The 288,358-nt window shown below is 38.8% G+C and overlaps 4 protein-coding genes and 1 non-coding gene across 14 annotated transcripts; 2 read left to right on the top strand and 3 right to left on the bottom strand.

Annotated features, from left to right (window-relative positions):
- Window positions 1-8,915: 8,915 nt before the first annotated feature.
- Window positions 8,916-61,758, bottom strand: TRMT11 (tRNA methyltransferase 11 homolog). Of its 2 annotated transcripts, none has more exons than XM_003827616.4 (13): window positions 61,547-61,758; window positions 54,337-54,402; window positions 52,113-52,186; window positions 50,016-50,097; window positions 49,835-49,927; window positions 49,466-49,600; window positions 48,539-48,695; window positions 39,670-39,750; window positions 36,725-36,889; window positions 35,299-35,380; window positions 35,050-35,181; window positions 26,871-26,991; window positions 8,916-9,487 (listed from the first exon to the last, which is right to left on the bottom strand). In XM_003827616.4, the coding sequence occupies exons 1-13, from the start codon at window positions 61,616-61,618 to the stop codon at window positions 9,356-9,358; spliced, it is 1,392 nt and encodes a 463-aa protein (XP_003827664.3). In that variant the 5' UTR covers window positions 61,619-61,758; the 3' UTR covers window positions 8,916-9,355. The 2 variants fall into 2 exon arrangements, with proteins under 2 accessions (XP_003827664.3, XP_008951207.3); XM_008952959.5 differs by lacking the exon at window positions 61,547-61,758 and adding an exon at window positions 61,396-61,528.
- Window positions 61,759-67,921: 6,163 nt separating this feature from the next.
- HINT3 (histidine triad nucleotide binding protein 3) lies at window positions 67,922-91,595 on the bottom strand. The gene is made up of 5 exons (XM_003827615.4): window positions 90,816-91,595; window positions 81,153-81,270; window positions 75,879-75,948; window positions 73,226-73,352; window positions 67,922-70,535 (listed from the first exon to the last, which is right to left on the bottom strand). Exons 1-5 carry the CDS (start codon window positions 91,014-91,016, stop codon window positions 70,503-70,505), a joined length of 549 nt encoding a protein of 182 aa, XP_003827663.1. The 5' UTR covers window positions 91,017-91,595; the 3' UTR covers window positions 67,922-70,502.
- A 6,521-nt stretch (window positions 91,596-98,116) lies between these two features.
- LOC112440062 (small integral membrane protein 26-like) lies at window positions 98,117-98,404 on the top strand. Its single transcript, XM_024929012.2, has one exon. The coding sequence runs from the start codon at window positions 98,117-98,119 to the stop codon at window positions 98,402-98,404; it is 288 nt and encodes a 95-aa protein (XP_024784780.1).
- An 18,489-nt stretch (window positions 98,405-116,893) lies between these two features.
- Window positions 116,894-263,851, bottom strand: NCOA7 (nuclear receptor coactivator 7). Of its 9 annotated transcripts, XM_055114104.3 has the most exons (17): window positions 262,880-263,019; window positions 257,136-257,253; window positions 238,503-238,616; window positions 192,829-193,049; window positions 173,107-173,186; window positions 169,703-169,810; window positions 166,851-166,964; window positions 165,505-165,630; window positions 162,718-162,902; window positions 158,050-159,092; window positions 157,221-157,389; window positions 132,524-132,671; window positions 126,931-127,056; window positions 125,164-125,316; window positions 120,246-120,341; window positions 119,757-119,830; window positions 116,894-119,364 (listed from the first exon to the last, which is right to left on the bottom strand). In XM_055114104.3, exons 3-17 carry the CDS (start codon window positions 238,550-238,552, stop codon window positions 119,229-119,231), a joined length of 2,829 nt encoding a protein of 942 aa, XP_054970079.1. In that variant the 5' UTR covers window positions 238,553-238,616; window positions 257,136-257,253; window positions 262,880-263,019; the 3' UTR covers window positions 116,894-119,228. The 9 variants fall into 9 exon arrangements, with proteins under 9 accessions (XP_054970079.1, XP_034818701.1, XP_034818699.1 ...); XM_034962810.4 differs by lacking the exons at window positions 257,136-257,253; window positions 262,880-263,019 and adding an exon at window positions 263,580-263,851; XM_034962808.3 differs by lacking the exon at window positions 257,136-257,253 and having other exon boundaries at window positions 262,753-263,435.
- A 9,790-nt stretch (window positions 263,852-273,641) lies between these two features.
- TRNAE-CUC (transfer RNA glutamic acid (anticodon CUC)) lies at window positions 273,642-273,713 on the top strand. The gene has a single exon. It is a non-coding gene; the product is annotated as a tRNA-Glu (tRNA).
- The last annotated feature ends 14,645 nt before the right edge of the window (window positions 273,714-288,358 follow it).

Raw genomic sequence — 288,358 nt, 5'->3', positions numbered from 1 at the left:
TGAGGAATCTCCTAAATGCCACCTAAATGTATTTTTAAAGCCCCTATATGTAACCTTTATGAAACAAGGGTGCTGAGCCAGGGGCTTTGTTTCAGGCAGCAGAATGGATGATAAAGTTTTCCCCCAAAGGATTAGCTGCCACTTTTTCATGTAAATCCAAGATGTCATTGAGGGTAGGTCTGTTGCATTAATGATTATTACATATAATGATTTTATATGACAAGCAAGGCTAGTTGGGCCCTTTCCACTTTAGTAGTCATGAGGTCTGTTTGATCTACTCCAAAAAGGGAACAGCAGGCTAGCTGGCTTAAGTGTTCAGTTTTGACAGAAGCCCAGTAGTGAAACAGGAGAGTTGCTCGACTCCTTCGTGGAACTTGTGACAGGGGTGTGCTCAAACCCCTTACGGGAAGGGGAGCATGCAGACAGGCAGATGCAGGAGCTGGGCGAGCGCTTTTGGGCTCCAGCCCCATGGTAGCATCTAGGACTGTGTTACGATTAATGGTCTTTTAGCAGTTGCCGTCTGTGGACAGCTAAGTGTTAAACCAGCTCAGTGGAGAGTCAGGGTGATAGCCTTTTACACCCTGCCCTCTTGATACCCGGGTCCTTGTCCAGCATGCAGGAAGAATCAGGTCACACACAAACTTGAAGGATGGTGAATACGGGGCTTTAACTGAGTGGCAGAGGTGGCTCTCAGCGGGATGGATGGGGAGCTGTAAAGGGGATGGAGTGGGAAGATGATCTTCCCCTGGAGTTCAGCCATCCTGCAACCAATCTCCTCTCCAACCATCTCCAGCCAAACTCCTCTTGATGTTCAGATGCTCCTTCTCTTCTCTCCTTCTCTGCCACTCTTCTGCTTGTGGAGCCTGGGGTTTAGGGTTTATATGGGTACAGGATAAGGGGGCATGGCAGGCCAAAAGGCAACATTTGGGCACAAAAACAGGAATGCCTGTTCCCAATTAGGGCCGTGGGTTTTCAGGCTTGAGGGTGGGGCCTTTGTCAGGGCGCTGCCCTCTTCTACCCAGTATTTCCCTGCCTCCTGTCCCTATCAGTAGTAGCTAATACTTAGTTGTTTTTCAGAAGCCGTGTATCTGGCCAGCCATGTCAAGGAGTCCAGGCATCCAAAACTCCAAGGGCACCTCTGGATGAAGGGTATCTCCTTTTACCAGAGTCTCCAATCAGCAAAGTAATCAGTTACAGGATATTCTATAGCTCAAAGGTATCATTAGGTTTCTGTAGCCTTAAAGATACTAGTACCTATCTAAATGGGGCTCTTTCTGGTTGGGCTCTAGCACTTATAGGGCAGAAAAGTTCAAGCATATAACATGTCATTTTCTGCTATATATTCAGATGCAAAAAGAACAGTGCATTAAATTGGTTCAACAGGTCATACCCACAAGTTGACCTGTGGTCATGTTAACTTTCCTTTCCTATTATGAACCTTGCCCAAACCCTATCAGTTGAAACCGAGTGGACCCTTCCCCCACAGGACTGTGTAAGATGGTGAACTGGGCACCTGTATTCAACACAGCCATACAAGTTTGTGCCCCTTTCTCCTATAAAGTCCCCCAGCATATTCAGATGGGTACATGTGGTGGCTGGTCCTCCTTTGAGATAAGGAGTCCTGGGCCCCATCCCTAATCATCTTTCTCCTTAAAGCCGCTGAGGTCAGGTTAAAGGTGGAGGGAGAAACAAGGGAACATGGGGTTGGAGTGGGAGGCTCCATGCCAGTATGCAAGGCTTTACATCTACTTTTAGTATTTAGTATAGCAGCTGCTTGGAGCTCAAATAAATGAAATTCCAATGATTTTGGTCCCCAAAACAAAGCAAAATCTGACACTGTTTTGGCATTGGGGACCCTTTGACTCAGCAACCATGGACACATGGTCTTCAGACTGAAGCCACTGGGTTTGTGTCCTTTGCCTGACTCTAGCTTGACTTACATTGACATTTTTCTCTTTTTAGGAGTTCATCTTAATTGACAGCATCTTCACCAGTACCAAGAAATATCTCTTAAGTTCTGGTCCGGTTTTAACATAAAAGGTAGAGCACTTTTCCAAGGTTGGGGGGCCAACTGCAAGAATTTATCTAGAATTCTCTGGGTCAGTTTCTCATTCTTCAGTAGGTCGCCTTCATCAGAACGGTAAACTCAATTCAGGGCAGTAAAAGACCAAATACTAGTTAATGCCTCTTCTATCCCTTCCCACAGGAGTTTGTCTCAGGGATATATCCCTGAGATGCCAATGCTCTCTGAAAGCAACCAAGACCCACTGGAAAAAAAAAAAATCCTTTATTATTTTCTCTGAATGGATATTAAGTCTGGCATGACAGACTGCCAGGAGGAGCTGAGCCATAAAATAGCCCACTTGTTGCCCATGTTCCTTAACAACCATGATGTGCCCTGCCACCATATGTCCCAAGCAAAACAGCCAAAGTTCTAATGATTCACCTATTGTCTAAGAAGGTACACCCTTCAGCCCACTCAGGATATATCTTAGTACTAATTGTTATAGTGGGGTGGACTTGAAGCTAACTGGCAAACTGGTGAGGAAACACCTCTCCAAACGCCCAGAAAAGGGTTAGCAAAAAACAAGGAACCATTTGGGTAACTATCACTGGACCTACTTTCTGATACTTGGCCTGCAACCACTGCCCCATTTGCTCCTCATTAACAGGCAATGAAGTTGAGGACCATGTATCATCAGGTTGATCATGAAATTTGGTCAACATGCTTGCTAACAATTACTAAGGACTTCCTATGAATCCTGTTAATGAGCCCCAAAGCCCTCCTCCTCTTCCAGAAAGCTATGTGTCTGTCAGCATCCCATCCTCATGATCAAAAACCATCAAGAACCATGAAGGGTCTGAGATTTTGCTCTATTGCAAGCGCCTGACATATTCATTGAAACTGGTAAAAGACATACTCCTAGGTCACATACAAAGAACTTTATTACTTATGGTACAGTAAGCAGGGCATGACAATCTGCAATTTTTTTTTTTTTTTTTGAGATGGAGTCTCGCTCTGTCACCCAGGCTGGAGTGCAGTGGTGTAATCTCAGCTCACTGCAATCTCCACCTCCCAGGTTCAAGCAATTCTCATGTCTCAGCCTCCAGAGTAGCTGGGATTATAGGCGTGCACCATACCATGCCTGGGTAATTTTTGTATTTTTAGTAGAGATGGGGTTTCACCATGTTGGCCAGGCTGATCTCAAACTCCTGACCTCAGGTGATCCACCTGCCTCGGCCTCCCAAAGTGCTGGGATTACAGGCATGAGCCACTGTGCCTGGCCTGATAATCAGCATTTTAACAATCAGTTCTTCCTTATACCCAAGTCCCAGAAGAGTGACCAGATTAGGCCCAGATGGGTGCCTGCACTTACAGTAGGTTGTATTACAAAGAAGAAATATTAAGCTTAGGGAACCCAATCTTTTATAATGGTCAGTAAGCATGCCTTTACTCTGAAAGGAAGACATTATCTTCCAAGGTTGTACACAGACTTAAACCTCTGCTCCAGAAGTTAAAAGCAAGGGGGAGACAGGGGAGAGAAAGACTCTATATCTTCCAAGATTGTTCACTATACAAATATCCTCAAAAACACAGTATAGGACACAAGAAGTCTGTGCCTTTCTTAGAAAGACATATAGAAATGCAAGAGATCTATGGAGAATTGCTTCTCAATTGGTATGTAGAAAAATGGAGGCATCATGCTACCTGACTTCAAACTATACTACAAGGCTACAGTAACCAAAACAGCATGGTACTGGTACCAAAACAGAGATATAGATCAATGGAACAGAACAGAGCCCTCAGAAATAATGCCGCATATCTACAACTATCTGATCTTTGACAAACCTGAGAAAAACAAGAAATGGGGAAAGGATCCCCTAGTTAATAAATGGTGCTGGGAAAACTGGCTAGCCATATGGAGAAAGCTGAAACTGGATCCCTTCCTTACACTTTATACAAAAATTAATTCAAGATGGATTAAAGACTTAAACATTAGACCTAAAACCATAAAAACCCTAGAAGAAAACCTAGGCATTACCATTCAGGACATAGGCATGGGCAAGGACTTCATGTCTAAAACACCAAAAGCAATGGCAACAAAAGACAAAATTGACAAATGGGCTCCAATTAAACTAAAGAGCTTCTGCACAGCAAAAGAAACTACCATCAGAGTGAACAGGCAACCTACAGAATGGGAGAAAATTTTCGCAACCTACTCATCTGACAAAGGGCTAATATCCAGAATCTACAATGAACTCCAACAAATTTACAAGAAAAAAACAAACGACCCCATCAAAAAGTGGGCAAAGGATATGAACAGACACTTCTCAAAAGAAGACATTTATGCAGCCGAAAGACACATGAAAAAATGCTCATCATCACTGGCCATCAGAGAAATGCAAATCAAAACCACAATGAGATACCATCTCACACCAGTTAGAATGGCAATCATTAAAAAGTCAGGAAACAACAGGTGCTGGAGAGGATGTGGAGAAATAGGAACACTTTTACACTGTTGGTGGGACTGTAAACTAGTTCAACCATTGTAGAAGTCAGTGTGGCAATTCCTCAGGGATCTAGAACTAGAAATACCATTTGACCCAGCCATCCCATTACTGGGTATATACCCAAAGGACTATAAATCATGCTGCTATAAAGACACATGCACACGTATGTTTATTGCGGCACTATTCACAATAGCAAAGACTTGGAACCAACCCAAATGTCCAACAATGATAGACTGGACTAAGAAAATGTGGCACATATACACCATGGAATACTATGCAGCCATAAAAAATGATGAGTTCATGTCCTTTGTAGGGACATGGATGAAATTGGAAATCATCATTCTCAGTAAACTATCGCAAGAACAAAAAACAAAACACCGCATGTTCTCACTCATAGGTGGGAATTGAACAATGAGAACACATGGACACAGGAAGGGGAACATCACACTCTGGGGACTGTTGTGGGGTTGGGGGAGGGGGGAGGGATAGCATTAGGAGATATACCTAATGCTAAATGATGAGTTAATGGGTGCAGCACACCAGCATGGCACATGTATACATATGTAACTAACCTGCACATTATGCACATGTACCCTAAAACTTAAAGTATAATAATAATAAAATAAAATTAAAAAAGAAAAAAGAAAAATGGAAAAATGCAAAGGCAATTTTGCTCTTTGTGCAGAAGTCACTCCAACTTGTGGTGAGATACTCCAAGATTTATACACAAATTTTAAGGGACTCTTAAAGATTTTTAAAACTCATCAATAACAACTCAGCCCATATTGACCCACTTCACCAACTTACAACACATTACTTTGGCAGTCCATCAAAGCACAACTCCAATATCATAAGTACCATTTACATTTTCAATTTTAATTTTCTCCTCAGCCTTTTTCCTTTTCTTTTAATTTGACTAACTTCACACATAAGCCCAGCTAATCTTCACTGCTGCATGTTAGCCAAAATAGAGTTCTTCCGATAAATCCTCAGGAGAGAGCCAGGGAAGCTTGATTAAAGGAGAGATTTTTAAAGTCATAGAGGTCAAAACAGGTTCCTTTTTAGGCAATTCAGTTTGGCATGACTGCAACATGATTATCTTAGTAAGAACTTTCAAATTTTAAAACAAAAATACACTAAGCACATCTTAATATCACAAGAAATAGGGCTAGCAGTTACATAAGGGAAGCTGACTTATCTTAACATTCATCTATTAAGCCCTATTTTGTTCCATGACCCAGGCTTAAAAGACTGCCATTACAATTAAACCTCCATCCCCCAAAGAGCCCTGTCTACAAGGGCTTATAAAGGAAGGGATAAGAGCCAAATTCCAGGTTGGCCTCAGTTATGTCTAAATGTCAACTTGCTTATCCCACACAGTGAAACATATGAACATCGTAAGGCAGATCTCTTTTAAGGGAAAGGGGTCAGGTTCCCTAGTTTTTCACCCCAAAGGATAGACAGGAATGTGCTGGTCTCTATGATTCTACGACCAGATAGAATCACAGTATGTTTACCATTCCATTATAATTCTTTACACTCTAGACACTATGTTCTCAAACCACTCTGTTTTAGAGAAGATCTCAATGTTTTAGTAAAGTACAAACACCATCAGTCTGCTGTTATTGTCTCCATGTGTATGTTCTGGATTAAGGTACTTTTTTTTGTTTGGATTACAAACCACATTACTTGATAAATATCTGAGAAAAATGGGAGTGGGAAAGTCGGAAATCAAAGTAGATTTCACTTATTCTATGAATACAGTCCTTCTAAGAACAAAGATTCTTGCAAGTGTTTAGTTTTCTAAATAACTTTATAATGGAACAGAACCATAACCCAGCAAAAAGAGCCAAGGTTCTTATTTTGGAATAATTTATTCTCTTTTGGTCAAGCAGGTCAACAATAAGGTCATCAATTGCCTTGGCAACACTCACCTCCATTTCCACCACTGCAATGCATTAATGAGTTTATTTATGCCTTGCTTTATCTACAAAGAATTTTTTTCCTGTTAGAACTATTAACATGAGCCTAGTTCCACTGTGCTTTTTCAAGGGAGATTTATTACAATGGGATGGAAAATAAGATCATTTCCCAAAAAAGTCACCTTCAGTTTTCAACAGAGAAACATTATGTTTTATTCCATATCTCTTTGGATAAGCAATATTTGATAATATTTCCAGCATAAGATGTCAGCAGTTCTTCTAACACCAAACGACTAAGAACTTTTATTCAAGAGCCAGAGTTGCTTATATTGGCATCTATATAACACAACCTCAACGTCTAATTTCCTGGTGTTGAAAAAAAGTCAAATCCCTGCTTCTTTAATTTACGAGTATAAAACATATTACCTTAAAAGCTATTTCCATGTCTCAAACTTTTAAAGCACAATTTTAACCCAATAAAATAAACACACCCACTACAATGCCTCCCGTGATGTTAACACATACTCTACTTTCCCCTACAAAACTTGAAATAAGGTTGTTGTTGTTTTTTGTTTTGTTTTTACTTATAATTGCCATCCTTCTTAAATATGTAGGGAATCTCAATATTTGAGTGAGTTTTCTCAACAAGGAAATAGTGGCAATACTGACTTACCTCCCAGAGCTTAAACAGTTTGAAAATGTTTTATTGCTCAATCCTTGTATTTAAAGAGTTAGTCATAAGGAAGTCAGTGGCAAACTGGCCCAAAGCTGGGTCACCCTGGGCAGGAAGTGGCTGAGAAAATTGTAGCAGATTTTAAACTTTTCAAAATCTGCTGGCCACTTTGGCTAAACACAAAGACCACCTACTCCACTATTCCCTCCCAGCTATTAGAGCAAAAAGTACTCACCAGAATAGACGGGAAGGAGGCACCTCTGATGAACACCACCAAGGTAACCATCTGGAGTTTATGGATATTTAATATATGCCAGAAACAAAATTATACATTTTGTCATATTATAAACATTAAAATAGGCCAGTCCACAGACCACCTAGAATTCCTTCACAGATTATACTGTAAATCCAAACTACAGGACTTTCTGAAATGCAGGCAATTTGCTAGGTGATATTGTTGCTGTAAGCACATGAGGAATACAGTGGTAACATAGAAAACCAGAGCAATCCTGGAAAGGATCTGCTGTAACTTACGCCGAAAGTAATAAGATCCTAACGCCAAAAAATAAAACTCTCTCGTTAAAATAAGAGGGCTTAAGACCTATGCTCTAAAACCAAAATAGTTTGGAAGTAATCAGGTTTCTTTTTTATTTATGATTTCCAACTAAACAAATTATACTCTGAGCCTAGTGACATTTCAGGAATGGGAAACTGAACTTCCTGATTAATACGAAAATAAGCCTCATAATAGGAATCATAGTTTAGAAGACCTCAATTAGTAGTAATAACAAATAATTTCAAATATTTTTTAAGTGTTGGATAATTTTTAAGGATAATGTGACTAAAATTAATATTCCAACTTTCCAGAACTATTTGGACTAATCTTTGTGAACACCCAAAAAAGGGGCTAAGCTAAAATCTCATATTCCAAATTGAGTCAGTGACAAAGTTTCAAACTCACCTCCCATATAACCTCGAAACATTTTAAATAAGATGGTTTATAACAGAAAAACTGAAAATAAATCATCCTTGAATACTTTTAGATTTCCCCCCAGTGTACCACAAATCACATCCAGAAACCCAAACAAAATAATCAGTGAAATGTTTGAGATCTGCTGCTGAAATCCTGAACTACAAGACAAGAAAAAGAGACCAAAGCAGATAGCCTGATGTCTCTTTGCTTGGGCAGCACTAGACTTTTAGAGGTCCTAAGCTGTGCACATTAATACTCTGAGTCCATAAAAGTCAGCAGTAACACTAAAATAATAATAATAATAATAAATACAGGCTCTGGTTAGAGAGAGAGGATCCGTTTACTGCCACCCTGCTGAGGTACATTTGACCACCAAAGGCAAGAAAGCTATTAGCATCCTGAATTAATGGGTATAGTGGTTTTCAAGCAAGATATTTTCATGATGGACACAATGTGGACTCAGCAAAGTTTCTCCTTCAAGAAAAATATAGCTTCTATTTCAAAGGGCACTGATTAGGCTTAATACCATTAAGGAACCATCAAGCATTTGTGTTGCTGTTACTGCTTTTAACTATCAGTTACTTTCTAAACCAAAAATTGTGGGTAGTCAACTTGAGCAACAGTCAACGGTTAGGAATGCAGGAGCAAATCCAAGGTACAAAAGAGCTTCAAATGTAGACAGGCCTTAAGGAGTTTGGAATCTTTCTAGGTTGTCAGGTCTTAGCCTTTCTTATCATCACTATTAGCATTGTTATTCCTTCCTTGTCTGGAATTTCTAAATAAAAATTTATTTCCCTCATCACATCCCCCCTGAAGACAACTAGATATGACACAATTTTAGAAATTCTCAATATGGTTTATTAGTGGCAATGTAAATCGATGACAATCAAAAACCAAATAAACATATCTACCAAATAAATAAATTCTTAACTACTATTAATTGCATATAATATATCCAGCAGATGTTTTAAAAGTCAACAATATTAATTCCCTTTGTAGATTAATTGTAAAAAAATAACTGTTTTGAGTCTATCTCCATCAGTACTTGAAAGTACAAATATACATTAAATAAGATTATAAAGACTGTAATACATACAACAAAAAAGTCTATAAAACAAAGATAACTTTAAAAGCATTGCTCAATTTACTTTGTAGCTTTTCTATATAAAATATTTTAAAACCGTACCTATTTTCTGGATCATACATGAAAGTTCACATCCAGATGTCTTTTTAAATCAAATTCTTATTCTTTCTTCATTGTCAAAATCTTAATTTTCATTCCTGGGTGGATTTTTCTTCCTTGGCAATTCTTTTTGTTACCCCACTAAAATATTTCTCACGGAAGGAATTATGACCTTGGTATGGCAGAAAATGATCACTTAGCAGATGTGAATACTGGTCCCGATTCTGTTTGGTTGGAAAATACAAAATGTAAAAATTATTTCTTTAGTTAGCTTATACCAAAGCAGTTGTTTACCTTAAGCAAAATCTTAAGCAAAATCTCACTCTCTAGTGCATATTTATCTTCCTTCACTACTTGAATTGAAATATACCATCACTTTACATCCTTATCATGCTTGGATATCCAAAGTGTTTTCATTTACCTCATTAAAGCCTCACAAAAGACCTCTGTACAGAGGACAAATTTCTTTTTTTCTTTCTTTTTTTTTTTGCCTCAGGGCAAAGAGAGTGGTTCCAAGTAACAGAGTCAAGGCTATAACTTTCTTCTGATTCCCAGTTCAGCACACACTGAAGTCATCTGTGCCTATGGATAAAAAGTACTAAACAAGGAAGCTTCTACTCAAGAAAAAGGTGTGAACCAACAAAATAATGCATTTGTGTGAGGTCATACAGACACACAAAATTGTCTGGGGGTATTTCTACATTCAGTTAATGAAATAAACAATTCGTGGAAACTTTAAGTGAACATAGTAGATGAAGATACAGGCTAAACAAGAGATTTCCATACTTGTAGACTTCACAGACAAGTAAGGACTACTGCTCAGACTGACGTCTAATGGTAATATCAACCTGGGTTAATGTCAAACATATTTTGGCTTAGAAAATTGAGGTTCCTGGCAGGAAACACTGAAACACTGGCTTCTCATCCAAGTGTGAAAAATATCTAATTAGACATAAAATTTCATTTCCCATGTGCTTCTATAAATTCATATTCAATTACACCTGGATTAATGTGATTTTTGAGGACAGGTATGGAGACTTAAATGGAAAACATGAAGCCTAATTTTTTATCCAGATTTCAGTATCAAAATGGTAGCTAAAAATATAAAAATATATCTGGAATATAACAATCCTCAAAATATTTTTTCATTTTTGCAAAAATATTTTTGCCTGTATAAAATGAGTACCTTCATTTTTCCATCATACCTAGCATTAATTAAAAAAATCCAGGTTTAGCCAAAATAATGTTGGCACATTTGTTTATTCAGAAACTGTTTTTGCCACATATATTTTTAAAATCACACCAAAAACCCAGATTATTAAAAATTAAACATGCCCAGATTTCCTGATTCATCAAAGAGAAATAGGTAGCTACTGAAATTTTATGGCACCCAAGTATATTACAGTTCCAAATTCCTGCAAACACATGAAAACATGTTAAAGGTTACTATTAATAACTTCAGTCTACATACAATCCCCAAAAAGATAAATTTTAGAGAGTCAATGTGTAGGTATACAACTAAAGATACCAAATGAAAGGTAACATTTGCTGGTTATTTTGTATGGACCAAAAACAATACTAAATGCTTTATATGTACTACCTAACAAAACTTGTCAGCTCTAAGAAATAAGTAAACGATTAGTACCACTTTACAGATGAGGAATTACTTAAGAGTACAGGTCCAAGATAATCCACCTGGTAAGTGGCAGAGCTAGGCTTTGAACACAGATCTGTTTGACTTTAAAGACTGCACCCTTAATTACAACGTAATGAGGTTTTCTCCAAAAGAGCTATCTTTTTCCCCAACTCAAGAAGCAGGAGGAGCTCTGAGAATATAGGTGATGGACTAAGGCCATGACAGCTGAGCAGCCCACCAAGAAAGAAGTAGAACTGGATGAGAGGTCTTACTAATGAAGGCCTATTAACTAAGGATATATTTCAATGGCACAGACTTTTCATATCAAGAGGAGGTATAAGAGCCACAGGGAAGCTGAAGGATAACAAAACCCTGAAAGAACAGGTGACTCCACAGGTAGACTCAAGTCTGGTCCACATATCAGGACTGTGCCAGGATAACGGCAACACAGAACAATGTTCCACCATTTAACGTCAACTACTTCAACTTTAATCAAAAGTCTGACTGAAGTCCATCAACTACTCCTCCAGGTATTCAAAATTCTGTCCTTATGTCAGTAAGATCACTAGAAAACTTGATCACTTCCTAAGCTGTGTTAGCTTAATCCTGGCAGAATGTTTTTCTTCGGTTTTTATTTTAAAGCTATGTCCAGATGCTGTCATCTTTTCAGCTACTATGTTGATCCTCACAATTATTGGCATTGTTCCCCATCCAGTCATCAAAATCAGAAACCTGCGTCAAATCCCTCTTCTCAGATTTGGTCAGTCCTAAAATCTTAACTCGTATATCCTAAACATCTCAAATCCACTTCTCTCCACTCATAACTCCAACATTTAATCTAGGCCTCCCTCATCCCCGCCTCTTTTCCGTAAATGGCCAGCTGCCCTGCCTCCAGTGGTTCCTTCCCTAGTGTATTCTCCATACTGAGACCAAACCTAATTTATTAAAATGCAAATTTAATATGCCAACCGCTTGGCTAAAATCTAAATAAGTTCAAATTGTCCATAATTCTCAGGCTTTCCCTTGATATCTGGGGCTTACATTCAATTACCTATCACTTTGCAGAATGACATCTCACTTTCCTCTGTACAAGGGGAATCAGAATGCAGTCAGGTATTCTAGCTCTGCCCTCATGTCCACTATTCTCCTCATGGCCCCTCTAGGCCATGCAAGATCACCTCCCCCTCAAACTGCCTGTGGATTACTTCATGGAATATTCTAGAACTGCAGTAGTAAGGAGGCTAAGGTAGGACAGAAACGTGATTCCAGCAAGCTGACCCAGGCTCAATTACTAGCGTGCCTAGCTGACCTAAGCTGTGGTTATGCAGCTCACAAGAGGGAGGCAGAAGACAAAGCCCAAAGCACAATGGAAGATGGGCTTCCTCTATGGACCAAAGGAAGGGATTAATAAAATAGTTTATCTTTGACCAGAGGGATAGAAATAGGGCAACTATTGGTAATAAAATCAGAGAATATAAAGATTAGAGTCAGAGACTGGGAATGAACAGCAAAAGCCTGAAAAATCCAAAAGTAATGATTAAAATGTATGCTAACGATTATTGAGAAAACATTCACTACTTAAGACATTCTTTTCTGTAATAGTTTAGACCTCTCAGAATAAAGGCAAAATAAGCCCTTAACCGACCATGTGTTCTATTCAGTGCTATGGGGACATGGTGGCAAAGACATACATGCTACTGGAGAAGGTGGGAAAGATCATTAACCTTAGAAATGCAACTCCTGGGGAGAAAATCCTATTTTCTTATTTCCCAGGTAGTAGAGCAGAATCAGTGTGAAGTGTATGTTTGGGTTCTGTGCTAAAATGTCCCCTTTCTAGAAGACCAAATGACTCCTGATTGCAAAACACAACATCTATCATTTATAACAGAAACTCTGGAAAACCCAAAAGCTCCAAATCCCTTACACAGCCAGAGATCTGGCAGGCGCCAGTCTATTATCTAGCAGCACAAGTCCTGCTTCGAGTAAGACATTCCAAGGACTTTGGCTACTATTTTCACTTAAGTGGAAAGACCATAGTTCATAAAATGTTTCTCACGAAACACTCAGTATGTCTATGGTCCAACACATATCACATATAATCATACATATAAATACCACATATCTATGAACAATACACATTTAAAATATACCCAGACCATACGAAATATACTATACTCTATGCAGCATTCAGAACTTTTATTACCTTAATGCTAAAAAAAAAATGGCAAACTCATTTTTTGTTTTCTCTTTTCTCTCTACCTCTCTTTCATCCTATCTTTGGTTTAGTTTGCCAGGGCTTACATCTGAGACGATGATATTCAACTCTACATATTTTTCATCACCTTTTCATGACTCTTCTCTATTCACATTCCCTGTGCATCTCAACCAGGAATATCTGCAAGTTTTTTTTTTTTCAGCACAGTATCTCAAAGGCCAAAGTGCTTACTTAAAAGGAGAAGAGTATCCTCAGCAAACACAATCTTTGATCTCCCCATTAACTCAAGCTCATCCCAGTGTTTGACTTTTGGTTTCGCTAACATTTCTAAATCTGTCTACCACTATTCATTGTGATATCACCTACGTATCATAAAACCCGAGTTCTGCCAATGTTTAGTAAGCAAAACCTATTTGATGGAAAAATAAAAACACACAAGAATTAGGAAATGGCAAGAGAGAAGACTATGGTGATAAAAAGACTACAATTTCCAAATTTCTTAACCATTGATAGTAATTAAGACGATATGAATAAAATATTAAGACTATTGACTATACTATTATCATTTTTTATAATCAGAAGAGTTTCTGTAGGTAAATTTGTGCTAGCCATAAATGGCTACATAAGGAAGATATACAGCATTCAGCCCTATCATTTATCCTTTTAAGACAATCAGCAATTGTAAACATTATAAGAAATACACAAGTTATGATTCAAGAAAGGAAGATATATTTCCTACCAACTATGTGTTATTACATAATTATTTAATTTTCTGTATCTTTTTGCAGAAAAGTATCATCTAAATTTTACAGATAGGGACATAATGGGGCTAAAGAGTTTAAATAATCCACCACAAATCACACAGCTGGTAAGTAGCATTGCCAGAATTGTAGCCTAAATCAGACTTCAAAACTCATGTTTTTCCCATTATGATTCTCTTTTTTTTTAGTAGAAATTACATCAAAACAATGGCTAAAGAGTTAATTTCCCACATGGTGGATTAGTGGGTCATTCAAAATAGAGTTTGACATTTAGAGGACATTCCTCACTGAACAGCAACATTATGGTAGCACATATTTCAGATCTAAAGTTTTAGGCAGGACTCCTTTAACCACTGTCCCACCCAGCCAATTTCCTGTCCTATCAGTACTGCTAATTCTAAACATAAACCACTCGAGGAATTTTAACACACTTGCCAAAGAAACCAAAGGAAGGCTTACAAATTGGTAGTTAACTTTCATGTGTACACTACCCTCTGCTGGCTGGAGCATAGCAATCCTTCTTTAGAGTACTTCCTGATGTGAACTGAAATAGCTTACAGCACAGCAGACCATGCATCTGCCAGGAGCACCGTTTTGATAGCTGTTTGTGAGTCCCGGATTGCTGTAAACATCGAGAGTCCCACAGTCCCAACATGACCAGGCTGGCCTTTTCCTCAGGGAATGTTAGCATTTATTCACACCATTTCATTTTTAAATAATGATGGAGAAATAGACAACTACATATTCACCTCAGCGATTCTAACGTGTAACACTGTCTCAGTGTCCGACCTAAAATTCCAAACTACTCTCTAGAACAAGAAAGAAAGGTATATAAACGTGACCTTATTCAAGTCAATCTATGTTTACAACTATATATCAAAAATACAGCATTAAAAAGAACCAAAAAAGATGCTAAAACGATTTCAGCCACTTATAATAAATTTTAATCTAATGGGGAATTCATTCTCAAGAAAATAAATCAAGCTGTATGTTCTGTAGTCACATTTGAAACTGCTGCTTTAAACGCAACTCATGACCCTCTGGATTATACTGTGAGAATACATATATAAAAAAACGTTTCTCAAACTGACCATCATAAACTGCTCAGACTTCCAACATACGAAAGATTCTTCATTGAGAATTCCACTTAGATAAAACTATCCTCCTAATTACTGCCTTCTCCCAGAATTTGCTATTCTCTTTTATCACCTCCTTCTTAAATAAAGGGAAGGTGTTATAATTTTCCACAATACGTCAATTCAGCTGCTTTACTGGTTTGCTTCTCATGAGAAATGAGGCCTAGGGATCATAGGATTAAAATGTTTTGTCCCACTGATTTTTGAAGAGTAGTATCAGGGTAATGATAAAATTCAATGTATTTTCAAACAGAAAACTTTTGGCTACCATAACTATCTGTTCCTACTCTTCCTTTAAATGGATGATTTAAATACCACTGATGTGATTGTTTTTATTCTAGAATGGCCTAGAGTAATCACTTAAAAGTCAGTATTCTTTCCATAAATATTTATTGCATCGTGAGCAAAAGAGTCAAGTTCCGTGAATTCACAGAGCTTGTACAGTGGTGGGAGAGACAGACATTAAACAATGTACATCCAGACATATACTTACAAACTGTGATTAAACACTGGCAAGAAAAGAATATGGGAAGAATAGAAGGAAACACCTATCCAGAAGCGGTGAAGGGAAAGGACAAGAAAGGCTTCTCTCAGGAAGTGACATTTATCTGAGACCTAAAGGATGAATTAAATTTACTCATATGAAAAGAGGGGAAGAAAACATTCTAGGAAAAGGAAACACAGTGCGTGTGAGAAGACTCTGAGACTAAAAGGAGGTAAATCCATTCTGGGACCTGAAAGACTACGGCCAGGGTGGATAACAACTGGTAAGCAAAAGGGAAGGTGGCACAAGATGAGACTGGACAGGCCAGAAGTAGATCAGGCTGACATAAAGGTTATGTAAAGGATTCTGAATTTTATTCTAAATTCCGCAGAAAGCCATTGATGAGATTTAAGCAGAGGAGTTTCCTTATCTATTTATATTCTGAAAGATACTCTGGCCACCATGTAGGGCATGGAATGGAGGGAGAAACTGCAGAAGCAGAGAAATCAGTAGAAGATTATTACAGCAGCCTAAGAAAGCAGTACTGCCCCATGGTCCTGGGAGTAGGGATGGGGAATAAAAACATATACAAGAAAACAATCATCCGCTCAGTTGTCCCAAGCCAGATTTCTGAAACATCACCCTTAGCTCATCTCCCTCACCCCAATTATCCAATTAGTCACTGAGTCCTGCCATATCTACCTCCCCCCAAAATTCTCAATTCCAACAAGTCCCCTACAATCTCTATTCTAGCTTCCTTGGTTTATAGTCTCACCATCTTTGCCTGACTATTCCAGGAGCCCCCTCAGTGGTATCACAGCTAACTTTCCACAGCTCAAATTCACTAACACAGTGAAGCTAGGAGGACCTTCACAGAACACAGAGCTTCTGCCACTCTCCAAACATCCCTATGGGCTTGCCCTTTTACCAACAGGATAAACTTGAAACTGTTCAGTAGGTAAGGTCCCTCAACACTGGGCTTCCCTCTCTTTAGTCTTCCAGGTCATCTCCAGCTGTTCCTCCCCCACTGCTCAGTATTTCCAGCTACACTGAAGTCCAGGGTTCCCCACATATACCACAATGCCTCTCATGCTTCTGTATCTTGCTTAAATTTTTGGCTTTCCAACCAAATTCCCCATCTCTTTTGCCTCAAGCACCATCTCCTTAGGTAGGTGCTTTCCTATGTTCACACAACACCTCTCACAGATCACTACAGAACACAAGATGCTATGTTGGAATATGGTTTGAGTGGCCATTTCTCCTGATGTGCAAGTTTTCTAAGGATAAGAAGCCTTAGTCTGTTCAGCCCCAACACCTGACACGAATGGTCCCATAAACACATGTTGTGTGATGAAAACTATGGCCTTCCTCTCAAGGAACAGGTAATTAAGTAAGAGAAATAAAGTATACAAAAATAGGAAAAGTATATGAATGTAAAAAATGTTAAGCAAATGGCTTTTTTTCCTATTTCTCATCGTACCTTTTCTAAAAGTTCACCTGTCCTCAATTCTTACATTTAGTATCTGCTTATTTACTCAGCAAAAACAAAAACAAAAAAACTTGCATCCTTCTTTACAGAGCAAACAGCAGTTATCAGATACGAATTTCCTCAACCTCCTTGCCCCAACCACCATGCCCATCCTCTACTACAAACTGGCTCCTACTCGCTTCACTGTAAAGTCTCATCTCCTGCACCGCTCCCTATCAATATAATGATCAAGTCAAAATTCTCTCCTGGTGTCCCTTCATTGCCAAGAGTTAATTTAATAGAATTCCTGAAACTTCAGTGAAAATATCTAACGATGGTCATCAATTTATAAAATCACTATTCTTTAAAAATAAGATATTTCCACTTTCTAGAGGATGAAGTTGCAGAGCTCTATAGTCATTCAGCAGAAAACCAAATGGCTTCTATTTTAATTGTAGGTCAGGTTTAAGCTGTCCTTTTACTCACTGACAGTTCCTGATAATGAGATAATGATTTCTTCTACCTCCCTAGTATTAACCTTAAGTCATTTATAGTCTCAAAGTGACAGTAGTTTATACAAAACAGCAGCTTCATTGCAAACGCTTGAATACAAATGGCTTATGAAATTTATTCTATGATAAGTGAAAACCAGTGATGCTGTCACCATAGTGAAAGCCACCAAACTAGAAGTGTTCATCCAATTTTGTGGGGAAAAACTTTTTAGATTCATGGAACCGATTAAAGCTATGATATACATTCTTAAGTAAGGTGTGAGGAAGAAGGCAAAGAGATGGAAGAGAAAAACAATGGGTCGGTTTATTTTCTTTTAATCAACAGAGAGTGAAATGAAATGTAAATGACAGTGCTGAATATAATGGGGCTCAGTTCAGCTTCAGGGTAATTACCCATGTCCAGCTTTTGTTTAAAAATCCTGCTCTCCTTATCAAAGCTTCCCACTGTTCTACATCTGGTACTGGACAGTAGCTATAGAAACCACTTGTGCTAAAGTTATACAACTATAAACAGCACTAGGCCATTTCCAAACCAAGGACAAGCAGGTCAAAAGTCTGGCATCCAATACTATTAAGAGAAACCTCTAGCATTATTCTTAATGAGAACAAGGTACCATTGGAAATCTTCATCCTTGAATTAGGTATTTACATATAATCTATACTTTTTAAAAATTTCACTACATGATAGTAAGTTACCTAAAATCTATGAAAGTATTTTAATACGTATTAAAATCTTCATATCTAGAGTGCTCAAAATGAGTGACAATGATTAAACTTTGACATCTGGCACTCAACATGTAATTTCTTAATAATTATAAAAAAAACATTGGGGATATTAGTCCTTATCATGACAACACAGAAGTATTAACACTTTCTATATGCTATCTACTAGAATCTGTACTTTATAAAAGTCAAAACTTTATCTCAAATGATAAAAGAATACAAAGTCAACACACTAAACATTTAATGACTTGTTAGTTACTGTATCTAATATTTCATTAAAACTAAAAATCTTGTTTAACACTTTCTTGAGTAGCAATAAATGAGTAGCAGACCAAAACATGTGCAGGCATGCACATATATATGCTCTCACTTTAATGTAGAGACTATTCCTCTCCTAGGTGAGTTTTTTAAATTTCCATAATCCATTAAAATGAAAATAAAAATGAGTATGCATTTATACAAAGATCAAAACCAGGCAAACCTATATTGCTTAGGGATGAATTCAATAGTGGTAATATTACAAAAGAAAAGCAAGATAATGATTACCGTAACAGTCAGAATAGTGGTTACGTTGCAGGGGGAGGTATTTATGATCAACAATGGCCACAAAAGGGGGGATCTTCTGGAGTGCTGCATTACTCTATAACCTTGACCTTGGTGGCAGGTACATGGATGTTCACTTTATAATTACTAAAGTGTACATTTATGTCTTATGTAAAAAATACGCATTAAAAATCTCAGAGTTAGATTCTTAGAAGATCATAAAGTGGAAAGAGGACATAAGTTTACATGTGAATTTGAATAACACCAGAAAGATAACTCTAAGTTAAATAAACATATGACAAATAAGAAAAATACAAAAGTATACAATGAGGAAAATCTGTCACTCATGCAAGAATTATAAAAGAAGCTCTAAAGGATTATGTTGATTCCACATAGAAACTTCCCATTTCTCTAAATTATTCATACCTTGGAATCCCTGAGTTATATTTATATTTTCAACTGACCTATGCCTAAGATTCTTATAACACTAGTACTTTAAAAACTGTTTTACTGGCATAGCTTAAAAACATGCTAGAACCATAAAGACATGTGTTCTCTCAGGCTTCAGAGAACTGCTTATTTCTGCAAATAAAATAGTTCTTTCTAAACAGAACCATAAGATGCAGGATCCAGATATCTTAAATGCCTGCTTTCCTGGAGCTAGTGGGGAAGAGTTTTGCTTTTTCATGGTTTATCAAAAACAATAGTTTAAAACTATTATGATAGCATTAACTTAAAAAATCCCGTTTGACAAAATCATTTTATTTGCCTAAGTATAAAAGAAAAATGATCCTCCACGATGTAAACTCAAGAAAAAGTACCACAAACAGCAAAAGAAAATTCATTTGGAACTAAGTAGACCAAATGAACCTGAAAACTGAATTCAGGCAGCATGATATGCAGCATCACCAGGCTACTGTCTGCTTCTCCGACTCTTTTTTAAGTACCTCAAGTCAAGTCATAATTTATAAATAATGCAAATTGGTTTCTTTCTGACTTGCTATGCAAAATAATTTTTAAAAAGACTCTCTCTCTCAGATACACACATGAACTTTGATGGTGATAAATACTGGATTGTATGAAGACCTAGAATGAGTTTATGTCCAATACGTCTTTAGTGTCACCATGCCTTGTTTTTCTCACCAATAAATGAGGTTATTACCTATATCTATCTTACCCTTTGTTTTAAATGCTTCATATCTAATCTCTAATCTTTTATACCTCTAATCAAAAGGGAACCCACAGTTTTGGGAAGAGACAGGCAAAAATCACAATATATTTCAGAAAGAAAAGTCAATCAGAAGAGACTCACTTTAATTCAAATAGCTGTGAAAGAAAAACACAACCAACAACATTAATCCTGAGAAAGGATAATGTCTAAGGGAAATAGGCATCAGCATTATGCCAGCAAAACACCAGAGTTTATGATCAGCAACACTACTATCATTCTAATATGTAAACTATCATAAAGACTAATTTCTTCCACTTCAAGCCATCTATAAGTCATTTTCTGAAGTGACCTCAGTGTCTATTATCTCCTTTGTTTAAAAAAATACTGTTATAAAGTTAATGGTTCTTTTGTACTTCATAGCTTCAAAATCTTTCAGTCCTTTAGTTAAAACCCTCAGTTTTGGCCACACTCCATTATGATTAATGCATTCATCAGCTTCATGTTACTGGACTCTTTCATTCAATCCAAAATAAAAAATTACATAAACTGTCATCAACTGCCACTGTGACCTTCCAGTATTCCTCTTTTAAATAATCTAAACTATATGATGTAGCTATAAAAAAAAAGACAACTGATTTATACATTAAACTTTAGTCTAAATTAATAGCCATATAATATCTTGAATTAAACATACCCATACTTCAAAACTTCTCAAACCACTAGGAATATAAGGTAGCATGTCAGGTAAATAAACCACAAAATAAATAGGGCACATGATGGCCCACTTAATGTAATAGTAATTTAAAATAATTTTTTATTTTTAATCATGTATCTATTATAGAGTAGACTATAAAAGTTGCATGAATTTTTTGAAAAGATTTCAAGGAAATCTTGAAAAGGCTACCCTGGGTGCTCTTTTCATCTGTTCAAGTAGATTCTATGGAGAAGGTTGAGGGAGAATTGCTTCAGGTGACCGTCATTGAAAACGTAACTATTATACCTCAGTCTGTTGTGGACAACTCTGGAGATCAGCCTTTTATCCTATACATTTCATATAAGAAAAATGTTTTATAGAAGTAACCACTGTGACTACAACCACATATAGCAGCATCAACTACATGTTGTGTTAAGTGGGACAGCAAGATCTAGTAAAACAAACCGCCGGGCGCGGTGGCTCATGCCTGTAATCCCAGCACTTTGGGAGGCCGAGGCTGGCGGATCACGAGGTCAGGAAATCGAGACCATCCTGGCTAACATGGTGAAACCCCGTCTCTACTAAAAATACAAAAACGAAATTAGCCGGACGGGGTGGCAGGCGCCTGTAGTCCCAGCTACTTGGGAGGCTGAGGCAGGAGAATGGCGTGAACCCGGGAGGCGGAGCTTGCAGTGCGCTGAGATCCCGCCACTGCACTCCATCCCGGGCAACAGAGCGAGACTCCGTCTCAAAAAAAAAAAAAACCCAAAAAACCACATTCTACCATGGCCCCAAAAGTAACACTAGCTATACAGCAGGACAAGGAAAGACTATCTTTAAAAAAAACTAGTAATATGTCACTCAAGAATATTTACCTCTTAGAGCCTGGCGCGATGGCTCACGCCTGTAATCCCAGCACTTTGGGAGGCTGAGGCGGGCGGATCACGAGGTTAGGAGATCGAGACCATCCTGGCCAACATGGTGAAACCCCGTTTCTACTAAAAATACAAAAATTAGCTGGGCATGGTGGCGCGCGCCTGTAGTCCCAGCTACTCGGGAGGCTGAGGCAAGGAGAATCACTTGAACCCAGAAGGCGGAGGTTGCAGTGAGCCAAGATCACGCCACTGCACTCCAGCCTGGCAACAGAGTAAGACTCTATCTCAAAAAAATAAATAAAAACAAAACATAAAAAGAATATTTACCTTTTAATCTTGGCACATTCTAAAGGTAGAAATATGCTTCGGTAGAGAGGCAGCAAGATGTAGAAAAAAACGACACAGAATTTCAAGTACAAAGAGGAGTTTTGGTCTCAACTCTTCTACTTACTATTTAAGCAAAATAGGATAGTCCCAGGCTACTCTTCCTCATTTCTAAAATGGGGAAATTAATAAAGTCAAATGGATAGGGAAGTTTTATAAACAATAATGCATTATAAAAGTGTTACTCATCATTCACTTGGCTTTCAGAATATATCAACAAGGAATAATGAAAAACCCTGGCCCTTCTTATCAGGCAATTTCAAAATTTTAATACAGTTGTCAAGAATTTTCTTCTTTACTACATATGTGCCATAAGCAAGTCTGAAAACTATGACCAATAATCCAAAACTTCAACATTTTATAAAATGTCAATATTGCTTAGACAATTTTTGTTGTAACTTACATTTACACTTTTAAAAGAGGGATAGGGAGAATACTTTATAACAGCATACCAAGTGGGCCAAAAGTTATACTGAAGTTAAACCTAACAAGTGACAAATCAAAAATGAAGAGACACAGTATACAAAAGTGTAAAAATCTAAAACTAACAGTCTTCCATTGCCAAAATCAACAATGCTGAACAAGCCCAAGAATAATTTGTTAGAGGTGTGTGAGGACTGTTTGACAATTTTATGTCACCACTTGCATTATAAAGGATTGAGATCTTGCTGCAATTATATACATTCCTCTCCACACAAACAAAAAGGTAGAAATGAAGTAATTAATTAAAAATCAAACATGATTAACATGACAAAGTATTTTCGGTTACAGTAAACATCATACTAGTAAAAATTCACTAGTTAAATTTGATCTTATATAGGGAAGACCATTTCAAAAAATTACTTGAGGCTTTTCCTTGTTGTTGTTGTTTTAAATCAATTGGAAAAGAACAAAGTAAAATGATAAAAAGTAAACCTGACAAAAATGAGCACTGCCTTTACAGGTTTAAAAATACCAAAGGTGAGTACCCTCATTTATCATTTTAATATAGGACAAAAATTCTCAAAAGCCCAGTTTTCCTTGAGTCTCAAATAAATTTGCTCAGGGAAATATTATAAATCTGGGAAAAAATACCAGACTTTCTTAAACAAATAAAACTCAGTGGAAAGCAAGTATAAAAATTAGTCCACAATGGATCTTAATTTTTAAATTTTTCCATTAAAATAGAATGGCTGATTTATTATATGGCTCCATGAATTATTAAAGAGTCTCCACAGCTCTGTCCTCCTAATTCTTTGGAATACTATTTATGTAGGCCACATAATAAAGAATGCTAATGCCATTTACTTTACTTTCTAATATCACGACTTAAAACTGCAAAATCTACAGGTAATGTTTGTTTTTTACATGTATTACTCGTGTGCCTGGCACATAAATGTTAGTTACTATTATATTACTAACTCAAATGATTCTATTAAATGCTATGATTTCTAAGAGCTGTAATGTTACCATCTGAATTATCAAAATGCCTTACTTCCTTTAAAATACCAAAAGACAAACATATACATGAGAAGTAGTGACTAGGAGAGGAGACAAAAAAGCATCCTCTAACATACAACAGACTCCTCTTATTCAATGTGATGGGCATTGGTGATGGTTAGTGTAATGGAATGAATTCTGTTCTACCCTAAAATTCATATGTTAAGGCCCTAACCCTCAATATGACTGTATTTGAAGACAGGGCCTTTAAGGAGGTAATTATGCATAAATGAAATCTTAAAGGCAGGGCCTTAATCCAATAGGACTGTCATTCTTTTAAGAAGAGGAAGACAGTCGGGTAAGGCTGGAGGATGGCTTGAGCCCAGGAGTTTGAGGTTACAGTGAGGTGTAATAGTGCCACTGTATTCTAGCCTGGGTGATAGAGTGAGACACTGTCTAAATTCAAAACAAAAAGAAGAGAAAGAGACACCAGAAGTGCAGATGCACAAAGGAAAGGCCTTGTGAAGACAGCAAGACAGTGGACACCTGCAAGAAGCCAAGTCTGCTGACACCTTACTCTTGAATTTCCAGCCTCCAGAACTGTAAGAAAATAAATTTCTGTTAAGTCGCCCAGTCTGTGGTATTTGGTTACGCCAGCCCAAGCACACCAATACAATTAGTTAACTGGATAAGGTAAATAAAAGCAGGAAGAAATTAAAATGCTTTGTAAACATATTAAACTTATTTTAACTTAAAAAACAATATTCATTTGTATATATTCATACAGAATCAAGACCTATAAAGAATTCTAGTTTTGGCTTCTATAAAATGATGCAAGAGCTTACAAAGCAATCTGGGTGCAAAAACCTAGATTGCAATTACTTTTTTCAAAGCCATTTCCAATTCAAGTCTTTTTTTTAAGCAACCCACTTTGTTCTTTCTAAAGCATTAACTTAGTTTTTATTGAAATTACAACTGTATTCGTACACAAATATTTCACTGGTCTAACTAGTATTTAAGTAGATTACATAATTACTGTAACAAATATAACTGGCATAAACAGCTCTGAGAACACCACAACAGACTCTTGTTAAACAGATAATTCAGCTGATAGAAGCACAAGTACTGTATATAAATATAGTAGAGATCAAGCGACTCACCAGCTGAAAGTATTCAACATACAACATATTATTGCATCAGGCAGTGTGGTTTTTATTTTTTTTGTTGTTGTTTGTTTTGAGACAGAGTCTCACTCTGTCACCAGGCTGGAGTGCAGTGATGCAATCTCGGCTCACTGCAACCTCCACCTCCCTGGTTCAAGTGATTCTCCTGCCTCAGCCCCCCAAGTCACTGGGACTACAGGTGTGTGCCACCATGCCCAGGTAATTTTTGTATTTTTAGTAGAGATGGGGTTTCACTACGTTGGCCAGGCACGTCTCGAACTCCTGGCCTCGTGATCTGCCCACCTCGGCCTCCCAAAGTGCTGGGATTACAGGCGTGAGCCACCGCGCCTGGCCCAGGCAGTGTGTTTTAGAGAAGGAATGGCCAGTATTGGTTAATCAACGGGGTTTGAAATGGACGTTAAGAGGGCTTCTACTGTACACCCAAATAAATGTTAGTCATTTAAAATTTTCATTCTAGAAGGCTGTAATGATGCCAAACAATTTGGAAACTATTTATAGAATTTCTGAATCTGCAATGTTTTAAATGTTTAATGGTTTAATGGCAAATCATCATCCTTGAAATAGAATTTGATTTCCAAAAACAACTTTAAATAATTAGTCTGGTATAAAATAAGAGCAGCAAAGTCCAGTAAAATCATTTTAAGAAAAGCAAGGTGTTACTATAAAACAAAATAACTGATTAATAAAAGAATACTTCTTTAAAGGCAAATCTTAAAGGTAAGTTTCAAGAACATGCTGAAAAATTATGACAGAAATCGAATGAGTACAAAGATTCCACTCCATTTGAATATAAACTTCTAGTATTTTTGTTTTAAAAATGACTGCCATACATTTTCATTTTAATTACACCATATACCTATACATCCATATGTTTATATGTATGTACACATATACCTATATATACATATAGTAGATACCAATCAACTACTTATATAGATGTATAGGTTAGCTTTCTGAAATGCCCTGATATTGGAGCCTGATTACAGAAGATAGTTTATGTCACACTGAAAATTCTGAACATTTTTCAGTAATAAAAAAAGATTTTGCATAAGGTAGTGACATAATGAATGCAGTGTTTTTAGGAAGATTCATTCAACATATAAACTAGCGGTATGAAGGAGATCATTTAGGAGACTGTGAACATAAACCAGGTGTATGGTAATAAGGGTCTAAATTAGAGACAGCAAATGAAAATAAAAAGGACGAAAACAATGATGTAAAATAATATATGCAAAAGGCACTGTACAAATATTAGTTTTCATTACTATGAAATAATCTGTAAGATGGGAACTATATAAAAACAAATCAAATGCAGGCTAGAGATGGGTATGAAAAATCTTCAGTCTGGACGCGGTGGCTCACGCCTGTAATCCCAACACTTTGGGAGGCCAAGACAGGCAGATCAAGAGGTCAGGAGTTCAAGACCAGCCTGGCCAACATGGTAAAACCCCGTCTCTATTAAAAATACAAAAAAAAAAATCAGCCAGGCATAGTGGCAGGCACCTGTAATCCCAGCTACTCAGGAGGCTGAGGCAGGAGAATCACTTGAAACCAGAAGGTGGAGGTTGCAGTGAGCCGAGATTGCCTGGGTGAAAGAGGGAAACTCTGTCTCAAAAAAAAAAAAAAAATCACTAAGGAAAAATCTTCAGACATTACCACCTTTCTTCTGCTTACCCTAAAGGTCCAAAGCAAGAATGGGGGTCATCCAAGTTTCCAGTGAATTTAAGAGAGCTTTGGTTGTCAATCGACAGAAGTACAGCCCAAAGAGCTTTTGTAGATTTAATTAAGCTCCATTATGAGGCACTATTCATGTCAACTCTCGTCTGGGCATGAAATAACAAACATTTCATTCTTTCTTAAGCTTAAATGAATTTTGTATGTAAGAGAGTATGAATTTTATAAGAATGTAATGAATGTAAGAGAGTAAGAATTTTGTATGTAAGAGAGAGACAAAGAGAGAATGTGTTGGACCCTAACAAACTGGGGACATTTACTTTCTCTCTTTATTCATAAAGCAACATATTCTCTTCATTACAGTCTGCAATCAAGTAGGTTCTGCTTTTGGAGAAAAATGGTAACTAGGACATTGCTAATTAGATAACAGTTGTTTAATAATGCTGTTTTATAACTGAGTTAGCAACAAGGATATCAAATAAAGCCTGAGAAGTGAGGGTCAACATCTATTTGAACTCTACTCAATGTCTATGTCTATATCCAACTCCTACCCTTCAATCCCAACTGGATGCCACAAATCTCTTCAACTTCTGCCTCTTCCTAAATTGATCTGTAATTTTTAAAATATCAAGGAATAACATTTCCAAACTCTATCACAGGAAAACTATTTAGAAACAACTACTTTTGATTCTTTCAGAATTTATCCCAAAAAAACTGAAGCAATTTACCTCAAATTTCTTCACCTTTTCCATTGTGATCAAGCGCCTTGATGTGTGACTGGAAAGCTTCTGCTCGCAGTTGCTAACGAGTTCCAGGCAAGGGTGCCAAGGCACCATCTCTTCAGTGTATCTGAAGAAAGAACAGCTGACTGTTAGGAACACTCACATGTGTGGGCCACAAAGAATCATGGGGATCGTCCAGTGTAGTGTGGGATGTTCTTCTACTACATGCTCTTTTTCCCCACATATGCTAACTGTCCACATGATCCATAAACTATCTATAAGCAAAGTAGCTTAATTTTATCATATCCCAAAAATGCAGTTAAATTTTTTACCTGTAGAATAAGAGAGAGAGAAATATTGTAAGTATGTTTTGTTGAAGAATGCCAAACATTTAAACCACAAAAGTACAAGATGATTCCACCCTACAGAATTCCACAAGAGTAGACAAAAATACACTCAACAATATCCCTTGACATTCATGAAGGACTGATTCATCTGTAGATTTTTATAAATTCCCGAAGTGTATAATCCACTACAGCATATACTTTCCCCTCTAAAATGAAGTGCCCGTAAAATTTTAATAACGTCTTGTTAAAATTTAAACATCTAATTTAAAAACGTCTCTATTACGTCTGTAAATACAGAACTAAAGTTATTTGTAAAATTATTCAAATAAACTACAACTAAAATAAACACTACAGATTACATCAGTCTTCTGGTCATATGAACCAGGAAACAAAATGAAAATATGCCAATGAGTGGTGGAGAGTGCTGCTGTACAGCACATGTCCTACATGGATGAAGATGATGACAATGTCTAGAAAGTAGGAGTCAATAGCAGGAGTTCAGAATCTGGCATCTGACAGGTTGTTAGCATCAATCTTGGCCAAAGGAATAGGTAACGGAGGTGGGAGAAACAGCTATGGAACAGAATGTGAAAGAACAGCAAGGGAGGTGACTCACTAGGCATGGGTACTTTTAAGAACACTGTGTTGGCCAGTATTTATTTTTCCTTTGCAATTTTTTACACCTTTTTGGATGGTGTCTGCAGACATTTATTATACAGGTAATCTTAAAGGTCTGCTCCAAAATAGCAAAGGTGCTGATTAGTTTTTCATGTAAAGGACCACAATCTCAGCTACCTGTTTTAATGCATCAACACTGTTTTCACCACCACTCTTTCATGAACTTTTCTAGGTCCCACTGACCTTCAACGAGCTCTCCCTATTACCTCAACCATATGCTCAAACCCATCATCACCCACTTCCCAAGCATCATTCACAATGCACTTCACTTTATTATCAGTGGAAAGAATTATCTTGAAGTCATTCTCTGACTTCTTCCTAGAGCTTTCCAATAAGTAATGAGCACTTCAGATTTCACCTCATCTAGTAATTCTTTAATGTTCACTACATAGCCAGAAATGTTGTCCTTCTTATAACAATGACATCAAATTTTGAATCTTCATGCAATGCATTTATGACATGAAAGAATTCATTCTTTTTTTACTTTTTCAGAGACAGGATCTTGCTCTGTTGCCGAGGCTGGAGTACAGTAGAAAGAATATATTGTACACCATGGTTGAGACTAAAATAAAAAGTGCTAACAGAGAGAAGATATAGCCTTAACCTTAAGCTTGCAAACCGTAGGATCTATAGATGCTGGAAACAGTTTGTGTCAAACTAAGTAATATACTAATTTTTAAAGGAAAAAAAATCTTTTACTTCCTGGTGGACTGACTTAAAGTATTTTTTTATTAAGGTGTCACTTAAATATGCACAAGCATAAATTAGATATAAACTCTTCATGTTTAGATCCCTAATATAACTATAAAACCCAAAAAGCAAATTTATCAATCAAATCCAAAGTACCAACACAATTTTAATTAACATCTATGACATGAATGACGCTAAACTGCTAAACTAAGTTGCTGCATTTGGTTTTAACAGCAGAAAAACATATTTGCATGTTTCATATTATCTTTTTTGACTCGATCTTAATTCATTTTTAACAATTAATCTATTATATTAATGAGCCAATCAATTTAACAATACACTCCCAAAGCACCATACTAAAAAGATTAAAAAATAGCAGTTAAAAAATTCTTCAGCTGGGCGTGGTGGCTCACGCCTGTAATCCTAGTGCTTTGGGAGGCCAAGGCAGGTGGATCACCTGAGGTCAGGAGTTCGAGACCAGCCTGGCCAACATGGTGAAACCCCGTCTCTGCTAAAAATACAAAATTAGCCAGGCATGGTGGCACATGCCTGTAATCCCAGCTACTTGGGAGGCTGAGGCAGGAGAATCGCTCGAACCTGGGAGGTGGAGGTTGTAGTAAGCCGAGATCACGCCACTGCATTCTAGCCTGGGCAACAAGAGCGAAACTGTCTCGAAAAAAAATAAAATAAAGTAAAATAAAATTATTCACTGTATATTTACCAATATATTTCATTCCAATGGAATGTTCGCAAGTGGTTAAGTAGAAGGCATAAATCTATATTTTGCCTGGACCATTATGACAGTACTAAATCCTATCTTAATTCCCTGTTTTTATTAATATCCCCCTACAATCCAAGTTGTCTATTTAAAAACTAAATCATCCTTAATAGGCAAATCCACAGAGATTGACAAGTGGTTGACAGAGGTAGGGGGGTGGTAACTGCTAATGTCTGTGGGGTACTTCTCGGGGGTGAGGAAAATGTTCTGGAATTACCTAGTGGTGATGGTCACACAACTTTGTGGATAAACTAAAAACCATGAAGTTGTATACGTTAAGGGGGTGAATTTCATGGTATACAAATTCTATGTCAATTAAAAAAAAATAATTGTGTACATAGGCCCCTAGATTTTCCACGAATCAATTTTGACTGTCACTCATTTTCCTGTGAATCTTCATGCTTCAACTACTTCCCAAATGTCACTAGAATTTCAGCTCCCATTTGAGAAACAGATTTTGCATTGATTGAACATTTACTAAAAACAGCTTAAAAATCACTTTTTCCTCTTTCCTAAGTAAGAGATGAAAAACATGTTCTCTTCACTCATTATAGGCATCGCAAAGTTCATCTTACTACAATCAAAATTTATTTCCAAGTCCTACTTTGGGGCACATTATTAGCTTCTTTCTCACCTTTTTAAAAATTTTTAATTAATGAATTATAATTGTATATATTTGGGGGGTACAATGTGCTATTTTAATATAAGTATGTCATCATGTTATCACTAACACTAGCAGCTGGATTTCTATAAAGGTCATCATTTATAAAGAAACACTGTTTCTAATCACTTCAAGAGTTATCTGTGTACAATGAAATTAGATAAAGCTAAATGGATATATGGAGCCTGGGCAAACAGCTACACTCACTCAGTAGCACACTGACTCCTATGACATCAAACACCTGGATTGTATGTGTACACACTGGATTGATGCCCTGTACACATGATTGCAACACATAATCTGGGTCATTTGTAAGTAGTCAAAATTGTAAATAATAAACTCACAAATACCAACAGTCTACAGTAATTTTATGTGTTAAGTCTCTATAAGCAGCAAAAACAAGCTATTATGAGAGCACAGAGGACGGACTGATTAATTCTGCTGAGAAGTATCTGAGAAAGTGTCACAGAAGTGGTGACAATTAAGCCAGGCCTAGAAAAATGACTAGATTTTTACCAGTTGAGGAAAGAAGAAAGGGCATCTCAAACAATGGGGACAGAATAAACAAAAGTGAAAATACATAAAATGCACAGAGTATCTTGATGCTGGCAAAAAGTCTGATATACCGGAGTGGGGAGAGTGTAGACTAGAAGGAAAAAGAACAGCAGAAGTTTCTGAGTAGCAGTTTCTTTACTGCAATTTAAATTGTCAAACAGGGAGAAAATCCTTTTCAATCATTAGCTCTCACAATTTTCCATATACAACTAAGCTTTTAGGCAGTATTTTGCTTTTATGTCTTATACTTTTCAATCAATCCTGGGTTAAAATAATACCTGAACTTGGTTATGTGTAACTTGAATCATATAACAGGGTTTGGCTGAGAGTAAATTAATTCAGTAATAGAACTAATAGCCTACATTCACCACACCAAAAATACAAAAGACTTAAAATTAAACTACACTAAGGTACAATTGTAAATTGAATTCCTTTTTATTCCTGGTCCAATATAAAGCTACATTTTCAATATAACATAGTTAAACTATTCTAAACTGTTTAATTCAAAAGAATATTATTTCAAACTTTTACAGATGACTTTAGACTCAAATTCATCTTGATACTGTGTTATTTTCAAATCAGTAAAGAATTTTCAAAAGAGTAAAGACCTTGAATATGAAAACAGTTCATGTTTCTAGCATAAACTCAAGACAAATTTAGTTCACTATTAATAATTAATAAGATCGCTTTAGGCTTGAAGAGAGAAGACACAATTGAGGTCTAATAATGAACATCAGGGGATCTGAAAATAACCCTCTCCAGGGGCCAAAAACTCAGGGAAATAAATGCCACCATTGTCTTCCCACATGTGTTAGACACATAACTAGAAGAAATCTATCCATTGATAAAACATCTAAGACAAAAAAAAAAAAAAAAAAATCCCTAAAACATGTCTCCCTTTTCCCTTTCTAAAACATCACTTTGGTTATACGTATTTGGAAATCTTCCCTCATCTAAAATTACTAAAATAGAGAAGTCATTGAAGAAATATCCAGTGGCCACTTTTTAAAGTCTTTAGAAATACATTCAGTTTAAAGAACCTCCAATATTACTTTTTATAAAGGAATAAAAGAACTCCAAAATAAATTCTCAACCACATATGATTTTGATTATAATTAAATAGTAAACTGCAAAACAGTGAACAGTCAGATATGCTAAAAAGGAAGGACTTACATAAAAAACTACTGAGGATATTTCAAAAGGACAGAAGAGCCAGCTCAAACAAACTCCCACTGGTCAAATCTGGGACAATTTGAGCAACAAAATACTGCTACTAATAAATTACAACCCAATGAATAATATAGGAATCCATGACTCCATACCACTATAAATAAATCAATGAAGTAAATGGGGCAGAAAGAAAAGCTCTTTCTTACAGAATACCAACTTACAAATGCAAAAGAAATGATGGAAAAAAGAATCACTTGGCAACCACCTCAGAAGTGGCTGTCAACAATGGAGTCATCAATCTGAGTAGTGGTTTGATGAAAAACAAGATATTAGTGTAATCTTATTTCCCCATAAAATACAAATCAAAGAAGAAAATGATGATTCAGAGAGGAGAAATCTGACAGAGAAGAGCCCGACCACACAATCAAAGTTAACATTACCAGGAGGAGTGGCTTTGTGTGCCCTATGATGTGCTGCAAAGATCATGTTTGTGGTATTCCTACCAAGAAAGCATGACCTCATTCTGGTCATAGAAGAAACATCAGATGGCCCCGGTTGAGAGTCAACACTCAGAATATAAGCCATGTCCTCTACAAAACTTCCAAGGACACAAGAGATATGGAAAGACAGAAAATATTCCAGACCACAGAAGACCAAAAAAGGATAGGATAGATGATTACAGCACAGTTTCCTACATGGATTGCAATTGGTAAAATTTGAATGGTGTCTCTGATCTGCATGGAATAGTGTTATAAACGCTAACTTCCAGACTTGCAGGGTGGATCATGGTTAGATAGGAATGTTCTTGTTTCTGAAAAATACAATGACATATATAGAGGTAAGAGGGCACCATACCAACAACTTCTCAAATGGTTTCAAAAAGATTAGTGATAGGCTGGGCGCAGTGGCTCACACCTGTAATCCCAGCACTGAGGCAGGTGGATCAAGAGGTCAGGAGATCAAGACCATCCTGGCTAACATGGTAAAACCCTGTCTCTACTAAAAAAATACAAAAAATTAGCTGGGCGCGGTGGCAGACACCTGTAGTCCCAGCTACTTGGGAGGCTGAGGCAGGAGAATGGCGTGAACCCGGAAGGCGGAGCTTGCAGTGAGCCAAGATCATGCCACTGCACTCCAGCCTGGGTGACAGAGTGAGACTCCGTCTCAAAAAAAAAGATTAGTGATAATAGATATGTGCAGGAGTGGGGAGAGGTAGATATATGCTAATATTGGAAAAATCTGGATAAGGGTAGAGATGGGAGTTTTCTGTATTGTATTTGAAACTTCTGTAAGTTTGAAATTACTTCACAGTATTTTTTTTTTTATTTTAGCCCTACAACTTGAATTAAACAAAAAGCAAGTAGCTTGTTGCTGGAATTCAGTTTGTCTAAGGCAGCAACCCTTTTTATAAAGACATGAACAAATATACTCTTATCTGAAAATATTAATAAAACCTCACCTATCATTTCATGTACTAAGTATACGGGATCTGGCAGGATGTCGAATTAAGTGAATACAGCACTGGGAATAAGGAAACAAATTAGCTAGCTGGCTTTTAACTTCAGATAGGTCATTTCGCTCCTTGGAATTAAGTTTCCTCATTTCTAAAAGAGGTTAAATGAGATGATCATTAGCAACAAAAAAAAACTCAGTGTTAAGGGATCTGGGTACAAATGTATTCTCTCTTATCAGCTGATAACGAAATGCATAACTAAAGTTAGGCCATGGTAATTTTAAATACAGCATTTGTAAAACAAACAACAAGAAATAGCTGAGGGTCCCAAAGCCTGAGGGACTACCAATCTTTGTAGAAAAAGACAGTTACCACTGTATAATTATGTATAGTAAATATAGGAATTGGCCAGACACGGTGGCTCACGCCTATAATCCCAACACTTTGGGAGGCTGAGGTGGGTGGATCATGAGGTCAGGAGTTCAAGACCAGCCTGACCAACACAGTGAAACCTCGTCTCTATTAAAAATACAAAACTTAGCGGGCCGTGGTGGTGTGCACCTGTAATCCGAGCTACTCGGAAGGCTGAGGTGGGAGTATCGCTTGAACCCAGGAGGTGGAGGTTTCAGTGAGCTGAGATGGTGCCACTGTACTCCAATCTGGGTGACAAAGTGAAACCCTGTCTCAAAAAATAAGTAAAATAAAATAAAATACAAATACAAATATAGGAATTAAAATAATTGTATTAAAAATATATCTATGGCAGATTGAAGAAATAACCTACTGAGCTTGGCAATACCTTTCAAATTTAAACATTCCATCTTGTTCAAACGTCTTGTCTTTTACTGTTAATATATATAGCTTTATATTTAATAGTTACTGAATAACAAAACTCAAAGCAATAATGCTGAACATAATCAGGGCTTTAAATATATGCACAGCTCTTATTTTGGTCTTAGCTTTTGATTTATTGTACTTAAGATAATCATAATAGCCAATATATATTAAAGCTAGCATTAGAAGGTAGCAGAAGCGTGAATCCTTTAGCTAAGCTGTTGAAAATTACATCTATAGACTGGCAAAAGAGCTATAAAACAGCTGTGATCCATAGGTACTAAGCTAAGTGTAGGGTACAATAAGGGCTGGCAAAACTTTTTCTATAAAGGGCCAGAGAGTAAATATTTTAGATTTTGTGGGTCACATACTGTATGTTTCTGTCACATATTATTTTGTGTGGATATTTTTTAACAACACTTCAAAAATCTAAAAACTAGTCCTAGCTCAAGAACCTTATAAACACAGGCTGAGGACCATATCTGGCCCATAGGCCGTGGTTTGCCAACCCCTGATATAAAATAACAAGGTCAAAACAATTCAGTTGATGAAAAGAAGGAGGCTGAGTACAGTGGCTCACTCTTATAATCACAACACTTCGGGAGGCTGAGGCAGGTAGACTGCTTGAGCCTAGAAGTTTAAAACCAACCTGGGCAACATAGTGAGACTCCACCTCTACAAAAAATAAAAATAAAAAATAGCTGAGCATGGTGACGCATGCCTGTAGTCCCAGCTACTCAGGAGGTTGAGGTGGGAGGATCACTTGAGCCTGGGAGGTCAAGGCTGCAGTGAGTCATGATTGCACCACTGCACTCCAGCCTGGGTGACAGAGCAAGACCTTGTCTCAAAAAACTAAATAAATAAAAAGACTATTTTATACACATTTGAAGGCAAACAAAGGCTATTACAAATTAAATATAAAGATGCACCAAATGCAAGAAGAGATAAAGAGAAAATTATACTAGATACGCAAACATTGTAAGAAAAATGAAATTAAAAATAAAATTAAGATTACATACTCTGGCGTATACACCGGTAACCAATAGACTAGTCTTCCACCTAAAACGAGGGTCTCAGCTGCGAAGTTTAACAGGTCAAGAAACATATCACTCAGATGATAACTCAAGGAAACAGGAACATGGCTTTCTGGACTACACAAAGGAAAGAAAATTTCAAAATCAGTGAAAAATTTTAAGAGTGCTAAGTTAACGGGGAAGCCACATGCTTCTTCTCAAGGTAGTAACACATCATATTTAAATTTCACTTACCATTTTTCCCATTTTTCTATCCCCTTTGGTATCTCCTTCTGTGAACCTGTTCTTCTTGTAGATTCTCTGATACCATATGGAGCTAGACAGAAAACAAAGGTAACACAGATAGTCAAAAGTCACCAAATCATGGATCAAGGGCAAACAGCCATGCTGCCTTCAAATGTGACACCCTGAGAAGAACACAACATCACCAATGCACAAATCCAACTGAAAATGTACAACATAAAGACTTGGGGGAGGAGCAACTGTCTTCTTAAAATATGTCAATGTCATAAAAGTCATTGAGAAAAGCTGTGGAAGTGTTACAAATTAAAGGAGGCCTAAAAGATTTCATTACGAAATGCAATACCTGACTCTAGAGTAGATCCTATCCTAGAGGGAGAATATATGCCATAAAAGCTATTACTGAGTCAGTTGACAAAACTGAATGGTAAACTGTAGATGAAAGTATTTTATCAATTTACTGAACTTGATAACTGTATTTTTGCTAAGAGACTATCTTTATTCTTAGTAAATACACACTGAAGTATAGGAGTAAAAGGCCACAATGTATACCACTTACTCTCAAGTTGATCGGGAAAAAAAAATGTATTTTATATAAGTAAACACAGAGTGGGAGAGCAAATAATAAAGCAAACCGTTAATTTAAAAAAAACTAAATTTTCATAAAGTATATTCACACTGAAACCATAATGCCTTGATAATTTTTCTTTTGTTACATTACATTTGACAAAATCTAAGTTAGCAAAGAACTAAAGAGAGCTGAGATAGAAGGGCTGAACTCTGCCACTTTTTACAGATTTACTGTCAAATACTATAGAAAAGGCAGATCTATTCTTAGATAGGCTGCCTAAAAAACTCACGACCTCATGAGGCATGGGAAAATAAATTTTCATGCACATTCCTGAAGCTCAGTAGGTTCACAGGCCCAGTGGTTCCACAGAACCCCAAATTTCTTGTAATGCTAGAAAGGAAATGCCAGTGAAAACAGGCACTACAAAAACACAAATGCTTACACATAGAGAAATGTGTGATATCTGAAACTCTGTTCAAAATTTGACACCATAATTGCAAATGACATTTGAGCTTCAGTTGGTATATATAGTCAATACAAAAACAAATACTAAATATATGCCTCAAAAAAATAAGCTGAAGGGAAAAACGGGTGACAAGTTAATATAAAAGGATAAAACAGTGGATGGCAAGTCAATATATTTGTTTAAAAAAACAAAACAGTAAGCCCTTAACAAGGTAGTTAAGTACCTTCATAACTTTCTCCTTACAAGATGAGGAAGCTGGGGGTAGATGGGAGAAATACTGACAAGTTGGCATTTTGTGCATGTGTTGGTAAATTTTGTACTTTAAATGCAAATGATTTTACAAAACGAATCCTACTCCTACTTTTGTATAAAAATAAACTTACGATCAGTAATGATTGCATCAAAATATGTGCCCTTCCTCCAGGAAGGTTTAGATGCATCTGAAACCAGGACATCAAGGTAATACTTCTCTAAACCATATTGACGAAGATTGGCCCTAATGTTTTCATCTGGTCCTCTCCACTTCTGGTTTTTCCTAGTAGCCTTTCCTGAAGGGAAACAAAAAGGAAGAGAGAAAGTATTAAACAGAGTATTCTTATTTTCAGTCATTTAGAAAAAGTAATGTTTTAACTCACTGAAACCTACATTTATTCAAAATTTGCTTTCATTTAAAATCTTAATTTTATGTATACAAGTAAATAGTTATTTTAATTTCAACATAACAGTAAAATGTACTGATGTCTAACTTATCTTGTTCTGTCAACTTCCAAGTAAAACTGCCTTAAAACACTCATTCGATATTTTCAAGTATGAAGATTTTTGTAGTAAGATAGAGTTGAAGAGAATATGGTTCCTTTCTTCCAGCAGTAAACAGTCCTGTGTAGAGATAGTATGAATCAGATAAATGAAACAGAAATGAAGAGAGAGAACTTGGGAAACGCCGCAGTTGTGACCATGAAGAAGGGAGGCAAAATGGAGACATTGCTAATGAAAGTTAAAGTGGGAGTGGAAGGAAGGCTAAAGAAGCTCGTAAGTTCCTTGTTTAGGAGACATGATAGTTTAGGATGATGACACCAGTGATTAATATCAGAGAAACCAGGAAGAAAAACAAGCTTAAGAAAAAAGATGAGATTCATTTAAGATATATCAATCTTGATGTACCTTGAGGTACCTGCAGAACATTCAGAAAAAGATACGCAGTGGGGACATTCAGCAGGTAGTTGAAGGCCAGAATATACAGACTTTGGAGTTATCAGCATATAATCTTATACTGACTCCATAGGGCTGAATAACATTCTTTTTGTTCACTTAGGAGGCAGTTACATGTTTGCTCTATAATTATTCTTATAAAATCAAAAGAAGAACGACATGACTCTGAAAAACATGCAGTGTGACGGCGAAGTGCTCAAAGATAGGTAGACGCCTGGAAAAAAACAATATATAAACATAAATCAAAGAAAATTGCAGGGCATCAAGTAGACTGAGAAGAAACAAAAAAGTAAAAGTACCACCTGCCAAGACCACTGTCAAGGAAACCAAGAGCGGCTGTATGAAGGTCAACACTGTCAAATGCTATAAATCTGTGGCCTTTGTTAGCGTTTTCAACAGAATGATAGGCACAGAAGCTGGAAAATAATGGCCAGAAGAGAGTGAAAGATGAAGAAGAGGAGACAACAAGTTATACTAGTTTTTCAAGAAGCATTTTGGCAAATGGAAAAGGAAAACAAAGTGGTAGTTAGAGAACCTCTACAGATTTGCCAAAAAAAAAGTTTTGTACTTTTAAAACAGGAGAAACTTGAGAATATTTTAGGATAAAGTAAGAGTTCAGAACCACAGCAAACAGAGGGTATACCTAACAGTATCTTGGATAAGCTCTAAGGGAACTACCTCAATCAGAATTCTACCCCAGTAGACGGAAGGTTACAACATAAGTTTCCAAACATAACTTTAATAAATAAAAATTCAAGTAAATTATATAAGACAATTTCCTTAAAAGAAATATACTGCTTCTACTAAAAGCAAATTGGAATAATTCTTAGTACTTTTAAAAACAGATTTCAGATAAAGAATATCTTTTTCTTGCTAGCCCATTTATGTACACCTAATAAATTATAACTCATTTTCCTAATAAATGTTACTAAATTCTTTACAGTCAAGGTAGGGAAAAAGACAGGTCACCAGTACAAGATATCAAATTACTTCCACAAAAGAAAATAAAGTATAATAAATGCTCACCAATACAATAACTTATACTGGGTGAGGAAAAGGAAAAGAGTATTATAAGGGCTGATCCCAGTTATTATAATGAATACCAACATAAACACAAATAATCTCAAAATCATCAATAAAATGACATTTTCAATACCATTAAGCTATAAGGAAATACTTTTTCAGTTTGATTCAATTCCATCCAATCACACATCATTATTGAAGCTTCTAGAGTTTAAAATATTTTCCATAATTACCTGAAAAGTAAAGCAGATGACTGTTTCAAGTACTCTCAGTTCAAGGCAGAATCTTTAAAGTTACTTTAAAGAGGTTTTGGTCAGTTATAAAATTAGAAACATAAATAGCACCTCAAAGACCAGTTATTAATCCAGTATATAGTCAATGTATGATTAGTGAATAATTTTGGTGATAATCTTTAAATGAGTGGTGATAATCTTAACCAAATATGTTTCATTATCATGTATATTTATTAATTAGTTATAATTAATAAATTATAGCTCTGAACTGGTCACTGGGTTATCACTTTCCTGCACTTCCTTAAAGCCCTCTGAGAGCAGGACTTTTTCTCATTCACCTTCATGTTCCCCCAGGAAATCACTCTGTACACAATGGATCATAAAAGTAGATACCCAATGAAGTCTTATAAAAACAAGTAAAATTATATCACAATTTTGTATTTGAAGATTAAAATAATGCCATATAAAACTACAGTTGACCCTTGAGCAACATGGGGGTTGGGGTGCCAACTCCTCACACAGTCAAAAATATGCATGTAACTTTTGACTCCCCCAGAACTTAACTACTAACAGCCTACTGTTATACTTACTTTATTCAGTAAAAATAGATTTACTATTCATGAAGTGGAAGTGGATCATCATAAAGGTCTTCATCCTCATCACCTTCATGTTGAGCAGGCTGAGGAGGAAGAGGAAGTGGAGGGATTGGCCTTGTTGTTTCAGGAGGGCAGAGATGGAAATAAATCTGAGTATAAGTGGACCTGTGCAATTCAAACTTGTGTTCTTCCAGGGTCAACTGTATTTTTAAAGGTACATTTGGTACCACAGCAACGACTATAACACTGTCTATAATCTCTACTCACCCAAGCCATGAACTGTGTTGTAGTCTATGTCTGTCCCATACACATATGCACCAAAATGAGCACATGCTATCAGCAGGCCACCTGAAAAATCACACAATTTTGACCTGTTAACCAGTAAGTCCCAAACTCCTGTTTGTTCCTATTTAACTTCATCCAGTCTTAGAAACTAGCTGCAGGCAGAGTATCCTGGAATGACATTGGTCGTAACATATTTAGTAAGCCTCAGGACTGAAAACACAACCCACTAAGCTATAATCACTAAACTGGTAACAAAGTAGAGAAATTAATATATACCCTTGCATCATTATTTTAAACAGCACTATTTTATCTTTTTTTTGGTCAAAATAATGTATATTTAGACATTTTCATCATATTTTTAGAGCTCTACACAAAAACATTTTGCTCCTTTCTTAAAAATGAGCATATAAGGCTGTTTATACAAAGAGCTGGCAATAAACAGAATAAATTCTGACAACTAGGCTCAATTCCCACTGAAGTCAGAGTTTCAAACAAATAAAGAGGGCATAATTACTATGTGAGACATTAGTTCTTACAGAAATTAAAAGGTTAGGACATATTTTAACTTTTGTAAGAATTAACTATTTTAATATAGTTACTCCTGTAACCAATCAAGTAATTATCTCTTGTTTTAAACTGTAAATACAAATTTCTGAGTAACGATTATCAAACATGCACAAAATAATTAACAAACTGTTTTTATTAGTGCTGTGACCAAAGAACAACTGTCCCAATACGATCTGACCAGACAAAGTAATGTGACAGATGTGACCAGCTCATGCATGAAGAGAAATCTTAATAAAGGTTAAAATAATAATGAAACTCTTTAAAATGAAAGGTAATACTATTTTTAAATTAAGAAAAAAATGTACACAATTAACTGAACTTTTAATAATTGTACTTTTAATTAAATTCACTTTTTTTAATCATTCAAATTAAAATGCTTTTAGTGCTTGGGCAAGTCTTAATTAGCTATACTATAGGAAGGCCTGCTAGTCAAGCTGAAATCATAAATATATTCTTCAACTACAAAATATGAACAGACTTGGACAAGGGGAAAAAATACTAGGGCTCTTTCCCTTATATCCTTTTGAGATGTAATCTCTGTAACTAAGATGGGTAGTGCCTCTGGAGGGTCAAGATCCATAAATTAATGATGTTCCTTCCATAGCCATTTAAAACATAGTCTGGTAGCATGGAATTAAAAATACTTTGTTCATGAAAATATTATAACTGACTAGTTCTTTTTAGAACCCATGAAGAAGAGAAATGAAAGACTAAAAGTACAGCAGAAACCAAAACCTATGTCCTCTCATACTTAACTACAAAAAGCATTTATGTGGGAGGGGTTAAAAAGTCCTCATAATTCTGACTCTGGAAATGGAACATTCCATATTTAGAAAAGGCAGCATAAGTGATGACTTGGAATACTCACAAAGTCACTTCACCCAAATTATAAGGAATTACTACAATTCTGCCAATTAAGGCAGATACTCACCTAGAAGAACTAGTTGTCAAGGGGAACAGAAAAGCTTTCCTGTGCTTCCTTAAACAGAACCTTATCCATTTGGTTAGATTGAGTTTTGAGAAGACCCAATTTACAAGTACACTGCTGAAAGGAGATGAATAATCTGTTAGACTGCACCTGATACTTTACTTCGTGCCTTTTAAGCTTTTATTTTTTTTTAAATAAAATCATAATAAATTAGCTTATCTGAACTGGTCACTGGGTAATCATTGGTAGTCATCTAGTTGTTCTTTTGATTAAATTGAAGCACTTTTTACATTTAGCTATACCTCAGTTGGAGTTTTTGGGGGATCTTTTTGGTGGAAGAAGGGGTGCTAAAAAAAAGGACAGTGAAGTGTCAAGGAGGCAAGTAACTTGACTCACCCATTTCTTTTTATGTTACCAAAAGTAAAAATACTGCATATGTGATCTATGCTAGCAACTTGGTGTTTCAATTTCTCATTACTTAAATAGTAAGCACTTTAAGGTTAGGGTAGTATCTTACAGGCAAAATAATACAATAAGAATTGAATTTATTCCATGATGTAAAAACTAATTCATGATTTTCATCTTTAAAGAACTAACTGGAAAGCTTTGCAAACGTGGAGAAATGAGAGACTAGGCTTTGGTTTTGCTGAGAAAAAAAAAAAAGGAAGAAAAATGGCAATATTATTGCATCTATTTTATCTTTTTAAAAAAGGAATTCTACTTAAATAAATTAAACTAGCAGGCCGAGCAAAAGAATATTGCTAGACAATGGGACTCCTACTAGACGAACCACGAGATTCCAGGAAAAGGGGACTACAAAGGGTAGTGGGAAAAAAATGCCAAAGAGAATATTATATAAACCTACAGAGATCCATTATCTCACTCTCCTAACCTTCTCTTTTTCTCCCCATTTTCTCTTCCCAGAACCAGGATAGTCAGTTCCTTAACACCTGGTTTCTGCGTCCACTATTTTACAATGATAAAACTTCAAAAGGAGCTACACTCCTTTCCTTCCACCTATGGGTCATCTGAAGGTAGACATGGCCAAGGAGTATACATTAGTCTTCTGGGTGAATTCTCATTACTGGAGGAGCTGACTCACTTGACAGAGGGGATGAGAGGGAATCAGATCTACGGCTGCAGAGTTCTGTGCTACCTAAAGCAACTGGCATCCACTTGCACATATTAATTATAAACAAAGAATTTGACATTTATAATTTTATATTTCAATTCCCTTGCCTGCTGCTATAACCTGCCAACAGTTGCAAATTACTAATATCTTGGAAATTAGCCAAAAAGAGTACTAGAAAATGAGTTTATGGTCAAATTCTTTATCATCACCATTTAATATTAGCTACATCTAACATCTTTCACCAAAAAGGCATCTAAAATCTCATCAAAATAATAATTAAAAAGTAATAATGATAACCATTACAGTTCACTAAATGTCTACCACGTGTCAGGCAACTTCCTAGAAATATTATATACACACATTGCCTCACTTAATCCTCACAATATATTAGTATTACCATTTTACAAATGATAGACGTGAAACCCAGACAAGTTAAGAATCTTGCCCAAAGTCACATACTAATTGGTAAAAAGATTTAAACTTTGCTCTATTTATTCTTTTCTTTATATCATACTACCTCCTTTGGGATTAGCACCAATTGAAGTAAATACATATTCACTCACCAATTAGATAAACAAAAGAAAAATATGCTACTAAACAAATTACATTAAATTAAGTAAAGCTACACACTCTGTTAATAAGAGTGTTATATATGCCATTCACAAGTCCTGTACTGTATCACAGACAGGGCTCTGCCATTAATAGGTATTCAATAAATTCATGATGATCATTCCTTTAGCCAAACTCACATGAGAATAGTAGCACTTCCTAACAACTAAGAGATGACACAATGCTATGTCTCTTCCCCTTTGGGAAAGTGGAGACACACACTTTAAAAAAATAATTTTTACTAAAATGAAAACCAATGTATTTGTTAAAATTGAAAGAAAAGTGTGTTTCTGCCGCTCATAATGTCATTCTAAACAACAGTAGCAAACAGTCTAAAGGAAAAAAGGAAAAGTATTTAGGCATGAAAAGATTATTTTTCTCCTTTCAGTCTACCAGAAGCTTTCTACCCTACTCTATATCCCTGAGAAAAATCACTAACCATGAGTAGTAAGTGGGCAATACATTTAGGAAACTACATACATTTCAATTTTGTACCTTTAAAATAAAAAGGGGATTAGACACATGAATTTTTTTAAAAAAACTATTTAAAAGGCAACCAAAAGAAAAATATCAACAAATGTTTTGTGAAAACTATGGCCATGGAGAAGGACACAGAGCTACATATTTCTCCAGTCCTTCTGAAGGTACTACCCATCGATGAGGCAAAAGGCCCAAGAGAGGACAAACTGTGCTTAAGACCTGTGTCTATTCACAATTATTGGTTATTATGTTTCAAAACAAAAGCACCAAAAATTGACTGATGTCCTAAAGCTATACTTAAACTACAAACACAAATTACGAAAATATATTTCAGCAGCACCTTTGCAAAGATCCTCCTCTCATTTTCTATTAATTGTCCTATATGAACAGTCAGACGTTCCAAATATACTACCCACTGTGAGGAGCTGCCCTAAAGCAAACAGAAGCAGGTCTCCTTGCCCCTCAACACACTATGAATGGTCCATATATTGACAGCTGTGAAGATAATTTCAAAATCTAGCCTCATCTACTCAACAAAAAAATATTACCCATACTGGCAACCATATTTTTTAACTCTGTGGTCTAGTCTATGTGTATGTATATATATTAATCATTTTCTACATGTATATATCTAAAAGAATTATTCTCAATTGACAAAAAAAGTTTTTAAAGTCCAAGAACAAGATTAAGAATAAAAGCTTTAGCATTTGGAAAAAGATAAATTAAATCCATTCTTCACATCATACCGGAGAATAATCTCCAAATGAACCAGAGATCTAAAAAGAAAAAATGTAAAACTACAAAAGCACTAGAAGAAAACACAAATGAATTCCTCTATAACTTGAGTGTGGGGAAAACTTTTGCATGGCAAAAATCAATTAGTAGCAAAGTCAAAAGATAAATGACAAGCTAAGGGAAAATACTGCAGCATACATCACAGAAAAATAGGGGGAGTGTGAGGAGGTTGTATCCCAAGCTTACAAAGGACCTTGAAAAATCAGGGAAAGAGACCAAAAATGCTATCAAAAAATGGGCAAAAGACAAAAAAAGACAAATCAAAGAAAGTCATAATGGCCCTTAAAATATAAAAAATTGTGATACTTCATTCGTAACCATAGACATACAAATTAACACTACATTGAGATATCATTTTTCACCCAATAGAACAAGCAAAACTTCAAAAGCCTGAAATATACTCTGCTGGTGAGATTGTGGAAAAACAGGGACTCTCCTACAACTGTTGGTAGGAATCCAAAATAGTATAATGGAGACAAATTTGGCAGTATCTAATGAAACTGCATATGCATACACTCTTCAACCCAGAAATCCTACTTGTAAGAATTTACCCTAGGACAGCGGGGTCCAATCTTTTGGCTTTCCTGGGCCACATTCGAAGAAGAATTGTCTTGGGCTGTACATAAAATACACTAACACTAATGATAGCTGGTGAGCTAAAAAAAAATTGCAAAATTTCTCATAACGTTTTAAGAAACTTTACAAGTTTGTATCAGGCCACATTCAAAGCCATCTGGGCCACATGTGGTCCATGGGCTGCGGGTTGGATAAGCTTGCCCTAGAGCTACATCTCCAACATTACAAAGGTATATATTCATAAGGTTAGTCATTTCAAGCATTATTTGTAACTGTAAAATACTGAAAACTACCGATGTCCAACTATAGGAGATTGTTTGAATAAATTACGGTACATACACTCATGAAGTAAAACTAAAACAGAATAAAGATAAGCTCCATGAACTGACAGGAAGTGATTTCCAGGAAATACCATTAAGTGAAAAAAGCAAAGTTAAAACCAACACACACAGTATGATACCTTTTGTGTAAGAAAGTAGTGAAAATAAGAAAATGTATATATTCCATTACGAATAAGAAAATGTATTATCATTACAAAAAGAAACAGGAAGAATCAACTAGAAAACAATGAAGTTAGTCACCTAGGATAGGTGGGAGAACAGGCTGGAAGCGTTATAAAGGTAAAGTGACATCTCTCTGAGTACCACTTCTTGTGTAGTTCTGACTTTTGGAAGCAAGTTCATCTTATACATATTTGAAAATAAAAGTAAATCAATAAGGAGTGGGGGATAGGAGATAAAAACCTAAAACAGAGGGCAAACTGGAACAAATGAACCCAAATGAATTTTAAATGAAAAGGGAAAAAGCAGGCACAGTATTTGACTTTACTGCCCCTTAGGGTGAAGAACTGAAAACACATCCTGAACTCTTATTCACAGGATTTTTTTAAGTGGCATAAGCAAAACAACTGTGAAACCATTTCAGATATAGGAATGAGGAAAAGAGTAAATGTGTTGATGTAGCTAGGAATCAGGGTTCTCACTGTGGAAGAAGGTATACATAAACATAGAATAGGGTAGTCAAAAGGAAATCTGTAAGGTTTGACTGCAATTTATAGTATATGTGCAAATTCACAGTGTCTAAAATATGTATATGCATGTGTATGTGCATACACACAGTATATAAGAATAAATACATGTATATTTGCACATGCACTTACATGCATATTGTGTATATATGCATATATATTTTCTAGTTTGTCCACTGAAAGGATCTATAATCCAGATTTCATTTCCCTGCTAAAAGAAACAAAAATTCCTTGGAGAAATGACTGATACCAGAGCTTGAACAAATAGAAGAGAAAGTAAGGAAGTACTCCAAAGAAAAAAGGATAGGAACATGTCACAAAGACAGATTCAATGTGAAAGAGCTCTCACTGGGCAAATCACAATTTGAGGAACAAAAGTAATTAAGAAAATTAAGAAATATAATGAATTATAGACCATCGGGGTTAAAAAGGAGAACCCATTAGTTCATATTAATAACAAACAGAAAAACAAATACATGGAAGAGAGGAAAGGGCTTTTGCTTACAGTAGAATAATGAATGTCGACTTGTAACTGTGGAGGGAGCACTGCAGTTGGAAAATCATCCCTTTGAAACCATCAAAGTAAAAACTGGTTCAGGAAAGAATTATCAATGGCTACTAAACCTGACGACCTGAGTGGTGAGAGGAGACTGGATAAGGAATAGAATACTATACGGTCTTAATGTATCTCTCCACAGATTGCTTAATAGCAAGAAAAAAAATAAAATAAAATAAAATAAAACCACCAGTAATTGTACTGTTTATGATTATGAACGGAAAAAAATCAAACACAACCTAGACCAGATGATCAGAAATTACCAATACCAATGCAGGGCAGAATGCCATCATGTACACACCCCTGAGAAGGCCACAAAAGTCACTGATGTAGTGGTCCAGCTGGGAATGTATAACCTAATCCTAATCTTGAGGAGACATCAAACAACCCAAAATGAGGAAAAAATAAGATAAAAAATAAAGGGAAGAGAAATAGCATCTTGAAAAGTCAAATTTCATAAAAGAAAAAAAGACTCTGGCTGTGTTCCAAATCAAATACATCAAAGAAATATTAACAACAAAATATAATACCTGATCCTAGCCAGGAAAGGGAAAAGGATGCTGTCAAAAATATTAATATTACTGGGTCAACTGGCAAGACTGAAATATGAATATCAAAGTACTGTATTAATACATCTATTAACATTGAAAACAGTACTGTGGTTATGTAGAAGAATATATCCTCATTCTTGAGAAATAATTACTTGAAGGGTAAAGGGATGTGATGGATACAACTTTCAAATGATGCAGGAAAGAAAAGATTATGTAAATAGAAACAGATAGAACAAATGATAAAGCAAATGAGGCCAAATGTTAACAACAGCTTAAACTAAGTTAAGGATACATGCATGTTCTTTGTCCTACTTTTATTCTTGTAGCTTTTCTGAAAGTTTGATATTATTTCCAATAAAAAGTTTAAAATTTGGGGTGAGTTACTTAGGATAATGAGAGTGGGGAAGAAAAGAATATAGAGTATGCTGAGGGTAGGTGATATGGAGAAACTGGCAGAGAAGAAAGACTCACCAGTGAATTAACTCAACAATAAACAGAGAAAGTTATTCCATCAATCAGAAATTTATTGACCTTGATACTACTACTTCCTAAGCATATGTGGTCATATTCCTTAAGTTAGTACATGGTGTAATAGCTGGCTGGCAGATCCCAATGCAGAGAGAGGCAGCTCAAAGTTAAGGGCATGAGCTCTGGAGTTGGACTGCTTGAGTTTGAATCCTATGAAACCAATATACTGTATAACCTTGGCCAAGTCACTGCACCTTTCTCTCTGCCATAATTTCCTCAAGCAAATTTTTAAAGTATCTCCATGTTGGTTGTTGTAAGAATTAAACTAGATAGTAGCATCAGAATGCATAGCATAGTACCTGATACATTTACTATTCAATAAACGTTAGCTCTGCATCATCACTGCCCAAGGGGAAAGATGGCTACAGGGACAGGCTCCAACCACAAAATGAGCCATAATGAGTTTGGTCAAACAAATTTAAATACAAGTATTTGCTGGGTATGGGCAAGATCCAGAAAAATTGAGTGGAAGTAGGAAAAAGTCTGCACAGAGTCAGATGGAGTTTTAGGACTTCCATAAAAAATTATCCCAATCATATGCACAAAAAAACAAGGTCACTGCCACAGCGACCAGGCTATCTAGCCCATTGATACTTTGACACTTTTCTTATTTCACACTTACTTATAAACCTCCACAAACCAACTCAAAGATAGGATATATTAACTATTTTTCTCTATCCACATATACAGTTATGAATTTAAACTGTATGAATACATTTAAACTGGACGAATACATTTTTTTGATCTTGTCATTCAAGTCTTTCTTTCACCAAGAGTTTTCCTATTTAAATAAACTATACAGCTTTACAACATTTCTACAATGTATGGTATTGCAAGTTTTTCTGCTACAAAAAAATTAGATGAATGCTCCCCCCTAGTGGTTTATCTGGAATAAAACCCATACAATTCTATCAGCATCATCTTTGAAGTGGCAAAAGTGTTAAATACTAGCTATTACACAAGTATGTGGTTGTCTCTTGGCCACTATCCAAACACAATTAAAAGATTATCCATTTACTCTTTTAGCAAAAATATTACCATGACCTTCATTAATATAAATAAGCAACATCTCTACACTAACTTAAAAGTTAAATAAAAATACCTGTTCCAACAAATGGATCAAAGACAATATCATTTTCTTTCACTTTTCCATGGTTAGCCATAATGAATGACAAACCAGCATCCATACTTGTATTTCCAATAAAGTGTCTCTTTTTGACACTGTATGACTCAATAAGCTCTCTCTGTCCATCTGCAATCTAAATCAGAGATATTTCTTATGTTAGTATAGCCATACAGAACAGACTTAAGATAATCACTCACAATAAGACCATTGTATTTTGCTGATAAGAACTTCTTTCCACTTATTACTGCTCTAAACTTATTTATTTAAAATAATGTAATTGAGGTAGTTACAAACAAAGCCTTTTATTGCTTAATGTCACTCCATTTACTTTTTCTTTTCAAAACAAGTATGAACTGCATTTGAATGCAATTACTCCAGAGGTAGGTGTTAAGGTATGCCCATTTCTTTGTTCTCCTACATAACAATAATCTCTAACATAAGTCACAACTTCCACTCACAGCTTCCAATCACCCACTTAAAGCCTCAGAGAAGTCGGCAGAACTGCTTTACAGTAATTCCATTTCTTTTGGAATGGAAGGCCCAGATTGGAAATCTCCACAAATGAGATTCCTCAACTACCACAGCACTCTGTGTTTTCTCTGCTTTATAAAAAAAAAAAGAAACAAACAAAAAAAAAACAGTCCAGATGTTCTGGTAAGTCTTGTTTCAACATTTCCAGGTATACCAACTCCTCCCTATATCTAACAAGCCTCTTGCACTTCATTTAAGAATCTCTGGGAAAACACAAAACAAAACATAATCACATACTCTTCACCAATTTTAATCCATTCAGTAGTTCTGACTCTTCAGCTGCTTTAAAGTTCTACATAGGAGTCAACAAAAGGCCTAATATGTAGCTTTCAAAAAAACAAACTGACATAGGTAGAAAGAACACTTGCTCACCCATCTACCAAAATAAATATTATGTGGATTCTCAGGGATGCAGTTTGGGTCTAAACCATAATCCTCCAAAACAGAAAATACATGTTGCGGTTTCTTTAAATTCACTTTCCCTTCAAATGGCAGAAATTCAAGTGCCTAAAAGAAATAAAAGAAATGCTAATGTCTTATAATAATTTACAATGAAAAATGGCACTTATCTAATAACATTACCTTGTAAGCCTGGATTCAACATTAAATAAAACATGAAAAGCACTTAGCACAAAATGTGGTACAAAATAAACACTTCACAGACATTAGGTATTCCTATATATCAACAATGGCCAGACTGCATTCATCATGTAGGTTTTTTGTTCTGCTAAATTTACTTACATCTATTCGCTTGATTTTCTCTTCTTGTGTCAATGTCTTATTAAAAGTGTGAATCTTTATTTTATATGTAGAGTCCGAATGTAGAAATGGAACCTAAAATAAAAGGAAATCAGTTTTTTGAGTATTTTAATTCTACAGAATCTGCATGCATGCCTATATAAAACCACATTTTACTACGCACCATCTTCTCCACAGGGTAATTTTTAAGAGAACTGTACAGCTCCTCAGGAGATTGTCCATGACCCCATAGTTCAAATATAGACCTAGGAAATAAATGATTGGTACTAACCTCAGTAAATAACTTAGTTCACACAGGAATACATACAGTCATTTTACTAGTTCTTTATGCACACTCCACTGATTATTGCCTATGTTTTGCAAAGTATAAATGAATCAGTTATTTTAGATAAATGGGTAAAAAGCTGCAGAAAAGCCAATTATTCCCAATGTCTTCTCCATAATACAAAAAGACTAATGACCAAATAAAAATGTTATTAACAATTAGCTGGCCAGGCACAGTGGTTAACGCCTGTAATCCCAGCATTTTGGGAGGCTGAGGTGGGTGGATCACTGGAGCCCAGGAGTTCAAGACCAGCCTGGGCAACATAGTAAAACCTTGTCTCTACAAAAAAGGCAAAAAATCGGCCAGGCATGGTGGCACACACCCATAGCCCCAGCTACTTGGGAGGCTGAGGTGGGAGGATCACCTGAGCCCAGGAATTTGAGACTAAAATGAGCCAAGATCATGTCACCGCACTCCAGCATGGACAACAGAGTGAAACTCTGTCATGCATGTGCGTGCACACGTATGGACACACACACACAATTTTAGTAACTAACTTACCCATAATGTTGAGATCTAATAAGGCATATTCCTAGGTACTTGTTATATTTTTCACCTTTTTGTCGCATGCTCAAAATATTTCATGTTAATAATAAATTAACTTTCAATCCCTTCTAACACAGAAAAATTTGAATTTAAGTTGGTTTTGAATCTATGCTTTTATAAAAGTCTATCTTCATTCTGATACAGTTAAATTGTAATTTTTTTCCTTTGCAAATGATTTCTTCCTTTTCTATTGAATTTACAGAGAAAAGCCTTCTACAATAATATTAATCTCACTTAGCTATCACTTAAGGTATACCTCAGCTACACAAAATATATAGATAATAAAAAGCAATTAAAAATTATATTACACAACTGTTAATTGTACCATTAATCAAATATATGAATTAGAGGAGTTATGAAAGAAGCATACAAGTCCTTAGTACTCCAGTGGCTATTTTAAACCTAACAAGCAATTATTCAAAAAGAGTTTTTTAAAAGTTATGTTTCTGTTTTCTAGTCATTTTTATTTCATAATAAGGCCTGTTAACGACCTTCACTGTAAAAGATTAAAGGCTGCAGGTAGTTCTCAATAGGATGAAGTTAACGAAATATTGGGTTGTGTCCAATTCCGTAATACAACAATTACATATGATGATATAAAACATCGCTAACCATGTTAATAAAACTAGATATATGTAAATTCTTATTTGCATTGCATTAGCAAATATAATTTCTACAGAAAGTTTTCAGCAATCTGCCAAAATGTTCAGGAAGAAAAAGCAGCTTAAAGATAACACAAGCTGTTTGATATTTAAGATGCTAGTTAAAAATACAGTTTAATTTTCAAATCTGATGACAGAAAATTTTCCAACAGTACAAAGAAAAAAGAAATGAAAGAAAAGAAAAAAAAAAGTGGATGCCAATGATAAAGTCTAGAAACACTGAGGATAAACAATGAACAGCATCATTACATTAATTCACATCAAGATTTGATACTCATAATTATTTTCTCTACCAACTGAAACAGTAAAACATATCTCACGGCAGTCCTCACTTTTTTGTTACCTTACACTTCACTAATCTGCTCATCCAATTAAAAACCATCTATGAAAAAAGTATTTTTGGATTTTCAGCACTTTGGTTATAATTATATGTGGCATCTATCCTGCGTAAGAACATAGTGTTTATATCTCATACTATACTCCCATATAATATGGAAGTTTTAAAAAATTATTCTAAAACAAATGTGTCTACATTTCCCCAGAGATTCTTTCATCCTTGGTTTCGGCAGGTAACCCTCCTCTGGTCCCCCACCGCCACCCAGTGGCAGTTGTATGTAACTGCAAGCTAAACTGAGCCTTCACCCTATGCCAATATAGCAAAAAACAGGACTGAATGGTTATGAGAAGTACCAGTATATTCATGCAGGAGAACATAAGTTTCTCTTACTTGGCACACACTGTCCGTTTCATTAAATTTCTTGCAATATCTTCAGAGGGAATGCTAAGAATCCAAAATGGTGACTAAAAGAAATAACAATATGCAACTTAATTCTAAGTGGCTACATGGCCTCATATGCTTTTATTCAAGAAGTCAATAAGGAGAAGTGCCTATTTGCTACTTTCATGTAAGAATATCTGATCTGACTGTAACCAAAATAAAAATAGTTCCAATAGTAAAAAAGTAAATTAGAATAATATAGTAAAAACATTTTTATAATGACTCTATAAACGAATATATCCTCAAATGAAACATTAATTTTGTATCTGTCCTTTTATGTAGCTTTACGAAAGGAATTAATGCATATTATATCCCAAAGTATAATCTTGAAATTCATCATGGCTAATCATCCCTTATAATACAGCTATTTTATTTTTAATTTCTAAGTAATGTATTTCTTAGTTGCTACATGAGACCTTTTTCTAGGTAGGTGTGGCCATCTGAGGGTGAAGGAGGGGCCCTTTGAAACAACTATGATAGAAAATCATGACGTACTTTATTAAATTCTCATTAGCTTTTACTATTTTATATTTTATCTAGGGGAAAAAAGCTCCAAGTGCATCAGGGGTGTTTTCCCAACCGTCTATCCCAACACCCAAGATTACAGGCACTGGTAAGCTGCACCCAGATAACCTCTTGCCAGAACACAGCAAAATCCAAAAGGATCCTGACCTCATTTCATCACCCTTAGCCAATTATATCCGCACTCTCCTTCCTTTCCTCCTCCCCTCAATAAGTGAAAGTCATTCAGGAATAAAAGTCCAACACTACAGGACTTTCAACTTTAGCTCTTTCATCTTTTGCAAGAAATCCTTCCTGTCACACCTAGCTTTTTTCTTTTTTCTTCAACTTTTAAGTTCAGGGATACCTGTGCAGGATGTGCAGGTTTGTTGCATAGGTAAACATGTGCCATGGTGGTTTGCTGCACAGATCAACCCATCGCCTAGGTATTAAGCCCAGCATCCATTAGCTATTCTTCCTGATGCTCTCCTTCCCCAGACTCCACCACCCCCAACAGGCTCCAGTGTGTGTTGTTTCCCTGGACATGTCCATATGTTCTTATCATTCAGCTCCCACTTATAAGTGAGAACACGTGGTGTTTGGTTTTCTGTTCCTGCATTAGTTTGCTGAGGATAATGGCTTCCAAATCTATCCATGTCCCTGCAAAGGACATGATCTCATTCCTTTTTATGGCTGCACAGTATGCATGATCTCGTTCCTTTTTATGGCTTCCATGGTGTATATGTACATTTTCATTATCCAGTCTATCATTGATGGCATTTAGGTTGATTCTATGCTTTGCTATTGTGAATAGTGCTGCAATTAACATATGCATGCATGTATCTTTATAATAGAATGACTTATATTACTTTGGGTATATACCCCGTTTTTTTTCTTCCAATATTTACCCTACCCAACAGAAAAATTCAAAATAATCCAAACAAGAAAAAATATTTTCATCTTAGTATTACTTTTATTGAGAAAATTTTTAAAGCAACCTGAATAAAATGAAATGGTTAATTATGGTAGAGCTAGTCAATGAAAAATATTATGTAGCTATGTTACAGATAAAGGCCAAGTAACAACTTAGGCCTATATTGACACTATCAGGTGAGAAACACAGACTACAGAAGTAGAATTACAATAGGGAAAAAAAAGTACACGAAAAAAAAAAAGACTGGAAGGCAGCATCCCCAAATTATAAGTCATGTCAAGAAGGAACTGCAAATTATTTTTTCTATTTTCCAAACTGCTGTCAAACACTGATATAGTTTTATGCAAAATACAAAGCTGATAAATTCAATCTTATACAATGTACAATTTCAAATTTTAAAATGATTCTCAACACGAGCCCAACATTCTGCTAAATTCTAAATTCGAATTCTAAACACAGCTCACCAATGGAGCACAGCCCTTTTTTAGGTGAAAGGACAGATACAAATTATGACACAACTGTTGACTAAAAATTTAAAACAAATAAAATACTAGAAATAAATCTAAATTACTTAACAAAACCACAAATTTTCCCAAAATATCCACTTTATTCCACTGCCTCTCGAAACAGATACAAGTAACCATACAAATATAAATTTAAGATATGCACTTCTTCTCTTCAAACCCAAGGCTCTATTTCTAAGTATACTCCATATGGTCTAATGAAAATTTAACTTACCTTTCCATAAGTTTCTTGACTGCTGGCAAACTGACCTCCAAAAAGCAAAAGCAAAGACTTTATTTCCTGTATTGAAAATATTATAAAGAAAATACATTTTAACAAAAAGGAACTAAAAATGTACTAAGGGAGACAGGTATTACATGACTAAAAAATAAGAGTAGGCTGAAGATCTAACTGAGGCATTTAAGCTTCAACATCAGACAATTACAATTTAGGGTTCAGAAATAATCTAATAATAAAAACCACAGGTAAGTAATTTCTGAGAAATTTTCGACAACAGAAGAGTTTGCAAACACTTGATCAAAAAATTCCCTGATTTTGGAAAGGAAAAAAAAAGGTTACACAAAGTGCAGATTAGTAAGACTGACAATTGACGAATAAAGTTAAAATGAAAATCAGACAGATGATTTGAAGATGTTTGGAAAAGAAAAAAATAATCAGCCAGGGCATACCACTATGTATTCATTAAGCACAAATAACTATCTCATCTTCTTTCTGTGTAAAGTTACAGAACTAGAAACAGAACTAACATAATAGATACTTTAAAAGCATCATTCATGCAAAGTTGAAATCTGTCCAGATAGTTTTTATATTCTTTGAAGCAATCACTTTGTACTGATAAACCCAAATAATTATACAAATTTTATAATTTGTATGACTAACAAGTTATCTCCTTAAATCACATAAAACAGGTAGAATCACACTCTTCCATATAGGTCTCATGGAGGATGGAACCTAATGAGAGGTAAGTGTCCCACTGCTGGCTACCTACTATCCCCTTTCCTCCCAACCAGAAGGAAGAGCCTTTAACACCAAGCCCACAGCCATCAAAAGGGAAACTATACCCAGACCAGGAAGTCCCCCACTCCAAGACCAAAAAGAATGAGAAGTTCAAGCTACTAGTGTCATTTCTATTTTTTGTCTATGCAACAAATCATTTTTTAAAATTCAGTGTTAGAAGGGGCTGAATTCAGTCCAATCAGATGGCTCGACCAAGAACTATCACAGACTACTGATAAATCAGTGAAGGCAGCCCAAAGGTTATTTTGCAGCAAGGAAAACACAAATCTGAATAGGAGACATCATGAGACTTAGAAATTAAATAGACCATAATCTGATTTTCATCTCTTCCAAATACTAGCGATGTGGCTTTATACAAGAATCTTAAATCCTCCAACTTTTAGTTCCCTCAAATGTGAAACAGGAATCATAGCTACCTCATCAGGTTAGGTGAACTATAAAGAGAGAAGCATATAACCTAGGCGGTTATTAAGGGAATCAAAATGATGAGGACCCTGATAACTGTCCTAGAAGTCCAGTGGCTCAAGAAGTCAACCAAGACTGATAGAGTTATAGCACTTAAAAGAAAAAAAATAAAGTTATAGATTAAATTACTTGATCTTGCATGATTGTTGTTTGTTCTATATTAAAGCATATTGTAAAGTCAGTTTTACATTTAAAACATCCAACTATAACCAAGTTAAAACACCAAAGTTTGCTGCTCCTGGAATATACTGTTAAAAAGCTGCAACAAGCTAAAACACAAAGATCCTAAGAGTTAGGTGGGGAAAAAAAGTGAAAGATTAAAGTTTTATGGCATAGCATTATCTCTGCTACCCAAAACTTAAGCAGCCACCCAAAACTGAGAATAAATATGATAACCCAAGTTTCAAATTGAAAAGCAAAACATGTTTAAACTACTTCATCAATCTACTTGGAAAAAGCAAAACACAAAATGTTCATTAATCTTATGGCAAATTCTACTTTCCAGTTGAGACTCTTTCTATATTAGGAATAAAAAATAATTTATATTGAACATTGGATATAAAAATGTAGCATGATCTGGGGCATGTGTGATGCGTTAATTCCATGAGCTTTTCTATTATTTCAGCTACTTGCTTTTTCATCCATTTAAAAGGTTGCTTCAGGACAAGCAATAAAACCCAGGAGTTTGAACTTTAGTAAACACTATTTAGTACAATAAGTACTACATTAAGTAGCTGCCAACTATACTTAGCCCTGATTAACTCTTATCAGAGGTAAAACTTGACCATACTTATATTCCTGATCTCTCATTTTAATTCATAAAGGCAGCCATTCATTATAGCTTCCTTGCTTATCAGTTCTAATGCAATAGATGGGCCCAAAAGGATAGACTGTCCTTTGGATTGCCTTTCCCAGAAGAGATTCTATATCACTGATTTTAATATTTTAAGCAGCCAGGTATGGCGGCTCCACCTGCAATCCCAGCACTTTGGGAGGCCGAGGCGAAGAGATAACTTGAGACCGGGAGTCTGAGACCAACTCTGGCAACACAGTGAGAGCTCCCACGACCCCCTCCCGCCCCCTCACACCAACACTCAGCCTCTGATCAACACCCGGCTCTACAAAAATAAAAATAAAAAAATTAGCCAGACATAGTGGTGCACCTGTAGTCCCAGCTACTCAGGAAGCTAAGGTGGGAGGATGGCTTAACTTGGGTCTTTGAGGCTGCAGTGAGCCATGGTCACGCCACTGCACTGTAGCCTGGAAAACAGAGAGAGAACTGTCTCCAAAAAATTTTTTTTTTTTTTTTTTTTTTTTTTTTGAGATGGAGTCTCACACTGTCACCCGGGCTGGAGTGCAATGGTGTGATCTCGGCTCACTGCAACCTCCACCTCCCAGGTTCACGCGATTCTCCTGCCTCAGCCTCTTGGGTAGCTGGGATTACAGGCGCAAACCACCACATCTGGCTAATTTTTTGTATTTTTAGTAGAGATGGGGTTTCACTATGTTGGCCAGACTGGTCTCGAACTCCTGACCTTGTGATCCGCCTGCCTCAGCCTCCCAAAGTACTGGAATTACAGGAGTGAGCCACTGCGCCCGGACCCCCAAAAAAATTTTTAAGCAACTAATATGTGCAAGTCCCTGATCTATGTAAAAATACACACACATTTATCTTAGGGAAATTATGGTCTAGTAGAACTAACAAAACCACCTCACAACTGAAATGTAAAGTGTAAAAAACAGTACATGTTCTTAAACAGGTAAAAGCAAAAACGTATTAGAGTACAAGAGAGTAAAAGATTACTTCAGTTTGAGAAGTAAAGTTTCATGGAAACTGCCTTAATCCCTGAAAAAAATCTAACCCAATGACAGAGGAATTCAACTTCCAGGGATGGCAAAAGATGTAATTCAGATTAAGCTTCTTGCTGAAAAGAACTAGAAAAGCTGGCCATCTAATTGAAGGCATAGAAAGATAACAAAAATTACCAAACCAACATCCAGGAGAGGACAAAAATTCCAAGGTGGAGCCACCTTTTCCCTGAGACATTTACAAATCCAAAAACAGCTGCAAGAGTGAACAGCCCTTCTGAGTGCCCGATAGAAAGGGAAAAAAAGAGAAAGGGCCACCCGGGGGGAGAAAAGGATACTTGATGAACCACCTAATTTACACTAGGATGTCAAAAAGCTACACTCTGTGAGTACATGGGAATCAGAACACAAACAGGGCTTAACACCTGAAAATGAGTTAAACCCATCCTAGATTCCTCATGCTCCTATGCGTTCCTATCTTCTTCAAGAGGATGTACATCATCCCAGCTCTCAAATTATTTTTTCGAATAAATTTTCAAATACAACATCTGGCATATATTTAAAAAAATAGCCCACTATATGAAACAGAACAAAAAGAAACAATAGAAACAGACCCACAGGATCGCTTTTATCATATACTTTAACATAACTACGCTTTCTACATTGAAGGGGATTCAAGAAAAAAATAAGAATTTTGGCAGAGGAGGAAAAACTACAGAAAGGAAACTGTGGATCTGAAAAATAATCATGTAAAACATATAAAGCTAAAATAAATAAACATGTGATTAACTGTAAATGAATACTTCCTACGTAAAAATCAATAAAGAATGGGAAAGACCCAAACCAGACTAAAGGGAGCACAGAGAGCAAAGGTGAAAGCAGGAATTCAGGGAATAATGAGTCAGTTTTGGCAGCACTAAGGACTAGGTGGGAAGTGAAAGCACAAAGGAAAGAACCATGCAGTGGGGGACCTTGAATGCCCGACTAAAGATTTTCATCTTAAGAAAAATGAGGGTGTAAAACAGAACAGAGTTTTTGGAAGAATAAACTGTCACAAGTGTAATACACTAAGAAGAATTTACGACGGAAAAAAACAAGTAAACATCACCAAGTACTAAGGTTGTTATTCTGGAGACCACAGCCTAACCACTCCATTGTCACTGCATTGCCTTACTTTACACAGTCACACTCCTGAGCCTCTCTAGTTCTGGTCCAGTATTCTCTAAGTGGTATCTTTTCTCTCGTACTTCAGAATTATCCTTCTAAAACACAAATGATCTTGTCACTTCCTGGCTTAAAATGAAAAACAGTCAGTGGCTACCCATTATATCTAAAAATCTAAACTCCTGGCCAGGCGCAGTGGCTCATGCCTGTAATCCCAGCATGAGGCAGTCGGATCACAAGGTCAAGAGATCGAGACTATCCTGGCCAACATGGTGAAACCCCGTCTCTACTGAAAATACAAAAATTAGCTGGGCATGATGGTGCAAGCCTGTAGTCCCAGCTACTCGGGAGGCTGAGGCAGGTGAATCACTTGAATCGGGAGGCGGAGGTTGCAGTGAGCCGAGACCGCACCACTGCACTCCAGCCTGGCAACAGAGCGAGACTCCGTCTCAAAAAAAAAAAAAAATCCAAACTCCTTAGAATGGTGTCAAAACATTTGCAAATCTAGATCTTACCACCTCTCTGGCCTCAATGCCCACTACTTCAACCTCCCTCCCCAAGCCTTCCAAATTATCATAACCAATCACACCTCTGTGCCTTTAAGCCTGTTTCTGTTTCTCACAGAAGGGGGCTTTCCAATCCTATTCACCAACAGAACATGTCCTTTGTCAATTAAGACTTAATTAAAAATTTATTTCCTCCAGAAACTCAAAACATTAATACTGCATCAATGCCACAATCTTCCTTCATGACTCCTAAGGCCAATGAGTTAAACACAACTAAAGAAAATCACAGAATCTTAGCATGATTACAGATATACGACTTTTACCTTCAGCTGGTTTTCAGCATTGCTCTAATACCTATGCTCTTCTCCACTCAATCGTTTTACTTTTCCTTGTCAACTCTCCCCTTTGGTCTCAATGACTATTTCAAGTTTTACTATTTGTCTCAATTTCCCCATTCAACTGCTGGCCCATCATCTCTCAAGAAATAACTTCCACTCATTCATTACCTACAAAATAGGCCCTCAGGCAACTACTCCACACCCACCCTAACTTTCCATGTCCAATCTCCCCTCCTACTGAAGAGAACCCCTCCCACCATGCCCTTGTATGCCTTCTCTTCCCATCAGCCTACAAATACACTCAAGCTCAATCTCATTCTCTCCATGGGGAGAATCCTCCTTTCACCCTAGGTCCTCCTCAAACTGTTAACCAATTTCTTACTTTCCCTTATGCTCTAGCTAAGGACACTCAGTCTATCCTATCTCCCCTTCCTCACTTTCCAGTGATTACTAAACCAAGCCACCTGGCTTCTCCTACTAAAACTCAACATATTCGCTTTAGCAAAAATCACCAATTAATTATCTTCTAATTGAGACTATCAATGACACTTTTTCATTCTTTTCTCACTAAAAAGCAACTGCATTCGACATTATCCATTTGTCCCTGCTTCCTAAAATTTTACCCTTCTGATTTCTGCGGTCTCACATCCGTCTGGCACTTGCCCATCTTCTTCATGGCCTCCTCCGACTTTCCCTTAATATCAATGCTTCCAAGCATCTATACTTGGCCCACTACTCTTTTGACCTTATCCTTTTGAGTAATTTCTTCCCCGCTCCTAGTTTTCATATGAAGAAGACTCCCAAATATTTATCACTAGTCCAGATCACTCTGCCATACTCTATGCATATTCATATATCCACCGCCTCTTGGTCATCTCAGGTTGATGTTACACAACCACATCAAATTCAGTGTAAACAAAATTTAAATCTTACATCTGCCTATGTTCTCTATTTTAAATGGAGACACTCCTACCTATATACACCCCAGGAGTCATACCTGACTGGTGCCTCTTTCCCACATATTCAATCAATCCAGCCTTAATGACTGTATGGCCTAAATATTTTCCCAGTCTATCCCATCCTCTTACTCCTTGCCTAGGTCAGACCTTCTTAATCTATTAACAAGACTATTCCGACAGACTCCTAGTCTCTGGCTCAACTCTTATTCTTTTCAAATCCATCCTCCATAGTGTTGTCAAACTGATTTAATTTTGTGGTCACTTTTTTACTTAAGGCTTTTCAATAAATCCCCCTTCCAAGCTCCAGGGTATTCAAGGCTTTCATTTTCTGGCCTCGATCTACTTCCCTTGCTCTCTTCTTACCACTCTCTGCCACATAACTAGTGATCCAGTAATAATGAACACCTTGTAATTCTAATTTACTGATTTATCTCCTTGGCCCTCTAACTCCTATTCATCCTTTATTTCAAGTGTCATCTCCTCTGGAAGCCCTCTTAAAGGCCAACATCCCCAACCCCTCAGGTAGATTAGATTTCCCTTCCACGTGCTCTCATATTTCCATGTGCATCTATCACTGCACTTACCGACGCTCTTCTGTCATTCTACGCCTATGTGTCTGCTCAGCCCTTATTCTAAACAGTAAGCTCCTAGACGGCAGAGATTGTTTACATCATCGTTACATGCCCAGCGTACCGATCTTCGACTACATGCATTCTGAAAACGTTTATTGAATAAATAAAACACTCTTCTCAACTTCTCCATCATCTAATCCCCACCACCATCCCCTCCACTGAGCTTGATCCGCAGATTCCAATACTTCAAACACCAGCCTGAGCATTTGTTAGCTGTCTCTATTCTCCGCTAGACGAAGAGCTCCGGGAGTGAGATGACCGGTCATATTCACCTGCCTAACTCCGGTACTTGGTACACGGGCAAAAGAATGAATGAAAAGTTTAAGCAGGCCGAGGGGTTCGGTCTCGGACTTCTCTCACACACACCCTCCGCCAAGCTCACCCCGCCCGAGGACTGGGGACGCGTGACCCGCGCTGACCAGCGAAGACCCCCGAATCCCAGCTTCCTCGGGCTATGCAGATCACCTCCACCCACTCCACTCCACTCCAGCGTCCTCTTCCGTCGGAAGTTCCGGAGGGCGCTACGGACTCACCGGCAGGCGGAACTCCAGATGCTCCTGCGCCATTAGGAGCAGATACCTGTTAAGGGTACACGACAGCGCCATTGCAGCTGCCCACCGTGCGCCTGCGCGGCCCGCGCTAGGTCCCTCTTTCTCCCTCCCAAAGCCGAGTCTCCACAGAGACAGAGCCTGAAGGGCCGGAAGCGGAAGCTCTGCGAGGCAGGCGCTATCCCGACGTTTCTCGCGCTCCGAGTCCGAAACTCTGGCCGCTGTGGGAGGGGCTTCCTCACCTGCGAATGCCTGGTGGTTAGGGGTCTCCCAGCGCTGGTAGCTGGTGAGCGGGGACGCGTGGTTTTCAGGAGCAGCCTGTGATAATAAGACAGTATATTTCCCAGTTATCGTTCCACTTGGAGTGTGCTTCCAGCTTTCTCTACAGCCCTTCAAAACCTGTTCTTCAAAATTGGACTGAAATTTCACCATGTCCTTGGAAATTTCACCATTTCCTTGTAGGTTTGTCTAACCAGCACAGCTTTGGGAACTGATTTAGTTGGACCAGTCATTTAACAGTATATTTTTCGTATTTATGTAACAACTTTTTGAGAGCACATGCCTTATAACCCAATTATAATAAACTCTTGAGGTCTGATATAATCTTTTATGGTTCACTCTATTCTTAACAAAAACCAAAAGAATATCTTCCTCAAAGTAGGCAATAATTATTAGGTTGTGTTATTTGTTAGACTCAGGACTAAATCCACAGCCAGCCATAAATTAAAGCTTCAAGAAAGTTCACACTGGCACAGATTTCATAGCAGAGAGTTTATGAAATACATTTTAATTGCATATTCTATGTATGTATGTCACTTTTTTTTTTTTTAAGACAATCTTGCTCTGTCACCCAGGTGCGTGCAGTGGCGCAATCATAGCTCACTGTAACCTTGAACTCCTGGGCTCAGGGGATACTCCTACCCTAGTCTCCCAAAGTGCTAGAATTACGGGCTCAAGCCCTCCCTCCGGGCTATTTCTGCTTTTGAGAGTACCGAGCCCTTTGCCCTATTAAAAATTATTTCTTTTGCATTTCTCTGTGGTATTGTACAAGGTGCAAAAGAGTATGTATCTGGCATATCCCCAGCGGCATGTGCCAGAAACGTAGTTGATGCGTAGTGGTAGTGATTAAGAACATAGGCTGTGGTGTCAATATTAGATTCAAACCTCACTTCCACCATTTACCATGTATATGCTCTTAACCTCTCCGAGCTTGAGTTTTCTTTTAAAAATGGAAAAACACACTGCCTCCTGCAAAGGATTGTTACAAGGATTAAGTGGAATAATGTTCATAAAGTGTTGAATATAACATCTGGCATATTGAATGGGGCCAATAAGTGGCACTTGACATTTTTCTTAAGAAAATCACATGAGAATTTTTGTTAGCAAGAGATCTGTTTTTGTTAGGAATATGTCTCAAGTTCACTTGTGCTAAGTGACTCGCAGAAGCATAGCTGTCTCTTGACCCCAAAACTTCAGAAAAGGGGGTAAAAGTACTTTGAGACAAGAAAAGTTGTTTACTATTTGAGAAGAGAGGCCAAGGTTGGGACAGAAAACCAATGAGATGTTGGGGGAATGATGTGCAGTACTTGATATGCCCCATCCCCAGAACTTGTCAAATCTTCAGCAAAATTAATATGGAATTTTGATGGGGCAACTTTATAGAGAATATCAAAGAATTGCTGATTTTCATGCCTGGATTAATATGATGCTATATAGAGACAAATGAGACTACAAGGCCTGGAGAACCCAAATGGAATCAGGTGTCACTGATTTTTCACCCAGCTCCTTTGTGCTACAGTTCAGGACTAAATCTATACTAAATCTCCACCTCAGAAACCAGCAGGAGAGTATTTACATCATGAATCTAAATTGTTGGATACCTGGTCTGGAGAAGTAGAGATTAACCTTGCACAGGCCACTAGAGTTAGTGTGGAACTACTGTGACATCAATGAAACTGCCTTTGAGGGACTCACAGCCAGACCTGTTCAAAGTTTTTGAGCTTACAATAGTGGTTAAGAAGCAGCAGGAGAATAAGGACTTTGGAATTTGGTGATCAAACTGCATCCAGAGACTTGCTTTTTTTTTTTTTTTTTTTGTACTGTAAGGAGCAAGGAGGTTCATAGTCTGACTTCTGGGAACTGATCCAAAGTTCCATCCATGTTCCATCTTCTAGGGCAGACCTCTTAGAACCTGTCTCCTTCTGTGAGACAGCTATTGTGCAAACGTTAAAGCCTCTGGTATAGGCCGCCTGTTACTAAAAAATCAGAGGACATTCCTGAGAAGTAAGGATCAGAAATTGGAAAGGGGAATTTTGAGTTTTGGTTTTAATATGCCACTTAAGTATTGAGGCTAGTAGGACACACTCAGAGAAATGAATAGAAAGTTAATAGGTCCCAGCAGCAGAGGTCACATGTAATATCAAAACTGCCCATGCATCTATCTCAGGCTGAACATCTAACACTTGAAAAGGGTCTAGGTATCACAGAGAACCATAGGGATTTGTACACCAATAAGAGGGAGAAAAGTTATCTTCATATGTATTAAGACTATGATTTTTGCAATTAGTAAAAAGAGGCTTCTGAATAGTTTTGAGAATAAAATTTTATTGGAATAAGTTATATAAGAATTGCACAAACTTTACTGTAGCAGAGCATTACTGAGGTTTGAATTTCTTGATGTCCCAGAGGGGTCTCCCCTCTTGTCAATCTTAATGAAAATAATTTAGGAAAAGAGAGAAATAATACTGCCTACTCTAAGGAAACAAGCCTGTATGAGTTGGAATTCTGAGGCACCAATTCAGACTTAAGCAGCTGGAGTTGATTTAAGTATGACTCAGCTACTTGAGGTCAAATTTCCAACAAGATCCCCAGAAGCAGAGAAATGTAGATCCCATCCTCTTTTCTAAAGACTCCCCAAAACAAACTTGAAGCCCTAGTTACAAACTATGCCCTCTAATTTGCTACCTGGAAAGCAGGTTCTATGCATAGAAAAATATGTGCAGGGAAACAGGCTGGAGACCCAATAAGTCTTTGAATGGGATGCCATTTATTACTTCCCTTGGCAGAACTTGTGAACCAGAGGTAACAAAGGTTACAGTACATTTGCCTCATTTGAGCCACGTCTTTTGTCCTCCCTTCCTTCCTTAAATCAGAAGCAATCATGATTTCTAAACAAAGAAAAGCTTCTGGCAAGTCATTTAAAGTAGGTATGCCTGTCATCTTCTACACGCTTGTTAAATCACACAGATTCTTGTTTAACCACAACTCCCAGTAATCCTCATCTCTTGCTCCTATTTGCTTCCCATGAGTAGGAAAATTATTATATATCGTATAGTCAGTCTCAGGTCCCATAAAAGAGATTTTCTTGAGAGTCTACCATAACAAGGCCCAAAGGGGAATTGTACTTAATCCTATAGGGCACAGGTTCTCAAACTTGGCTGCACATTGTAATTACCTGAGGAGTTTTTTAAAAATACCAAGGCCTGGAATCTATCCCCTGTGATTCAAATTTTATTTGGCTGGTGTATGGCCTTGACGTAAAGATTTTTAAAAGTTCCCCAGTTGTTGATTTTATGTGCAGCCAAATTTAAGCACTACTTATGGCAGGAGTTGTCAAAGTGTGGTCCTAGTACAGGCAGTATCAATATCACCTGGAAGCCATTTAGAAATACAGAATCCTCCCCGACTCCCAGACCTGCTGAATCAGAAATTCTGGGAGTAGGTCTAGGAGTGTGTTTTAAAGAAGCCCACCAAGTGGTTCTGAAGCACATGAAAGTTAAAGAGTAACTGCCTGAGGAAAAGGAGGATGGATGGACGGGCTGTGAATCCCAGGAGGCTCAGGTACCACAGATAAATAGCATGTTTTATTGTCTTCTAACTGCCTTTGAGGAGTGAATTTATGTGATAAATTTGCAAAGTGTTTCAAATATTTTTCTCAGAGGAAGATGTAACGAGAAGAGAATCTTCTTCTTTTACTAGCTAGATTGATAATCTTTTTGTTGTTGTTGTTGTTGTTGTTGTTTGAGATGGAGTCTCGTCCCATCGCCAGGCTGGAGTGCAGTGGCGCAATCTCGGCTCACGACAACTTCCGCCTTCTGGGTTCAAGCGATTTTCCTGCCTCAGTCTCCTGAGTAGCTGGGACTACAGGCGGCCACCACCATGCCTGGCTAATTTTTTGTATTTTTAGTAGAGACGGGGTTTCACCATGTTGGCCAGGATGGTCTCGATCTCTTGACCTCCTGATCCACCCACCTCAGCATCCCAAAGTGCTGGGATTACAAGCGTGAGCCACCGCACCCAGCCAATAACTAATCTTGAGAGAATCTCTTTAGCTGAGAAAATATCTAGAATAATCCTACTTAAGTTAGGTGATTTCCTATGGGTTAGGTATGTTGGCTAGAACTAGGGTTTCAGAGAAAGTTAAAACATGTCTAATAAGAAAGTAAGAGAAATGTGTTCCAAAAGCAAGGAGTGAAGTAGAGGAAGACAGCAAGGAAGACGGCAGGAGCTATACAGCCCTGTAAAAGTTTGGCTATTAAATTCTTGAACTATCTAGTGCGGGTGAATTCTTTGGAAACTCAGACATTTCACAACTGAGTTATATATTGATCATGGATACTGACCTGAAGGACATAATGCCAGGAAGGTCCAGCTGACATCTAGGTTATACCCTTGATTTTTGGATTGAAAGTTGACTGAAATCAGGGTCTTCAGTCAGATTTTGGTCTATTATGGTAACATTTTAAGGAACTCAAGAGATTACAACAGATTTACTTACCAGGAATATGAGTCAGTCACTAGGCTAAGGCAATGAAGATACAAAGACAAATTTAAAAATAGATCCCCCAGCCACAAAACAGCTCAAAATCCAGTGGCAAGAAATATCCTACTACATCTTGGCTAGATTGTATAAGGTTTATTCTAGGAAGATAAACAAAATACCATGAAATGAAGCTGAAGAAACAATATTGCCGAGGTTGGGGATGAGAAGTTTCAGTGAAGACTTCATGGATTAGGAAACATTTGAACCTGGACTTTAATGGAAACAGATTTTCAAAGGTGTGCCCAGTTTAGTCGTAGTAGTAAAAATGGCTAGCACTTTGGTATAAGAGCAGGAAACAAAGCTGAAAAGGCTGGTAAATTATCTTCAGGGTAAATGGCGAGATTTTCATAAGAAAATTGCATGATCAATTTAGTAATTTAGTCAGTAATTTAGGAAGAACTCTGATGAGGCTATGTTAGAAAGGGAGCATCTGGGGGCATGAAATCCAGTCAAGAGTTTCTAGCAACATTCAAGGAAAGAGAGAACGAGTATCTGCAAAGGCAGAGACACTGGGCACTGAAAAGAATGAACTGATTTCTGTTTCAGGTCCCTTCAAGGGGACAACCTGGTGCCAAAACTTCTTGTGTGTATCTGAGGGCAGTGTTTAGGATCTGTGGGTCTGACAGAACTCAAGCATACATGTTCTGTTTGTTCAATGTGTAAATGTGTTGAGAGGAGACAATAGGGTGGGAAAGGACAAAAGCAGGGGGATAGTGAGGAAGCTACTCCTGCAATCTAGATAAAAGATGATGATAACTTGGCCAAGGTGATAGCACTGATGGGAAGTGGTCAAATTCTGAACATATTTGGAAGGTACTGCCAACAAGGTTAATAGGTTAGATATGAAGTGTGAGAGACAGGACTCAAGCAGGACTCCAAGATTTTCACCCTGAGCAATGGAAAGATTGGAGTTGCCATTAATGAAGATGGGGAAAACTAAAAGGAACAGGCTGGGAAGGAGGAACACTTTAAGCTTGAGATGTCTATTTCATATGAATAGAAAATATTATACTTAAAAGATATTTGGCTTAAGGATTGGTTTAATTAATGCATGATTGTTCATTGTGAATCTGTCTCTACTTTTGTGATTTTAAATAACTAATCATGTAATGAGGATCTCATTCTCCTCAATCAGAATTGGACTTAGACATTTTCATTAAGTTGATTTCAGCTGAGTCAGACCTGTTGTTTGTATTTATATTGCAAGGATAAGAGCTGATTCATAAATAGGTGAATCAACAAGTATTAGTTTCATTTTAGTGACTTGGAGTACTTGTACCTAGTACATACTAAAAAATTAATCAAAGTTGTGGGCACCAGCTTTTGTAAATGACTTTTTCATATCAAAATCTAGAAGTATGTAAGTTATAAGTGTTACAATAATAAAGGCTGTGCTCTTAACCTTGGATTCTTTATATGAAAGAGGTGTGTTTACATCACTACAGTATACCTTTCATACACTGATCAGCCAATTTATAAAACATCTTTCATTTGAATTTCTGTTTTTAATACTACTTAAAAAGTCCAGACAGGCAAAATTTGACAGTATTTTTCCATTTTTATTTCATTTTCTTCTAGTAGTTTGAAATAGCTCACTATACAATTCCACAAATAGTATCACAACATGCATAAACAATGCTCTTGATACCACTTCAAACATTTTTAAGACAGGTTATGAATTAGCCTTGTTTTGAACTAGTGTTGTAGATGGCTAGGGAGTTACCAAATATTTAGACTACTGAAAAGGCTAAATGGATATTAATTGTAGTAATTTGATTATTAATCTTTATAAGTAAATAAGAACCTCTACTAAAAAAATGTGTTTCCAAGGGTTTTTAACAAATAGGTTGTCTACGGCCATACCATCCTGAATGCGCCCGATCTTGTCTGATCTCGGAAACAAATAGGTTTACATGAGAGCATATAAACCTATAAAAGTTGAATCAATTGGCTAACCACATTTTTGAAGAGGTCCATAAGGCATCTGAGAATTCCTTAAATACTTTACCTATTATTGTTTTTTTTTCTTTGAGACAAAGTCTCACTCTGTCACCCAGGCTGGAGTGCAGTGGCGCGATCTCGGCTCACTGTGACCTCCGCCTCCCGAGTTCAAGCGATTCTCCTGCCTCAGCCTCCCAAGTAGCTGGAACTACAGGCATGTGCCACCATACCCGGCTAATTTTTGTATTTTTTTAGAAGAGACGGGGTTTCACCATATTGGCCAGGCTGGTCTCGAACTCCTGACCTTGTGATCCACCCTCCTCAGCCTCCCAAAGTGCTAGGATTACAGGCGTAAGCCACCACGCCCAGCCTACTTTACCTATTATTGTTAAATAATGTTGTCAATTATATCACTGCAAGTTCCCATAGTAAAACAATCAAAGATTGCAGTTGTTGAAAATTCCTTCCCTGAAGCTAGTCATATTCTAACTGATTTATGGAAACTTGTAACTGTTAATCTATGTAAGTGTTCAGTGAACTATATCACAAAACAGTGATAAAAAAAACTCTATAAATCTACTTTTGAGAGCCCATAACCCCTACTTCCACATCCTTTCTCCACCTTCAGTAAATAAGATGAAATCTGAACTTCATATCCATTGTAAAGTAAATAATAGTGGAAGCAGAACTCAAGGAAAATACTTGTAAGTTTCTCAGCCTAACCAGTCACTGTCTACCTGCCTAACATTCAGTCTTGAATACTCAGTTCTACTACCACCCACTCTCAGAAGTGTTTATCCCTTCACAGCCTCTTCTGGCTGTGAAGGCATCAGGGAACTTAACGCACTAAATTCTAATCACTGATTTTGTTTGACCCCTGTACTAGCAATTGCAGTCTGAATGTCCATTTTTAGTTCTTTATTTCCTGATCCTGGCAATATCTGGCACACATTAAATGTTCAACAAATGTTTGCTGAATGAATAAATTAATGAACAAATAAAACAGTATTGATTCCACATGTTGTAACTTTGTAATAAGTAATTTGTTACTTAAAACTATCTTTAATAGCATGCCCCCTCTAAAAAAGAAAGAAAACTAGTATCTCAGCCTAATTTCAACAGTTCGTTAATCCTCATGTTCATTTATTCATATTCATTTACATGGTACTAATATACACTGGCACAATGTAGGATTAACTTGCAGCACCTGCTCTTCATTCATATTCACTATTGTGCCTATAGATTAGCACCAAAAAACCAATTTCTAACAAAATATGCCTATGAAATGATATATCAATAGTATTAACATTGCATTATCAATTTTTCTCATCTAAGCCTATCTCTGCCTTCAAATCAGGCCCTTTTCATGATAAAAGCAAAGTTTAACCTCTGATTTCTCTTTGATACAAAAACATGCCATAAAGCAACATTTTCTGCTAGTTTTATTAAGAGAACCACTTTATGTTTCTTCCCCCTTTATGTTATTAGAGGCAAAATTCCATTACAGTGAATTCTGATAGCCAATTTGATAGTTATTGTAAATTCACTGATAGAAATTATATATATTATATAGCTTTCAGGATAGATTTATTAAAAAGATGCAATGCTTCAAAAAGTGAAAACTGGCATCTGAAATTTGAGGAAAAAGTGGCACATATATAATTCCTTCCCTCAGCAAGATCAGAGATCATTGTGTAGTATGGTATTCTTTATTTTGAAAATTTATGTGTAAAACTATAGAACTGTCAAGAAATAGCTAAGTTCTTTTTCTCCTTCACAGCAATAAAGGTTCCAACAAAGTACTTTCTATAGCAGTTTATTCTTCATAAATAAATCACTATTATAATTGACTACTTACTGAGAAATGAAAATATTTTAACTTAAAAAAATACAGAGCCCTTGTTGATTAACAGAATTTGTCTTAAATAGGATTTTATCTATAGTTTCATATATATAAAATCCTTATACAAGTAACCATTGAAACAAGTCAGTAACAAAATATTCACATAACTGTATCACAGATCTTAGGAAACAGACATTCAGAAAAGATTTAAGGCCACTAAGTAACAGCCTCTCATAAAACCCAACAAATCTTAAAATTGCCATTAGACTTAAAAGGGACCTAAACACCACTTCATGCTGAACCAAGATTAGAAAAATCTTCCACTCTTGACATTTTCATGTTCTTAGTTTTTCAATCAAGTGATCAGCCTGTAATAAAAAAACATACTTTTTAATTCTAGATATCATAGTCTCTATCAAATAATTCTACTGGTATCCCTATTATAATATGCCACATTAGAAGAGTTGAGTACTATATATTCTGTTCCTAAAAATATCTTACAAAAATCTCTCAGTATAATATCTATATATAATTATTCTACATTGTATGTAAATAGGCAGTTTGTTGCCTACATTGCAAATTCATTAACAAGTTTCAAGAAGAAAAGGAAAATAAATATAACACTAAAGTTTTAAAAAGTAAAGTAAGACCTGAAATGCATATTACTAAGTGAAAGAAGCCAATCTGAAAAGGCTACATACTGTAGGATTCCAACCATATGACATTCTGCAAAAAGCAAAACTATGGAGACAATAAAAAGATCAGCAGTTGCCAGGAGTTAGAGGGGAAGGAGGGATGAATAGGCAGCATACAGAGGATTTTTAGAGCAGTGAAATTGTTAGGTATGATGCTATAATGGTGGATACATGTCCTTATACATTTATCAAAACCCACAGAATATAAAACCAAGAGTCAACTCAAAAGTAAACTATGGACTGTGGTGATAACAATTTATCAATGGGGTTCATCGATTGTAACAAATATACCACTGTGGTGTAGGATGTCATAGTGAGGAAACTGTACATGTGGAGGGGTAGGGGGTACGTGGGAACTCTGTAGTTTCTACTCAATTTTGCTGTGAACTTAAATCAGCTCTAAAAAATAAAGTCTGTTTTTTAAAAAAGGTAAACTAAAGTCTGTGAGTTACATCATTTCAGTGTTTTTCTCAATCACACTATATAATCTGGATCATTATATAAGATTATGAAATTAACTTCAATATCTTTATCTTGATTTTTTTCAAAGTCTCATAAGATACGCTAACAAAGTCAGATTTAAGAAGAGTTCAGATTCTCAGGATAAACCAACAACATATCTTATAATTTTATATATTGATGTTTTCCAAGTAAAAAAGTATTTCCTATAAGAAAATACAGTCAAAACATTACAAAAATGTATTTTCATTCATCTTTTATTATAAAGGTATAGCTCTTATAGAAAATTAGAAATACAAATATTAAAAAAAAGCATTTTTCTATTACACAAACTTTGCAAAAAAAAAAAAAAACCCAAATCAGCTGTCCGGCAGAATATCCCACTTTTTAAAATTTCAAATACATACACACACACATATATATATGTATCTTATATATTATTTAATTTTTTATTATTTTTTGAGACAAGATCTCACTCTGTCACCCAGGCTGGAGTGCAGTGGCATGATCACTCACTACAGACTCAACATCCTGGGCTCAAGCGATCCTCCTATCTCAGCCTCCCAAGTAGCTAAGACTACAGGCATGCACCACCATACCCAGCTAATTTTTGTATTTTTATATTATTTAAATAAAATCATCTGGGCAACAAGTTGAAGACAGGGATAATATGTTTGAAATATGAAGTTTCTAGAAATCAGACACTTTAAAAATTTTTCTGTACTATGACTAGAATAATACCATTCATTAACTAATGATAAATAAATACTATTGGATGATTATTGAGATATGGCAACTATAGATCACTTTATCATCATGGACACATAAAATAACACCCTGGTAAATTAGTGGTCAATTGGCCTTAGAGGGACCCCAGAGTCACTTAATATCTAAGGGTTGACTTTCAGACCACAGGTGTATAAACAGCTGAATTCTACTCCACTTTTGCTTTGGCAAGGCAGAATGCTATAATTTTTTAGACTCAAAACTTCAGGCCGGGCACAGTGGCTCACACCTGTAATCCCAGCACTTTGGGACACCAAGGCGGGTGGATCATGAGGTCAGGAGATAGAGACCAGCCTGGCCAACATGGTGAAACCCCATCTCTAATAAAAATACAAAAATTAGCTGGGCGTGGTGGCACGCACCTGTAGTCCCAGCTACTTGGGAGGCTGAGGCAAGAGAATAGCTTGAACCCGGGAGGCGGAGGTTGCAGTGAGCCAAGATTGCACTATTGCACTCCAGCCTGGTGACAGAGTGAGACTGTCTCAAAAAAAGAAAAAAAAAAAAAAAAAAAAACCCTTCGGCCACAGATCTGATAGGTGATGCTACTACTACAACTCTTTTCTAAGGAGTTTGAACTATCAAAAAACACAAAAACTCAATTTCTACAATGATGTTGATGATACAATAGAGGTAGCAGGTAACATTTCCTGACACTATTTGCAAGGTACCGTTTTAAGTGCTTTTCACATAAGTTACCTCATCAACTCTCTTATCAACCCTAGGTATAGGCACTGTTACCTATATGCAGGTAATAGATAAAGACCTTGAGCCTTAAAAAATGTAAGTAACTTTCACATGGACCCTCAAGCAAGCACTGCAACCAGAATTTGAATCCAGATCTGACTCCAAAGTCAGAACTCTGAATACCATGGTTCTTCTATATCGTATCCGCTACTTGCAATGGGGAAGACTTAGCCATAGCTTCTCTTCCTACAGACTGATGATCTTGAAAATCCCCCAAATTAAAAATATTATTTTGGATATGTGCAAGCAGTATGTTAAAACAGGTAATCAAGTCTATAAGAGCTGTTAAGTGCCTACTGTTGAGAAGAAAAAACTACAATGAAAAGGATATTTTAAATATTTTTGTATGCTGCTGACATAACAAGAATACTCACTGTGATAAACCAATAGGAATTGACTCTATAAACCAACTTGGATAAGAAGCCAAGCTGATCCACTGGTGCCAGAACATGAAGGTGCAAGTGGGAAATGGAACAGAATGGTGGCATATGAAAACCCATCCTAAAATAGAAAGTAAAGAGATGATTGACAAACCAGTTCTAAAATAAAGTCATTTTTCAGGTGAAAACACATAAATTTTAATGAGATCCAAAATAAGTACCTAAGGTAAATAGACTGTCACAAATCTCATTAATGTTTCTCTTTATGCACTTCAGAGGATTCACACACTTCCTCTTCTTTTGATGTTGAAGTTCGTAGTAACATAAGCTCATCATCAAAGAAGGCCTTAACAGCATATTATGCCTCAGTATAATCTTTATGAATTCTGAGTTGGCATAATGTCTTATCACTTCAGTCTTTATCATCTTAAGCTTTCATTCTCTTAAAATATGCTCTTGCAATGAATTTTTTAAAACATCACTGGACACTCAAGTAGTCGAGTTCCTTTATTCAATACATAGCCAGTAGATGGCACACTTTTTCCTTTAATAAAGTACTCAGACATTTCCCACCAAACCAACAATATTTCAGTAGTGAGATTAATTATGTCATCATAAAAAACTGTCGTCATCACCCAGGTTTCTTGTTTAATACTTGAAATAAGTTAGATGATAATGATTATGTGCTTCCTAAAAGATACACAAGAATTCCTTTAAATGGTTACAAAGTTTTTAAAATATGATTTAAACTCTTAAAAATAAGCTTACAAAAAGTTTTGCAAGTCCACCTATGCTCAGCAGAGCAAGACACACCTGTAACAATAATCAAAGCCTAGAAATATTTGCCTGTTCAAGGTATCAGTGAGTGGAAGTGTGGAAAGGAGGCATAGAAGTGCTATACTGCAGCAGTGATCCTCTGGGACTAGCAATGTGGAGTCAGATATGCAGTACATACTTTAAAATTTCCACCACCACCTAGAAGAGGAGACTAGGTTTTCCTTCTGCCAAACAGTCATATAATGTAGAATCAAATAATCTAGAAGCTTGAAGCAACTCAAAGGTTCACTCAATCTTTTCATCTTAAAGATGGAGAAGCCATGATCCAGAAAGTTTAAAATATTCCCAAGGTCACAAAGTTAGACAGTCGTGGAGCTGGAGTTGAGACTCAGGGCTCTCAATTCTTTGTCCAGTGTTCATTCTTCTAATAAGCATCCTATGACGGTGAAGGAAATGTGTGGCTTCTGGCCAAAGGATCTCAAACACCATTTGTTCCTTGTCATTATCACACTTGGTAATGCTTAACAGTTTTTGGAGGATTTTTCACACAGAGAATCTCATTTGCACCTACCAGCAGGCAGAGCAGGTATTATCTTGGAGAGGCTAAATGGCATGTCTAAACTAACACAGACAGTATAAGTAGAGTACACCACAAGTAGCATGAATGGCATTAGAATTCAAGTCTATTCTGAATTCTAGGTCAAAAGTGTTAGAAGTAATCTCCATTATACCTGCTTGGGTCACAGAAGCAAAATTGGAAATCTTTTAAAAAGAAAAGCATTACTTAGACAAATTAAAACATTTGAAAAGGCCCGGCGCAGTGGCTCACGCCTGTAATCCCAGCATTTTGAGAGGCCGAGGCGGGCGGATCACTTGATGTCAGCAGTTCGAGACCAGCCTGGCCAACATAGCAAAACCCTGTCTCTACTATAAAAAATACAAAAGCTAGCCAGGCATGGTGGCATGCACATATAATCCCAGCTACGTGGAAGGCTGAGGCAGGAGAATCACTTGAACTCAGGAGGCAGAGGTTGCAGTGAGCCAAGATGGCACCATTGCACTCCAGCCTGGGGGACAGTGCAAGACTCCGTCTCAAAAAAAAAAAAAAAAAAAAAAACAACAACAAAAAAACAGTTGAAAAATTGAACATCATGTGCTTACGCCAGAGTTCAGCAGACAACAAATTCAAGTTAATTTCACATTAGAATTATAATCATGTGTTTTTAAATCATATAAAATTTTTCTAAGAAAATTCAACTTGCATACAATTTTACAGGAATGCCCATATTGAACAAAGAAAAGTAGATTTGCTGGGTGTGGTGACTCACACCTGTAATCCCAGAACTTGTGTGAGGCTGAGGCAGGAGAATCACTTGAGCCCAGGAGTTTGAGACAAGCCTGGGCAACATAGGGAGACCCTGTCTCTACCTAAAAAATTTAAAAATTAGCCGGGTGTGGCAGTACTTGCCTGTGGTCCCAGCTACTTTGGAGACTAGGGTAGAAGGATACTCAGTCTGGGAGGTTGAGGCTGCAATGAGCCATGATCACACCACTGCACTCTAGCCTGGGCAACACAGTGAGATCCTATCTCAAAAAAATTTTTTTTAAAAGTAGACTTGTAACTATTTTACCTACCCACTGCCCATATAGACTTGTCTGTCCAAACTTCAAGTGGAAATTATTGGAAGATATTGAGACACAAGAGGAAGTTTTATTACATTTATACTACCAATGAACTATATTCTCACTTTCAGGAAAACTACATTTAAACCACAAACTGCCACCTCTGTTTCCATTTTCCATGGAGAAATGACATTTTGAAAAAAGTCCATAATGTATAATATTGGTTTCCATCTGGAAGTATACACACCTCACATTCGTGAAGTCAGTGAAATTATTTCTTTCAAGAATGGTTTTTCCAACAGTTACCATGTTCTCAACTGTAAAACAGAAAAGACACAACATTACACTAGGGGAGACATTAAGGTCACAAACTGCCATTGATCTTCACTCTTGTCCTATCAAATGGGTAAACATTTAAAGACACATTCAGGCCAGGCACAGTGGCTCACCCCTGTAATCCCAACACTTTGGGAGGAGGATCACTTGAGCCTAGGAGTTTGAGATCAGCCTGGGCAAAAAGGCAAGACCTTGTCTCTAAAAAACACTTTTTAAAAAGTAGCTGGGTGGCCAGGCGCAGTAGCTCATGCCTGTAATCCCAGCACTTTGGGAGGCCGAGGCAGGCGGATCACGAGGTCAGGAGATCGAGACCATCCTGGCCAACATGGTGAAACCCTGTCTCAACTAAAATACAAAAAAAATTAGCCAGGAGTGGTGGTGCACACCTGCAGTCCCAGCTACTCGGGAGGCTGAGGCAAGAGAATCACTTGAACCTGGGAGGCAGAGATTGCAGTGAGCCGAGATTGAGCCACTGCACTCCAGCCTGGTGACAGAGCAAGAGTCTGTCTCAAAAAAAAAAAAAAAAGGTAGCCAGGCATGGTGGTGCACACCTATAGTCCTAGCTACTCGACAGGTGGAGGCAGAAGGATTTCTTGAGCCCAGGAGATCGAGGCTGCAGTGCGCTATGATTGTGCCACTGCACTCAGGTCTAGGTAACAGAGTGAGACCCTCTCTCAAAAATAAATAAATAAAATAAAAAATAAAGACATTCAGTAGCTTTAAGTCACTGAGAAGTTTGCTTATCAACAACTGAAATAAAGTTTCAAATTGAGCCTCAGTGCAACATCACTATCACAAAATCTCACAGATAAGTAGACTTTACGACAGCTGGCTATTTAGGACATCTGATCATATGAGGACTAATTCTCATCAAGAAGACCAAGTAATTAAACAGAAATTGTTTGATTTAATAAGACAAGAAAACTTTGAATTTGTCTTTGAGCCCAAATTAAGGATATGGTATCCCTTCCAGTCAGCCTATCCTTGACTAGCCAAAAGTTTGTATAATGACTCTGGCTTCCAAATTCCATCTCCTTTATCATCTTTCTTCTCTTGGTGTTTTATGGCCTTCAGGTGGGAATAAACCTGTCCACCAAAAAAATTTTGGTCACCTGGGGTCTTCAAAGCACAATGCCAAATGTTACGCCTCCATAGTTTCTAACTGGTGTAAAATGGTTGAAAGAGGAAGAAGTAAAAACATCTACAGAGGATAGCTGATATATTGAGACTTACAAAATCATTGTTAATGTTTACTTCTTTAAGTCAGGTTTGAGCTGGGAGACTGCCAGCCTTCCAAGACTAGGTCAGTACCATAGAGTCCAAAAAAAAGCTCCAAATTACTTCAAGCCAGACTATATCTTTTTTTGGAATTTTTTCTTTTTCTAATTTAATTATACTGTCTTTAGAGAACATATTTATAAGATTTCAATCATTTGATATGTATTGAGCTGTATTTTATTGCTCGGAATATGGTCAACTTTGGTGAACATATGCTTTTTAAAAAACACGTATGCTGTATTTAAGTGGAGTTCTATAAATGTCAATTATAGTCATATTCCTTGATAGTGTTCTTGAACTCTTCCATATGCTTATTATTTCCTCAACTTTATCAATTATATAAAAATTATTAATTTGCAACAACTTTTAGTATGGAAATATTCAAATATAACACAAAAGCAAAGAGGAAAATGTAATGGAATCCCAAATACCTACCAGCTGCTTCAAAATTAGCAACATTTGATTTGCAACGTTATAAAAACTAGTTATAACAGCCTCTATTCTCCACTTCTGCTGAATATAAATTGAAAAATTCCTAAAAAGCTAAAGTGTGAAACCTAAGAAATAACTACAAGAATGAAAATAAAAACTTTTAATAAGAAAGATGAAATGTTTCAATCAGGTAAATCTAAATTGGATCTAATTGTTATAAGCTCAAATGTACAGTACAGGGTACTGTAGTTATAAATCATATATGTTCTCAAATGTACTGATAGAACTTCAAATGACTAAGGAACTTTGCTGTATTCAGAATCGACAGTTTAAAAATTGTTAGTTAATTCACTAGCCTAAATATTAATGAACTACACATCAAGGTTTTCCATTAAAGTGGTTTCTTACCTTTTAAAAATCTAGCCCAATTGATCTATCATGTAGGCTACCTTAAAATATTGATCAAACTAATCCCAGAACCTCATGACAAAGCCTTTCCAGATTTCAGAAGTCCTAGCCAGGGCAATCAGGCAAGAGAAAGAAATAAAAGGCATCCAAATAGGAAAAGGAGTCAAACTCTCTCTCTTCACCAAAAATCTGAGTCTATACCTAGAAAACCCTGAAGACTCCACCAATAGGATCTTGGAACTGATAAACGACTTTAGTAAAGTTTCAGGATACAAATTCAATGTACAAAAATCAGTAGCATTTCCAAACACAACACTCAAACTGAGAGTCTAAATCAAGAACACAATCCCATTTACAATAGCCACACACACACAAAAATACGTGGGAATACAGCTAGTCAAGGAGGTGAAAGATCTCTACAAGAAGAACTATAAAATGCTGCTGAAAGAAATCGTAGATGATACAAACAAATGAAAAAACATTCTATGCTCATGGACTGGAAGAATCAATATTGTTAAAAAGTATACTTTTTAACTGCCCAAAGTAATCTATGAATTCAACACTACCAACATCATTTTTCACACAACTAGAGAAAACTATCCTAAAATTCATATGAAACCAAAAAACCCAAGTAGCCAAGACAATCCTAAGCAAAAAGAACAATGCTAGAGGCATCACGTTACCCAACTTCAAACTATACTGTAAGTCTATATAACCAAAACAGCATGATAGTGGTACAAAAACAGACACACAGACCAACAGAACATAACAGAGAACCCAGAAATAAAGCCACACACCTACAGCCATCTGATCTTCAACAAAGCTGACAAATATAAGCAATGGGAAAATACGCCATATTCAGTTAAATGGTGTTGAGATAGCCGGTTATCTATATGGAGAAGAATAAAACTGCACCCCTACCTTTCACCATATACAAATATTAACACAAGATGGATTAAAGATTTAAATGTAGGACCTCAAACTATAAGAATCCTAGAAGAAACCCTAGGAAACACCATTCTGGACATCAGCCTTGGGAAACAATTTATGACTAAGTCCTCAAGAGCAACGCAATAAAAACACAAATTGACAAGTAGGACCAAATTAAAGAGCTTCTGCACAGCAAAAGAAACTATCAACAGAGTAAATGGATAACCTACAGAATGGGAAAAAGTATTTGCAAACTATGTATCTGACAAAGATGCAATATCCCGGATCTGTAAATAAATTATTAAACAATTAAACAACCAAAAATCACCATGAAACAATGGGCAAAAGACATAAATGGACACTTCTCAAAAGAAGACATACAAGAGGACAAAAAAAAATGAAAAAAATGCTCCACATCACTAATCATCAGGAAATGCAAATCAAACCCACAATAAGATACTATTTCAACACCAATCAGAATGGCTATTTTTAAAAAGTAAAAAAATAACAGATGCTGGTAAGGCAGAGGAGAAAACATAACACTTACATGCTGTTGATGAGAATGTAAATTAGTTCAGCCACTGTGGAAAGCAGTTTGGAGATTTCTCAAAAAAATTAAAATAGAACTACCATTCAACCCAGCAATCCCATTACTGAGTATATATCCAAAAGAAAACAAATTATCCTACCAAAAAGACACATGCACTTGTATGTGAGTCACAGCACTATTCACAACAGCAAAGGCATGGAATCAACCTAGGTGCCCATCAGCAGTAGACTAGATAAAGAAAATGTGGTACATATATACCATGTAATACTATGCAGCTATAAAAAAGAATGAAGTCATCTCCTTTGCAGCAGCATGGATGCAGCTGGTGGCCATTATCCTAAATGAATTACACAGGAACAGAAAACCAAACACTCTGTGTTCCCACTTATAAGGAGAGGGTAAACACTGGGTACTCATGGACAAAAAGATGGCAACAATACACACTGGGGACAACTAAAAGTGGGAGAGAGAAATGGGGGCAAGAAGTGAAAACCTAACTGTTGGGTACTATGCTCACTACCTGGGTGACAGATCATTTGTATCCCAAACCTCAGCACCACACAATATACCCACGTAATAAACCTGCTCATGTACCCCCAAATCTAAAATAAAAGTTGAAACTATCTTTTTTAAAGGCAGATTTGAAGTAAGCTTAGAAATGTCTTAGAAAATGATAGGTGACAAGCCACAGAAGGCATGAGTAGGAAAATGAGCAATCATCCTCAATAGACAAGATTCAGAATCTCCTTTTCAGAAGCTAGAAGTTCATCACTAAAAACTCATAATTAAATTTTGGTGCTAATTCATCTTCACAGGATACTATAAGGCAGGTACCAACATGATCTCACCATAAGGCAATATGAGCTCATTTGTCATATCGTAACTTGTTTGTTTATAATTTTTCATAGCACCTTTCATTTCAGAGTCAAGAAAGTCCATCATTTAAAAAGTCATAAAAATAGGCCAGGCACGGTGGCTCACACCTGTAATCCCAGCACTTTGGGAGGCCTAGGTGGGTGGATCACCTGAGGTCAGGAGTTCAAGACCAGCCTGGCCAACATGGTGAAACTCCGTCTCTACTAAAAATACAAAAATTAGCCAGACATTGTGGCGCATGCCTGTAATCCCAGCTACTTGGAAGGCTGAGGCAGGAGAATTACTTGAACCTAGGAGGCAGAGGCCGCAGTGAGCCGAGATTGCACCACCGCACTCCAGCCTGGGTGACTGAACAAGATTCTGTCTCAAAAAAAAAAAAAAAAAAAAAGTCATAAAAATATATTATCTTTCGGACCGTTTAAATGTTAAACAGCATGATGTCTGGTTTATGCTTCACAATCACTGTGGGAAAAGGTTAATGTATTTTTTAAAATTGTCCATGAGTTCCTAAATGTGGAGGCTGCATAATGAATACATGAGAATTATACTATTTTTTTAATGAATTTAAAATTCTTTATAGTGAAAATTTCAAAAAGTCATAATGCTCCTTTTTCACAGTACTTAACTAGACTTTTTCTTTTTAATCTTCACTGCCATCACTGATACCAACTGAAAATGATATAAACATGAAGAATACTGCCATCATCTTACCCAGTTCTACTTGATCTTTCCTTAGAGTTCTGCAGTTTCCAATATGCTTCTTTGGCACCACAAGATAATGATGAGTTGCCGCTGGTTTGATATCTTTGAAGCAAATTAGGTCCTCATTCTAAAGGAAAAAACATTTGTTAGTGAATTTTTAAAAAGAATTTCTTAATGCTGTTCTGGCATGACTTAAATATCATTAATCTCAGTCTGACAGGGAAATGATACTTATGTTACACCTAACCCCCACTGGGCAATTTTATAATTACGCATTAAGTTCATAACACTTCCTTCATGAGATGCTCATTGATTCCAGAGAATAAAAAAGACACATAAAATCAATTTTGGGGAAACAATTATGAGTAAAGTTCACTAAAATTTCATTACCAATAATCTCAGAGTTTATTATTTCATTACACATTTCTCTATCCCTACCCTAAAGTTTTTTACTCTTGACACATATTTTTAAAGGTTTGGCTACAGAATCACAGCAAGATAGATAAATTCCTTTCTACATTTAATTTTTTTCCCAATGTAGCATTTTCCTCAATTATAAAAAGAACACCAGCTAGCATTTACATGTCCAGGGATTGCATTTTTTAAACATTTTTTAAAGCAATTATATCCAAATACTTTTTTACTTGCCACTTTACAGTATTAAAAAGACTGAAATGCTGAAACAAATTCCAGTATATTGTACTAATTTATGGGACCACTACAATACATGTGTGGCATCAGTTTTCTGGTTTACATTACCCCACACAGTAATCTACAGAAAAAAGAAAAGGAAAGGAAGAGCGTGTTTCAACCTATTAACATTTGAATTTCGAACTTTCCTAAAAGAAAATCTATATTCACTAAATAACCGTATTAAATATCTGATAATGAATATCTTATTCAGTGTCTTATATTGATTTTAATTTTTACTTTATATTAAATAAAAATTAATTAAAATCAATGTAAGCAGAGTTTCCCTTAGAAAAAAATCCATGAATGCAATGCTGCTCAATAGTTCTCCATTCCAAGAGCCAAAATTCAATTCAAACAAGTGCGTCATATCCCTTCCAGTAATCCTGGTTATCCTAAGATAACAAACATGATAATTATATATCAATTTTAATCCATTTCTATCATTTTTATTATGGTTTTTCTGTCTAGTATTAAAATTAAAAATTGATATCCATGGAATGTTTTAGAAAAGGATAAGGTCAAGGACTACACTGTTTTTGATTGTTTAAAATTTTCCTTTTTTCCTTTCTTTGAGACAGGGTCTCTCTCTGTAGCCCAGGCTGGAATGCAGTGGCACAATAATGGCTCACTGCAGCCTCAATCTCCTGAGCTCAGCTGATCCTCCCACCTCAGCCTCCCAAGGAGCTGGGATGCACATCACCATGCCAGGCTATATATATATATTTGTAGAGATGGAGTCTCCCTATGTTATCCAGGCAGGTCTCAAACTCCTGGACTCAAGCGATCCTCCTGCCTCAGTCTCCCAAAGTGCTGGCATTACCATTATTTCTTTAATACTTCCAGCTCAGAAACAATTAAAATTGGGGATTAAATCTAGTACAAGAAAATTGCCACAATCCTACTTCCCAGATTGATTCACAACACAATAATGTTATATATCTTTATTTCCCCTCAATTATGGCATTAATTTTTTAAAATCCAGAGGTAATTCTGGTACAGAATACAACCTGGTTAGAATTAGTTTGAGATGATGTAGCTGTACTCTACCTCACAGCAGGAATGACACTTCTTTAGATTAACAGAACTAGCAAGTACCAGTCTAATGGCTAGCAGGAGAAAAGCTAAAGAGGTTCCTAAAAATCTGCTGTCTCATACTGCATAACTTAGCCGTAAGAATGAACCAAAATGCTTAGTTTTGTCTTCCAACCTCTATATTGAAAGGTTTTGGTTACTAACTCTCATATATCAATAATTTATTTTCCCAATCTTAATTAATTACCCAATCCCAATCCTAATAAAAACTACCAATCGACATGACTCTTATTACCAGGAATAGATAAAATTCCTCTCAAAAATATAGAAACTTGATGTTTTAGTTAGCCTACACCCCGACTAAATTAGATTTCCATGAAGCTTTCTGAAATATTGAAACTAGCTCTGATGTCACCCTTTGTCCCATTCCTACTGCTGACCCAGGCATCATTTACATGGTTCATCTTAAGAAAAATGATCCTCCTATTCCATAGATACGCTGGCAAAAATATCAAATGATTGTGTGTGTGTGTGTGTGTGTGTGTGTGTGTGTGTGTATAAAACTATTCTTTGCAGCATAATTCATGATAGCAAAAGACTGAAAAAAAAACCAAACATTCATAATGCAGCTGGGCGACTGGTTTAATAAATTATGGCAAATCCACACAATGGAGTATTGTGTGGCTCTAAAAAGGAATGAGGAAGATCTTCATATACATATGAAATTATTTCTAAGATATATTCAAGTTTTTTTTAAAAACAGCAAGGAGCAGGAGAGTGGTTAAGCTATCTTTTGTGTGTAAGAAAGAAGAATACAAATACAGACATGTGAATACCTATTTACTCACAATGGAAGGATAAACAAAAAAATTTTTTAAAGTTTCTTATGGAGAAAGATAACATGGTAGAGACGACAAGAGAATGGATGCTAGATTTCTCCAAATGTACCTTGCTTTACAATTTTGACTCTGAAAACATGTAAATATTTAACATGTATACGTCACACTTCACAAGAAAAAAAAGCAATCCCTAAAAATAAAAATCAAACAATAAACCTAACTGGATGTCATGTTGGTAGCATAATCATTCCATTCAAAGAAGAGAATGATTTCAAGTGACTTAAAGATACAGTATTTTGCCCATCCATCCCTAATGACATCACTAAAGAGCATTTTCATTCCTGCACTGAATTTGGATCACAGGGAAGCTCCTCAAGTGTGGGGCATGCCATATTCGTCTTTGAACTCCAAGTGAATAACAAAGTACGCCTGCCAAACTGCTGAATAAATAAATGACAGATGCTTCATAGAAGATAAAGTTACTGATACACCCTCCTCTACCCCTTAAAAAATGGTGTGTCATTTGGGTTTTCAGGTATTTTTCCAGGAACAGAGATGGATTTTCTATGATCTTTCAGTTTCTCCTTGCAAAACCCCTTCTTAAATTGGAATTGTGGCCATTTTTGAATTAGATCAATGTGTCTCAACCTTTTCTCATTATCACCTCCCTAAGGAGACTTTATATATGTTTTCTGATTGCCCCCTCCCATGATGTTTTAATGGCACAGATACAATGTATATATGTTTATGTTCTGTATGGTATACCTATGCTTTACATATAGAAAGAATAAAAATTGTTTTTCTCCTGCCACCTCTGCTCTGCCCCAGGGAAGAACCAACTTTTATCCTTTTGGTAATGCATGGATTAGAGGAAGAGCTAGCCTATCCTGACTTCATTATCACCACTGACTCTAATAAACAATTTAAACACAACAAATAACTGTTTCAGATTTCTTTAAATCTGAAAACCCAAATAGGGCAGACTGGCCCTCAACCTCCATTCTAAATATTTCTGTGCTTTCTGTAACGCAGAACTAAAAAAGCTAAAAATCCCAGAGGGAATTTAGATCTTGCCAATCAAAAAGCCATGTTTTTGCTGATTCTGTTATCATCCATCTAGCAAACTTGGCCAGCTTTAAGACTACAAAGACAGGTTTTCTTTATCTTTCTCCCCCTCTCCCTTTTGAATACCTTATCACTAGCTTCACGGATGTCAAGAATGGCAAGACACCAATTTTTTGTTGGGAAAAAGCTGCCAGCGTGGACCCAGCAGATGGAGTGTGGCTCTGAAGCAGTGTTTCTCAACCAGAGGTGGAAACACATAGACGCTCTTTTGATCATGGATACTGCTAAAAGTTGGTGCGCAGAGATCGGGGATGTTAACCATCCTCCAACAGGGGACAACGTTCAAGTTAAATTGGCACTGAGTTATTTCCTCAGTATAGTCCCAAGCAAGGTAAATTCTAGTCCAGTGTTACTCAATTACTTTTTCATTATTTTTTATCTAATGAGCCTTTTAAGACTTTTTTTCTTCTAATCCCATCTCCATGAGATTTTAATACCACAGCTACACTCTCTGTTTACTCTATGTATATCTGTGCCTCATACATGAAAAAGTAAGATATTGCCCCACCACCACCAAGAACCAATTTTCACCCCTTTGGGAGTGTCATCTGCCCCATTAAGAATGCATGGTTCAGCCTTTGCTTAGTTTTAAATATGCAGTATACAATTAGACAACACCATATGGAGGTTTATGGAGTGAAGAATCTTCTACAGCTTTTGCTGGAAAGGTTTGCCAGACTAACCCCTCATGATGCTGGTAACTCCAATTTTTCCAAATGGAAATTTTTCCCTTTTGTACTTGAATTACACTTTATATAAACCCAACAGTTTCTAAATGTTTGCAATGAATATATTTGAATGAGTATATGAATGTATGATGTAAACCATCTAATTATGTTATGTAATTATTCTTTTTAAAAAGATTAATCTTTACCCTTTAATGAGTGAGCTCTTGTACATCAAGTCATCTTAGATTCAATTTGAAAAAGATACACAACTTTTGGGAGCACTATTATACACGCATATGTATCTTACGTTTTATATTATACGGATATGTGTGTGTGATATATATATATATATATGGGTTTCCATCCACGATTCCTGGCTCATAACTCCCAACGCCCTTGTTACAGTCTTTTGTTACCATGTTGAGGCATTTTAGGTCTCAGAGACAGGCCTCAGAAAAAGAATCTCTCTCACAATCTCTCTGCCCTTCTCTTGCCCTCCCCTCACCTGCCCAAGTCAGGACTATAATCTTCCCTGACCTTTCTGATTGTGGGTCATAAAACCCTCATTTCTGAAGGGATTCTGCCTCATACCCTGGAGGAAGGAAAGCTTCACAGAGAGGCCAAGAAGAATCTGGACAGGCCTTGCTGGGTTTCCCCACTCAGTCTACTAGTATTAGATCATACCCTTTTTGTCCAGTCACATTAATACAGAATTGTCAGTCAGGCCTATCCAATGAAGACTCCATAAAAGGCCCCAGAGAACAGAGTTTAGAGAGCTTCTGAATAGCTGAACTCATGGAGGCTCCTGGGAGAGGACACGCCTGAGGAGAACATGGAAGCTCTGCCCCCTTTTCCCCATACTTTGGGCTATTCATCTCTTCAGCAGCATCCTTTGGAATATCCTCTATAATAAACCAGTAAACCTAAGTGTTTCCCTGAGTTCTGTAAGCCACTCTAGCAAGCTTTAGAACCCAAAGAGAAGCTCGTGGGATCCCCAACTTCAAGCTGGTCGGTCAGAAGTTCCAGAGGCCTGGACTTGCAACTGGTGGGAAGGGCAGGCCAGTCTTGGGGACTGAGTCTTCAACCTGCGGGATCTGATGCTATCACCAGGTAGATACTATAAGAATTGAAATGGAGGACACCCAGCTGGTGTCTGCTGCAAAACTGATTGTTTGCTTGGTGTATGGGGGAAAACCTCCATACATTTGGTCACAGAAGTGTTCTGTGTTGATTGCTGTTGTTGAATGGGAAAACAAAAAAAAGCACAGTTTGTGTTTTTCCACTGACAATGAGCTATTGTATATATTCCCCGTTTCCCGAATTTAGGGTGTAAATTAGTTGAAAGTACTGATCATGTCTTATTTCTACCATGCAAATATCCCCAGTCTCTTCATATTGTTTACTTTGTTCCTAACCAAGAAAAATTCTCACTTTGGATGTGACAGAAGTCTGGATCCCACCCCTTTTGATGACTATTTTCAGACAAAGCTTTCTACTGCTACTAGTATCTATTTTCTATTAGTTTCATTATTAGAATTGCAGAATACAAAATTTAAAAGCAGTTTCTAAGGACCTACTAAATATTGAACTCTGAGTTTAAAAATGCACTTTACCTCTCTTTAGCCTACTTTTATATTTAGTAAAATAAAGGGAGACTGAAAAGGCAGAACTAGGTCCCTTCTGACTCTATGGGTCAGTCCAACAGAGGTCTGCAAACAGAAAACCGATGTGTGTATTCTTTCTCCCTGTCAGGTGCTGTCTTTACTTCCTTCTCCTATTCAGCATATATTCCATGGTCTACCACTTCAGCCACTTGCTTGCCATAACTTCTTTCTTTTTTTTTTTTCCCCAGAGAGAGTCTTGCTCTGTCACCCAGGCTGGAGTGCAGCGGCGTGATCTCAGCTCACTGCAACCTCCACCTCCCGGATTCAAGCAGTTCTCCTCCCTCTGCCTCCCAAGTAGCTGGGATTACAGGTGCCTGCCACCACACCCAGCTAATTTTTGTATTTTTAGGAGAGATGGGGTTTCACCATGTTGGCCAGGCTGGTCTCAAACTCCTGACCTCATGATCCGCCTGCCTCAGCCTCCCAAAGTGCTGGGATTATAGGCGTGTGCCACTGCGCCCGGCTCCATAACTTCTTAACTGTGTCTCACTACACTTCTATAACACCCACATGGCAAAACCCCAACCCTGGGTCAATACAACTGCCTACCTTGTGTAATCTCAGCCTTTGGCTGCTGCTGGAAAGTGGGAAGAAAATCACACAACTGAGCAGACTGGTATGACCTGAAATTGAATGTCCTCAACCTCACGTGACCCGCTGTACAACAATCCTTGTTTCCCTAATTCTCTCTCCTAGCCTTCACAGGAGCTACTTCAAACCTTTTACTTGGAAATAACCATATAATTGCTCCTTCTCCTTTTTCAAGGTTTAACCCAAATGTCACCTGCTTAGTGCAGATTTTCCTGACTAAAATTTTAAAACTGCATCCCCTTCTTCTTTATTTTCTGCCATCTAATAAACTATAAATTTTACTTATTATTTTGCTTATTATCCTTTTCTGCAACTACAAGGTGAGCTCCATAAGGGCAAGGAGTTTTGCATGTTTTGTTTACGGCTGTATCCCCATGCCTCCAACAGTGCCTGGCACACAGAGAGTGAGGAATGAGTTTCCTCTTTCCCAGGGTCAACATTCTACCCCCTGGGCCATTTTAAACCTCTCTCTATAGGCATCTTCCCGGATTTGAACACACAAAAGGTTTCACTGTTTTAAAAGCTTTCTCTTAATCCCCAACTTCTCCTGTAGCTACCACTACCTTTCCCTCCTCCCCTGGATTGCCAAATTCCTGTGAGAGTTGTCTGTATTTGCTGTCTTCACTCCTTCCTTTCCCAAGTTCTTCTCAATCAACTGCTATCTGCCTTTTGCTTCACCACTTCATGAAATTGCTCTCCTCAAGGTCAATGAACATCACTTTGGGGATACAACCAGTCCTGCTCTGACTCTGCAAGGACATACAAGGGTCATCTAACCCAGATTTGAGGATGAAGGCAGGCTAATATTGCTGCTGACATTGCTGGCAATTCCTTTCTTTTTGACATACTCCCTTCTCTTAGCCTTCCCAGTGTTCCTTCTATTTCTCTGTTCCTTCTCTATTCCCTTTCCAGGTCCTCTTCCTCTGTCTGTCCCTTATGATGTTAGCATTCTTCAGAGTTCTGTGTAGGCCTCCCCTTCACTTTTTACCTCATGGGTGATCTCATCGCTTCCCTTCTTTTTCAGTTTCCATCTATAAACCGACAGTTCCTGTAATCTGGGTTAGAGATACAGATCCCTCTACAGAGTGCTAGACTATCCAACCATTTAAAAGACATCTCTACTTAGATGCCTCAAACTCACCTCAAACTCCACAACTCCATAGCTGAACTCATCGCTTTGCTACCTCCCACCACTCCCCTGGCCATCTTTTCTCCTCCTGTGTTCCCGAGCTTAATGAAATGGTACCACCACTACTAGTTTACCCTAGCCAGAAACCTGGAAATCATCTTTGACTTCACCCTCTTTCATTTCCTTATTCTCTTATATCTAAATCAGGGTTTCTAAACCTTGGCACTTCTGACATTTTGAGGGCTGGATAAGCCTGTTTTATGTGTGTGTGTTGATGGGGTGGTGGGGGTGCTGTCCTGTGCACTGTACCATGTTAATAGCAACCCTGGCTTTTATCCATTATTTAGGTCCCAGAAGCAACCCCTAGAAGTGCCAGAAGTTGTTACAATCAAAAGTATCTCAATACATTGCAAAATGTACCCTGGGAGGGCAAAATTGCCCCCAGTTGAGAATCACTGACCTGTATCCATCAAGTCCTGCCTGTTTTACCTCCTGAATACTGTATCCCTTAAATTGATATACTTTTCATAATCTCCTCTACCACATTCTCATTTCAGGCCATCATCAGGGTAGATTAATCTACTAGCCTTCCAACAGGTCTCCATACCTCCAGACTGGTCTCCTCCAAATCATTCTCCACAATGATGCCAGAATGACCTTTCAAAGATCAACCCCCTTCTATAACTCCGCAACATCTTCCTCCCAACCCACCATTAAACATTGTGAAGTTTCACTTTGCTCTTCAGATAAAGACAAAATTCCTTCACATGACTTCCAACACACTTAATAATCTGGTCCCTTGTTTACCTCTCCAGCCTCGCCTTTCATCCTCTCAAACTCTATGCACTAGTTAGACATTTCTGTTAGTTTTTCTATCACACAAACTGAACCTCTTGGGGGGTCTCTCCACCTGGGACATTATTCTCTCCATTTCCTCATCTGATCAACTCCTACTTATTTCTTCATGCCTCATTTCCTCTGGAAAGCCTTCCCTAATTCTTCAGAGCTGGGTTAGATGCTCCTCCCACAAGCTTACAAAATACTGTAAAATCACCTGACCACAGCACGAGACATTGTAACTGGCTACCTCCTCTGTATACATTCCGCCCTTTAGATTGTAAAATCGGGACACAGACTGTCCCTTATCTTGCTCAAAAACCTCCAAAACAAGGTGCTTAGAAGGAATTCTATTTATTTTTTTAAAAATAAAGGAATGTTTACTACAAAAGACACAATCTTTGGAGCTAATTCTCTCAAAAAGTTGTTTCTATATGGACAAGTAAAACCAACAGAATAAAGTGTGTGCCAGATTATCCGCTTAAAAATATCTGGGCAAAGTCTTCATGCTCTGAAAATGTCCACGCATCCCAACTGACAGTGGAATTCAGAGGCAATTCAATAATAGTTTGACCTCAGACCCACTCCCTCCAGCCTATTTTCTGCTAATCTAACGAACAGCTTTCCACAATTATCATTACCTATTTTCTACTAGTTTTCTCATCAGTATCGGTATTAGAGTGTGCAGGATTTAAAATCAGTATCTTGAAGGTGGAGAAGAATCCCTTGTAATAAAAGCAGAGGCCACAAAATGTTATTTGTACCAAGTACCTGGGTACCTGCAAACATAGGCCAAAGCATTCGGCCCTGTCATTCACTCTTTGCCCCTTGGAACAGCAAAGATACCGCTGGAGCCACTGCCTGTCCGTCCCCTAGGAGTGAGTCTGTCATCAGCACCCGGACCCCGCAGAAAGGCCCGTAGTGGGCGTATCCCCAGCTTCCCCGAGCCCCATCCACACAGAGCGGCCCTGCCTCTGCGAGCTGAGTAGCGATCGGGATCCTCTGCACCCGCTCCACAACGGCGAGGCCTCCCTGCCGGAGCTCCGAGGGGCGGCCAGGTCCTCACCCACCCCCGGCCGCGCGTCGCCGCCCACCTCGCAGTGCAGGAGTTCGGTGCCCGGGTCCTGCCGCCCCGCGATCCGGCAGAACACGCAGGTGCTGTCGTTGTCCTTGGGCTCTGGTGACTTGGCAGCGGCTTCACAGGTCCCCACTGAGGAAACCGTAGTTTCTGCAGTCGCCGAGGCCTCACAGTCGGGGGCCAGGCCGGCGCTGCGGTTCACCTGTTCCTCCGCCATTGCACCCGCCCCTCGCGGCCTAGAGCCTCGGCCTCTCCAGCGCTACCGGGCCCGCGCAGTCTCCGCGTCCCGCACCTCCTCCGTTTTACCTCGAGACGTCGCCCCTCGCCTGACGCTGGGCGGTGATCCAGGCTTGGGGGAGACGGAAGGAGACGCGGTGAGGAACTTCAAAGCCGGAGGCCGGCCTGAAAACCGGCTGCCACTAGAGGGCGCGCAATGGCGCTGCCGAGAGTCGTCCTGACCCCTGCGCCTCGTTGGTAATGACGCACGACGTCTGCCAAGGCGCAGAGCGCCCAGCGCGTCGTGGTGACATCACAGAGGCGCGGGAGCGTTTGACATAATGGAGCTTGTTGGGTGTTCTGGACAGGCGTTCTTCAAAGCCCATAGTATAGCGTGTCCAAATATTGTATTACGCTGCCGTTTTTTTTTTTTAGTTTTTTAAAGTTTGATTTTTAAAATTCGTAGGTTTTTAAAGAATGAGCAAAATTCCTAAAGCCTTGTTTTCAACAGACATCATGTTTGCTGCTTTTTCAGCCACGATAATTGTAGTTTAAACTCAAAATGTCCAAAACTGACCTTTACATCTCTGTTGACTTTTTATTGTTGTTAACAGCACAGTTAGATCAAAATAGCGACCTTTTTTTTTAATCTCACATTCCTCATATACAAGTAGATGTGGAGTCCTATAGTTAATAGTCTGAAATATCCCAGAAATTCAATGCCAGTGCCTCATAATGCCTCACCTAGACCAATGCAATCACCTTCTAACTTATTTATTGATTTTCCTGTCACTCAGACAAAACCTTCTGTAACTATGTGCTCAAAGAAAAAGTACCAGTTCCTTAGCTTGGTGTTCAAGGTGGACTCTGATTTGACCTCAGCTTTTCGTTTTGTGATACTTCGCACTTGCTGAGCATCTAAAACATGCCATATATTTCTCTAATTGTCAAAAAACGCAAGGTTGGTTTTATAACCACCGCTCTAGAGATGAAGGACCAAACTCAGAGTTGCCCAGTCCCACACAACTAATTAATAGTGACAGAGTTTAAGATCAAGGTTTGTCTAACTCCAAAACCCACCAACCTTTTTGACATACAGCACTCCTTTTTTAACACCAAAAAATTTGTTGGACTAGCTCACTATAGTAGTTATACCCTTGGTATTTGCTGATTTAGAAAATACATAACAAATTGGGAATTCAGTAATGATTTTTAATGGATTTATGTTGTAATAAAAAGTGGTTGTATGTGTTTTGAATTGTTGTACATATACATTCAAGACATTTTTCATTCCTTTTTGTAGTTGGCCAGTAGTTTGGGGAACCACTACAATAGCTTCACTGCCTTTCAGCACCCCAAAGCAGAGTTCAGAATCAATACATTAGAGTTTTGCCAAATTTTAGTATTCACAATTTCCATGCCTGTACTACACCTTCACATCACTGCTTTTATTCACACAGTTCTCTCTCAAATATTCTTGTTTCCATCTCTTCACTCCAAATTCTACCTTCCAAGCCACCCCTCCAATGCTACCTCCTTCATGAAATTTTCTTTAGCCAAACTGACATAAGCACATCCTCTTGCAAATTCATATAACAGGTTTTCAATATTTCTCTTGTAGGATTTGTCTCTTTGTATCTTATAGCTATTTATGTACTTATTTATCCTGCTAGAAATTATGTTTCTTGGCAACAAGATAGGGTGTGTGAATCTTCCATAATGCCTAGTACAGTTGGAACAGGAATTAAAGAATGTGTAAGCAAAAACTCAGTTGTATGTAGGAAAACCCAGTTCCCCCTGAGGAGGAGAAAGAGGTAGAGTCCTTTAAAAATTAACTGCCTGTTTTTCTGTCTGTGGCTAGTGAGCCTTATCTCTCCCTTTCCCAGGCGTTGTGAAGATCCTGTTTCTCTAGCTGTGCAGCTGCAAAGTCACTAGACAGATAAACTCAAGTCATAAAATATGTTTTTCCTTGAAAAGTAAGAAATTATGTAATGCATATCTCAATTAAATAACTGTCATTTTTCTCACTTCTGTAATATGCTTCCCCCTGCACAGATCTCCCCCCAACTGCCCCCTGCCCACGAAATGCTTAAAAGGTAACCTGACCCTTTGTTCGGGGCTCAGCGGATGTTAATCTGACTGTGCCGGGCACCTAAATAATAAATCCTCCTCAACCCCTCGGTCTTTCTGATTCCTAAATAATCCTGCAACACAGTGCTTTGCATGGAGGTAGACATTTAACAATTTTCTAATGAAGAATGATTAGGAGCAAGGTCACAGGATGAGAGTGTTCAGGTTTCACAGTGTGCAAGGATACTACAGATAAGAGTGTGCTGATTCATATCATACACATGTATTAACTTACGGAAAAGCACATACAGAACTGGAGATTCCAGGCTAAGTTCTGGGGCGGTGGAAAGCTGATTTGTATATAAACCCCCATTGGGTGCATATGGCCACACACATACACTTAGGAGACCATTCACTTACACACTAGCACACACACCAGCATAAGTTGCATCTGTTCTGACTGCACTCCTAGTGACACCTGAGATTTCTTCTCTCACTTACCTGGCACTTTCCAAGGCTTGCTTCTCATTCCTCAGCTTTGAACTTGATATCATTTCCCACCTTGGAAGTGAGGGGAGCAACATGAAGTACTTGAAAATTGTGTAGACGATGTGTCCTGTGTGGAAGCAGGCAAAAATACAGGCACTTGTATGTACATAGGCAGGACTACTGCCAGTGGGTGTTCTGGATAACCCTCCTGGGGAACAGCCATTCCAGTTCCATAACAATATACTAACTTAAAATCTGCTTGTGAAATCAGGTGCTATTTGCTAACTTCACAGGGCTACCATATGGGCTAGCAGGAGCCCTGCTTCAGAGCAGGCTCTGGAGTCAGACTACTCTACAACTTACCATCTGTGAAAATGGGCTATGTTAGTTTCCTTTCTCTGCTCAGACACAAATTATTTATCTTCCTGTGTGGTTTTCTGTTCATTCACCTATAAAATGGGGATAATAATGATGCCTAATGTGTGATCGTGTTGCATGTAGAATTGTCACAGATGCTTCAGGTGGTGCTTCACCGGCTGGAAACCTCTGTGGCCAGCAGCCCCTCTGCTTGAGTTTTGCTCATGCCCACTGAGCTTGTTCCACCCACTCGGACCAGCAGGCTGCGCTCAGCTCACACAACCAGCCTTGGATCCCACACCTGCCAAAGGCAAGCCAGGTGCAGAGCAGCGAGGGGTGTGTGTGCAAGCGCCCCGTTTGGCCACTGCACACAGCCAGGCATGCTGGCTGCTGCGGAGGGGCAGGCAGCTCCAGGCACCCGCACAGGTGCTGACTCTGTAGGAGGTTGCAGCTGGACCAGACGTACCACAAGCAGCTTCTGCTGTGGGCACCAGCATCTGGACGAGGGAAATGTGGTGATGCTGGAAAGCTCAGAGACGCCAGGAACCACAGAGCCCCAAAGAGGGTGTTACAGTATGTCACAGCCCTGGCTCAGGGAGCTCCAAGATCTGGGCTCCAAGAAGGGCCACAGCTCTTCTCTCCTTCACATCTACTGCAGCGCAGCAAGTAGGGGTTCATGTTCGGGGTTGGGGAGTGTGTTTCAGCTGATTTGTGTAAAGACTCTTTCAGTCCCATTGCCCTGCTCTGGCCCATGACTCCTGGGCTGGCCCTGCCCCTCCACTGCTTCTTGTTGCATGGGGTGGCCACCTGGCACCAGCAGAGGGCAGGAAGGCTACAGTGTTACAGCTCTGGCACAGGGACTCCCAAGGTCTGGGCCCCCAGAAGGGTTGCTACGTTTCACTCCTGCAGCCAGTACCATGCCACCGCCTGCAGCTCAGCAAGCTGGCCAGGAAAGTGTTATAGCCCCTTTTAGCTCCCACCCGCAGCTCAATGAACTGGCCAGGAAAGTGTTACAGCTCCTTTTGCTCCTGCCATTTGGCAGGTCCCAGGTTCTTGTCCCACATCCAGGAAGAATGAGGTTAGGTGGACAACTGGAGGGTGAGCAAGGTGGAGAAGAGCTTTACTGGGCAACTGAACAGCTCTCAGCAGGGAGATATGTAGTGGGTAGCCCTCACTCCAGGCCATGGATTTCACCTGGAGCTGGAAGCCCAGGCCCAGCTGGCTTGTCACTGGCTTGAAGTTGAGGTTTCACCCGGGACCTGCCCCTTCCCACCTAGGAACCTGTCTGCCTCCTGCCACCATCAGAATGACACATCAAATTACTTGTTTGAAAGTAATTTAGGATATGGATATAAATCTTATTGTTATCAGTAACACACTCTAAGAGCCAGCTTTGAACATTGCTTTTCCCATCACTCATGGATCTATTTTTCTGCTCCTCTTTGCAACAAAACTCCTCAAAAAAGGTATCTGTTTGCTTCCCAATCTGTCTTCTTTTCTCTCTCACACTGCCTCCTGTCAGACTTTTAGTGCCACCAATTGGTCCAAACTACTGTTATCATCAGTAACTATATTACTAAATCTAATGGTCACTTCTCAGTCCTCATCTTTTCAGCAACAGTTGGTCATTCCCTCTCCCTTGACAAACTTTTCCCCTCTTGGTTTCCTGGACACCATACTTTTTTTTTTTTGTTTGCTTTCCTTCTACTTCACTGGCTGTTTCTTCTCAGATTCCTGTGCTACTTCCTCTTCTTCCAAACCTCTCTCATCATTTAAGGGCTTTGGTCCTAGGTTCTCTTCTCTTTACCTACACTCACTTTCTTGGTCGTCTCATGCAGTCCGTGGCTTTAAATACCATATATTTGCCAATAACTCCAAAATTTAAATCTGTAATATAGAACTCTCCCCTGAACTTCAGACTCAAATATCCAACTGCCTACTAAACCACCCCATACCCATGTTTAATAAATGTTATAAATTAGCCTGAATGAGCTACTATGGGGAGAGATCCTCTCTCACCCCACCAAAACCTGCTACCATCTCAGCTGAGGGAAACTCCATTCCTCCAACTGCTCAGGACAGAAACTTTGAAATCATACCTGACACTTCTCTTTAACTACTCTTAGCCAATCCATAAAGAAATTCTGTAAAGTACATTTAGACATTGCTGTTATCACTACTATCACTTTTGACTGAGCTACCATCACCTCTCACATGACTTATTTTGACAACCTCCTAATTAGTCTTATTACTTCCAACCTTACCCTCCAATCCCCATTACTGTCTAGTCTCAGCACAGCAGCTAGGGTGATCCTTTTAAAATGTAAGCCAGATCATGTCACTCCCCTGCTCGACATCCTCCAATAGTTCCCTAGCCCATGAGAGTAAAAGCTAGAAGTACTTACCTATGAGGGCCTGTAAGTCCCTGCAGTGTATGCCACATGCCCACCCTTTACATTCTGACATCAGCTGCCACCAACATTTCCATTGCTAACCCTGTTGCAGCAACACTAGTCTCTTTGTTGTTACTTGTATAGGCCAGGCATGCTCCTGCATTTGAGCTTCTGCACTGGCTGTCGCTCTGCTTGGAACACTCTTTCTACCACTAGTCATATGGCTTACTCCTTTCATCTCTTTCAAGTCTGTGAAAGATAAAACACAGCTGGACATTTGGTGAAAACGGATTTTATTCAGCAACTACTGACAGAAAGGGATAGAGTTGAGCTCCTTTCTGATTTGTGCAGAGGAGACTGAGTGTTTAGAAGGGAGAATTGGGGGAATGGGAGGGTTAAAGAAGAGTCAGAGAAGTGAAAAATTACAAAGGGTTGGTCAGTGTAAATGGGATTAGGCCAGCTGTGTCTGCTAGCTGGCAATTATCAAAATTAGGTTCTATCCTCCCACAGAGACTTGGGAGACAGGGGCCCTGTATTAGTCTGTTTTCATGCTGCTGTTAAAGACATACCTGAGACTGGGAAGAAAAAGAGGTTTAATTGGACTTACAGTTCTACATGGCTGAGGAGGCCTCAGAATCATGGCAGGAGGTGAAAGGCACTTCTTACATGGTGGCGGCAAGAGAAAATGAGGAGGAAGCAAAAGCGGAAACCCTTGATAAACGCATCAGATTTCGTGAGACGTATTCACTATCACTAGAATAGCACAGAAAAGACCAGCCCTCATGATTCTATTACCTCCCCCTGGGTCCTTCCCACAACACGTGGGAATTCTGGGAGATACAATTCTGGTTGAGATTTGGGTGGGGGCACAGCAAAACCATATCAGGCCCTATCCCTCCTGATAATTACATTGCAAAGAAATGGCTTTCAAGTCCTTGAAAAAGACACTTCTGAGTTACAGGAGATACAGATTCACAATTGTGAGCCCTTTTTAGTAAATGGTCTAAAAAGTAAGGCCAAGGGCCTGTCATCCGGGGTTGACTAGAACACACAGTAAATTCTTCTGGCAGCACTGGGCTTGGCAATGCAGGCATTTGTGAGGAGAATGGGGGTGGCGGGGTCATGTTAGGGACATGGCCTTACGCTGCTAGAAGCAATGCTGCAGTTTAGTCATCTCTCAGTGTAGAGGTTTGGGCAGAGTCATTACATGCCAAAAGTTCTGCAGCTCTCAAGTCTTTGTTAAAATGTTTCTGTCTCAATCAGTTGAACTCGGACTACCCTTGCAACCTACACCCTTACTGTCACCCTAGGTACTCCCTTCCCCTTTAACTGGCTCTGTTTTTTCCATCTCATGCGTTAACTTCTACACATTTAAATATTTAGTATTATATAGTAATATGTATTACATATATTGAAATCCTCATATTCAACTTATTATGCTTACTCATTTCATTATTGTCTGCTTCATCTCTATTGAATGTAATCTCAACAGGAATTTTTATCTGTTGTGTCTATTGTGTTCATTGATGTATTTTCAGTGCCTATATGTGGAGTGTGAGATTCAGAGAGTAATCAAGGACAATTCCGACTTTCTTAATCTGAAAACTGGAAAGTTGAAACTGCTGTTTACCAAGATGGGGAACTCTGTGGGCAGAGCAGTTTGGAGGTTGGGCAGGGAAGATCAGGCATTCAGTTTTGGGTATGTTAATTTGAGATGCTGTGTCATTCAGTTTAGGCTATGTCTCTTGCAGTAAACAGCTCCAGGAGGATAGAAGCCCTCGCTGGCATCCCCATGTATCAAAACCAGTTCACGGCCTGGTACTGGCAGATGTCCGTGGTCAGCACCGGGACCTTGGTGGGCTCAATGTTTTACTTTGGCCAGAAAAAGGAGAAGCCAACAGGTGATGAAGTAGAACAAAAGGATGCCTCAACAAGTGAAGTACCCAGTGAACTATCTGAATGCCCAAAAGGGTTTTATGTGCAAACGATGGTCACATATAAAGAAGATTTTGTCCCAATTACTGAAAAGATCCTCACCTATTGGAAATCATGGACTAGTGGCCCTGGTGCAGAATCGTGACTGGCTGCTGAATTCTGAAAACCAGGACTTGGTTCAACATGTAAATTTGATAGCTGCCTTGATTCCCATTTTGTGTTTGTGAAAAGTGTGTATATTTTATTTTGCTGTAAAACATAATCACTAATAACATGCAATAAACATTTTCTTGAAGGAAACAAAACAACTCCAAAAATCTTAATGCTTTAAAGCAAAAAAGTTTATTTCTTGCTCACTCACATTTGTGTCTACTGCAGGTCAACTGTGTCTTCGTGGACTTTATCTCATGACCCAGGCTGAAGGAGCAGCCTCCACCTGGAATGTTTCTGGTGTCAGGGCAGAGGGAAGACATAACACAATGGAGCCACGTGATGGCTTTTAAGGCTTCTTCTCAAAAACAACTTAAGTCAGTTGCACCGCATGTCATTGACCAAAGCAAATCCCAAGGCCAGCCCTGACATCAGCAGAACAGGGTAAGTATAATGCTGGCACTGGACAAGGCAACAAATATTATGAACAATAATACACTCCATTACAGATGCCTATTTGGTACATCTAAGTGACAATGTCATTAGTAATTGGACATATGAGCCTGAGGTTCAAGACAGAAGTCCAACCTGGAGATACACAGTTTAGAATTTTCAACATATAGTAAAGTATTTACATTCATAAAATTAGAAGAGATCACCCAGGGGGTAAGTAGAAGTAGAAAAGAGAAAAATTCCAAGGACCAAGCTTGGAGCACTCTAGCATTGTGAAATCAGATAAATGACAAATAATGAGACGTGAATGAGAAAAAGTGTCCTATGACACAGGAGAACAAGGAGAGAATGGTGTCCTGAAGGCAAAGCAAAGAGTGTTTCAAATAGGAAGGTGTGATCACTATGCCAAAGGCCACTAATAGCATGAGAAAGAGGAAGACTCAGAATTGAGCTAAGGTCATTGAAAAAGCTGATAAAAGCAGTTTTAGTGTTAGAGCTGGGGAGAAAGGCTGATTCCTGTTGGTTTAAGAGAGAATGATGAAAAAGGAATTTAAGTCAGTAAGTTAATAACCAAAGAGATTATTCATAGGAAAAAAGATAAGTTACACAAAAAATATCAGCGACTATGAGCTACACTGATAAAGGCCAGAAGAGGTAGAGATACCGGAGTGGCTGAGCAAAGTGACTGTTACCAACTGAAAGTAAATAAATTTCTTTCATGTTAAGTTGCTCAGGTGTCTCCATTCCTTGAAACCTCAGGAAACTCAACTAACTTACCATTCTTTCCCCACCAGCTTTCTAACTCTACCTTTATCACATTTTAAAAATTTTATACACTTGCTTCAGTTTGCAAGCTGTGTATCCTGGTATGTTAAATGGATTGTTAAATTATTCCATTATTATATGCTGTTTAAATCCTATACATAGGACAGATGCTTTCTAGATGTTCCTGTCAGCTCCCAATACTTATTTGAATGTAAATTCCCTGTGGGTGGGACGTGGTCTTGTTTATCAAAACATCCAGCCTGGTATCTGGCACACAGTAGGCAGTGGAAAAACATTAATTGTGGGAATGGATAGATGGATTGTACATATTAAAAAATGTACAGTGAAATCTGATTTTCTCAATGGCATCACTAATGGCATAGCTACTGGTATTGTCCTTTCAAATTCAACTTTTCTTTTTGTGGGTTTTCATTTCTCTCCCTGATGCTAAATGCATAATACTCTTTTTATTGCTGCTTCAAATACCAGTTAATATCAGTATTCTGGGTGGAGCTGTTCCTGGCAGGCTGTCATGAACCTAAGAGGCTGCCTTGGCACAGAGGCCCAACCTAACTGATGACCAATCCTTTCTCAAGAGCATTCCAGGGCATCTTCTCTCAGCAGGAAACTGCTGGCCGGGCCGTACCCTTAGAAGGGGATAGTGGACCCTTCTAGTGCAAGAGATTAGCTCATAAAGACAGTTGTGACAACTGGCCACCATTTCAGGGGGCAAAAAAAATTATATCTCTTCTTTATACCATGCACTCAGATATACTTCTGATGAAATTAACTATTTAAATGTAACAACTGAAACCAAAGAACTGTTATGGGTTTCTTTAAGATGTGGGTGAATATTTACTTTGCCTTGGGGGTGGCAAGGAAAGGGCCTAAGTGCTGAAAATGGATTCCATTAAATAAATTACTGATTGATGTAAAATAGGATTTTTTAAGGTATGTAAAAATGCCAAAAACTGCATTGAAAGAAAAGTGGAAATTTGAGTGAAAATATTTGCATCATGCGTGAAAAATAGTATTAATAAACTTATATAGGAAGAGTTCTTACAAAACAATGAGAAAGATTTGAGGCCAGCACAGTGGCTCACACCTGCAATCCCAGCACTTTGGGAGGTCGAGGCAGGTGGATCACTTGAAGCCAGTAGTTTGAGACCAGCCTGGGCAACATGGTGAAATCCTATCTCTACTAAAAATACAAAAATTAGCTGGACATGGTGGTGCATGCCTATAGTCCCAATTACTCAGGTAGCTGAGGCAGGAGAATCGCGTGAACCCACAAGGCAGAGGCTGCACTGAGCTGAGATCACGCCACTGCACTCCAGCCTGGGCTACAGGGCAAGATCCTATCTCAAAAAAAAAAAAAAGAGTTGAAAACCCCAGCAGAAAAATAAGCAGCTTTTATGAAAGTAATTAATTAAAAGAAAAAGTACCATTTAAAAATGTGAAGAAAATATTCATCCTTACTAGAAATTGAAGAAGTCTACATTAAATAACAGTGAAATAAGCCTTTCCCCAATTAAATTGGCAAAGATTCCTTTATGTAATAGCATTTGTATTGCGAGGGCACAGGAAAATAAACACTCTCCTACACAACTGATATGATGCACTCTACATTTCTGAAAATGTAAAGAAAGAGTTCCAGGAGGGAGGATAGGAGACCATTTATGGGAATTACAGAGCTCTATGAGGGTTAGAGAGCTGGAAATAAGGGGTGCCCTGGGACTCTGATGCTTCCCGTGTAATTCACATGAGCAAGGATAAAGGACATAATGGGAAAATTGAAGCTCTCAGAAGAGAACTTCAACTGACTCCCTCCAAAATGATGACTCATATACTTGGCCTTCCTGACTGATACCAAAGATAAACAGTCTGTGCTCATATCAAAACTAATTCCTCCACGTACATGCTAGATCCCATTCCTTCTTGCTCACGCAAGAACACCACTTTAGAAATTCCCCTTATGTCTTACATCATGTATTTTATTATCTTTACTGGATCATTCTATCCACTTACAAACATGCTATAATTTCTTCCACTCTAGAAAAATTAAATGAAACTTTCTTTTGAGCCTACTTTTCCCACCAGGACCTGTCCCATGTATTTGTTTCTCTTAGCAGGAAATCTTGAAATAAGTGTCCATACTAGCTCTCTCCAATTTCTTTCCTCCCGTTCTCTTGTAAACCTTCTCTTCTTTCAAGCTTTTCTCTCCACACACACTGCTCTTGGGTGACCTCCACATTTCCAAATTCAATGGCCAATTCTCAGTCCTTTTCTTATCTGATTAGCAGCATTTGGCACATTTTAATAATCCCTGTCTCCTTAATACACCTTCTTCATATGTTTCCAGGTCACTGCATTCTCTTGTTTTCCTTTTTTCCTCTTAAGTTCTTTCCCTTCCCTTTGTATCTCCCCTCTAAACTCTTAGTGTTGGAATGGTCCAAGGCTCAGTTCTTGGTCTTCTTCTCTATCTACAATTGCTCCCTTGATTTTATCCAATCTCACTGCTCTAAATATCTATAGGCCCATGGCCTACACTTGTAACTCTTCATGATTTTCTTCAAGTCACAATCCAACTACATGCTTGATATTTCCATTCAGGTGTCTGATAGATTGAACTGCTGATTTTTTTTTTCCTAGAAATCTCTTTTATGCACAGACTTCCAATGTTGGCTGATGACAACTTAATCTTTGCAGCTCTAGAGCCTTTGACTCCTCTGCTCAAAATTCCCATTCTTATCAGCAGGTTGATTAAGTAACTTGTGCAATGTCATCCTATTAGTCAGTGACAGAGCTGGAACCCAGAGCCAGGCAGTCTGATGGGAGCTTGAATATGTTAAATAGGTTACAAAAGAGTATGGCTAGTATGATTCCATGTTTATTAAATATAATTAAGGATTTATAAGAAAATGCCTGAAAAAATAGATTCACTCATGGTCTGTGGATGGACATATTATGGCTAGATGTTTTTCCTTCCCTTTTATCTCTACATTTTACTTATTCAACAATACTTTTGTCATAAGTAAAACATCCTGATCAACTTTTTTTAAGATTCAGGATTCCAGATGAACTTCATTTCCTCTAATAATTCTCTGCTTTATAAATAACCCTATTCCATATATTTTTGAGTTGTTCATGACATGTCAGAAAATATAGGGCATTTTCATGCAGATTTCATGGTATTTCTGGCAGAGGTGGACTATTGAGCTGCTATGACCATATGCATGATACAGTGTCATGTTTCTTTCCATTTTATACTGAGGATGTGGAAAGTGTGTTTGTGGGTTTGTCCTAATCTGATAAAATATCATCTTGACAATAGGTATATCGTTTTCTGCATCCAAAATAGAAATTTCCTGAGCATGAATACAAAGACCATTCCTGTCTTATATTTAGTAAATACCAATACATTTTTGCTCTTTCACCACTGTCTGAAGAATATTAGATTTTTCCAAAGGTAAAAGAATAACAAGCATGAAAACATTTCTCCCTCCTTAAGAAAAATAATAAAAGAAATACTTAAGGCTAAGGTGGCTGTTGCCTGGTACTAAATGCTGCGTGTATGTTGGCCTCCATCCGTTGCAAGGATTGTGAAATGTCTGGGCAAAATGAGGGGAGGAAGGAGTGCTTGTGTGTGGGAAAAGAGAAATTTCCAGTTTCTGATTACTGAACTACCATACAGCTCTCTTTGAACAAATACTGGCCGGTGGCCCAAAGCCCCAACTGTAGCTCTTTGAGCTTTGCTAAAGGACATTAAGGGAAGTCCTGATCTGTTGTTAAGTGGAAACAGTGTAAATTATTTCTAATGGAAAGAATGACAAAAGCAAAACTTCCCCATCCCTGCTATTTCCTTGATAAATTGCTTTGTTTACTCGTCTACAGGATGTAATGCAGACATTTCTGTTTTTTATAATCTTTCTTAAAAACCATGTCCTTAAACAAAGCATTGAAAATAATTTCTTCTTCTTTTTTTTTTAAATCAGGAACAAGGCTACACCTGGACTTTGTATTTTTGATAAAGAATTCAGCATAAACAAAGTTTGGTGTGACTAACACCATCATATTTCTAACTTACTTTCATCTGGCATTGTACAATTTTCTAAGACACTTTCATATGCACAAATTGATTCTCATGTCAACTCAGAGAAAAGGATATTATTATCCCTATTTTAGAAATGGAGAAAATAGGACACAGGAAGATGAATTTACTTGGTGGATGATAGATGGGTCTGTCTTGCAGGCCTTTTAGTAGCACAGGGAGGCATTTCTTATCTCCTCCAAAGCAGTAGGAAACAGCTACCATGTAAATCAGCATACCTCTGACATCTTGAAGTTAATGTCAATTTTCTTGTCAAGCTCACACCTATATTTCCTCATCATCTCAAGGCCAATGTATCTTATCCACACCACTAACTCTTGTTCTTATTAGTTACCCTCGAGGTAAAAATTTCTCTTTACTCATACCCAAACTTTCCCATGCTTCTTTTCCCCAAACTTTTTTCACTGCTAACCTCCTTTGAAGCTCTTTCCACTGTAAGAAACACAATTTCATTGTACTTACTCAAACCTATATCCTCAACCTCTTAGCAAAGTGAAACCTTCACCTTCTTTCCTTAACTGAAACTTGGATTTCCTGCAAGAATATTATTTCCCTTGAGCTTTGACAAGCAAAAACTGCTTATTCTCTCTTCCCAACTCACTGAGAGATTTGGAAGCAGGGCTGGCATTCTCCTAGTTTCTAAATGCCAGCTCCAGGTGATTCCGTTCCTACCCAAGTGCAATGGTGCGATCTCAGCTCACTGCAACCTCCACCTCTTCGGTTCAAGCAATTCTTCTGCCTCATCCTCCCAAGTAGCCGGGATTACAAGCGTGCGCCATCAAGCCTGGCTAATTTTGTATTTTTGGTAGAGACAGAGTTTCATCAGGTGGGCCAGGCTGGTCTTGAACTCCTGACCTCAGGTGATCCACCCACCTCGGCTTCCCAAAGTACTGGGATTACAGGCATGAGCCACGGTGCCCAGCCCTCTGCCCTCTTTGGAGTCTCGTGCTATAGCATGGAACACAATCACCTTCATCTACCTGCTTCTAGATCACTCCTAGATTCACAGAGAACTTCAGCACCTGGCTAACAAACACTGCCAAGCTCCTGCCGTTATCTTAGACAACTTCACTGTCCATGACTCACCGCTTCTCAAACTCCTGGATTTCAATGCCCTTTGCCTCTATTCCTCTTTAACACAACTCACCCCTGTGGCAAATCCAAACTTTATAATCACTGAGATTATCTGGAAACTTGAACAATGACTGTTCACAGCTCTGTCAGCACTTGTCCTAGCAACTTTTATACTCTCCTGACATGGTAGCAATTTCTGTTCTTGATCTTTCTCTCTTTAACTCTTCCAGTCACCCTCCCATCTTTACTTCCTTCTCTAACCAGCCTACTCTAGCGGCCCACCAATTCCCTGAATTCCGTCTCACCACAGCCTCCTGCTTTCTGCTGTACTCCCCACTAACTTGCTATTTCCTGTAGTTATCCTGGTGGTTTAAGGCATAGACTGGGGGATCCAGACTCCCTCCATTTGAAGCCCATTTCTACCACTTAGTAGTGATTCCACTTCGAATAAATCATTTAATTTTTTATGGCTTCCATTTTCCTTAGCTGGAAAATAATAGTAGTACCTATTCATGACTATCACAAGTTATTATGAAGACTGAAGTAATATATGTAAAGTGCTTGGAATAGTACCTAGCACATAAGTGTTCAGTAAATGCTTACTCTTATGACAACTGAACTTCTGGATGCTACTTCCTTAAAAAAGTCGTATAACCAAATTAATAAGTGCAAATATATGCCCAGATATGCAAAGTAAAACACAAACTGGCAAAAATCTTCTTTTTTCATTCCTCTCTCTATATATTGCCTGTTTAAGGGAGACTTTTGAGAAAATACCGTGGTAGGGCCTGAGATTCTCTGACACCATTATGTTAACCGTTTGTCTTCCTCACCAGAAGTATATAAGATTAACAGACTGATGAATGTCTATTATTTTTAAGGCAGGATTGGCAAGGACATTAGGTGACCTCTTCCAAGAAGACAGACTTTAAAAAACAGGCAGTTTGGGCACAGTGGCTCATGCCTGTAATCCCAGCACTTTGAAAGGCTGAGGCTGGTGGATTGCCTGAGCTCAGGAGTTCAAGACCAGCCTGGGCAACATGGTGAAACCCTGTCTCTACCAAAAAACACAAACAATTAGCCAGGTGTGGTGGTGCATGCCTGTGGTCCCAGCTAGGTCTCAGGAGGCTGAGAGGTGGGAGGATCACTTGAGCCTGGGATGCAGAGGTTGCGGTGAGCCAAGATCGCGCCACTGCACTCCAACCAGGGTGACAGAGTGAAACCCTGTCTCGCCAAAAACAAACAAACAACAACAACAAAAAACTCACCAGGCAGAAGACATGAAAAGAGATCTCACAAAAGAGAAAACAAGAATGGCTAAGAAACACATTTAAAGATGCTCATCCTCATTAGTAATCAGAGAAATGCAAATTAAAGCCACAGTGAGATAACATTACACACACTTGAGACTGGCAAAAACTAAGTCTAACAATATTGGGTGTTGGACAAGATACTCTGATAGGCATATAAACGGTGCAATCACTTTGCAAAACATTGTGAGGTTATTTACCTTACAAAGCCAAACATTCACATACCCCCAAAGCACAAAACTGCAAGCAACCTTATCACTGACAGGAGAGTAGATAAATAGTGGTAGAGAAGTACGTTCACATGAGAAATAGCAAACACACACACGTACACAAGTGAAATGTATCTACAGTAATGACATGAATCTTAGTCTTGAAGGGAAAGGAAATGAGTATGTTTCTAACAAGGAAAGCTATATAATGTAATGACACTTTACATATATTAATCCATTTAATTCTCTATTCGAGGTAGGTAGTATTGCTCTCATTTTATAGATAAGGAAACTGAGGCAGAGAGAGCTCAAGTAACTTGTGCTAACAAGTGAAGGTGCCAAGATCTACCTAACATTTCTTTCATGCTTACACAGTACTAGGTACTGTACTGCTTTGCCTAGATTATCTGTTTCATGAAATATGCTTTTTATAAAATGTCATTTTTTTTTGGCCAGATACATCTTCCTAAATTAACATAACGAGTTAGGACTGGAGAATCCAGTTAATCACATGCCTTTGCACTCTTCTCCCAACTCTATCACCTAAGTGTAAAATGAATTGAGAGTTTGAACTTCATTTAAGTAATCTTCTGAACCATTTTCCAAGCATGATTTTTGGAAACCCAGAATGTGACTCACTGCCAACACCCTAACGCCCTGAGGCCCTGGAATTTTCCTTTAGTCTACATTTTTCAGAATGCTAATAACTTAATAAGAGACATGAAAATAAAGGAATTCTCCCCGAGGACAACCATCACCCAGAAATCTCCTCCCCAGCATTCTTTTACTTTCACCCTTAAAACCTTAAGGGAAGAACTCCAGCAGCTAGAAAGGGGATCATTCCTTCCTGCATTGCAGCACTTCCTCTCAAGAATAATCCTTGTAAATCTGTAATTCAGCAATGTGTGTGGGGCAGGGGAGGAGAGCTGGGAATCCAAACCCTGTGTTTTAGTCCCAGCTCTGCCCTTTAGCTGTAGAATACTAGACAAATCCATTAACTTCCCTGGGGCTCATTTCCTTCACTTCTGCACTTCCATTCTGTTAAACTCGACAAGCATTTCTTGAAAGCTTCCTAAGTGCCATGCACCCTACCAGGTTTTGGGGATATAAAGATGAGTAAGACACAGTTGGCCATAGAGGAGTTTTCCAGCCATTCAGGAGCTTTCTTTCTAGAGTAGAGGACTGTGCATCATGGTAACTAAGGTGGCTAAGCAGAATGTGGGTATCCAGGTGGTGGAAACATTGTGAAAAGTGAACAATGCTAGCATACTATTATAAAAGAGGTCAGCTCTGGGGCCCAATGTAATAGCTCTGGGGCTCGATGTAACAGAGATATCCTCACTGTGACCCTCATTAGCTTTGTGATATTAGACAAGTTACCTAACCTGAGGAATCAGTTTCCTCACCTCTAAAACAGAGATAATAATTGTACTGTCTTCTTTTTGCAGATCAAATAAGATAATGTATGTAAAAAGGAGGGTTGATAGTCATCCTAAGTAAATGTTACCTGTCCTCCTCCTCCTCCTCTTCATCACTATTATTAGTATATAAGTTGCTCCTTAGCAAGGCATTGTGACAGGGTCTGGAGATCTAGGTAGACATCTGTTCATCAACCTTGCTTAACTCTAGCTTACTCACTAGAGGATGTCACTGAGGTGAACATTCAGTTCTTGCCCTCAGATCTTTCCTGAAGATGTTCAGATGCATTAAAGGAACGTTAAGAGGCCAGTGCAAAGTAAAATTGATTCCGGGAAGGTTATTTCTAAATGTTCTGAAGTATGAGTAAGATGCAATTTAGCATAGAAGAAGCAAGAGGATGCATTTTGATAAAGATGGTGTTAGTTCATAATTTTGGGAGATGTTTGAGAAGTGAAAATCATGCTGAACAAATTTGACTTGTTAACGAAAAGAGTCAAACTCTGTAAAAAATATTAAGAGATTTATTCTGAGCCAAATATGAGTGACCATGGCCCATGACACAGCCCTCAGGTCCTGAGAACAAGTGCCCAAGGTGGCTGGGGTACAGCTTGGTTTTATATATTTTAGGAAGGCATGAAACATCAATCAAATACATTTAAGTAATACATTGGTTTGGTTCTGAAAGGTGGGACAACTCAAAGCAGGGGCTTCCAGGCTATAGGCAAATTTAAACATTTTCTGGTTGACAATTGGTTGAGTTTGTCTAAAGACCTGGGATCGATAGAAAGGAATGTTCAGGTTAAATATAAAGGATTGTGGAGACCAAGTTTTATTGTGCAGAGGAAGCTCTCAGCAGCCTTCAGAGAGAGCAGGTTGTAAATTGTTTCTTATTGGACTTAGAAGCGTGCCTGACTCTTATTTGATTATCTCCTGGATCTGGAAAGAAAGGAAGGAAAACAAAGGGGGAAGGGGAGGCTCTGTAGAATGTGGGTTTTTCCCACAAGAAACTTTGCAGGGCAATTTCAGGGTATGGCAAGGAAATATATTTTGAGGTTAAATATTTTTTCCTTGTCTCACAATGTTATGCCAGAGTCAGATGGAAAAGTAAGTCACAATATATAGCATCAAATAAAACCATCTGATGATAATTTATGGTTTGTAGGGCTTGACTCCCCAGACCCCTTAGGTAGGAATTTGGGTAAGATGAAAAAATCAGAGCTTAGTCCTCAGACTTGAGTTGAAAAAGTATGGTCTAGAAATTATAAAGGAAATTATAAATCTGACTACAAAGAAATTATTATAAACTCATGTATAAAAAAATTGTTTTAGGCCAGGCGCAGTGGCTCACGCCTGTAATCCCAGCATTTTGGGAGGCCAAGGAGGGTGGATCGCAAGGTCAGGAGATTGAGACCATCCTGGCTAACATGGTGAAACCCCGTCTCTATTAAATATACAAAAAATTAGCCGGGCGTAGTGGCGGGCACCTGTATTCCCAGCTACTTGGGAGGCTGAGGCAGGAGAATGGCATGAACCCAGGGGGCAGAGCTTGCAGTGAGCTGAGATCGGGCCACTGCACTCCAGCCTGGGCGACAGAGCGAGACTCCATCTCAAAAAAAAAAAAAAAGTGTTTTAAAAATATAAGCTAGCAAAATATTTCCAATATATATGACAAAGGACTAAGTTTGTGAATATACAAAGAACACTTACAAATCAGCAAGAAGAAGAATAACTGAATAAAAAATTGACAAAGAACATGGACAGACTATTCAGGAAAAAAGACATACAAATAGGCAATACATGTGGAAAGATGTTCAACCTCATTTATGATTAAAGAGTGAAAATTAAAATAGATATAATTTGAGCAAAGAATAAAAAGAGATTGACATAACCTGTATTGGTGAGGGTGTATAGTAACTGGCATGCTCATACACAGTTGATGTAAACTAATGTAATTTATTTATTTTTATTTTTATTATTATTTTTTGAGACAGAGTCTTGCACTGTCGCCTGGGCTGGAGTGCAATGGTACGATCTCAGCTCACTGCAACATCTGCTTCCCAGGTTCAAGTGATTCTCCTGCCTCAGCCTTCCGAGTAGCTGGGATTACAGGCACCCACCACCACGCCCAGCTAATTTTTTGTATTTTTAGTAGAGATGAGGTTTCACTATGTTGGCCAGGCTGGTCTTGAACTCCTGACCTTGTGATCTGCCTGCCTCAGCCTCCCAAAATTCTGGGGTTACAGGTGTGAGCCACCGTACCCATACCCGGCCAACTAATATAATTTTTGAGGAGGAATAATTGATAGTGTGTTATAAAATAAAAGGTGCTTTTACTCTGACTCACTAATAAAAATTATCCTAAAAATATACAATTCATAAATGCACAAAGCTCTAGATACAAGGTTGTTCCTAAGAATTGTTTGTAATAGCCAAAAAAGGGTCCATTAATGAAAACTGTTTAAACAATGATAGACCCATGCAATGAAGGATGAGATGGCTACATATATTGATATAAAATGGTCACGTCATATTGTTAAAGAGGCAAACCGAAGAATAGTATATAGAGTACATTTCCTTTTACATGAAGAAGATATAAATTAGCTTATATATGCATAATAATGCTCTATAAGGAAACAGAATTTTTGTGATTGTTACCACTGAAATTGTAGGAAGGGAAACATTGCCTTTTACTGAATTCTCTCCTGCACTGTTTAAAAATTTTACGGTGAACATATATTACTTTTAAATTAAAAAAGAAGGAAACAAAACCTTAGTTAAAGATTTTAAACAGCAAATAAGAGGCATTACAATATTTCTGAAATTAGTTTTAAAAACTAAATAAGTTATTATCTTAAAAGTTGAACTTTCCTTTGCAACTGTTAGTTACATCACTAGGTGATTCCTCCATAAGATGAAGGAATTTCTCCATTATTTTATTTATCTAGTGCTTAGTAATGCTTACTTTATGCCAGGCTACTTTAAGTGCATTAATCATTGTATAATTATGAGTGGTTATTACTATTATCCCCACATTACAGATAAGAAAATTGAAGCACAAAATCAATGTGCAAAAATCACAAGCATTCCTATACACCAATAACAGACAGAGAGCCAAATCATGAGTGAACTCCCATTCACAATTGCTTCAAAGAGAATAAAATACCTAGGAATCCAACTTACAAGGGATGTGAAGGACCTCTTCAAGGAGAATTAAAAACCACTGCTCAATGAAATAAAAGAGTACACAAACAAATGGAAGAACATTCCATGCTCATGGATAGGAAGAATCAATATCATGAAAATGGCCATACGGCCCAAGGTAATTTATAGATTCAATGCCATCCCTATTAAGCTACCAATGACTTTCTTCACAGAAGTGGAAAAAACTACTTTAAAGTTCATATGGAACCAAAAAAGAGCCTGCATTGCCAAGACAATCCTAAGCCAAAAGAACAAAGCTGGAGGCATCACGCTACCTGACTTCAAACTATGCTACAAGGCTACAGTAACCAAAACAGCATGGGACTGGTACCAAAACAGACATATAGACCAATGGAACAGAACACAGCCCTCAGAAATAATACCACACATCTACAACCATCTGATCTTTGACAAGCGAGACAAAAACAAGAAATGGGGAAAGGATTCCCTATTTAATAAATGGTGCTGGGAAAACTGGCTAGCCATATGGAGAAAGCTGAAACTGGATCCCTTCCTTACACCTTATACAAAAATTAATTCAAGATGAATTAAAGACTTAAATGTCAGACCTAAAACCATAAAAACCCTAGAAGAAAACCTAGGCAATACCATTCAGGACATAGGCATCGGCAAAGACTTCATGTCTAAAACACCAAAAGCAATGGCAACAAAAGGCAAAATTGACAAATGAGATCTAATTAAACTAAAGAGCTTCTACACAGCAAAAGAAACTACCATCAGAGTGAACAGGCAACCTACAGAATGGGAGAAAATTTTTGCAATCTACCCATCTGACAAAGGGCTAATATCCAGAATCTACAAAGAACTTAAACACATTTACAAGAAAAAATCAAACAACCTCATCAAAAAGTGGGCAAAGGATAAGAACAGACACTTCTCAAAAGAAGACATTTATGCAGCCAACAAACACATGAAAAAATGCTCATCATCACTGGCCATCAGAGAAATGCAAATCAAAACCACAATGAGATACCATCTCACACCAGTTAGAATGACGATCATTAAAAAGTCAGGAAACAACAGGTGCTGGAGAGGATGTGGAGAAATAGGAACAATTTTACACTGTTGGTGGGACTGTAAACTGGTTCAACCATTGTGGAAGGCAGCGTGGTGATTCCTCAAGGATCTAGAACTAGAAATACCATTTGACCCATTTATAGACATGTGCTATAAAGACACATGTACACGTATGTTTATTGTGGCACTATTCACAATAGCAAAGACTTGGAACCAGCCCAAATGTCCATCAATGATAGACTGGATTAAGAAAATGTGGCACATATATGCCATGGAATACTATGCAGCCTTAAAAAGGGATGAGTTCATGTCCTTTGTAGGGACATGGATGAAGCTGGAAACCATCATACTGAGCAAACTATTGCAAGGGCAGAAAACCAAACACTGCATGTTCTCACTTATAGGTGGGAATTGAACAACGAGAGCACTTGGACACAGGGTGGGGAACATCACACACCGGGGCCTGTCATGGGGTGGGGGGAAGGGGAAAGGATAGCATTAGGAGATGTACCTAATGTAAATGACAAGTTAATGGGTGCAGCACACCAACATGGCATATTTATACATATATAACAAACCTGCATATTGTGCACATGTACCCTAGAACTTAAAGTATAATTTAAAAAAAGAAAAAGCAATAAAAGTTATGAGTTGAATCATAAAAAAAAAAAAGAAAATTGAAGCATATAGAGGTAAAATAGCTAGTCACATAGCTAGTAAGCTCTAGAGCTGAGATTCAAAATGTGGACGTCTGACTCTAGAGAATCCATACCTTAACCATGCTTTGTTGCTTCTTGAAGTCTTTTTTTTGTTTGGGGTTTTTCTGAGACGAAGTCTCGCTCTGTCTCCCAGGCTGGAGAGCAGTGATGCGATCTCGGCTCATTGCAACCTCTGCCGCCCAGGTTCAAGCGATTCTCCTGCCTCAGCCTCCTGAGTAGCTGGGATTAGAGGTGTCCGCCACCATGCCCGGCTAATTTTTGTACTTTTAGTAAAGACGGGGTTTTGCCATGTTGGCCAGGCTGGTCTTGAACTCCTGAACTCAAGTGATCGTCCACCTTGGCCTCCCAAAGTGCTGGGATTACAGGCGTGAACCACTGCACCCAGCCATGTTTCTTGAAGTCTTTAGAAATTTTTAGCATAATTATATAACCTGCAAAGGGGCTCATATCATATACCCCAAGCTCTTTCTGGGTGACCTAATTATATAACCTGCAAAGGGGCTCATATCATATACCCCAAGCTCTTTCTAGGATACTTCCAGGTCAAACCTATCCACTTTTCTGACCTTTTGGAGGATCTAATAGAAAAACAAGATGCTACAAGAGAACAAGACTGGGCCTCGTTGCACATGGAGTAATAGGGCCTTTTAACAGCTCTCAAGTTCGACACAAAACCTCAACCCAGCATAACAGCATATCTTTGTTGAAACATTCTTCTTAATTGCTGTCTTTAAACCTAGAAGGGCTGATCTCAGGCAACTGTGGGGTAAAATGTGACTGATCCATCAGCCAGTAGAAAATAACGTTAAGCCAAGAAGGACTGCCATGGAGATGGAAAGCTGAATTGTTTGACTGAATTCCTGTATTTTCAAAGTGATGTCAAGGTGAAGATTTTTTTTAGCTGCAGAGGCACAAGAAGACATGCTTCATCACCTAAGCTTGTTGACAGTGAACATGTTTCTTGTGTTTCTTGTTTAGCATTTTCCTCAAGGGTTATGTCAAGCTAGATCGGGGTTACTTTTTCTAACCCTAGAAATGAAGAGATTGATGAAATGATGGGCCCTTGTTGATGGTAAATAGGACACTAAAGTTATCTAATGGGTTCTGCCCTATGGCTTTTGATTGCCTTTTATTCTAACAAGTTGCTATTGAAAACTTTCTCCATGTACAGGCAGATTCTTTGAAGAGCTAGTGGGCATCCCAGGTGCCAAACTTGGTAAGGAAGGTTGATCACTGAATTTTCATTGGTCACTGAATAGCACCGTGTGAGGCATCCTGAGACGTTCCATTATTTCTGTTGGTTTGGGACTGAATGCACAATTCTATGTAAGGAATGGGTTGTTTTTATTTGCAGTGGACCATCGTGCACTGTAGAGGGTGCCTGGTAAGGGATATGGTATACTACAGTGCTGCCATAAGCGGAGGAATGCCCAGCACAGGAATAAAAACACGTGATGAAGGCCGTGTCAGGAAAACTTTATGTCAGACAAGGCCTGGGCACTAGGAGAGGTTTTCATTACCTTTCTTTTTGTTGTTGTTGTTGCTGTTGTTGTTTGTTGTTGTTGTTGTTGTTTTTGAGACAGAGTTTCGCTCTTGTTGCCCAGGCTGCAGTGCAATGGTGCAATCTCTGCTCACTGCAACCTCCGACTCCCGGGTTCAAGCGATTCTCCTGCCTCAGCCTCCCGAGTAGCTGGGATTACAGACATGCACTACCACGCCCAGCTAATTTTGTATTTTTAGTATTTTGCAATTTTGTATTTTTAGTAGAGACAGGGTTTCTCCATGTTGGTTAGGCTGGTCTCAAACTCCTGACCTCAGGTGATCCGCCTGCCTTGGCCTCCCAAAGTGCTGGGATTACAGGCATAAGCCACCGCACCCGGCCTCGTTTTTAAGAGAAGGGGCTTCACTCTGTCACCCAGGCTGGAGTGCAATGATGTGATTTTGGTTCACTGCAGCCTCAATTTCCCAGGCTCAAGCAATCCTCCTGCCTCTGCCCTGAGTAGCTGGGACTACAGGTGTATGCTGCCACACCTGGCTAATTTTTGTTTTCTTTTTTTTTCTTTTTTTGTAGAGATGGGTTTTCGTCATGTTGCCCAGCCTGGACTTGAACTCCTGAGTTAAGATGATCAATCCTCCTCGGCCTCCCAAAGTGCTGGGATTAGTGTAAGCCACCACACCTGGCCAGTTTTCATTACCTTTGATTAGAGATGGGGACCTGTAATCCTATGTAGATCCAATTTTTCAGTTTAGGGAGACTGTTAGGGACTCAGCTCTCTGGTCACTTTATAAGCTGACTACCTAAACAGTGAGAGACATACTAGATAACCTTAGGTGGTACCAACCTGTGTGAAGATCTGTAATGGCATAGACAAAGTGCTTGGAAGTAAAGGTTCTCTTCTGGAGAAGGAGTCATAGTCTGACTTAATTGCCAATGAAAATATAATTTGGCCATAACATCTTGACCTAGAGCTGTGCTGTTCAATGTGGTAGCCACCAGTCACGTGTGGCTATTTAAATAAACTAAAATTAAATAAAAAGTTCAGCTCTTCAGTTACCCAAGGCACATTTCAGTTGTTCAACATTAGTATGGTAGCTAGGGGCTATCATTAAGGACAGTGAAAATTCGTGAAACATTTCCATCATTGTAGAATGTTCTATTGAACAGTGCTGATCTAAGAGAGAAACAAAAAGTCCTCAAAGATATTCTATCAAGAGACAACATCTTGATGGCTTGATTGACCATACCAGATAGCTCATATCTCATTTTTATTCTGAACCACTAGAGATTTGAAATAGAAACGGAATAAGATCTTAGAGTTTGGTGTGAAGAGTGAAGCTTATTTTTTTCAGTAAAAACACCTTCTGTTAGGGGCTCACTAAGGATAATGGTCATAGGCCAGGAGGTGACAGAGAATGTGATGCTTTGAAGTCAGGGCTTTCTCTGATTAAGAGTAAGTGACCTCATTGGGCAGAAGGAAGTGGTCAAAGGCACTTTTGATACATGCACAAGAAATGAGTGTGGCTTCCCTTTTCTTGAGTTTTCTGGAATTTCCCTTGGTTTCTGACCTCCTTACCTTTCTGTATCAAATTAAATTGGTAAAAATAGGTTAGGCATCCTAAGAAGAACACGAAACATAACACTCCTTTCTGGCTTAAGAGATTCTCAATGCCTTCCTCAAAAGGAGAGTAATTCTTTCATTAATGCTGTTTCATGTGTGTATTAGTCCATTTTCACACTACTATAAAGAACTACCTGAGACTGGGTTATTTATAAAGAAAAGGGGTTTAATGGACTCACAGTTTCACATGGCTGGGTAGGCGTCAGGAAATTTACAATCATGGCGGAAGGCAAAGGGGAAGCAAGGCACATCTTACATGGCAGCAGGAGAGAGGGTGAGGGTGGAACTCCCAAACACTTTAAAACAGATCTCATGAAAACTCCCTATCATGAGAACAGCATGGGGGAAACCGCCCCCATGTTCTAATCACATCCCACTAGGTCCCTCCCTCAACATGTGGGGATTACAATTCCGTTGAGATGTTGGTGGGGACACACAGCCAAACCATACCAATGTGTCTCTAAAACTTTAAAAGGCATCAAGGAGAGGGAGATCAAATTAAGGGAAGACATACTTATAATAGTGCAGGATGTCTCTGGTGGCTTGTAGCACGGGGATGCATCTAATCATTTTCAGTAGAGTCTGAAGAAACATTTGGTTGCCTCCTCCCACCCAAGTCCTTTGATATGGACTTATGAACTGAGGAATTATGAAGCAATGAAGACTGCTTGGGGTCTTCATCTAGCCCGACATCTAGGGGCTAGGTGTCAGGATGCCAAAGAAAATTTATCAGAGAGTAAAGTGTCCCTTATGGAAATTATGAAGTAGGTTAAGACAGATGTTAAGAGGAGGAGGTCGTCATTCATTGCACAGCTAGAAAGATTAGAAAAGAGACTGGTAGATACAGCCAAGAGTTGTCTCTGGTAACCATAATGAGAGCAGTTTCCATGAACTGATGAGACAATTAGGAGGGTGGCTACAGGGAATGAAGAGGGAGTTTCCAGGGCAGCAGTGAAAACATGAGCTCTGGACCTTGTTTAGTCTTGGATATTTCACCATCCTCTCACAAAAATAAACACTCTGGTACCCAGTAAATACCTGATGAATGAATCTTTGGGAAAGAAAATCACTGAATGCATAAAGTCCTTTATTGAAAATATTGGGATAGCACTGCATTACATATAGTCAATATCCATAAATGAAGGGTCACACATTTCTGAATGGACAATACTGTTTTACATAGAGAACACAGCATCTGGATATGCTCTCACAATTATAGTATCATGGACTAAACTAGGTCAGAGTGAAGTATATGCAAAATGACCATTTTGTTTTTTTCCATTTTATTAATAGCATATGGTTGCAGATGGTGTAAATGGTAAACGTGATATCATGAGACATTCCTGATATCTCACACCAACACATTATTTAACGAGCAGGTTAAGGTGAAACTGCCAGTATGCTGTTAGTCAAGAGTTCTCAGGAGGAGAACTTGAGTGAAACGTACACCCAGGCTACAGATTTAAAATTTTATAGCATTCATTTAAATTTGCATGGAATTAAGGAGTATAATAATTGTTGATCTGACAGGAGGCCACTGGACAATTTGTTCTCTTTCACAAAATGTCTAAAATAGGAGAATAATGTAAAGGAAGTATTCTAAGAATTGCTTTTTTAAAATGCAGATATGTAAATAGTACTTGTTATATATTTTTCCTTTCAAAAATTACCAGGGAAATAATTTATGACAGACCATTTTTCAGCTTTGGCTATTATTTGAAATTTTTTCCTACTAGCAAGCAGTCTTTGGCTTTCATAAAAGTCTGGTAATCAATAATATTGGTTAAGTAAGTCTTTATTATTATTACTATTGTTATTATTTTTAAGACAGAGTCTCGCTGTTACCCAGGATAGAGTGCAGTGGCACGATCTTGGCTCACTGCAACCTCCGCCTCCCGGATTCAAGCAATTCTCCTGCCTCAGCCTCCCGAGTAGGTGGGATTACAGGTGCCCACCACATAGTTGGCTAATTTTTGTACTTTTAGTAGAGACGGGGTTTCACCATGTTGGCCAGACTGGTCTCAAACTTGTGACCTTGAGTGATCCACCTGCCTCGGCCTCCCAAAGTGCTGGGATTACAGGCAAGAGCCACTATGCCTGGCCCTTTATTTTATGTAATAGATGTTTTATGATGTGAAAATAGGTTGATATCTTAAAAATAGGTTTTCCTTTCTATTCCAATTTTGATATGAATGCATTTCTTTGTATTGTTTTTTCTCAAATAAATGAATCTAGAAACCAAGACAATTGGTCCAATTTGACGTTTTTCATTTGATTTAAAAAATGCAGAAATTAATATACTGAGTCCCTTTTAAGACAGAGGCCTGCTCGTTAATGTAAAAGCTTGGAAAAGTTATACAAAGAACACTCCGAAAATAAAGTTTTTGTTATTAACACAAATGATTTTGTAAGAAGCAAAACATTTTTTTTCAAAAGCAGGATTTGTTCTAAGTCTAGGTTCACAAAGGTATTCATTTCTATAAATATCAACTTAAGACTGTGAGAAATGATGTATTCTTTTTCACACGAATATGTTCAAGGTAAGTAACTAAAAATGTACCCTTTTATTGACTAAATGGAAAGCTGGCCTATAATAGTCAAATTGATGAACATTCATAATGAGTTTTTAGAAATTTAGAATTATACACTCATATATATGTATATGTACATATACATACACACATATATCTCTATATACCCACATACAGATATATAGATATATGCTGCTTAAGACCTATCACCCTAAACAATCAGGGCAAAAAAAATTCAATATAAAACTATATAAATCAAACAGATTTGGTCCCAAAACATAGCACAAAATGTATACATTTAATATTTCAAGATTTGACACATTAAAAGAAAAAAAACTGCCGACACATTTCAGACAATATACTACAAATAATAAATAAAAGTTTTTTTTTTTTTAAAAAAAACCTCATATATTCCCTTTAAGTGCTGTGCACTTTCGATTTTTCTAAACGAGACTAACCTTTTCCATGGCAAATAATAGCTGTACATTTTGGTAATGAAAATTATGCTGATAAATACACAAGGCATGTATATATCCACAGTATCTTATTTTTCACAGTTACCAAAAATAAAAATTGCATACAACTCATATATCTATAAACACTCTGATTCCTCACTGTATGGATTTGAAGGAAGTGGGAGTACAAAGTCTTTTCAACAACCTGGATTTTAAGTTTCTTTCTTCAATGTCTGCCCTCTACATGGACCTTCCAGAATCTTTCTGCAATGTGATCATGCTCTGAGATGATGGCAGAAAGGAAGCATTGGGGTGGGATGAGGCAGCCTGGGCTGGAGCTTCTTTTTCCAGCCAGCTTTAGGAGGGCTGATCGAACCCAGTCTTTTTAATGTTATATTTTAAGGCAGTCTGAATTTCACTCAAATGCCCACACCTCCAGATCCTGAACTATGAAGTCTTCCTTTTTGGAAAGAATATCATTATTGAAAGTGCTGCAAGAGTTGCTTCGTCCGTGGTATAAATCAGCATCTAGCCATAAACCAAATCGTCCCCTGAAAAGGTTTAAAAAAAAAAAAAAAAAGGTAAAAACACTTCTATCTTACATGGCACACTATTCTCTCTTGCCCCCATCTTCTTTCGTTTATACTACTGACAGGCAAAATTCTAAACTGCTTATAAAACCAGGATACATTTCCTTTATTTCATTTAAATGACCAGTCTTCCTAAAAGACAAGTGGTAACAGTCCCTCATTAGACACATAAATATTCTATCTTTGATTCTTAGTTAGGCCATTCTGTGTTAGGCCTCTGTCCTAATTCATCTAAGCACATGGACTAGCTAAAATAACCTGACACCGAAGTTTTAACTACGTAGGTCAAAACCGTCCCACTCAGGTCAGGTGGTAAAATAACAATAAGAAAACAAAAACAAAAAAAACCTTACCCTCCACCACCAAGTTCTAAAGAACTTATGTCTCCATTGATAAAGTATGAATTTTCTCCACTCCACTTAAAGACCTTGGGGAAGAAACACAAAAAAGAAAACAGACATTTTAATCTGGAGAATTAGCAATGAGGAAATATGAAATAGTATCTATATGTAAAAGGGAACCACCTCACCCCATTGACTGAAGAAGTTCCTGACTGCCAGACCTGGCCCACACCAGGATGAGATCTCCCAAGGGGTTACGAAGGAAGGAAGACCTTTCAGACACGTGGTGGCTCTGACCTGCGACTCTCTGGATCCCAGCCTGAGCAGCCCAGAAGGCCAGGGACCCTAAGCAGTTTGCGAGCTACAGTCATAAAGGGCTGACCCAGCCCGGAGTCAGTTCAGGAGAAGTTATAGGACAGCTAGCTGCCCCAATGCCTATCCCCTTCCCCATCTGAGGACACTGTGACATATGGGAGTTGGATATTTCTCCTATCTAGGTACCTTAAAATGAGGGCTGAATGTGTAGAGAAAAGTTTCGCCTGTGCCATAATAGTGGTCACTGAACTTGAAAGGATGAGTTGCATATGCTCCAAAAATCTGTCAAAAGAAAACAGAAATGTTACCTACATTCAAACCTAAATCCCCAAAGCAAGGCTTTCTGGAGTATTTTTGATACATCATGTTCTGAGATCTATTTCAGCAAAGATTATTACTAAATTGGCACTCAAAAAGACCACCAATAAAAGAATAAACAAATATCCCCAGCTCTAACTGGAACCCAAGTAGCCAGACTTCCTGGTGCACGCAAAATTCATCTGACAAAGCTCAGACAACTTGTTTGTCAAAGGCCAACAATTTGTTCCAATTTTAAAAGATTTCCAAAGTTCACTATGGAGACAAATTTCTGTTATTGAATATACATAACATAACAGAAACATTAAGCCACAAGAAGATACATCTTGCTCACAGAAATGAGTGCTTGGGACAACACAGTCACATCTCTTATGTATTTTATAAGTGGAGTCATGGCTGGGCATTTCCCCACAGAAAATAAACTTTCCTTTCTTTTGATTTGTAACAATGAGTTATTAATATGCTTATTAAATTAAAATTATATCCTTAAAAATGACTTACTATAGTTTAGTTCAAAGTGACTTTTAAGAAACAAATAACCCCGTAATATCATGGAGTTATTTAGATCATGAATATCATGAAAGGTAACTTAGATGTGTTTAAATCAATGGTTCTTGTACTTTTTCTTATCGGGGGATGGAAGGGGAGCCAAGCTACATGAGGAGTAGTGTTTTCAGAATGTGTATGCCCACTGCCTCAGCATCTCATCCTTCTGTTCACATCCTGATCAGCACTTGCAGGGGTGAGCATATGTATTCTGAAAATGTCCCTAGGTGATTCAGACATTCTTTCTATTTCAAATCCCATTTGAGGAACATTGCTTTAAATGTAGGTTATCTGGAAAATGTCATAGCATTTTTCAAAAATTATTTCAATTAGATCACAATCTCTGTGTGCTGTCTTCTTCACCACTTACACTCAGTTCCTGGCTATACTTGTAACACTAAGTATTAGGTAGAAGGCTAGAAACTCTTTCTAACCAGTATTTTTCATACTTCTTGCTACCAAACCTTTCCCTAGAGCTGCTAAGAACAAAGAAATATAGCACAGTAACAAAACATAAAAAATCCTTTGCCCTTCTTCTGGTAATCTTCCAAAAAAAAACTAGAATACAATCAAAATAGGCATCTATTTTTAAAAGCATGGGGTTAAAATATGACAAATAGGTGGAAGAAAATGAGTTCCCTCTCTGATTAGTCAATAAGTTATCTTTACTTTCACACCCTCCACAGAACTTTAAATATTTTCTTTTTTAGCTAAAATTCCACCACCCCCCTCCCTTTTTTTTTTTTTGAGATGGAGTCTTGCTCTGTTGCCCAGGCTGGAGTGCAATGGCATGATCTCAGCCCCTCTGCAACCTCCACCTCCTAGGTTCAAGTGATTCTCCTGCCTCAGCCTCCCGAGTAGCTGGGATTACAGGTGCACACCACTATGTCTGGCTAATTTTTGTATTTTTAGTAGAGACGGGTTTCACCATGTTGGTCAGGCTGGTCTGGAACTCCTGGCCTCAGGTGATCCACCTGCCTCGGCCTACCAAAGTGCTGGGATTACAGGTGTGAGCCACCACACCTGGCCTTTTAGCTAAAATTTTCTTAGCAATTCTGGAAATGCATTTAAAGACTAAGGGCTGGATGATATTGGGGAATTACTGTTAATTTTGTTAGATCTATTGCATTGTGATTATGAGAAAATGTCTTTTTTTCTATTAATGTATTTTAAAAAATTGTATAAAACAACTTTTATATAATAGTGTTGTTCAGCCTATACCATATAAAAATGTAATACATTTAGCAATAGCAGAACAAAGGAATCCAAGGGAATAGATGAAGAGCAACCCAGAAATGATAAAAGGAAAGTCATATAACAAAACATATAAATGTACATTTGCTCTTCTTCTCTCAACTTCCTTAGCAGACATAAAATTATGTAACATAGTAATCATACAATCTATTGCTATATTTGTAATATATACAGATGTAACATGCATAACATTAGTACCACAAAAAGTTAAAAGATGTAATAGAGCAAAACAGGAGTAACATTTCTATACTTCACTAGAAGTTAGTAATTAGTCTCTATTAATTGCCTGATGATTGTTCTATTGTTGTCAACAATGCCTGGTGGTGAAAATTATTCCACAGTCTGATTCAATTAAATGTAGGTTCCTTTGCATGGATAGTTTCTTTGGCCAGACTATGAAGTTTACCCTGACTCCAGAAAGGCTCTCCATAGCTGTCTCTTTTCTTGGATCTCTCTGGTAAAGTAGATGGTCTACAGTTTAATTTGTTGCCTTCATGGCTACAACCTTCTTCTTAACACCAAAATTCTCATTGTTTTCTAGAGTGCCCTTTGGCTTGAACTTCCCCAAGTATGTCTAAACAAAGTCAGTTCCTTTGGGTAGAGCTTTAGAACTCTATGTCCTGTGGCCTGCCTCTTCCCCTGGGAAAAAAATCTCTAACCCACTGCTCTGAAGCTAGGGACTAGACAGTGACAGCAGCCTCTGGTCTTGGCTTGCCTCACCTGGTGCAAAACTTCTGCCCTGTGAGCTGAAACGAGAGCAGGAGAGACCCCTGTATTCTCAGCCTGCCATGCCTACGGTAGAGCATGGCTCTGTGAGTGGAGGGTGGGTAGAAGAAGAAAGCCCCCTACCTCTAGGCCACACTTGCTTGGATTTTAGCCTCAGAAACACTGATCTTGGGTGGGAGATAAGAAATACAGGGGACCCACAGTGAGAGAGGGTACACCATAACCCTTGACTGGCAGCTGTGGGAAGAGAGTGCCCCATCTTCTTGGCCATACATGCCCAGAGTGGAACCACTGTCAGTCTCAGCGGGGGGTTAGGGAAGGGAGAGAGTTGTGCCTCAAGTGCCACAGAGTCCCACTGTTATAACTGAGATTAATTAGATTTTCTTGAATAAATATTCCCTCACTTGCTTAGAATAATTTCCAGAGACTTTAAGTGATTGTTGTTTTTGTTATTTCTACCAGCTATGGTTCTTTCACTGGGGACTGATTCTGCAGAGCTCCTCATTGCTGCCAGTCTACATATATAATATTTTTATATTAGAATGTCATATAATTCATTTTCAGACACATTTGCAGGTGTTGTTCTATCATGTTCTCAAACACAGCAAAGCCACAGTTTCCCCTTCGGGGTAGATGGGGTGCAGAAAGCAAAGTTAGTGTCTGGTTGTCCTCAAATGACACAAGTGCCTCCAGGGTACATGATTCAGCAAGACTCCACCCAGTGACAAGACTGCAACCTTCAGTTGTAGGCCTCCTTTACAAATCGCACAGGAAGCTTGGTAAAACTGTGCTTCATCAATACCTGTTCTGTGTGAACCATCACATTCCTCAACAAGTGTGATATTTTGGTAAGTAAATAGGACAAATAATCTATACTTAGGTGAGAGTCTGTATGTGTGCTCTAAGATAATATAGCCATACCTCATCCAAAATATAACATCCAATTCTGAAACATTTCACTAAATTCCTAAGTCTCTTTTAAACCAACTGTTATCATTATTTTAATTTTTTTATCTTGACTCTACCCACCTTTCAGCTTGGATCATTATTAAGCAAAATGTCAGCAATCAGGAAATAACAATAGTAACAATGATAGCTAAATTAATTCCCACAACTCTTAAGCTACAATAATATTACAATAAAGTCACAAAGATCACTGCTAAGAAAGACAGTGTCTTTGGTACCCCCATTTGTTCCCTAATTTTTCCCAAGGCAAATCATGACAGCAAAGTTCTATTTCCTGTAAAATGATCCCATGTATATGGCTCATTACAACGTGGACATGTCTCAGTATAAAAATTTTGTGCTTCACAGTAAGCTCCCCAATGCTTAATAGTGCCTAGCATCTAACAGGCCCTAATTAGATATTTGCTGAATGGATGAATAAATGAATGAATGAATGAATGAATAAATGTTGAGTAAAATCTGCTTCAATGACCTCTGTCATTGATTTTCTAATCTGCTCAATGCTGCATCTTAAAATCTTAGAGGAATTTCTAACAGAACACAGGTCAAACTGAAATGAGCAATGAGCAGATGTGAATGATGTCTTCCTTTCGTGATGCAAGAGACTGACAGGAAAGTGACCGAAAAAAACCTGGACAGATTCCACTCCCATTCTGAGCTGACTTATGGGAAGAGATAACAGTGCAGGGACAAGGGGTAATAACTAGTTTTCACTAGTTCCTCCAAGAAAGACCAACTGTAACACAGGCAAAAGTACAATCAAGAATGGTACAGTGCATTCTCTGTGGTTTCTTAACAATTGGGCCCCTCAGGCACAACACACTATGGCCTTGACTGACTCTCCACCACATCCAAAATGCAGGCAAGGTTTGTGGGCACTACTTTGGCTACCTGGGAAAGGCGCTGGTATGGCACTGGAACTTATTTCTGCAACTGTTTCCAAATCCAGATCTCACTCTACCCCAACTTTCCAGTTTTTAGGCTGTGGGATATCATTATACTTTTCCACTTCATGGTGATAGAAAAAAGCTCCTTAGAATGTGACTGTATTTGGAAGTATGATCCATTTTCATTTTGGAGATGATCCTGAAATATGTAGGGGTGAAATGCCATAATGATTGGGATTTACTTCAAAATATTTCAGCAGAGAAAAAACAAAGATAAAAGACACAGAAGGCAAAATCCTGTTAACTGTGGAATCTGGGTGATGGAAGTATATGGTACTAGTCTCTCTACTGTTGGGAATTTTGAAAAATTATTAAAAAATATTCTTTATGAGAGGGACAGGCCTCACCTGATTATCCATATCTTTGATGACCAATAGGACAGGACTATCTAGTGATGCCGATTTCCGGTAGAGCGTCTTTAAGCTGGTCCCGTGCTCTAACGTGCTATAGGCCAGTCTCCATGGATACCCTTGCACCCTTGCAGGAAGGCGTCGGGCCAGCTACAAAGCCAAAGGAAGAGATGTAAACAGAAGGTTCACACACAAATTGCTCACGAACATGTGGCACAAAACAAATGCCTGTTATTCAAACTCAGTATCATACACTCACATAGTGCCCCTCCTTATTCTGGCAAATATTTGCTATTCTAAACCAAGAAAATGATCATTTGACAGTGTTTACCTTGGCAAGGATACTGGCCAGGAGGTGTTTTCCCATTCAGGGACATGACTATGGAGTCCCTATCCTGCTATATATTTGAAGACACAGATCAAGCTGGATATTTGAAGACACAGATCAAGTGCCCTTCCTTTCCACTTCAACCTGGCTTTTACCAAACAGTTCATATTTTCCCAATTTTTCTTTCTAAACACTCAGAGGCTCAAAACTGCTACTGAGAGCTGCAGCTTTGCACAGAAGTGAGGGCAAAAAAACAGGGACGTTTAGTGTTAGAAGTCAGGTGTCATCTGTTCTTATTGCACCTATATCTTTTACCTGCATCAATATTTAAACTTGGCCATAAATAACCAATAATGTATATCTCTTCAAGAATATTACCAAAGGAGGCCATGAAGTGCTGAGTCTTCAGAGTGCTTAAAATCAGTTTCAGTGTCAGTGTGAATCCCACACTCTATAATTACTTGGTCAAGCTTCTTGGCTTTCTTGGGTCTTTACTGGTTCCTCAGTAAACTAGGGAGCTGAACTTAATGATTATTTAAGGTCTCTAAAATTCATGTCTCTAAGCTGACTGATGAGGGAAACGCCAGGGATTCCTTACTACAGTTCAAACATAAGTGCATTATAATATTTCATGAATTTCAAGTAAACATTCAGAAACTGTAAAATACACAAAGAAAATCATAGAAAAAGGAAAAACTGTCCTGTAGGTAGGTATTTTTCATAAAGCAAGTAGAGTGCCTTTGCTGTATTACTTTTATTGAGCCCTATACATCAAAGCTATGGGAACTCTGCAATAATTACAAGGATAAATTTGGATCCTTTTTAAAGCATATTAGGACTATGGTAGGATGCTTAAAATTTTTATTTTTTTAAGATTAGAAATGGCTTTTCCTTCAGGTTTGAGAGAAGGATGTTAGTGTCTGACCAACTCCTCATACTACCAAGAAGGCAGCAGGGAATGTGACTTTTCAGAGGCAGAGCAGGGGGCACTGGCCTTAGTGGGCTGCTGGTGTTCCTCCTTCCTCACAAGCCTCATCCTTCAGCCCAAGTGAGAAGGGCAAATGCATTCAGGGATGGGAATTTTTTTTTTTTTTTGAGACAGAGTCTCACTCTGTTGCGCAGGCTGGAATGCAGTGGTGCGATCTTGGCTCACTGCAACCTCCACCTCCCAGGCTCAAGCGATTCTCCTGTCTCAGCCTCCTGAGTAGCTGGGATTAGAGGCATGTGCCATCACGCCCAGCCAATTTTTGTATTTTTAGTAGAGATGGGGTTTTGCCATGTTGTCCAGTCTGGTCTCAAACTCCTGACCTCAAGTGATCCGCCTGCCTTGGCCTCCCAAAGTGTGAGGATTACAGGCATGAGCCACTGTACCTGGCCAAGGGAAATATTTCTTAAAGCCTAGGAACCCCCACCCTTGGTGGCCAGGGCGAGCCCACCTGCTCGATGTGCATATTCTCCAGGAGCGCGCTGTGGGGCCGTAGGACAGGCAGCACCTCTTCGTCCTCGTCTTCATAGTAGCTGCATGTGCTCTTCCTGCGCTTTGCCTCTTCAACAGTGATGATCTGAAATGAGAAAACAAGCCAAGAAAAATAACTTATTGGCTTTTCTTCTAACTGCTAATTTAAAAAATCACTCTAGGGACACCGCTGCTTGAAAAGGTGACGCTTTGGCAGCAGGAAATCAACTGAACAGGACTTTGGGGAAATGGCTAATTTTTCAGTTTCAGAACAAATGCACAATTAAAGACAGTACAGTCGAGGCAGTTAATATGTATAAATTAAAGTCACAAGTCACAAGGCTAGACGTGGTGGCTCATGCCTGCATGCCCAGCACTTTGGGAGGCCAAGGCAGGAGGAAGATGGCTTGAGCCCAGGAGTTTGAGACCAGCCTGAGCAACATGATGGGACCCCTATCTCTATATAAAAATAAAATAAATAAATAAATAAAGTCACGAGTTTTCCAGTTTTAGTATAGCTGCTGATTGCTTGGTCACTGAGAATAGTATATAACACCAGAAGTATAGCTTTCTACCTTTGAAATGCCCTAAATGATTCTCTTTTAGCCTTTAGATTTAGGATCTGAATTGTTAAAGGACTAATCGGAGATCATTCAGTAGGTAAGTCTTCTATAAATAGGGAGCTTGCGGTGATAAGGATAGTTTTTAATCAGGTTCCTGATGTTTTCTCTTAAGGTTGTGCACATAGAAACCACTTCTGTTAGAAATAACGAATGATAACAGCTACCAGGAGCATGAGTACAAAGAAGTGTGAAGCTTTAGTCTAAATTACAACTAGGTTACAATTATTTATGTACTGTTCAGAGATGATAAAAATAGTCTCCCCTTCTAAACCTAGAAACATCATATTGTACAAAACATTTATTATTTAACTCTAGCTATGCTTATGAATTACCAAAGTTCATTTTACTCTAAAATCCATTTTTGGCCCTTCTTAAATTATGGATAAATCACTGGATTATTTTCAGATTGAAGAGTGTATATTCGGCTTCTTGGCCTTTTGTATAAGATCAAGTGAAGGATTATATTAGACAACTAATTCACCAAAATGTACTAGTATTAATGATTTTATATTATAGAGAAAAACATTTAAGTTAAATCCAGTGCAAGTTGTCAGGCAGTAGTGCACTACTCAATTTCCAAAATGCACAATGACAGATACAAAGTACCCGCTGGCGTCTGAGCCAGATTTACAAGTAAGAAAATTAAGCTTACTAATTTTACCATTTTCTGGGGGAGTGTTTCTGTAGTGAAAACACTATCAAGAATCACAAACCAAGCATTTTAAATGAATGAAATAAAACACTCTGTTTTCAGCAAACTCTGTATTTATCACAAGTATAAAATGAGGCTGTGGAATGAAAAAAAACCAAATATGGATTTCTGGCTCCAATGAGAAGAGGCAACCACACCATAACCCTCTCCGCAATGAATAAAACACCTGCTGGTAGAAATGTCAGCACAATCCTTTCTAATTAGAACGACTTTCAAAACAAACTCGGAGGTACATCACTGAGAATTCACCAGCACCTTATTAGCCCTCGGGACACACTCCAACATACCTTCACAAAAGGCTCTTCGTCAGGTCTGGCACAATACAAAATCTGGATGTCCAAGGGTAATCTTTGGCCTCTCATTGTGAGCAGTGAGAAGTGTGGCTCTCTCTCTAATGAGGAACAAGTTTTCTCTCTACTCTGCTTCCACAGTTACTTGTAGCCACGCTGAGCTACAACTGTTTTCTCAGTATCTAGTTTCCTGCATGATTGAGTTTCTGTTTCCTCAGGAGAAGTTTCAACATTTCTACAGGAACACACCCAAATTAGGATTTAGAGCAAACACACTTCCTGCCAGGCATCGCTGTGAGACTGTAAAAGGACACTTTCACCTTTGAAACGGTGGTTTCCCAACACTACGATAAAACCCCATTGTTCATTTTTTTTTCTTTTCCTTCTTATACTTTTCTTCCTAATCGTCCCTCCAGTGAACCTAGCTTTTCTAGCCCTGCCTTTTCAGAGTTTTTTTTCTTTTTTTTTTCTCCCCCGCCCCCAGCACCTTCTTTAAGGCTAAAGCTCCATTTAAAATGGTATGCGTGATCCCTGGTATAAGCTTGAATCTCAAAGGAAGGATGAAAAGGAGCCTTCAGTGGAGGTAGGCTTCATTACAGTTAGAACAAACGGCATTTCACTTCAATACTATGTCATGTTTGTTGGTGGGAGGGACTTAAAAGAATGGGAAAACATCTGGTTTACATGAGGTTGTGAAAGATGTCATCTTACATGTAGTTTTATAAAACAGTTGGCAGAGTAATACTTATCTTTTTACATTTTGGAATTAGTTTTAATGACTAATAAGCAGGATGAGTCCTCCTCTATACTTCAGATCACATGTCAGGAGGTTAGAAAGAAATACAGATCAGCACTGGATCAATTTTCAGTGATATTTCTGTGATTCTTCCAGATCTGAAGTGGCCTTTCAGTCTTGGGCACAGCTGCGGGGATCAGAGTGTATTGTATTGCTCACACTGGGGGTTATAAAGAAGACTCTAGCAGATACTTAGAGACCAGTCCACGGCCAGCAGAACTGACTCTCAATGCAACAGCCTGAGCACAACCTGGGACAGAATGCCAGCAAGACAACACTCTCCTCTGGGCCCCTGGGACTCCAGGACAGCGGACATTTATTATTTCCTATATGATGGTGGGTGCCAGGTGCTTTGCCAGGCACAGAGACATAAAGCTGCTCACAGTCTCCAGCAGGTGAGGAGACAGTAGAGAAACAATTCTAAATAAATGGATGCCATTCCATGTGATTGTAAAAGGAAAATAAAATCTTGGGATCACAAACTCACTACAAAAAAAGGGAAAATTAAGCTTTGAAACTGAGCCACACAAACAAAAACCATCTTTCCTTTTGTTTCTAAACAGCTGTCTCCCCAGGTGGTCTCCCTCACCTGGACAATGCAAATTAACAGCTTATTTTCACAAGTCGGAAACAAGAGCAGACGAGAAATTGACCTTACTGCTCACCTCCAGACCAATGCATACTGGACTTCTTCCACGACTCTGTTTACTTCATCTTATGTAAAGTGCAGATTTACTGCGCACAAGGCATACATGATTGAGGGTTCCTCTACCCTCTCCTTTGCACATGCAACATTTGGATTCAGTGCACACTAATCAAAGACTCACAAGAAAGTAACCGTTTGTCTCATTTTTTCTACCCTCCTCTTTTCTTTTCTCCTTCCTCTCCAGCCCACTTTTCCCCCTTTAAATACTGAAGCCCTCAAAACCCTCTTTGGAAAAAGTGCAGGCCACAGATCCTACTGTGGCTTGTGTCTCTTTTTCCCTCCCCAACCAGATGCATCCTCAACCTTAGCAAAACAAACCTCTAAATTGATTGAGATCTGTCTCAGGCATCGTTTGTGGTTTATAGGATACAGATGCCAAAATCTACAGCAGACGCTCAAAGGAGGTTGGGGTGACCTGGGGGGTTCTGAGATAGCTTATTCACAGTGGAGATGGTGCTTCAGTTTGAGAGCAAGGACAGGGTGTGAGAAGATGTTCCAGGGACAGGGCACAGCAGGAATGCAGAGATGGATTCTGGGTTCACATTGGCTGGAGAAGAGACAGCAAGGAAAGCAGTGATGAGGAAGGTAGATGAGACAGAAAAGGTAGGAGGAGCAGAGAAAATGAAGAGCCCTGATGCCACGAAGGAGCTTAGAACTTACCCTACAGGTCAGTGTTTCCAAAACATAACTGTTTGGAAATCATCTGGGAGCCTTGAAAAATACAGATTCTAACATTCCTTCCTCCAGACCTACTGAATTAATGTCTCTAGTAATAAGGATCTAGGATTCAGTTTTTTAAAATTCCCAGGTAGTTATTCTAACAGGTGGGTAAGAATCAGCAGAGTCAATAAGGAGGCCACTGAAGCTTTTAAGCACAGAGTATCCAAGCTTGCTTGTATATTTAAATGACAAGTTATACAGCCCCACAGTCCATATGTAAGATCTTTCAACATGATGAAGGAAACATTGGAAATCATTAAATAGTGCTGGAAAAAAATTGACTATTAAAAATATCATCTACCATACATCAAAAAAGCAACTACAGATTGAGTGAAGAGTTTAAATTAGTATTGCAGGGCCACTTATACATGGACACAGATGAATTCAGAACCATGTATTTGTAATGGCACCATTCTCCCTGGTGGACAGGTTCTCTCCAGCAATGCTTGGCTGCCTAGGAGCAGAAAAGTGTGAGGGTGGGTTCATCCAGGATTGCACGCAGGCTAGATGGGTGCAGTAGATGGGAGAGGGGTGGAGGAACTCAGGAGTCCTGGTAAGGATGTGTTTGAATTCATTTACCATCTGTCTAAGCTGGGAAAGAAGAAATGCTAAGTGGGGTTCAAGAGAGCAGCAGAACAGGAAGGAGGGGTAGACCTATTTTTCCTAGTCTCATCTCCCAATTTCCCAGTGCTGCAAGCTTGTTAAGTATTGAGAGCCTATGTTATCCATCATTGTATTTCCAGGGCCCTCGCCTAAAGAAGTACTTGATACATGCTTGCCTGACTGGATGAAGGGAACTGAGGTCTGGCAAACTACAGCTTGTGTATTAGTCCGTTTTCACACTGCTATAAAGATGCTACCTGAAACTGAGTAATTTACAAACAAAAGAGGTTTAATTGGCTCACAGTTCCACATAGCTGGGGAGGCCTTGGGAAACTTACAATGATGGCAGAAGGCAAAGGAGAGGTAAGCACCTTCTTCACAAGGCGGCAGGAGAGCGAGCGAGCGTAGCGGAAACTGCCACTTTTAAAACCATCAGATCTTGTGAGAACTCCCTCACTATCATGAGAACAGCACGGGGAAACCGTCCCCATGATCCAATCACCTCCCACCAGGTGCCTCCCTTGACATTTGGGGATTATAATTATGATGTGATTTGCATGGGGACGTGGAGCCAAACTATATCAGCTTGTCAGCCAAAGCCAGTCCACCACCTGTTTTTGTATGGCACTTAAGCTAAGAAAGATTTCATATTTTTTAAGGGATTCAATAAAAATTAATAACAATATTTTGTGACACATAATAACTATGTGAAATGAAACACAGTCATGCTCGTTCATTTACATACTATGGTTGCTTCTGTTCTATAATGGCAGCTATGAGTACCTGCAACAGGAACTGTATGGCCTACAAAGCCAAATATATTTATTATCTTGCCCTTTACAAAAAAAAATTTGCTGAGCTCTGAACTAAGGCATGGAGCTATGAGTAAGAATATAAGTAGATTCGTCTAGTTTGGTCAGAATGAACTGTGTGCCTGTCTACATAGCGGTGGTGCTGGTGGTGGTGTTTTTTTTCAAACGGAGGAATAAAGTTATTTTCCTCTGTAATTTCATAGGTGCACAGGGACTCTAGTTTCTTACCAGCCTGTTACATGGAATCTGAATGCGAGACTGCTTACTGTACCTTAGGAACTACGACGGTCTAACCCTGCCCAAGTGCTCACCTCCCAGCTCTTGGTTGTTGGCTCACTGAAGAAGTTGTCAATCATGTTCAGTTCTTCCTTCTCCACCACCACAAAGCCTTGCTCTTTGGCATCTTTTCCATAGACATCGGGAGACCACTGAACAAAGAATGTGTACAAATGATCCACCCTGAAAAACACGTTTGTGACAGATGTTAACACCATGTCCACTTTCTTGGCAGGTGCTAGTGTGGACTTCAGTACATAAACCATCTTTTCCCTGCTTGGCAAATCCATTTTACTAATTGGAAAATTTCCCATTATCAAGGTTATCTCTACTTCCATACTCAAAATTAAGAGCCAACAAATAAAGTAAAAGTCCACAGGCACTGCGAAACTGTTAAAACTGTCTTTCAATCTGAGGGAAAGATCAAGAGATGGAATGTAAAACTGAAAAACACAATGAAATATTTATACCAAATATTTTTTCCTCATTGAGTCTTCATTTATTGGATACTTGTATTCATTGAGGAAAAAAATGTAGATCTGAAGCTTTAGCTAGGAACAAAGATAAACAATACTACAACGGGTCTTTATGTAGATCAAAGTACTATTGCATTGTAATTGTAATAAAACATCTTTGACAACTAGAAAGTGTCAGGAATAATACTGGCTACTATTTTAATATTAGAAAGAAATCTAATTTTATTGACGCAGGAATGTTCTTTGCTTCCAACTTCTCTGCTGTCTTATACACATTTACTGAATGAAGTTTCCAAAGTATCTTTCCAGGCTTAATCAATAGAAATATGCCTAGTTCCTGGGAAGAGAATGAGAGCTGTGAAAACTGCAGCTCCTGAAATATCCTCCAAGGTTCATACTATAACCATCACAACAGGAGAAAGGGCAATGAATATAATCAAATGATTCTTAAAGTATCTTCTAATCACTAAATGATAATTTGAATTTGAGGCTACTGTTGGGATAACGTTAACTTATGATTTTTAAAATTTATAATTACATAAAATTGCAATAATATTAATAGGACTAAAACAAAAACAGAAATACCACCGACAATTCTGATATCCTAACAGATCAAACCATTTTTAAGGTTTCCACATTCCTATCTGTTCTTGTCCACATGTGTACATCGTTTATACAGCTTTCTTTTCATTGCCATCAGAGCCAAGCCATAACTGTTGTATTTAACATTATATAATATACTTTTACCACATTGCTAGTCCTTGTAGTCATGTTTAACAGCTACATTTCATGAAGTTAATAAACCATAATTAGCCTGTATTCCTATGCTGTCAGAATATTTAGTTTGTTTGTATTTCTTTAATTGTATGAATGATGTTACAGTAAATATCCATACAGTGTAGGCCTTTCACTATGGTTCGAATTATTTCCTCAAGATTAGTTCCCAGAAAAGGGATTACTGGGCCAAGGGGCATGATTTTATAGCTTGTGATTCATCCTGCCTAACGGCTCTTGAAAGACTGACTAGTTTGCTGTGACGTCAGCATTGCAGTTTGTGTCTTAAGTTTCATAACAAACTTGCTTATCCTTTTAGTTTATATAAAGTTTTACCTGACTCCATTTGCGTTCCTTTCAGCGTTAAGGGCTTGAACATTTTTCAATATTTTCTTCCTGTCTGTAGCTTTTCTTTTGTGAACTGGATTTCTGTGATATGTGGTATCAATGTTTTTCTTTTTTTCAATTTGTGGGAGTCTTTATGTAAGGTGGACATTAATAACTATCAAATGTGTTTCTGAGCTGTTGTTTCCCTTTTTATATTAATCATGTCTTTTCCCCCACAGTACAGACTTACCAATTTTCTTATACTTTAAAGGTGTATTTCTTTACAGAGTTCTCCTTCAAAACATGGACTGTTGTTACCTAAAACAAGGTGTGTATCAGTGTATATGACATGTTACCATTTCTATTACAAAAGTAAATATAGATATTGATAGATACTATGATTGTACATGGGTATGATGGTTATGTTTCAACTTGGTGTGGCCATCCATGGTACGCAGCTTTTGGTCAAACAGCAGCCTTGATGTTGCTATTAAGGTATTTTAAGATGTGATTAACATTTATGTCAGTAGATTCTGAGTAGAGCAGATTATGCTCCATAATGTGGGTGGGCCTCATCCAATCAGGTGAAGGCCTTAAGAGAAAATGACAGAGGTCTCTTAAGGAAGAAGGATTCTACCTTCAGACTTTCTTCAGGCTTGATACTGCAATACCCACTCTTTCCCCAGTCTCCAGCCTGACAGCCTGTCCTGAAAATTTCAGACCTGCCTGCCCTTAACAATCGCATGAGCCAATTCTTTAAAACAGATCTCTATGTATAATACATACATTTTGGTTCTGTTTCTCTGGAGAACCTTGACTAATGTTATACAATAAACTACTCTGAAAGGCTATAAAAGAAACAGATCCAAATGGTTACTTCCAGGGAATGGAATGGGGTGGGAGAAATACATTATATATTGTATATATATCTATGTTTAAATTATTTTAATATTTGGAATAGGTAGTACATTTATATGATTCAAACATCAAAATTATATTTTAAAAGGCATATAATAAGAAGTTTCCTTCTTACATCCCTGTCTACCCCAAGCCCCATAGGTGACCACTTTATTCACTTCTTATGTTTGTAGTGTTTATGTAGATATAAATATGAATATGTATTTTTTGTCTTATTATTATTTGTTGGGAAAAAGCTGAGTGTTGGGAGGGAAACTGAGGCAGGGCTTGCATAATGTCCTTTGGAATGTGTCTAGACTTGCTGGCTCCTTGCTTCTAGCCCTCCTAGGCTCCTATTCCTATTATCTCAAGTAGCAGAACATGTTCCGTATAAATGCTAAGCCATCACAGCTGTAAATCATGTGCTTAATACAACGTGCTCTTTTGACCTCCACATTCTCACCACCTGTTTCTTTGTTGGATTACCAATAAATACCATGGGCTCCCAGAGCTCAGGGCCTTCACAACCTCCATACAATAGTGATGACACCCTAGTGTCCCACCTTTTTATCTCTCACTGTCTTTTTTTTCAATCCTTTGACTCCAATTAGGAGAAGGAAAAAGAGTAAATATACATATAGACTCTTAGTATGCTTACCTAGTCCTCCATGCCCACGCAGCAATATGGAGAGAAAGGGAATTCCTAACTTCCGAGGGAACACCTATCAATCATTAGGAAGCCATTAGGCCCCCAAAATTTTCCTTACCTCTGAATCTACTTCCTCCAATCCCTGCCTAAAGATAATTTTATGGGGAAGAGGATCTGCTTGTGTCTCTCCAGGTGACAATCAGGTGCCTGTGTGGGTGCCCACCAAACATGTGAAGATCTATCATGAGCCACAGCATCTAGTGGCCCACCTGTACAGCACGAATTGAAGGTCTGAAAAGCCTCGATTTGCTTTCTCTATGCCTTCTGTTAATCAGAGAAGGCCTGTTTCTCATTATCAGCAGAAAGTTTTACCTCACGGTAATTAACCAAAGAGGCAGAAACTGAATTAACGAATGTTTCAGCAACGGCATGCCTCCTGGCTACAACCACAACAAGTTTTTGCTTCTGTTTCAGTAGATTTACTAACGTGGGGGAGAGGGTATGCTTGTGTTTTTGCAGGAGATGAACAAACCGTGTGGATGCCCTCAAGATGTGTACGACCATGGAACGGGAGCATGGATCCCAACCATGGACTGGGTTCCCCCAGTACGAGCCATGAGCCACTTGAATCTGATTGCGAAGATGGAACGAAGACCGACCAGAGTCACGATGCTTAATGGACCAATGCTTTCTGACTCAGCTCCTCCCTACCCTGAATAAAAGAGACCCTAATAGTTAGGCAGGAGTATCATTGCCCCTATTCAGCATGAAGAAGTTACAGAAGATGGACCTTCATCCTTCTGCAACCCCTAGGATTAAGGGTCCTCCTGTAAAAGGGAAAGGGGAGGTATGTGGTAAGCATTCAAACCAGAGCGACTCCAGTTTGAATAAGGGCTAAGAAAAATGAAGCTGGATCACTGACTGGCAATAAAGGGCTGCACAGCCTGCAAGTGCCTTGCTCAATTAAAAGAGGCCACCTCTTATGCTACTAATAATGACGTAATAATGATAGTTCCTCTTTTACAAAAAAGAGAAGGGAGGCATGTTGCGAAAAAGCTGAGTGTTGGGAGGGAAACTGAGGCAGGGCTTGCATAATGTCCTTTGGAATGTGTCTAGACTTGCTGGCTCCTTGCTTCTAGCCCTCCTAGGCTCCTATTCCCATTATCTCAAGTAGCAGAACATGTTCCATATAAATGCTAAACATCACAGCTGTAAATCATGTGCTTAACGCAATGTGCTCTTTTGACCTCCATATTCTCACCACCTGTTTCTTTGTTGGATTACCAATAAATACCGTGGGCTCCCAGAACTCGGGGCCTTTGCAGCCTCCATACAATAATGATGGTCCTCTGGTGTCCCACCTTTTTCTCTCACTGTCTTTTTCTCAATCCTTTGACTCCGCTGACTTTGTCACCCCCACGACCTGGTGTTGGGTCTGATCACCCCAACATTATTCTTTATCTTGCTTTTTCACTTAATATATCCTAGATAGCTTTCCAAACCAGTATATAGACAGCTCCCTCATTCTTTATTTTATAGCTACACAGTACTTTACTAACTGGATTTATTATAGTTACATAGCCATTCTCTGGGTTGTTTTCAAGAGTGTACCATAACGAACAATGCTATGATGAATTAAATTTGCATGTGACTCATTTCACATGTGTACAGGCAAAGCCACAGGACATTCTCAGAAGTAGGATTGCATTGTGAAAGCAACAATTCAACTTGTCATTTTCACATATAACCTCACATTCTTCTGTATAGGGATTATATTATTTTTGCCCTCCCACCTGCTATCTCTCTCTCTTCAACCACTGAACTATTTTTGCCGTGTAGAATTAACTTCCCTATTAAAAGCTAACTTAGAAAACATGAAATAATCACTCCAGAGAAGTTTGACAAAAATACAATTATAAATCTTAGTTTTTTCAATACTTAAAAATTTAGTCCATCTTAAATATGTTTTGAAGTAGAGTTGAGAATGAACTATGCTTCACTATAACTTTTGGAAAAGGAAATATATATTATGTGCATAGCCACACTGGATAAAATGTATGGGCATAAGTGGTTCCTAATAGGTTGCTGGCTAGCTGACTTGAGAGAAAAAAGCATGCAGTCCCTAATATCTGAGAACTAGCCTGGTACTATCAGCCAGGCCTCAGTGTTACTAAGAGCTAGCTTAGCATTCACAGCTATGCCCGATGTTTTCCTATTTAACATAATTTTCCAGAACATCAACACTAAATAAGGCCATTCTAAGACCATGATGAATCACAACAAAAACAAGACAACTCTGTAATCAGAGCTGAACACAAACAACACAAACATTATCCAGCCACAAAAATGACCAAACATCTCCCTAATTTGGGTAATGAGAATGACTGTGCTTCCTTCCCAATTATAGCATTAGTCTCTCCAGTCTTCCTTCCTTCTAGATAGGATTTAATAAAATACCCAATCTTAAAATTACCCCTACTTCCTGACAGCATCCCATTTAGAGCAAGGCCCTGCTTCCTTGAATCCTCCCTCAAATCACCTAACACAAACCAAAATCCCATAAGTCCTTTCTTTTTTTTTCTGAGACACGGTCTCACTCTGTCACCCAGGCTAGACTGGAGTGGTGCGATCTCGGCTCACTGCAACCTCTGCCTCCCGAGTTCAAGTGATTCTCCTGACTCAGCCTCCTGACTAGGTGAGACTACAGGCATGCGCCACCACTCCCGGCTAATTTTTGTATTTTTAGTAGAGACGGGGTTTCACCATGTTAGCCAGGATGGTCTCGATCTCCTGACCTCGTGATCCACCCACCTCGGCCTCCCAAAGTGCTGGGATTACAGGCATGAGCCACTCCTTTCTAACATCCTCTTACTGAGGTAACCCATGGTTCCCTATATGGTGTGTGTTCTCCCTCACTGCAACAAGTTAACCTGACTTACTCAATTACAGGTGTGTTCCTGCTGGTCTTTGTCTAGAGGGCATTGCTTCCTTTGACAACACTTCCTGGGCACCCACTGTGTGCCAATGACCCTGCCTTCATGAAGCCTCCCTTCTGGAATGTTAGAGCTGGACACTGGATGGCATTTCATTCAACTAACTTTCCTTAGGTATCAGAGAATGAGGGCTCTGAATGAAAACATCAGGATCACAGCCAGGACTAGATCTCCTGAGGTGGCAATCAGTGTTCTTTCTATCACACTAAAAAGTCCTCCTCTCATTCCACAGTGGTTTCTGAACCACTTCCCAGTTAATTTTCTAGTTACAACACAAGACACATTTTTAAATCACTTTTTGGACCCACTTTCCATTAGGCACTACTCATTTTTCCTCTAACATTTTACTCTACTTTGGGAAAGTCTTTGGACAATCATAGACACCGAGAGAAAAAGGAAATGTTCTGAGAATGCTGAGTTCATGCAATCAAATATTCTTGTGCAAGACTGCAAGGGAATAAAGAATCAATCACAGATTTGGAGTTAAGCTTTCATTTCTTCTTAGACATTGCAAGAAAATGTAAAGTGTGAAAAGTGCAGGTCAATTAAGATTTTAGGGAGAGAAACTATCTTAGCAATTGCTAGTCATTTCCCTTTCTGGTGACAAAAACATCAAGTTGCTCAGGGACATGATTGTACTGTCCTGTTTAATTATGCAGATATAAGTAGGACTTAGTATTCTGGAGAGAGGTATGACTGAGTATACCCTGTTTGATGAAGACCACTCATCATTCCTACAACCCATCGGGAAGGTGGATGGGGTAGTAGGTCAGGGAGAAGGAAGATTTATATAAAGTCTGTAGGATTTCCTGAGGAGGAATCAAACGCCTAATACCATCTCTTTTGAAGATGTCAATATTATTAGAGCTTCTCTGATGAATTAGGGTGGTCCTAGCGTAGATAAGTCCACAGAAAAAGACAACATCCCTTTCTCTATTCCATTGTTCCTGAAGGGAAACTCTCCAAAGGGGTTGGAGAAGTGGTCAGGTCTTGCCATAACCATTTTAGGAGCAGACAAATTGAGGCATGGTGTGCTACTGATTCTGAAACTTAGATCAAGCCCCCTGCCACTGTGGGCATGTTATGGAAGGAAATGGCTGCATGTGCATATGTGTGTGTTTCTTAGGTTTAACAAGAAGATGTGAGATGGAGTGTACTGGGGTGTCAATTTTGGCATAAAGCATTCTTACTTGCTGGTGCCATTTTCTCTAGAAGAAATATCTCGGCCTAGGACAGGAATCTGGGGTGACCAGGTAAGGGGGCATATCCCAAGCCTACTCTTTTGGAACTGCTGGGTTTTCTGTGAGTAGTAAATCTAGGCTCTGGGTTTGCTTGTTCCCAGAGTGGACTATTTTGCAGCAGCCATGGCCAGCCCTTTAAACTGAGTAAGCACAGGGTTTCTTGGGACTTACCACTGGAGGAAGGTTTCTAGAGAAGAGGAAAAAGCACTTTCAATATATCACACAATAGAGGCTTAGAGTCATAAACACTTAACATTAAGCAGAAAAGCAACCTTATGTTTTAACCAATGCTAGTAAAATATACCATCTACCTAAAAAGAAAAGCTGTGATTTCCTGCCTCAAGGACCTTACATTGTACAGTAACTCTATGAGGCATGTATTACTGTGCCAAATTTAAAGTTAAGGAAATTGAGAGTTGGGAAGACTCAATAATGTGCCCAAACACCCATCCCCGGAAACGTTCGAGTAATTCTAAGCTGTTCCCCAACCCCCGCTTTTTTAAAATAAATGCTAAGTCCAAGGAGGTGGGAACATTTTAGTATCTGTCCATAGTCAGATTTCATGTCATAGTATGGGCCAATTACTTCCTTGGCTTTAGGTTTCGTTAATAAATCTAAAGGAGTATTAGTGAGATGTCCCGAGTGGCCCTTAGGGCACATGCAGCCCAGTCCCTGTTATTCCTGCTCCTGCACCTTCCGCTGATGAGGGACTCACAGCACCACCGGAGCCAGCCCGTCAGTGCTGTGCTCTGTGTTTGGGGAGTGTGAAGGGGAAGCTGCCCTGAATGCTTCCCCCATCGCTCAGGTGGTACGCTCTGTCTCTGCAGTCAACAGAGTCGCCCAAACCTTGGGCAGCCTCAGCGGAGGTGAGATGGGAAACCTCAAAGGTACATCTGCAATGGGGCACTCTGCCAGGAAATGCTTGTTCTTCTTTCCTCTGAGATGTTCAGGGCACTGGCAGACTCCTATTTCCCTCAACGGTAGCCTCCCGCATAATATTCCCTCATTCTCTCACGTAGACAGGGCCCTCATGCTATGCCTCTGAGGGAAGTGGAGGAGGAATGAAGAAGGGACATGGCCTGTCCCACAAGAGGATATTAAGATTCATGTAGAATCAATTTGCTTACTTAAGTTCTAAGTCCTCTGGAGACGAGGTGGAAGGAGTCAATGTCCCTCTTCCCAGCTCTCCTTCCGCTCAATTCTCTATCTTTTGTTTAGGTTATTTTTATGATTTACCTGGGGGAGAGGATATGACTTCATAGTTTTTCCTTCTAGGTTAGGGTTGCCTTGTTTATTTAACCTAATTATTGGAATGTTCTTTTCATTCACTGGGTTTTCCTAGTGGGTCATTTCCCAGAACTCAACTCTGCCCTCTGGAAACAGACCTCAAGCTCTGAAATTCCCCTTCTGATTCCTCTGCCTTCCATCTAAACCACATCTTTCTCCTGGCTATACCAGCTATGCTCCCGCCCTGACCCCTCTTCCTCCTCTCTCCCCAGTCTTCAGCCTCTTCTGGGTTCATATACTTTAGGATCTCTCTTTCAGGCTCACCCTCACCAGTGCCCCCTAGAGGTAGGCCTACAGCAGCGATCCTTCTGCACCTGCCCTTCCAAACTTCCCACAGAAACAAACACAATAATCTTTCCAGCTCTTCTCTTGGGATGATGAATGTAGCTAGGTTTGCTTATTTGGGCTTAATGGGTCCACTACAAAGGCAGCTAATCTTGGCTAGGAAAAACCCTCTCCTGGTGCAGCTCCGTACTCACCTGTAGCTTTTTTTCTTTCCTACTCTACACAGTACATATTTAGCCTCTATTTTTTCAAGCTCACCCCACTCTCCTACCTGCCTCCTCTCAGAATGGAAGATTCTCTATGGTACTGTTCTTAAAATGTGTTCCCTCTGCCATTCCTCTTAGCACTCTTTTTCTTCAAAAGGAGTAACTGCTCTTTGACCTGTTTTAACCCTCCTCTCTGTACTTTTAAGGGTCCCACTCCCTGGTGAATTTCCTCAATTATTTCCACCACCCCACCTTGCAACCTTTCCATTCCCCTATCTCCTTCATCTGGATCCATAAATTCCATGCTTGTAATCCCAGGACTTTGGGAAGCCGAAGTGGGAAGACTGCTTGAGGCCAGGAGTTTGAGACCACCCTGGCCAATACGGTGAAACCCCATCTCTACTAAAAATACGAAAATTAGCCAGGTGTAGTGGTGCACACCTGTAAAATCCCAGCTACTCGGGTGGCTGAGGCACAAGAATTTCTTGAACCCAGGAGGCGGAGGTTGTAGTCAGTCGAGATCATGCCACTGCACTCCAGCCTGGGCGACAAAGCAAGACTCTGTCTCCAAAAAATAAAAATAGTAAAAATAAATAAATAATTTTAAAAAAGGGTTCGGATTTTATTTATTCCCAAAGTCCCTCCCACACCTCACTTTCCCTTTAGAGAGTATTGTTGACATCTGGGCCGGCAGATTTCCCAATTCCTTTTCATTCCTGAACTCTTCTATTCTGATTTTGTTCACCTTTCTGTATATGCCCTTTGTTAAATCGAACCTGGCTCCGGTATTTTCTGGAAGGTGGCAGGTTTTAAAATCTTATTCCTGACTGGGTGCGGTGGCTCACGCCTGTAATCCCAGCACTTCGGGAGGCCGAAGCAGGCAGATCATTTGAGGTCAGGAGTTCTAGACCAGCCTGGCCAACATGGTGAAACCCCATCTCTTCTAAAAATACAAAAATTAGCTGGGCATGGTGGCATTACAGGGGTCTGTAATCCCAGCTACTTGGGAGGCTGAGGCAGAAGAATCGCTTGAACCCCGGAGGCATAGGTTGCAATGAGCCGAGATCGCACCGCTGCACTCCAGCCTGGGCGACAAGAGTGAAACTCTGTCTCAAAAAAAAAAAAAAATCTTATTCCTTCCCTCACCACTCTAGTGAAGCTGATCTTCTCAAAGATCATCCACTGTAAACATCAGCAGTATCTCAGTCATCACCCGTTTTAACCTTGGCAGGTCTGTCAATGGCTTTTTGGAAACTCTCTGTGACTCACGCTGTGGTCTGGATGAACCACTGAGCTTCTCTGGGCTTCCACTACCTCAGGACACTAAGCAGGGCTGATGGATGAGTGAACAGAATTACTAGTAATTACTCACCCTGGCTGCTACCTGCTGCTGAAGCAGTGGGTGTGTGGTAACACCCATGAACAGAGAACTGGGTCAAGTACTGGGTCCCGAGAAACCACTAATATTTAAGGAGAAAGCAGAGCCGTCCTAGCAAAAGGCCAAGAAGAAACAGCAGACAGGCAAAATCGAGCTCATAAAATGCAAACCTGAGCATTTCACCTAACTGCCTGTAATGTTTTCCCAATGTCTCCTCATAGGTTTTGGGATAAATGTGACCTCTTTGGGGCTGCCTGGGAGCTTTGTTTTGCACCAGTCTCCAAAATGCAGCCAGTGTCCATTCTGGCTCTGTGCTCACACTATTGCTTTCTTTTTAAATTAAGAATCATGGCAAAGGTAAGCCCAGTGAAGTGTCTAAGGCTGGGGTAGGGGAAGGCTTCCCAGGGGCCATGGTTAAACTGGGTGTTGAGGGAGGCAGAAGAGTCCATTACAGGAGGAAGGAGAAACAGCATTCTACTGGAGGGAACCCATGCAAAGACATGGCATTGGAAGACCAGGGGGATGCTGCGGTGAGGTCAAAGTGGACATGGCAGAGCAAAAGGAGGACAATGTCATCAGGTCACTGGTGATTTCTGACAAAGAATTCTGTAAAAAGGACAGAGATGCAGGATACCCAGGCCCTGCCTCAAGGTGCTCAGGTGGTGGAGAGTAAACAAAAAAATGTTAGCACAGTGCCAACACAACAGCCGAGGGGCATCGGAGCTGGGATGTTGGTGTTGAATAGGAACTCAAGAGGCAGGGAAGGAATTCCTGAGAGGAGGAATAAAAGAATAAGACTTACCATTTGCTTAATGGAAAGGTAGGAGATAAGAAGAAAGAAGACAGAGCAGGTGGGTCACTAGGTCACAGAAAGTCCCAAGCATAAGATAAAATACTTGGAACTCAGCCTGTGGCCACTGTTTCCTGAAGTGTGGTGGGGCAGTCCCAGTGACTTCAGAGGGTATGCAGAAGAACATATTTTAATACTCATATGTACTTAAAGGGTAGTGGCTCATGCCTGTAATCCCAGCACTTTGGGAGGCTGAGGTGGGCAGTTCATGAGGTCAAGAGTTCGAGACCAGCCTGTCCAATATGGTGAAACCCCGTATCTACTAAAAATACAAAAAAATTAGTCGGGCATGATGGCACACACCTGTAATCCCAGCTACTTGGGAGGCTGAGGCAGAAGAATTGCTTGAACCCAGGAGGTGGAGGTTGCAGTGAGCCGAGATGATGCCACTACACTCCAGCCTGGGTGACAGAGCAAGATTCTGTCTCAAAAAAAAAAAAAAAAAAAGGAGTAAAAATAAGTACTACTAGCATATTATTTTTCTGATTTCACAGATATTGCTATTTAGGAAAAGACTAAGTAAAAAAAAATTACTATTTAAATCCTTTAAAGACAACCATTAAGTAAACAGTAGTATAGATGGTAGGCAGATCTAGGGATATTTGTGAGGGAGGGAATGTATGTGAATAGCTGAAGCTGCCATAGGAAACCACAGGCACAGGGAGGCCATGCGTTCATAGCTTTAGCAGGAAGAGACATGGACAGATCTGTGCTTGAGAAGGACTGCTGTGGAGCCAAGTAGGGAAGGCCAGGAAGAGACAGGATCAACTAGAAATAAAGGCCTTGTTGCCATGGCTGCAATGGTGATCCAGGCAGGAGATGGTCAAGGCCAGACCCCAGGTGTGGCAGAGGGCATGGGAAGAAACCTGCCATACATGCTCTGCCAGGCACAAAATCAACCCATCTAAAATCTGGCCCTCACCTTTGTTTAGGTTTTCTGTTTAATTACAAATTTGGCCTTAATCAGATTTCTTCATACACCTCAAAGGTCTTTATCCTCAATACAAGGCTCCTTTAGGGATTTATCCCAAAGGAGACACCATATTCAAATTACAAATCCCTGTTTAGCAGATAGAGTTGTCATCTCTAAAGAAGAAATTCAAAGAAGGTAAATGATAGTTTCTTGGAAGGCAGCACCTAACTCAGGCAACAAAGCACAACAGATTGAAGGAGAGGTAATAGCAGCAGCAGCAGCAACTAATTTTCATTTAATACATGGGCATGCTCATTTATTCTCATTATAATCCCGTGAGGTAGGCACTATTATGATCATTCCTATTTAATCCATGAGAAACAGATGCTTACATAGATTAAGTCACCCAAGGTCACATAGCATTTTAGGGGTGGACCTGGGACGAACACAAGGTCAGTTCATGGTCTTAAACAATATGCTTTACTATTTCTTTTAGGGTCACTTCCACTGTCCTGGTTTTGCTAGTTCATAAAAGCCTGTCACTGACAAAGCTCCAGGGCTTAAGGATTGAAAATCTGATGAAAAATTGAAGCGTTGATGCTTGAAACAAACCATATTTCTACCTACCATTCATGCCTTAGGTGTATGGACTTTAGGTAAAATTACAATCTAGTTTACTGAACAAGATTCACTACTAGTTACGGTAGGATTTAATTTACTGTTGCTTCCCTTCCATCCCCACTTAAAAAAAAAAAAACATGGCTATGAGTTAAAGTTTAAAAAGCATACATTTCTAAGTCAAAGACTTGAATTCCCAAGTTGGTTCCACCTGTTACTAGCTGGAGGTTTTGGGAAAGTTCCTTAACCTCTCTGAGCTTCCGAAATGAAGATAAGAAAACTTGGCCCACCCTATCAGTGTTTGGATTATTAAATATGCAAGGAAGTTCATTCTACTTTTGGACAGATCTTTTAGAAAGTCTCTTCTACATGAGGATCTAAAATCTTGCTGATATAGACAGGAGGCAGAGAAATACTAGGTAAAAAAGGGTGGGGTCTCTGCAAGGGTTCCACCCTCAAGCCTGGACCTGTGGCCCTAAATGAGAACTTCACATCCCCGTTTTTCCCCCTAAATGTTACTTTTTGGCCTGCCACACCCCCTACCCTGCACCCATAAAAACCACAAGCTCCACTGGCAGAGAAGCAGAGTGGCTCAGCAGAGGAAAGATGAGAAGAAGCGCCTGAATGCTGAGAGGAAAAGAGGCAGCTGGATATTGGAGAATACAGTCAGAGAGAAGTTTGGTCGGGGACGGTCGGAGGAGTTCAGCCAGGTCTGGCCAAACTCCAGGGGAAGAGTATCTTCCCACTCCATCTCCTTTCCAGCTCCCCATCCCACTGAAAGCCACTTCTACTGCTCAATCAAATCTCCACATTCACCATCCTTCAAGGCCATGGGACCTGATTCTTCCTGGATGCTGGACAAGAACCCGGGTACCAAGAGGGCAGGGTGAAAAGGGCTATCACCCTGACTCTCCACTAAGCTGGTTTAACACTTAGTCATCCATGGACGGCAAATGCTAAAAGAGCACTGTTTGTAACCTATGACCTCTGGGGCTCCAGTGGTCGTGGGCAACCCCTAGGTGCTGCTGTGGGCAACCCCTAGACGCTGCTATGGGCTGGTACAGGGTTCATTCCCACTGGTGCCCAAAGGCACCCGCCCCAGCTCCTGTACCCACTCACCTGCGTGCTCCCCCTCCTGCAAGGGGTTTGAGTGCAGCAGCTGAGTAAAGGTGATATCCCTGTCGCAAGTCCCACAAAGGGGTCAAGGGAACTCTCTCATCTCATTGCCATTTACATTGTTGTAAACCAACAAACGTAATCAAAATAACCCAGAGCAGTTAAGGAATTATTGCCCTATCAAAAGCTGCATGATTGGTAGGAAAAGAAACTGGGGGTACACACAGCAAAATATAATCCCAAAACTCACTTGACTTAAAATTGATAAGCAGGAACCATTAAACAATTTAATAGCTATTACATTAAAAACATAATTCAGAGTATATTATGGCACAGAGAATGGGAAATACTGAAAGAGGACATGTAAAGAAAGGAAAAAAGAATGTGCCCTAGAAAGTACTGAAACGCATGTGCATGCAGTTTCATTGGTCACTTGTATTGTCCATCATAAATTATTCAAATGCATGTCTGTCTAAAACTTCTGGGGGTTCCATTCTGAAAACAGCTACAGAAGCCCAGTAGGGCAAAGCAGTTTTCACCACAGAGGTTGCTGCTAGAAAACGACTGCCTTTAAAAATCCAGTCCTAATGGCCTGGCTGGAAATTCTCATGTGAAAAAGGTAATTTTCCTTGCACTGTAGGGCCTCTTCCAGTTTCAGTATTCTAAAACTCCAAATTAAATCAATGGTTAGTAATACCCAGGTATAATGTCCATTTTTAAAGGGTCTTAGTGTGTCTATAAAAAAAAACCCAAACTTTATTTATTTACAAACCAACTAACTACTCTTCTTTGAATCTAATGTACAACAATGTGACTATAATTAACAATGCATTGTAGACAGGTCCTTTTTTGCTAACGAGTGTTCTTACCACACATACCAAAAAAGAAGAAAATGGCAACTAACTGTGTGGTAATGAGGATGTTTAATTAGCTCCATTGTGATGTATATTTCACAATGTACACACACATGAAATCATCAGGTTGAACATCTCAAAAATACATAATTTTAGGTTGTCAACTCTATCTCAATAAAGCTGGAAAGAAAAATACTCTTTGGTTCACCAAAAATAATAGGAACGCTCTGTTGAGAAAGCTCAAAACAGCAGTTGTGGTTATAAAAAGGATTACTTGAAAATGAATAAAAACTTAAAAGTTTATATTAATATCAATGCCAGAGGCCTCAGGCTGGCAGCCCATAGCGTGGATTCAGAAGTAAATATGTTTTCTTTGCTCTGCTCACTATCTTTAAAATTAAACAGTGGACAATACTTAACAACTGGGGAGATTTAATATATTTAATCGATATTTCGGCTTCCTTTTTGAAAAAGATGAGAAGATGTAGCAACACCCCATGCCCGTGTTCCCGTTCCCACCTAGCTACAGAGGTCCACAGCCCCTACTGGTAGAGAAGGAGCTCTATAATTAACCCTGGCCTCATGCTTCCTTTACTCCCATTCCACAGCCCCTGCAGGCATTTAGGTTTGCAATCATTACTGTTTCTGCATACTTACTCCCAAACACTGTGTGCAGCACCCATTGGCAGGGATTAGTCTGCAGTGGAAATGGACCCTCAGCTATTCTCCAAAGCTACTTGTCTCAAAGCTTGCTCCGCCACCAGAAAGCACTGTGAAGAGCTCACTTACAAAGAAGATTATTTTTTCATGAGCTTACGTCTGACTGTAGAGTGAATGATTAACTCAAGGTATTTGCCAAAGCTGGTTACTGAAGTTACTGGGGGGTGGTTGCCTAAGAGGGTGTTTTTGGAGGGTAATGAATTTCTGGAATTTTCAGTTGATGAAAAAAAGGTAAAATAATCAGGAAGGAAGAGCAAGCAGTGTCACTTTAAAACATAAAATAATCAATAATTACATATTTGTTTAGGGGTTTTCCAAAATTCATACTAAATAGGAAAACAAGAAGACAATTCTTTCAGGGATGTTTTGGAGATCTTGTTTGGGAATTTTCTTTACTAGTGACTTTCAACTTAAAGAATCATCATAAAATTACAGTATAACACATTGGTAAGTGGTACTTACGAATCACAGGGTTTGTATTCTGATATATACCTGGTATGGCTGAGTAGGACCTCAGTTGTTCCAGCAAGTACAGTACTAAAAAATGTTCAAGATTATGGTCTTCTTGGCACCAGGAGTCATTAAAGATTCCAGGTTAGCTGTGATCCCAGTAGAAGCAAGGTGACTTTTGATCAGAAAATTCCACATTAACTATGGTTAAAGATTTCATGCTAGAAAACTAGGTCAGTTTGTAATTCCTTTAATTCATCCCTTATTTCTAAGAAAAGGTGCTGTTAAGAGCATTTTGCTGTCTTCATGAAGGTCCTTAGGATTTGAACATCTTTCCATTGTAAAACAAGTTTAATAGGGAATCAATTTTATTTTTTATGATTGTTTCTCATTATAAAATAATTCATGCTCACTAAATGCATGTGAATAGAATATTTAATGGCAGAAAAATACACATTTTTAAGGAAAAGCAATTTACATATACTATATATGTATGATCTATATAGTATTATTACATTAATCCATGCATTGAAAGAAAGGCTAAAAGGCTATACAGATAAAATGAATTGTAGTTAGTTCTCTGTAACAAAACTATGAGATTTCAATTTTCTTCTTTTTGCTTTTCTGTATTTTCTAAATATTAGTCTGTATAATTTTAATTATAAGAAATAACAAATACATTTTTTATTTATTAGATTATAAGCTCATTTATTCATGAACCCATCCAACTAATGTTTAGGAATATGTATTATAGGCTGGGCACAATGGCTCATACCTGTAATCCTAGCACTTTCATGAAGGGTTTTTAAAAATACAGAAGGGGTTTAGACATCAGTCCTGAAGGCTTAAGATATTTTTGTGGGAATGAAACAAGATCAGAATAGTTTTTTTTAGAAGATTATCATAGACATATGGTACAAAATAGGTTTTAAGAAGAGGAACTAAAGAATAGGAAAGTGTTATTTTCAAGTACTACATTCACAATCAGAGTAGCACAAAGTCAAGAAGGGCATCAATTTGTTGCCCAATCTGCTCTCTTAATGCTCTCTGATTTAGCTCTGGGCAAACTGATAGCTGAGGTAGTGGGTTAATTTCTTTGATTTTCCTCTTTGAGTTTTTAAGAGTAGAAATTCTCCTTGGGATGATGAAGATAACATGGGATGATCTTTGTAAAAATATGTGCTCAACCAGAATAATCTGATGCTTTTATAATGTTGCAATTCAGGCACCTGAATGACATCAGGGTCCAATGAAGCTTAGCACCCATAGTTTTAAAAATGAGTAAGATTTCAGATGGATGGCACATCATGAAAAGCTCAGTACTCATGACTTTCAGGCTTTGCTCTAAATGTTCCAGAACCAAGAGTGAATAGTTTAGAAAAAGAAAAAGAAGATAGAAAGAGAGTTGAAAAATCCTGACTATGATCGGTCATCAACTAGTCACTCCTAACAATAAAATATAGCTTTTGTGGCCAAAATGTTACTACATGGTCTTAGTATGTATGGATGCTACTACTCAACATGTCAAAAAGGGGCTGGGCATGGTGGCTCATGTCTGTAATCCCAGCACTTCGGGAGGCCGAGGCAGGCGGATCACTTGAAATCAGAAGTATGAGACCAGCCTGGCTAAAATGGTGAAACCCTGTCTCTACTAAAATGCAAAAATTAACCAGGCATGGTGGCAGGTGCCTGTAATCCCAGCTACTTGGGAGGCTGGGGCAGGAGAATTGCTTGAAGCCAGGAGACGGAGGCTGCAGTGAGCCGAGATCATGCCATTGCACTCCAGCCTGGGTGACAAGAGCAAAATGCCATCTCAAAAAAAAAAAATGTGAAAAGGTAAATACATCCCAATTTGCATTTACTATAGTAAAGAATTTAAAGCCAACAGAGAGATTGAACTAACATGTCTTTAAATATATATTGATATGAAAGTAATCTCATAAAATCAAAATGTGATTAGAGATAAAGTAAAAATTAAGTGTGTGCTATTATGCCAATTCCAGGAAAAATAATAGAGAATAGAAAATAAAACTAAGAAATCCTTAAAGAAGCCTATTTAGGGAACAAAAACTATGAGCTTAAGGCTCTGCTCTACACAGAGCTAAGAACTAAGTATGAAACATATTTAACTATGAAACATCTATTTTCTAACCCATTGCTTGTTCATGGGACTAGCTTTCCATTGAATATCCTGGGGGAAATGTTGACTTAAAGAAAAGGTACCATTTCTTAAAAAGGGGCCTTGAGCTCTTGGTTCTACTCTTTGGTCCAGGCAACCATGGAGAACTCTGGGTGATGAACTATACTATAGGAAATACTACTGTTAGTCTCAAATTGGACTATCAGGTATATACACGCAACATAGATTATACCTTTTAAACTGACAGATACCTGTGTGCGCATGTATACGTTACTCATTTTTATTGTGAAAGCACAAAAATCCCAAATATTATAATGAGTAGTGAGACTTTGAATTATGCTTGACATTATGTAATAACTTATCATGCTTTCTAAAACAGAATCAATTTAACTTATACATAATGAGTTTATCCTAAATACGTGTGCAAACACAAAACATAACTGTCTATTGAGTATAAATCAGTTTGCTGATCCTAAATAGAAGCCAATTAGAGAAACAGCACTTTAGAATACTTTTTAACAAATAAATGTATTATACATTTTTATATTAAGGTATAAATAATCTTTTTATTTTTATTTTTGGAGACAGGGTCTTGCTCTTTTGTCAAGGTTGGAGTGCGGAGGCGTGATTTTAGCTCACTGCAGCCTCAGCATCTCGGGCTCAGGTGATCTTCCCACTTCAGCCTCTTGAGTAGCTGGGACTACAGGTGTGTGCCACCATCCAGCTAATTTTTGTATTTTTTTGTAGAGATGTGATTTCACCATGTTGCCCAGGCTTGTCTTGAACTGCTGAGATCAAGCAATCTGTCCACCTTGGCCTCCCAAAAGTGCTGGGATTACAGGCATGACCTACCACGCCCAGCCATAAAATCTATTTATTAAAGGAATCACACAGAACCAAAACTCTCCGGCCTCAATTGGCCTTACCTTATATCAAACAGATGTTATATAAAAAGTGCTCACTCACCTTTAAAATAAAACATTTTATAGCTACATTTGTTTCTTTATTCATCTACTGACTTAGATATAAAGAATCATAACACTCAGTGTTCCAAGCATCTGGAGAAAAGGATACTCTTATGCTGGTGGGTGTATATATGGTCACACACTTTCATGTGCAACATGTATTTAAAGCCTTAAACATATTCTTGGATTTCATAAGACTCCCTGAAGGATTTTACAGATACTTTTAATGTAACATTGCTTATAAAGGCCAAAAATTCAAAAGAACCTAATATCCAAAGTAAGTACATGATTAAATCAATCAGAAAACATAATGGTGTGCTAACTGTATTTTATATATATATGTATTATGTATATGTATTATGTATATATATGTATTATATATATATAATATATATAAAATATATATATATTCACACACAGACACACACACACACACACACACACATATACATATATGAACTAACATAGCATATGATATGGTTGAGATCTGTGACCCTGCCATATCTCATGTCGAAATGTAATCCCCAGTGTTGGAGGTGAGGGTTGGTGGGAGGTGTTTGGGTCGTGGGGGCAGATCCCTCATTGCTTGGTGCTGTCCTTGCTGTAGTGAGTTCTCCCGAGATCTGGGTGCTTAAAAGTGTGCAGCAACTCTGCCCACTCTCTCTCATTTCCACTCCTGCCATGTGAGAGGCCTGCACTGTCTTTGTCTTCTGCCTTGGTGTTGTAAGCTTCCTGAGGCCTCAACAGAAGCAGAGATGGCCAGCACTATGCTTCCTGCACAGCCTGCAGAACTGTGCGCCAGTTAAACCTTTGTTTCTCGTCAATTAACCAGTCACAGGTATTTCTTTATAGCAACCCAAGAATGGCCTAACGCAGCACATGATGTGGAAAATGTACACAGGATATTAAGTGGAAAAAAAGCCAATTGCAAAATAGATTTTTTCCCCATCTCCTTTTGGCTTATCTGTATGTTCAAGTGTTACTAAAATTATCTCAGCATAATTTTTTTCAAGTTAAACAAAAATAAAAATTTAAACCCCATGAGCTTTCCTTCTCCTTCTCTCCCTTCGCTTTCTTATTAGTTTACTTATTATACAAATCACACTAACCAACTTAAAAAGTTTGGATTAAACATTTATGCATGGCTTGACAAACTCTACATAATTCCTGCTACTTAACACTATTTCCATCTTATTTATTTTAAAAGCTGGATAATATAGAATTATTATAAAACATTTCAGAGATTAAAAGGCTATAAATAATTGGAAAAAAGAGAAAAGTTTTACTTTAGAGAAGAATTATTGGTTCTTTCTAATCAAGGACAATCTGTCAGCATTAAGAAAGGGAAGGGGGGAAAAGACAATTGTGGTTTTTAAAATATAAAACAGTACCCAAATTCACGGAATATTATATCTCTACAAAGTGTTAAGAAGTATCTTCAATCACTTTTCATAAGGTTCTCAGGATAGGGTCCCGGTCTTATTTACTTAAAACTAGGTAAATAAGTGCCTGCCAGGAAGTATGTACTAAATAATTATTTGTTCAAATATGATCTAATTACTTAATGCTTACAATCACCTATATTTTTAGATTTTTAAATATTTTAACCCATTTCCCATTTAGGAAAAAAAAAAAAAAAAGTACAGCTTGCTGCCAGCACAGTATTCTTGGTGCAAATGGGAAATCGGTTAATACAGTCCAAATCAGTGTGTCTGGTTCATTTCAGCTCCTTCACTGCCAAACCAGGGGTCAAGAACTGCTTTAGCTTTTCTGCCTTCTCCTTGTCTGTGATGATGAATGTGTAAGGTATCCTCTGCATTGAACTTTAAACTTCACGTTGTCCTTATTGATCTGTTTTTTAAATTAAGAAATTATGGTACAAGGAGATAAAGTATCTCATTCAAAGGCCCATACTTCTGGGGATTCCCATTCACATCTGCCTGGTTCTGGGGCTCATTATTTCAGCCCAAGACTCCACACCTCTTCTAGGGGAGGGGACAGTAGTGAAATCTCTAAATTATTTAGCTATTGTGGCTTACAACCCCACTTTCAGAATGGTACAGAGGCCCGAGTCTAGTACGCGACCAGTGGTTCTCCATGTGAAGTGATTTTGTCCTCCAGAGGACATTTTGGCAATGTCTGGAGATACTTTGGTTTACCACAACTGGGGAGATGCTATTAGCAGATAGTGGGAAGAGGCCATGGAGTTTGCTAAACATACAATTCACCCCCACCCACCCCCTCCAACAACAAACTACGTAGTCCAAAATGTCAATAGTGTTAAGGTTGAGAAATTTTGTACTAGATGATTAAAATATGGTGGAACATTGTCCTTATGTTTAAACTAGCACCAAGAGTGAAAGCAGGAGGAGCCAGCACCTCCCAGGTTTATAAGTAGAGTTGTGGAAACTGCAGATCTCCCCAGCACACCACTATTATCTTCAGCTGTCTCAAGAGAATGACCTGATTTTGCAAGCTGCACTGGAGACAGGGAGGACATAAGGTTGACGAGTATTTAATTCTCAGTGAATCTGAGTATGTTTCAAGTCGTAGTGTACAGGTGTGCAAGAAGAAACTGCTGGCTCTCCTGGATTCATGGAGGTCTTAGATCTGACAACTTCTACCAAGATAAATAAAACTATTACGTATTTAGGCAGTTTTTAACTACTTCACGTCTCTAATTTCTAGTATCTAAAATTTAGTAAGAATTGCCACAGAAAAAAACACCTACCCAAAACAAAGGAGATTAACGGAGACTATGCAAGGTTTCCATCGTTGCTGTCCTTACTACCACCCTCTGGCCCCCCACAGCCCTGCCCTCTCCATGGTCTTACTTGGTAGATTATTCATTCAGTGATGGAGTTGGGAAACCCACAGGGTACATTGTAAATAAAGAAGGAGAGATTTGGTAGAGTTAACTTTTTAGTAGTAATAATAATAAAGGAAAAAGTAAACATTTTTAAAAAGTATTAGGAACAATAGAGAGAAACAGTGAAACATATGTTTGTGAAGTTCACCATCGAAATTTAATTATCCTGTGACAAGGAGCTTTAATATAGTGGATAAGTCAAAGAGACTTGCCTAAATAGAACAAGTTGTCACATCTATAAGGTCTATGAAAAGGACACTGTAACCCACGAAGGGGAAGGGAGCCACTCCTAGGGTGGCTTCACTCTGCAACTGAAACTCCAATGGATGCATGGATCCATTAAACAGAAAGGCAAGTAGAAACATCCAGTTTGCTGCAGCAAGGGAATCCAGAAATTATAACTGAAGTGAGAAAAGCCATACATGCCACTTCTTAGCTCCCCCTTAAGGACTTCTGTTGAGCCTTAAGTCCAGAAGAATTTCATGGATTAGAAACAAAAATAAATATTTCTTACTGTAGAGGTCTGGATGAGAATTAACCATGGGACTGCTTCATCTTCCCCCTACTTAAACTAAAATGTGGGTCCCTTCAGGGGAGGTAGATATGGAAATACATGAAGCAGTAATTACCATAAAAAAATTCCTAACATCTACACAAAAAAACTATTGTCATTAACGCAGTGTAATATAACACTTCCAAGAAAATCTTTGGTTGATTCATAATTAGTTCAAGAAAGAAAACTAAGTATTCCAGGTTATTTGCTACCCGAAGGTAAACAAGTAATGGACACTATAAAATACAATATAATAGAATCCCACAAGTGACCTGCTTTTTTTGTTTGTTTGTTTTTTGTGACAAAGTCTCACTCTGTCGCCCAGGCTGGAGTGCAGTGGCATGATCTCAGCTCACTGCAATCTCTGCCTCCCAGGTTCAAGGGATTCTTGTGCCTCAGCCTCCCGAGTAGCTAGGATTACAGGCACCCACCACCACACCTGGCTAATTATTTTTGTGTTTTTAGTAGAGATGGGGTTTCACCACGTTGGCCAGGCTGGTCTCAAACTCCTGACCTCAGGTGATCCACCTGCCTCGGCCTCCCAAAGTTGACCTGCTTTTAAAAGCTCACAAAAACCACTTGAAGTGGTATAAGAAGTCAAAGAGAAGTACTATTTTACCATTAAAGATTTCTTCTGGGTTAAAAATGACAGTAAAATAATTACATGTGTGGGATTGCTTCAATTATTCTACGAGAGTCCTTGGTGCAGACAGTTGCAGCAAAGATAACACAATTGAAAAAAACACAATTGTCTTATATTATAAAGAATACATTTTCCCAGAGAAAAAGTGATATATATGATAGGTAGCTTTTCTGATAGATGATCAAGTTTACACAACCCACAATGTAACTGAAAGTTTCAGTGCTTTGTTTTCCTCACCTAGAAAATCAAGAATGGGCCTAAATCTCTTAGATATTATTCAGCTCTAAAATTCTAATTCTAGGACTCCAATTTTAACAGAGCTTCAGAAATCTGCACTGCTTCTGTTGAAACATTTTAAAATGATAACAAAAGAGACACATTTTCTCCTCATTCTCCTCAATATCCCTAAATTTCCAGGAGACACTGTGGGGGCTGCAGGCACAGGTGATGGAGTATATTACATAAGTGCAAAACAAGTTATGTTTAATGCCTGGGTTAATGTGGGTTTGTGTCTAACACAGGTAAAAGCTATTAGCAAATTCATTAATAAAAAGCCTATTATTTTTCACATTAAACTATAATTTATTAAAATGAGACAACTCTCCCGATAAGAATGATCATTCTAGGTAGTAATCAGCCAGAAGGTGCACTCTTGCTTAGAATTTAATTTTGTTTACTGAGAAATCATGCTATGGAAGCTTGCTGAGTGTATTTGCTCCTGGCAGGTGTGTTAGCCAGAAGATCTGGCTAGATGATGATGTTTTTAAGGGGCAAGATGCATGGTTTTAACAGTGTTGAAAACTAATTGCAAGGACTTTATAAGACATTTTTATTCTACCACATATATGAAATAAAAGCAATTAATTGTTTTCTAAAAAGAATATTCCCTAATTATTTTTATTATAAAGACATCCTCAGTGATATACTGTTGAAGAATTTCTACGCCACTATCCCTCCTATCCTAGACTGCCACATAACCAAGAAGATATCTTCTTTGGTGAATTAAAAATATAATTTTTTCTAGGAGTATACAACCCTTGAGACCAGAAATGTGAACCCAGGGGATCACATTTCTTATGCTGCTGAGCTACAGATGCTCCCTCCATAAGGACAATAAATCTTTCATTCCCTAGAATTATAAGCACTTTGAAAATTATAATCCTGCCTCTTTCTTGCACTTAAGAGGCGTTTGGATCTGCTCCATAGTATTCCTTTATCCTCAAAGAAAGAGCACTTCTAATTACTGGTACTTGAGAACATCAAATTCTTCTTTCATTTAAAAATCAACTAGGTAGAAAGTTATGAAAGCAGTTCAGGACATAGTACCTATGATGACTCCATATTTGTTATATTAAAACCACCATTTAGCAGAAAGTCCCTTTAAATAATATCCTTCTAGAATTCTAAAATCTACAATTCAGATAAAGCTCTTATTCAAGAATAAAATTAAGTATTTTAAGATAAAGAATATCAAAACACAATCCAAACCTAACAGACCCACAGACTTTCCATTGTAGCCCATACTCACCTCTCCCGAGGAACAGCAAACCAGTACTCTGGCTGCTTTCTCCGTTTGCCATACTGCTGGACCATGGCTGCAGTGTGAGTGGCAAAGGATTTTCTCATTGGTTTTCCCACTTTGATGCACAGGAACATGGGTGGGGTCTTGCTTTTTTCTTCTTTTGAAGGAAGTATATCTGAATCACACACGAAAAAACTCTTCCTCAATATTGACAATATTGGTAATAGCAGAATTTTTCAACTTAAAAAAAATAGTGCACAATCCTCTCTTAGTCAAAACATTGCAGAAACATCCTACAACATCGTATCAGGACTAATAAATTTTTCAAGCCTTCTTTAGCACACAAGGAAAAAGCTTTGGTTGTTTCAGGTTGAACTACATCCCATGAGCTGCTACATACTGAAAATAAGTTTAAAAACCAATAGAATAGCAAATAATAGAGAATTGGGACAATTCACAGGAATACATATTAATGAATGCTACTGAGAACACAATATAACATAATGCAATTCAGTTTAGAATTGAGATTTCTTCAAAAACAGTTTAAACTCCTCTAGATTTAGAAAATAAAGGTAAAAAAGGAAAGTAACTTGAAAGATTAAAAGTAAACGACTTTTGAAGTAGGTATCTAGAGATCTATGTCACAGTTCAAGTTCCAAAATAGATACCATATCTTGTAAATTTTCTCCCCAATTGTTAATGCTATCAGCAAAGATACACTCTATTGAGAAAATACTGTTTTCAAATAATTGTACTAATGTGGGTATTACGTGTGCAAATTGTAGAAAGGCAATTATACAACAGAATATAAAGGCATTAAAGAAAAACAGCTTACCTTCAATGGGTACCTGAATTCTCTTTAACAGCCACAACTGAACTTCAGATTTATTATCCATTTGTGCACCTTGACAGCTGTTGTCCAGAGTAGATTCCAAAGAGGAGTCTAGAGCCTCTTTAATCACATTTGCTTCTGTAGAAGAGTTCAGTTTTACCGGGAGGGGCTCTCCCTTTTTCACCCAGGTCTTATCTGGCTCTTTATTGCCCTCAGTTATGGGATCACCCGCCTGGGAAAGAGAACTACTAAGGGTAATGTCTATTCCCCCTGGTTCAATACTTTTTCCATCACTTAATTCTGTTTTCTGCAAATTTTCAGATACCTGTGGCCCTTCTTTGTTCTTATTCAGGTAATATTCAATGAGTTTAACTTTATCTAAATCTTCATGTATGTTCAGTGTGTTTTCTACTCGGCTTTCTGGCGAACCAGACTGCTTGTCCACTTCTGGCATTATATCTTGCTTCTCACAGGTTTCTAAATCTAGCGCCCCCTTCAGTTCAACATCATTCTCTGTTCCCAAAAAGGCTAGGGCTGACTGCACCTGCATTTCCACGGCAGAATTGTTTATTTGTGACTCAGCTTTCTTTCGTTCCTCTGGGTCAAGAGAAAGGCACTCCTTCGAGGTGTCTTTTTTGTCCATTCCACCACCAGTTTGAGAAGAAAGTTCTTCCAAGTCAACGAAATCATCATCTTCCCCTAGAAAGTTTTCTTTGGCTGTAGATTCAAATGCAGCAGAAGTGTCCGAAGGTTCCTTGCTGAGCTTAGTCACTGTGGGAGAACCATGGGATGTCTCCCTAGAGGATTCCAGTTTCTTTAATTTCTCTGACACAGAGCTGCCTGAGGGCTTTGTAGGTGTATGTCCTGTGGACTTCTCCAAAGGTACTGTTGGTCTGGAATCCGAAGTCATAATTTTCTCTCCATTCTGCTGTCGTTTTTCCTTGTTGATAGATTTGAACTTACTGAATGGGTTGATATCCTTTTCTGAAGCCAGGTCTTCCCATTCTCCAGGCCTGTACAGAGGACAAAGATCCTGAGGTAGGTCACTGTTGGGGGAGAAATGGTGGGTGCACATGGAATGTTAAAAATAAAACCAAAAACAAAATGGAGGAAAGGCAAAAAACAAAACAGAAACTCAACCAAAAACCAATACATAAATATATCACAACTTAAATTTATGTTCAAATGATTTCAGAATAAAAAAATAAAATCAAGAAATTGATTTCAAAATAAAACATAAGTCATCTAAAGGAAATGGAGAAAGAATGAACCATGAGAGTTGCATATCCTCCTGGAAGCACATGATGGAATTGGAAGTTATACATGAACATGAAGATGTTACCCATAAGATTTCTAAATATGAAATAATAATGTTTCTGACTTTCATGAAGGAAAGGATAAAGGAGAGGAAATATTTTAGTACCAATGTCTAAAATTCCTTAAATGTGCAAACATTTTCCTTTTTATCAAATAGTGTAGAAAACAACTACATTAATTTTGAAAAGCTCGTTGACTTAGTAGCTACTCACTTAACTGCTCCATATAAAGTCACTGACCTTGAACCCTGATTCTGGGCTTCATGGCTTAGGATCTGATGCTTCTAATCATAGACAGCCCTCTACTCCCAAAGGAGATGCAAGAGGAAGCTTCCACTATTATTGTGGGTATATGGCAGTTGCTCCATCTTATAATTTAAAAATGTATAGAAAAGTAAATCTTATCTAAAAAGCTCTTATGTATAGTATTTACATTTCTTAAGTAAATATTTCATTTTATAACAATATCGCTTTACTTTATAGCAATGGTGCAGCTCATTTATCAGCTGAAACATATTGTCCTGGGATGCAGTCAATTATTTTTCCTTAATAACAGATGCTTTACTTCCCAGATCGGAATTACATGAAAATATTGATTAAACATGTTCTCCCAAGTGTAAAATAAATGATCAAGAAATACATTAAAAAAAATATGACTAGAGAGCAGCAAACCACCATGGCATGCACCTATGTAACAAACCTGCACATCCTGCACATGTACCCTTGAACTTAAAAGTTGAAAATAAATAAAAATAGTAATACTTTCAAATATGTGTAAGAAAAAAATATGACTGGAAATATCTTGAGTAAACCCATCCACTTACCACTACTACTAGTAGTGCTATTACTGGGTTGAAATGCAGAGATATAAAAACCTTTTAAAGAATAACATTTCAATTTCAGAAATAATTGTATTTTCTAAAAAGGTCAGATCATCTTCAGATAAAACTTTATCTGCTATTTTGGCTTTGACATAAATGGTTATGACAATAAAGCAACAAAGTACCAGGAAGTTCTGAAGTTCCAAAAGACTGTCTTCCCAAAGTGATTTTATAAATCATCTGCATGAAAGGTTCATGCTTTTTCCAATAGAAAATAAAAGCCTACGTAATTGGTTGGCTCCAACAAATGCTTTAAAAAGCCTTCATAATTTATAATTCATTTCAATTTAATAAGCATTCATTGAGCCCCTAAGTGCTATATTCTGAAATACAATTGTGATAGAATCTCTGTTCCGCAGGAACTTGCAAACACAAAATGTTCTGCCTAACATCAGCATCCCAGGAGATGTCAAAAATGCTTCCATCCTAGAGTCAAACAAGTTAGTGAAATGTAGCATAATCTCCCTATTGGAACTCAAAACTGAATTTGGCATATTAAAGCCTGTAAGAAGTCCTGCAACAAAGAAACCCAACTTTCCACATACTTGATTAACAAGCAAAACTTTCTTCACCTTCTCTACCTAGCTTGACCCCCACAAAAATACCTTCAACTGCACTCTAATTAGCTTTCTAGATTACCTTGTCTACCCCTTTCTTCTTTTATCTAATCCAAACTGTCCATTCCCTACTTGAGATTAATTTCACCATCTGCTTTTTCTGCAGTGCAGTTGCCAAGCATACATAATGCTGTCAATTGGCTAGTTTGTTAATTAATGTTTTCTAGACTTAGCCTGGCACCTAATGATGATCAACAATCCTTTCAGTTGTTCCCTTCTTACTCACTGTAGCAGCTGGAGCTACAAAACGTCCTGCACGTGTGTGCACGCGCACATACACACACATACACACACTCTCACACAAATACCAAACTTGAAGGTGAGGATGGAGGAGTTTTACACATACCCACTTTTAAAAACTATTGCACGTTGCCACTGGGTAATTTGGACTTATTGTTTTATCATTAAACTTTTGGTAATAATGATGTTTTAAGTAATTTTTAACTTTTAAACAACTTATGAAATTCTGAAGACAATACGAAGTTTATTTCACACTGACTCTCACACATTCTTGTTCATTAGACTAAAAATCCTTGATATACCTGCATCCAAGGCAGGAATCAATGTGCAACCCTGAAATAATTTCAACCCTGAAATAATTTCAAATTAGAAGCTGATTCTTAACTCTGCTCTTTTCCTGTAATCATGGCATTATCCCTTGTAATCGAGATCATTAAACATAATCTCACATTGAGAGAAGTTTTTATATAAAGATGTACTGTCTATTATTAAATAGAATACTTAATATCCTAGGCTGAAGATGTGCAATGGTATTACTCCATTAGGAGCCCTATTTCAGTAGGGAATGCCCCTATTTGTTTGGCCACCCATTTAGACACTTCTGGCAGCAAAATTTGGAAACTACTTCAGGGCCCATGTTCTGGTGATATCTTAGTGGCTTGAGGTTGGGGAAGGGCTGAGTGGACCAGATTCTAATGGCTGTAGGAGTCCAGGGGAATCTACTTGCATAAACCTCCAGGGATTTTGTGTCTGGGATAGCTCCCTAGTAACTTCCTTTTTTTTTTTTTTTTTTTTTTTCATATAAGCCCCAAGGGCTAGTTTCCCTCTTTACTGTTAGGACCTACTGCTTCTCCTCTTCCCATCACTGAAGGTTTTTAAATTTTTTTACTGCTGGCTTTTATAGAGAAACAGACACAGTAGAGCAAAAGGACAGTAAAAATCAGATTATCTGTATCAGTTAATCAATTTCCTGAGCTTTCTTAACGCTTTCTCTTTTTTCCTGGGGAGCTTCCCTCTCTTTTTTACAATAAATCCAGCACTATACGGCAAAAGTAATCAGGACTGAAGTTATATTAATCTGTATTTCAGGGAAAAAGCAAACTGGTATTACTCCCTCTTCACAGCATGAGAAGGTAGCTACCACTACACTGTCGACCCAAACCTCTCTCCATGCAGGACTGAGGGAGGACATGAATCAGGGAGACTGCTTTTCCTAGAAGTTAAATGAAGACAAACATAACTCTCCTTAATTAAACCCAGAAGAAAACATTATTCTCTTATTGATAATTGGATAAACTTCTTTCAGAGAACTGCCTTTCTTCCTTCGTAATTTCATTAAGAACGTGCACTGCTTTTTAGAAAAATAAGCCTAACAAATACTATTTTTACATGACGGCTTCTTTGTTTTTCTCCTTTAATCTTTATATGTTCAACTTTTCCCATCATTGATTTTATTCTTTTCATTTCTTCTCATTTTTCTCATTTTCTTCAGTGCACAGTCTTCCATCTTCAAAATCACCTCTACACAATCCCTCAATCATCAAATGCCCTCATTTTTAAGCTACATTTAGCTCTCTCAACACCCCTTTTTTCCTGGTAAACAAATAAATGTCTTACGATGGCAAGGCATCTTTGATCTTCATGTGAGAAATGTCATTGTAGAGCGCAATGGAAACAACCTCTTCCATGGGGCAGATGAGACCATACTCCTCACACCCATTTTCAATAACCAGAGGATCAGACTTATGAGGGTCAAACATGATGTTGTTAGGAGTCACTATCATGACACCGCCAACCACACCCTGCAGGAGAAAGCAACAGGACAGAATCACTTCAGGCAGAAATGCTTTCGGCAACTACCACAGAGCTTTAATTAACTCAGATGGCCACTCCATGGACTTTGTGAACCACAGTATCCTATGTGACAATTACATCCCCTCTGTGAGGACCAGAAAAACAGGCTGAAGAAATGCAATGCTAGGTGGTGAGGCAGAGAAAACAGATGTGGCTCACTGAGGCAACCAGCTGAGCCTGGTTCTATCACAGCTGCTGCAACGGCACAGTTGTGGAGTGATCCTGGTTCTCACATGCACGTCTCAGATTTCCTAGATTTTCTAGTTCTCTGTCTGCAAAATGGGAGGGGCTGCCCAAGTGCTTACCCGATCGAGAATACAGGGCTTTACAATTCACTCTGCAAGTCTTCACCATGTGTCTAACAAGTGCATGGTTCTGTGCTAAGGGAGCAGCTGTTTCAGAGTTACAGTGCCAAAGAACAGTCCCAATATTTTTCTTTAAAATATTTAGAAAGCCCATATCCAACAAAAGTCAACGTAAATAGGAACATGAAACTTTTGTAGCCAGAGTGAATATAGCTGAACTATGGAGATTAAAGCAAAAAGTCGTAGCTTGGTGAAGTCTTTGAAGTCTGAAGCTTGCTCAAATTATAAAAGAGACCTTAATGGCCATACGGATATTATCTACCATGAACAGGAGGATACAGATAACTTCCTTTAGGCAAATAATTTATTTTGGTACTTTTAATGAGTCTAGTGATTATCTCAGTAAAAAGTTTTGTAGATTCAGCAATCCCATTACTGGGTATATAGCCAAAGAAAATGAAATCATATCTCAAACAGGTATCTGCACTTGCATGTTTATTTGCAGCATTATTCACAATAGCCAAGATATGAAAACAACTTAAGCATCTATCAATAGATGAATAAAGAAAATGTACTATATATACACAAATTATTCAGCCATAAAAAAAGAATGAAATCCTGTCATTTGCAACAACATGGATGAACCTGGAGAACATTATGTTAAGTGAAATAAGCCAAACACACAAAGATAAATACTGCATGATCTCACTCATATGTGCAATCTAAAGAAGCTGATCCCCTAGAAGTAGAGAGTAGAATGGTGATGACTAAGAGGTATGGGTGGGCCGGGTGTGGTGGTTCAGGCCTGTAATCCCAACACTTTGGGAGGCCAAGGCAGGTGGATCACCTGAGGTCAGGAGTTTGAGACCAGCCTGGCCAAAATGGTGAAACCCCGTCTCTACTAAAAATATAAAATTAGCCGGATGCGGTGGTACACACCTGTAGTCCCAGCTACTCAGGAGGCTGAGACAGGGGAGTCGCTTGAACCCAGGAGGCAGAGGATGCAGTGAGCAGAGATCGCACCATTGCACTCCAGCCTGGGTGACAAGAGCAAAACTCTGTCTCAAAAAAAAAAAAAAAAAAGAGGTGTAGGTGGTTAGGGGAAAGAGAAGGATGGGGGAGATGTTGGTCAAAGGACATATACTTACAGTTAGATAGAAGGAATAATAAATTGTCTAGAATAGGCAAATACAGAAAGACAGAAAGTAGGTAAGTGATTGTCTCCTGGAGATGAGGGTGGCAGGGAAGGGGAAAGAACAGGGTGGGAGAGTGTGAAATGGGGAGTAACTACTAATGGTTATGGAGTTTCTTTTTAGGTAATAAAAATGTTTTAAAATGGATTGTGGTGATGGTTGCACAACTATGTGAACAAACTAAAAATCACTGGATTTTACACTGTAATTGGGTGAACTGTATGTTATGTGAATCACATCTCAATAAAGCTGTCTTTTAAAAAATTTCTTTATGTCAAGCATTATTTATTCTTGTTTGCAAATTTTATAAATGCACATCAATAACATATTTTTCCTACTATCTAAAACTGGTATGAAGTCTCCTATGACCACAGGAATTCACTGGTTATCAAGATAGTCCCTTCTCCAGAGGCTCACTAAAAGCTGAATTTGTTCTTTGTGAAAACAAAAAAACAAAAACACACAGAAAACAGTCAAGCAACAACCAAAAAACTAAAAAGAAGATACAGCAGATATTAATACCAATATCATCAACAGCAAACACAGGTTGAGGGCTTACTATTTAGCCAGATTAGGTGCTAAATTCTTTACATAAATTATCACTTTTCATTATCATATCCTATTAGTTAAATTTTTTTATTGTTTCTATTTTATGCATGAGAAAAATGGGAGCTTAAGACATGTAAATACCTTGCCCCTGGTCTCAGAGTTAGTGGGTAGTGGAGTTGGAATTTAAATTCAGTGAGTCTGACTCCAGTGTTTGCTGTTATATGTATAGTATATTGTCTCCCTAACAATTCATAGGCCCAAACTAAAAGAAAAAAACAATAAATCCAAGATCACAAAGAATCACATTTCCACTCAGTGACAACATTCACCTCAATAAGTAAAATGCCAGGCATCCAACAGAAGAAAACTAATGGATGCTTGTCAAATCTAAAATTGACACTTTGGGTAAGATCTTTTAATGTAGCCTCTGTTCCAGTAATTTGTAACTTTGTTTAGTTTTTCATAGATTTCAAGGAAAGGAAACAAATTACATTGCTATATACCTTTCCATCGGTGAAGTATCGACAATTCATTTTTAAAAATTTCACCACACCTGGCTCGTCTTCTTCAGAAGTAGATGATAAGACTCTTTCAATGGGTTTCAAGGCCTTTCGTGCTAAGTCAGCATCCTTGTGAAAGCAAAAAATTTCAAAATCAAATAAAAGCACTTTTCAAACAAATTATGTGTATAAATCAAGCCCCATAAATTCCCTGTGAGTATACTATTTCTATTTAAGTGGAACATTAAAAAGGCAAATATCCTTTGTCCTTCAAAAATATCACAAATGTAATAACAGATACCCAAATCAAACTGTTCTTTTTTTTTTTCTTTTAAAAAAAGCAAAGGCATATGTATGAACCCATAAAACTTGCTCATGAAATGTCTTTAGAAACTAACCTAAATGGGCTGGGTGCGGTGGCTCACGCCTGTAATCCCAGCACTTTGGGAGGCCGGGGTGGGCGGATCACCTGAGGTCAGGAGTTCGAGACCTGCCTGACTAATATGGTGAAACTCTGTCTCCACTAAAAATACAAAAATTAGCTGGGCATAGTGGCTGGCGCCTGTAATCCCAGCTACTTAGGAGGCTGAGGCAGGAGAATCGCTTGAAACTAGGAGGCGGAGGTTGCAGTAAGCGAAGATTGTGCCATTGCACTACAGCAGTCTGGGTGACGGAGAAAGACTCTGTCTCACACACACAAACAACAACAACAAAAAACACACTAACCTAGTAACCTAAATGAAAAAATTCATATTAGACTCATGATTCAATTTCTGTTTTTTTTTAAAAAGGAGGAATACAAATAAACTATCCATGTCATTGGAAATTTAACTTCATACTTTTACACAAGGCATGCATTTTTGCCTTTTTTTTTTTTTTTTTTGAGATAGGGTTTCACTCTGTCACCCAGGCTAGAGTGCAGTGGTACGATCATGGCTCACCACAGCCTCAACCTCCCAGGCTCAAGTGATCCTCCCACCTCAGCCTCCTGAGTAGGTGGGACTACAGGTGTGAGCCACCATGTCTGGCTAATTTTTAAAATATTTTGTAGAGACAGAATCTCACTATATTGCCCAGGCTGGTCTCAAACTCCTGGGCTCAGGTAATCCTTCTGCCTCGGCCTCCCAGAGTGCTGGACTAAAGGCTGAGCCACTGTGTCTGGCCATTTTTGCCTTTGAAACCTTAAATGTGAATAAGTTTCCCTTGGAAAGGATGCATTCTCCAATTACCTAATCTCAACCATCTAGGGAGAATTTCAGATGTAATCTTGTGAAAAATAACATGTTGAATTCTACAACTCAAAAGAAGTCTCTTTAATAAAAATGAACTTCAGTGCATAATATACATACAGGCAATTTATCATATTCTGCATCTGATGATGAAGGAGAGACAGTAGCACCAGGACTGGATGATGATAGCCTTAAGGTACTGGAAGGAGAGTTGGCATCTGGCACAAAAAGGACCTGAGAATGGGAGAGAACAGATGGGTGAGTACCAGGAACCAGGCAAACCACTAGTGAGTGTTTGGAGAAGTTATTCTCTCCACAGTATCATGTTCAGTGCATGATTACGACCTAGGTTGCTTTCAAGAAACTCATAAGCAACTTACAGTGTTCTAGACTAATCCATGAAATGATACTCAGCATATGAATGTGTGTAGTACAAAGGGTACAGAACATGCCTGTAGACAGTGCAAGAACTCAAAAAGAAAGGGAGAGCAAGGCCAGGCACAGTGGCTCATGCCTGTAATCCCAGCACTTTGGGAGACCAAGGTGGGCAGATCACCTGAGGTCAAGAGTTTGAGACCAGCCTGGCCAACATGGTGAAACCTTGTCTTTACTAAAAATACAAAAAAATTTAGCTGGGCATGGTGGCTCGCACCTGTAGTCCCAGATATTCGGGGAGGCTGAGGCAGGAGAATCTCTTGAATCCAGGAGGCAGAGGTTGCAGTGAGCCAAGATCGTGCCACTGCACTCCAGCCTGGGTGACAGAGGGAGACTCCACCTCAAAAAATAAAATAAAATAAAATAAAATAAAATAAAATAAAAATAAATAAATACATAAATAAAAAGAAAAGAAAGAGAGAGCAAGGTGGTTAAGTATTCTGGGCAGGCCAAGTGAAGCAAGTGGGTCCAACTGAAGCCTTGAAGAACAAGTCGAAATTGGATAGGAGAGAGGGAAGAGCCCTCCAGGGTGGGAGACTAATAGTATAAGGGAAATGAGGAGAGAGAAGCATGGCTTCTAAACTTAATATCTGTGCTAGGTAGAAATGGAACAAACCCAGCTTGCTAACTCCAAGCAGGCTCTGAGTTCTAAAGCAGTAGGTCCTTATATGATAAATTGTATAAGGTAATATCAATAAAATAATCCCAATATTTTCTCTTCCAACAGTGTCTGGGTTATGTGTAACTAAAAACTACCCCCACCCCCAAAAATTATACAGAATAGCAACCTCTGCAAAACATTCTGGTTCTCAAAACATTACTACAATCCTGTCATTCAATATTCTTTTAATGAGACATGCTACATTGTGGCATGTATCAAATATAATCTTTTGTTTGTTTCTGAGATGGAGTTTCACTCTTGTCACCCAGGCTGGAGTGCAGTGGCACAATCTCAGCTCACTGCAACCTCCACCTCCCACATTCAAGAGATTCTCCTGCCTCAGCCTCCCAAGTAGCTGGGATTATAGGAACCCACCACCAAGCCTGGCTACTGGCTAATTTTTGTATTTTTAGTAGAGATGGGGTTTCACCATGTTGGTCAGGCTGTCCTTGAAGTCCTGACCTCAAGTGATCTGCCTACCTTGGCCTCCAAAGTGCTGGAATTACAAGGATGAGCCACTGTGCCCGGCCAAATATAATCTTAAAATGATGACCTTTAATGTTATAAAACAGAATTCAGAGCTAATCATATAACAACTGATTACTGATCAATATTGTTATTCACTGTCTCCTATCTTTCCAGTCATTTAAACCTCACTTCAATCCAGAAAATATTTGAGACAACAATAAAAAAACACATTAAAATAAAAGTGGGAAAATCAAAGTCAAGGGGGGATATAAGATGAGGACTGATTACTACTAAAAATATATGCACCAAAACTGGTAACCACTCATTAAGAAGTGGGCCATAAAAGTGACTCTGAGTTTCCATATAATTAATGCAAAGAGACAACATCATTAGTTAGCAGAATTCAACTTCCATGAGATAAAAATGAAGTTTCTCAGAAGTACAAGTACTCTCCTACAGAATCTCATACAAAGGAGCATCCTAGACTGAATTATTTGTCCTCTATGATGCACTAACAGTAAATACAATAACCAGTTTTGGAGTATTGCCTTTTATAGCATCTTCAATATGGGTCAATGGAAATGCCAAAGTTTAGAGTTCTGTAAAAAGCAATTTACAAAGGACTAAAATTTTGTGATCTTGGTATATAGCTCTTATTTATCTTATATAGCTAAACTAGAGTAATGAATGGATGATGTTTTTTCCCAAGCAATTCTCCACTAATAGTAAATTTTTTTTGCATCTGAACTCTTAAAAAAAGTATTAGGTAACATAGATTGCGATTCAATTGTCTGAACATTCCAAATGTCAAATCTAAGGAGTAGTTCCTGTGCTTAAACAGTTGACTGCACTGTAGAGAGAGGTGAGCAGCCGCCAGAACATGTGCTACCTCAACATGGAAGTGAGCCTGGATCATGGGCAGGGGTGAAAGTTTCCTATTGCCTTCAGAAAATAATTTTGGATTTGCTCCCAACACATATGCCAATCAGGATTTGAGGTCTTAAAGTTCTTAACCATACAGCAATGCTGTCATTTCAGCCTGGAAAAAAATTTTAAGCATGTGTAGCCAAGGTATTCTGTGAATATGAAAATATCGTAAAGTTGAGCTGGGTGCAGTGGCTCATGTCTGTAATCCCAGCTACTTGGGAGGCTGAGGTGGGAGGACTGCTTGAGCCCAGGGGATTGAGGCTGCAGTGAGCCATGATGGTGTCACTGCACTCCAGCCTGGGCAACAGAGCAAGACCCTGTCTCAAAAAATAAATAAATAAAAATAAAGGAGAGAAAATATTGAACCAAAGCACATTATCATTTATCATAATCCTGTGACAAACAATAGTGAGGCACTGAAAACGGCAATAAAAGATAAATGCAGAATTTCTAGAGTTATATCCAATAAGAGTATAATTACCTGGCCTGGAACAATAGTATGTGTGAAAAGTTTATTCAGTTCCACCAATTTATTGGGAGTGATGTTAAATTTCAGTGCTATGGAGTTTAGGGTGTCCTGGTTTCCAGCCTAGAATAATCAAACAAGTAAGAGTCAATAAATAAAGCAAAAAAAATTAATTTTGATAGATACTATTAATTTATCTGCAATATGAATAAATAATAAACTAATAGTTCCATCAAGATAGACTATAAGAAAGAATGAATACATTGTCAATTCTTAATAAAATCATTTTACAGCAAAGTCTTAAATGCAATTCATTTCTGGGCTTCCTCATTTTCAAATTTCACTGTCCCCTAATAGATTTCTAATTTTACTTTGGTGCAACTTAGGCGCATGAAGTAAAGGTCCGTGAGCTGTAATGAAGACTACAACAAGAAAAGAAATACAATGTACACAGAGTCCCCACCCTCAGGGGAAGTGGGGCTACTTTCTCTCTTATAATTTTCTGTCTATTTGCATGACTTTTCCATATACTATAAACTGCTGGCTTGTATGGCAAAGCTGGCAAAATGTTTTCTCCTGGGCTCAGCACACTGCTTGATACATGGAGGGTACTCAAAAAGTTGATGAATGAATACTGTGAAAGCAAGGAAATCAGAAAGAAATTCAGATTAGCTACAATAATTGTTCACTATCATTAAAACCACACTTTTCTATGGTCAAATTAGTGTTATTCTCTAAATCTGTAAAACTTGTGACATATGTCCCAGGTATACACTTTTCTTTCCTTCTGAGGAGGAACAGGAATAGAGGGCAGTGAGGAGATGAGAAACTTCACAGGAAAACAGCTCTACCCAGAAAAAAAGTTGGCTCCCTGATGTCATGTCAACATCCCAGGACAAACTCCCTGATCAGAGCTGCCAGATAGACTTGCTAGTGGGAGGTCACTCTGATGAATGTCACTGAGAAGTTCCGATTGATAGCCCTGGGTCAAGACTGGTATAAGTTCTTTGTAAGCAGAACTGGCTCCACCAGGTGAGCCTTGAATTATGTGGAGATGTGAGGAGGCTGAAGGAAGATGTGGACTGGTGAAAGGGTAGAGATGTAGGAGGAGAATTAAACCCATCGCTGCCTTCAGTATCAGAGGTCCAACTACTAGATGAACTGTCTCAGACTAATCAAAGGTTACGGTTACAGATTACATTGAAACAGCCTCAAAGCCCTTCTGGAACAAGTTAGGATATATTATATGTAGTATGTATAATTTTTTAAATCACTAAAGTAAACAACATATGCCACTACTTCTACCCTAGGCAAAACCATCTCCACTAAAAACAAAGTTAAAAAATATTTTTAATACTGTATTATATATTTGTATACTATATTCATATTGTTATGAGTAAACTTGTAAAACATACACTGTATAGGGGGATCAGAGTAAGAAAAACTTTAACAATCTGCAGTTATTAAAGACAAGACATACATGTAGAATTAGGGCAAAGACCCCGAGAGGGATGTTGGTATCATCAAATGACTGAAACTAAGCCAGAATGCTTGATCATCCACAGCTCAGGAGTAATAAAAGCAATCGGGTAAGTGCTAGCAGGCTCTTTAAACACAAAATTATATGAGTTACCTTTTATTTCCAACGACAAGCACAAAACCAACTTGTCAAATAAAACTAATCTCCATAACATGAAACAGAGAGGTAGGCATACCTGCATTATTGACTTGATCACTTGTTAATATTTAATTAATTCGGAGTTTGATTTTTTTTTTTTTTTTACTGTCACTACATTATTCAGTATATACTATATGAAGTAACTCCTGGCAAAAGCACCTCTCCATTCTTTGGAGGAGCATGTGAATAAAGGTGCTAGACACATACAGATCTTAACGATTATGGCTTTAGAAGTAATATTGTTATTAATAATAAATAATTGAATCCAATACTTCTTGAGTGCCTATTTTGAGGTAAGGCACTATTCTAGGTGTTATGAGAATCAACAGTATATTTTAGACAATGGTAATATAAGATATAATCATCCCAAATCCTTTCTAAAAATGACTATGCTTATAAACTTTAGAAAGATGTCTAGAGACGTTCACAGGGCATTGATCATGAAAGCCTGTGACAGAGATCTTCAATGTGACTCTACAGAGGCTTGCAGATTTACTATTGCAAAAGAAACACCAGCAAAGAATTAGATCTTGCTGCCTGTCTTATATAGGGTCTGGCATTGCTTACAAATAATGACTATAAAATAAGTACACATTAGGAAAATACAACCAGGCAATGGCAATAGTACTTAATTTCTTCTTAGAAGTCAAAGAGAACACTCCTCAAGAGTGCTATTTAATAGTGAATTAAAATATATCTACAACTGAGTCCCCACTTTGTGCCAAGCCTAGGATACATAAGATACAACTCCCGGCCTCCAGGAGCTTATGATGCAGTGACAGAGATGAGCACATGGCACACAGTGTGGAGTTGTAGTAATGAACACACACCTAGCATTGTTCATCTACTGCTCAACAATATGGAGATCTATACCCTGCAAGTTACCAGGAATATAATGGTGAACAAAGAGATGTCTAATCTCTCTTCATGGATATATGAATTAAAGCATGAGATAGAGATTAAAATAACAACACGCTAATGAATTAATAATGTTAAACTGAGATAAATTAAGTTAAGCAACATGATTCTACGAGAATGTTAAAAAAGGGATATGGCCTAGACTGGCTGGAAAAATCACAGAAGGTAGTAACGAACATGGAGAGTAAGGGGATGAAGATGTCAAGAATTAAGTTCTAGCCTGCACAAATGTAGGAATGATGGAGCCATTGTTTCTTGAAAGACGACCAAGCATGGAGGACCAGGTGGATATGTTGAGTAGCCAAGTGAGTACATAGCTTTGGAACTTAGAAAGAATGTCTGGGTTGGTGACCTAAAAGTGGTAGTCCCTGTTTATATCAAAAATAATTCAAGTCATCAGTTTGTTTGGAGGTTCTAACAGGGCAACACAGTTACTAGAATACCCGTGACCCAAGAAATGTCCTCCTCTATTGGGGAAGGTCATCCTCTTCATCCAAGCTCCAGAGGGATGCACATGGAGTGTTGGGGGAAGAAAGGGATACCTGCCTAGTCAGCCAGATCAGCCTAAACAATGCTGGTGGTCAACAGGGTGATGGATGTTGCAGCCAGATCACCCTCACATTCTCAATTCACTGGTTTATTTGAGATTGACCAGGGAGAAAATATGGAGGAAAAAGAAATGACCTAAAACTGGTCTTAAGAAGCTTGATTGTTTAATGGGTACACAAGAGGAATGCAGCCAAGGGGCAGGATGTGTCAGGGAAAACCATTATATAAATGTAGTGCTATTAACAAACATTTATACCACCTTGGTTATACTTACAGTGTATTCCATAGTCCCATGGGGCTTCTGAACCACCATCTTCTTCTCTTTTTTATCATGTGTTTTGTTTTGATTGTCATCTGAAGAATAAATTGTATGTAAATGAATAATTTCATTTTCAGGGACTGAAGCCAGGGTAAAACTACCATATATAGAAACCCACTTTCAAATCAACTGACAAAAAGACACTAATAGGAAAATGGACTCAGGGCACAAATAGATCATACTCATAAAAGCACACTATTCGTCCTGAATAAATGATTAATATTAACTATAATTAAACAATATAAATAAAAACAATGAGGTAATGTTTACAGTTACTAATGGTTTAAATGATAATGTGTAATGATTATGAAGTTAGAGTAAAACCAGCAGAGTTACCATATAAATGATGCCTAATGTAAATGAGTACAGTCCTTTTAGAAAGTGATTTGGCAATATGTAACAATAGCCATAGAAAGGTTCATTCTGAATCAGTAATCCTTCTCTTAGGAATTTATCCTAATGACAAATTCAAAAGAAGAAAAAGGCTATATATCAACATATGGTTACTGCAGTACTATTTATAACAATGAAAACAAAAAGAATACGTCCAACAACATACTAAGTTGGACCATGGATTTTACTATTTTTTGGGCTTTTTTTGAGACAGAGTCTCACTCTGTCACCCAGGCTGGAGTGCAGTGGCATGATCTCGGCTCACTGCAACCTCTGTCTCCCGGGTTCAAGCAATTCTTCTGCCTCAGCCTCCCGAGTAGCTGGGATTACAGGTGTGCGCCACCATGTCCGGCTAATTTTTGTATTTTTAGTAGAGACAGGGTTTCGCCATGTTGGCCAGGCTTGTCTCAAACTCCTGACCTCAGGTGATCCGCCCACCTCAGCCTCCTGAAGTGTTGGGATTACAGGTGTCAGCCACCACATCCGGCCAGATTTCACTGTTTTTAAAGGTCAAAAATGGCCAACCATTGGCACCTGCATATGATTCAACCTAACTGTCAGGGTTAAATACATCTCAATATATTAATTCAGATATCAGAAACCCCAGAACCATACTGCAATAGATAAAAATGTGACAAAAAGAATATAAAATTGAATTAACCATGAAAAGGTGCTCCAACCTGTATGTGATCAGAAAAATGCAAATGAAAACAATGTATCATTTTATACCTATTAGCCTGGTAAAATCAGAAAGCTGTATAATTCCAATGTTGACAGAAATGTGAACCACTACAAGGAATGTAAACTGTTCAGTCATTCCAGAGAATTAAGTATATATAGCTCATATGACCTAGCAATTTAACTCACAGATAAGCATCCTCTCCCAACAGGTATATACTTTATGTACATCATAAGGGACCTGCTGAAGGATGTTCATCACAGTATTATCTATGGCAATGGGGAGCTAGAGGGTAAATAAAGCATGGTAGGTAAGCTCTGAGATTCCAGAGCAATTAGATTCCAGCAATTAGGAATAACAAGCCAGAAATATACACCAAAAGGGTAAACAGGTTTACATCAAGAAAAACTGAATGGGATGTTAGCATCCATCTGTTTTAAACATACATCACAGGTGGACACTAAAAAAAACACATAAATAATTTTCATAGGTAGATAAAAATAAAAACCTATATACATTGAACACAATAGAATAGTGTGAAGTGGGGGAAGAAATGGGAGTGGAGAATGAGAATAAAAGGGAATGAATGATAAATGACAAGAAGCCTGGCTTGGACCAGTAATGATAGACCACGATCTGAGAAGGGTGATTAACTCAGCCCCCTATGTCTGAGGTCCTACCAGCACACATACACACACACGGAAATGTCTCAACGGTATCATTTCATCTATATCACAAACATGGGGGTCCTAGATGAAGACTGAGGGGTGACATAGAAACATGAACATAGTTGATTCACATAGGATTTATCTGACTTTTAAATATTTCCTTTAAATTATTTAAAAATTAAAGCTACGAGGAAAAAATAAATTTAAATAGATGCTTCCATTACAGTCCTGTTCTAGTCATCCGTATCTTCAAATCAGAACCATTCACAGAGCCAAAGAGACCCTGAACATTCCTCTAGACTATAAAAAAAGATCTCCCTACCTACAGGCAACCACACCTAAATTACTTCAGGAAGACAGGACTATTGACTATGTTTTTAGATCTCCAGATAAGGAGATTCAAAAGTGCAATCACCATATTTTACGAATCTTATGACGGAACAAATGTAAAAACTAGTTTGTGTAGTTCTTGGCAGATAAGCAATAAAACATTAACAATACTCATCTTTCTTTCCTTCTAAAGAATCTGAAAAATTTTAATTGTTTGTTTTTGCTTTGTTTATGTGGTAGATGAATACCCCAGGCTAATTCTTCCCATAGTTCCTTTTGGGATTAGGTTAAGTGTTGTTCATTCCTTTTAATATCTCAGCTCCATTTTCTTTGTTGCATACTTCTGCCCTTCTTGCTGTCATCATAAACAGCTGTCACTTTAGGTCTTCGTGCTTTCAGAATAATCTCTTTATATCATTTTGTAGGTAGCTTCCTATTTCTAGAGCCCACAGTATGCTTCCTTCTTCCCATATCTGGCAGCTTCTGGCCAACGCCCTTCCATAAGCTGTAGCTAGATATCTCTGGTCCCAATGGGGAGCACTACTAAAAGCCACCAACTGGTGACAGTTTACATATTGCACAGCTACAAAAGAAAAATACGTGTTTGCTGAGCCTTTCAGGATAAACTTAACTATGTTCACCTGAATTAGTACAAAAATTAAATTACCTTCCTTTGCCACAGGTGGGTAGGCTAGAAAAATGTCAAGCATGTAATATTACTAAAGGAAAAACAAAACAAAACAAAAAAAAACGCCTTCCCTTCAGAGTCTAAGATGTTGAGATCATGGAGGTAAAGACCGTGATGATGCACCCATCCTTAAATGTCTTGTGTCTTTTTTTTTTTTTTTTTTTTTCTGAGAGAGGGTCTCCCTCTGTCACCCAGGCTGGGGTGCAGTGGTACTAACATGACTCACTGCAACCTCCACTTCCCAGACTCAAGCAATCCTCCCACCTCAGCTTCCCAAGTAGCTGGGACTACAGGCTCATGCCACCACACCAGGTTAATTTTTGCATTTTTTGTAGAGACAGGGTTTCACCATGTTGCTCAGGCTGTTCTCAAATTCCTGGGCTCAAGTGATCTGCCCGCCTTGGCCTCCCAAAGTGGTGGGATTACAGGTGGGAGCCACTGCACCTGGCCTTGTCTTGTATATATAGTTGAATAAACCTTCCAGTACAGATGAATAAGCCTGATGAGTTTGATTGTGAGGCAACACTTTTCACTGATGTAACATCACACCAGGCAAATCATGTGCACCTGCCAAAGCCACAAGGCAAATACTATGTTTTACAGCTGGCTCAATAGAGAAGCAAAGAGGATATAATTTAATTGTCTTTATATCATTATAGCTCAAGGCAAGGTTTCATATTGCTTCAGAAATAATTGTTTTGCAGTGAGTTGAAAAGATGGTTAACTATGTGTCTCAATGAGCGAAGTCCTGTGTGTCTAGGACTGGGTGCTGCAGCATATAGTCCACAAAGCACTGGAGGTGCTTCTGGCCCTGGCGAGATCTAGGACGAGGCATGAGCTGCAATGGGAAAGGACCGCCCCATTGTGCTTTAGAATGGTGCTCCAACCCTAGTGTTTTAGGTAAGGATCCATACCCATCCCAAAGGGGGCAACTGTCTTCCAATGACACTGACCTTTCCAACTTCAGGTCTCCTCACAGACCTTTCTACCTACCCAAATTCTCACCCTCCCCCTATGTACAAGAACCTGAGGCAAATGACGCAAAAGTATCTACTGCCAAGGGAAAAGTTGGCCAAGTGTCCCTCAGAAGCCATTTAGAGCAAACTGAACCTCATACTTGCCCACCTCTGAAATAAAGTCTTCAGAGCAGGTTTTCCCCGGTCCAATAAGGAGTACCTGTAACAAAACTGAGCAAACCCCTAGAGGAATAAAACACAGGTCCTTCAGCCTAGCCCATTTCTTTCTGCATAAATCCTGGAGGTAAGAGCTGGAATGGGGAGGAAGAATGGGGTACCTGTGTTGACCTCAACCCAAGTGGATCTTGGTGCCCTGTCCATAAGTCCTGCTACCTCCCTTGCCACACCATAAAAGGGCCTGGAGTGTCCAGAACACAAGACTCTAAGATCCTGCATCTGAGATAATCACCAATACAAGTTTACAGAAAGAAGACTCCCCTCTCTCTCCCATGAACTGGGGCTAAAAGAAGATGCTACCTAGCAGTATGCCTGGGGCCTGGAGGGGCATGACAGCCAGATGTGAAGATATCCCTTGTAGTGGTGATACTGAAGTCTTGGATGAGGCTATGACATCAAGAGAATGAATAAATTTTAAGAGGAGGCCTGAAGTTTGAGAACAGAAACTAAGGAAGGCTTAGATTTAAGGACTGAAAAAAATATGGCTGATATAAAGGGGGAAAAGCAATTAGAGGGATGGGAAAATGAATGCAATGTCACAGAGGCCATGGAAAAACGGAAGGTGGTGTTGACACTGTGAAATGCTGAACAGAGGTCCAGAGATGGACACCCGGAAATGGATGACTGGAATTCACAGAGAGGTTTTGAAAGTAAAGGGAGCTCAAGACAGATGCTGTCAACATCACCAGTAGAGTAGGGGTAAGGTCATCTACTAAAATGTAGTGGAGTAAAGACAGGACTGAGGGAGTAAGAGTAATGAGATTTGGAAGAGTTACCATGGCAAAAATGAGGTTTCAAAAATGTGAACATTAAGAAGTAACACTATACTCTGGGGTGGGGGTCTCAACACCGGGGTAACAGGCCACATAAGAAGTAAGCAAATAAGTGGCTACCTGTGTGGTTATGATGCACAGAGCAAGGCAGCTGGAGCTGGATGAGCAGTGGCTGAGATACAGGTAGTGAGATGTTGGAATAGTTAGGGGAATGGCATGATGAACTAGTTTCCTACTGTTGCTATAACAAATTACTACACACTTGTGGTTCAAAATAAAGCATAAACACAGATTTATTATTTTACAGTTCCATAGATTAGAAGTCTGGCATGGGTCTCACTACTTTCCTTCTGGAGGGAGAGTAGGGGAGGACTGGTTCCCTTGCCTTTTCTCTCTCTTGGAAGTGGGCTACTTTGGGCCCTGGAAGCAGGGCCTTGAGCCCTGGTTTTTCTCCGAACCAGCATATCTAGCCAGTTCTGCATCTGCAGGAAGCTTCAGCCAAGGCCCTGCTTTCACCCGCAGAGCCAGCAACGCTGCCTGAGTAGTCTCACGTGCTCTCTCCTGCCTCACTCTTTCACTTTTAAGGTCCCTTGTGATTGCACTGGGCCACGTTGATAGCCCTGGAAAATCTCCTTAAGGTCAGCTGATTAGCAACCTCAATTTCATCTACAGCCTTGGTTCACCTTTGCTATGTAACCTAACAGGTTTGGGGAAATAGGACATGGACATCTTTAGGGGGTCATTAGTCTGCCTGTCACAATTGGAGAACAGATCTGTGGGAAAAGACAAAAAAAGAAATTGAGATTCAAATAAGAGATTTTTGAGTACCAAAGTAGTGATGTGAGATGTGGACATTGAGTATGCTGGTGGGGGGAAGACTGGGGAGGGTGTCAAGAAACGAACTGGCCAGATATGCTGGTTCTGAGAAAAACCAGCAAGAACAAGTCAATACATAATGTCCTTCAAACCGGAGCATCTGGCTCCTGTCACAGGCCCCTGGGGACTGGGTGAACTCAGGACAGTGGACATGATTCATTATTGTGCTTGAAAACAGAATCCGTACAGACATCTGTGAATTCTCTGGATCTTGATTTCATAATTTCTACTTAGATATAGGAAGGGAAGAAAAGATAGTACGTAGCCTTTTTTTCTGTTATTAACAAGTATCTGAACAAGCACAGACAGAAGTTTGGAAAATTATCAGGTTTTTAAATTATATCAGGACCAGTTCTGCATGGGGCTTAAACTTACTATGTGCCCCTTCTTTCTTTACTCACCCATGAACGACCAGCTCTCTCCTCCATCTATTTCTATCATAAGAGCATCTGAATGGGGTTCAGGAGGCTGACAGCACAGGACCATCAGTAACTATTGAAGAGGGAGGATGGTTTCTATGACATCCAAATGAGGGGAATTCAAAGAGGCAAAAATTGTCTGTGTCTCTCTAGATTTTTCAAAGAAAGGGGTACCCTGATTTATGAACAGGAGAATCTGTTTCCAATGACAGGCATGTCCCTATAATGGAAACAAATCCATTCAACTATGATTGCTGAAGCAGTTTGATGGTATTAATTATAAAATCAAGTCATGTACCATCTCACTTATGTCATCAAACACCTTTCTGATCACAGGTTGGTTTAGGGGTCAAAATGAGCTGGGTTTAACTAGCAACCCTGACACATTTTCATAGCCGTGTGATATTAATCAAGTTAGCTAAATCTTTGTGCAACGGTTTATCTGTAAAATGAAATGCTGAGAAAATTAAGCTGATTCATACAGTGTTCATCTCAGAGCCTGGCACAGAGCACATGCTTAACAAATGCTATTGTTATTTATAATAATGTAGTCAACACAAGTAAACAGCAATGTGAATAGAGTAGTATGTTAAAACAATTATAAACCATGAGCAAAAAGGTTTCATCCAGAAATACAGCAGGGATATAGTATTAATATGATAAAGCTTTATAAATTGTTTAACGGAGAAAAAGAATCTGATCATTTTGATACATGCTAAAAAAGCATTTGACGAATTAAACAGCCATTATTGTATTTTTAAAAAGAACAAAAAAATTCCAACTGTTAGAAAACTAAGAATAGAGTGAACTTCTTTAATGATGAATATTTATTCTTGATATTCACTAGAAATATGCTTCTGAAAAAGCAATGCAACGCTAAAGAGTATATACGAAAAGGAATTTCTTCATAGGAATGAAAACTGAATGACTTCACGATGTCACTTCCAGGTCTATAGAAGCGGGCTTATTACCGAAACACAGCAGTGGTGAGGCTCCACCCCCAGCTTTCTGGAAGGAAGATTCCAGATGAGCAGAGGGAAAAATACCCCCAGGCACTGCATGAGCTCCACCCCCTTTCTTTGGTTCCAGTTGTGCTAGGAAAGGCCTAAATTGCCTAACAGCAATTCTAGCACAGTGTTTAAGGTTTCTGGGCACGTTATCCACCAATTTAGTGGTATGCACTAAATTACAACATAGAGGCGAACCTAATGTGAGGCTAAACCACAAGTATTTCAGGTCATAAAGAAAAAAGCCTTGTAGTGGAGATAAAAGCAGCAACACTACAAACATAATGGAAACTCCAGGATAAAGAGGGAATCCCTGCCATTCATCAGAGGCTACCTTGCACAGCACCACAAGGCAATCTCTGTGCTCGAATGCACTACAGGTACCCACATGCTCAACGTCTCTTGAGAAATTAAGCACTATTCTAACCTCTCCTAAAGTACACCTGTATAAACTGAGATGAGCTCTTATATCAGAAACCAAAAGGAAAAGAAGTTACTTTTTTTAAAGTAAAACATTACCAATATCAATTTATGGTTTATACCCAACTTTGTTCTGAAATCTAGTCAAAGCAACAGATGAAAAGTTTTAAATACTGAGAAGAAATGAAAATGTGGTCATTAGCAGATAACATAATTGTCTGTGTAAAGAACCAATATTATCATGAAAATGTCAAAAATTCATAAAGTTGTTCACTAAGGTGGCCAGATATAATAATTTTTTATTTTTGTAACAGAAGCATAATTGGAAAAGTCCCAGGTAGAGTGGTATCAAACTATATAACATCTAGGAATAAATATAACAAGACAATGACAAGATATACATAAAGAAAATTAAAATGCTTAACTGAAGTGTCTAAATGGATATAATACTCCTAAGTAGGAAATCTCATCTTTAAATAAATATTTCACTTTTTTCAAATTCATGTTTAAATGCAATTTAAATAAAAAATAATTTTTTATGGCAAAGGAACAGTTTCCAAATTGAAAACCATGCTTATCTAGAAGCACAAATACATAAGACTATCCAAAATTATTTTTCAAAGAGAAGTGAGGGTAAGCACACTCTAATGATGTTGAAACACATGATTATAAAGCCACAGCAATTAAAACATTGCAGTGACATCACCAAAAAACAGAAATTTGGTGAAAATAAAAGCACCATTATAGATGAGAAGAGGCTGGATTTCCCCATAAATATCATGTAACTTAATGCTGGAAGGAAGGTTTTGGCATCAGATGGACTGTGAATGAGAGTCCTGGTCTACCATCTGCTCACTAGGTAACCTTGGGGAAGTAACTTAAAGACAGTCTCCCAGTGCACAAAATGGAGACACTACTGGATTCCCAGAGAGTTACCGTAAGAATTTGATAAGGTGATTCAGAAAAAGCACTTTGCAATGTGCACAGTAAGGGTTCAAGGGACTTTAAGGATTATAATTAAATGAAGCTAGGTGAATAATGGCTAAGATTTGGAGAAAAATTTGGACCACTCTCAAATCAATGCAGAGAGATTCAAGACTGAATAGCAAAAAATAAAGTTATATATCTTTTTTTTTCCTTTTTTTTGAGATGGAATTTCGCTCTTGTTGTCCAGGCTGGAGTGCAATGGTGTGATCTCGGCTCATCACAAACTCCGCCTCACGGGTTCAAGCGATTCTCCTGCCTCAGCCTCCTGAGCAGCTGGCATTACAGGCATGTGCCACCATGCCCAGCTAATTTTGTATTCTTAGTAGAGACGGGGTTTCTCCATGTTGGTCAGGCTGGTCTCAAACTCCTGACCTCAGGTGATCCGCCCGCCTCAGCCTCCCAAAGTGCTGGGATTACAGGTGTGAGCCACTGTGCCCGGCCTAAAGTTATATGTCTTTGAAGAAAATATAGCACTTATATTTGCCTAAAGAAATATCTTCTTGGCCAGGTGCAGTGGCTCACACCTGTAATCCCAGAACACTGGAAGGCTGAGGTGGGAGGATTGCTTGAGGACAGGAGTTCAAGACATGCCTGAGTAAGATGGGCAGACCCTGTGTCTACAAAAGAAAAAAAAGAAAGAAAGAAAATATAAAAATTAGCCAGGCGTGGTGCTACATGCCTATAGTCCCCACTACTTGGGAGGCTGAGGTGGGAGCATCGCTTGAGCCCAGGAGTTTAGGGCTACAGTGAGCTATGATTGCACTACTACACTCCAGCCTGGACAACAGAGAGAGAGAGACCCTGTCTTTAAAAAACATAAAATAAATAAATTTTAAAAAGAAATAATACCTTCTCTATTGGCGATGCACACATCTCAAATTATTGACCTGACTCGATAAAAAGCACAATTAAAACATTCAGTATTGTTATGTAGCACTTTAAGAGAAACCTAAAGTATAAGCTGTTATAATTAAATTAAAAAAAAAAGATGTGTCAGGGAAGAATGAACCCTATACTCAATATGAACTCTGTTTTAACCTGTGGCACAAAGGAAAATGTCATGCAGTACATGTTACCTACCTTCCTTCCTTCAAGCAAGTCACAGGCAACATAGTTCTCAACTAAAATGAGTCATACTGTGCTAAAATCTAAAATGCAAGGCTTAAAGCACAGGGAAGTTACCAATCTTATAAAACGTTTTGCTCTAGAATCTACTACTGCACTCAGCATGGAGAAGGTCCTCCTCATTTGTGGAAACAAGTCAGGCTTTGGTGCCAAAGAGGGCAGGGTATGAATCCTGGCTGCATGCTAGCCAACAGTGGATCCCCGGCCAGTTACTCAGCTTCTCAGTTTTTACGTTTGTAAAACAGGCTACATTTTTTGTAGCAGATCATGATAAGTCCTAAATTAAATAGTGAAATAAAGGATCTAACACAAAGGAGACATTCATGGAAAATAGTTATTTCTGCTCCTCCTCGTGTCTGATGTTGCTTCTCCTCCTCTTCTTACCCTCTTTCCCACCCTCCAAAATACTTTATTGAAAACAGCTTTTTCTTTTCATAAATGGATCAAGGACCTAATTGTGCACATGAACACTTCAGAAGAAAACAGAAGAAATATGAAAGCCAATTTCACATGAATCAAAACTATATACAGCCATTTTCTTAGTACATTCAGGCTGCTATAACAAAATACCATAAACTGGTGGCTTAGAAACAACAGGAATTTATTTCCCAGAGTTCTGGACACTAGGAAGTCCGAGATCAAGAACTCGGCGTATTTTCCTCTCATCCTGGCTCGTAGATAGCGCATTCTCAACCAGGCAGCTCTCTGAAGTCTCTTTGCTAAGAACACTAATCCCAATCATGAGGTCGCCACCCATATGGCCTCATTACTTCCTAAAGGTCCCACCTCCTGATACTATCACGTTGGGAAGTAGGATTTCAACATATAAATTTGGGGGTGGGTGGGGGGACACAAATATTCAGATCATAGCAGTGATTTAAAAACACAAATAAATTAAAAAAAAAAAATAAAGGTCATCCATTTTCCCTCCAATCAGAGAGACTGATGTTTGCATTCTGGTGAATACACTTCTAGAAATTCTCTATACCTCTTTTTATATGCATGTAGGTGAATTATTTTTTTAAACAAAAATGGAATCATAATCAGTAACTATTGTCAACCGACTTTTTTACTGTAGTATTTGGTGAAAATTTCCCATATCATTAACTATTTTTCTACTTCATTTTAAAATGGCACATAGTATTCCATTTTATATCATTTATGTTATTTTTCATATTCCTGCTACTTTAAACAATGCAATGATAGTTACTGCAGTTAAATCTTCTAATATGCTCATGACTGTTTGCTTAGGATGAATTTCTAAAAACAGAATTGTTGGGTCAAAGAGTATGCAAAAAGGGTCTTGATAAAAACGGCCAAACTGCCCCCCCCAAAAAAAAACCTGACCACATCACTCTTCAACCATCAATGTATTTGCTAAGATTTGAATGTGATGTTCCCCCAAAATTCATATGTTGAAATCCTCACCCACAAGTGTGTGGTATTAGGAAAAGGGGCCATTGAGGGGTGGTTAGGTCATCTTGGCAGTACTCTCATGGATGGGATTATTGCCCTTATAAAAGAGGCCAAAGACCCCTCCTCACCCTTCTACCATGTGAGCTCAGAGTGAGAGGATGGTGGTCTATGAGGATATGGGCTCTCAACACACTCCACATTTGCCAGTGCCTTAATCTTGGACTTTCCAGCCTCCAGAACTGTGAGAAATACATTTCTGTTATTTATAAGCCACTCAGTTATATGGTATTTTGTGGATCGAGCAGGCCAAAGACAGAATTAGAGTATTTTTCCTCTTTTATCCTTCCTAGTTTACTTCTAATTTAATTTTTCAAAGCTTAAAACCCCTGACTGTACTTAGTTTATTTGTTGTCTTTCCCTCAGCCCAAACCACATTTGGGCATTTCTCTTACAATGAGATTTTTTATAATGCAAGTGAATATAACAAGACAGATTAAGTAGGGTATGAGATTTGCATTACGCAGACTACTATGATTATAATGGAACTAAACTCTGAGTTCAAGCTCACACACAGTACAACAGGCTTGTTAAGATACAGTTGCTTTTGTATAGTGACTGTACCTTTTTGTTTCAACAATGACAAGAATGGGTTACAAAATATTGTGTTAATTAGAGTGCTGGGGCTGTGAGAGGTCAGGAAAGGAGTGTCCCTTGAAACAAAGCTGGTGCAATCACAGGTGTACTCAGGGGTGTTTGTTTTACAGCTACTTAACTGTGAACATTCATGCTCCCTAACTACTGGAGTTTCTAAGGAAATATAACTGATTTCTAGATTCTAAATTCCTTTTCCCTTTTGGAACAATTTTCTACAGAACACGGTTTACCATATTTTTAATATTTTTAGTTTTTAAGTAAAGTAGGGTTTTTTGTTTGTTTTTTTGAGACGAAGTCTCACTCTGTCACCCAGGTTGGTATGCAGTGGCACAATCTTGACTCACTGCAACCTCCGCATCCTGGGTTCAAGCGGTTCTCTTGCTTCAGCCTCCCCAGTAGCTGGGACTACAGGCATGCACCACATGTCCAGCTAATTTTTTTGTATGTTTAGTAGAGACGGGGTTTCACCATGTTGGCCAGGCTGGTCTTGATCAGGTGATCTGCCTGCCTTGGCCCCTCAAAGTGCTGCGATTATAGGTATGAACCACCACACCTAGCCACAGGTAAAGTAGTTTTTGCCAACAGTGTGAATGGAAAAGTCAATAATGTTGAAAATGTTATCAAACATTTTCAAAAGTGATGATGTAGAAAACAGAAAAAAGAGAGAGAAAAAAAGCAGCAACAGTCCACTGAAGCCCACAGTGGCAAAAATGCCATTCACGTGGGCACTGCCAAAATGATCTAATTTGTTCATAAATTTGTTTAAGGTAATCTACAACCCAAAAGGTCTCTTTCTTGAGTTCTTCTATGTCTGAGAATGTCTTGTCTTTGACCTTGAAAAACAGCTTTTGCCTCATAAGTCTGAAGAGATTTTAATTCCTTTGGCATTCACCACTATGAAGAAGTCTGTTTCTTTTTTCTTTGCTCCTTTGTAGATAATGTTTTAAAAAGATCATCTCTTTATCATTTATTCATGACCTGTAAACATTTGCTACAGTTATTCAGAGGACTGAGTATTCCCCATAATTCTGCCTAACTAAGGTAAGCTCTTATTTCTCCACTTAGGCATGAGTTTTAGCTCATGAAAGCATCTTCTTATCTGATTCCAGCTTTGATGACTGTTTTTACTCCCGTGGTTCTATCCTCTTCACCAAGAACACCTTTGATCCTCAGACTCTTCATTCACGTCTCCCCTACCTGTCATCTTATCACTTTCTTTTTTTTTTTTTTTTTTTTTTTTGAGAAAGAGTTTCACTCTTGTTGCCCAGGCTGGAGTGCAATGGTGGAATCTCGGCTCACTGCAACCTCCACCTCCTGGGTTCAAGTGATTCTCCTGCCTCAGCCTCCTGAGTAGCTGGAATTACAGGCATGTGCCACCACGCCCAGCTAATTTTTGTATTTTTACTAGAGACAGGGTTTCTCCATGTTGGTCAGGCTGGTCTCGAACTCCTGAACTCAGGTGATCCACTCACCTCCGCCCCCCAAAGTGCTGGGATTATAGGCGTGAGCCACCACGCCCAGCTTCTCTTATCACTTTCATTCCTTCAGCCACACTGCATGCTTTCTGGGGGCACACCTCAGGTTTGTCCTCTCACCACCCAGGTGTGTCACGAAAACACTCATTTGACTTCATTGATGGTCCCAAGAAGCACAGGCCTAACTATTTTCATCCAAATAATTTCCATTTATTTTATACCCAAATCTCATTCTGCTTGATTAAAAAAAAATATTAATTGGATTCTTGGCATCCTTTTTCTACATGAAAATCCATTTTAATCCTGTATTCTTTGATGTTTTAAGATCTAAAGTACCAGGACGATCATTACTTTTGAACAGAAGAGCAATGTTATTAGACATTTGTGGCTTGACCTGTTTATGTTTAGAAGTTTATTTATCAAATATAACATAACTTTGGCTCTCTGAACTTGCCAAGTAAAACGAAGACAAATGATGGATATGAAATCTTCACATGTGTAGTTAGGAAAAAAAACATTAAGAAAAAGTAATCTGTGTATGGAAAAGTGTTGGGCTGCCTTTGTGAGAAATAACTTAGTAGTCTGTTACTTCCACATTGTCAAAAAACCAAAACAGATAGCAAAGGAAAAGCAGAGGATTTCATTTATTTTTTTAAAGTTTCTTTTGAGTTCAGGAGGGAAAACTATGATTTGAAATGATTAATATAGACATTACACATTTTATATTGGAAGCTAAATTCATTCTTTGTACTGCAGAGGTTCTCTTTAAATAAATCTTTGACTACGATAATCACAAAATGAGCTATGCTCTCTTATTTAAGTCTTTTATGTTTGTTATAAGACCTCCCAAGTATAATTTTCTTAAAATTCAACTTCAATATCCAAGATCTTGGTATTCACCTTTTATATTAAAACATTACATAATCATAATAATATATTTTATCCCAATTTAGTCTTGTCCCCCCTTATTTATAAAATGTGGCCATCTCTTTCCAATCTTATGGCTGCACAGCTATGTTTCAAATGAAGAACTTCCCGACACTGAAATGTTACCCATATTTGTAAAATTTCCATTTCTATCTCCATATTCTTAGAAGCAAAGATGTTCACTATTCTAAGTTTAAGAAATAATGAATTCCTTTAATATAAAAGAATCCGGGCGGGGTGCTGTGGCTCACGCCTGTAATCCCAGCACTTGGGGAGGCCGAGGTGGGTGGATCACTTGAGGCCAGGAGTTGGAGACCAGCCTGGCCAATGTGGTGAAACCCCATCTCTACTAAAAATACAAAAATTAGGGGGGTGTGGTGGCGTGTGCCTGTAATCTCATCTACTCGGGAAGCTGAAGCATGAGAATCACTTGAACCTGGGAGGCAGAGGTTGCAATGAGTCGAGATTGCACCACTGTGCTCTAGCCTGGGCAACAGAGCAAGACTCTGTCTCAACAAAAAGAAAAAGAAAAAGTATCCTATGATATAGTTCATGTCAATTTAATATATTTTGATATTGTAATATAGACCAAACATCTTTTAATACATTTATAAACATTCCAAGGTGCTTGCATCAAATTTAACTTAATAACTAATTTTGAAAAATATATTAAGACACATTTTCACCAAAAAATTCCTTAAGAGTTTACCCAAACAGAATAAATGAAAAAGGAGTACTTTATATATTAGTAAACACAAATGAAAGCACGAAAGGGCTCAGTTCACTCGTTCTAGAAGGTTTTTTTGATGCTTAATGTGTGCCAGGTGCTGCGCTAGGTGTTGGATCTAGATTTATCTGATGCCATCTGCCTCAATGTAATCACTCCGCTTCCTTTCTCCTACTTCCCTCTCAAAAAACAAGGCATTTTTAGAATCAGCACCATGTTGTTATGAGGCAATTCTAGTGACTCAATCTTTCTGAAGCATCCTTTATTAGTATCTGAACTGTTGTGTTTTCCTAAGTGTCAGGAGATGCAATGACTTATTACCCAAGGATTAAGTGAGGCACAGATAAAAGTAATTTCACAAGTAAAAACATTATTTTATCGAAATACACTTCTTTGGATCAGGCAGATGATGTTATAGATGTGGAATAGATAACCACAGAAAGTAATTATTTTGTTATATATTGCTTATAGAACTTCATATTTGTCTAATGCTTTTGATTTTTGCAAAGCCCTTACTTTTACTTTATTTTCAACTCTCTTTATTTTCTGGTTATTAATATTAAAAATAACTATGTGTAATATACAAAAAACTGCCTCACAATTTCTGTAACCAGAGAAAACAACTATCAACATATTGTTACATATCCTCCTAGTCTTTTTTTTGATACATTCATTATTATTTGCTGTCCATTAACTTTTCATTTTGGCTCTCTGTGCATTCACTGGATTACTTTTGTTTTACACAGGCAGATTCATCTGACACCTGTAAGTAGCAATTTGTAGGCCTTTCACATGAAATCTAGGCCCCTCTAGACAAATCTACCTGGCAGCTCAAAAACATCTCCAAACATAAATTCATTATCTTCTTTCCTCCTCTTGAGCTTCCTAGTCTGTCAATTTTTGCCTCTGTTTTTTTTTCCTCCCTCACACACTACACTGACCATCAAATGCTGCTGTGTGCCCCTTCAGGGTGCCCCTTCCCCTAAGCCCTAGTCTCAGACCAGCACAGCTTGCCTTCTTCATATCAGATTCATCACAGAGTTGATGGTAAACTAAATGTAGAGCAAACAAAAAGTAAAGAATTTCCTTTTCTCTTGACGTTCTCCTCCAACGGCTCTTCACTGACTACAAGGTAAATACCAAATCCTTAGCAAGCCAACGAGATCCTCCCATTTTCAAGTCTCCCCTTCCCTCCCAGACTAGAGCCACCAAAAGCAGCAGTGAACTGGGATGCTCTTGACTTGAGGTCTGATGCTCCATCTAGCGGTAGAGAACATCGCCTTGGGATGGGGCTGAGAAACACGCCAGGTCAGACACTGGGAGAGCCAACAAACCTGCCAAGATGAGAGTTTGTCACCTCTAGTCAGATTTGGAAAGGGTCAAGGAATGTTGGAATTCCACCTAGAGGTTTTATCTAAGCACTGGCTTCTCCTGAGGAAATGCCTCAAACCTCCAAACCGGTTGCTATCATTGTCATTCTTGAGAGATGGTAAGCTTTAATGGCATTTCTTTCTTTTTTTTTTTCAGAGACAGTGTCTCGCTCTGTCACTCAGTCTGGAGTGCAGTAGATTTGTGCACCTTCCAACTCCTGGGCTCAAGCAATTCTCTCACCTCAGCATCCCAAGTAGCTGGGACTACAGGTGTGTGCTACTATGCCTGGCTAATGTATTTTTTGTAGAGGCAGGATCTTGTACATTGCCTGAGCTGGCGTTGAACTCCTGGCCTCCAGTGATCCTCCTAACCTTAGCCTCCCAAAGTGCTGGGATTACAGGTGTGAACCACTGACCCTGGCCACATTTCTTTACTTACTGCTACCAAATAAATCACAGGATACTTCTGACCCAACGACTACACTATTACCTATGTTCTTCCAGAGTTTTCTTGAAACTCCAACAATTAAAAATAAAGTATTCATTTATCTATGTATTAACTATTCCTTTCAATGCACACTTAAAGAGCACATGTCAAGCTGAAGACACTACACAAAGCTAATACTCTAGGGTCTAAGTCACCCCAGCCTGTACATAGGTAATCAAATACATCCATGATAACAATGCAGAAAGGAAGTCTAACCTGGACAGGGACAGGGAGGGCTTCTGGAAGAAATGATGACTGAGCTGATTTTGTTAAGTCAGGTAAGAGCCAGTCAGGTAAAGAGTGAAGCACACTGTTTCAGACTCAGCATTACACACGCGACAGAGTATACCACATAAAAAGGTTATCCTACTACAGCTAGAAATCATAAAAAAAAAAAAAAAGCATACGCTTTGGGGTCGGGTGCAGTGGATCATGCCTGTAATCCCAGCACTTTAGGAGGCCAAAGTGGGTGGATCACTTGGAGTCAGGAGTTCAAGACCACCCTGGCCAAGATGGTGAAATCTCGTCTCTACTAAAAAAAATAGGTGGTAATAAGTGCTGCATTGTGGAAAATTAGCCGGGCATGATGGCGTGCACCTGTAATCCCAGTTACTTGAGAGGCTGAGGCAGGAGAATCGCTTGAACCCCAGAGGTAGAGGTTGTGGTGAGCTGAGATTGTGCCACGGCACTCCAGCCTGGGTGACAGAGTGAGACTCTGTATAAAAAAAAAAAAAAAATGCTTTGGGAGGCCAAGGCAGGAGCATTGCTGGTCAGACTTCGAGGCAGGAAGACTCCTCTAGACTAGAAGCTTGAGACCAGTTTAATAGTGAGAACCCCATCTCTCTCTCTGAAAAAAAAAAAATATATATATATATATATGTATGTATGTATGTATGTGTATATATATAGCTGAGTGTGGTGTCATGTGCCTGCAATCCCAGCTACTCAGGAGGTTGCGGCAGAAGGACTGCTTGAGCCCTGAAGTCAGAGGTTGCAGTGAGCTATAATCCTACCACTGTACTCCAGTCTGGGTGACAGTGCAAGACCCAATCTCAAAACAAACGAAAGATATGAAATGCAATTTTCCTTAATCCTCTTCCTCTTTTTGGAAATAAGGGATAATATTTAATATTTACATTTTAAGAGGAAGTTTATTAATAGCACAGAAGTGTCTTTCAACATGTTGACAGTTATAGCTTTTTATAAAATACTGAATAGCTTGAGATTAAAAACATCCATTAAGACATGTAATACATTATACTATCATCTTAGCCCACTGTAAAGCTACAAACCACATGCTTTCAGCTGCTGATAGATCATCTGCCTGTACGGTAGCAACATCAGTAATGCAGCTTTTATTACTACCTCAAAGGTAGTCCATTTTATCTTTGAATACTGTTCAAACACTGTTGGAAGGTTTCATTAAACATGGATACAAGGTATGTTTCCCTTACCTCGGACCAAGTTTAGGACACCCCAGAACAAGTGTCATTGCTCTGTTACAAGGCCGCATTTCATTTACCATATTTGCCATGTGTTCTTAGTGACTGCCCTTTGCTTTCTCTCCCTTTCCTAGCAATCTCAAGTATGCCATGACCTGTATGCCATGACATATGTCTTCCAACACTGTTGGAAGGTTACATTAAACATGGAGACATGGCCGGGCATGGCGGCTCACGCCTGTAATCCCAGCACTTTGGGAGGCCCCATCTCTTAGATCAGGAGGTCAAGAGATCGAGACCATCCTGACTAACACGGTGAAACCCCGTCTCTACTAAATATACAAAAAATTAGCCGGGCGTGGTGGCGGGTGCCTCTAGTCCCAGCTACTCGGGAGGCTGAGGCAGGAGGATGGTATGAACCCGGGAGGCAGAGCTTGCAGTGAGCCGAGATCGCGCCACTGCACTCCAGCCTGGGCGACAGAGCAAGACTCTGTCTCAAAAAAAAAAAACAAAAAACAAACAAACAAAAAAACATGGAGACATAAACATATGTCTTCCTGTAACTTTGGTATTAACGAGGACCAAGCTGAGGGTGGCCCAGAACGAGTGTCATTGCTCTGCTACGAGACCACATTTCATTTACCGTATTTGCAGTATGTTCTCAGATACTGCTCTCAGTTTTCTCTCCCTGTCCTAGCAATCTCAAGTATGCCATAACCTGTATGCCATGCCAAGTTCTGATTCCTGGCACCCTTATTTATTTCATTTATTTGCATTCTCTTTGAAACAAAATCCATGTGTGTATGTAATAGGACAGTAGGTGTGAGATGGATGATTCAGGTCAAGCTAGATATGCCACTTCTGCGAATGCAGTTTCAGATGCACGGGTTATTCTGAGAAACTATATAACACTGTGGACTCATTTCAAGATTCCCTTTAAGACTCCCAAGTGTCTGAGGTCAGGAATTCAAGACCAGCCTGCTCAACATGGTGAAACCCTGTCTCTACTAAAAATACAAAAAATTAGCCGGGCATGGTGGTGGGCACCTGTAATCCCAGCTACTTGGGAGGCTGAGGCAGGAGGATTGCTTGAACCTGGGAGGCAGAGGTTGCAGTGAGCCGAGATCATGCCATTGCACGCCAGCCTAGGGTACAGAGCAAGACTCTGTCTCAAAAAAAAAAAAAAAAGACTCCTAGGTGTTTGTTTTTGTTTTTTTAACAAAACAAAAAAACTTGCTAGGCCAAGTCTCCTCCATTTTCTACTGTCTAGCAAATGCCAAAAAGTACAGGCATTTCTATCAGCATATTTATGAATATGTCTACATACATTAAGAAAAACATTTCTCATAAAGAGAAAGTGACTCTTCATTAGATAAACGTTTAGTAGTACACAATACATTCTGGACACTGTGCTAAATGCTGGGAACACAAATTTAAATGAGACATTATTTTAGTGTGATCCCCTTACACAAGATTATGTATGTAAAGCAAGGGCCGGGGGCACATAGCAGCTGCTCCATAAACTGTTACCATTATTATGATCAATCACAAATGATAGTCTTTTAAAAATTCTTATGGATTTTTTAAATGAAAATACTGCAGTAACGCCATGAATACTCACCAATACTATAATATCTCTTTAGTTCTGTACGCCTGATCTCCTTTAACTGATTACTTTTTCTCTTTTTTTTCTCATCAGTCATATATTCCTCTTCCACAGCAATGTTGCACTTGTCTGGCTCTAAAACTACTGTATTAGCATCTTCCTTCCCAGTATGAGTCCTTGCAGCTATAGCTGAGGCTGTCTCTGCATTTTGTTTGGCTTGTTTTTTCTTTTTCAATCTAGGAAAGAGGGGAAAAAAAAGAAAAAACATTGGAGAGATGATTTGCTGGTAGAAATCATATTAATTTCATGCTGCTGGACTTTGAAAACTAATGAACTGATACAGAAAACACTTTCCTTATAATATGGTTCATTACATGTATTGTTCTTTTTTCTTTTCCAATCACTTACAAATTCTTACATGGAGATCTGTGGCCTTTCTTCAACTTGATATAGTCAATATTATGTCTCATAAAATTATTGAGAACTGCCATAGGCCTGAGGAAAAATGAGATTCTTCCATAGGCTATGAAATTTTGAGTATTTTTAAAAATCACTATATATGGTTATGCTACTAGAATGCCATGTTTGGAAGATTACATTTTAAGAAAATGCTTCTGGTTTCAGTGGTACTTTTGACTAATGGGCAAGCACATTTGTAAAAACAAGTCCTTTGTAATTGGCTCACATACTGAGTAAAAGGATTTGGCAAGGTGTGAACTGGGTCACATACGAGTAATTCTTTTCCGTTAAACATATGGCAATAGCAGTGAAGAAAGAGCTGCATTTCCTAAAATAGAAAATGCCATAATGACAATACATGATTTTCATTATGATTACTGATAGCTGGCTGATTATTTGATTATTAGTTAACATATTTGATGTTACAAATTCTTTACTCCTGAGCCAAAGATATGTAAGAGATAAAGTTAGCATAATTCACTGAAAGCCAATACCTCAAAATATTTTCTGTAGACACATCACCCTGTAATTAATTGATATGTCACTCTGTACTTGATAGTCGAGAATGTTTTTGCCTTACCAGAATCTAAGTGCTTAGAGAACAAGGGCCTTGGCCTCTAGTATATGTTGTACTCTACTCATATATAAATATGTATTTTTAAATTATGTCCCTTTTCCCTGTGCCTAGATAGAAAGTATCTAGGGACAGTTAGATTTCTCTCATACATTTCTATTTCCTTCACCCTCTTCAGCATATGTCCAATTTGATGTTGGGCAATGGATGAGGACCTGTTTGGGTAGAAAAATGAGATAACTGTAGGATACACAGGGACTGAAATTTGATATTTCACTGCATTGCTCTGTGATGTCAAACAAATCAATTTGGCAGGCTAGAGAGGTCCCTCCCTGAGGCTACAACACGTAAGAGAACTCTGACCTCAGGCTAGGAATTTCACACCTTGAGCCTTAGTTTTCTTATATCTTAAATGGTGATAATTGTACTTCCTTAGGTCTCTAACAGGATCTTTTATTAGGCTTAATTGACATAATATATGTCAACATATAACACAAACAGAAACAGAAATAGTAAAATATTCCCTAATACAATCATAAAGACATGACAACTAAGCATGGTAAGAAAAATGAGACATTCAGCTTTGGAGATAAAGGTCCCATATTCCAACAAGGTATTTTAACTAGGCTATTATTCACTGAACACTGAGCAGCCAGGTTCTTAGATATTCATTGGCTAACAAATTAGTATATGGCATAAGAGACAGAGCAGCAGAGGAAAAGTCATAGATGAATATACTCCCTATCTCTTAGTTTAGCTATCTTTTAATGTTTGTTTAAAAGACCAAAACTGGAAGTCCTAACCAGAGCAATCAGGAAAGAGAAAGAAATTAAGAGCATCCAAAATAAAAAAAGAGGAAGTCAAACTATCTCTGTTTGCCAATTATACAATCAAATACCTAGAAACCCTGAAGACTCCTCCATAAGACTCCTAGATTTGATAAATTCAGTAAAGTCTCAGGATACAAAATCAATGTACACAGATCAGTAGCACTGCTATACAGCAACAATGACCAAGCTGACAATCAAATCAAGAACTCAAGGACAGGCAGAGAAAAAAGAAAGAGAAAAAAAAAAAAGAACTCAAAATATCTCTATAAGGAAACTTACAAAACACTGCTGAAAGGAATTGTAGATGACATGAACAAATAAAAATACACCCCATGCTCGGTGAGCCATGACCACACCACTGCACTCCAGCCTGGGAGACAGAGTGAGACCCTGTCTCAAAAAAAAAAAAAAAAAGAAAAAAGAAAAAGAAAACAACTGATTAAAAAATTGGAGAGCTCCCTCTCCCCTCTCCCCTCCCCCCTCCCCCCTCTCCCCTCTCCCCTCTCCCCTCCCCCCTCCCCCCTCTCCCCTCTCCCCTCTCCCCTCTCCCCTCTTTCCACGGTCTCCCTCTGATGCCGAGCCGAAGCTGGACGGTACTGCTGCCATCTCAGCTCACTGCAACCTCCCTGCCCGATTCTCCTGCCTCAGCCTGCCGAGTGCCTGCAATTGCAGGCGTGCGCCGCCACGCCTGACTGATTTTCGTATTTTTTTGGTGGAGACGGGGTTTCGATGTGTCGGCTGGGCTGGTCTCCAGCTCCTAACCGCGAGTGATCCGCCAGCCTCGGCCTCCCGAGGTGCCGGGATTGCATACGGAGTCTCGTTAACTCAGTGCTCAATGGCGCCCAGGCTGGAGTGCAGTGGCGTGATCTCGGCTCGCTACAACCACCTCCCAGCCGCCTGCCTTGGCCTCCCTAAGTGCCGAGATTGCAGCCTCTGCCTGGCAGCCACCCCGTCTGGGAAGTGAGGAGCGTCTCCGCCTGACTGCCCATCGTCTGGGATGAGAGGAGCCCCTCTGCCTGGCTGCCCAGTCTGGAAAGTGAGGAGCGTCTCTGCCCGGCCGCCATCCCATCTAGGAAGTGAGGAGCGCCTCTTCCCGGCCGCCATCACATCTGGGAAGTGAGGAGCGTCTCTGCCCGGCCGCCCATCGTCTGAGATGTGGGGAGCACCTCTGCCCTGCCGCCCCGTCCGGGATGTGAGGAGTGTCTCTGCCCGGCCGCCCTGTCTGAGAAGTGAGGAGACCCTCTGCCTGGCAACCGCCCCGTCTGAGAAGTGAGGAGCCCCTCCGCCCGGCAGCCACCCCATCTGAGAAGTGAGGAGCGTCCTCCCTCCTCGTCTGGGAGGGAGGTGGGGGGGTCAGCCCCCCGCCCGGCCAGCCGCCCCGTCCGGGAGGTGAGGGGCACCTCTGCCCGGCCGCCCCTACTGGGAAGTGAGGAGCCCCTCTGCCCGGCCAGCCGCCTCGTCTGGGAGGGAGGTGGGGGGGTCAGCCCCCCGCCTGGCCAGCCGCCCCGTCCGGGAGGCGAGGGGTGCCTCTGCCCGGCCGCCCCTACTGGGAAGTGAGGAGCCCCTCTGCCCGGCCAGCCGCCCCGTCCGGGAGGGAAGTGGGGGGGTCAGCCCCCCTCCCGGCCAGCCGCCCCATCCGGGAGGGAGGTGGGGGGGTCAGCCCCCCGCCCGGCCAGCCGCCCCGTCCGGGAGGGAGGTGGGGGGATCAGCCCCCTGCCCGGCCAGCCGCCCTGTCCAGGAGGTGGGGGGGGCGCCTCTGCCCGGCCGCCCCTACTGGGAAGTGAGGAGCCCCTCTGCCCAGCCAGCCGCTCTGTCTGGGAGGGAGGTGGGGGGGTCAGCCCCCGGCCCGGCCAGCCGCCCCGTCCGGGAGGGAGGTGGGGGGCTTAGCCCCCCGCCTGGCCAGCCGCCCCATCCGGGAGGTGAGGGGCGCCTCTGCCCGGCCGCCCCTTCTGGGAAGTGAGGAGCCCCTCTGCCCGGCCAGCCGCCCCGTCCGGGAGGGAGGTGGGGGGGTCAGCCCCCCGCCCGGCCAGCCGCCCCGTCCGGGAGGGAGGTGGGGGGTCAGCCCCCCGCCCGGCCAGCCGCCCCGTCCTGGAGGGAGGTGGGGGGGTCAGCCCCCCGCCCGGCCAGCTGCCCCGTCCGGGAGGGAGGTGGGGGGGTCAGCCCCCCGCCCGGCCAGCCGCCCCGTCCGGGAGGGAGGTGGGGGGTCAGCCCCCCGCCCGGCCAGCCGCCCCGTCCGGGAGGGAGGTGGGGGGGTCAGCCCCCCGCCCGGCCAGCCGCCCCGTCCGGGAGGGAGGTGGGGGGATCAGCCCCCCGCCCGGCCAGCCGCCCTGTCCGGGAGGTGAGGGGCGCCTCTGCCCGGCCGCCCCTACCGGGAAGTGAGGAGCCCCTCTGCCCGGCCAGTCGCCCTGTCCGGGAGGGAGGTGGGGGGTCAGCCCCCCGCCCGGCCAGCCGCCCCGTCCGGGAGGGAGGTGGGGGGAGTCAGCCCCCCGCCCGGCCAGCCGCCCCGTCCGGGAGGTGAGGGGCGCTTCTGCCCGGCCGCCCCTACTGGGAAGTGAGGAGCTCCTCTGCCCGGCCACCACCCCATCTGGGAGGTGTACTCAACAGCTCATTGAGAACGGGCCATGAAGACAATGGCGGTTTTGTGGAATAGAAAGGGGGGAAAGGTGGGGAAAAGATTGAGAAATCGGATGGTTGCTGTGTCTGTGTAGAAAGAGGTAGACATGGGAGACTTTTCATTTTGTTCTGTACTAAGAAAAATTCTTCTGCCTTGGGATCCTGTTGATCTGTGACCTTACCCCCAACCCTGTGCTCTCTGAAACATGTGCTGTATCCACTCAGGGTTGAATGGATTAAGGGCGGTGCAAGATGTGCTTTGTTAAACAGATGCTTGAAGGCAGCATGTTCGTTAAGAGTCATCACCACTCCTTAATCTCAAGTACCCAGGGACACAAACACTGCGGAAGGCCGCAGGGTCCTCTGCCTAGGAAAACCAGAGAACTTTGTTCACTTGTTTATCTGCTGACCTTCCCTCCACTATTGTCCTGTGACCCTGCCAAATCCCCCTCTGCGAGAAACACCCAAGAATGATCAATAAAAAAGAAAAAAAAAAAAAAAATACACCCCATGCTCATGGACTGGAAGAATCAATATTGTGAAAATGACCATACTGCCCAAAGCAATCGACAGAGTCAATGCAGTTCCTACCAAAATACCAACATCATTTTTCACAGAATTAGAAAAAACAATCTTAAAACTCATATGGAACCAAAAAAGAGCCCAAATAGCCAAAGAAATCCTAAGCAAAAAGAATAAATCTGAAGGCATCACATTACCCAACATCACATTACCCAACTTCAAATTATACTACAAAGCTATAGTTACCAAAACAGCATGGTACCTGTATAAATGTAGATGTATAGACATTGCAATGGAACAGAATAAAGAACCCAGAAATAATGCCAAATACTCACAACCAACTGATCTTCGACAGAGCATACAAAAACATAAACTGGGGAAAGGAAACCCTATTCAATAAACAGTGCTGGAAAAACTGAATAGCTATATGCAAAACAATGAAACTGCATCCCTTATCTCTCACCATACATAAAAATCAACTCAAGATGGATTAAAGACTTAACTCTAAGACCTGATACCACAAAAACTCTAGAAGAAAACCTAGTAAAAATTCTTCTGGGCTGGGCGCGGTGGCTCACCCTGTAATCCCAGCACTTTGGGAGGCCGAAGCAGGCAGATCACAAGGTCTAGAGTTCGAGACCAGCCTGATCAACATGGTGAAATCCCATCTCTACTAAAGATACAAAAATTAGCCAGGCATGGTGGCACGTGCCTGTAGTCCCAGCTACTCAGGAGGCTGAGGCAGGAGAATCGCTTGAACCCAGGTGGCGGAGGTTGTAGTGAGCTGAGATTGTGCCACTGAACTCCAGCCTGGGCGACAGAGAGAGACTCTTTCTCAGAAAGAAACAAACAAACACAAAAACTCTTCTGGACATTGGCCTAAGCAAAGAATTTATGACTAAGACCCCAAAAGCAAATGCAATAAAAACAAAAATAAATGGGACCTAATTAAACTAAAAAGCTTCTGCACAACAACAACAAAAAGAAAAAGAAATCATGAGAGTAAACAGACAGAATGGGAGAAAATATTTACAAACTATGCATCTGACAAAGGACTAATATCTAGAATCTATAAGGTATTCAATCAGCAAGACAAAAGCAAATAATCCCATTAAAATGTGGGCAAATGACATGAATAGATATTTCTCGAAAAAAAAAGATATACAATGGCCAACAAACATATTTTTTAAAATGCTCTATATCACGAATCATCAGGGAGATACAAATTAAAACCACAATGAAATACCACCTTATTCTAGCCAGAATGGCTGTTATTAAAAAGTCAAAAAACAATAGATGTTGGTGTGGATGTGGTGAAAAGGGAACACTTATACATTGCTGGTGGGAATATAAATTAGTACAACATTTGCAGTATGGCGATTTCTCGAAGAAATTAAAAGTAGATCTACTATTCGATCCAGCAATCGCATTACTGGGTATCTACCCAAAGGAAAAACAGTCATTATATGAAAACAATACCTGCATGTTTAAGTTTATTGCAGCACAATTCACAATTGCAAAGATATGGAATAAACCAAAGTGCCCATCAACTGATGAGTGGATAAAGAAAATGTGGTCTGTATACACCATGGACTACTACTCAGCCACAGAAAAGAACAAAATAATGTCTTCTGCAGCAACTTGGATGGAAATGGAGGTAAGTATTCTAGGTGAAGTAACTTAGGAATGAAAAATCAAATATCAAATGTTCTCGCTTATAAGTGGGAGCTAAGCTATGGCGATGCAAAAACATATAGTATGATAATGGACCAGAGGAGGGTGGGATGTGGCTGAGGGATAAAAGCTACATATTGGGTACAATGTACATTACTCAGTTGACAGGTGCACTAACATTTCAGACTCCACCACTACATGATTCATCCACATAACCAAAAACCACTTGTACCACCAAAGCTATTGAAATAATCATATAATCAATAATAAATAAATAACCAAAAATCACCAAACAATTGGAGACTCATAAAAAGGAATTATTTCCATTAAACATATTATTTTCTATCCTCAGATTTTAACTTATTTTTCTGGTAAAGGAGTAGGTTGCTCTAGCAAAATTCAGATAATGCCCCTAATAAAACAATTTCTCTCCTGATTAAAATTTCTCTTCTGATCAAAAGTCCTGCGTGAGGCTCAAATTATTCTGCAGCAATCTAGATACCACACAGAGCTTGTCTCTTTACATTGGGAGGCTTATCTATGCAGAGAGCTCATCTCTTTCTCCAAAATGATGGGCTGATTCTGATGTATTGGCTGATCAAAAACATGTTTGGGATTAACTTTGTTGCCCCCTTCCAAAGATGATTCCTTCTAGGAGAAAAGAGATGTCAAATACTAATATTAGTTCTATGCAGCCTGAGATATGCTGCTTCTTAATCTTTTGAATTTTTCCACTTTAAGTTGATTTAAATGTCCTCCTTTCACTGTCCCCACGATAATTAAACTCACTCAGATCTGGGGCATGTGCTTTGATGAACGGCAGCACTGTTTGGGGACATCTCATTAGAGACTCATTTTCACTCATGGAAATAACAAAATGGGATACATTGTTTTATTCTTTTTCTCCCTTTTCTACACAGACTATTATTGTCAACACATATAGCCAAACACAGTTGTTACTTCAGAAAAAAAGCTAGAAAATAGCAATCCCAAAGTTGTTTAACAGCAGAGTACCATTTAATACCTTAGAAATTCTACAATCAGATAATCTTTTGTTTTGACTAAAGTACTCATGAGACTTTGTTTCTCTGGAGATTATCAATATAACTAGAATATTCTGATCTTGCAACTGGAAATCAGACGTGTTTCTGGAAGCCCTCTGTAAAATCCTTCCTTCCAAGTATAGAGATCAATTTCTAACACTTTTTACAAAGGGGAATAGCTGCCAACCTGAGAAATTTGGTATAGTTAATGCTCTTCAAGCATTCATTTTCAGGGCTTTAATCTTTCAGTCCTTACCTTTTGTTTTTCTGTCAATATCTATCTTGTTAAGATAGTCTCACAATATGGATTTGCTATCATTAACTTAAGATAAACTGAAAAAAATTGGTCTTGCAGAAAAATGAACTCCCATTATTTCATCTAAGCATTTTTCATGACCTCAAATATACACTGATTTTATACTGTGGGCTAAAAATACACTTGGCAAATCATCTTAAATGATGAGTGACTGAAAAATAATGAAGTGCATTTAAGATTTGATTGCTGTGAGTACAAGTGGGAAAAAAACCCAAAACCTTTATTTTGCATTTGTATTTCTTTAAAATACATCACAATTACATAAAACAGGTGTTTTAAATTGTAGTCAAGACTTGTCAATTCTATCTTCTAATCCTATCTTTCCCACTCCAGTTTACCTTCTCTTCATAATCTCTGCTTTGTCAGGCTTTCATCATCTCTGTGGCCTGGACTACGTTTTATGATATTATATTTTTCTTCTTTTATTATGAAAACAAAACATGTCATAACAGAAAATTTTCAAAGTGCAAAAAAAGAATAAGACTTAGATCAAATGCAATGCTAACATAAGAAGCAATCACTGTTTGGGGAAGGCAAGGTGAAAGCCAAAAGAAAAGACAAATTACGCTATGGGCTTCCCCAAGGGCAGAAGAATGAGGCAATGTGGCTTGATACCATGATTGCGAGCTTCTTATTTATACCTTTCCATAAAGGAATATTAAAGAGCTTTTTTAAATTCTGGAATCTCTTGGCTTTTTTACATTATAATGGTGTAGGCACTTGTAGAATGCACACATACTTCACTTTTTCCCTACTAGTGTTCCAGCCCAGAGTTAGCCGACTGACTGCAGAAGTGAGCAAGGGGCTCCTGCTAAAGAAATCATTTATAGTAGCTGAATGAAAACGGGTTTTCTTCTGAAGCTTTTTCTTTTACAAAAGGAAATGAGTTTGGGGCACTGACAGTAAGCAAAGCCAGGGTCTTGGGCAAGTTCCTTTCTTACATGGCACACATTAGGTACTCAGTAAATATTTCTTGAATAAATTAATGGATAAATGAGCCCATGTTCTGAGATATGCTGCTTCTTAATCTTCTGAATTTTTCCACTTTAAGTTGATTTAAATGTTCTGATTTGGTTGAGATGTGCTCTTCTACAAACAGCCATTTCACAGCTTTCTCTGATTAGCAGCATGGTCTCCAAAATGAACTCCCATCTTCTTATTTAAGGTATTTGATTTTAAAATAAAATTTATTAGCCACACATTATTTATTTATTTTTTATTATACTTTAAGTCCTAGGGTACTTGTGCACAACATGCAGGTTTGTTACATAAGTATACATGTGCCATGCTGGTTTGCTGCACCCATCAACTCGTCATTTACATTAGGTATTTCTCCTAATGCTATCCATCCCCCAACCACCACCCCCCGACAGGCCCCAGTGTGTGATGTTCCCTACCCTGTATCCAAGTGTTCTCATCGTTCAATTCCCACCTATGAGTGAGAACATTCGGTGTTTGGTTTTCTGTCCTTGTGATAGTTTGCTGAGAATGATGGTTTCCAGCTTCATTCATGTCCCTGCAAAGGATATGAACTCATCCTTTTTTATGGCTGCATGGTATTCCATGGTGTATACGTGCCATATTTTCTTAATCCGGTCTATCATTGATGGACATTTGGGTTGGTTCCAAGTCTTTGTTATTGTGAATAGTGCCGCAATAAACATACATGTGCATGTGTCTTCATAGCAGCATGATTTATAGTCCTTCGGGTATATACCCAGTAATGGGATGGCTGGGTCAAATGGTATTTCTAGTTCTAGATCCTTGAGGAATTGCCACACTGACTTCCACAATGGTTGAACTAATTTACACTCCCACCAACAGTGTAAAAGCATTCCTATTTCTCCACATCCTCTCCAGCATTGGTTGTTTCCTGACTTTTTAATGATCGCCATTATAACTGGCGTAAGATGGTATCTCATTGTGATTTTGATTTGCATTTCTCTGATGACCAGTGATGATGAGCATTTTTTCATGTGTCTGTTGGCTGCATAAATGTCTTCTTTTGAGAAGTGTCTGTTCATATCCTTTGCCCACTTTTTGATGGGGTTGTTTTTTTCTTGTAAATTTGTTTGAGTTCTTTGTAGATTCTGGATATTAGCCCTTTGTCAGATGGGTAGATTGCAAAATTTTTCTCCCATTCTGTAGGTTTCCTGTTCACTCTGATGATAGTTTCTTTTGCTGTGCAGAAGCTCTTTAGTTTAATTAGATCCTATTTGTCAATTTTGGCTTTTGTTGCCATTGCTTTTGGTGTTTTAGACATGAAGTCCTTGCCCATGCCTATGTCCTAAATGGTATTGCCTAGGTTTTCTTCTAGGGTTTTTATGGTTTTAGGTCTGACATTTAAGTCTTTAATCCATCTTGAATTAATTTTTGTATAAGGTGTAAGGAAGGGATCCAGTTTCAGCTTTCTACATATTAGCCACACATAATTTAAAATGTACTGAACTACAGACTGCTTTAATTAGTATTAAATTCACAGTTATATATGACTCTGTTCTTAATTTTAAAATTTGGGATCCATGTGTTTTTGAAAAATGCACACTTTTGAAAAAGACATAAATATCTTGTATGGCATTGCTCAATGTGGTAGCCACCAGCCAGTCACCGATAGCTACTACATTTAATTAAAATTGAATTTAAAATTATTCACTTGTAAGAAATACATTTCTAGACTCATGTCCTAGTGGTTACTCTATTGGACAACACACAATACAGAATACTTCCAGCATCACAGAAAGTACTAGACAATATTGATCTACAGCTATAGTTAGTCCTATTTGCAAGAGATTAGAGAGAAGGCTAAAGATACAGTATTTAAAATGTAACAAGTATATGCAGAAAATATCTGTACAAGGGTACATACACACACACACAAATACTTTTTATTGTGTTCTCATTTGTACATTTTGAATTTTATACCATGTACAATTATATATTAAAAATATTTTAAGTAGTCTTTGAAATCTCTTTCCTACTATAAGAATAATCTAACACACAAATATTGTCAAATTTTTTAAACTGAATTTTACTTTTCAAAAACTTATGACAAGCTTTAAACAGCTTTCTTCTAACAGGAACTACTAAGTTGACTAAGGAACCAGGCACCATGCTATGTACTTCACAAATATTAGCCTATCCTCACAAAAGCCCAATGAAGTAGGGAGTTTTATCTCTATTTTACAGATAAGAAAAGGAAGGCTGAGAAAAACTAGGGCCATTTCCCAAGGTCAAAGGGCACAGTTTAGTTGTGGAGCGGGAATTCACAAGCCTAGGTTACAGCCAGCTGCCACAGGGCCTCCCCGAAGCCCCTCTAAATGTGGCTATGGCATATATGTAAACCTCAACTTCAAAATAAAATCCAGTGGACTCTGAAAATTCTACAAACTATGTGGGGGCCTGAAAATTTAGTGGGCTTCAATGGATTGCACACTCACAGAAATACTGGAACACAGATTTGGGTTCTGGGCTTGACTTTCTCTGTAATCAGCCCTGCAACCTGCGTTGGAAATATGATAACCCCCCTGGGACTTCTAAGTAAACAAAAGCAAGAGGCTAACATGATTTTCAAGGTCCTGTCTGGCTCTAATAGTTTGCCCTTGGCGGAGAAGAGTAGGAAATGTGTTAAAGTTGTTTTGATTAAAAAAAACAAAACAAAACAATTTTTCTTTTTTACATCCAAACTAAACCATCCCAAGGGTCTTGCACTTCCCTATGTTTTTTCTAAGTCTCACATTTGATTACATTTTCCTTCCACTGCAGAATTTCTAGCCCTGGAAAAGTCCAGAAGCCAAGACAGTCAGAAGCCCATTCATCTACAAAGGCTATTAAAAGCAAAAATAAAAACAAACAAAAAAACAACCAAAACCAAACCAAGAACAACAACAAAACACTGCTCTATAATTTGGGGCTAATAGCTCCAGGAAGAAAACTAGAAAATATCAAAATTGACCAGCCATGAGAACAGACCCATGAAAGTCTTCTTTCATACAAACTTTCTCCTTAAAATCGCCTCTGTAGGGAAATAGAGTACTAATATAAAATATGTAGCTATAGCATTATTTCATGAAAAAAAGATGTAAAACAGTATTGTAGCATGACTCCATTTTTGTGGAAAAAACAACAACAAAAAAAGCAAAATCCCTCAAGACCAAATATACACATAGATATGGATATATACAGGTTCGGTGGACATATGAGAAAACGGTTGGTCAATGAGTGGGGAGAGAAGAACTTGCAGTTTTTTTTTTTTTTTTTGAGACAGAGTCTTGCTCTGTCACCAGGCTGGAGGGCAGTGGCGCGATCTTGGCTCACTGCAACCTCCGACTCCCTGGTTCACACGATTCTCCTGCTGAGTAGCTGGGATTGCAGGCATGCAGCACCACCACGCCCAGCTAATTTTTGTATTTTTAGTAGAGATGGGGTTTCACCATGTTGACCAGGATGGTCTCTACTTCCTGAGCTCGTGATCTGCCCACATCAGCCTCCCAAAATGCTGGGATTACAGGCATGAGCCACCGTGCCCAGCCAAGAACTTTTACTTTATAGGTATGTAATGTGGTGGTGTTGAATCTTTTGTACGGTAAGCATACATTACTTTTGTAATTATAAGGTTAACAAACAACAACAAAATTAAATATCTGCAGCTATGGCAACATTTTGCTAACTCTTGTTTAGTGGTTCATTCTTTCTCCTGAGTCCAGCTAGCTTAGTAAATTGCTGGACTGCAATCCCACATCACTTTTTTTTTAAATCAGATAGAGCTGGTCTGCCTCCCTCCAGGGACCTTCTCTTGGTTCTTTTCTTGGCTGTTCTGGCTGCAGCCTTGTCATTGCATTGTTCTGACCTTCAGAGCCTAGGCTGTTTTTTCCTGGTCGTCTAATTCTGACTTCTGCCACCTCTGACAATGGAACGAGCTCAGTCTTTGGGCAGAAACATCTGTGTTTGAATCGTCTCGTACCTTGGATGCACATCCTTTGGCGAGTTACCAAATCTAAGCCTCAGGTTTGTTGTCCTTGACATAAAAATAATAGCCTCCAATGGGTTTTTAATGGTGATTAAAGCGAATGGTACACAGAAAGCTTACTTTACTATTAAACACAACCTGTGCCTGGTTTCCAGGAAGAGCTTAATAAACAAAAGTTACTAATTTGTTGTGCTGCTGCTGTTATTCTTACTTAGGGATTTCAAAGAATCCAAGTAAATGAGAGAACATATAAAGCACAACACATTTAACACAAAAAAGAAGGTATGTGACAAATGCCAGGTATTAATATATGTTCATGTCCTTTTTCTCACGCTACATAAATATTAATTGTATTTAACTCTGCTATGAATTTAGTCATCAATACAAAGCCACTTATTATTTCTAGAAGAACATCACTCTTTGAACTCCATTTCATTTTGTCATTTCATAGTTTTCCATTTCCACTGAAAATCTCCACTTATGAGACATTATATGCCAAATTAATTCAAACTTAAAGGCAAAGGGAGAAAAACAGTTAAAACAACAACTCACTTGAAGAAAATTTTCTCTTGGAATTCTGGCCAAATAAAAACAAAAGATTTAAGAGTAATCACTGGAAAAACCTGTGGATGTTCCTGATTCTAGTGTAACCCATGGAGACATGCATTCTTTTTTTCCTTTTTTCTAATCGTGATAATGAGATTCTTCCCACTGCTAAAACTGAAATTCATCAGTTAAAATGAAAATACTCCGGCTTCAAAGAACCAATACAGTTAGGAAAAGAGATTCTTTGGCTTTGTGTTCAATAACTAGCAATATATCCTTCAGATGGGTACACATACACACAACAGCATTTCCCCTAGCCTCAAAGAACAACCACATTCTAATAAAGACAGATAAACAGAATGCCAATCAGGGGAAAGCACAACAATTCAATTTTCCTTTTCTAGGATTTCCTTGTACTGTTAAAACAGTGGTGGGTCAGCAGGTCTTAGAAGACCCCGGTAACCAAAGTGTGGGGGCCAGAAATGGCCAAAACCAAATTCTCTCTCAGAGAAGCCTTGGGGTGGGACATTTCAGAAAACCTTATAAGCATCCCCCAGTACCAGGATCAAAATGACACTGTTGCAAAATGGATGCACACTGTGTAGAATGTCTACATTGTATTTATAAAACAAAACAGCCCTTTGTTGAATGTATACATTGCCCCATGTGAGAATTTGGTTCCCTTTTCTAGAAGGCAGAATGCTGAGTCACGGCCTAAAAATGGTTTGGAGAAATTGATGGTGCAGACAATGGTAATATATATCTCATCTATAAATTAAGGAAGGGAACCAGAAAAGGGAACTCACTCCAGGTAATAAGAGAATTGTGTTGTGCTATAAGTCAACAAAAAGGCCTACAAATATATTTAAATATTAGGAATTTTACTGCTTATCAACCAAGAATAAGCTGACAAACACTGCAACTCAGAAGTTAATCAAATTTGGCAAAGAGAAATTTAAAGAAAGTATTTGGAAGTTGTTTATTCTCTTTTGCTTTACATTGATATTATGCATGTAGCTTATTTAACATAGTTAAATTGACTGGATGTATTAATTCCCTATGGCTGCTGTACCAAATTACCACACACTTGGTAACTTAACACACATTTATTCTCTTATAGTTCTGGAGGTCAGAAGTCTAAAATCAGACTCACCAGGCTGAAATCAAGGCGTCCACAGGGCCATCCTCCCCATTAGAGGTTCTTTTCTTGCTTTTTCCAGCTTCTAGAGCTATATTCCTGGTAGCCCCTTCCTCCATTTTTCAAAGCCAGCTGCATGGCACACTGCTTTCTCTGCAGTCAAACCTCCCTCTTATATGGACACTTAGGATTGCATATAGGACCCATTCAGACAATCCAAGTTAATGTCCCTATATCAAGGCCCTTAATCACATCTGCAAGATCTCTTTGGCCATAAAAGGTAACATTCTCAGGTACCAGGGATTAGGAACTGGCTATCTTTGGGGGTCACTATTCAGCCTACCACACTGGCTAACTTAGCTTTTATGTTACAAATAATTGCAAACTGAGCATCATATCACATTAGTAGTGTCTTAGTGTCTATGTCTAAATCATTACTATGGCTATTCAATGTATTGTCTATGATACTTGAAAAAATTCACTACTGGCAGTGAGTAGCAATAAACATATTTCTAAAGCAAAAGCAAAAGGTTTATTCAAGACTATCCTAAAATCTGCAATTAGAATATTACAGATGTGAATTTTTTATTTATGGTGGATGACTTCAAAACAGCCTCTTGGAAGTGGGAGTATTAGAAGGAAAATTTTAACAGGTAGGATTTCTAAAGAGTTAAGTCTCATTTTCATATCTAATTACTTAGATCTGCATTGAATCAGTTCATCATTGTTTATAATCCCTTACACAAAGCTGTTTATAATCCCTTACAAAGCCAAGAAAGTCTCCCAAAATATTTTTTTATTTTGCTAGAATTCCTTAGTAAAGGAAACCTTTTTAAATTATTTTTTTAGAAATGCTTTTTACTCAAAATGAACTGTATTCTCTGACTACTCAATGAATCTTATAGAAAGCATCATTGGCATATATTTTCGTGACACATATATTTTGCTACAACAGCAATATATTGCAGTGACATAATTCTGGAAGAACAGCAAAATGTTGTTTTCTTGAAGACATTTTAGTCAAACACAAAGCATACTATCTTGAAAAATCTCAAGCAAGCACAAACTCAATGATGCCAGCGACTGTCATCCAATTTTAACTGACTTTCCCGTTAACTACTTAAACTGTAGAAATATTGAGGGAAATAAGGGCTAAAATACAGAATCCTGAAACGAATCAGTTTAGTATATAAACTAATACACTACTGAAAGCCTCGTAAGGGAAACATAGTTTATGATCAGCAGAAATGGCCTGATGACAGAAAACACTTATAAGTAGCATAAAATTAGAATATGTTCTAGCTTAACTTCTCTCTCCTCTCAACTTTAAAAAATAAACTCTTATATTAATCTGACATTGCTTTTGAACAATTTTAGACATACTTACCCTTCTATGATAATATACTTTCATTGTCATAAACTAGAAGTGACCTCATAAATCATTCTGTCATTACAGGTACTTTCAGAAAGAATAATCTAATATCAGGTATGAAATTTTAAAACTTATTTCGGCAGATGCTCTCAATTTAGTTGGTTTACATCCAACAAGTCCATTCAACATCTTAGAGGTATTTTTTCCAATTCCAATTGCTACATGCTGGCTACTGCTTGGGAAGTGATGTTGCTCAAAAACAGAATTCCTGGGGTGGTAGACTGGTAGTACCTACTCTAAATTTTTTCCCTTCTAAAGTTAGTGCAGAACTCTGAGTCTGGATAATTCATTCACATGTAAAGGCAAACCCAAAATAGATTTTGAAGAAAAATCTTGGCCTTGCTTTCATCTTTCTGAGGGTGCATTTCCATGACAATGACCATCCAATCACAAGACGGTCTTGGTCACGCTCTTAAAAAAAAATCCAACAATGGCCACCTCTCAAGTTACCAGTTTGATTTTAACCAACCACAGGTTGTGGTATAACGAAAAATAAATAAATATAATCATGCCTTGCTAAACGACAGGGATACATTCTGAGAAACGTGTCATTAGGTGATTTTGTCATTATACAAACATTATAGAATATACTTACTACAAACCCACATAGAATAGCCTATGACACACCTAGGCTACATGGTAGAACCCATTGCTACTAGGCTACAAAACTGTACAGCATGTTACTGTACTGAATCCTGTAGGCAGTTGTAACCAGTAAGTATTTGTGTATCTAAACAGGTGTAAAAACATAAAAGGTAGGCCAGGAGCGGTGGCTCATGCCTGTAATCCCAGCACTTTGGGAGGCCGAGGCGGTGGATCTCTAGGTCAGGAGTTCAAGACCAGCCTGGCCAACATAGTGAAATCCTGTCTCTACTAAAACTACAAAAATTAGCTGGGCACAGTGGCAGGTGCCTGTAATCCCAGCTACTCGGGAGGCTCAGGCAGGAGAATCGTTTGAACCTGGGTGGCAGAGGTTGCAGTGAGCCAAGTTTGTGCCACTGCACTCCAGCCTGGGCGACAGATTGAGACTGTGTCTCAAAAAAAAAAAAAAAAAAAAAAAAAAACCAACCAAAAAAAACCATAAAAGGTAAAATAAAAATATGATATTAAAAAATGGTGTCCAGCCACGATGAATCAAGCCTGTAATCCCAGCCCTTTGGGAGGCCAAAGCAGAAGAACTGCTTGAGCCCAGGAGTTTCAAGACCAGCCTAAACAACATTGCAAGACCCTGTCTCTACAATTTTCTTTTTTTTATTTAGCCAGGCATGGTGGCATCCTGAGTAGTTCCAGCTACTCAGAAGGCTGAGGTGGTAGGACCACCTGAGCCTGGGAGGTTGAGGCTGCAGTGAGCTATGATCATGCCACTGCACTCCATCTGGGGCAACAGAGCAAGACCCTGTCTCAAAAAGAAAAGAAAAAATGATATACCTGTATAGGGTCCTTACCATGTATGGTTGCTGCTCTTGGGGAGTCAGAGAGTGAGTGGTGAGTAAATGTGCTTACTGTGCTCTACTGCAGACTTTCTAAACACTGTATACTTAGGCTGCACTAAATTTATATAATTTTTTCCCTCATTCAATAATAAACTACCTTAGCTTACTATAACTTTTTTACTTTATCAGTTTTTAAATAACTTTTTGATATTTAGCTAAAAATACAAACACATTGTACAGCATACAAAAATATCTTCTTTATATGCTTATTCTATAAGCTTTTTTCTATTTCTAAAATTTTTAACTTTTTTGTTTTACTTTTTAAACTTGTTAAAAGCTAAGACATAAACACAGAGGGTCTACACAGGGTCAGGAACATCAACGTCATTGTCTTCCACCTCCACATCCTGTCCCACTGGAAGTTCTCAGGGGCAATAACACACAGGGAAGGATCCTCTCCTATGATAACAATGCCTTTTTCTGGAACACCTCCTGAAAGACCTGCCTGAGGCTGTTCTGTTTAGCTTTTTTTTTTATAATCAGAAAACACTCTAAAATAATAATAACTAGTGTAGTAAATACATAAACCAGTAACACAGTCATTTATCATCATTATCAAGTATTATGTACCATACATAATTGTATGTACTATGCTTTTCCACAGCTGGTAGTACAGTGGGTTTGTTTACACCAGCATCACCGAGTAATGTGTTGCACTATGACGGTGACAATGTTACTGGATGATAGAATTTGTTAGCCCCATCATAATCTTATGGAACCACCATCATAAATGAGGCCAGTGGCTTATGTGGAACATGACTGTATTTGGTCTTTGTCCCCAGGTTCCTGGCACAGACTTCCTAAAACACTGGAATCTCGTGAGTGATAAAGAGCGTCTTTTGTATTCTCATGAGATGACTCAAAGCTGCGGAAGGAGGGAGGTGCCTAGAGAGCTTCTGGATGGGGGCTAGCCACCAGAAAGATCCAGCCAGGATTAAAAGGTTGGAACTTTCAGCCCCACCCGACAGTCCACTTCTCAAGAGGGGAGGGGACAGCAGATAGAGTTAAATCACTAAGGCCTAGGCCTGGCGCAGTGGCTGACACTTGTAATCCCAGCACTTTGTGAGGCTGAGGTTGGACTGATCACTTGAATCAGGAGTTCGAGACCAGCCTAGCCAAAATGGTGAAACCCCATCTCTACTAAAAATACAAAAATTATCCAGGCGTGGTGGCATGCACCTGCAGTCCCAGCTACTTGGGAGGCTGAGGCAGGAGAATTGCTTGAACCCGGGAGGCAGAGGTTGCAGTGAGCTGAGATTGCTCCACTGCACTCTAGCCTGGGTGACAGAGTGATACTCTGTCTCAAAAACAAACAAGCAAACAAAAATCACCAAGGGCTAATGATTTAATCAATCATGCATAGGTAATGAACCTCCAAGAAAAACCCTTAAATGTCGAAGTTCTGAAAGTTTCCAGGGTGATGAACACATTATGCGTCTGCGAAGGTGGGGCACCCAGAGAGGGCATGGAAGCTTGTTGGCACCACCCCTGAATCCCCCAACCTACCACCCCTGAGTCCCCCATACCTTGCCCTCTGCCTCTCTTCCATTGGGCTGTTCCTGAGTTATATCCTTGATAATAAACTGGTTAAGTGTAAGAAAAGTGTTTTCCTGAGTCCCCTGCGCAGTTCTAGTGAACTTTCAAACCTGAGGAGGCGGTCATGGGAAACCCCAAATTTTCAGTCAAGGTGGACAAAAGTACAGGTGGTCTGGGGACCTGGGACTTACAACAGAGCTCTTAAATCTGTGGAGTCTGAGGCTGACTCTGAGAAGTTAGTGTCAAAATTGAATGGAATTGTTGGACACTCAACTGGTGTTGGAGAACCAGAGAACACCTCTAGTGAAGGAAATAAAAGCATTTCACTCCAGAATATGCTTCTTTGACATGTTTTGAGATGGCTGTTCAGAGGGCTTGCAAACAGAAGTACCCCTGCAAAGCTGTCTTTCATGGGGGAGTTTTGCATCAATCCAGCCAGGTCTTCCCTTGTCCTGATCTAGGAAAGATTTAACTGAGAGTCTGACACCTTTAAAGATCTGAAAGAAGCATTTACCACCTATCCTCTCTGATGGCTGCCACCTATCAGGTTTCATCTGTGTAACAAGACTACCTTCACAAGCCAGGCCTCCTCCTCTTCTTTCCTTCCCCATAATCTATCTTGCCACTGTAATCTTGATTTTTGGCCATGCCCTGAGCCCCATTCTTTCTGTGACCTCAAGATGGTATAGAAGCTTCTGCACCCCATTGCAGGCTTGGGTAAACACTTCGTGGTCTCCCAAACACTTGGGTTCTCCTCATGAATGTTAAAAAACAATTGTATGCTTCTCTCTTATTAATCTGCCTTTTATGAGTTCATTTTTCAGTGAAGCTTCAGAAGGTGAAGGGGAAGTTTTTCCTTAGCCCCTAGAGAGTTAAGGACTAGGAAGGGCTTTGTTATCAAAGGGACTGGCGTGTGCTCTACTCATTAAGAGGAAGAAATATGGGAAGGAGTCCCTTTTTAACACCGACCATGAAGTAGTTCTGCATCAGTCATACAACTAAGAGCAGCATGCAATTTACTGTCCCATTTTTCATGCCAATTTATAAGTTCCCTGGTCTGGACTTTCCATTTTTAAATAGTATATTGTAATTTCTTTAATAAGTGCAATGATGAGAAAATATAATAGCATATGGATGATCTCAGCCTCCTTCCTCATGCTGCCTCCTAAGGGAACTCTGGGTTTGTTTCCTTTTCGTGGTTCTGAGCTTATGAACACAGGTGTGGGAAATGAATTAGGGGGAGAAGTGGAAAAAGAAATATAGTGAGAGAAGAAATAGAAGAAAATAAACCTAAAAGGAAAGAAGGGGAAAAGGTAAGGACATGAGGACATACACTGACTGGATATGGGAAGGGTTTCAAAAAGGAGAGAGTTTGGGGAAGTAGCTGAGAGACATGTAAAAGCTCAGAGAGATGGAGAAAGAGGATTTTAAAGTTTTATCAAACATATGGCATTTATTACCCCCTTGGATGTTTTCTGAAAGGTGAAGTAAATATTTGAGTTATTTTCAATTATTTTCTCTGATATACTTATTTCTTTGAATGTGACTTAATCCTGGGACTGGACCAAGGCATGGCTGGTTATACACAGGTGACACACATGTACTTTTCCGAAGATGCCTTAAAGGTGGAGCATGTATGAATGAATGAATGAATGAATGAATGAGAAACAAACTTCAATCCGGGAAAGATGAAGCAGGCTAATTATAAGTTATCTATGTCAAATTTCATAAATTGATATAAACCTTGAATCAGACCATGTTACATAGACTTTTAGGTTAATTTCTCAAGCAAAGTCGCTTTACACACATACAATGAGAGAAATCAAACTTCACTCAACATTAATCTAATTTAAAGAATAATGTAAGGTATTTTGTGAGGAGATAACTACCCCAAGACCTAACAATTCCCCACTGCTTGAACACTTTGCCCCAAACGGAGAGCTGGAATTTCCTATCATAAATGTTTCTTCATACTTAATATGTCACTTGGCACACACAGGTGCAACCAACTTCCTAATATGAAATTAACTAAGTTATCAAGCACCCTCTCCAGTAGCAGACTTTACCAAGAAAGTTTTGCTTTGATTTTACTACATGTTCTTATTTTTTAATAGTTGTTGATAAAAGGCAAGGTAATTTCTCATAGATGTGTACTTGTTTATGTAGTTTTAAATGTTCTGCTCCCAGGCATTCCTTTTAATTTCAATACAGTTTCTAAAACTCTCTTGAACATTTGAAATGTTGGAATAATAGTCATCCAAATTTCCTGTGGATTTCCATACTCCTGCATTAAGCCATAAGAAAACTCAGCTGGACTTTATTTTGGCTGAGTTAAAGGCGGTTTTGAAGAAAACCAAAATGGAATGATAACAATATTTTATCAGATGGGGGAAAATAAATATGTTTTTAACTATTACTGAGACTCTGCAGGGAGTATATCAGCTACAGTTCAAACAAAAGCCAAATCAAGGAAAATTTCATTGCTGTTTCTATGGATTAGACCAAAGAATCTTTAATCTTTAATCATCTACATCAAAGGGTCCCTTAAAAAGAGGGGCTCAGTATTTTAACGCATGTATACATTACAACTTCACAATGGCATCAGCAAAAATGAAAATTCATATTTACCAACCACTATGTCCCTGGCATGACAACTATACATTTTTTAAAGTGCTCTTTATCCATAAATTAATTTTTCTATATTCAGATACTGTTTTAGTGGAGTTGTGGTATTAAACACTAAATTGAGTTTTCTGAATTCTACATAAAGCTGTCACAATATTAAAAATTCTAAAACAGTTTAAGATGAAAATATAATTACCTAAACTAATGAAAGAATTTGTACCTTTTCCATTTTGTTTCCAAGACGCATAAATCATAGAATCTCAAGTAGGAAAGTTCTTTAAAGGTTATCTTGTCAAATCATCCATTCAATGATGGAATTAACTATGATATTTACAGTGACATGTACAGTGTCTAAAAACTCACTGAGACTCAAAGCATGTCATTCTCCTTTTTAAAAGCTTTAACTCCAGTGCCTAGTACAGTGCCTGACATACTACAGAAAACTGCAGTAGATTTCAATGGCCTCCCTACAATCTATTCCTTATCCCGTAATACCAGATCTGGGTAGGACTCATCCTAGCTCCAGGAAGGACATCTTTATGTGGGCCTGTCCAATCAAAGCACTGAGTCTCTGCCTCTGCCAGTGGCAGCCACTACTCCAAAACCTAGCACCGGCTCTAAGTTGGTCCAATCCCTGTGAGTCTCAGGACCTGTGAGACCTAATAGCAAGCATTTGCTTTGCCTGCTGTTGCATAATAGAGATTCTGACTTAGCAGCATTTATCAAGTAAAGCCTGAAAAAGGAAGCTAAAAGAAAGGAAGGATTTAGATACAGACAAACTGAGTCATAATGACATTATTTGAGTCCCAAATCCAGGCATTCCTGATGTCAAATCTTATCTGGGACTTTTTACTTATGTGAACCAGAAATCTCCATATTCCTTTTTTTTTTTTCTCCTAAGGTAGTCTGATCTGTTTTCTGTTACTTGACCCTAGAAAGGGGAAAGAGCTTCCTGACTATTACGGGAATTTGCGTAAGTAAGGTTGCTCCATGCCAACAACCCAAAAATGTGGATTGGCTGAGCTGGGTTTGGATGATACTTGGAAACTTAGCAGTCTTTATCACATGAAAATAACATGGATAGCTGTTGTATCTTAAGATTAGATTGTGTGCCTATCAAGGCTGCATTATTGGGGAACTCAGGAAATTTTAAAGATTCTGGAATAAGTGTTCTACCTCTTTTAGCCTGAGAAAAGAAAAGAACTTTTATCTGGGAAATATACATCCTTTTAAATTATCAGGCTGCAGAGACACTGAAATGAGACTGCAATCACATCTTACTTCCCGCTGGAGCTATGTATTCATCTCCAGAACCAGCCTGCTATTGCCACAAGCAGCTATAAATTAACCTAATAATGCCACACCAGACACTATAACTTAATGCATAGCCAATCACTAATCAATGCTATTTCTGTAAGCCAACAAGAATTCCTGGCACATCACTTTGTATCAGCCCACTTCCTATCTCTCTTTTGCCTTTAAAAATCGACTTGTAACTGCTGCTAATCAGAGTGTATATTCAGGGCATCTTCAATCTATGCTCCTGGGCTACAATCCTCAAGTTTGGCTCAAATCAACTCTACCTGCATTAATTTTGCCTCAGCTTCTTCCTTTTAGGTCAGCAAGACTTCAGTGAGGTCTTAAAAGAAACAGACAAGCTTGAGATATCACTGGTCTGCTAAAGTAGAGTGAGATGAAAGTACAACTCTGCTAAGAGAAAACCTTTGTCTGTGGCTTACAGCAGCTGAGAGTCTGGTGACCTTGGTTAAATAACAACCTCTTAAGACCTCAGTAGCTCACCTCTACCAAGAAGTTAGCTTAGGTTGTTTTTAAGATATTTTCCATCCCTAAATGTCTATAAAAATAAACAACTAAGTAAATAAATGAATCTAGATCATATGGAGATTATCTGATGAACAAAAATCTTCCTTTTTTAAATCAAACTTCAAAGAATTTTCTTGTATCTACAAGGGATTAATTATACTATGTTCACATGTATTTAATAAGTATTATTTACATTTTAAAGTCACTTTAGTTTTCTCTAGTGATGATTTCAGACACACAAATAATTGTATCATGAGAACTTTTTATGGTTAAAACCAAATATTTGTTTTTATTAAAACAAAAACAAAAATAAGCTGCCCACATATTTCTGTTAATACTCTTCCACTGTGTATGAAAGTACATCTCATTTTTAAAGATCATTTGTCATGTCTTAATAATCCTACCGACCAAATGTTTTTGCAAGCATTATGATTTTAAAAAAATAATAAAAGCTTTGCAGTTTAACATGACAATTTTTTTAAATTCTATTATTATTTCTCAGAGGAAACAACACTGTAGAATCAACAAAAAGGAAGGAAGAGACAAAGGGAAGAAGGGCCTTACTTAAGCTAGTGTTAACTTTATAATTTCTCTGCAGTTAGAAGTTAGGGGCAAAACTGAGTTTTGGGGGAGTGAGAGGAGGTCAGGGATATGTCTTAAAGCTGCACCAGCTAAGCAACCTGACTCCTTTTATTAGAACTGCATGTTTATTTGGGGTGGCCTGTGGAACGTGCTGATGGCAATGGCACAGGGGAATGGAGAGAGAAGCCACAGCCCCCAAAGCACCTCTTGCCACCACCCTGATTGAAACAAGACATCAGCCTCATTTATTCCCTCCCCCGTCCCTCCCCCTCCCCCCCCTTTCCTTTCCTTTTCTTTTGACAGAATCTTGCTCTGTTGCCTAGACTGGAGTGCAGTGGTGTGATCTCAGCTCACTGCAACTTCTGCCTCCTGGGTTCAAGCGATTCTCCTGCCTCAGCTTCCCGAGTAGCTGGGATTACATAAGCCTGTCACATCTCGCTAATTTTTGTATTTTTAGTAGAGACAGGGTTTCACCATGAGGCCAGGCTGGTCTCAAACTCCTGACTTCAAGTAATGCGCCTACCTCAGCCTCCCAAAGTCCTGGGATTACAGGTGTGAGCCACCAAGCCCGGCCAGCCCCATTATTTCCAAGAGTTTTAGCTGTCTGCCTACTCAACTGTTTTATGTTTGATCTTCATAATAAGCAAATTTATCTGTCCTGGTTTCCACTTTTTTCTTAATTTCTCATTTTCTCTCTTATGAGGTTAAACTATGCAAATCACTTACAATTTATGACTTCAAATTCACAAATTTCTAGTGCCAACAGTTTCACTCTGCGGCAACACGAACTGGAGTAGAAGTTTTATTTTGAAGATATGTTTCATTAAGCATAATTTCTGGAAGTTGAAAAATAACTTACATAATATGCAAGAAAGAAAACTATTCTGAAGTTCCAGAGAGAAACTGAAACGAGTAACAGGATTTTGGTGGGCAGAACACATGGCAGGGGAGAAAGGAGGTCTGGAGACCATGCCATGCTGTGACACAACAGTGTGGCGATGTCCCACAGACCTGAAATCTGGAGCAGCCGAGGCTGCAGAAAATAACAAGGTGGCTGAGAGATCCAGCGGTTCCTCCTGTGTCCTGCCAAAGAACATCCACTTTGTAGCAGCACTTCCCCAGGAGCTAAGCTTGGTGCTGAGTTTTACTGTAACTGGCTGTGAATTTGAACAGCCCACCAGCCAAAGCTGATATAAAACTGTGATCTTTGAGCATCCTTGGTATGCTAGGCCCTTAAAGGCCCTAAGTGAAGGCTCTTCACTGCCCCGTGACAAATGGGACTAGTTAAAACCAATCATTTGTGGCCTTATGGACTCATTTCCTCTATCCAGGCTGCAAACTTCATTTCCCCTATCCAGGGTACAAACTTCAATCTCTAAGTAGCATTACCAATGAACATGTGTGTGTCCTCTTGCCTGGCAAATAATAAAATAATTTACTGCTTGTTTTGTTCATCCCTTAAGTAGTTAAAAGAGAGTAAAGTATTTGGGGGCTCCCTAGCAGGGGGATAAAAGCAACCAAAATTTGACCTGGGTAGGGTTAGGCAGGTTTAGCGCACAAAATGTCAAAGTGGCAGAGAGCCTCCTAAAAATTATTATAATCATCACTCAAGAGGAAATTGTCCAGACACATGATCAAGAGATTGACTGTCATGGAAGAAACCTGAAATGATTCCCTAGTGCCTTTGAAATTATTGGTAGAAATTTTGTAGATTTGGATTAATGATTTTTTTTTTATTTTTAGGTGAAGATTTTAACTGTCAATCAAAAGGGAGATACGGAAGAAGTATAGAGCAGATAACACTGTGAAAGAATTGACGCAAACAAGCCCAGTGTGGCGGCTCATGTCTGTAATATGTTCTTCTGAAACAAATTCTGTCAACTCCATCACAAATGAGTCTGTGGAAGAACCAATGCTGAAAGCATCTCAGTAAACAAATATGGCCCAATAAACTCAAGTTTCTAATGGGCAGGCATATAGGGGATGGCGAGAAGGCACATAATAGAGCTCAAACAAAAGCAAAAAGCAAATGACAGAAGTCTATAGGAACAAGCATAGAAAATGAAAGCTCAGCATATGCAGAAGTTTGTAAACAATGCAAAGGAAAACTAACGAGAAAATTATAGGGATGTTGAGAGGCTGAAGAGGCAAGAAGCAATAGGCCCACTGGGTGAAGTTAAGCTGTAAGAGAGAGAAAATAGGTCTAGTCCAATCCTATTTTTAGCTTTAGCAAAGAGAATAGGCAAAAAATTAAAAAGGATGACATATCCGTGGCTAAGAAGAAAGTGAAATCCAGGATGAAGTCTCTAGTCCTGTCAAAGCAACCCTCTGAGTTGCAGTATCATTACCAGTAATCTCAGAAGAATCACTGAGAAAGAAAATTGGAAGTAGGAAAAAAAAAAAAAAACAAACAACAAAAACCTGGTTTTCAAAAGAAATAAAAAATTTGGAAATGACACACTGAATAGCTTGATATCAACTGTCAGAAAAATAAACTGATAGCTCATTAATCATTTGTGATTACCTGAAGATAAATTATTGACTTCTAGGAACCACTATAGGTACACTAAAATGAGTGACTCTAAATGAACATAATGATCTTTTTTGGTTGGGCTAGATTTGGCATATTGATGGGCCAGTCACAAGAGGTAGTATAGAAAGATTTCACTAAGGCCCCTGAAAATGTCACTACTTTTCTTAAGGTAAGATGGAAATAGCTGGACTAGAGAATTCAGTTAACTTAGAGGAAACTGATTTATAGCAAACTGAAATACTTAACGATAACTATTTAATGTACTGACAGTACTAATATGCCATAATGCATAAAGCTTTCCAATTCAGCCTTTTAATCAACTACTTGGATAAGAACATAACACATGCTATTCAAGTTGCATATCTGACGCAATCTAGGGAGGGCAGAAAATATGTTCAATGTTAAAAATCAGGCTTCAAAATTCCTGGAAAATAGAATAATAGAAAACAAACAAGACAAAATTCCAATTCAGATGGAAAAACACTTTTCCCCCCTCACTATGAGCATAATTTCTGTCAACAAAATAATGAAATGTGGTGTTTATTAATAAAAGTAAAGGATAAGTATATATATCTATACACACACACACATACACACACATACACACACACACACACACACATATATATAAAATATATATAGAGAGACACAGGGCCTCACTTTGTCACCCAATCTGGAGTGCAGTGCCATGTTTAAAGCTCACTGCAGCCTTGACTTCTCAGGCTCAAGCAATCCTCCCACCTCAGTACCCCAACCCCTAGGCCCCTGCCAGTAACTGGGACTACAGGCACTCACCACCATGCCTGGTAATTAAAAAAAAATTTTTGTAGACACAAGGTCTCACTATGTTGCCCAGGCTGGTCTTGAGCTTCTGGCCTCAAACAATCCTTCCACCTCAGCCTTCCAAAGTGCTGGGATTACAGGTGTAAGCCACCTTGCCTGGCCTAATATTCTTATATTTGCATTAATCAGGTCATATCAAGATGGCAAAGAATCTGAAAACTCCATCTTAGGTGGAGAGATTTAGAAACTTATGATACTCATCCTGGAAAAGGTTCAGGGATGGAAAGGTACGATACTCATCCTGGAAAAGGTTCATGATGTTGTCTTTAAACACATGCAATGATAATATATGAAAGATGGATTTGATTTATTCTGTATGGATTCGAAGTAACAAGGAATAAATAGAATAAGCTGAAAGGAAATAAAATTTAACCAAAAATTTAAAAACGACTTCCCTCTAACAAGAGTTTTTCAAACAAGAAATAAGCAGCCTTGAGGGTCCTTGAGACATTGTTATAACTCGAAAAGTTCAAGTCCAGGCTGAAAACATTCTATTTGTCAAAGGCAGTGGATATTCCAAACCTAGCATGGTAGCCCACATGACCTCCGTATTTCGATTAAAAGATTTTATAATTCTGAAATTAGGCATGATGCCTGTATTAAGGAGGTTAAGTGGAAGAAGAAAAATATCAAGTTAACATGAACCTGACACTTAGAAAAGAAAATGCTGTGTTTTCTTTCTAATCTCTCAATTACTTCTTCTAGGATTCCAGGGCATTGTCTGATTACTATATTACCTGGTGCTTCTATACTCTTAGAGGGGGACGGAACTTCCTCATATGATATGACTATACAGCTAAAGCCACTGTGAAACAGTGCACTAAATTAGAATTTTGAATGCAGGAAAAGAAATTTACTAGTTGTTATCAGATCTACACAGACATAACCACTTCACCGCAGGTTGTTTACTCGAGAAAACACAGGAACATCTTTGCTAGTGGCTTCCTTTGCTGAAGAGGATGCTGCAGCACACCCAACTATTCTCAACAAACACAACGTATATCAAGTTCCTACACCGACGTCACTGCTTACAGCATTAAGATTAGCGTCCTTCATTTAAAACAGATATGAATGATTGGTCCTCACTTAAAACAGGATAACTATACTAATACACTAATATATTAAAATCCAGTCACAGTTTATTTTAAAAATTCCTATTAATAAGGAAAAACTTAATACCACCAAGGTGCTCTAACTCCTAGCATTGTACATCTGTCTCTTAAAATAATATGTAAAAGTTCTACTAAAAAAATTGAAACATGAGCTCAAATACTTTTGGACATAGATTATAAAGAGGACATATTATAATAATTTGTTAACAATGATTATAAAAATTTTTTATGGAAAAATGTCTAAACTTTAAAACTTTATTTTTAGAGATTAAAATTTTAAATATAAATTCTAAAATTTCTAAATTAATGTTTTCATCTAAGATATTACAATTAAAAAATTCTCTTATGGAAGAGAATGTTCTAATTATTTTTACATTCTATTTAAAGGGCACTATGGAGGTAGCAGTTAAGAATAAAGGCTTTGGAATTAGATACAAGTAGGAAGAGACCCTGGCTCCATTATTTGCTAGCTATGGAACTTGGGGAGTTATTAAACCACTCCAAGCCTGTTTCCTTGCCTATAAAAATGAGAAAACTAATACCATAGTGAGGTCATATTTGTAAATCTCCTGGCACAGCATGAGTGTGCAATCAGCAAAAGAGAGCCCACAGTGCCACAAATCCGCACAAGTAAAACTAAAACACATTACAGGCCCTAGACAGCCAGCCTAGGTGCATGTATCCCAGTATGGCTCCTCTCCTGCCTTGCTTCTTTGCTAATATCCTCATGGCATTACGTAACCATCAGCCTTCAAGCAGACATCCCTGAGGGATCCCTTTCTGATGCACCATCCTCATTAGCCAGCAAGCATGCTCTAATGCCTCCTCTTCCTCTTCCATCTTCAAAAACTCACCATTCCTTGACTCTCACATCTTCCTCCTGCCAAGGCCTGAATATTTGGCTTCCCTTCCCAGCCGATTTCCCAAAAGAATTGGCTAGAAGCTTGGTCTCCACTCCCTTACCTCCTATTCACATCAAACTGGCTTCTCCCACCACTGTGCTGAAACTGCTTTTATCCAATCAATTATCAGTGACCTCCAAGTGTCAATCTTAATGGATACTTTGCAGTCCTCATCTTAATTTACCTCTCAGCTACTTGCAAACCTGCTGATCATTCGCTCCTTGAAATTCTCTCTTCTCTCAGCTGCAGTGATTCTATCTCTTCTGAATTTCATCCTACTTCTCTTTCTGTACTAGACCACCAAATGTTGGAATTTCCTAATTCTGTTCCCATTCTTTAGTTCTGTTCTTTTTTCACTTTATATGCCCTCCCTATATGATGTCATCCTTTCCCATGGCTGAGGCCAACAACTCTGAAATTTCCATCTCAGTCCAGAACCTGTTTTCAATCCAGATTTACACATACCGAATTGTGTATTTAGTGGTTGTCTTGTAAGCATCTCAAACTTAACATATTAAATTCTTGAGATACTCTCTCAAAACTGTTGTTTTTCTAGTTTTCCCATTCCAGTTAATGGCACCTCCATCCATCTAGCTGTTCAATCCAAATTCCTAAACATGGCCAAGAAGGCCCTGCATGATCTGCCTCAGCCTACCTCTTCGCATTGCCTGTGCATTTCTCCCAAAAAAGCACTGTGTTCAAGGAACATTGGCCATCTTGCAGATCCAGGAAGCTGCCAAGCTTTTTGTCACTTTAAGGACTTTTCATCCAAGGATTCTCCCTACCTAGAATATTCTCGTCCTTCCCTCTCTCCCTAGCCCTTCTCCTAAACATACAGATTACCTGGTGAACTCCTGCTTGTACCCAAGATCATTAAAAGTCATTAACACATGAGTATTAAATGACCTTTAAATGTCATTTTCTCCAAGGGTCCTTGAACATAACTTGTGTCTAAAGTGGATACTACTTTTGCACTTCTCTTTTATGATGTCTTGTTGCTTTCCCTCGCAGCAAATACAGCCATTTATAATGACATATGGATTTGATGTTCTTCTTTAAAGTCTGCTATGGTTTGAATGTTCCCTCCAAAACTCATGTTGAAATGTAATTGCCATTGTGACAGAATTAAGAGGTGGCACTCTTAAGAGGTGATTAGGCCAAGTGGGTTCCATCCTCATTAATGGATAAATGTTATTATTGTGGGAGCATGCTGGTTATCAGAAGAGTGCATTTTTATAAAAGTGAGTTTGGCCCTCTCTTGCTCATTCTCACTTTTTTTTTTTTTTGAGATGGAGTTTCACTCTTGTTGCCCAGGCTGGATTGCAATGGCGCAGGTCTCAGCTCACCACAACCTCTGCCTCCGGGGTTCAAACAATTCTCCTGCCTCAGCTTCCAGATTACAGGTGTACGCCACTACGCCCAGCTAATTTTGTATTTTTAGTAGAGACAGGGTTTCTCCATGTTGGTCAGGCTGATCTCAAACTCCTGACCTCAGGTGATCCGCCCGCCTGAGACTCCCAAAGTGCTGGGATTACAGGCATGAGTCACCGCGCCCGGCCCACTCTCACCCTTTCTTGCCCTCCCACCTTCCACCATGGGGTGATACAGCATGCAGGCCCTTGTCAGATGCTGGCACCATGCTCTTGGACTTCCCAGACTCCAGAACTGTAAGTCAAATAAACTTCTGTTCATTGTAAATTACCCAGTCTGTGACATTGTGTTAAAGCAACACAAAATGAACTAAGACAATGTATTTGTGAAAAGTATTCTCCATAAGGGCAAGGACCATATTTGTTTTGTTCACCAATCTACCCTCTGGGCTTAATAGGCACAGGCACATAAGGTCTCTCTGAGATGCAAGCAATGCATATGTTTCTCCTCATAACATAAAGAATATTACCTAAATTCTTACATTTAATTACATGAAGGAACTGAGAGAAGTCTTAAATATCTAGTTGCATCGGCTAATATAAAAACCAAAATGGTCATTATTCAAAATCACAGAAAGGTTTTCCTATGCAATAAAAACAAACAGGAAGAAGGAGGTAAAGATTATATATATTGGATTTGTAACCCAATTAATTTTGTAATTTTTCATTTTCAATGATTCATTAAAATAATGCGCTTTTTTTTTTTTTTTTTTTTTTTTCCTTTTAGAGTCGGAGTCTTGCTCTGTCACTCAGGCTGGCATGCAGTGGTGGAATCTTGGCTCACTCACTGCAACCTCCGCCTCCCAGGTTCAAGCAATTCTCCTGCCTCAGCCTCCCTAGTAGCTGGGACTACAGACACACACTGCCACGCCTTGCTAATTTTTTTTGTATTTTAGTGGAGATGGGGTTTCACTGTGTTGCCCAGCTGGTCTCGAACTCCTGAGGTCAGGCAATACACCCGCCTTGGCCTCCCAAAGTGCTAGGATTACAGGCGTGACCCACCGCACCCAGCCAAAATAATGCCATTTCGTATAAAGTGTGCTTAAATATGAATACATGTGAGCTTACAACTAATTTTTATATTTTAAAAATCCATATACTCTTTTCAAAGAAAAATATGTTTGCATATATATGTATGTGTGTGTATATACCTGTTTTTACATTTAAAATATATCTACCCTTATAAAATAAAAATATCATTTATATAAACTTAGAGTTGTGGTTTAAAAAAATTAAATTTCTCTTATTGTCTAGTGACAGCAGTTGACTTGGCATAGTAGAAGGAACTATCTCCCCGCCCATCCCCCTTAAAAGACAAAAAAAAAGATGTTGGAGCCATGGAAATGGAAATTGCTCAGTCCCCAATGACCTTACCAGCATCTGCTGCAATTACCTTCTGAAAATAAAATAACCAAATTACTGTTCAGCTTTCTGCTGTGCTAACAAAATTAATCTGAAATATCAAAATTCATCTGCTTTATATTATGTATTATGTAACTTCTAAAACCAAAGCTCTTCTAGCTCTAAATCGTGAAGTACATGCACCACAGATGTCATAATCAACAGTAATATATTCTCACATACACAGGAAAAATTAATGGAATGATTAATAACTTCACTCAAATTATCCATGACAGTGATTTGATCTAAGTCACTCCACATATTCAAAAGTAAGATCAATCAATTTTATGTGTGGTTTGGTTTTTTAAAAAAATTGTTGGGTTTTTCTTGAGACAGAGTCTTGCTTTGTTGCTCAGGCTGGAACGACATGATCATAGCTTACTGTAACTTTCAATACCCGAGCTATCTTTTCACCTCCACTCCAGAGTAGCTAGGGTTACAGGCATGTGCTGTCATGTCTGGCTTTTTTTTTTTTTTTTTTTGTAGAGACAGGGTCTCACCATGTTGCCTAGGCTGATCTCAAACTCCTGGTCTCTAGCACTCCTCCCACCTAGGCCTCTCAAAATGCTGGGATTACAGGTGTGAGCCACTGTGTCTGGCTGATCAATTATAATTCTTTTTGAGATGGAGTTCCCTCTTGTCATTCAGACTGGAGTACAATGGCTTGATCTCGACTCCCTGCAATGTCCGCCTCCTGGGTTCAAGCAAATCTCCTGCTTCTGCCTCCTGAGTAGCTGGCATTACAGGCGTCCATCACCTCGCCCAGCTAATTTTTTGTATTTTTATTAAAGACAGGGTTTCACCATGTTGGCCAGGCTGGTCTTGAACTCCTGACCTCAGGTGATCCACCTGCCTCAGCCTCCCAAAGTGCTGGGAATACGGGCATGAGCCACCCCACTGGGCGAATCAATTTTGATTCTATTCTGCTTTGTAGAACAGATTTGTTAGGAAAATATATGTGCAAATTGCGTTTTAAAAAGACATAGAGCGATTTAGAAAAATCACTGAGTTTTAAAATTTAGTAAAGAATATTTAAAACATGAATAAATAGCCTCTAATTTAACTGCTTCCTAAGTTTAAATGATCAAAGTTTGGCCATCTAGTCTGTCAAGTATTCCATAAGTACACTAATAAATACCATATAAAATTTTTATTGTTATAATTAATAGTCTTGTTCTCTGGTTCTTCTATATTTAAGTTTACTTCATACTCTCTGTTCTCCACACCCGAACAATTCTTGTCTCACAACCGTCAAGCTACATTTATCATTTCAGTCCATGATATCCCCACCTCAAAGTCATTTTTGACTCTCCAAATAAAATCAGTTGCATGGTTCTAGTAGTAGAATTATTGAGAAAAGACCCTTTTCTTGGTCTCCACCACATTCTTAGATGCTAGATCCTGTCTTGCTTTGGGAAGAGACCCAGGAGGTCCCCAATCCAACTAACTCATCTTCTCTTCTTGGGCCTAGAACACTCTACATGCTTCATGTTGTTGACACATCTGACTTGACTTTACCTGGTGGTAAATCACATTTGCAAACCATGAACCAACCTGTATCTTGCTACGTCTTCTTAAACCTTGGCCACTCTCCTTTTCATTCATTACCATTTTCATTTATGTGTGTGAAGCAAAACATTAAAACAAGTAGGCAAGGCTGCTGCATGTTCACTGGTATAATACACCACAAAAATGAGTGCAGAAAAAACCTGAAACCCTAACCATTTTGTTTATGCAAACTTTATTTGAAATGATAAAGAAAAAGGGAAGTAAAAATGTGTGAACAAGTGTCCGCTGGCTCAAGAACCAGGTCTTCGCTTTTACAATAGAAATGACCAAGCTGGGAGAATTGTACTTGTCGGGGCCTCCAACTCTGAATCTATAGAGGCAATAACAGAGACATTCTTGCCACACTCCAAAAAGGTAAGGTCAGGAGATTGCTGACATTTTTTGCTGGTATGTAGGGAATTCCCAAGTTTCACTGGTAGAGTAGACCTTCTCTAGTTTGTTCCAAAGTTCCTAATACGTTTGTACTGACAATCAGAAAATATCAGTTTAGTTATTAAATATATTTTTAATCATTTTGTCACTTAGGCCAGTGATTCCCACTGAGATTGAGAACTAATAGGTTCTAGAAAATTCAATTCAACATAGCTTAATGACAAATACAGCCATAATGATTTAAGGGTGTGAGCTGTGAGGTCAGGCGTACCTGGGCTGAGACGTGTATCTGCCACCACATAGTTATGTGACCTTGGGCAAGTTACATAACATCTATAGGCTTAACATCTTTATCTGCAATCAGGATGATAACAGAACCTACTCCTTAAGGTAATTATGAGATTACACGAGAACACCAGTCTCTGTTACATGGTAAATTCAGCAAATGTTAGCTATTAATCCTAGTGAATGACTGGTAGGTGCTGGTACGGGGCTAGACCCTGTGAGAAAGATAAAATTTAAAAAGACCTGACAATAAATGACAACAGACAAATAAGGCACAGATGAGACTGTTACTGGATGTATCCCAAGACAAGCTGTGTTAAGGGCCCCAGAGGAAGGCATAAGAAAGTCCCCCAACACCCTCAAAGTCCAGTGGCAAGAGAGGGATCATGTAGTTGTGTGTGTTGGGTGGAGGGAGAGAAATAAAGTAGGAACAGCCTTAAGAAGACAGTGTCACAGTTAAAGATGGGTGTGACAGAGTGATATGTACATTGCTATATTTAAGGAGAGTATAAAGAAGAGTAGTTCTTTGTATAGAAGGTATAGTTCTGAGGGGGCAAAGTGTAAGACATGTACAGAAAACCAAAACAAGAGATAAAGACAGGAGGGGAGGAAGGAGTCATATTGTGCAGAACCTCAAATGCCAGAAAGAAGATGGAACACATAAGTGACATATCTGAGCTCTGCCCAGGAATACTAATCCAGCAAGATGCGTAGGAGGATATGTAACTAGCAGTTGACGTATGAGGGCAGAGCGGGTGAAGATTGTTTGGAATTTTCAGATGTGAATTTTAGGAGAAAAGAAAGGAAAATTTCTACAAAAATCACCAACAGCTGAATTGCAAGTATAAACTATGAAGCTTCAGAGCTGGGAGCACACAAAGCATTTTCTGGTTCAGAATTCAATTTTCTCTTGCTGAAGAGTCACTGTACCAGCAACCATGAAAGGTTTCAAATACATGTATGTCTTAGTCAGTTTGCACTGCTAATAATAAAAACACAGACTGGGTGGCTCAAATAACGAACATTTATTTCTTGCAGTTTCAGAGGCTAGGAAGTCCCAGATCCAGATGCTGGAGTGATCTGGTTCCTGGATGGACCAACTTCCAGGTTTACAGATGGCCACCTTCTTGCTGTGTCTTTTCATGGTAGTGAGAAAGTGTGCATCTTTCTTGTGTTTCTTCTAATAAGGACACTAATCCTATCATGAGGGCTCCAGCCTCATGACCTAATTAGCTCCAAGAAGCCACCTCCAAATACCATCACATTAGGGATTTAGAGTTTCAACACAGGAATTTTGGTGGGTGATTAAAACATTCAGTCCACAGCAATGTGACAAAAGTTGTTTCAAGCCAACAGTACCAAGTTTAAGTCCAAATTCAGGAGTCAGTTCAGCTGAACTCTTCCTCAGCTGTCAGCAACATTAATAAAAAGGGGAGGAGAGGCCGGGCGTGGTGGCTCACTGCCTGTAATCCCAGCACTTTGGGAGGCCGAGGTGGGCGGATCACGAGGTCAGGAGATCGAGATTATCCTGGCTAACACAGTGAAACCCTGTTTCTACTAAAAAATACAAAAAAAAATTAGCCGGGCGTGGTGGCAGGTGCCTGTAGTCCCAGCTACTCCAGAGGCTGAGGCAGGAGAATGGCATGAACCCGGGAGGCGGAGCTTGCAGTGAGCCGAGATCACATCACTGCACTCCAGCCTGGGCAACAGAGCAAGACTCTGTCTCAGGGAGAAAAAAATTTAAAAAGAGAGGGAGGAGAGGAGACAGTTTAAATCACTTTTCTTTCCCTGGAATCTGTCTTGGAGTCTGGAGTATTGGACCTTTCACTGAAGCATATGACTAAAGCAGGTTTACAGACAAGTTTTAGGGGACTTATAAACTCCCTGAAATTTACCCAACAGTTGTATCTATATATTTGTATTTTTTCTCATTTATTCCTGTATTCACCATTTAGGGAGCAAGCTTTTATATTAAAATTATTTAGTGCTTATTTTTTAAAGTATTATTCTAAAGACTTCATATATTTTAATTCATTCAATCCTCTCAATAACCTTATAAGGTAGGTACTATTATTCCCATTTTGGGGAAAACTAGACCCAAAGCTCCACAGTAGTAAGTAGTTCTATAGAGAAGAAACCTGCAGGAGGTCCAAAAGCAAAAGTCTCCCAAGTTTCACCACAATAGTTCCATCTGGGGGTTTTGTGAGATGACTTTACTGTTCTTGAACCAGGATTTGGAATGACCAATCAGTCTGGGATTTCAGGTTAAACAGAAACATGCTTGTGATTATTCGTTGAAATTAGTTTATAGGAACCCATTAAACTGTAGTGTGGGTAAGTATATTTACTGAACAGGCACTTTATGGACAGCTGCCAATCAGCCAATGTGTGTTAGATGAATAATTTTCAAATAAATTCATTTTTGAATGATAAAAAAACCCTCACTCCCAATATGCTAACAATTAAGGAATCCTCTAAATCAATGGGTCTTTTTTTAATGCTGACCCATAATAAAAAAATTTAAACTGTGATTCAATATGTACATACTTAACATTTAAAACACAATTTTCATAAACAAATATTTATTCTTACTACATACAACACATTCTGATATTTTCTATTTCAGTCCAGCTTAGTCCAGTCTAATCTATTCTGTTCTGTTCCATTAAAAAAAAAATGCTGTTTCTTATCCACTAAACTGATTTCATGAGACCCTAACGGGTTATAACCCACAGCTTGCAGTATTTTACACAGAATTAAGTAACTTAGCCTGTTCCTCAAAAACGAAGCAAAAAGCATGAGTCTAACTATTAATGGCTAAATGTTTATAAGCCTTTTTTTAATCTTTAGAAAAAAGTTAATGATTTCCTGAAAACATTAGCAGATAAAACTTGACCATGGATATTTTTCCCAGTAATGAATGTCAAGCAATTTGTAAATACTCACTTAAGAGTTGCCTGGTCTGAACTCAAATGAGAAAATACAAAATATAAGCCTTAACATCACGGCTCATAGAACAGTTTAGTTAGTAATTTGTAATACTGTCAAATAAGGTACTAGCAGCTTTTTCATAGAAAATGGTTTTGAAATATTCTCAATATTTTTAAGATTAATAAAATTGCTGAATACTGAAAAATTTGTAGTGATAAAAATTAAAATTCACAAACCATTTATATCCTACATTAAAGAAACTGTTTTGAATATTGTGTCAGTTGATCAACAAGTATTTAACACTTGCTGTATGCCAACCACTATTGAATAGGCCCCTTGAAAGAATAATGAACGATTGGAGAGTCTCCACCTTCCAGATGTCCATTTGCGGGGAGATTGACTGTAAAACCAATAAACAAATAAAAGCTATGGAAATCATGCAAGAGAGTGTCCTTGAGCAGTGCTGTGGATCGCTTCATCTCAGGTGGATGGCGCTTTGAAATTGAAATCCAATAATGTTTCTGGTAAAGTCAACTGTAACATTCTCCTTCCATGCCCATATACAATTTTTTTTTCTATTTATCACATTATGATGCTAACAGCATGTTTTTTTTTGTTTTTGTTTTTTTTTTGGAGATGGAGTCTCACTCTGTCGCCCAGGCTGGAGGGCAGTAGAGCAATCTCGGGTCACTGCAACCTCCGCCTCCTGGGTTCAAGTGATTCTCTTGCTTCAGTCTCCCATGTAGCTGGGATTACAGGTCTGTGCCACCATGCCCAGCTAATTTTTCTATTTTTAGTAGAGACGGGGTTTCACTATGTTGGTGAGGCTGGTCTCAAACTCCTGACCTCAAGTGATCTGCTTGCCTCAGCCTCCCAAGGTGGTGGGACTACAGGCATGGGCCACCATGCTTGGCCCTAACAACATGTTCTAATCTCCCTTTCAGACAAAGTAGACACTAATACTTAGTGCAATGTAAACTGAGGTAACATGAAGAATAACACTCAGAGATACAGACACAGCAGACAGGGATTCGGGGCTCAGGCCCTCCATTTAAAGGCTAAGTGATTTGGGGTAAGTTATTTCACCTCCTGAACAACAGATTCATTACCTGCATTTATATTTATTTGTAGGATCATTTTAAGGATAAACAGAATGCTTGTGAAATTACTTCATAAAGTACCAACAACTGCTATTATTATTAACTTGTATTAGAATCAGTAGGCATAGTGAAACTGATAAAATAAAATGACCAAATATTAAAAAAGTATAAAGCTAACATTTAGCAAGTACTTAAAACTGTTCTATTTGCGTTTTATGTATCAACACAATTAAAACTGTGCTATGACTGAGTATCTGAATCCAACAATGGGCAATAAATTTCTCCTCAAATGTCAGACATACTAAAGATGATTTAAGATGGTAAATCTCTAACAGCCCTTGGCCAGCAGGAAAAAACAATCTACAGTTAATTAAAGAAAGGGCAAGAGTTCACATCACACCACTCCACCCACGTGGTATAATCATTCTTGGCACTGGCACACCACAAAGAGATGGCTGCTTCCTAGGATTCAAAGGTTGCCTCTGTGGGGCTGGAGACAAGGAGCATACCACTTTGTGCTCCACCAGTGCTGCAGATCAATCACCCAGATCCATCCACGTGATGCCTTCCACTGGACCTCAGACTCTGTATTTGACCAAGATGACAAAGAAAGGCTTTTTGTACAGAATTATTTCTGCATTCATTTCTATCATGGGCAACTGCTCTTTTCAGACAACATGCAATCTTAGGGAGTAAAGTGGATCACTGTAATGCAACACCCTGACTTACACAGGTGAAGTATTACAGACTGCCTGCTTCCTATTGTCTTGGTAGGTTAATACGCTGACATTAACCATATTATAGATGAATAAGTTGATAAGATATGGATTATGGGATGTTGTCAAGTTATAAACAAATTATTTTTGAAAAGGTCGCTTATAAGTTAGACCTTTAGAACCTATGATGCATTTCTCCAAATTAATTTACACTGGTGTAAATTAATGTTCAGCTGTCAAGACTGCCCACAGAAGTCTACGCAACCCACACTGTGAGTAGCAGCAGGTCAGGTGACCTGTGTTCTATAAGCCCCGTTTTGCCACTAAAGGGGCACATGGCAGCACTGCAGAGCATAAGCTCTGGATGGAGAAGGGAAGACCTGAGTTCAAATCCTGACACGCCTACTTTTATCTCAGTGAAGTTATTCAACCCCTTTGAGTATAAATTCCCATAGCAGTCAAATTATATTTAGGGATGAACTTTTTTTAAATCAGATGTTTGGTGTGAAGATAATCTGGATCCGTTTTTACAAAAGCCTTTTTCATATCAAGGCATGCAGAAAGATGATAATACTTCTACTCATCCCTGGGGTAAGATGCTGATCATAGCTAAAGATGACCAGCCCAGGTCTCTGACAAACCCAACCCCTGCCTGGCCACTCTGAGGACCAAGGGGGCCAGTATCACTGGCACGCCGCTTGACATGACGGTTCGTCAAGCCACACAAGTGGTGAGGCTCTGATTACCAATTAATATATCTAAAAGTACCCTGGGATAGAGTCAGCCTATCATGGACCCTTTCACCTCATGGGCTTAGGGTCCAACTGTTAAATAAAAGGCTGTTAGGTTTCTCAAGGCCCTTTGACTATATAACTCCACTTCATTATATCCCAGAACCTAACTAACTGTGCTTATAGCAAAGTATCTTTGGGAAACGATATGATTCCAATTTGGATTGTCGTTAAGTGTTCCTTCTTCCCTGATCTGAACAACAGGAGCAGCTCATGGGCTGAAAGTGGGAGGTCAAGATGAAAATTAGGTGAAGATGTAGGTAGACACAGAAGTAAGATCAGGAATGATTTGTTATTAAAGGAATGTGTGAGTACTCACTGTATCAGGTACTGTTCGTATATTACCCTCAATCTTCATAGCCATCTTGGTTTCATTTTACTTAAACACGAAAGCTACAAAGTGTACTATTCACACAACAGAGAAAGTTATACAGTGGGTTCAAATCTCCTCTGCCATGGAAAAGAGAATAAGGGGACAAGCTGTTCAGCTCTGGCCCTCCTTGCTGGGTCCCATTTGAGCTTCTCTCCAGTTCTGGCTGGTTGGGATGTCTCCTTCTTCAAAAGCATCTTGTTAGTTGGTTATTTTTAGCAACATTTAACAACTGAAGAAATGTAAGGTAAAGGAAGCTTAGAAAACTTGCCAGAGGTTATACACTGGAGTGAATTGCAAACGCTAGGTGTTCTGCTTGTGGGTCAGAGGTTCAAGGGTGAAGAATTGCCAGGGCAGAGGCTGGAGATGGGAGCTAAGAAATGTTCTACACTTTGCATCCTTTGTCACTGAGAATGATGACAGAGGTGGTGCTGGCTGCTACTGCTGCTCTGAAAGGCTGGGTTAAGAGGAAAGCGGAGGTGGGAGCAGCAGTTCTGCTTTTCATGACAACCAGGGAATAGGGGAGGTGGGAGCCAGCAAGGGACCTACATGAACATCCAGTCTGTGTCTTCGTCTCTATTACTCACTGTTTACTCCCAGGCTCTCACACCTTATCAGAGGGGAAAAGTAAACCTCCCACAAAACACCATTTGGTTCAACTACAGATGTATTTTGGATATCTTCAATCAACGCTTGATCCTGAAAAAATGCTTTCAAAGAATCTTCAACCAATGGCATACGAGGACCTACTCGGAAATCACAAAAGCCAAATAATGTCAAGCAAGTGTGTAAGAAGACAGCCCTGTATGGCAATACTAAAGAAAATTTTGCATTCTAACTACAAGGGGAAGGAAGAGTCAGCAGGGATGTAACAAATGACACATGATAGTCACCCCAGAGGATAGCATAAATTGTACACAGTACAAATAGTACAGAAAGCATAATTTGCTTTAGTAATTCAGTTTTTCATTTGGTTTTCAAGATCTGTCAGGGATCAAGAAATTAATATAGACATATACTAATTTTGCATATATAAATTATTTGCAAAACCATTTGTGAAAAAGTTTCACAAATCATTCAATCTAGATTTAACAACTGTTATAAAACTATCCTGAAGAACCTGAAAACAAGTTGGACCAGGGTCAGAAAATCCAAAAAATTCATCAGGTCTTATCCAGAATTACTCTATCTAGTAGCAGTATTAATCCACCCCTCTATTTAGAGTTACACAGGCATATTTCAAGATAAATTATAAGAAAGGAAAGACTGGGTGACCCTCAAATCACTAATTTCAATCCAAAATTATTAAAATAGGGTATTTTAAACTCTACTTTGATGTTAAAGAGCGAAACGTCAACAAAACAGGTTTGGCAAAGGACTATTTATCAAACACAGTCATGCAATGATTATGAAACCACATGACAAGATAGCACACAAAGAAAACATTGGCTATTTAACTACTCAGGAGGAAAAACTAGGTGTTCCTAGGTGGAAGGGGGAAGCAGTCTGAAAAGCAGTTTTTAGGGTTTCAGATATGTAATTGTGGCAGCAGGCACAGCATCAGGGTAAATCTTCCTTTTGACTTCCTCAGAACACTAGCTGAGATTTATGTAAGGTGGTATAATTTAGTTTAGAGAAAACAGATTGCATCAGTTTGGCCTCACCCTTGGCCTGATATTTTATCCTTCTCTCCAGAGATCTTGCTTGGACTGCTCTGAAGTACGCTGCTCCAGAGAACTCTGCTCTACGTTGTCAGAAACCAGCTTTCAAGTAAGTTCTGTTGCTAATTCCACATGGTAATTCCACAGTTAAGTCAGAAGGCATTTGAAAAGATGTATAACTTTGGATGGCTCTTTTCTGATTATAGGCTGAAGGGGGTTCTTTTCTCTTTGGTTTGCCTTTTGCTTTTAATAGCTTGACCATTTCTGGCTTCCACTGCATTGTAAGAGCTAAACTACAGGTTTGTCAGTCAGTGTTTCTCTCTCTGTCTCTTTCCCTCTCTCCCTGCTCCCACCCCCTCTTCTCTCCATTCTCCTCTCTCCATCTCTCTCATTTCCTAGTTACAAATCATGTTGTCTTACTGTCTTAAGAGCACCACTGATTTCATCCTTGTGCCACTGTCCCTATGCTCCCAAGATCACATTTCAGCATTTTAAGATACGTTTTTTGTTTCATTTTTAGAATACTTTTCAGAAGAGGTCATGATAAGCAAGACAATTTTACATTTCTGAGTTGAAAAAACTGTGCTGCTCTTTCAGAACAGTTTTGGTTTGTATTCTCAGTTTCAGGGGCTCCCCTGACTCTACATTTTAGGAACAAGAAGAGGTTAACATTGAGCAGGTTGTTCATGAACCGGCAGTTACCTTTACTACAGGAATCACTTTGGATTCAGGCTGAGAAGGCACTATAGCTCTTAAAATCACTATGTAGGGCAAGTGAAGAAGAAAGAAAAGAAAGAAGAAGAAAGTAAGGAGGAGGAGGAAGGAGGAGGTGGGAGAAAGAAGGAAGGGGGAGAAGCGGGAAGGGGGAGGAGGAAGAAGAGGAGGCAGAGGAGCAGGAAGAAAGGGAGGAGGTGAGGAGGGGAGACGGGGAGGAAGGGGAGGAGAAGCATGACCACCATCTTGACCTAAACTCATATCTTATCCACAAATAAATTCAAAATGGATCACAGACTTAAATATAAAACATAATGTTATAAAATTTTCAGAAAAGAAAAACAGGAGAGAATCTTCAGAACATAGAGCTAGGCAAAGAGATCTTAGAATTCAGACCAAAAGCACAATTCATAAAAGAAGAAACTGATAAATTGAACCACATCAAAATTAAAACCTTTTGCTCTGCAACTCTGTTAACTGGATGAAAAGACAAACTACAGTCCGGGAGAAAATATTTGCAAATCACATATCCAACAAAAGACTAGAATGTGTACAATTCAACAGTAAAAACCTAAACAATTCAATTAGAAAATGGGCAAAAGATAGGAAAGGAGATGCCACTAAAGAAGATACACTATGGCTAATAATAAGCACATGAAAATGTTAAACTTCACTAACCATTAAGGAAATACAAATTAAAACCATAATGAGATATCACTACATATTTATCAGAATAGCTAAAATAAAAATAAAAAATATTGACACCACCAAATGACAATGCAGAGAAACTGGATTACTCAGACTTTGCTGATGGGAATGTCAAATGTTACAACCATTCCAGAAAAGAGTATTGCAGTTTTTTATAAAACTAAAAATACACTTATCCTTTGACCCAGCAATTGCACTCTCGGACAATTATCTCAGGGAAATGAAAACTCATGCTCATACAAAAACTTGTACATAAATGATTGTAGCATCTAGCATCTTTGTTCATAAATAGCCCAAACTGGAAACAACCTAAATGCCCTTCAATGGGTAAATGACTAAAAAGCTGTGATTCATCCATACTATGGAATGCTACTGTGCAATAAAAAGGAACAAACTATCGATACATGCAACAGCTTTGAGGGATGTCAAGGGAGTAATGCTGAAGGGAAGAAAAAGCTAAATGCCAAAGGTTACATACTATATGATTCCATTTACCTAGTATTCTTGAAATGACAAATTATAGTGGTTGTCAGAGGAGGCAGGCAGATGGAAGGAGTGAGTAGGGATACAAAAAGGTAGCATGTGGAATCCTTTTAATGCAACTGTTCTGTATCTTGACTGATGGTGACCACAGAAATCTACATGTGATATAACTGCATGGAACTAAATACACACAAACACACATACAATGAATGCTCTGAATAAGGCTGGTGGATTGTATCAATATGAATTTCCTAGTTGTGATACTGTACTATGGATAAAGAATACAGGGTATCTATTACTCCTTACAACTAACTACAGGTGAATCTAAAATTATCTCAAAATAAAAACTTTGGAGATCTTATTTATTCTAAATATCCTATCTTTCTGATGCCTCATCCATTAGATGCCTGATGTCTTCCTTCCCTAATCTGGTTACTCTCTGTAGTCATAATAGCAGAAAATATTTTACTACAATTGGTAGTTTAACTTGTGCTTCCCCAAAACCTTATTCATGATTTACTATTCCTAACTGGAGCATGCCTTTTGGAGATGGCCTTATATACTGACACTTATGCTGCATGAAATGGACAAAATATTTTCTGAGTCTTAGTTGCATCACTGGTAAAATGGAGATAAATTAACCGATGTCATAGATTTATTTTGAAGACAATTAAAATAATAAGTAAACAACTCAGTACATAGTAGGTCCTTAAATTGTTTCTGTCCTTTTCCCATTATCAACCTAAAATCTAGCTTAATTACTAGATAAAAACATCAACAACAAACTTTGGTTTTGGCTCCAAGGCTCATGTTTAGAAAATAATAAATGCATCTCTAATGAGCACAGCCTGGGGACTGGGGATGGAATAAGGCTAAATTCAGTTCTTAAGATGTATTTCAATTTAGGAGAAACATAATGTTTTTAAGCCTATGTTCTCTGAATCTGAAAACATTCTGGCTTATCAAAATGTTTTACAAATGTTTAGCATATAATTCATTTTATTATGTTTAGTGAGTGACTGCCACATAGACATTTAAATCTGTAAATGGTAACCAATCATATACTACATTACTTCTATTCAGATATCAACAAATTTATTTATGTTGGACAAGTTCCAGCCTTAAAAATGACTCTGATTCAAAAATATAATTTCACCCATTTCACCTACCTACAAAAATATTTCTTAGTAATAGACTCCCCACAAGGTGATAAGCTTTAAATGTGTCAGAGATTTTCAGTTATAGTCCAACTATTAAGCTACAGAACAGTAGGAGCGAAGCACTTAGGATTTAAAATTCAAGGTAGGTTGCTAAACATGGGATTTGGAGCAATTTGCAGGTCAGAGCATGACAGCTGGATTCGCTGAGCAACACTGGCCTGAGAGAAGTGTCAAAGCTAGAAAGAGAAGAACCAAATGTTACACTCCTCTAATATGAATAAAATGGATGAAGCAAAGTATAGTTTACTTCTCCTGGTTACCTGCTCTATTTATGAACAAGCACAAAACACAAAATGCGAAGTAATACTTGAGGACAAAGTCCCCTCAAATATTTCTTTAAAGTACTGATAACAATTTTGTAAAATGAATGCTTACCGAGCAAAATAACTTTGTTTCCGTTCCTTCTTCTCTTCCTTGGTATCCATAATACACAATCAAAAGTGCAAAGTATTTGAAAAAGTCCCTCTTTTTAATCAGTGAGTCGTAACCCTGCAAGAAAAAATAACAAAGCAACTGTAAACTTAAAAGTTTACACTGGCCAATGTGAAAAATAAAATGGAGTAGAACTACATGGACCAAAACAAATGAAAAATAAACTTTAACCAGGAAACACTGTCACATGAGTCAAATATGAAATGCAAATGTCCATGGGAGAAACTACAATCAGAATGGAGATGTTAAACTATAAAGCAAAACCTGATGGAAAACCAAACTGCAGTATTTTCCTCACAACTAACAACTATTTTAAAACATGCCAAAATAAAAACCTTCACTGACTTTGGAAGATTGTAGCCTAACTATGTAGATGCTAATTATTTTTTAAAAAATTGAACTCATAATCACTCTTCCCAAGCAATTAATAAGGCATATGTCTCAGATAATTATGTAAAATGGCTCACTTAGGTGTTTTACAAGAATGTTTTTTTTAAAAAATAAAAATAACTTCAGCACTCTATTTTATTTTCGGAAACATGCCAGCAAGTACATCCCACTTGAGCAAATGTGGAAATGAAAGTACAAAGACACAGGAAGCTGTTCCTCAGCATGGCTTTAAACCCTTGCGTCTCCCTCTTCTCCACCCCTGCGACCCTCACCCACGCTTGCCAGCAGTGGCTTAAGCCTATAATATAAAAAAAGGTTGTCTCCAGATCAAGCTTCCTCAAATACCACTTTTATCATGCCACTCCCCTGCTCAAAAATTTCCAATTGTCTACTTATTCAGTGATTCACCAGTCTAAATTTCTGCAGAGCACTAACATTCCTAAAATTTGTCCTTTCACCCTGAAGCAATAGTTTGTTCACCTATCAAATTTAAATCAAAAAAAGCAGGCTGTGCGGTGGCTCACACCTGTAATCCCAGCACTTTGGGAGGCCGAGGCAGGCAGAACACTTGAGATTGGTGGTTTGAGACCGGCCTGGCCAACAGGGTGAAACCACATCTCTACCAAAAATACCAAAAATTAGACAGGCATGGTGGTGCGCGCCTGCAGTCCCAGCTACTCCGGAGGTTGAGGCACGAGAATCGCTTGAACTCAGGAGGCAGAGGTTGCAGTGAGCCGAGATGGCACCACCGCACTCCAGCCTGGGTAACAAAGGGAGACTCTGTCTCAAAAAAAAATTAGTAAATATAAATAAATAAAGCAAAGTGTATTCACAATCAAAATTATTTACTAATTCATTTCAATTCAATAAACAAATTAATCCACAATACATACTACATGAAAGGGAGTGTGATAAGTCCCAGAGGTCAAAGATAAAGACATGATATTTGCTCTAACAGTATATATCGTCTTTCAGGAGAGACACTTAGGATTTCAAGACAATGTGATATGTACTGCTGAAAAATAGACCTCAGGAAAAATACTTAATTAGCTAAATTTAGCCATTTTCTAATGTATATTTTCAAAATATCATTGAAAAAAATATCATATATATAATTTCTATTTGCCAATTAAAAACAATTAAATAACACTTAACACTATGCAAGGCCCACCCCAGGTATCCTGAGCACACACTAAGGTTGTAGGTTAAGAACGGATTTCCGGCCGGGCGCAGGGGCTCACACCTGTAATCCTAGCACTTTGGGAGGCCGAGGTGGGTGGATCACCTGAGGTCAGGAGTTCGGGACCAGCCTGGCCAACATAGTGAAACCCCGTCTCTCTAAAAATACAAAAATTACCCGGTCGTGGTGGCAGGTGCCTGTAATCCCAGCACTTGGGAGGCTGAGGCAGGAGAATCATTTGAACCTGGGAGGCGGAGGTTGCAGTGAGCCGAGACCACTCCATTGCACTCCAGCCTGGGCAACAAGAGCAAAACTCCGTCTAAAAAAAAAAAAAAAAAAAAAAAATTGCATTTCCTAGGTAAAGGGTATGAGCAAGCAGGTTTCAATTGAACAAAAGCAAGAAGACAAAATCGTTCCCTTCTGTTCCAGGGTAAAGTGAGCTGAGGATGAAGACATGGGCAGGATCTGGGTCACGGAAAGCCTTGTATGCTGCTCTAAGGAGCTTGGACTTAATCCTAGCTGGCTATGTGCAGCCCACCCGCTTCACCGCACCTTGTCAGAGGCCATCAATTGCTCATGCTGAACCCAGCGGCAGCATTTGCAGAGCCATTACCAAATCCATCAGAGCTGGTCCATGAGATAAAACTAATTTTCTCATCCCCAATGTACATGGAAGGGCGCCACCAGAGAGTTCTCCATGAGGGAGTGTAGCATAATCAGACGGCAGAGGTAGAGGATTGACGTGAGAGGATTTAAGGACAGGGTGAAGTAGATTCATTAAAAAGAAATTACAGTCAAACTAATTGAGGGAGGAGCACCCAAAACTAGGCAGCAGTAGTTGACACAGAAAGAGGAGGGATGGACTCAATAAATACTTAGGAGACTGATGAGTTGACATTTGATGAGTCATGCAGTGTAGATAACAAGGAAAGTAAGGAATGAAGGATGTCCTCCAAGTTTCTGCTTCAGGAACTGCGTGGGCTATGACACCGAAGATCTAGTACAATATACATGAAAAGGGCAGGCTGCATGTAGGACAGGGGAGCAGAAGCAGGTAAGAGATCGGTTGTGGACATTGTGCCTTTGAGACGGCTATGGGATAGTGGAGTTGGAGACATTCACCAGACGTTTGATTACACTGAAAGCACAGAAGGGCAGTGAAGGCTAGAGGAAAGGAATTAGAAATTATCAGCATATGCTTGTGGTTAGGAAGAAAAGGAGAAAAAACAATATGATGATGAGATCACCTTGGAAGCCTGACAACTATTCATTCAGCCCTGTACAGAAACATGGGAGTATACAGTCTCAGCTCTTACTAGTTTATCTTCACATCCCTGACTTGGGCTTCACCCTCAAAGAGTTTTCCATCCAGTCAGGAAAATATGACTGTGCAGATAACTAAACTGTAGGGTAGTAACTTGGGGCTGTCCAATGAATAATACTAAGTAAGAATCCAAAAGATGTGAAGTTCAATTCTGCTTGAGGTGATAAACCTTTCAGAGTGGTTAGGATTTCAATGGGTAAAGTGGTTAGGATTTCAATTCCAGAAAGCAGGAATGCCAGAGCAAAGGGATAGAAGTGAAAGGGGCTAGGCACACTCAGGCAAGGAAAGCATGGCTACCAGGTACGGAAAGGGAACTAATCTTGATGCCTGCCTACCAACAGCCATTTATTTCAACATATTATCCCTATGTTATCTTTTTATCCTTCAACCACACTATGATTTAGATGTCCTTATTTCCATTAAACTGAGGCTGAGAGGTACTAATTAATTTCCTTAATTCAACAGCACTAGCTGTGGTGCGGCAGCAATTTAAATCCAGTCTGGTATACACTCCAGTGTCTTTCAATAACCTTTGGAGCCAGAAAGCATTTGGAGATGAGCTAGAAAAAGTAGTCCGGAGTCAACAACATCCAATGCTGCAGCACAGAATTCGCAAGTTAAGGCACATGTACCTAGCCACTGGGACAGGGAGGTCATTGAGGACCTCCAACGGGACTGCATTAGTGACGTATTGGGAGTGGAAGCCATGCTACCATGAGTTGGGGTAGTTAGTACTCATTCAAGAATTCGAGTGCAAGGAGAAAGAAGAAAAAGGAAAGATGGCGGCTCAGTGTCTAACTCTCATGAGCTCAGTTTCACACTGTGGTTTGAACCCCCTGGGCGTCTCCCCAACTCTGCACCTTTATCCTCACTCTTTCCTCAGGCACGAGGCAACCTTGCTAGGCTCCTCCTTCTGACAAGGCCCAATTCTACTTCAAAGCCTTCCCTGACCACTTGTGTGTGCTCCTCTCCCCTAAAGAGCTTATTTCATATATCACCTATAACTTACTGCAAGGCACTTAATCATATACTGTGTGACAACAGCATTTCAATTAGTCTCCTCGCCCCAACCATAAATTCCTTCAAGTCAAATAACACCAAGTTTCACTTTTACTATACTTCCCTAAACAACTGGCACATAAGTAGGCAGAAATCCATATCAAAGCTAAGCAAGGAGTTAAATTAATCCAGGACTGGGGATAACGTCAATTATATGGCAGACCAATACAAATCCAAAAATTCCTCCCAAATTAAGAATTACTTAGGGATGGAGGATGGAGTCTCATGCCAGCCTCCCTCAGACTCCAGGAAAGATCAGAATCCTAGGCTCTCTGCCCTGCCCTGGGTCAGGTGGTTTATTTTAAAGTTCATCTCCTACATGTTACAAAAGCAATGATTTCTATTAAATTTCCAGTCATGAATAAAAATTAAGTTACAGCAATCTAATTGGAAAATTTTTATACTGCAAGATGAGCCAGAAACTAATATTTGGTTCAAGTAGAAAAATATTAATGAAAATATGCACAAGAGAAAAAGATTAAATGATCCAGTAGTTGACATCTGGTGCTGCTGTGTCTGATTACAACCAGTAAGGCTTTTTTTATTTTTCAATATCCTATTAGGTAAATGAAAAATATGCTAATCTTTGGTTTAAGTTTCTGGAAATTTTTGTATTCCTTAAACATGATAGATGCAGTTCTTACAGGTTTAGACACACCAACAGATTAACCAGAAGGAGCTCAGTAGAGAATGCTATAAAAATGATTTGCACAGAACACCACACTGCAGCCTTCATGCTTCAGTGAAGAACCAGAGCTCCTTAAATCAGTCTCTAATGGGAACTACATTTTCCATTATAAGTGGTCATAATGGGCTTCTTAAAAGCCCTTCATTCATTTAATGTTGACTTTCCTTCACATCAATACACTCTAGACTCATCTAAATGCTGACTTCTAAGAGTCTCCTGCATTTATGGTGTATTGCAGACCAAAAAGAATTTCACAAGAAAGCACAAGGTGAATCTTCCATCTAAATATTTTTTTTTGCAATCTTAAATCAGGATAGTCAATTAAACTTAAATCCAGTTCATTATTCAAATAAAAATAGCACATAAAAATCCTTACCTCAAAAGAGCTGTGAGGAAGACAAAGTATTTTTTGAATCATCAGAAAAGTGTTCCTTGTTTGTACACATGGCACCATTTAAAAGAACAGAACCAGCAGAGACCCCTTAACTACACCAAACTGACCCACACAGCTGTGGGTCACACAGCTGGAGGTCCTCAATGACCTCCCTGTCCCAGTGGCTAGGTACATGTGTCTTAACTTGCAAATTCTGTGCTGCAGCATTGGATGTTGTTGACTCCGGACTACTTTTTCTAGCTCATCCCCAAATGCTTTCTGGCTCCAAAGGTTATTGAAAGACACTGGAGTGTACCCCAGACTGGATTTAAATAACTGCCGTACCACAGCTAGTGCTGTTGAATTCAGGAAATTAATTAATACCTCTCAGCCTGTCAGGTGTGGGTCACACAGCTGTGGACCCACATAGCAAAGCATGGCTTTTTGGATTCACCTCCAACACACTGCAGTTCCTTGAATATTCAAGTATAACAAGTCAGGACTAGAAAAACAGCAGTATATCCATGAGGCCCATCAGCTGTTTTCCCAACAACATGTTTCTTAATATACAAATGAAATGATGTCAGGAGTACACATTGAGGCTTGGTCACACTGTGTTTGGTCACGTAAGGAACAGATCAAAGTGGACCTTTCTATGCAGGCATTTCCTCCTAGAAAATATATTTATACCAAAATATGACAGGTGTTCAGTCTCTCAAAGCCACACTGTCATCTAAACAAAGCAAAAATATTCAAATTTCAATGTTACACAAGGTCAGAAATTTGAACACTCCCTGTAACAGTAGAGAAACCTGGGAAGGACGCAGAACCAGATACAAACGTGTGCCACAAACTTACAAGGGTACCCAGACGCAGTGGCTCATGCCTATATTCCCAGCACTTTGGGAGGCTGAGGCAGGTGGATGGCTTGAGGTCAGGAGTTTGAGACCAGCCTAGCCAACATGGCAAAACTCCATCTCTACTAAAAACACAAAAAGTAGCCAGACGTGGTGGCACATGCCTGTTGTCCCAGCTACGCAGGTAGCTGAGGCACGAGATCACTTGAACCTGAGAGGCGGAGGTTGCAGTGAGCCTAGATTGCACCACTGCACTCCAGCCTGGGCGTCAGAGAGAGACTCTCTCTCAAAAAAAAAAACAAAAAACAACTTAAAGGGGAGCAATCAGATAATACCCCACCAAATAAATAAATACATGTTACAAAAACAATGCAACAACAACAAAAAAACAAAAATGAATGATTCAGCAACAAACAACTAAAAAGTTATTCCTGAAGCAAGGTGATGATCAAGGATGGGCTCCGGATCTGCTATTCGGGAAAGGGTTTGACATCTTTGCATGGCAAAATGAATGGAGAACTCATCAACTCCTATTCCATTATTCTCTGCCTCGGGTGCTCAAATTTGACCTGAGAAAAATTAAACAAATGTGAGTTTCATTGCCCTTTTACCTAAGATGAGTCAAGAGATGCCATCAAATCTCCTACATACTCTAAATGAAGACCCATCTCTGGGCTAGACAGATCATTTTATAAGTTCTCTCTTAGAAAAGAACATGCAAATGAGATTTCTAAAAAGTCACTGGCAGGGTGAGGAACTGCAGAAGGTGTAGAAAATGCCAGAAGCCTGAAAACAGGCAAATGCATTTTAGTTTAGAAAGGGTAATTGTGCAAACTATACACTGAAGCATATCATCACATAGATTCCCAGGAAAATTTTAGAAATGATCATTTAAGGCAGTTTGGTAAGAAAATAGAGGGAGGGAGCTGTGGACCCTGAGATCTAGAATGATCCCACAAAGCCAACAATTCAGCAGGACAAGTGGATCACTTTTGGAAACATCTATCACGGACCAAGTATTCTGTTGCAGACACAAAGATGAAGACAGCATTCATCAGCCAGGAAGCTCAGGAAGAAGAGACAACTATAACTTATCGGCTGATTAAATGAGATGTGGTGAGTGCTCTGATACTAGTGGTCACAAGGAACCACACAGCACAGAGCACTGAGCAACTTACACTGCCTCAAAGGGAAGGAGTGTCCCAGCAATGTCACAGGTGATGCCAGTGCTAGGCTGGGAAGGAGGTGCAGGAGTTTCCCAGACAGTGAATGCAGAAGAGGTCAGGCTCATCAGGCAGAATGAGGATGTGCAAGCCACTGGCAGGAATGTGTGGTGTTCGGGGAATCCTGAGTGATCTGGTAAGGCTGGAGTGCAAGGGCTGGTAGAGGAGAGGACATTCAGGGAATGCTGGCTTAGTCAAATCACACTGACCTAATTTCCCTCCCTGACATAGCTGCTATTCTAGTGGATCAGGAAAATGAGGAAAACACATGTAACTGCACTTAAGAGGCATTTGATAAATTTCTCTTGTCTGCTTATGGATAAGATGGAGAAATGTGGATTGGGTGTGTAGGTAGATGTTTATATGATTAAATGAATAAAGGAAATCACTGAATCACTGTACCAAGAGGTATGTGTTGACTGACTGACCAACCTCAGTTGCTCTGAGAGCTGAAATCCATTCTGAACCTGGAGGGAGAACATTAATAGCTTAATGCAGTATTTTTTCTTATGCCCTGTCCTCATGAGTATATTTCCCACTGACTTGAACAAAAATATAGAGGCCTCCCTTATCAGCCATTTGGAGACGTAGGTACTTAATAACATCCTGGATAGCAGCATTAGGATTCAAAAGCCCTCGGCTGTCTGTAGAAAGGAGTCAATTATTATAAGGTGGAAATTTACCCCACATGAATCTGAGGTTTTACTGGTGAGGTACTAAGAAATGAGAGCGGTACAGTTTAGTGTTAGTGCAAGTGAATATGATTCATATCTGGAAGATTCATATATGGAATTACAGTTGGGTAATTCCACTGTGCACCTTCCTCCCCCTCACCTCGAAAAAACCCACTAGTGCTATCAACCCAGAATAAACAGATTATAATAGTCTGTCATACCCTTTTTGAGGATTAGACTACATCAAGATTATTGCATTTAGCTAGGCATCTCACACTATAGGGAAATTAGAACAAACAGGATGGTTAAATGGCATGAAACTAGATTTTAAGAATATTAGTCAAAGGAGTTGGTCAGGAGAGAAGACTTGGATTAAATGACAGCTGTTTTTAAACATCTGAAGGATCTTTGTCTAATAGAGGATTTAGGCTTGATAGACAGATCTTCAAGGGGTATACCTAGAATTAGACATTAGATATGGAGGGAGAGAGGTCCGTGGCTCAGTATAAGGAAGAACTGTCTGAAAGGTAGGTGCAAACAGCTGCCTGCAGATGGAATGGCTTCCTCATCTTCAAGAGTGACAGAGCACATACTGAGCAACCGTTTTATATGACTACTGTAGAAACGCAGTTCTCAGCCTTATCAAATTCAACACCTCACCTAAATAAATATGTAAAGCATTTTATTATACGCCCTTCATAATATTGAGATGAAATTCATAGATCATGTAACCTACTTACACACTTAATTTTATAAAATCATCATGATGCCCCAAAGGAAAGTATTTGATCACAGGTATTTCAATATGTAAATTCTCAGACATAAGTTCATTAGAAGACATAATATAGATTCATATTGCTCCTACAGAAGAAGATACGAAATTCCCAAGTACAAGGGTCAATTCTTCATTTTCTTGGACTGCCTCACTCATTGCAGGGCATTTGGCACCTCTGCTTGCCCCCAACAAAATGCCAGTAGCGCCCTTCCCATAACCATGCCAACCAAAATGCCCCAGGAAAGGGTACCACAACCAATGAGAATCACTATTAAGAGGAAAATCAAGCCCCACGGGTAAACTAGTATTTTAAATTAGCTTTTAAATTAAATGTTTTTAATTTCAAAAATTCCCTTAAAGCCGAGATTTTATAAACTTCATATACCTGAGAAGTTCTCTGCTTTCCATATGCTCTGTGATTCATCTGAATAACACTTAACCCATGCTATTAAGGCAGAAGGGTACCTTTTATTTATTTATTTTGAGAAGGAGTCTCACTCTGTCATCCAGGCGGGAGTGCAGTGCCACGATCTCGGCTCACTGTAATCCCCCGCTCCTGGGTTCAAGTGATTCTCCTGCCTCAGCCTCCCAAGTAGCTGGGATTATAGGCACCTGCCACCATGCCCAGCTAATTTTTGTATTTTTAGTAGAGATGGGGTTTCGCCATGTTGGCCAGGTTGGTCTTGAACTACTGACTTCAGGTGATCTGCCCACCTAAGCCTCCCAAAGTGCTGGGATTACAGGTGTGAGCCATTGTGCCCGGCTGAAGGGTACCTTTAAAGTAAGATAGGCCTGGTTAAAATCTAGACTCCACCACCTACAAGGTATGTAGCCTTGGGTAAGTTACCTAATTTCTCTAACTTTCAGTTTCTTTATCTGCAAAAGGGCTGTTACAGAGACTCAATGTGTAAAAAAATCAATGACTAGAATCTGGTGCCCCATGGAACAGAAAATTCTATCCATTGAGATTTCCATGCATCCAAATATGCAAGTGTTCATGAAATACCATTTTCAATACCACCTGAAGAGCCACATTCAAATCCGCCCCAAATAGTAAACTAACAAGCCAGGCAGACCTAGTGAATACAAAGATGACAGGAAATAGTTAAATATTTATTGAACATTAACCATATGCACCAAATTTTTTGTTCAGTACTGTTACACACACTGCTTGGTTTAATCTTTATGACTGCATGAGGGAGTTAATCTCAATTCTTTTCAGATAAAGAGTCTGAACTTTAGAACAATTAAAGAATTTATTCAAGGTCAAATAGCCATAAGAGTTACAGCCAGAATGATCAGCTCTGTCTGACCCCAAAGAAGGAACCATTAATAATGGCCTGTAAGGGTGGGCTATTACTACACATAATTTTCACATCAGTGCCTGGTTCTTCCTGGATTTAACCACAGTTAAAAAGAACAAGACAGGGGCTGGGCGCAGTGGCTCACGTCTGTAATCCCAGCACTTTGGGAGGCTGAGGCGGGTGGATCACCTGAGGTCAGGAGTTCGAGGCCACCCTGATCAACATGGTGAAACCCCATCTCTACTAAAAATACAAAAATTAGCCAGCATGATGGCGCATTCCTGTAATTCCAGCTACTCAGGAGGCTGAGGCAGGAGAATTGCTTGAACCTGGGAAGCACAGGTTGCAATGAGCCGAGATCGTGCCATTGCATTCCAGCCTGGGCGACGGAGCGAGACTCTGTCAAAAAAAAAAAAAAAAAAAGAACAAGAGGGTGAACCCAGCTTTATGGCCAACTGTCTTTAAGGATGCAAATACTGACCTGTATTCAGGTTAGCCATTACTATTCATACTAAATGCACTTTAGTAAACATGTCAGTACATTCAACAACTATTTATTGCACTGAGTAGGTTTTTAAAGAGCTAACCGGAAAGCACATTCTCTTAATTCACTAAATTAATTACCCCTTACGTTTTGAGAACAGAAGAAACCAATCTATTTCCTCACAGAAAATGGAATTGGTAAATACAGACAGTCAGAATTTGGAATTTTTCTTTTTTTAAAAAAAAATTTATTTCTTTGTTTCTCTTATATTATGAAAGCCATCTTTTTTCTAAGCACTAAAATTATAGCTCATTTTTAGAATTAAAAATTTATAGTTCTATAACATTTCTACCAAATATTTTTAATATATTGAATGCATTCTCTCATTAATACTCATAAGGTATAAGTCAGTTTTGAAGTTTTCTACCTGCACACAAAGATTAGAAGGGCCAAATCTGCATTGTCATACAGAAAGTTACTGGAGGTAATGAAAACAGAACAATCTATCTGCTGATCTCATCTCCTAGTCATAAGAGACATCCTCTTTCTCACCATCAATCACTACTGGGTACCTGTGACATGCTTTTGATTACCTGTCATAAGAGGTGTGAAAAATATGATGCCTGCCTCACCCACAGCGGAGTTTCTGGAGACACCCCCTACTATGCTGTGGCACCAGAAGATCACTTTAGATCATCTCTAAGACAAATCTAAAGACATTAGGCTCCAAGTAGCATCAATAAACAGGAGACATGGAAAGAAAGTTTGTTTTCAATTACTTCTGGAATTCATTTTAATACTATCAGACAGATTCATTCCTAAAACCATAGACTCTCTGGCCCGTTTGATTTTTTTGCAGACATATTCTAGCTCCGGTCCAAAGAAAATAAGCTGCAAACTTCTGGAGTCTCTAGACTGGTACAGAACTCAATCTCATTATCCAAATCCTTGCAGAGAATATGTGCCAATGTGAATCACTATGCCAGGGCCCTGTGCTCACAGTAAATGCCGTCATGGATGCATGTGTCCTGGTCTTAGACTGGGTCCCAATGCAATCAATTTCAGGAGAGGAAAAAAAAAATGTGAGCAGTAGTTGCCACTACTACTATTACTACTTATTACTATTTGTTGGGGGCTACTTTGTGGATCTGAATTAAGAGTTAACTGATAAAACCAACAAAATTGGATAGATGAAAGGCGTTAAAAGATAAATGGAATGCCTTTCCAAAAACATACAGTATATAAATAGCAAACACTACTTTTCAAGAATTAAATTTGAGTGTCTTCTGAGATGTTATCAGTGAGAGACAATTTACCATTAAACTGCCATTTCACTAAAGAAAAGGCCATGTACTTCTTTGCCTTCTGTGGATGAGATCTGCAATTGAATGCATTTTCAAAATATACTGGCATACATTCATACCTGTAAAAATGCAAAATAAAATAACTGAATTATCATTTTTTAATGTGCTTTCAGCATATTTACATGGAGAGTATAAGTGGCAATAAACAACTTATGCTTACTCCTAAATAGTGCCTTGTAATATATTTATGAGTAATTTTCTTCAATTCAGTAAGCACTTAGAACCTGTTTTGTGCCTACAACTGTACTATTTATCTGAAGCCTGTGACTATAAAAAGGACCCAATGTGCTCTAAAGAAACTTCAATTTTTGACAAGGGAGATAAGATTTACATAAAATAATCAGGAAACAGGGTCATGAAAAAGTTATGCCAAATAAAACGTATGACACACAGAGGAAGTGCTAATGGGAAGTAAGAAAATGGCTGGGTCACACGGACCAGTGCTGGTAGGGAAAGTCTTAAAAGTGGGACATCCCTGAAAACCACAATTCAGGGTTATATTTCAATAGTGCCACACAATCAACAATCAAATCTGTAAACCAGAAACAGTCTTATCCCCAGTGAAAATGTTCTCTATCAGAGCACACTCAAGACAAAAGCAATTCTACCAGATTCTGCCTCAGATGTCTTGGTAACAACGGAGAGAGGCAGGTAGTATTGTGGTTAGCAAAATACGGACCGTGGTAAATACACAAACGTGGGTTCGGGAACAAGACATAAGAAAAAGTGTCTAAGCAGCAGGGAATATGCCAAGTGTGAAACTAAATCAGCACGGAGAAGTACAAGGATCTCTTCTTGGAAAAAAAAATTATGTGTATAATATTCAACTATAAATTTCTAGCAGACTGGGTTAAGAAATCAAGTCTATGGTATACGTTCTTTTTTTTTTTTTTAAGGTTTATTGAGTTGCTTGTCATTAAAACTTGTAGAATTCAAAAGAAAATGGCTTTTTGGTAGACTGGATTGTTGTTCCTTATTTGGCACTTCTTCCCTTGCTGTAAGATCATTATACATCCGTACCCTTTGCTGTGCAGCTCTGTGATGCTTTGCACTAGTACACAGAGTATATGACCCCATCTGATTTTTCATGTGACTTGTTTTGACCAATAGACTGTGAGGATTAACAGTCATATTCATATTGACTTGAAGCACTAAGAGACCTGGCAAGTTTCTGCTCTCCACCAGCAGAGTATGCTCCAGGTAGCTGCTTTTCCCTCTTCAGCTTGGGTTCCAGGATGAAGACATGTGGAACAGAACCCGAACTTGAACCTCAGCTTTGGCATCCGGCTTAACCTTTGCCAAGGCCAGCCTGCAGAACCCAGCCAGGAGTAGCTAAACCACAGTCAACCTGCAAATCCATGAAGGTGAAATACATATTTGTGTATATAACCCACTGCGGTTTGGAGACAATTATGCAACATTATCACAACAAAAAACCCAATACACCCTTAGAACCATCCTGATCCACAAATTACTTCATGGAGTCTTACCAGAAAGATCAAAACCACATAGTACATATTATTGTTTATATGAATAATGCTACCAAGGCCTGAGATACCAAAGCCTGGAGACAAGACAACTGACACAAATAGCAGAGGAGGCTTCATTTTCTTCCAGTTGTCATTTACCCCATAACCACTTTGCATGGCTATGGGGTCTTAGCTGAGAAGGCATCATTTGACAAGACATTGTGCATTGTCTTGGTATATCTATACATAATGGTTGATATTACTTACTGTTATAGGTTAAATTATAGCATTCCAAAAAAGATATGTTGAAGTTATAATCCTCAGTACTCCAGAATGTGATCTTATTTGGAAATACAGTTAGTTAAGATGAAATCACACTGGAGTGTTATGGTGCCCTAATCCAGTATGACTGGAATCCCCATAAGAAGATGGCCATGTAGTGATAGAGACACAAAAGGAGAATGCCATGTAGACACAGGCCACACTTGGAGCTATACCGCTGCAAGCTAAGGAACTCCAAGGTCCAGCAAACCAACAGAAGTTAGGAAGAGAAAAGGAAGGATTCTTCTACCAGTTTCAGCGGGAACATGGCCCTGTTGACACCTTGATTTTGAACATCTAGCTTCCAGAAAGTGAGAAAATACATGTTTAAAGCCACCAGCTTCTGGTACTTTGTCATGGCTCCCCTAAGAAACTAATACACTGATTTTAAATTACTTTTATACACTATCACTGTTGCAATAGGATACTGCTCCAAAAACTTTATTACTTTCCCAACATGTCCATTCTGCCACGTTCTCTTATAATTTAAAGGAAATGCAGGGATGTCATTAAGAAAAGTGGTAAACATTATTTACCAATTGCCTCCTGGGCCTGGATGTTAACTCGATGAGCTTTCTGTTCATCCAGTTAACATCTGAGCCCAGGAGACAATTCAAGCACAGCTTATTTGGGTAGGTGGACTAAGAACTGACCTGATTATCAAAGAATTATTTTATCCTGCAAGAGTCTTTGGAACATTCTGAGAATGCAGCATCACCATGTACTATGCCACTTCTATCACGCTTTCTATAGCAATTTTACACTAACAAACTCATACTGCTAAGTTTCTCAGCGCACACTTATGCTACCTTGTGTCATTTTCTTTATGTTATTTCTTTTTTGAGATGGCGTCTCACTCTGTCACTCAGGCTGGAGTGCAGTGGCGCGATCTCAGCTCACTGCAGCCTCTGCCTCACTCGTTCAAGCGATTCTCCTGCCTCACTGCCTCACACTCCCCAGTAGCTGGGATTACAGGCGCGTGCCCTGACACCTGCCTAATTTTTGTATTTTTAGTAGAGACAGGGTTTCACCATGTTGGCCAGGCTGGTCTTGAACTCTTGACCTCAAGTGATCCACCTGCCTTGGCCTCCCAAAATGTTGGAATTACAGGCGTGAGCCACCACACCTGGCCCCTTGTGTCATTTTCTAATTATTGTTCCTTATGCCCACATTCCTTCCAATCAGACTGTAAACTCTCTAAAGGCAAGGAATGTGTCTTATGCTGCTCATCCATGCAGAGTTATGTACACTAACACACATCACAACTCTTTGTTTAGGCTGGACACAGAATTTATGTTTAACAAGTTGATTTTTGACTTGTTACGGCTAAGTAACAGAAACTGACTTCAGGTTATGAAACGGTAAGGTCTTGCCTTTTATTTAGATTAGTGGTCTCCACTTTTTATTCCACATCAATAAAAGTATCTGAGCATAAAACTCTAATTACTTTTACTTATAAAAACATGTCCTCTGTACTAATAATTATAAGGCATATAACTAAAATAGAAGTCATGAAAATAAAGACATTCTAACAATTTCTTTCTGTACCTTCATGTGGTACATGAACTTCACTTTAGAAACCACCAGTCTAGACTATGACAGCAGATATGTGACAACATTCCCTGGGATTTGGTCCTTTCCAGAAAATGCAAGATCTATAAAATTCTAACACTTTTATAAACTTAATAATTCTCTGACAGATTCACAAAATTGTCTAGATCGAACAAGCAATATTTTAAAATTGATAGTGTTGTCTTTGCAACCAGGATTAATTTGTATATTATATTACTAGCCCCCTATTATAAATGCATTTGCTAACTGTGGTGCTCTCTGCAATTAAACCCTTTAAGTTTCAGATGTTAGAAATGAAAATCTATTATCAGGTCTTCAGGCAAATATCTGTAAGACTGAGAACCTAAATGATATAACATTCTGATTTTGAAAACAAGGAAAATAGAAGGATGAGCAAAGGGGATGATGAAACAGAACACTCATACATTATCTCTAAGAATGTCATCAACACAACAACATCCGATTTTCCTGTGTTCTATGTGCATGTGGATAATGCTATGCTAGAAAATAGAAGGACATTGAGTAATATAAAACACAACTTCTATAAGCTTACTATAAGAACTGGCCTGGCAAAGCGGTTCACGTCTGTAAACCCAGCACTTTGGGAGGCTGAGGAGGGCGGATCATTTGAGGCCAGGAGTTCGAGACCAGCCTGACCAACAAGGTGAAACCCCATCTCTACTAAAAATACAAAAAAATTAGCTGGGCGTGGTGGTGCATGCCTATAGTCCCAGCTACTCCAAAGGTTGACTCAGGAGAATTGCTTGAACCCAGGAGGCGGAGGTTTCAGTGAGCCGAGATAGCGCCACTGCATTCCAGCCTGGGCGACAGAGCGAGATTCTATCAAAAAAAAAAAAAAAAAAAAAAAAAAGAACAACTAAGCAATAAAGTAAGCCAATATTTAGCTCATTTGTGGCACAAATGCTTAAGTGCCAAAAGAACTGAAGTCAGCATACAATAGATGGGTTGGAAAGTATTCATGGAATTAAGTATAAACCTGGTGTGGAAGACTGATTTTAAAGGAAGAAATGTGGAGGGAAATTCCAGCTAGCAAGGACAGCAAAGGCTTGGGAGGCAGGAATTACTCTCCTGTATGTGTGGGATTACTGAGGATTCTGACCCCACTGAAGTGCCAAGTTCATGCAGGGGAAGAGTGGAAGAGAAGGCTGAGTGCATGAAATGTAGAGAGGACACAGTGCCATCATCATCTAAGCCACATTCTTGGGATTAAACTTCCAGAAGAAAGCCACCACCACTAAAATCTCTTCAGTCATTTTACTTGGTCTGCTTATTCTTGAAGAAACAGGCTTGGGGCTGATCTATACCTAAAGCAAGAGAGCTAAATGCAAGAAAATACCAAGCAGATGATGTGTGGGTGAAGATTTTGAGGAAGTGAAATATTAGTAGCTTTAAAAGGAGGAAGAGAAAGTACAATATGTCAAAATGAATATGCATTTGCTTTAAAAAAGTCAAAAATATAAAAATCGGATGATACATAATTGTAATAATGTTCAATAATTATCATTATAATACATATGGATACCAAATAAAAATGTGAAAAAGGAAAACATAAATCTCTTATAATCCCATTAGTGAGAAAAAAGTAAGTTTGTCACTTTCCTGTTTTCTATGCAAATGCATCTTAAAATCAAATTAGAATTTTTTGTATATACTGTTTATGTTTAACTCAGTTATTATAAACATCTCCCATATAATTAAATATTGTTCAAAATCATTATTTTAATGGCTAAATATCTTATATACATTTACTATCACTTAAAAAATGACTCTACTGTTGAATTTTTCTCAGATTTTTACAGTAACACCCTTGATAATAACTAATACTTAGATAGTTGCTTACTCTGTGCCAGGCAGGGTTCCAAGTACTTTACATAAATTAATTTACCTAATTGTCTGTACAATGTAGGAGGTAGATACTATTATTATCTTCATTTGACAGATGAGAAAACTCAAAGTGTGGAGAAATTAACTTCCTAACTGCACAGAGGTGGTAACTGGTGGAACAGGATTCCAAGCCACATAAGTGGCTCTGGCATTCCTGCTTTTAACCTTTCTACTCTATCAGTAGCCTCTCAGAGATCATGGGCTTATCACGGAACTTCAGCTTCATGTCTGATTGTTTCCTTAGGATATACTCAGAGGAGAATCACGAGTGCCAAGAGAGACCATGAGGCAAACTGCTCTCCATTGAAGGTATACCAGCCTACCCTTCGTGAGCTAAACACAACCTCACTCTTGCCAGCATTGTAACTGACTTTTTAAACCTAGTAATCTGCATTTCTTTGATGCCTTGAAGTCAGTATTATTTTCATGTCTTGGCCATCTTAAGTTCCTGTTTTGTGAATATTCTATTCCTATTCCTTGTTATAAAGGTTTTCAAAGAGTTAAGACATGTTAAATAGAAATTACTTTGGAAGGTTCTGTGATTCAAAATATCAAAGAGTATTGCTAACTAGTTGTTTCAGTGGGACCCTACAGACAGGCAGAACCCTGGGGGAAATCACCGGAAACTAGGGATGAGGGCTCAGCTGTAAACACCTGCAACCATAGAACTGAGCAGACCTTCCCAGCAGACCCATGAATAGCCTGAAATTGAGATTTATCCCATACTGCAGGGGTGACACTTATCCAATGGCTAGAATATTTATCACTGCTACTCAGAGCACTCTCACTTCGTGATATCAGCATGCCTGGGGAAACAAGTCAATAAATTCAATGTTTGTGTAGTGAGGCCAGAATCACAGAAGAAACATGAAAGCTCTTAAGGGATCTCAGACCTTTGGATTTATCTCACAAATTATTTCTATTCTATAAGGCATACCTGGTTAGTGATAAGAATAACCCACTAGTCAGAAATTCCACATGAACAGTGCTGAACAAACACTATTAAACTCTTATTCTCTAAATCCTCTGTTAATCAGCTATCAAAAGCAAATTACCTCATGCCAGGTACTTTGCAATAAAAACCAAGCACTTAAGGCCTCTGATTACTTGGGTTGGAATTAAAAGTATTTCATTCACCTACTTAGGAGTCACTTCTTAGATTGGACCACTCTCTCCAAATGGCTCATGTCATCTATCAGGGTCAATGTTCAATCCTTTCAATGTCTTAAGAGTACCCTGTTTGCCTGGCTGATCCCCAAACTCCAGTGACACCCTATTTGGAGGCTTTCGTCCCTTTATGTACCAACTACAGAAGAAAACTAGAGTGGGAGGAATAAAAGACACTCTCCCAGATGAGTGTCATAATAAATACCAAAGCTATTTTTAATGGGTGTTAACACAATGTTTGAGAATTAGTAAAGTAAGCAAGGGCTGCTTTAAAAAGTTGATTTGGACATGCACAGGTGGCCCTCCATATCCATGGGTTCTGCATCCATGGAATCAACCAACCAAGTGCATCACTTGAGGTCAGGAGTTCGAGACCAGTCAGGACAACATGGTGAAATCCTGTCTCTACTAAAAATACAAAAATTAGCCGGGCTTGGTGGCACATACCTGTAATCCCAGCTACTCTGGAGGCTGAGGCAGGAGAATCACTTGAACCTGGGAAGTGGAGGTTGCAGTGAGCCGAGATTACATCACTGCACTCCAGCCTGGGTGACAGAGTGGGAATCTGTCTCAAAAAAAAAAAAAAATTGAGGAAAAAAATGAATGGTTGGATGGTTGTGTACTGAACATGTACAGACTTTTTTCCTTGTCATTATTCCCCAAACAGTGTACTATAACAACTATCTACTTAGTATTTACATTGTATTGGGGTATTTTAAGTCATATAGAGATGAGTTCAAATATACAGGAGGATGTGCATAGATTATATCCAAATACGATACCATTTGATATCAGAAACCTGAGCATCCTTAGATTTTGGTATCTGCAGGGGTCCTGGAACCCACTACCTGGAACCAATCCCCTGCAGACACTGAGGGACAACTGATTTATATTGAGGTGGGTGGGGGGGTGGGGAGAGAAGAAGGATGAATGATTAAATAAAATCTTCAACCCTAATTTTTTTTATCAATCTTACATGCTATCCAAAATCATGGTTAATTTTTTACCAGAACGTCAATTTTGCTAGTAGCAAAATATAGCTATTAGCTATAACATAGCTAATATAGAAAATTACTCCTAGTATGGAAGCCTACTTGGGACACTAAGTTTCATGTGGAAGGCTCCATGAGTTTACAGAATCTCAACGAAGAAAGGCCCCTAGAGATGACACCAGAAATGAGTGTGGCTTGCTCATGAAAATTGGATAGCATGTTCCAAGCAGAGGGAACAGCATGGAGAAGAAAAATCATACTCTATCCACGTGCAGAAACTGGCAATTAGTTTTGTATTACTAAAACACAAATGTTTAACTTAGGGGTCCACAAACAAGGATATGTTGGCAAATGGTATTTGCTGTGCATGATGACAACTTGAACTTTCATCAGGTTTTTTATGGGTCTATGAAATGGGTCAAGGGGACTTAGCTAAGAATGACTGTGGGTAAAACGCATGACAAGGAGGGATAGAGACAGGAGATGAATCTCTCAGGGTCCAAGAGACCAGGGTAAGATGTGCAGATTCCTTCCCGTGTATGATGGAAATGTTTTACAGGGTCTGAAGGGGGAAGTTTAGAAGGACAGCCTGCTGAAATGGGGACGGCTTGAAATGCAGAGCAAGGCAGAATGCAGACAACAGTCCAAGGCATCTAAGGAGCCAAACAGAGGCAGTGGGAATAGAACAGAGTGAATCAGAGACAGGTTAGGAGAGAAAATGAGCAGCTTCCATGTTCATATTTGCTTGCATATGCATAAAATGTCACTAGAAGATTCTCAGTTAACTAACACTGGTTACCTGTGGATTAGTGAAATGGGTGACAGGGGAATGAGGATGAGAGGGAGTACTTTCACTCTAGAGCCATGCGTACCTTTTGAACCATGAGGATACTACCTATTCTAAAAATAAATTTAAAAAAAGACATGAAGGTTATCAGAATGAGATGCCTCTATGTAAAAACCTGCCTAGGTCCCCCTCCAAACCCCCTCTTATGTTTTAAGTTGCACTTTTGAATTCAGATCATTTTTATGCCAAAGGCTACCAGACTGTACCAATGACTGACCCTTGAGAAAGGCCAATCTTTCTGCTTACTGTGGTGATAAATATATCAAGCTTAACTTATCATGTCGATGTAAATAATGAGTTACCTGGGTAAATTCAACCAACTTAACAATTAGGTGTCAAAACATCAGTATGAAGAATTAACTCCAGGAGCTCAATCTTTTAAATTTCATGGTAAATAAAAGAGGCTCAGAGAAGACTCTATGATTTATTAAAACAAGGATAAATCACATGAATCACTGACGTGAAGGTCAGATTGTCGATTCACTCTGGTGAGTGTTATGCTAAGTTAGGCTAGCCCTTCAGCTAAAAATGACTTTATTCTATTGAAACTCCTGTTCAACCTATATAGCGTTTAAGGCAGGTACTCCAAATATAATTGACTTAAATTGAATTGCTTTATTAATTTCAAATTAGTAATGAGTGAATATAAATGTAAGAGTTTAAAAAAAAGTTTTGTAAAACTATGTAACATTGTTTTCCATTTGGCTAAGTTCAAATGTACTAAATTTGCAATTCTTGTTCAAAACATTTAATGTAACCCATTAAACTTGTTCATCAAAAACATACTGTGTCCAGAGATCAATTGTGCAATGGCTTCATTTATTTGGTTTTATGTTTTATAATCTGCCTTGTTCCACAAAGGATATGAGTCATCTTAAAAGAATATAATTCAATCAAATGGAAAAGTATAATTAGATAAACATCAGAATCAAGAAAAACAAGGTAGAACAGAAGCTCAAGACCATAGGAAAAGATAAAATATTGATATTAGGTTATGAATTTTTATATGATTATTAAAATTGAGTTGCAAATTTGACTGTTCATTTCCTAGTTGCCAAGTTAGAAAGGGAAATATAATCAATGATTTGATTCTCATTTTGCATGATGAAAAGAACACACACACACACACACACACACTCACAAGTTGTTCAGGGTAAGTAAAGCTTTTCTTTGGCATTTAAAGTTAAATGGAATTTCTTGCATGAGTCTTCAAACAGAAACTATAGAAAGAACCATGATCATAACCACATTTCGAAAGTAACATAATAGTAAGTTTCCTCTGACTGTATTAATAAAATCCCTCAGTGTGGGCATATGGGGGGGTGTTAAGGATGCAAAACAAGGTACCAAAGTACAGCTTCTGAAGATCTGGCTAGACTTCTGGTCTAACAGCTAGTATTGGAAGGGAATAGGTTGACGTCATGGCCTTTGTTCAGCCAACCCCCCATAAACATCATTTCTCTCAATTAAGCTTCTGATCAAATTTAGCAACAGAAAATTCATATTCTCTGGCATGTACAGAAACAAATGCATTTTGTATCACTGTTGAGGGGAGACCAGTAGACAACAATCACTCTTCATGTATTCCCTATATCTGAAATTCAAGGTCATACAAATTTACTTCTGTATATTTTTTTCTGCAATCAACAATTTTGATTCTAGCACAAGTGAATTGAGTGGATCCTGTTGAATTTAAACAAACAAAAAATTATGGGCTGGGATTTTAAAAACAATAGTAAATGGCATTTAGCAAGAAAGGAATAGAGGTTTCTAAAATACAGCCTTTAGGAAGATAAAGAGAGGAAATCCAGGTCTTGGATTGCATTCTGGTGGTGCTTGTGGAGGCGGAGTGCTGGGGGATCAGGAGGTAGGACCCAAAAGTGAGTCATCCAATCCCAGAGGCACTGCGCATTTGGTTGCAGGACACACAGAAGAGAAAAATACCTCTTCAAATCTGAGATTAGAGCTTTTATTTGACTGTGATTCCAAAGCCAAAGTAATAGCAGTTAAACTGAGCAGTTAAAGGCTCAACTCCTACTTGTAAAATGAACAAATAAGTGCTTATAAGTAACAAGGTAAAGAGAGCTTACTGTAACCAAAGGGGAGGGCTTTTTTGAAAAGCTTAAAGTGTGCAAGGAAGAGCCAGGTAAATTAATTGCTCAATACCCTGGGTTACAAATTTAAGAAGTGTAAAATGTAATTATCTTTATTACAGGAGGGAATTTTGGCTTTGTTTTAATAAATCATAACAAATTAATTTTTTTCATAAGTTCCCTCCCACTGTTGTTTCCTGCAGTCTTATTACCTTTTATAGGAAAGTTTTATTTCCTTATCCATCAAGGAAGAAAATAAGTAGGTTGGAGAAGCAATAGTAATAAAGTATGGCCTACCATATTGTGTAAAAATAAGTCATTTGAGTAATATGAAGTGAAGATGGTAAAGATGCATTAAAATGTCAGAAAGAAAACCTGGGAGCATGCCCAGATAATATTGTTAAGCAGAGACTGAAAGAAGTTCACACTGACTCATGAAATTCATGTGATGGAAAAAAAATGAAATCAAAACAGAAAATGTCATAGTGTAAAAATAAAGCAAATAAAGTTTGATGCAGTTAACCTTGTTTTTCTTTTTTTTTTCAAAATGATATAACATTTTAAAGCAGGAAGACACTGTATCTTGCAAACCCTCATTTCACAATCCCCTGGCTGTCAAATTTGGAAACTGATGTGTTTCTATACTGAGGAGAAAACAGTTTAAATTGTGTATCTATATCACACATTTTGAATCATTTAAGAATCACAGACACTTCTACATGTTTTATTTCTACTTTTGCCTGTGATAAAAGACATGATAATTAGATCAAACCTGAAAATCTCAACTCTAAAATAAGTGAGTACATCACTTATTAACCAAATCATTGTTTCCTCTGGGGTAACTTACAATTTTCTTTAAAACACGACTTTTACTTTTTAAATTGTGTTTGAGAGCACAGTTGAAGTTGGCATGATTACCAGTGAGACTGGAAATTTTGCAAGCTTAGACATGAAATGAACTTAAGAGTTGGGGAGAATTACCTCATAACCTTAATGACGTATTACAGAAAGATAGCATATGGTCCTAAAGATGTCAGAATTAAAATATAAATGTTAAAATAACTGAGTTTGCCTATTTATACAAAGAAGCAATTTTTGAAATTCAATTAAATTTCACCGGCCACAGAACAATTCTGTGATTCTAAATTGTGGTTTTTAGATGAAAGCTTGAAACACAGTTCATTCATTCAACAAATAACTAATGAGCACTTATTCTGCATAAGATGCAGAAGATTACAGGATTTAAAAAAAAAAAAGATTCAAGATTCTGTCCTATTTGAGCTTATACTGAGTCACTTCTCCAAATCTCTATACCTAAGTAAGTGACTATAAAATTGGAGCTTACAGTGATGCATTTTTCAAAACTTTAAGCCTTATTGCTGAATATAAAATAAAAAATGATAGTCTGGGAAGAGGGAATCTTGCCAAAAGCTCTGATGTATAAACTTTACACCTAGAGGAGAAAAAAAGCATTAATACATAACCAGTTTCTGAGAAATACAGAGCATAACACCGAGTTGGAAGTTAGGCTGGGCACAAGGCTGCCTCTGCTGGCTGACCCGGTACATCTTTCCAGCAGAATCTCAACTCCCGACACCTGTATCAAAGTTGCCACTCTTAAAACACATCCCTTCACGTAAGCAGAGGCTCCTAAATACTCAGCACAACAATATCCCAGCCTCATCGATCTCCCGAATAATCTGACTTCTAGAAGGACCTTCTCTAAATTGGCCCTAACGTGTTGACGGTAAGGGTTTGCACCATCGATTTTATATACCAACTAGCTAGCTCTAAAATACACAAAAATCCACAGCGACTTCTACATGCCACTAATAACCCTTTGCCTGTCTACATGTTTTGGCTAGAAAGATGGGAAGAACGCATCTGCTAATCCAGCCGGAAAAACACAGTGACATATTTCCACCTGAGCTGCTGAAAATCCAACGGTCTTCTCCCCAAATAAGACCCATGCCAACCTGTCCTCCCCACTCTCGTACCGGCGCGCACCCCCACGAGCCCCCCAGGGGGTGGGCGGGGAAGGGTCAATCTCTCCTTCGCCCCCGCTCGGCCTCCCGAGCTCAAGCAGAGGTTTTCAGGTTCACAGGGGGCTACGCCCAGCGCCATTAGCACACCTCCGAGCGCTCCACCGAGCCCCCGGCGGGAGGCAAGTTTGGCCGGTCCTGGACCCTGCTCGCGGCCTCTCGGCGGCAGCATCAGCGGCGGGCGGCGGCGAGGGCTGGGCCCCGCCTCACCACCTACCTACAGGGCGGGGGCGCCGGCTCCTGGGGTCCGGGAGAAGGGGATCGGTCGCATGCATTTCTGGGAGCGGTGGCCTCTGCTGCTGGGCGCCGGGGAGCGCATCCTCTCGGCGGGTGGAAGGAGGGGTCAGGGGAGGACCGTACGCCGAGGAGGAGCAAGAGGAGGAGGCGGGAGCTCCGAGGCGCGCGCCCGCGGGGCCCCGCGTCCGGATGGGGTGTGCGCAGCCGCCGCAGTCGGGGTGTCTTAGGCCTCTTCCCACGCGCGACGCCTCGCCAGCCCCGCAGCTGCGCCCACCGTCAGGGCATCGGCCGCTACGGGGTCCCGGGCCCGGCCGAAGGCGGGCAGTCGCGGGTGGCGCGACGCTGTGCAGACGCCCGCCTCTAGCTCCGCCCGGCCAGTGGCGCGCGCTGCGCCCCACAGCGGTTGCGGGGGCCTGGGAGCTCGGCGGCCGGGCTCTGCCGCTCGGATTGCAGTTGCGGCATCCTCCCCGCCCCCCGCGACCTCCGAGCTGGGAGGCTGGGCACCCTGGCTACCCGCGGCTGCTGCAGCCTCCGCTGCCGCGAGCCCGGCGGCTCCGCCCCGGAGAGCTGCGCGCGCGGCCTCCGCAGGCCTCGGCCCTTTGTGGCGCCTCCCGAGTGCGGACGCCTTGCTGCCCCAGCGAACCGCCGCCTGGCAGCGGCACCTAGGAGGGTCCTCTTACCTCACCCCGGGCCGCTTCCCCCTTACAGTTGGCCCGCCTGGCCCCTACTCTTCGTGGGAAGTAAGGCTTTGACAGCAGAGCAGGAGTTAGAGCTTTTCCCCAGCTTTAAAGCCCTTTGACTTTCCTTCCAGCTCAGGACCGATGGCCACAATAAATTCATCCTTGTGTCCCTTCTGGCGTTGCGTTTAGCAGAGGGGCCCACCATCTCCTTCCCCCTCCCGTTCCCGGTACAGCATCCTGGATGCTGCCAAATTGCAGTCATTACAGCAATAAGAACATAGCAGTTGGGCCCTCCAGCCGACTCTTGGCAGAGACTCGAGAGAACCTTGGAGGGGGAAGGTTTGCATCAGCTGCGGGGCCTGTGCCTGTGAGCTCCCCATCCCCAGTTGGGTGCTGTTCCCTCTGCGGTCCCATGACCAGCACTGCAACATGACTAGGAGGATCTGGCCGTGGAGTTCATTCACTCTTATACGCAGAAAAATATCCCAAGGAAGGGCCTGCAACTACTCTGTTAACAGTGTGTTACAGGCCTTCCACACAGATAAACTAGATAGCAGCCTCCTCTGGGTTGTTGACGCAGCTTAAGCTGTAATAACCTCTCTGGAAGGCGGAGCAAAGCGTTAACAGTGGTGGCTTTGGCATTTCAGCAGCAGGTGGTCATGTTATACTGTCTTGCAAATGTGGAATAATTGCCCAATTTTGCACTAAGCACGTATTAATTTAGACGTCAGGTTTATATCTTTGGGATTTGAATGTAAAGATGTTGGATTTTTTTTTCTGTAGCCATTGTGTTATTTGTAAGTTGTTTAGCATTTAGTAAGGGAAAATTAGGTTCCTAAAATATAAAGAGCTGATTGCATTGTAGCAAAGGAACATGGTTTGAGATCTCCAGGGAAGCTGAGCTGCTCTCACAGTTCTTTGATGAGTGCTTTTATGATTTTGCAATCTAAGGTTATTGAAAATGAGGCAAAAGAAAAACATGTTCCATGGCAAGGACAAATTGTGACTAAATAGCTAAGATTTTTTGAGATAGTTCTTTTAAGCAAATTGAAGTTTGGGTGTGAGGCCCTGTGGGAGCTGCACTGCGCTTGTCCAGGAAGCACCCAGTGGGGTGTGACTTGGCTGTTTCCTGACACTGGTTGATCTAGAGCCCCACTTTATTTTCAAAAGATAACTATTATTATTTATGATATTTTCCCAAATTGAGAATTACTTGATTATAGGAATATGTATGTACATATCTGATGTATAAGTAACAGGTTGAAGTCACTTAGGAGAATTTGGCAGTTGCTTACTCTTTAACAAAATTTTTAAGTTTTGAATGTAGTTTCTGAAGGAAGTGTCCATTGACTTACAAGTTTTCACTGTTTCTCATCCTTTTACTACCAAGAGGCCCCTGTTGTTTTTCTCTCTATGGACTCCATGTTTTGTAAATAAATTAAGCAGTGATGTTTTTATTAGACAAAAAGCTATAACTGAGTATGAATTTTTAAAGTTGTGACCATCAATTATAAAACGTCAGTCTTCTGGCCACGCGCGGTGGCTCACGCTTGTAATCCCAGCACTTTGGGAGGCCGAGGCGGGTGGATCACGAGGTCAAGAGATCGAGACCATCCTGGCCAACATGGTGAAACCGCATCTCTACTAAAAATACAAAAAAAAAAAAAAAAAAAAAAAAATTAGCTGGGTGTGGTGGGTCCTGTAGTCCCAGCTACTTGGGAGGCTGAGGCAGGAGATTCACTAGAAACCGGAATGCAGAGGTTGCAGCGAGCGGAGATTGCACCACTGCACTCCAGCCTGGTGACAGAGCGAAACTCCATCTCAAAAAAAAAAAAAAAAGGTCAGTCTTCCAAAGATATTGCAAGGAATGTAAGAATCCATCTTTATGAACTCCTCTAGGACTGCATGCTGTATCATATGCTTCTTATAACATTTTTATTATACTGAAAGTCCTGATATAATAAAGATTTCTGCTCCCCAGCTAAGGGAGTACAAACTCCTAAAGATTCTTCACTCGTTCCTTTCCATTAACTGATTTACCTAAGCCTTGGCTTTATAGATAAATTGGAAGAAATGAAACTCTTCCTTGCGTGTGTTGTCCAGTACTGTATGCCTTAGCTACTTGTAGCCGTTTAAATTTAAATTATGGCTAGACTGTGCTTTTGGATAGCACAAACTAGAACATTTTCATTATTGCAGAAAATCCTTTTGAACAGTGCTGCCCTAAATAGAAAGTCAAATTTTAATTGGGAGATAAGATATAATACATGAAATAATTTGGGAAATCTTAGTATACTACAGATCAAACCTCAGTAGAAAGTGTACTTCTTAAGAACATGGTAATCTTTAAGAATTCAGGCTCTGGCTTCAGACTACAGCTCCACCACGTGCTGACCTTGGGTAAACTACTTAACCTCAGTTGCTTTATCCGTAAAGGATATGCTTTATCCATAAAGAATGGTAACAGTACCAACTTTATAGGGTGGATATAGGAATTAAAGGAGATAATCCCAAGTGGTTCTTAAAGTCTAGAATGTGGCCATCAATCAAAGGTATTACTAGAATAATATACTTTATTATGTTTTTAAAAATGGTATCCCTAACACTTTTCACTGTTCTTGGCTGCGGAAGTTACTTGGTAAATGCTGAATTAATGAAAAAATATAATACCACACTGATTTTATGGCTGTGAGGGCCACCTTTAAATATGAAGACTGGCCTTTCTCTGTTGAAGGGTATGGGCCATTGGAGGATAATTTAGGTGGATTTGTCATTTAACTTTTGCAGGAATAAACAACCTTTGTATGATGAGACTTTGAAGTAGATAAGAGAAGCAGAGATCCCTTCCTCTCTTAAAGGAAGAAGAGAGGGATCACTTCACTCCGCCATTTGTTTGTTTCGCTGAGCCTGTGGGAGGCAGCTGGATCTCTGGGTTCAGGCAACAGGATTTCTCCCAAGTGATTTTCTAGAGGGCTAAGGTAGGCGGGCTTAGAGAAACATTGCCAAACAGTGGCAATCCTGCAAATGTGTTCGGTATTTTTCTTACCTATCTATCTAAAGACAATTCTTGTAATGAAGAAGCATGATTAGTATTTCTGTTTTTGAATACAATACTAGTAATGTCTCATGAAACTAGAATTCTAAAAATATTGGCAAATATTGCTCTAACATTGCCCAAATGAAAGGCTCCTGGGTCTCTGGTTGATCTAGAGCTCTACTGTATTTTCTTTTCTGTTTTTTTTTTTTTTTTTTTCTTCCAGACAGGGTCTCATTAGGTCACCCAGGCTAGAGTGCAACCTCCAACTCCCAGCTCCATTGATCTTCCCACCTCAGCCTCCCAAGTAGCTAGGACTACAGTCATGCACCACCACACCTGGCTAATTTTTGTATTTTTTGTAGAGATGGAGTTTCGCCATGTTGCCCAGGCTGGTCTCAAACTCCTAGGCTCAAGCAATCCATCTGCCTCAGTCTGCCAAAGTGCTGGGACTACAGACATGAGCCCCTGCGCCTGGCCTATTTTCACACCTGTAATCCCAGCACTTTGGGAGGCCGAGGAGGGTGGATCACTTGAGGTCAGGAGTTTGAGACAAGCCTGGCCAACACGATGAAACTCTGTCTCTACTAAAAATACAGAACTTAGCTGGGTATGGTGGCACATGCCTGTATCCCACCTACTTGGGAGGCTGAGGCAGGAGAATCACTTGAACCCGAGAGGGAGAGGTTGCGCTGCACTGAGATCGCGCTTATGCACTCCAGCCTGGGCGACGGAGCCGGACTTCATCTCAAAAAAAAAAAAAAAAAAAAAGACAATGATTATTGTGTATGATATTTTGTCCCAAATTTAGAATTACTTGATTATAGGAATGTATATGTACATATGTGATGTATAAATAACAGGATGAAGTCACTTAGGAGAATTTGGGAGTTGCTTACTCTTTAACAAAATTTGTAAGTTTTGAGTGTAGTTTCAAAACTGGTTAAGTAATGACCTTGGAGCTACTGAAAATATTGAAATGTCTTTGGAAGGTCTCTCAAAAGCTGTGGGAGAGGAGTTTTGTGCATTAAGTGATGAGCTTAGGCTACTAGCACCAAGAAAATTCACTCTTTAGTGAACCTATCCTTCTTTCTCTAGCGCAGAGAGAAACACCTCTTTGACTCAGGCCGGTTGGGACACAGGAGGCAAATACTGATGATCATGTGTGGAGGGATACGAGTAGCCATCCTGCAACTAAAGAGGCAGAAGAGAGTTTATTATTTAATAGCATTTAAGGCAGTGGCTCATTTTCACAAACTCATTTCAGGGGTCATTTGTCTACTGGTTAATTATGATAATATCTTGAGTTTTGAGAAAAACGTTAAGTGTCCTTTTGTGGATAGACCTATGTTCAGTGTCTCATTTGGCTTGTTATAAATCTGAAGAGGAGTTAGAAATCACCTTGGCCTTTGTGGCGTCTACCAGAGTGTACTGAGAAAGAAATATTGCTGTATATAGACATGGATTGTTGTCCACATAGCTGTCATCATGTCATACTTATGGCTGATTATTTAGAGTTAGCCCAATAAATGTTTCCTTTTCTTTTATTCACAGCTAATTTAAAAATATCTGCTTTTGAATAATTTCCTGTTGTCTTATTTCTTCTACGAATAGTCTGTTCAGTAGCTTGAGAATTCATTACATAGTTTTTACACTTTCTGAAAAACATATTCAAATAAGCTGCTACAACATTGGTGCTAAAATATAATTTAAAATTTTGAAATGAATCCCTAAAAAAGTGACATTATGTGGTGGTTTGTATTACTGGGTAAAAGAAATTTACAGTGATTATGCTAATAGGGGTTTTTTTCAAGGGAAATAATTACAGATTAATAAATAGTTGTAAAAAATGTACAGGGAAGTCCTGTGTTTCCTCCTACTTTTCTCCCCATGATTAATGTCTTACAAAATTGCATTACAATATCAAAACTAGGAAATTGACATTGGTACAATCTTGAGAGCTTATTCAGATCTCACCAGTTTTTTTTCTTGAGACAGAGTCTCACTCTGTTGCCGAGGCTGGAGTGCAGTGGCACCGTGTTAGCTCACTGCAACCGCCATCTCCTGGGTTCGAGCAATTCTCCTGCCTTAGCTTCCCGAGTAGCTGCGATTACAGGCGCCCACCACCACACCCGGCTAGTTTTTATATTTTTAGTAGAGACGGGATTTCACCATGTTGGCCAGGCTGGTCTCGAACTCCTGACCTCAGGCGATCCACCTGCCTCGGCCTCCCAAAGTGCTGGGATTACAGGCATGAGCCACCGCATCCAGCCAGTTTTCACCAGTTTTACGTACATTCATGCATGTTTGTGTGTGTGTGTGTGTGTGTGTGTGTGTGTGTGTTTATATGCAACATTATCATATCTTGTATCACCACCACAGTAAAATACAGAGCTATCACCATGAGGCTCCCATAAGCTACTCCTTTAGAATCATACTGATCTTCCTCTTCACCACATCCCTATTCCTGGCAACCACTAATCTCCCATCTCTATAATTTCAAGAATGCTATATAAATTGAATCATATAGTACGTAACCTTTTAGATTGGCTTTTTTCCTCATTCAGTATAATTCCCTTGAGATCTATCCAAGTTATCACATGCATCGATAGTTCCTTCCCTTTTCAGATAATATTCCAAGGCATATCGATGTACCACAGTTTGTTTAACCATTCACCCATTGAAGGGCATTTCAGTTGTCTCCAGTTTTTGGCTATTATGAATAAAGCTACTGCTATGAACATTCATTTGCAGGTTTTATGTGAACATAAGTTTTCATTTTTCTGGGATAAATGCCCAAGAGTACATTTGCTGAGTCATATGGTAAGTGCATATTTAGTTTTTTAAGAAACTGCCAAACTATTTTCTAGAGTGGCTATACCATTTTATATTCCATCAGCATGTATATGTGATAAAAGATGGATTTTTAATCTATTAAATAAACTTATTATGATGATACATTTCTCTTATTATACCATAATTGCTTGGTTACTTGAACTCTACCAGACTAAGTTTTAAGGTCAGGGATCCTGTTTTGTTCAGTGTGGTGTCCTTGGTGTCCAACATAGTACCTGACATATATTAGATTCAATAAATGTTTATCAAATGAATGAATAGCTTAATAAACAAAAGAAGGACAGCTGACTCAGGTTGAGATCAAATTGAAAAACTGTAAATAAATTATAATGATAGTTGAATATGAATTGGATGCCATGATTTTTCTTCTAACATTTTCAAATCAGAAATTGGCACTCTATAAGATGAATCACTTGTGGGCAAGTTAATAAAAATTAAATGTTAAATTATGTTGTTCCAAGGTTATTTTTGGCTGTACTTTGGTAACAGCAGAAGATTGTAAACAATCTAAATGCCCAATGATATGGAACTGCTTTAGTAAGGTATCTATACAGTGGAATACCTACCCTGCAGTTGTCAAAAACAGTGAGGACACTCCATTTAAATAATGAACACCCTCTAAAAGATATTAATTAAAAAATACAGAAAATCATGTAGAGTATGCTACTCTTTGTGTAAAAAATTTAAAAAGGAAATTAAAGAAAAATAGATATATGCATGAAGATGTTAATTCTTCCTGTTATAATGTACAGGCTGTACCTGGGCGATGTTGTGCTTGAAAGTAAAGAAGTGCTCAAAAATGTATAGGGACATTCCAAAAGAACACAGGAGCCAGTTTGAATAGACTCCCTCTGGCTGAATCTGGGACGATTTAGGTTTTAAATGAACAATGACAGCAACAGAATATAACACATTGAATAAAAACTCACTAAAACAGAAAAAAAGAATATGAGTCCAGGCTGATATTTAAAAATTAAATAAAGAATACAAAGAGGGAGGAGAGGAGGGAAAGTTATTTTCAGAAGAATGATAAAATTAAAATATCACCATTTTGCCATCACTATAGCAATAATTGATTCAGACAAGGATCATCAGTGAATGCTAAACCCATTGGCTAAAAGTTTGCTGAGGAACAGAATGGTCTACAGTCTCAAAGAATCACTTCCACCGTTGATATTTGCTTTTTCCAACATTTGCCAATTAATTACAGTTATAAAAGGTAGCTTTATGATGGAGAAATACAGCATACACCTTAATCAAATGACGGTACGTAGCCACTAAATTAGGGACTTAAAGCCATACAAATTTATTATCTTACAGTTCTGTAGTTCAGAAGTACAACGTAAGTCTCAGTGGGCTAAAGTCAAGATGTTGGCAGAGCTGCTTTTTGTCTGGAAGCCTATGGGAGAAGAGGAACCGCCTTCATTCCTTGGCTTGTGGTTCCCCTTCCTCCCTTTTCAAAGGCAGCAATGGCCAGATGAGTCTTTTGCACATCACATCACTCTGACCTGACTCCTCTGCCCCCCCGCCTCTTTCACTCATAAGAACGCTTGTGATGATTGGGGCCCATCCAGGTAATCTAGGATAATCTCCATCTCAAAATCTTAATCACATTTGCAAAGTTCCTTTTGCCATGTAAGGTGACATGTCAACATGTTCTGGGGATTAGGACAGTGACATCTCTGGTGTTGTGGGGTGAAGTGGACATTTCTGCCTACCACACTTACCCATTACAGGTAATGTGATACACTGGAATTATGTGCATTCTGATATAATGCACACATCACTTAGGATAGTTGTCCTGCCAGAAGAAATATTTAAATTGACTAACTTTCTGAAACTGTTGTCCTCCACTATTCAAAAAGGTCAATGATGTAAAAGAAAAAAGGCTGCGGAAACTGTTCCAGAGTAAAGGAAGGAGACTACAGATACATGACAACTAAATGCAAGGTATAATCCAAGAGTGTAGCCTAGATTAAAAGAAAAACTATAAATGAGATTATTAGGACAACTAGAAAATTTGATTATTGACCATATAATAAATGACAATGTGGAATTAAATTTCTTGAGTTGATAATTATATTGATTGCTCTTAGTAGATGCATAATACAGTGTTTAGTATGTATGATAAAGCATCATGCTGTCTGCAGCTAACCCCAAATGGTTCCGAAAAAAATAGAGAAAGCATATATGGAAAATATTAATAATTGATGAATCTAGAACAGTACTGTAAGATAGAAATATAATGTAAGGACATGTATAATTTTAAATATCCTAGTAGCTACATTAAAAAAGTAAAAAGAAAGCAAAATTAAGTTTAATAATATTTTATTTAACCCAATATATCCAATTATTCTCATTTAAAAATGTAATTAAAGTAAAAAGTATTAACACGATATTTTACATTTCTTTTTTTTAAATACTAAGGCTTAAACATACAGTGTGGATCCAGCATTTACAGAACATCTATTCATACTGGCTACATTTTAGTGCCTAATAGCCACAAGTTGCTGGAGCTCTAAATTGGAAGGCAAAGGTATGGATGAAGGGTATATGTGTGTTCAATGTTCTATAGTTGCAACTTTCTGTTGCTTTGACATGTTTCGAAACCAAAAAGTTGGAGGAAAATGAACCAGATATGTGTTGTATGTGCATAGATTACTTCTGGGAGATACAGAAGAAGCTGGTAACACTGGTTACTTCTGGGAAGAAGAAAGGAGTGAGTAGGAGGATGGTTTTCACCATACCCTTTTGTACTTTGTGTAAAATATTGTGACTAAACCTATACAAATTTAAACTAATATCTGCTTAATCTTTTTATTCAAAACCAGATGGTCTAACGCTGAGGTCTAGCAACCCCTTAAGTAAGAGTTAAGAGCTCCACCTACTGAACTTGATCTAAGATTCCTTGGGATAGGAAAAAAGGGTCCCACTTAAAATACAATAAAGTGTAGAAATTTCTTCTGATGATTTTTCTATCTTATTATCTTAATAACCCCTTTAAATCTTCCTGTTCTCATATTATTACATATTTTCAGATAAAGTATCTCAATGATTTAAACTCCATCTCTGAGCTGCTGAAAAAAAAGATACGAGATTCAAGCACAGGCTCACCTAATTTTTGTGGTAATGGATGATGACTGCAACTCACAGTGGCGCCGGATGTTGTGAGCAAGTTCATTACAAATTTATGTCTTACTTAAGCTTCCTTCCATCTTGCAGCGGAGCGAAGTCTCTTGGGTCAGATTTCTTCAACTATAACGGCTGACATTTTCAAAGTTGAGTTATATCTTACTGCCCTCTGCATCCACTTTATGAGGGTTTCTGAATTAAGGCTGGGCTGTAAGGTGTCTTGACTCCTTTGGTAATTGCATCATTTCCTGGCCTTGTCTAGTATATAAGGCGGAGAAGTGAAGCAATTGCCCAGATAATAACACAGTTTGGAAAGTAGGAGGATGACAAACACAGTGGGTTTGAAGGACTTGCTTGGAGCCTTGGGCAGATGTCCTGATCCTTCACTAGGCATACCACCCACAGCTCTCTCAGCTTCGTTAGCCTGCGTGTGCCAAATAAATAAAATAGAACCGCGTGCTATGAGGCTACGTGACCCTTCATCACCCATATTTGTAGAGCACGCGCTCTGCACCCAGGACAGCGCGGGGTCGCTCCGGCTCTTCGCCGAGAAACGCTCTCAGCTGGTGGCAATCTATCGTTAGATTTAGTAAAATGTTTAGAGGGACTTATCATCCGCGTGACAGAGAACGAAGAAAGACGGAGAGGGACAGAACTTAGATTTGGAAAGAGCAGCTAAAATGGTTAATAAAATAATAAAGCAAATTACAAGGCTCTGGACAGTACGCGTCCAGACAACACTTGTCTTGGTAAAGAGATTTACATGTTACGTAAAAGAATGAGAATTTCCAGGATATATTTTCCAGCATGGCAATAGGAAGAGGATTAGATTTGGAGGGTATAGGTTTTTTCCTTAAGGGGCCATCCCGGCGCTTCCGAGAATTTGCTTCAATTTCAGGAAATAGATTCGGGGACCAGGACTCAGAACAAGAACAAAGTGGGTGTGGCTTAGACGTAATACTCTATCCCCTACTGGTTAGAGGAAGTAAGTGCAGATTTTTAACATAGCAAATATGTTTAGGGAGAAACGTTAAACAAGTTCCCTGGTGGTCTAGTGGTTAGGATTCGGCGCTCTCACCGCCGCGGCCCGGGTTCGATTCCCGGTCAGGGAAAACTTGTTTTCTTTGACATTTGTGTCCTGCATGCCATTTAGAAGTCAAGAGTTTTGTGTAGTTTTCACTCGCTGGTTGGGTTTTTTTTTTCATAGTATTTTTTTCTTTTTAAATCATAAGTTTTATGTACTTTTCATTCGCTTGTTGGGGTTTTTTAATCATTAAAAATTGACCGTTTTAAAAGTTTATTTAATCTAAGGCTTAAAATACGCCATCTCTATTTACAGGTAATGTAATTTATAATCAATCAAATAACATAAAGTTCTGTGATTCTAAAATTGTATTTTTCAGTTTTTAAAAATAATTTGGATGTGTTTACAAGCAGTCAGTTAAGCCTTTGTTTAACCTTGATTTTGTTTGACTAATAAAAGAGGAAGATAGTTTTATGAGGAATAATACTTATTCAGTATCATGCTTAGAGTTAATTTTTAGTTTTTCTGTACATTCAGATTATGTACTTTGGAGATTATTTGCCTATATTGGAGCTATTCCTACTCTCATCTCTATAAATATGAGATCTTTTCTGAGATGTATGGTTGGACATAGCTAGTTTATTGTGTTTTAATAACTCATTTAGTTAATTTTTTTTTTGCTAATTTTAAATTTTCTCTAAGAGATTTACACAAATATGGTAAATGTGTTACATCCAGAGTATCAATTCCCACTATATAAACCATATAGGCCCCTCAAAAATGCACCTACTTATCATTAGTAATTCCCACATTCAGGGTAAAGTAGAATTCTGGGAGTTCCTCAAAGGAAAATATGGCAATGGTGGAGTCAAAAAAAGAAAAATAGTGTTATATAGACATTAAGTTTTTTTTGATCCTGAAAGTTCTAAACCATCCTAACCTTTGCCACTTTTTGAGCTGTTGGATTTTTTTTTTTTTTTTTTTTTTTTTAATTTGAGACGGAGTCTCTCTCTGTTGCCCAGGCGGGAGTGCAGTGGCACGATCTTGGCTCACTGCAAGCTCCGCCTCCCGGGTTCATGCCATTCTCCTGCCTCAGCCTCCCGAGTAGCTGGGACTACAGGCGCCCGCCACCAGGCCCGGCTATTTTTTTTTTTTTTTTTTTTTTGTATTTTTTGTAGAGACGGGGCTTCACCGTGTTAGCCAGGATGATCTCGATCTCCTGACCTCGTGATCCTCCTGTCTTGGCCTCCCAAAGTGCTGGGATTACAGGCGTGAGCCACCGCGCCCGGCCCCACCTTTTTTTTTTTAAGGAGAAATTTCATCATAGCATAGAAACAGACTGAAAGCTTGATTGCAACTAAAATGAGTTTGTTTTGCTCTCCTTTTAGCTGTGCTGAGACTGAATGCTGAGTACTTAATGTTCCAGGAAGTCCATTGTGATAGGTGCCATGGGGTTAAGAAAAGATGTGATTTTTGGTGCTTAAGAAGCTTTCACTTCATTGGATAATTAAGACAAAAATATGTTGTCACCATTAACAAAAGTAATTGGCACCATTCATTGATTATTTGCTGCATATCAAGTACTTCAAATAATCACGATATATGGTAAAAGAAGGGAGAAGGAAGTGAGCACTAGAATCAAAATAGAGCTTGAAAACTGTTTTTCAAGCTGGACCTAAAGGCTAGAAGTATCCGGAATGCCTGAGAAAAGGAGAATGGACATTGCTTCTAAGGGATCCAGGATGACCATGGTCTAGTATTTGCAACGAAAAGGACTAAATGTGTCAGACTGGCTGTAGTAGGGAACCTGCGCTGGGGAACAGTGGAGATGAGGGCACATAGGTGACTGCAGCTAGATTATGGAAGACCTTAAGACAAGTCAAGAAATTACGAAGGGAAGCCAAGAGGACTCGATGTCTGATAGGATATAAAGGGTTAAGAATAGGGAGGAATCAGTTATGAATCCTTGATTTGTTCTGTGTGGCTAGTAAAACTGGGGTGGCATTAAAAGTAATAGGAAGGTTGAGATGGAGAAACTGATGAAGAAGAGAAGGTAAGTTCAGTTTGAGCCCCACAGAGGCAGCACAGCTAAATGTGGTTGGAAATACAGAATGGGATAATTAGGTGATAATTAGGGTAGAAGGGAGAGATTTTGGAGCCATTAACCTAAAAGTTTGAGAAGATTTGAGCTCTTCCCAAAGAAAAAACCTATAAAAAGGATAGAGGACCAAGGAAAAAACCCAGGAGAGTATACAGTAAAGAAGAAGGGGAAGAGGTAGAAAATGGTGAAAGAGTAGTCAGAGAGGGGCCGGGCGCGGTGGCTCACGCCTGTAATCCCAGCACTTTGGGAGGCCGAAACGGGAGGATCATGAGGTCAGGAGATCGAGACCATCCTGGCTAACACGGTGAAACCCCGTCTCTACTAAAAAATACAAAAAATTAGCCCTTGTGGTGGTGGGCGCCTGTAGTCCCAGCTACTTGGGAGGCTGAGGCAGGAGAATGGCGTGAACGTGGGAGGCGGAGCTTGCAGTGAGCCAAGAAGATCGCACCACTGCACTCCAGCCTGGGCGACAGAAAGAGACTCTGTCTCAAAAAAAAAAAAAAAAAAAAAAAAAAAAAGGAAGAGTAGTCAGAGAGGTAGTAATAAAAGGATAAGAGAGCTTCAAGAAGGAAGTAGTGGTGAAGAAAATAGCATACTGTAAAGATATCAAGGAGAAAACGGAGGAGATTAAGCACAGTCAGATGGTAAGACAGTGACTGTTGGGTACAGAACAGACTGGTGGAGCCCATACCACAGTAAGGAAGTCTATCCAGGAGATCATTGCCAGAAACATGATTCAAGGTGTTGAGGGACTAATGTGAGAGACAACAACCTTATTTATGACCTACATGCTGCAGAAGGGCGAATATAGCGAAGAAGAAGAGATCTTATGAAAATAAAGAAATACTGTTATTCCAGAGCCAGAGACTGTGAATTAACCCTGACTGTGCCAATATCAGCTGCATTATCTGGGGTAAGTGACCCAGCTCTCTGAGCCTCTGGATCCTAAGGAGTACAAGAGAGACACTAACTTGCATGCATCCATGCATACTTCACAGAGTTATTGTCATTCATTCATCAATTTAGCAAACACTTATGTAATTCTTACTCCATGCCAGTCATCTTTGCATGCACAGGTATAGAAAAGTGAACAAGACTGTTTCTATGACAGTTGAATAGGAATCAAAGGAGAAAATCATTAAGGTTTTGATCATGGCCTATTAATTTAGAAAGGGTGCTGTTTGAGACGGGGGTGGGGGTGGGCAATAGAGGAAGCCATGTTGCATTTAGATTTGGACTGAAGAGAGGTCACCCAAGTGAAGCTGTCTTGTACATGGGTTGATATGTTTGACTAATGATGATAGATTTGAAGTAGATCCAGCTCTGCAGTGAGAACTGAAGCCTCAATAGTGGAAATGATTGCCAAGAGATTGGTGCAGAAAAACAAAAAACAAAAAACAAAAAACAAGGGGGCCAAGGTGTGGGGAAAAGAAAGAGAGATCAGATTGTTACTGTGTCTGTGTAGAAAGAAGTAGACATAGGAGACTCCATTTTGTTCTGTACTAAGAAAAATTCTTCTGCCTTGGGATGCTGTTAATCTATAACCTTACCCCCAACCCCGTGCTCTCTGAAACATGTGCTGTGTCAACTCACGGTTAAATGGATTAAGGGCTGTGCAAGATGTGCTTTGTTAAACAAATGCTTGAAGGCAGCATGCTCGTTAAGAGTCATCCCCACTCCCTAATCTCAAGTACCCAGGGACACAAACACTGTGGAAGGCCGCAGGGACCTCTGCCTAGGAACGCCAGGTATTGTCCAAGGTTTCTCCCCATGTGATAGTCTGAAATATGGCCTCGTGGGAAGGGAAAGACCTGACCGTCCCCCAGCATGACACCCGTAAAGGGTCTGTGCTGAGGAGGATTAGTATAAGAGGAAGGCATGCCTCTTTGCAGTTGAGACAAGAGGAAGGCATCTGTCTCGTGCCCGTCCCTGGGCAATGGAATGTCTCGGTATAAAACCCGATTGTATGTTCCATCTACTGAGATACGGGAAAACCGCCTTAGGGCTGGAGGTGGGACATGCGGGCAACAATACTGCTCTGTAAGGCATTGAGATGTTTCTGTGTATGCATATCTAAAGCACAGCACTTAATTCTTTACCTTTTCTATGATGCAGAGAGCTTTGTTCACGTGTTTATCTGCTGACCTTCTCTCCACTATTATCCTATGACCCTGCCACATCCCCCTCTCTGAGAAACACCCAAGAATGATCAATAAATACTAAGGGAACTCAGAGGCTGGCGGGATCCTCCGTATGCTGAACACTGGTCCCCTGGGACCCCTTATTTCTTTCTCTATACTTTGTCTCTGTGTCTTTTTCTTTTCCAAGTCTCTCGTTCCACCTAACGAGAAACACCCACAGGTGTGGAGGGGCAACCCACCCCTTCACCAAGGTTTGCAGGCTTGACTTTGGCTGGAGGAGGACATAGGAGGAAAGTCTGAAGGATGAGAGTCAGGAAAACTCAGGTCAATAAAGACAAAAGCAAATACAGTCTGGAGATTGCTGTGTAGTCATTAATAGAATCCAGCATATGTTATTTATTTGGTTAATTTTTAATGGAGTTTTTTTTAAGGTTTTAGTTAATATCTTCCTTGTTGTGTTTTACTTATTCTATTGTTATTTTTAGGCAACAATTGATATTGTTATTTAGACACAGCAATAGATTACATCACCTACACACAGCTCAAAGTTGCTGCTTTGTAGAGCCAGAAAATTGTGCTCTTCTTATTCTGTGCTTGTGAAGAAGGGGAAAATGCTGAAGGATTATTTGCAGAAATATTCCACATGTGAACAGGTGCTTCAAAGGTAAAGGAACATGAATTATTTGACCTGCACAAAAGAAAGCAAAGGTTACTTGCTGTATATCAAAAATATTTTTCCTGGACTTGTCCAATTATTTTGTTTTAAATACAAAATTGTCATTCATCTAGAGTTGGACTACTACAGTGAATGGTGATTTGGGCTGAGGCATACTCAGAATTGTAAGGATGCCTGAGAGTAACCAGGAGTGAGGAAGGAGGAAAGTAAGGACTTTTACCAGCATCTAGTACAGTGCTTTACATATGATTAGTATTGAATGAACAAAAGAAATTATCAAGTAAACCAAGAAGTAGACTTCTAGGACTTCACCTGAAAACAATTATATGCAGGCTGAGTCCATCATAATGCTATTCTTATATGAATGACAGCTCTACATTTCTGCTGAGAGAAGAGCAAGTGGAAATAGAGTTAAACTGAGTTATTGTGAATAATGTCTGCCTTTTATGGAGTTATTTTAGATACTGAACACTGAATTGGGTCCTTTGTCTACACCAATCAAGTGAATATAATAATTATTCTTGCATTGTGTGGCTTAGAAAACATAGATTCAGAAAGTTTATGTAAACCTATCTAAAGTCACACAAGTATGTGGAAGAATCAGAATTCCAAACAGGATATGCCCAGCCTGAATCTTGTATTCTTTAATACTCCCCCAATTATAACAAATTGTCTGGTAGCATTATGGAGAGTCTCCTTTGTAGAGATTATTACAAATAGGGTGGTTTATGGGGAGTTTTTGCATAGAAGCAAAGAAGAATCACTGGAAGTTATTTTAAAAATGTATAATTGAATTCTATGCATTACCAAGTTTGGTGAAAGTTAATCTGGTAGCTGCTTATTAGGAGATATTAGATTCCATAGAAAGAACTGGGAAATTTTCATTAGTAAGTTTAATGACAAATACAAGTGTACTTGCCCTTATGAATAGGCATGTTTGTATGTGACAGTGGTTCATTCTTTAGCACAATTTTTACCCATTTAAAAATAATCTTTGCCACATCTCCATGTTGATTATTATTTTATTGACTTAAAAATGGTTCTTTACTTTTTTATCTTCTTACTTTAACGAGTAGACTATAGAAAAACATTTTTCCGTTAGTTAAAAAGAAACACATTTAAATTTAAACTATGGATCTACTTGATCAATTACCTTTTCTTCTGCTTATTATAGCCTCTGAATTTCTGTGGTATATATAGGACTTTATATAATTTGTTATTGTTTTGTGTAAGTTGTGCTTTTGTAAATTCCCTGAGACCAGAGTTCATAACTTTCTATTACTTTGTGTTAAAGTGGTAATTGTATAATTGGTGCTCAAAAATTTTTCCTGTTTTTTAGTCTTCATTTGACCGCTGAAGGCAACGAAATGATAGATAAGCCAAGAGCTCCACAGCAGAGGGCAGGGTCTATGTTGTATTCATTTTTGTATCCTCCAGGCTATGACAGTACTTGGCATATAGTAGCAATTCAAATGACTCTTGTGTGAAGAAATGAAAGAATGAGGCAAAAGACTGAAACTGGAACTTTTCAGAAGAAACAAGGGTGACCAATAAATCTTTGAAAACAGAATCAACCTCTTTTCGTGATCAGGGAAATGCAAACTAAAACAAAAGAGATACTGTTTACACTCATCAAAGAGGCAAAATGGAAAAATCTGGCAATATCAACTGTTGCCAAGAATATAGAACAATGAAAAGTCTTATACACTAATGGTGGGAGTATAAATTGGCATAATAAAATAAACTGGAAAACATTTGATATTGTCTAAATTTGGAGATTCCCACACCCAGCAATTCAACCTCTGGGAAATCCCTGCATGTGTGCACCAGATGTGTACAAGAATGTTCACAGCAGCACCATTTATAATACACCCAAATTGGAAGCAAGCTGACTGTCTATCAAGAGTAGAGTGGGTAAATATGTTGTGGTATAGTCATACAATGAAATACTACAGAGTAGTAAAAAAAAAAAAAAAATGGATTGCATCTCCACTTATCAACATGATGAATTCCAGGAAAATAATGTTTAACTTAATAAGCAAGTCAAATACAGTATAATCCCATATTATATGAAGTTTTAAAATGCTAAATTAAAAATATTGTTCATTGATAGACATATAGATGGTAAACCATAAATAAAAGTAAAATAGTGGGGAATGGGGAATGGAGAAGATGGAGAAAAGAAAAAGTACACAAAGGGCTTTCAAAGTACTAGTGGTGCTAAGTGCTAAGCTGGGTGGTGGGTACGAAGGTATTGATTCTCATTTGATTATTTATACCTTTACATATTATATAACACAGCATTATATAAATGTTATGCTATTCCATATATAATATGATTTAGATATGCTATATTTATATATGCTATATGTTATACATATGCTATATATTATATATGCTATATATTATGCTATTCTATATAATATATAATTATATATTATATAATATGCTATTCTATATATAATATATAGAGAATAATATATAGAATATATATTTGTGTATAGAATATATTCTATATATAAATAATATATTATATAATAATATATTATATAATTATATATTTATATATAGAATATATTCTATATATAAATAACATATTATATAATTATATATATTTATATATAATAGAATATATTATATAATTATATATATTTATATATAATAGAATATATTATATAATATATAAAAGAATATATTATATATTATATAATAGAATATATTATATATAATAGAATATGTTATATATTATATATAATAGAATATGTTATATATTATATATAATAGAATATGTTATATATTATATATAATAGAATATATTATATATAATATATAATAGAATATATTATATATTATATATAATAGAATATTATATATTCTATTATATATTATATATTATATATAATATATATATTCTATTATATATATTCTATTATATATTATATATTATATATAATATATATTCTATTATATATAATATATAATATATAATATATTCTATTATATATAATATATAATATATTCTATATATTATATATTATATATAATAGAATATATTATATATTATATATATTATATATAATAAATATATTACATATAATAGAATATATTACATATAATAGAATATATTATATATAATTGAATATATTATATATAATAGAATATATTATATATAATTGAATATATTATATATAATATAGAATATATTATATATTGTATATAATAGAATATATTATATATTGTATATAATAGAATATATTATATATAATAGAATATATTATATATAATATATAATAGAATATATTATATATAATATATAATAGAATATATTATATATTATATATAATAGAATATATTATATATAACATAATAGAATATATTATATATTATATATAATGGAATATATTATATATAATAGAATATATTATATATAATATGTAATAGAATATATTATATATAATATGTAATAGAATATATTATATATTATATATAATAGAATATATTATATATAATATATAATAGAATATATTATATATTATATATAATAGAATATATTATATATAATATATAATAGAATATATTATATATTATATATAATAGAATATATTATATATTATATATAATAGAATATATTATATATAATATATAATAGAATATATTATATATTATATATAATAGAATATATTATATATTATATATAATAGAATATATTACATATTATATATAATAGAATATATTACATATTATATATAATAGAATATATTACATATTATATATAATAGAATATATTACATATTATATATAATAGAATATATTACATATTATATATAATAGAATATATTATATATTATATATAATAGAATATATTATATATTATATATAATAGAATATATTATATATTATATATAATAGAATATATTATATATTATATATAGAATAATATATAGAATAGCATAACATATATAATAGAATAATATATAGGATATGTTCTATATTATATATAGAAGAATATATAGAATAGCATAGCATATATTATATATAGAATAATTTATAGAATAGCATAGCATATATATAGCATTATATATGTAGACAGAAATGTAGAGCTGTCATTCGTATAAGAATAGCATTGCCGGGCGTGGTGGCTCACGCCTGTAATCCCAGCACTTTGGGTGGCCGAGGCGGGCAGATCACGAGGTCAGGAGATTGAGACCATCCTGGCTAACACGGTGAAACCCCGTCTCTACCAAAAATACAAAAAAACTAGCCGGGCGAGGTGGCGGGTACCTGTAGTCCCAGCTGCTCGGGAGGCTGAGGCTGGAGAATGGGGTGAACCTGGGGGGCAGAGCCTGCAGTGAGCAGAGATCGCGCCACTGTACTCCAGGCTGGGCGACAGCAAGAACTCCGTCTCAAAAAAAAAAAAAAAAAAGCATTATGATGGGCTCAGCCTGCATATAATTGTTTTCAAGTGAAGTCCTAGAAGTCTACTTCTTGGTTTAATTGATAAATACATATTATATATTTATATATTATATATATAATAGCATAACATATATAATGCGATGTTATATAATATATTATATATAATGTTATAATATGCTATTCTATATATTATATATTATATAGAGAGAATAGCATATATATAATGCTATTCTATATTAATTCAATATTGAATTAAAATGAAAAATAAAAATAAATGATAGGTAATGTTTGGGCCAACTCTTTGGGATTATGGCATGTAAGCGATAGTTAAGCAAAATTCCACTCCCCTCTATTGCCATAGTTTATAATGGTGCTTTTTCTTTCTTTTTTTTTTTTTTTGTTGTTGTTTTTTATTGATCATTCTTGGGTGTTTCTCGCAGAGGGGGATTTGGCAGGGTCATAGGACAATAGTGGAGGGAAGGTCAGCAGATAAACAAGTGAACAAAGGTCTCTGGTTTTCCTACGCAGAGGACCCTGCGGCCTTCGGCAGTGTTTGTGTCCCTGGGTACTTGAGATTAGGGAGTGGGGATGACTCTTAACGAGCATGCTGCCTTCAAGCATCTGTTTAACAAAGCACATCTTGCACCGCCCTTAATCCATTTAACCCTGAGTGGACACAGCACATGTTTCAGAGAGCACAGGGTTGGGTTCAAGGTCATAGATCAACAGCATCCCAAGGCAGAAGAATTTTTCTTAGTACAGAACAAAATGGAGTCTCCTATGTCTACTTCTTTCTACACAGACACAGCAACAATCTGATTTCTCTATCTTTTCCCCACATTTCCCCCCTTTCTATTCCACAAAACCGCCATCGTCATCATGGCCCGTTCTCAATGAGCTGTTGGGTACACCTCCTAGACGGGGTGGCGGCCGGGCAGAGGGGCTCCTCACTTCCCAGCAGGGGCGGCCGGGCAGAGGCGCCCCCCACCTCCCGGACGGGGCGGCTGCCGGGTGGAGACGCTCCTCACTTCCCAGACGGGGTGGCTGCCGGGCGGAGGGGCTCCTCACTTCTCAGACGGGGCAGCTGCCGGGCGGAGGGGCTCCTCACTTCTCAGACGGGGCGGCCGGGCAGAGATGCTCCTCACCTCCCAGACGGGGTCGTGGCCGGGCAGAGGCACTCCTCACATCCCAGACGGGGCGGCAGGGCAGAGGCTCTCCCCACATCTCCGACGATGGGCGGCCGGGCAGAGACGCCCTTCACTTCCTAGATGGGATGGCGGCCGGGAAGAGGCGCTCCTCATTTCCCAGACTGGGCAGCCGGGCAGAGGGGCTCCTCACATCCCAGACGATGGGCGGCCAAGCAGAGACGCTCCTCACTTCCCAGACGGGGTGGCGGCCGGGCAGAGGCTGCAATCTCGGCACTTTGGGAGGCCAAGGCAGGCGGCTGGGAGGTGGAGGTTGTAGCTAGCCGAGATCACGCCACTGCACTCCAGCCTGGGCAACATTGAGCACTGAGTGAACGAGACTCCGTCTGCAATCCCGGTACCTCGGGAGGCGGAGGCTGGCAGATTACTCGCGGTTAGGAGCTGGAGACCAGCCCGGCCAACACAGCAAAACCCCGTCTCCACCAAAAAAATACGAAAACCAGTCAGGCGTGGCGGCGCGCGCCTGCAATCGCAGGCACTTGGCAGGCTGAGGCGGGAGAATCAGGCAGGGAGATTGCAGTGAGCCGAGATGGCAGCAGTACAGTCCAGCCTCGGCTCAGCATCAGAGGGAGACCGTGGAAAGAGAGGGAGAGGGAGACCGTGGGGAGAGGGAGACCGTGGGGAGAGGGAGACCGTGGGGAGAGGGAGACCATGGGGAGAGGGAGAGGGAGAGGGCTGCCACATGTTCTTATAAGTGGGAGCTGAATGATGAGAACACATGGACACATGGGGTTGAACAACACACACTCGCTTTTTCTGAAGTACAAAAGTTCCAGGTTGAACTTTCTGAAGTTGTTCTGAAAGCGGGTCAAAAATGGTAAATGTGAAAATAGACCACAAGGTGGCGTCCTAGTCTCATGTGTCTCATTCTGATTCTTAAGTAATCCCACTTTTGAAATGTTGAGGATTTTTTCCCTTTAGTTTCTTTCTTCTTGTCATCAATTGTGCCTTATTTTACTTGTATATGTACTGTGCTATCAGATTAAAGACTGGGGAAAGCCATTCAAATAAATTCAATGCAACAAGTATGCTGGTTCAGCATATGACGTTCATTCATTCCTTCCTCATTCCATCAGTCATGCATTCATGTATTCATTCATTTAACCAATGTCCAAAAATATTTGTTGAGCCTCTTTTCTGTGTCAGATAGACGCAGGGCAAGAGGTCCTGGAGACTCAATGATAAGCAGAAACATAGTCACTGTCATTTGCTTTGAGTGTGGTGGTGAAAATAGACAGTAATGATACAATCACAAATTTAAATTGTGACTGACAAAGCCTATGAGGAAGAAAGGAGAAATAGGTGGTTCATATAGTTCTACAGTGAGGTTTTGAACCAGTTGGAGATGTCAGAGGAGTGATCCATTTGTTGAGATCTGAAAGATGAAGATGAGTTGCCTAGGTAAGAAGGAGAGAAAGGAACATTCACGCAGAAGGAACATGTGCAAGGCCTTGTAGCAGGAGGGAGCGAGGAGAATACCAGAGGCTGAAAGAAAGCCAGGAGGGCTGGATGGCAAGGCAGAGGTATCACAGAGAGGTGAAGAGAGGCCTGGGAAGTAGGCAGTAGATGGATCTTGCATGGCCTCGTAGTGAGGTGAAGGATTTTGTCTTCACACTAAGAACATTAAGGAGCCACAGCAAGGAAGATGAAGTAGCAGCTCAAAACCCATGCCCAGTCATGGGTGGTTCAGTAGTTTTATGAGTACTGTATATAAGAAAGATCCTGCACTGAGTATTAGTGGCCCAACTCCGTTCATCTTTGTGTGATTTGCTTTTTGATAGTGAGGGACATCACTTGAAAACAGTAATGCAATTTTAATCTCAGCCATGCTCACTATATTTTTTTCTTTTGAAGAAACATGACCCCATTGTATTTATTTTGAATCAGACTAAAAACCATTGCTTTTGAAGACAGGAAACATAAAGTGTTCTATCCTAACAAACAGATAGACCTATTTAGCTCATCCACAACAAAATAAAAACCCCTGGCACCTCAAATATACAAGATATAAAAGAAAATGTTGTTTGCTTTGTGGTCACTTCACCTCAGAAAGAATCAAGTACTAGAAATTAGGAGACCTGGATCATGTCACTGTGGGAAAGATGATCTAACGTGGCTATGCCTCCATTTTTCTCATCTGAGAAATGAAGCATAGTTTATGTTCTTCTAACTCTGAAATTCTGCAAATCTGTGAATATATTCATAAAAATCAATATGTACATGTTATTCATTTAATGTAAAGAGAATGGATATTGGGGGACTACCTTGGTATATATTTGAATGAAAGTGTCTGAGTGGGAAAGCAGAAATTGTGTATAAGACCAAATGAGGCTAGGCGCGGTGGCTCATTCCTGTAATCCCAGCACTTTGGGAAGCTGAGGCAGGTTGATCACCTGAGATCAGGAGTTCAAGACCAGCCTGGCCAACATGGCAAAACTCTGTCTCTACTAAAAATACAAACAATTAGCCGGGCATGATGGTGGGTGCCTGTAATCTTCACTACTCAGGAGGCTGGGGCAGGAGAATTGCTTGAACCTGGGAGGTGGAGGTTGCAGTGAGCTGAGATCTCACCATTGGACTGCAGCCTGGGCTACAGAGCAAGACTCTGACTAAGAAAAACAAAAAAAGACCAAATGAGACTTAATGTGGATATTAAAACATCTTTAATAAACTAAATTTGAATAAGCTGCACTACCATTTATTGATAATATACTATGTGTCAGGTCTTATGAACATTATCTCATGTAATCCTCAGAAAATCCTCAGAAAAAAAATTAGCCAGGTATGGTGGCCCACACCTATATTCCCAGCTGCTAGGGAGGCTAAGGAGGGATGATTGCTTGAGCCTGGGAGGTCAGGACTGCAGTGAGCTGTGATCGTGTCACTGCATTCCAGCCTGGGTGACAGAGCAAGACCCTGTCTGAAAACAAAACAAAACTATCTTACTAATGATAAAAACAAAGCTTAGTAATTTGTCCAAAGTTCAGTAATTTGTCCAAAGTTGCATAGCCATTAAATCTCAAGATGCATCAGGTCTGTCTGATTTCAAAACCTGTTCCTTTAGTCTTTATACTTATTATACTTTTTGAAGAATTGAGATATTTTATAATGACTTATAAATATTGAATAGAGATAAATTCACTAGAATTATAAATATGGAGTTCAAGTTGTTTATAAGTGGTCTGATGAATAAGCACCAAGAATTTTAAGAAGCTCCCACATCTTAAACAAAATTGCTTAATAAACTTGATTTAAGTAATTAAACATGCATTTTCCTAGATATGGCTGTGAAGTTGCTGTATTATTAAGCAAACAACTTCCTTGTTAATGTCTTTACTGTATCAGTAGAAAATACACTTACAATTTTTTTTTTTTTTGAGATGGAGTCTCGCTTTGTTGCCCAGGCTGGAGTGCACTGGCGTGATCTCGACTCACTGCATCCTCCACCTCCTGGGTTCAAGTGATTCTCCTGCCTCAGCCTCCCAAGTAGCTGGGACTACAGGTGCCTGCCACCACGCCTGGCTAATTTTTGTACTTTTAGTAGAGATGGGGTTTCATTGTGTGAGCCAGGATGGTCTCAAACTCCTGACCTTGTGATCCGTCCACCTCGGCCTCCCTAAGTGCTGGGATTACAGGCATGAGCCACTGCGCCAGGCCGGAATTTTAACTCTTAAACTATACATTTAAGCATAACAAACAAATAACTTTCACCACTTCTCTCACTGTGTCATATCCTAAAGACAAACAATTTGTGAACTTTGTTTCTTCTTTTGTCCAAGCTCCTGATATCCAGAGCAAAGGGGTTGTCTTGTCTGCTGCATCTTGGTGTTTGGAGAAGTGGCTAAATGCATTTATATCGAATTATTGTTCCTGTGTTGTTTTGTCTGTGGCTCCCACTCTTGGGAATCCTTGGGGTTTGAGGATCACATCAAAAAAGTATCTCTGGTATGAGAAATGGTCAGTGTGGCCAGATAATTCATGGGTTGAGCACTGAGACTCGTTTCCCATGATCATCTTGGTCAGGAGGCACTTGGTGTTTTAAGCCTATTCTCTTGATGCAACACATATGCCTTAAATCTGTTTAATGATTTAGCAGTGATGGACTCATGAATATATTTCAGATGGGCCCAACGGCCTCTCAAGCTTCCTTCCAAGTATCAGTAAAAGACGTGTTACCACAGGCAAGGTTTTTCC

Source organism: Pan paniscus, chromosome 5, assembly GCF_029289425.2.
Source record: "Pan paniscus chromosome 5, NHGRI_mPanPan1-v2.0_pri, whole genome shotgun sequence".
NCBI classification, from domain to species: domain Eukaryota; kingdom Metazoa; phylum Chordata; class Mammalia; order Primates; family Hominidae; genus Pan; species Pan paniscus.
Note: the sequence above shows the minus strand (reverse complement) of the source record. Positions and strands in the feature narration are given on the sequence as shown.

Bases quoted from the DNA above. Each gene is read 5' to 3' on its own strand.
- LOC112440062 (XM_024929012.2), top strand. From the start codon at position 98,117: ATGTATCAAAACCAGTTCACGGCCTGGTACTGGCAGATGTCCGTGGTC.
- TRMT11 (XM_003827616.4), bottom strand. From the start codon at position 61,618: ATGGCGCTGTCGTGTACCCTTAACAGGTATCTGCTCCTAATGGCGCAG. The intron at 54,403-61,546 runs GTGAGTCCGTAG...TTTTCAATACAG, and splicing joins ATCTGGAGTTCCGCCTGCCG to GAAATAAAGTCTTTGCTTTT. The intron at 52,187-54,336 runs GTAAGTTAAATT...TATTTCTTTTAG, and splicing joins GTCAAGAAACTTATGGAAAG to TCACCATTTTGGATTCTTAG.
- NCOA7 (XM_034962810.4), bottom strand. From the start codon at position 238,552: ATGGATACCAAGGAAGAGAAGAAGGAACGGAAACAAAGTTATTTTGCT. The intron at 193,050-238,502 runs GTAAGCATTCAT...CCTCTTTCCTAG, and splicing joins AAACAAAGTTATTTTGCTCG to ATTGAAAAAGAAAAAACAAG. The intron at 119,831-120,245 runs GTACCTAGATAG...TTCTTCCCCAAG, and splicing joins CATTCAGCCCTCATTTTAAG to GTCTTTAAGTGGAGTGGAGA.
- HINT3 (XM_003827615.4), bottom strand. From the start codon at position 91,016: ATGGCGGAGGAACAGGTGAACCGCAGCGCCGGCCTGGCCCCCGACTGT. The intron at 81,271-90,815 runs GTGGGCGGCGAC...TTTTTCCTTTAG, and splicing joins CCGAACTCCTGCACTGCGAG to AATGAGGACCTAATTTGCTT. The intron at 75,949-81,152 runs GTAAGATGATGG...TCTGTTTTACAG, and splicing joins GAAAGATCAAGTAGAACTGG to TTGAGAACATGGTAACTGTT.